Here is a 288,358-nt window from a genome sequence, read left to right as displayed (position 1 = left end):
TTAAAACGCGAGCATTCAAAGTTATTTGATTTTCATTGTAACAATCTTAAAAAATTTATTTTTACCAAGTCGGCCCACGCTGTCAATGTGGTCGCCATTTTGAAAAATAATACCAGATTTTCTGAAAATAGCTAATTTTCAAATCAATTTGGAAGGGACATAATAAAAAATTAAACTATAGCACCTACGATATTTCAAATATTTATGAATGTAGTAATAAGAACATATTCCCACAATTATTCCATCAGTTTTGTATAAATCGCAATTTTATGTTTAACAAGACAGAAAATACAATATTTATCGGAGTTGTATGATATAACATGGGAACTTATCGAGGCAACAAGACAAATTTTCAAAAGCATTTGGAAGGGAGAAGACCAAAAATAAAACTGTTCCAAAATGCATAAATATCTTTCTAAATATATGAGGAATTAATGTATATTCCCATACTTTTTGTATCATGAACTCAAAGTAATTTATTTTATCGATTCCTGAAAGCCCCTGTGCATTTCTATATATTTTACTTGGGCTTTATACGGGTGATGTGTGACGTCACGAAAGTCGCGTGATGACTGCTATAGTTGGATATGGTATGAAATAAGAACTACTTTGAGACTCTTAAATTTGAATCTTAGTTATTTCATAATGGCAATCCCAATAGCCTGAACACTATGCTGAAATTTTATAAACATACTTGTCATAACAGAAAAATGTACAATATCCTACTATGACTTTGTAATTAAACAGATTTAATAAATTGGTTGCAATGAATTACTTTGATTTATTACATTGGTTGCAATGAATTACATTGATTTCCCAGTTAGATAAAATCCAATAATTTCACATGTGCAATAAACGTGGTTATTTCACTCTCTGACGTCACACAACAATAGGCGTTGTCAAGACGTCGATAACGGTGGATCAAAACAAATTGTGAATACGTAGAAAAAAGATATAGTTCCTTACATGTTGTACATTGATTTCTTTAAAAAAAAAACATTTGCCAATGTAATTAATAGAATAACTAATTAAAGAATTCAAATATCGAAAAATATTCAACTCATGACCGAACAACACTGATAATTAACTCATGCACTAAGCGCATTCGTGAATTAATGTGTTGTTGGGTCACTAGTTGAATATTTTTCTCTATTTGAATTCTTCGATTAGTTATTCTATAATTCATGTATGTTGTGTTTCCTTCACAATGGCAGGTTATCCTACTATGACCTTGTACATAAACAGATTTCAAATACCTTGTGTTTCTTTTACTATGTCTTACAATGACTTTGTGCATAAAATAATTTTCATATGTAATTTTATTTTTGATTTTGTAGAAATGAAAATTTTAACCAAACAGTTACCCTTAATATTGAGTTCACAACTTACAATAAAATGTGCATACCTTTTACTACATTGTTAAGTCCATCTTTTAACCTTTCCAGTACTTTAGGTATAACTGTAGATTCTAAGACATCTGTATGCTTTTCAGCAATGGTTTTTAAAGGCTCCAAACATGATTTCCTTAAATAAAATAATCAAACAATTAGTAAAGGACAGACTTTGATAGAAATCACTGTACTAGAACATAATGCATTCTGGGTAAAAAATCAAAAGCATTCGGTATAATATTATGATGATTTGTTCATTTGAGATAAAAACAATCACCCATAGCCTAATATAATCTGAAAGGAGAAATACCTCTGTTGTATTCCCTGACAGATTTTACATATAAAGAGTTTCAGATTTTTCTAGGATTTTTTTTTTACTTCAATCCATTAAAACTCACTCCATTTGATAAACTCACTTTAAAAGTGAGTTTATCAATTGGAGGAAAGTCATAAATGTTCAATTTGGTAGAAAAACTGTAACAAAAAACAACAAACCCTTTTACCAACAAAATCTATCTTTTATTGGTTCTCCTTTAGTAATAATAATTATTCCACAGTAACAGTACAAACTTTCTTACCTAACATCTTTGTCTTGATCATTAAAACTTTTATCTAATATTAACTCTGTATACACCTGTGTATCTTCTCCGCTAACTTTTAACATCTCGTTAACACCTGAGATCCCAGTCATTCTCAGATGGGACATTGAATCTATCAATGCTGACTTAATGATGGTTGATAACTCAGGTATGTAGGTCAGGAACACTTTGTGACCTATATTAGAAAAATATGTACAACACAAATCAGGTCAACAAAACTTTAATAATGTGAATTCTTGTTTTTAATTCTTTTTTTCTCTCACAAATTCATTCACAGTATTTTTTGGAAGGGAACAAAAATTTCCGTGATATTTGAATTAAGTAAAAAAAAATATAAATTCATTCAAAACTTGTAACAAGTGCTTAATAGATTCTATGCTAAAAACAACAAGTTTTTCTTTGATTTACAAGCATACTGGAAGAGGTGTTCAGGTCTAACTTATCATCAGTATTGTAATCTGCTGACAACATTTAATTTATTCTATGTTCCAATCTTTCACTTAAAAGTTGTCAAGTTTTATGTGGGTGACAAAAAAAAAAGAAGATGTGGTATGATTGCGAATGAGACAACTCTCCAAATGACACATAAATTAACAACTATAGGTCCCCTTAGGGCCTTCAACAATGAGCAAAGTCCATACCGCATAGTCAGCTACAAAAGGCCCCAAAATCATAAAATGACAATGTAAATAATTCAAATGAGTAAACTAATTTATGTACAAACAAGAGGCTCTCAATGATTATTTTGGCTTTTCAATTTATTTAAATGTTTTTTGGATCGTCCTATTTTCTTCAAAAGCCAAAAAAAATAATCATTTTCTCCTATGCTCTATTTTAGCCATAGGAGCTATGTTTCTTGACATACAAGGAAATAAAATATAAAATTTATACTAGATACTCTGAAACTCATTTAGCCTACGTTTGGCTGAAGTTATAAGCCAAAAACTGCATTTGACCCCTATGTTCTATTTTTAGCAATGGCGACCATGTTTGTTGATAGATCATAACTTCGGATACAATTTACAAACAAGATACCCTAAGGAACATTCAATTAAAGTTTGGAAGTATTTGGCCCAGTAGTTTCAGAGGAGAAGATTTTTGTAAAAGATTACTAATATTTACGAAAAATGGTTAAAAATTGACTATAAAGGGCAATAACTCCTAAAGGGGTCAACTGACCATTTCCGTCATGTTGACTTATTTGTAAATCTTACTTTGCTGAACATTATTCCTGTTTACAGTTTATCTATATCTATAATAATATTCAAGATAATAACCAACAAGAGGCTGTCACAACGACAGCAAACCGGATTTATTAATATTTATTTGTGTCCTGGCAATATCACAAGAACCATTACTGATGAATGGTGAAAGTGAAAATCGTCAATATCAAATTTGACCTCCATTTTGTCATCAGTATCAACATATATTAAAATTTGAAAAGCTTAGATTGAATGGTTCATGAGTAAATGCAACAACTTGAATGGAAACACCATTTTACAATCTTTCAAGAACCATAACTCCTGAACGGTAATAGTCAAAATCGTCATTATTGAACTTGACCTCTATTTTGCCATCAGTAACAACATATAAAAATTTCAAAAGCTTTGGTTGAATGGTTCATGAGAAAATGCACGGACACGACTGGAAACACCATTTTTCAATCTTTCAAGAACCATAACTCCTGAACGGTAAAAGTCAAAATCGTCTTTATTGAAGTTGACCTCTATTTTGTGTCGTTTGTTTTCTCTTATTTTTGAGTGTAAATTTACATTGCGATAAGACGTGTCACGGTACTTGTCTATCCCAAATTCATGTATTTGGTTTTGATGTTATATATATATGTTATATTTGTTATTCTCGTGGGATTTTGTCTATGTGTGTTACATTTTAGTGTTATGTCGTTGTTCTCCTCTTATATTTAATGCGTTTCCCTCGGTTTTAGTTTGTTATCCCGATTTTGTTTTTTGTCCATGGATTTATGAGTTTTGAACAGCGGTATACTACTGTTGCCTTTATTTGTCATCAGTAACAACATATTAAAATTTGGGAAGCTTTGGTAGAACAGTTCTTGCGTAAATGCACGGACACGACTGGAAACTTCATTTTTCAATCTTTCAAGAACCATAACTCCTGAACGGTAAAAGTCAAAATCGCCATTATTGAACTTGACCTTCATTTAGTTGTCAGTAACAACATATTAAAATTTTAAAAGCTTTGGTTTAACGGTTCATGAGTTAATGCACGGACAACATTTGATTGCCGCCCGCCCGCCCGCCCGCCCGCCCGCCGTACATCCCCAAATCAATAACCGACATTTTTGTCACAAAAATCCGGTTAAAAACAGCAAAATTTCCTTACAATTATCAATTCAGGGGCAGCAACCCAACAACGGGTTGTCTGATTCATCTGAAAATTTCAGGGCAGATAGATCTTGACCTGATAAACAATATTACACCATGTCAGATTTGCTCTAAATGCTTCGGTTTTTGAGTTATAAGCCAAAAACTGCATTTGACCCCTATGTTCTATTTTTAGCAATGGCGACCATGTTTGTTGATAGATCAAAACTTCGGATACAATTTATAAATTAGATACCCTAAGGAACATTCAGTTAAAGTTTGAAAGTATTTGGCCCAGTAGTTTCAGAGGAGAAGATTCTTGAAATAGTTTAGGACGACGACAGACGACGACAGACGACGACAGACGACGGACGACGGACGACGACGGACGCCAAGTGATGGCATAAGCTCACTTGTCCCTTCGGGACAGGTGAGCTAAAAAGTTTTATGTGGGTGACACATTTTAGTAAATCTAGTTGAAAAAGTTAGATCAGGTCAAGGATATGTCACATTCCAATGCTTTCAAGTGCAAATATATGTAAGCTGAATAGAGTGATATCGGTTTTCTGTATATTGACTTTGATAGAAATATTTTCTAACATGATAACCTATAACTTACACTTTCCCTGAATGTAGGTGCTGACAACACTAATTAATCGACTTATCTAATAACCTATATATAGCTATATCTTACACTGTCCCTGACTGTAGCTGCCGACAACTCTAACAAATCGGCTGATCATTTCTAGCACTAATTTTCTCTGTGAATTCTGTAAATATATTTCATCATTTTCAAAATACAGACTTGTGATAGTATTTACATATTAATATTATCAGCATTTAGATTTAATATCAAAGAAAGCAGTATTTAATTATGAGTCTTAACTAAATCAGAACTAAGCTAGTTCAATTACTTTTTTTTACCAACATTTATTTTGATCCGATATGATTTCAACAATTAACCAAACTAGCAGTTGTGGTCTTTACCTACTGGGTTCAAAATAAGGTCAAGTTCATAGTACTCCAGGGTAACAAATATGTATAAAGTATTACTTGGGTATGCAAATTCAGTTCCAAAGAAGAGATCAAGAGACAGTTACAACTATTTAGTGAATGTTACAGACTTTTTTTGTCGGGGAACATAATAGCGTATGAAATAAAATAGACATCCATGCCAACTACAAAGATATTTTCCTATTATCGGTACATTTTCACTGAGCATTTCAATAATAGTTTTTAATCTTAATTAATCTTCAAGATTGAATATAAAATTTAAATATATGAAGCAAACATCATTCCAACATACAAAAGGTCAGAGGAGAAAATGGTGAAAGATTTCTTTTTGTATGAAAATTTAGAATAAAGATTAGAAAATGGTACAGAAATTAAATGTCCACAAATAAAGAGCCTTTAATTGAATATTAATTTCGAGTACATTCCTCGTTTCATCTTTTACTAATAATAACTGAGACAGTGTGAAATGCAGCTGGACTAACTTTTGGGATATCCTGTATATTTACAACCAATGATTTATTATAGAGACCAATCAGATTAGGTGTAACATCTTGTAAGACTTGACAATTTGTAATGTTTGGGATACCCTGTATACTTACAACAGATGATTTATTATATAGACCAATCAGATTGGGTATTACATCTTGTAACACTTGACAACAGGCTGAATCTGATCCCTCAGCACAGGATACCAGCAGCCGACAAACTGGTACCAGTAATCTGTTGTCCTCCCCTGTCATATATCTTTTGCAATCTGAAAATATTAATTCAGGTTAAAATAAATATTAAAATCAAGGGTATCCCCCTTATTTATGAAACTTGGATAGGAGGAAACGTTGAAATTAGATAATCATTGTTCTCTAACACTTATGTAATTAAAAAAGGCTTTCAAAAAACAAAAGTTTTATTCCCACTAAAATTATTCTTCAAGTAGTTCATTCTTGACTCCAGGTTCATATAACAATTGAGTTTGTGAGTAAAACCCTTGACACCAATCATAATTGAATAGAATGTTTGTTTTCCAGCCGAAGGTTTGGTGGTTCAATCTGGTTACTCTGGATTTAAATCCATTAAAAACTTGCTACCATGAAATAGCCAATAGTGCTAAAAGTGGCATTTTTAACACCAAAATCAATCTGTTTTTCTACGGCATTTCGTTTGCAAGGATGATTTTCTTGGACGTTGACAAATATTTGAAGGGTTAGATTCCAAGTTCTACCAGTCCGCAACTAAGAAAAGCCACCATGTTGGTGCCTCAAAATCTTCATTTTGTCAATATTGAAATTATTAAGATGTGTTCGAAATGTCTAAATGCCTGTAGTGTGTATGTTTGACATTGGGAGAATACATATGACATCACATTGTTACGATACCAAAGACATTGCGACAGTTTCTCCGACTTTTTCATTTATGTTTTTTTAAGCCAAAATGTTTATTAAATGAAATTTATTTTCATATTAGGCATTAGAACGGAAATAAACAGCTGCGCCATGAGCGCATGATACGCCCGACGTCTTGTGTGGAAGTTTTATGCAATAATCATAAATAGTTTCAGAGAAAGTTTTAAGCAATAACCATATATTGTTTTTGAGACACGTCGGGACAAGTGAAACCCCCAACCCTGTTTTTTTAATTTTTTTTACAAAAAAACTAAATATCACTTAAATAAAATTTTGAATCAAAACCAAAAAGTATACAGATCTTTAGATTAATATAACAAAGAAGTGTGTAAAGTTTTAAGCAATAATCATAAATTATTTTTGAAATACGGCGTGACATGTAAAAAAAACCTCCCCTGTTTAACAAAATACTCAATAACTCCAAAACAAAGTTTTGAATCATCACCAAAAAGTATACAGATCTTTAGATTAATATAACAAAAAAGTGTGTAAAGTTTTAAGCAATAATTACAAATTGTTCTTGAGATATGGCACAACATGTAAAAAAAAACCTCCCCCTTTTTTTTACAAAATACTCAATAACTCAAAAATGAAATTTTGAATCATCACCAAAAAGTATACAGATCTTCAGATTAATATAACAAAGACATGTGTAAAGTTTAAAGCAATAATCATAAATCGTTTTTGAGATATGGTGCGACATGTAAAAAAAACCTCCCCCTTTTTTACAAAATACTCAATAACTCAAAAATAAAATTTTGAATCATCACCAAAAAGTATACAGATATTAAGATTAATATAACTAAGAAGTGTTCAAAGTTTTAAGCCATAATCAAGAATCATTTTTGAGATACGGTGCGACATGTGAAAAAAAACACACCCCTGTTTTAGTTACAAAGTGCCGTAACTCAAAAAGTTTTAATCCTATTTTCACCAAAAAGTATACAGATCATTTGACCATCATAAGAAACAACTATGAGAAGTTTCATGAAATTTGGATAAGTCGTTCTCAAGTTACGGTGCGACATGTTTACGCCGGACGGACAGACAGACGGACGGACGGACGGACACCGGACATTTGTATACCATAATACGTCCCGTCAAAATTTTGACGGGCGTATAAAAACTGTATTGTATTGTAAGCTTGGCCTTCATAAAACTTTATTTTACTGTTGCAAATGAACGTTATTTACATACCTTGTAAAATTTCGGAGATGTAATTATGAACAGGACCATCTGGGCCTTCCAAAAGACTCTGCAATATAAACAATAAATCTTTATATAATTATGTAAGCATTTAATAAACATCTAAATAATATATTGTAAAAATAATTACAAACAAATAACATTACAGTTAATTTCAATAATTGCAATTTTTTTATTTTAATTAACATGAATGTAGTTTAGTAAACCAAAAGTTGAAAAATACAGCACGTATCCTTTCAGACATTATTTCATGGAAATAATAAATCACAATTTTTCATTTATTTCAGCTGTATTTGCAGGTGTTAAACCACTAAATCATAGTACGTCACATCCGGTTGCATAAAAAATTGGTTGAAAAAAACAATGTTCCCTTGAATCTGACAGTTGTAAGTAATAAATCCTACATTTCATTGCGGTACAAAAAATCTGCGTCATAAACATATATCTTGGGAATTTTAAAGCACCATTATTTATTTTTTTTGGGTTTCTTTAATATACATTTTTGTACCTTGGAAACTTGAGGTTACATGGTGCACACATTTAAATAGAAGGTGAAAATTTGATTGGTTAACTTTCAGTGATGGTTATTTTTTATATGCAATGACATGTTATGTGAAATTTTGCTTATAGTATAGGACAGGATAAAACTGTACTCATGTCAAGTATTTCTTTATTTGAAACAAAGATAAATTCTGCACAAACTTTTGAAAAGTGCAAATTTAACAAAGAGTAATGGTGGAAAATCAATGGTGGTATTACACCTGCAGCTTTATAGTTTATATATATATATTTTGTAAACTCATCAAAGATACCATGCTTACACTTTGGTACTTCAGACATTATAAAGCGATTTGACATGGGAAAAATTAAAATGGAATATTCCACAAAAACGAGTGATAATCATTTACATAAAGGAAACAATTTTGATCTTTTATTTATGTTATACACAGAATCGTAAAAATGTTCCTCTTAAGACTAAGACTTTATATTTTGCTTCAGCTACTTTTGTTTCAGGAGTGACAAAAAATTATCATAATTAATTGTGATAGGTATGTAAAAAGTAAAATCACAAAAATACTGAACCCCAAGAAAAATTCTAAACAGAAAGTCCTTAATCAGTTGTCAAAATTAAAAGCTTAAACACATCAACCGAATGGAAAACAACTGTAATTTTCCTGACTTAGTACAGGAATTTTCTTATGTACTTCTAGACAAACCTTGGAAAGTGTTCTGACAATCCCTTGGAGGGCCTCTAATGCTTCATGTCTATCGCTGAGTTACCTGAGCTAAATATCTACAATACAAACCTTAGACAGTGTCCTGACAATTCCACTGAGGGCTTCTAATGCCGCCTGTTCTATTGGTGGGTTACCTGAACTAAACATCTACAATACAAACCTTGAGAAGTGCCCTGACAATTCCACTGAGGGCTTCTAATGCCGCCTGTTCTATTGGTGGGTTACCTGAACTAAATATCTACAATACAAACCTTAGAAAGTGTCCTGACAATTCCACTGAGGGCTTCTAATGCTGCCTGTTCTATTGGTGGGTTACCTGAACTAAATATCTACAATACAAACCTTAGAAAGTGTCCTGACAATTCCACTGAGGGCTTCCAATGCCGCCTGTTCTATTGGTGGGTTACCTGAGCTAAATATCTATAATACAAACCTTGGAAAGTGTCCTGACAATTCCACTGAGGGCCTCTAATGCCGCCTGTTCTATTGGTGGGTTACCTGAACTAAATATCTACAATACAAACCTTAGAAAGTGTCCTGACAATTCCACTGAGGGCTTCTAATGCCGCCTGTTCTATTGGTGGGTTACCTGAGCTAAATATCTATAATACAAACCTTAGAAAGTGTCCTGACAATTCCACTGAGGGCTTCTAATGCCGCCTGTTCTATTGGTGGGTTATCTGAGCTAAATATCTATAATAAAAACCTTAGAAAGTGTCCTGACAATTCCACTGAGGGCTTCCAATGCCGCCTGTTCTATTGGTGGGTTACATGAGCTAAATATCTATAATACAAACCTTGGAAAGTGTCCTGACAATTCCACTGAGGGCCTCTAATGCCGCTTGTTCTATTGGTGGGTTACCTGAGCTAAATATCTACAATACAAACCTTAAAAAAGTGTCCTGACAATTCCACTGAGGGCCTCTAATGCCGCTTGTTCTATTGGTGGGTTACCTGAACTAAATATCTACAATACAAACCTTGGAAAGTGTCCTGACAATTCCACTGAGGGCCTCTAATGCCGCTTGTTCTATTGGTGGGTTACCTGAAATAAATATCTACAATACAAACCTTAGAAAGTGTCCTGACAATTCCACTGAGGGCCTCTAATGCCGCTTGTTCTATTGGTGGGTTACCTGAACTAAATATCTACAATACAAACCTTAGAAAGTGTCCTGACAATTCCACTGAGGGCTTCTAATGCTGCCTGTTCTATTGGTGGGTTACCTGAGCTAAATATCTATAATACAAACCTTAGAAAGTGTCCTGACAATTCCACTGAGGGCTTCTAATGCCGCCTGTTCTATTGATGGGTTACCTGAGCTAAATATCTATAATACAAACCTCAGAAAGTGTCCTGACAATTCCACTGAGGGCTTCCAATGCCGCCTGTTCTATTGGTGGGTTACCTGAGCTTAATACTATAACAAAAACCTTGGAAAGTGTCCTGACAATTCCACTGAGGGCCTCTAATGCCGCTTGTTCTATTGGTGGGTTACCTGAGCTAAATATCTACAATACAAACCTTAGAAAGTGTCCTGACAATTCCACTGAGGGCCTCTAATGCCGCTTGTTCTATTGGTGGGTTACCTGAACTAAATATCTACAATACATACCTTGGAAAGTGTCCTGACAATTCCACTGAGGGCCTCTAATGCCGCTTGTTCTATTGGTGGGTTACCTGAACTAAATATCTACAATACAAACCTTAGAAAGTGTCCTGACAATTCCACTGAGGGCCTCTAATGCCGCTTGTTCTATTGGTGGGTTACTTGAACTAAATATCTACAATACAAACCTTGGAAAGTGTCCTGACAATTTCACTGAGGGCATATAATGCCGCTTGTTCTATTTGTGGGTTACCTGAACTAAATATCTACAATACAAACCTTAGAAAGTGTCCTGACAATTCCACTGAGGTCCTCTAATGCCGCTTGTTCTATTGGTGGTTTACCTGAACTAAATATCTACAATACAAACCTTAGAAAGTGTCCAGACAATTCCACTGAGGGCTTCTAATGCCGCCTGTTCTATTGGTGGGTTACCTGAGCTAAATATCTATAATACAAACCTTAGAAAGTGTCCTGACAATTCCACTGAGGGCTTCTAATGCCGCCTGTTCTATTGGTGGGTTACCTACACTAAATATCTATAATACAAACCTTAGAAAGTGTCCTGACAATTCCACTGAGGGCTTCCAATGCCGCCTGTTCTATTGGTGGGTTACCTGAGCTAAATATCTATAATAAAAACCTTGGAAAGTGTCCTGACAATTCCACTGAGGGCCTCTAATGCCGCTTGTTCTATTGGTGGGTTACCTGAGCAAAATATCTACAATACAAACCTTAGAGAGTGTCCTGACAATTCCACTGAGGGCCTCTAATGCCGCCTGTTCTATTGGTGGGTTACCTGAACTAAATATCTACAATACAAACCTTGGAAAGTGTCCTGACAATTCCACTGAGGGCCTCTAATGCCGCTTGTTCTATTTGTGGGTTACCTGAACTAAATATCTACAATACAAACCTTAGAAAGTGTCCCGACAATTCCACTGAGGGCTTCTAATGCCGCTTGTTCTATTGGTGGGTTACCTGAACTAAATATCTACAATACAAACCTTAGAAAGTGTCCTGACAATTCCACTGAGGGCCTCTAATGCTGCCTGTTCTATTGGTGGGTTACCTGAAATAAATATCTACAATACAATCCTTAGAAAGTGTCCTGACAATTCCACTGAGGGCCTCTAATGCCGCTTGTTCTATTGGTGGGTTACCTGAGCTAAATATTTACAATACAAACCTTGGAAAGTGTCCTGACAATTCCACTGAGGGCTTCTAATGCCGCTTGTTCTATTGGTGGGTTACCTGAACTAAATATCTACAATACAAACCTTAGAAAGTGTCCTGACAATTCCACTGAGGGTCTCTAATGCTGCCTGTTCTATTGGTGGGTTACCTGAAATAAATATCTACAATATAATCCTTAGAAAGTGTCCTGACAATTCCACTGAGGGCCTCTAATGCCGCTTGTTCTATTGGTGGGTTACCTGAGCTAAATATTTACAATACAAACCTTGGAAAGTGTCCTGACAATTCCACTGAGGGCTTCTAATGCCGCCTGTTCTATTGGTGGGTTACCTGAACTCAATATCTACAATACAATACTTGGAAAGTGTCCTGACAATTCCACTGAGGGCTTCTAATGCCGCCTGTTCTATTGCTGGATTACCTGAGCTAAATATCTACAATACAAACCTTAGAAAGTGTCCTGACAATTCCACTGAGGGCTTCTAATGCCGCCTGTTCTATTGGTGGGTTACCTGAGCTAAATATCTACAATACAAACCTTAGAAAGTGTCCTGACAATTCCACTGAGGGCCTCTAATGCCGCCTGTTCTATTGGTGGGGTACCAGAACTAAATATCTACAATACAAACCTTAGAAAGTGTCCTGACAATTCCACTGAGAGCCTCTAATGCTGCCTGTTCTATTGGTGGGTTACCTGAAATAAATATCTACAATACAAACCTTAGAAAGTGTCCTGACAATTCCACTGAGGGTCTCTAATGCTGCCTGTTCTATTGGTGGGTTACCTGAAATAAATATCTACAATACAATCCTTAGAAAGTGTCCTGACAATTCCACTGAGGGCCTCTAATGCCGCTTGTTCTATTGGTGGGTTACCTGAGCAAAATATCTACAATACAAACCTTAGAGAGTGTCCTGACAATTCCACTGAGGGCCTCTAATGCCGCCTGTTCTATTGGTGGGTTACCTGAACTAAATATCTACAATACAAACCTTGGAAAGTGTCCTGACAATTCCACTGAGGGCCTCTAATGCCGCTTGTTCTATTTGTGGGTTACCTGAACTAAATATCTACAATACAAACCTTAGAAAGTGTCCTGACAATTCCACTGAGGGCTTCTAATGCCGCTTGTTCTATTGGTGGGTTACCTGAACTAAATATCTACAATACAAACCTTAGAAAGTGTCCTGACAATTCCACTGAGGGCCTCTAATGCTGCCTGTTCTATTGGTGGGTTACCTGAAATAAATATCTACAATACAATCCTTAGAAAGTGTCCTGACAATTCCACTGAGGGCCTCTAATGCCGCTTGTTCTATTGGTGGGTTACCTGAGCTAAATATTTACAATACAAACCTTGGAAAGTGTCCTGACAATTCCACTGAGGGCTTCTAATGCCGCTTGTTCTATTGGTGGGTTACCTGAACTAAATATCTACAATACAAACCTTAGAAAGTGTCCTGACAATTCCACTGAGGGTCTCTAATGCTGCCTGTTCTATTGGTGGGTTACCTGAAATAAATATCTACAATATAATCCTTAGAAAGTGTCCTGACAATTCCACTGAGGGCCTCTAATGCCGCTTGTTCTATTGGTGGGTTACCTGAGCTAAATATTTACAATACAAACCTTGGAAAGTGTCCTGACAATTCCACTGAGGGCTTCTAATGCCGCCTGTTCTATTGGTGGGTTACCTGAACTCAATATCTACAATACAATACTTGGAAAGTGTCCTGACAATTCCACTGAGGGCTTCTAATGCCGCCTGTTCTATTGCTGGATTACCTGAGCTAAATATCTACAATACAAACCTTAGAAAGTGTCCTGACAATTCCACTGAGGGCTTCTAATGCCGCCTGTTCTATTGGTGGGTTACCTGAGCTAAATATCTACAATACAAACCTTAGAAAGTGTCCTGACAATTCCACTGAGGGCCTCTAATGCCGCCTGTTCTATTGGTGGGGTACCAGAACTAAATATCTACAATACAAACCTTAGAAAGTGTCCTGACAATTCCACTGAGAGCCTCTAATGCTGCCTGTTCTATTGGTGGGTTACCTGAAATAAATATCTACAATACAAACCTTAGAAAGTGTCCTGACAATTCCACTGAGGGTCTCTAATGCTGCCTGTTCTATTGGTGGGTTACCTGAAATAAATATCTACAATACAATCCTTAGAAAGTGTCCTGACAATTCCACTGAGGGCCTCTAATGCCGCTTGTTCTATTGGTGGGTTACCTGAGCTAAATATTTACAATACAAACCTTGGAAAGTGTCCTGACAATTCCACTGAGGGCTTCTAATGCCGCCTGTTCTATTGGTGGGTTACCTGAACTCAATATCTACAATACAATACTTGGAAAGTGTCCTGACAATTCCACTGAGGGCTTCTAATGCCGCCTGTTCTATTGCTGGATTACCTGAGCTAAATATCTACAATACAAACCTTAGAAAGTGTCCTGACAATTCCACTGAGGGCTTCTAATGCCGCCTGTTCTATTGGTGGGTTACCTGAGCTAAATATCTACAATACAAACCTTAGAAAGTGTCCTGACAATTCCACTGAGGGCCTCTAATGCCGCCTGTTCTATTGGTGGGGTACCAGAACTAAATATCTACAATACAAACCTTAGAAAGTGTCCTGACAATTCCACTGAGAGCCTCTACTGCTGCCTGTTCTATTGGTGGGTTACCTGAAATAAATATCTACAATACAAACCTTAGAAAGTGTCCTGACAATTCCACCGAGGGCCTCTAATGCTGCCTGTTCTATTGGTGGGTTAACTGAGCTAAATATCTACAATACAAACCTTAGAAAGTGTCCTGACAATTCCACCGAGGGCCTGTAATGCCGCCTGTTCTATTGGTGGGTTACCTGAGCTAAATATCTACAATACAAACCTTAGAAAGTGTCCTGACAATTCCACCGAGGGCCTCTAATGCCGCTTGTTCTATTGGTGGGTTACCTGAGCTAAATATCTACAATACAAACCTTAGAAAGTGTCCTGACAATTCCAATGAGGGCCTCTAATGCCGCCTGTTCTATTGCTGGATTACCTGAGCTAAATATCTACAATACAAACCTTAGAAAGTGTCCTGACAATTCCACTGAGGGCTTCTAATGCCGCCTGTTCTATTGGTTGGTTACCTGAGCTAAATATCTACAATACAAACCTTTGAAAGTGTCCTGACAATTCCACCTAGGGCCTCTAATGCCGCCTGTTCTATTGGTGGGTTACCTGAACTAAATATCTACAATACAAACCTTAGAAAGTGTCCTGACAATTCCACTGAGGGCTACTAATGCCACCTGTTCCATTGGTGGGTTACATGAACTAAATATCTACAATACAAACCTTAGAAAGTGTCCTGACAATTCCACTGAAGGCCTCTAATGCCTCCTGTTCTATTGGTGGAGTACCTGAGCTAAATATATACAATACAAACCTTAGAAAGTGTCCTGACAATTCCACTGAGGGCTTCCAATGCCGCCTGTTCTATTGGTGGGTTACCTGAGCTAAATATCTATAATACAAACCTTGGAAAGTGTCCTGACAATTCCACTGAGGGCCTCTAATGCTGCCTGTTCTATTGGTGGGTTACCTGAGCTAAATATCTACAATACAAACCTTAGAAAGTGTCCTGACAATTCCACTGAGGGCCTCTAATGCCGCCTGTTCTATTGGTGGGTTACCTGAACTAAATATCTACAATACAAACCTTAGAAAGTGTCCTGACAATTCCACTGAGGGCCTCTAATGCCGCCTGTTCTATTGGTGGGTTACCTGAGCTAAATATCTACAATACAAACCTTAGAAAGTGTCCTGACAATTCCACTGAGGGCCTCTAATGCCGCCTGTTCTATTGGTGGGTTACCTGAGCTAAATATCTACAATACAAACCTTAGAAAGTGTCCTGACAATTCCACTGAGGGCCTCTAATGCTGCCTGTTCTATTGGTGGGTTACCTGAACTAAATATCTACAATACAAACCTTAGAAAGTGTCCTGACAATTCCACTAAAGGCTTCTAATGCCGCCTGTTCTATTGGTGGGTTACCTGAACTAAATATCTACAATACAAACCTTAGAAAGTGTCCTGACAATTCCACTGAGGGCCTCTAATGCTGTCTGTTCTATTGGTGGGTTACCTGAACTCAATATCAACAATACAAACCTTAGAAAGTGTCCTGACAATTCCACTAAAGGCTTCTAATGCCGCCTGTTCTATTGGTGGGTTACCTGAACTAAATATCTACAATACAAACCTTAGAAAGTGTCCTGACAATTCCACTGAGGGCCTCTAATGCTGCCTGTTCTATTGGTGGGTTACCTGAACTAAATATCTACAATACAAACCTTAGAAAGTGTCCTGACAATTCCACTTAAGGCTTCTAATGCCGCCTGTTCTATTGGTGGGTTACCTGAACTAAATATATACAATACAAACCTTAGAAAGTGTCCTGACAATTCCACTGAGGGCCTCTAATGCTGCCTGTTCTATTGGTGGGTTACCTGAACTAAATATCTACAATACAAACCTTAGAAAGTGTCCTGGCAATTCCACTGAGGGCCTCTAATGCTGCCTGTTCTATTGTTGGGTTACCTGAACTAAATATCTACAATACAAACCTTAGAAAGTGTCCTGACAATTCCACTGAGGGCCTCTAATGCTGCCTGTTCTATTGATGGGTTACCTGAACTAAACATCTACAATACAAAAGAAAATGCAAGTCTTGAGAGAAACAATACAACTACAACAATACTTAACCCCGCCACATTCTGTATGTATGTGCCTGTCCCAAAACAGGAGCCTGTAATTCAGTGGTTGTCGTTTGTTTATGTGTAACATATTTGTTTTTCATTATTTTTTTAACATAAACTAGGCCTGTCAAGTTTTTCTGCCTTTTCATGGGCACCCTGCCCGTTTTTTAATCCTAACATTTATATTTATCCGAATGTTCGTCTTTATTTTTCTTCCTTTGAATTACCCACAAATTCCTTATTTTTCAATGAACAGGATGTTCAGCTAGCTGCGTAAAATGTCAAATTATGTGACCTATTAAGCGCATGGCTTCACTTGACAGCTAAATATAAATAATTAGAAAATGAGAACTGACAGCTAAGAATGCCTAAAATGGGGAAAATGATAGGGAAAGTACCAAGGAGTTTATAATTACAGGGGCTTTGTTTGGGATACTTTGTAACAGCATAAATGAACAAGAAGTCCCAGTGTTTTCCATTCGGCATTTAAGCCGGGTGTGCCGACCCCCGCCAGCTAGCAGTGTGTTTGAAATTATTCATAACTACGTACAGTAACACTATTTCTCCTAGAACTTACCTCACTTTTGATACAGTTATATAAAGATGTTTGAAACTCGTTTAGTGGTTTTATTCCATACAACTCAACACATTCACTCTAAAATAAATAAGAGAAATAAAAATATCAATTCACTATCCTAATAAAAATTGATCGGGAAAATTCTTATAAAAACCCATCACCATCATTTCATATTTAAATAAATAATGTAGAAACATTAAATTTGTGCAAACAGTAAAATACAAAACAGGTGTTATTTAAGAAATAATTCATGGGGGCTTAAATATATCGTGATTTTACCACGGGTTGGCCCTTTATGACAAATATTTTACCCCTGAGCGATAGCGAGGGGTAAAATATCGGCATAAAGGGATTACCCGTGGTAAAATCTAGATATATTCAAGCCCCCATGAATTATTTCGATTCTGATAGGACACATACGGCAATTCTTTTGGATCGAAGCGCTCTAGGTGTAGGCAAATATTTGCCGTTCCCATAAATAAACGCACTAATATACTAGCGTAAAAGAACGGAGCAAACTGCATTAGTGACATGCTTAAACTATTTAAAATAATGTATTTAGACAGTTTTGGATGAATTTGAATGATAATTTATTTATATGTCTTATATGATTTACAATAAAGGGCTTTTGCCACATTTGTGTATGTTTCCTTGTGATGATTTTCGGATTCACAAGCGTGTATTTTCCCGTAAAATGCTTACATTCTAACGTCATTGTTCTATGACGTCGGGTTTCTCATTCATAAAAAAGCATATGACGTGGGAGTACAATCGGAACAGCACTGGCAATATATTCATATTTTACCACGGGTGTGTACTCAAAGCGAATGAAGGACGTCATGTTAGAATTTTTTTTATTACTGGTGATCTTTTCAAAAGCCCTTGAATATATGCATTGACTAGATATGGTTTTGCTTTTTCAGATTTTAAGTACAGCTAATTGTTTTCTATTCATCTGGTTGGAGATGTTTTTTACTGATGTCATCTATATCAATATAAAAAATTTGACAAATTTGTAAGCAACAGCATCTTAATTAATATCCCTACCAAAGTATGTAAGCTATCTAACTTAGCACTCTATACATCAGATGTCAGTTTCTCTATCAGTAATGGGTAGGTATGTTCAGCAAACTTCTCTGTGGCACTCAGACATCCACGTAAACCTTTGATCAGGTCATCTCTAGTGATCTTATAGTTATCATTGGGAGGCTGTAATGGAAAACAATGAGTAAAGCATTGATTAAATGACATAGATATAAGAAGATGTGGTATGAGTGCCAATGAGACAACGCTCCACCAAAGTCCTCTTTCCTTTTAAATCTAACTTTTTTCGTCTTCATTAATATGACAATCAAGTGCATGTAAACATAAACTCACCCGAGCCTTTCTTTTAATTTTGCTTAAACCTCTCTGTACCAAATGTTTTGGTTTTTTTTTAAACATCATTCAAGAGAAAAATCGTCATAATTCCAAAAGGTGTGTACTTCTAAGAGTCAAGAGTCAAGTGCCTTATAGCTACCCCTTACAGGAAACCTTAATATTGTAATGGGTAGTAAGTGGTTCTCATGCTAAAAGTAAACAAAATCCTCTGGTTGTCATGTGACATGAGTAGAACAAGCATTCTAAGAGTATAGACCACTTTCGAGTTCATCCATCACCGGGAAAAACTCGTCACTTATACACGCCTTTGTGACGTCATTTACCAGATAGACATGATAGAGGGGCTCACTTTTATCCCTGAACTATAAACGTTCATCAAGCGTCTTAGTGATTGTCGTTGTGCAGGGTTAACTAAAAATAAAGTTTGTTCAGTAGGTACTTAATCACAATTCCCTAATGACAGCGGTGCAGATTGTCAATTATGAGAAATTAATTTGCTGAATAATTCGTGCAATATAGCTTTATAGTTTTTCAAGCACTCACTCAACATTGAAACGGAAGTCACGGCTCACCTAAACGAGTGATGTTCACTAAAGCCAAATTTTTTGACAGAAATGCATCGAACTCAAAAGTTGTCTATTGCATGGCTATATATAGTCCCCCTACGTTGTTGGTAAGGTACTTATAAATAATAATCTTAGTTGAGATAAAGAGAAAAGCATTCACATCATAGAATGTATTATTTGAAGTTAAAATGTTTTCTACTTGGGTCACCTGTTTTCAAGCTAAATATAATCATGTCATTTATGATGAAAACAACTGTATAAAAAAGATGTGGTATGATTCCAAAAGATCCAACTCTTCACCAGAGACCAAATAACATAGAGGTTAACAAATTTTTTTAAAATATCTATTTTTTAATTAAAAAGACAGATTAAGCCATAGATATCATACATATGTATCTGTGTTAGAAAAAATATGAAAACAGATCTCTGTTATAAAAAATTTAATGATAAGAATTATTATTTTGAAAAGCTGAACTATATGTGCTATATGTAATAGATTTAGAATAATACATTTTTTACTTATTTTCAGGTATAATATGATTGACCAATATCAAGTGTAAGTCAATCATCAAGATTTGTTGATGAATTATTGAAATGGGAAATCAGGTACGCATATTGTAATTCATGAAATAATACTCATAGTTTTATTCATGAAATAATACACATAGTTTTATTCATGAAATAATACCCATAGTGTTATTCATGAAATAATACACAGTTTTATTCATGAAATAATACACATAGTTTTATTCATGAAATAATACACATAGTTTAATTCATAAAATGGTACGAATAGTTTTGTCATGAAATGGTACAAATGATATCTTAGCCAATAAATACAAAATTCAGATATTATATTAATTATGCACTGTTTACAATATATACATGCTGGTGTAAAATCAATTGGAAAGTAACAGGAAGTAACTTCAAACATTTCCTCCACAAATACACCTGAAATAAGAATCCATGAATAGAGAAGTTTCATCATTACTCAGTCGGAAACCAGGTTGAAATAGAACAAAAGAATCGAATCTCTTTGTTAGACAAGGCGATAAATGCTTACTGTAATGTTTACTATAGTGACAAAAATTTAAAAAGTTAATAGAAACAAACAAAATTACAATTTTCTTCTCAATTATGAAGTGTTTTATTTTGAAAACACCATTTGCATAAGTTTTCAATTTATTTAGTACATAGTTAAGCAGAACAATTAGATATCAAGTCGACGACATGGGTATCTTTCAAGTTGGATGTAGAAAATGCATAACCTCCGATTTAAAAAAAAAATTTACCACGGACGGAAAACATATCAATCTATTAGTTCAGTAATTTTCGTGTCTGCCCTTCCATTATGTGACTCAAGAAAAAATTCCAAAAAATGGGTAACAATTGTATCGAAAAGAGAAAATTTGAGTGCACCTTTTTATGTTCGGGCGTGTTTGAGTTGAGTATTTTGTCTTGATATCGTACAAAGCAAGAATATTTCATACATCGTCTCGCTTCAGATTCTATCCTTTTTATATATCAAAGCTACAGGCTAGGTTGACTTTATAACATAAACAAATCACAGTACTAAAAGATGAAATATATGGGTCAAGTGAAATACCTATCTAATGAATCACAAAAACAGAGTAGGTGTGTTCGAATAGCTATTTTTTTACTGAAAGTACTTGACGACAGTCTTTCAAGTTGGATGATGAAAATGCATATCTTCGAAAAATTATATTTTTTTGTGTGTGAAAACTAGGGTTTATAGTCTTCAACCACTAAAAAAACTAGTCTGCCCTTCCAGGAAATATTTAATTAGAATTTTTTTAAAAGTTTAAGAATTTTCGAAAAATTTCGAAAATTCCACCTGACAACCAATCAGACAATAGTTTTAAGTTAAATCAATGCAGACAAAGATCATTAACTAATGCTCATTAGCTAGTTGATACATTTGTCTTTTAAAATACAACTGACATATAAGGATCGTAAGGGTGCAATGTGGATAAATTTATCGGTTGCCGAGAGCAAAATTGGCAGCGCGTCATCCCTACAATGGCTTCCATTTCTACGATTGTGAAAATGAACTGGCGTAATGGGGAGATAATTTTGACGAAGTAGAGTCCTGACTGTACTGTATGACAGAATATGTGAAAAATCAGAATCAATTAATAGCATGCAAAATGTTTTATTGAAATTTTGATCTTTCATAGGTTTGTGTTTATATTTCTTACTTTTCAATTAAAACTTACATGTGATTATTACTTTCCTACACTTGAAACATTTGTTGGTAACTTATGGTGGAAAATGTTTTTATTTTTTTTCTGAATCTTTTTTCTCTGTTCCTATGCAATAATAATATTTCACAAGTTTTCATGTATTTTTCCTACAAGCTGTGAGCTAATTATTTTTCTATAGATAGTGTTCTGTTTACAGTTCAGTTTTGCCCAGATATACTGACCAAATGTTTTTAATTACTGTTTGAACTGACAATAAAATCATCAAGCTAAAGTTAACTTGTGGTTTTTGAATTAAATAATTGTATTCTGTAATTTAATGATTTGTAAAAGAGTTATTCTTCTGCACACTTTCAGTATGGAGGGCTTTCACACTTCATAGTTCAATTCAAAAGTAATTTATAATTATTTTAGATTTTAGAAAGTAAGGCTTATAGTCTCTTTGAAAGTCAAAGGTAAAGATCCAATATTCTCTTCTCAGTCCTTAACAGATTGAGGCAAAATTTCCAAAGGTCTCAAAAGTAATTTCTGCATCCAGTTAAAAAGAACCATACATTGATAAATATAAATACAGAAAATATAAATAAACAATTAAGAAGTTTGGATCATGCCAAGGGTCTTTATCCCCAAACTATAGGATAATACTAAGTGACACGTTCAAAGTACTGAATGAACTTATTGAAGATTTTGAGTATGTGCCTTTGCCAACAAAGGAAGGTCACCTTAAATCTGCAATTTCGGATTAAAGAAAATGTATTAGATGCAGCCATATTTTACACCTCTGATCTAAAGAGTATATGAGTGCTTTCACTATTCAAGAATGATTTAGTAGAAGGGGTATTCTGTAGTATATGTATCTAGATAGTGCACAAATTTTGTTTTAATCTGCAAAGAGTGGAAAGGAAGGTATGGGATCCTAATCCTTTCCTTGCAAATATGGGTTTATTCAGGACTATTTTCATAATCAAGGTTTGATTGGAAAGATTTGTAAAATCACTGCTCATACCTAAATCTTTTAATTTGGCAGGTTTAAATTGGTAATCTAAGCATTTAGCACAAACTGTATTAAACACTAATTCTAGTCAGTAATCTTTTCCAAATGTTTTAATTGAGGCCTTAGGAATGTTTATTCACTGTAATTCTGAGTAATGATATAATAAACACAAAACAATATAAAACAAACCTAATGAGAAATTAAGAATAATAGTTCTTGCACACTGAAAACAGGTCATTAAATTTCTTGGATCTTTTTCTGTGTCCATTACTTGTATGAATCCTAACACAAAGTCAGCTTCCATCTTTTTAAGTTCTGAAATAAACATTAAAATAAAAAAATTATCACAAGATGATGAAATTCATTTTCAATTTTCAATTTCAGCAGATACAGTGGCAACAAAAAATATTTTGAAAAAAGCACAATATTCCACTTGAAATTACCCCAAGTAGCGATTTTGTCAATATATTATTTGTTCCACATAGCTATATATATAGCATGCCTAGCAGAAATTCAATTGGAAAATTTTTATAAATAATGTCATAATATCTGTTCCTGCTGTAACAAATATTCTATGCCCTTCATTCTGTAAGAAAAAATACTGTAATATTTGTTCCAGCGTGTATTACAGAATGTTTCTTCCACTTGGAACTTCTATCATGTCTAGACAATGTCACAAGGCCAGGTGTGATTTTAATGGTCCTATCTATATAATAGTCAATGTAGCAATAATCAACTTGCATTATTATCCAATAATTTAATTTTGGATGAAACACGTCTCCTGATTGGCTGACATTATTTTGTTATCAGCCCATAGACATAATTTAGTCATGTGACCCTGACGTCATCAACGTTTTTTCATTGTTTTTTTAGGTTTAAAATGGAATTTATAATTAAATTATAAGAAATGACTGTAATATTTTTTCTGTCTATGAAGAAATAACATAAACAAGAATGTGTCCAGGCTTAAATTAAAATATTGTTTGTTTGCAGTTTACCGACCAACCCTTGAAAATCATCCCGACTGTGAAAATTTTATTGCTTTAAATTTGAAGAAATTTTTTTTAATACTTCTATTGACGCGATCCGGAACTTTGGGTCCTTTCCGGAAATGATTTAAAATCTGGGTCAATTACGCATTTCACGTTCGTTTTTTTTTAGCTTCCCGTCAAGCGTTCATGTGACCATTTAATGATAAAGCACATGGAAATTGTTTACAGGTATCCATGAAGTCACGGAGGAGTACTTTACGCTGTCGTCTCGTGTCAATTTTAAGACAAATAACAAACAAAAAAGTTTATTAGTAAACTGTTTATACAGATTGAGGCACATGTAATGATGTGTGATGATATCATTGACGATGATGCAGCGGATATTCATAACTGACACGATAACCATTCTGTCTCAAACAAATCGGGTACAGAATCTGTGGAGCCTGACTTTATGGAACCAATTTCAGTCCTTAAATAACAGCAGCTTGAAGTATGGCATATTTTCTGCAAATCGTTGTGAAGACGACAAAGATGAAACCACTCCTCCATGACTTACATCTTCATGGATATCTGTAAACACGCCTGTACGGAGGAAAGGCTCATTTGAAATGTTAATGGATATAGATCATGCCAAATCAATAAGACGCAACCCTAACTACACAAAGATGTAGAGAAAATGAATGGTTAGCTTGAAAAATAAATATACTCTCTCTATATTAAATCTATCTTCGATTGCAATGCGTATGCTCCTTTAGGATAAGGGGGGCTGCCCCACTCATTGCAATTATTCTCTTTCTTACAATATTAAATATACCCAAACTGTGTGGCCTGTGTGAATTCAATTAAAACATGTCCTTAGGAGCTATGCTGCCAATTTTTTTTATGCATTAAAAACATTTCAGTACAGACCATTTACTTTTAATGGGGTGCTATGGATTTCACCCCAAACTTTAGATTTCTTTGGTTTTCATTAAAGCCTGGCAAAAATATAACCTTATCACATATAATTAAATATTGTTAGAAATATGAAAACAGTCGAATGTCTTAATACTTTTTTTTAACTACATTTTTCTGATGAATGCTCTACTCATGAAAACATTCTAGCTATATATAGTCACGAAGCATACATGTCTGAATATATTTCTTTAAAACAGTTCCAGTCATAATGACATTCCTTGTTTATAAGTGTTCCAGTATTTAATAATTATACCATATTTTATGTCATAAATTGGATAATGACACTATGTTAAAGTTTCAGTTTTGGTTAAAAAAAAATTATCTGAAAATGCCTGTTCATCGATGTTGGTTTTCAGCATGTCCATGCAGTGTTTATTGTTTTAAAATGTTTTTTTTTCTTCACAAGAAACTTGGTTTAGTGTAACTGCTTGTTTAAACTGTATTTTGGCTGATAAAATAAAACATTTTTCCTACCTACCGAACCTTCAGTCTGAAGGTACAGTCGAAAAACTGCAAACAAACATATTTTTAAGGTTGGCCCCATAGTACACGAATGCCCCACTCGCACTATCATTTTCTATGTTCAGTGGACCGTGAAATTGGGGTCAAAACTTTAATTTGGAATTAAAATTAGAAAGATCATATCATAGGGAACATGTGTACTAAGTTTCAAGTTGATGTAACTTTAACTTCATCAAAAACTACCTTGACCAAAAACTTTAACCTGAACTTTGCACTATCATTTTCTATATTCAGTGGACCATGAAATTGGGGTCAAAACTATAATTTGACAGTAAAATTAGGAAGATAATATCATGGGGAACATGTGTACTAAGTTTCAAGTTGATTGGACTTCAACTTCTTCAAAAACTACCTTGACCAAAAACTTTAACCTGAAGCGGACGGACGAACGGACGCACAGATGGACGGACGAACGGATGGATGGACGGACGAACGGAGGCACAGACCAGAAAACATAATGCCCCTCTACTATCGTAGGTGGGGCATAAAAATGTGGTGCACACTGTTAAATAACCCGCTATGCACGTTATTCAGTGTGCATCAAATTCTTTATGTTATTTCTTCATAGACAGAAAAAATATTACAGTCGTTCCTTAATTAAATTCACAAGTTAACAACCAGATAGTTTTTAGTCTTTCTAACCCAGCTTTGAAACATAGTTCAAATATACCAGTACTGTTACAATTCCAACTCTACAGTACATATCAAATATTTTCAATAAATATGATAAAGATTTTCATACCATGATGAAAATAGTGGAAATATTATAAGGATAAACACTGTTTATCTCTTAATGATTAAATGTAAAATATATAATATCCAGTAGCAAGTCAGGAGCCTCTGGCCTTTGTTAGTCTTGTATGATATATTAGCTTATTTATAGGTGTTGGAGTTAAGTATGGAGTTTATTTTTACTAAACAAGTACACATGGTTATTTAAGGGCCCGCTGAGGCATGCTTCTAGGTGCAGGATTCTCGCTGTGTTGAAGACCCTTTAGTGGCCTTTGGTTGTTTTCTGATCTTTGGTTGGGTGGTTGTTTTCTGATCTCTGGTCGGGTGCTTGTCTCATTGACACATTCACCATTCCCATTCTCAATTTTATAACAAACATTTTAGGGATAATTGCAAGTTACTGGGATACAACTTGTTCCTTCTTTGTACTGTATCAACATGCAAAGTTTGACTTTTAAAGTGCTATCTCATCAGCTCAGGTTCATTATTTTGATCCTAACTGACCAGTCTATGATCTTACTATCAAATGACATGTACTAATTAACTTGGTAAAAGCAGCAGCAACCACCAAATTTAAAGTCTATGGTTTTTGAATTGGCCCGGCACAGATTCAAATACATTCCTCACTAAAGGCAACCACACTTTCAATTGATAGGCAGTTAATATGTACAAACTAGATATGTATTTTTTATTTACTTGTATCAAGAAATCTTGCTATCAATGTATACACATTACATCTGTCTGATTGAGATTTTACTTGCCTTCCAATCTTGTTCAGAAATCTTGCTATCAATGTATACACATTACATCTGTCTGATTGAGATTTTACTTACCATCCAATCTTGTATCAAGAAATCTTTCTATCAATATATACACCCTGCATCTGTCTAATAGAGATTTTACTTACCATTCAATTTTGTGTCAAGAAATCTTGCTATCAATGTATACACAATACATCTGTCTGATTGAGATTTTACTTGCTTCCAATCTTGTGTCCAGAAATCTTGCTATCAGTATCAATGTATACACATTACATCTGTCTGATTGAGATTTTACTTACCATCCAATCTTGTGTCAAGAAATCTTGCTATCAATGTATACACCCTGCATCTGTCTGATTGAGATTTTACTTACCATTCAATCTTGTGTCAAGAAATCTTGCTATCAATGTATACACATTACATCTGTCTGATTGAGATTTTACTTACCATTCAATCTTGTATCCAGAAATCTTGCTATCAATGTATACACATTACATCTGTCTGATTGAGAATTTACTTACCATTCAATCTTGTGTCAAGAAATCTTGCTATCAATGTATACACATTACATCTGTCTGATTGAGATTTTACTTACCATCCAATCTTGTATCAAGAAATCTTTCTATCAATATATACACCCTGCATCTGTCTAATAGAGATTTTACTTACCATTCAATCTTGTGTCAAGAAATCTTGCTATCAATGTATACACATTACATCTGTCTGATTGAGATAGAGACTGATTCTGTACATTCTGGAAGATAATTTTACAAATCTTGCTGGCTTGACCATCAGGAAACTTCTTACACCCACTCTAAATGAAAAGAAAAAAACATTTAATCATGGTTATAGCTTTTTTTTAAATTCAACAAATTTAAAGCTTAAGTAGATTACACTGGTTGCAAAGAATTACAGAGATTTCACAGTGAAATGTAAATGTATAATTTTACATGTGAAATAAATCTGATAATTTAACTCTCCTGATGTCATACAACGATTATTACTAATAGGGTGATGACGCTGCATCAAAATAAATTGGAAATGCATATAAAAAGATATAGTTCTTTGTGTTACATACTTCATGTTCATAAAAAAGGCCATTGAAAATGCAATAAAAAAAATTGAAAAATATTCAATTTGTGAGCGGACAACACGGATAATTCGCTTATTTTGTCACTTGTTGTTTATTTTTCTTTATTTGATTTTTTTTTTATTTGTGTTTCTATAATTACAAAGTATTTCTAATAGCTGAAATGGATACCTAAGGAATCAAATCAATCAAATAATTTAAAGTAAGGAGAAGCGGCATGAAAACATTATTATCATACAGTCTATTTACCATTAGAACCTTTCATATATATCTATCAAAATGGGACTATATCGTTGAAGATCTGTGGTTGTTTATCTACAAGCATAGTGCAGCTAATGTACGGTCTAACAATTGCTATTGACATAGTGTACTGTATGTTCAGATGGAGTAATTTATAGTTTTTATAATTCAATTAAATGTTTTGTAGTACAAAGAGAACAGGCATTCTTATACATTTTAAATAGCTATAGGACCTCCATATTCATTAAATATAAAATACGTACACAGTAACTGTAAACATGTTTTTTCTATATATATTGTACAACACAATTTCTATGTCTATTCTAGATAGTGAAAGAAGGGTTTGCAGGATCATCACTTCTATTAATTCTGTCCCCAGTATTATGTGCCTACACATGCATATGATATTTTATATATAACAGTGTAAAATCACTGCATAATATACCTTATGAAACTTATAAAACATCTTACTACATTATACTAAGTTATATAATACATAGTTCCATCAATTCTTGTTTATTGAATATATTCTTAATTCCTTTTTGCTTCAATAAATTATGAATTTTAAAGGCCCAGAATACAAAATACTTTAAATCAACTAAAACTATTTTTAGCTTCATAGTCAGGTTACTATCTATCTGATGAATTTAATTTATGTGTTTTTACAAATCATACCTACAGAGGGGTATTTAAAAACCTTGACATTCCAAATCATTGATAATAGTCTCCCATGAGCAACCAAATCATATAAAATACCATAGTAGTATTATTTATAGTAAAAAACCAGGAAGAAAAAATATCATAAATATTGCTAATCTAAAATGGCGTTCTCTCAGTCTGTTATAAGAAGTCAAGCTCCAGTTAAATGTGAAATATGTGAAACTGACCGACCCATAAAGTGGAAGTGTATTGACTGTAGTAAATTACTGTGTGATCATTGCAAAGAAAAAGTACATCCACAATTCCAAAATGCCAAGGATCATCAGGTAGTAAACATCAAAGATTTGGGACAACAGACTGTTGTAGACCTAAAAATCAGAAAACAATATCAGACTGAACTAACTGCAGTACATTGTATGTCTTATTGCCATGATGATTCACTGTGGATATGTAGTGATACACTATTACAGAGAGTAAAACCTGAAAGAACCAAAATGAACATACTATCCAGCTTCAATATCCCGGTCTTTGATATGGCTGCTACTCAATCAAATAATCTACTTATATCTACAGATGGAATGAAACTAAAACAAATCAGTAGTAATACAGGTACACTAACAGACCCCTTATATAATATGTCACCATTCAATTCTGGAGCAGTCCATATCACCAGTGACAATAAAGTTCTAGTGGCAGGTGGTAATAAAGGCAGAAAAGTTGTAATACTTATGAATCAGAATGGAGACCATGAGAGTGTGTATGAACATGATCAACATAAAAAAAAGATATTCACTTGTCCCTTGAGAATAACTAGCACCAGCAATGGGATTATTCATGTGTTGGATAAAGCAAGTGGTGGCAGAATCAGAGTAGTAGTGTTAGGACAGAGTGGTGATATAATCAATATCTACACAGGAGATAAAGAGATCAACAAGTACATACCATTCATACCAGCTGACATAGTGACAACACCTAGGGACAATGTTATTGTAGCTGATGTGAAAACTAGTACACTTCATATCCTGAACAATGCTGGTCTGCTGATGACATGTTATAAAACAAGTGACATAAACATAATGATCCCAATGTCTCTTGCATTCTCTTCAACAGGACAACTATACATAGGATGTAGAAGATCAGAAGGTAGTAGAAAGAAAGCAAAGATATATGAAGTATTAATAAAAGGATGTTAATGAAATACAAAATCTTTTTTGAATAGTGCTATTATGACCGGACTGGATCGCATGTCAATAAGTGGGGGAACTAGCTGACATTCTGCGACCCAGTTCTGATCATATTATTTTGTAGGGGAACTAACTCTGTATAGTGATGGTAGAGCATAGGTAACACATTGTCTGGTTTTCTTTGTATAACGCACAAGAAGTCAATAAAACACTAAGTTCGATGATTGTATATTAATTATTCTCGAATAGATAAAGTAATACATGTATACGAATATGCAACTAAGTCATCATGATGTGACAAAGCCTATAATTATCCAATCCTCTAAATTACATAAAGTTAATATCTCTAAGTCCCTTTCTAAAACGCCTCTCCTAAATCTCAATAATCATTTAATGTATATCAAAGTTACTTGACCAAACAAAATACATAACTCCCCAAAAAAGGGGAGGGTAATTATATTAATCCTTACTGTTGAACATATGGTCTCTTAGATCCCTTTTTATCAATTACAATGTATAGTTAAAGTATAAATTATGTAACTAAAATATAACACTTATATGGTATTTTATCTTAAATAGGAAATAGCTAATTACAGTCTTATTGTAATATTTTGAAGGTGCTAATAGCTTTACCTCAAGTTTACCTTAATCCCTAATCCAGAATTAAGAAAGACAGTCTAATTATATTCTTTTTAAGATGTGAAATATTTGCAATAAGCCCTTACTCAGTTTTGACATGTTGATATTCTAACACTTTAATTCAACCTTAAAATAATAAAGAAAATATAGATTTAGTTATACAAAACTATTCAAAAATATTGCCAAGGAAAAATATTCATCAATTTAAAGTTATGGTTTATTACGGTTGATATAAATAACAAAATAGATTTACAGAGTATATAATAATTTTTTTCATTTATTGGAGAAATATAATTTTGTTCTGTAAAAGTCCTATACTTTCACCTTATTACTTATATTATATCCAGTAAATATCCCATCCTTTTAAATATAACAGTTGAATTAGGAACAAAGTACAATGAGGTATTTTTTAACCTCTAAAAATTGCCTCTTACTTATAAAGCTTGATGATGAAATATGTGATCAAATTTGAGATAAAAGGTGAGGTGATAATGAAACATCAACCCAACAACATCAACCCAACAACACCAACCCAACAACATCAACCCAACAACATCAACCCAACAGCTAGATGTTAGTCTGAAAAAAGCATGATTATTTTATCAGCTGTTGACTTTGAACTAGCTATCAGTAGCAGTGTGTACGTTTAGATCATAGTAGTTTTGTCTTTTTGTTTTGTTTATATCATACATTTTTGTCATAGTCATGATACATGTAGTTGTATTTGTGCTTTGTGCCAATTTAATGAGTCAGAACTCCTTTCCCATGTCAGGAGCCTGTATTTCAATGATTTTCATTGGTTGTTGAATGTTAGATTTGTTTTTCTTATGTTTTCTCTTTTGAATTATTTCACAATTCGCCATTGTTGAGCCTTTTATAGCTTTCTGTATGGTAAGGGTTTTATTCAATTGCTTTCTGTATGGTATGGGTTTTGTTCATTGACAGCTTTCTGAATGGTATGGGTTTTGTTCAATAGCTTTCTGTATGGTATGGGTTTTGTTCAATAGCTTTCTGTATTGTGTGGGTTTTGTTCATTGATAGCTTTCTGTATGGTATGGGTTTTGTTCATTGATAAATAGCATACAGTTACTGTAAATTCAGAAAATAGTATGGAAATTGGAACAGGGTTATAATCACAATAATTTAAATTTTCAATTTGATTTTTTTAATTTTAATTAAACAGGATCATTCTCAATATCGTAAAAATTTAAGTCCAAAAAGACAAAATCACATTAATAAATGCACGCAATAATTTCTGAGTTTGTAGTACCTAAAATTGCTTACATCCACATCCTTTGATATCTACTGAATATTTTCTCATTGGCAATCATTCAATATTTCCTTATTTCATATCAAAGTGAACTTTAAAGTACAAGATAGAATATAAACTGGTATCATATGCATTCAAAACATGAAGTTACTTAAATGGATTTCTATAATAAACCTCATTTGGAATTCATATATATCTAAATACATCTGAAGATCCAGGGGGACCCCTTTCATGGGGAAAATTTGGTTGATTATATAGGAAATCACCGAAGCATGACTGGAAGGCCCCCCTTTAGGTCAGTAAGCGCCCCCCCCCCCCCCCCCCCCCCCCATATGGAAAGTTCTGGATACGACACTGTAATATTAACTAAACAAAATTCAAGAAAGGAAGCTAAATGCATAAAAAAAAAAGATTTTTTATTAACTTCAACTATAATTTTAAAAGAGGATCTTAGGAGCCTATGTGACTCACCTGAATTTTTTTAGTATACATTTTAATGATGAAAACTAATTATTTCCCCCATATTTTTATTGTAACAGTAATGAGTATTATTATTTCTGTATTCTCTCAACAAGATAAATGAAGATCTCAATTTTGCCTTTGTCATGTTAACAAATATTTGTCAGCACTCAAAGCTACTATTGTACATTTGTATGTAAAGTTTTTTTCCTTTACTTATGTTTTGATTTTTGTTACAGTGAGTTGACTGTTAGTGTTGCTCTCCACCAATTGCAACTCATTCAAAATTTTGACCCAATTGCAATTTGTTTTATTAAACCAAATTGTTCAACTGGTCAGAATATTGAACAAATTGTTCAGTCAAAATGTGAAAGTGCAAGGTGATAAAATAAAACATACTTACAATCCTATAAGACTTTAACTCCACTTTAATGATGTTGTGACAAAATTAGTTTATCAGTTTGTATAGATATATTATAGTCATTTCCATGCTGAAGAGGAACTGTTTATTTTGAATTGCTATAAAATTGTCCAAACTAAGCTTTAATATAGTTTTTCTTTCTAAAAGTATTCTATATTTATAAGAATCAGATATCATTTTAAATAAAACATCATATATTCAGTAAATTATGTGTGAAATAACAATATGCTATTGATAAGTTTTCAGGGGAGATAACCTAAAATATTATTCTTTTGACTAAAGACTTTTTGAAAGAAAAGTTATTATCTCCCCCATGGAAACTTCCTACAAACATATATTGCAATTTTACACATATTTTACTGAATATGAAATGTTTTAATTCACATAATGTCTGATTCTTATAAATATAAAATTGAGAATGGAAATGGGGAATGTGTCAAAGAGACAACAACCCGACCATATAAAAAACAACAGCAGAAGGTCACTAACAGGTCTTCAATGTAGCGAGACATTCCCGCACCCGGAGGCGTCCTTCAGCTGGCCCCTAAACAAATATATACTAGTTCAGTGATAATGAACGCCATACTAATTTCCGAATTGTACACAAGAAACTAAAATTAAAAAAATACAAGACTAACAAAGGCCATGGGCTCCTGACTTGGGACAGGCGCAAAAATGCGGCGGGTTAAACATGTTTATGAGATCTCAACCCTACCCCTATACCTCTAGCCAATGTAGAAAAGTAAATGCATAACAATACGCACATTTAAAATTCAATTCAAGAGAAGTCCGAGATGTAACCAAAGAAAATAAACAAAATGACAATAATACATAAATAACAACAGACTACTAGCAGTTAACTGACATCCCAGCTCAAGACTTCAATTAAACTGATTGAAAGATTATGATTTCATCATATGAATATCAGGCACAATCCTTGCCTATTTTAGGTTATCTCCCCTGAAAACTTATCAATAGCATATTGTTATTTCACACATATTTTACTGAATATATGATGTTTTATTTAAAATGATATCTGATTCTTATAAATATAGAATACTTTTAGAAAGATAAACTATATGAAAGCTTAGTTTGGACAATTTAATAGCAATTCAAAATAAACAGTGTAACGTGTTTGGCTTATGAACTATATGTTCGTATCCGTTTTCACAGAATCTGAGACACTCCAATATCAATCTTTTAATTAACTCAAAAACCCAACTACAACTTGGAGGCTTTAATTAAAACTACAAGACCAACTTTGAAACTTAATAAAAAAAAATAACACTATTTACACAAATAACTTTGTATCAAAAAGTAGTCTGAAAACTAGAACCTCAATTTATCCTTGATCCTTTCACTGACTCCGAGGTCCCAACTGATTCGACAAACAATTATATTAAACTTAAGAATAAGCTTCAAAAATCCTAGGTTCCTGAAACACCTAGTTCTGAGACACCCAGTCTCTGAGACAACTAGTCTCTGAAGCACCTAGTTCCTGAGACAACTAGTTTTGAAGCACCTAGTCCCCGGAGCACCTAAGTCACCAGATTATTTCAAGCTATCTGTTCGAGGGACTGCAACCATTCCCGAGAGAAATTACAGTTTCGGAACAACGCGGTAGCTTGCAATAATAGTAATACTTAGTCTCCGAAACACCAAAGTCACCAGACTTTTACAAACCACCTGTTCGAGGGACTGCGACCATTCCCGAGGGAAATTACAGTATCGGAACAACCCGGTAGCTTGCAACAATCGTAAAGACTTCAAAAACCGCTTGCTTCAAAACCACAAGCTTTCAACTCAAACTAGGTTTACAAACTTTCCTTTTAAACTACTTTATTGGCTGGTATTCACTTTCCGATGTTCATCCGTCGACGGCCAATTAAAAAAAAATCGACTTGCAATGAATCGGTGTCTTTATATACCAAGAGCGCGGACCTCGAAGAGAGCACCCTAGCAACAATTAACGCGTCTCCTAACAACCAAGGATAAAAGACTGATTTTATATGTATTATTCGTTAACGCATTGTTCAAACGGGTAATTTATTATGGATAACAATTCAACGATAAATTACAAATATTGTCTTATGCCTAAAATGCATTTTTGTCACATTACCCACGCCTCCGATTTCATGCGTCCTCGCATGACTAACATACTTTTTTTTCTATTATAACGTCTGTAATGTTGAGCGTTACTGCCAAAGAATAAGTTTAAAATGTCCACAACAAATTTTGCCTCTGCAGCGGCCCCAAGGAGCCTACTCTTAACGAAATCTGCAGGAGGGGTCTTTTACATGCACAGGGCGTGACATGTTCCTGTACATGGGGCCTCGGATTTAACGTCCCCATCCGACGGACTCTACATATATATCTATATATTTTTTTTCTCTTTGCTGAGTTTATTTCAACAGACCTCAACAGTTATAATAACAATAACATTTTATAAAAAACAACAACCAAACATTGCTATCTCAATAACCAATTAAAACTCAACAAAATATAGAAAATTCTTTCTGAACTGTGTGTTTTAGTTCTTTATTATTTCCAATATATCTATTAACAGTTTCGAGAAATTTCAAAAGATCAAGTGATTTTTCATTTCTTGGAGCCACAAATTTCACTGGTCCTGACGGCCTTATTGTGCTCCTCGTTTTAAGACACATTTTATTAACAGTCTCCACATCTGTTTTGGGCTCTCTGTCAACTTTTGCTTGTATCAGACTGTTTTTGTCATTATTGGCCAAGTTCTTCAACTCTACAAGATCTGACATCTCTTTTCCACTGTCGTGTGTTAAACTTGATCTTTTGGTAGCTCAAAGTTTTCAGCAGCGTTACCCTGGTGACACCTTGTCATATGACGTCTATGATATGCTGTCTTTTTATACCGTCTGTTACACTGGTAGCATATCAACTTGCTCTTCTCTTGATCTTTATTTATAATTATAATACCAACTTCTGGTTTTGGTATAACAGGTTTTTTTTATGTTTCTAGACACCATTACTTCACTAGTAGGAGGCAGTTTTATAGTTGTTGCAACATCTACCCTGTAGCAGCCTATCTGACCTTCAAAATGTAAACGGTTCTCTCTTCCGTTTACCCAAATGCTACCTTTAGTAATATTTATTACACAATTATGGCTTCATTGAAAGTCTATTCCCAATATTCCATCTACGTTTAGGTCTGCTACTACAGCAATGTTTGAACAAACATGTCCATTTAAGTCAATGTCAATTATAGTTTTCCCAAACAGAATTAAGGGAGAACCATTTGCAGTCAGTATCTCTCTGTCCATTGGTGACAGAACCTGAGATTTCATACTGTCAAACATCTTTTTTGAAATAAGGGATACTGTCGCCCCTGTGTCCATAAGCATCTTTGATTTACAACCATTGACCTTAGCCTCTATAAACATACCAGCCTCATTTGCTAATGTGTTAACTCCTATTACACCGTTCTGTTTTTCATGTGAAACTTCGGGTAGATTTTGGGAGTTTGCATGTCCTCTTTTCACACTACTATCGGGACAATTTTTCTTGAAGTGTCCAAATTTTCCACAATTGAAACATCCTCGATTCTTGTGATTCTGGTATTGCGCCCGAGTCTGCTTCAAAGCTCTAACTTCTTGCTGCAGATCAGTCAAAGCTGTCTGCATGTTTTTAAGTAGCTCTACTGTTTTGTCGCTAGCGTCACTGTTGGTCCCGTCTCTAGTTATAGCTCTTGAATAGCCCTTCCAATTATCTTGCTTAATTTCGGCCTTATTAAAAGCTTCAAGTTCAACAGCGTGTCGAATCGCGTCGTTCAAGTCAGCAGGTCTAGCTTGTTTTATCCTTAGCCTCATGTCTACACTCATGAGTCCGTCTATAAACTGCTCTTTAGCAAGTGTTTCCCTAACTTCATTTGGGGCTGTTGGATATGAAAGGTTCGCTAAGCGTCTTATGTCCTGACCTAATTCAGGAAGGCTTTCTGAAGCTTTTTGACGACGCTCCCGTAGTTGTGTTCGATACAACTCCGTTTGATTGGCAGGCGAAAATCTCTCTTCAAGAGACCTAACAAGTTCTATAAAAGTTTGTCTTTTATCTGTGGGTAGATTTCCTAGTACCCCCTGAGCTTGCCCCCTCAATGAAACTGCCAAATACAAACCCTTTTCTGTATCTGTCCATCCATTTATACTTGAACAAGCTTCGAAATGAGATTTGTAATCTATCCATGAGCCCTGCCCATCAAACGTAGCGGGTTTTATAATATTTTTGTTTTTGTTGTCTCCCCTATATGCACCTAATTGTCTTGTGGTTTTTGTAGACTTTTCTTTCGTCTCTCAGTTACAAAATTTGTCTCAAGAACAGAATCTGAATAAGTTCTCATTTCTGGTGTTAATTTTACAGAATCGGGAATATCTTTATTATGTATTTCAGGCCGTGGCATAACTTTTGTCTTAGCCCCTACCCCAACGTGTGTACTTTGGAGTATGTTGCTGCCTGTACCAAAGTCGAGGTTTGGAATTCTAGCAGAAGCAATTCCAGAGTCAGATTGTCTTGGACGTGTTGCTTGACTAATAGGGGTTGACTGAGCAAAGTCTGGGTCATTTTCAAAACTCTTAGATCTTAAGCACTCTATTTCCTTGTTTAATTTATCTAACTCCCTGGTCAAATTTCTTGTTTCGACACTGTAAGGGTCATACAACATTTTATCTTCTCTGTATGTTCGGGACATATTTTGAAGAATAAATTAAACAATTTTTCCAAAAATATTTTATTAAACAATTTGACAATCAATATATATTTATAAAACAGTGTGTTGCTTCTTGAAATTAAGAACGAATAGGAAATAATGACAATAAAACAATGTGATTATTTACATATAATATTGAAGTTTCTCAGATCCCACCGCTGCCACCAATTTTGTAACGTGTTTGGCTTATGAACTATATGTTCGTATCCGTTTTCACAGAATCTGAGACACTCCAATATCAATCTTTTAATTAACTCAAAAACCCAACTACAATTTGGAGGCTTTACTTAAAACTACAAGACCAACTTTGAAACTTAATAAAAAAATAACACTATTTACACAAATAACTTTGTATCAAAAAGTAGTCTGAAAACTAGAACCTCAATTTATCCTTGATCCTTTCACTGACTCCGAGGTCCCAACTGATTTGACAAACAATTATATTAAACTTAAGAATAAGCTTCAAAAATCCTAGGTTCCTGAAACACCTAGTTCTGAGACACCCAGTCTCTGAGACAACTAGTCTCTGAAGCACCTAGTTCCTGAGACAACTAGTTTTGAAGCACCTAGTCCCCGGAGCACCTAAGACACCAGATTATTACAAGCTATCTGTTCGAGGGACTGCGACCATTCCCGAGAGAAATTACAGTTTCGGAACAACGCGATAGCTTGCAATAACAGTAATACTTAGTCTCCGAAACACCAAAGTCACCAGACTTTTACAAACCACCTGTTCGAGGGACTGCGACCATTCCCGAGGGAAATTACAGTATCGGAACAACCCGGTAGCTTGCAACAATCGTAAAGACTTCAAAAACCGCTTGCTTCAAAACCACAAGCTTTCAACTCAAACTAGGTTTACAAACTTTCCTTTTAAACTACTTTATTGGCTGGTATTCACTTTCCGATGTTCATCCGTCGACGGCCAATTAAAAAAAAAATCGACTTGCAATGAATCGGTGTCTTTATATACCAAGAGCGCGGACCTCGAAGAGAGCACCCTAGCAACAATTAACGCGACTCCTAACAACCAAGGATAAAAGACTGATTTTATATGTATTATTCGTTAACGCATTGTTCAAACGGGTAATTTATTATGGATAACAATTCAACGATAAATTACAAATATTGTCTTATGCCTAAAATGCATTTTTGTCACAACAGTTCCCCTTCAGCATGGAAATGAATATAATATAACTATACAAACTGATAAACTAATTTTGTCACAACATCATTAAAGTGGAGTAAAAGTCTTATAGGATTGTAAGTATGTTTTATTTTATCACCTTGCACTTTCATGACTTGTCTGTGGTTTTCTACAGCAGTTGGTTCAAATTTCTGACCAGTTGAACAATTTGATTTTATAAAACAAATTGCAATTGGGTCAAAATTTTGAATGAATTGCAATTGGTGGAGAGCAACACTAACAGTCAACTCACTGTAATGCTTTTTCTAATTATTTAAAGTTTTATAGCAATACTAACATATACTATTGAATAGGGGTGGTTTTTAATGACATTGACTTCACCCATGAGGGTCTTGCAAGCTAATTCAAACATAATATTCATATTTCAAATCAATTTTTGCATGGACAAAAAGTATAGATATTTACATTAGTTCAACCAAGGGAATTAAGTCACTGAACATTTTTTTATTAAGTGTTTCAAAGTTCAAAAAGATTTTATACATGACGGCAGTAAGTCCTATGTAAAAGACGTTTAAAAAAAGAAATTGACAAATATTTTGGGGTAGAAATTTTGTTAAGTAATCATTAGTTTCCTTCTATGACTTTTATTTCTTCATAGGATCTTATTTTTGCTAGATAGTTTCAGATAGTTGGATATGATGTGGAATAGTTACTGCACTTTTAAAACTCACCCTTTTAAAATCAACACATGCAAGGGTTATGGCACAACACTATTGTTTTGGCTGTAAATGGGCTGTAAATAGTAATCATTCACAACCATAAAAGACATGTCACTATTAGTGGATATCTTATTTATATTTATTATTAATCAAGTTGTGAAATCGCAGGAAAGTGATTGCATTGCAATATCTTTGTTTTAGCACCTTGATATTATTAAATTCATCAGAGTGACCAATCATGATGCATCATTAATGTCAACCAATTATAATGAGCCTGTTGGAGTGATTCAGATACATTATGTACAAGAACCATTGGAAAGTGATGTGTATAAAATGTATTTAGACCCATACTTTGTGCATCGACAGGCTGTTATGAATGTGATTGTGATTGTGAAAACACTTAATTAAGAAAATGGTATAAATATAATAAAACTGATTTCATTGTGTATATTTTTAAATAGTGATCCCTTTTTCCTGTTCAGTTTTAAGTGAATGGTCTTCATAGGTCATTGAAACCATTGTAAATTTTCACTCTGTTTAAATTTTTATATTATTCCTACCACTACCAACAGATTTGGGTTTTTACTTTTGGAGAACCACAATTTTATTATATATCTCATTTATTCATTTTGTATTCATGCAGGAGTAAATATATGCTTCAATTAATTTAGCACTATGTTCAATTATTGAATTATTTTAAATAATAAATATATGTATATTTAATAAAATGTGGCTAGTTTCCCAAACCTGCCTTTGTTTCAATTAGATCTAACACTACCTTATGTTAGATTCAGCCACTGTATCCTTTGTGTGTATCAAAACTTGATGTGAAACACAAGTCAAACAAATCAAATGTTGGCAGGGAGGCTGCAGAGAGGCAGTGTGAAATACAATGGATAAGAGGGGAAAGGTGTGTCCATAATTTCATAACATAAGATTAATATCCTAATCTTTTCCCCCACATTACACTAGAAGTAGCCATTTTTGCACTCTTTTAGGTTTAACTAACTAGATTCCACATTTATCCTGAATCAGAATGAAGTATTATACCCAATGAGACCACTATTTGGGGCATTGTGTAAACCTCTTACTTTTTGCAAGATGACACCAGAAAAGACCTATTTTTGTAAATTGGAAGTAGCAGATTATTGCCCTTAAGTTAGAGAAAAGAACTAAGAATTTTATCATTTTATTCAGAAATCCATATGAGATATATGCTATTTTCTAGAAAGAAAAAAAATCATATCCATGAAGTTAAAAATATCACCTGCTTCAGAACAAACAGTAGAATCTTAAGGTTAACATATCCACATGTCAGAGATCACAAAATCAGTGTAATCTTCTTATATGTTAAGAGGCCGTGCCAATAAGCAAATTTATTTCATGAACATTTATGCAATCTGCTTTTTAATTGGTCTATATCTAACCTTTGAAGATAATATTAAGTTACTAAAACTATGTGCCCTCTTGCCCAAGCTAACAAGGCATATGGAAAAAGTGGCTGTACAGAATGGTGATCCATTAATCATTCACACATAATGGTGATCCATTAATCATTCACACAGAATGATGATCCATTAATCATTCACATAGAATGATGATCCATTAACTGTTCTTCCAGAATATTGATCCATTAACTGTTCACACATAATGGTGATCCATTAACCATTCACACATAATGGTGATCCTTTAACCATTCACACAAAATGGTGTTCCTTTAACTGTTCACACAAAATGGTGATCCTTTAACTCTTCACACATAATGATAATCTATAAACCATTCACACATAATAGTGATCCATTAACTTTTTTTTTTTTTTTTTTTTTTTTCAACTTCAGATACTTTATTTTACTATAATAATAGTTGTTAACAAATCTCCTTAATGTTACAACAATGGCATTAAGGTTCTGCCCTGTATGGTTAATTACCAATAAAACCAGGGGATTTTATTGGTAAACTTTTATAATTTTACATACATGTAGTATTGCGTGTTAGTTACAATTAACAGAGTAATAGCTGTCTACAACATGTACTTTACTTCACAATGAAAAGAAAAACGGAACTTTGACCGTCTTTTGTTTAGCTTTTAGTTTTGGATTAATCGAAAGTGAAAGAGCATGGTTTCGATCGGATTAAGAGGTCAGTATAATTGAATTATGGTAGTTTTTAGATAGTGTCTTATCTTTCAAGTACGCTAAACATTGAATGATATACTATATATGATAATCAAACAAAAAAAGTAAAAGGCAATTTCGTTAGAAATTTGTCTTCTTTTTATTTCAATGACATTTTTGTGATTCTCAAAAATGTAGGTCAATCAACTATAAATATGACAGCCAAAGAATCAATTTTCTAAAATTTTTCTTTGACATTTTCTCAAAAAGGAATTTTCCGGATGATATAAAATTTGTGTATCAATTTCGTTTTTTAGGACTGACATCATATTCACATATTTGGTTCTCTTTTCGGATAAATAAAAACATTTATAAATCACAAAGCAAACAATTGTTATAATATGATTAAGTACATGATAATCCACATCTTCAATTTTGTACCCTACTACAAGATTTTGTAGACAAAAAACATGTTGCCCAATATTAAGATACATAAATATTTTGTGTAGAAATGTCCAATAATTTTTTACCCATGTGCATTCAAAGAAAAAATGATTATAGCTATCAGATTTAGAACATAGTTCACAGTTTTCACTATTAACTACCTTCCAGCGATACAAATTATGGTTAATAGCTAAAATATTATGCAGTAATTTCCATCTAAACATTTTTAATCTATTATCTTTTAAAAAAAGAAAGGTGAAAGATAAATTTTTCTTAATGAAATATATAACATTTTCACCTGATAGTTGGTTTTTCCATGAGCAAAAACCTACTGGAAGCTCTTTATTTGACCTGATAATAATATTATAAATTTCTTTAAACTTAATTTTGTCTAGATCGTAAAACAATCCATTACTTAACATTTTAATGTCTTGTGTAATGTTGATTTTAGTATGTTTTGATATATTGCTCTTTAATTTTTGGATCCAACTTTTGGGTAAAGCTTTCCGAAGGGAACATATTTCGGAAATCCAATTTTGTTTCTTTTTAAGTTTATCTAATATTTTATGAGAAATTTCTCCTTTATCATCAATTACATCATTTACAAAAATTATGTTTTCCTTTACCCAATTACTATAATATAAACTTTTACCACCTGTTTTTATATATTGGTTTCCCCAAATAACTTGCTTTCTTATATCTCTATAATTATCAGGTACTTTCGTCTTTCCACCTCCATTTTTAATCCAACATTTCAAAATTTCAAAGTAAAATGTAGGTAAGTTTCTAAGGTTTTCTAGTGAGTATTAAGATTCATTTTAAATATTAAATTATTTTCCCCAAACTCTCTAAAATAAAAAGTAGGTATGATTTTCCAGTTAGCACAAGTTTCATCAGTTAATCTTTTAACCCAATTTATTTTAATAGCCTCAATGTATGCGTCAATATCTGTCATTTTTAATCCCCCTTCAATATAATCTTTTCTTAACACTGAGCGTTTAACTTTCTCGCTACCACCCTCCCATAAAAAATTAAATAAGATTTTTTTAAATTGACTAATAATTTCACTGCTTAGATTTATCAATGAAGCAACGTATGTTATATTGGGAATAACTAGTGTTTTAATTATAGTTATTTTTCCTATCATACTCAATTTTCTTTTCTTCCAATCATTTAGTATCCTTTCTGATTTTTCAAACTGTCTTTCTATATTTATTGTTTCACATTCTTTTTTGTTCAGGCCAAAATAAATGCCAAGACTTTTCACCGTATCTTTCCAATTGATACTTTCAAATTTGTCTTTGCAGTGTTTTAGTTTACCTAACCATATACCTTCTGTTTTATTTCTATTAAGTTTAAGCCCTGAAAAAGATCCAAAAGTTTCTATTAAATTAAGTGCATTTTTTATTTCATTTTTAGATCTTAGAAAGAGAGTTGTATCATCTGCTAGCTGTGAGATTTTTAGGCTGTGAGTATTTTTATCAATTTTTATTTGTATCCCTTTCAGATCATTATTATCCCTTATCCTACAAGCCAGTATTTCAACTGATAAAACAAACAATAACCCGCTTAAAGGGCATCCTTGTCGAATTCCCCGTTGAATCCCGAAGGTTTCAGAAATCCACCCGTTATTTAAAATACATCCTTTTATATCATGGTAAAGTGTTTTGACCCACTTTTGAAAAGACTTATTAAATCCAAATTTTTTTAATGATTCCAGCATAAAGTCCCATTCGAGTGAATCGAACGCTTTAGAAAAGTCAATAAATAGTATAGCTCCATCAATATTAAAGTTTTCAGCATAATCTATAATATCTTGAATTTGGCGTACGTTAAATCCTATATATCGATTTTTAACATAACCATTTTGATCTCTATGTATAATTAGGGGTAAGATTTTTTTTAGTCTTTGTGCTAAAGTATATGTAATAAGTTTTACATCAGTATTCAATAAAGTAATTGGACGGTAATTATCTAAGGACAAAGGGTCATTTTTTTAAAAAATTAATGATATTATCCCAATCTTTTGGGTCTCAGATAAAGTTTCATTATCATAACATGTATTAGAAACATTCAATACAATATGTTTTAAATTTGGCCAAAATTGTCTATAAAACTCAACTGTTAAGCCATCTTTGCCTGGAGTCTTATTTAGTTTCATATTATAAATAGAAGATGTTAGCTCTTCTAAAGTTAATTTACCATCCACTTGTTTGCTTTCACAAGGAGTTAAAGAATGATCAATGGGGGTATTTTCTATGTATGTCTTTAAAATTTCAGTTTCGGGACATGTACTTTTGTACAGAGATTTATAATACTCTTTACTTACATCTAAAATTTCACTTTGATCAACAGTAACCTCACCGGTTTTGGTCATTAATTTATTAATAGATTTTTTAGCCTGTCTATTTTTTTCTAGAGATAAAAAGTGCTTAGTATTTTTTCCCCTTCCTCTACCCATTTTATTCTTGATCTAACTTGGGCTCCTTTGGCTTTTAAAGAGTATATCTCTTCTAAATCTTTTTCTAAATTTTTTATTTGATTAAAAAGTTCATTATTTTTCCTATCAGGTAATTTGTCTAATCTTTCATTTAAAAGATTTAGTTTGTTTTCCATTATTAAAATATTATTTTTCCTTTCTCTGGCTTTTGATTTACAGTATTGGATAGTGGACTCTCTTATGTCAGTTTTTAGCAGGTCCCACTGATTTAGGACATTTGTAAGATTAAAATTTTGCTCATACTTTTCAATTAACTTATTTATTAGTTTATTGTACTGAGTATCAGTCAATATACTGTTATTCATTTTAAAATATCCTTTACCCCGATTATTTGCATAAATGTCTAATTTAAGCGAAATAGCCTGGTGGTCTGTGAATGAAATTTGTGCAGGCCTGATATCAGCAGATACAGTACTTAGGCGTGCTTGTGTGCATATTATAAAGAAGTCTATTCTACTAGCTTCATTTGTAGAATTTTTTCTTTTCCATGTGAATTGTTTTTTATCTTTATTTAATTGTCTCCAAATGTCTATCAATTTATGTGTTTTAATTAATTGTTTTAAACCATTGACTGGCTTTTTTAACTTTTTATGTAATTTATTGTTCTTTGTATCTAAAGCTGAGAGTAAATCATTCATATCTCCCCCTACTATTAGGGCACCAAGAGTGTGTTCTTCAATTAATTTACTTACTTTTTTATAAAATTGGTTTCTTGCATGAACTTCATTAGGTGCATACAAGTTTACTAAGGTAAAAATCTTATCTTGAATTTCTATATTAATTATAATAATTCTCCCTTCTTTATCACAAAATTCATTAATTAATTTAAAGTCTAGTGATTTATTAATAAAGTAAGAAACTCCCCTTGAATTTGTTGTGCCTAGGCTGTGAAGATGTTTGCCATGGAATTCATTGTTAATTTGCTTTATCAAATCTTTTGACAAGTGAGTTTCTTGTGCCATTAAAATGTCGCATTTCTGCTGTTGAAACCAAGAGAATAATCTAAAGCGCTTTTCCTTTCTCGCTAAACCTTGACAATTAAGTGAGCAAATGTGGAAGTTTTTTGTTTTCATTATAGTATTAAAGAAGTTTAATTGTTGATCTCTTAAACGATTTATTTAAATCTAGCAAAATGTATAAACCTGTTCTATGTATCGTGACCCAGATAAACATGTAGTTATTTTTAGACCTATAAATAGCACGGGTAAAGTTAATTTCTATTTTTAGTTTCATTACTGACTTTCTGAAAACGTCTTGTATTTTGTAAACATTAGCATTGTCATTTACTGAAATTTTGATAGCGCGGGTGGTTCTTTTGTATTTACAACTTTTATATTTTTTTACAGATATGGAATTAATCGTGTCACAGAATGTTGTTAGCCAAATGACTTTACTAGAAGTGCTTAATTCTGGAAATATGTGCACAACAAAGAAGTGTGTGATATCTAAGTTCAAGAACAGTTGGATATTTTTGGCTGTTTCGTTAATGTTTATAAAAAATAACTGTGTAGAAATATGTTCGTATCCTGAAGAAAAGAACATCGGAAGATTGTCATTTACCGAAACTGTACTTTTATACTTCAAGACTGGCTGTTTTTTACTTGATTCCAAGAATATATTATGACAAAGGATTAAAGTGTGTCTATGAATACTGCATTTCGTTAATTTAGTGCTCCAACCAATTAAGCAATTTTCATTTGTTTTAGATGTGCATGGAACAATATTTTTTATCCAAGAAGATTTACCACCTTTATATTCATAGTCTATACATTTTTCATTTACAAATAATTTCATATATGCTGTATTTACTACATTTTTAAATAAACAACTATTCTGATATTTCTCTTTTGAATGTATGCTATCTACAATATAGACATCACATTCACAAATTACAATTTTGTTCACTTGATAAACACAGTCTATGTTTATAATACAAAGTAAACAAAGAAATATATACAATATATACAATTTAAAACACATGAAGATTTGTAATTGATAGTTTTAATTAAGATGAGCTTAGGATTTTGTTTTTTTCACTGGTTCTTCTCTCTTGTGAAGCTCATCAGTAGGAGTACTTGCTGTTTGTTTAGTACGTGTTTTTTTCTCTTCATTGGTTTTATTTGATGGAGTTCTAAAGGCTTCTGCTAGGAAGCGTTCCATGCTCGGCTGATCTTTATTTGAATTTTGTTTGTCCTTTTTATTTTTTGCTCGTTTAGCCTTTTTGACATGTCGTTGTTCCTTTTTTTCACTTAGGTTTGAATGATTTTCAAGATTGTTGCTTGCCTGTTTGTTAAAAGTAAAGCTAGGCGTTTTTTGTTCTGCTTCAGCTGCTTGGGTTGTTTGTGACGCATCCTTTTGACAGCTTTCTGGATGTGTGGGAATGTCTGAATCTGATTCTGATTCAGATTGGCTATCTTCACTAGAAGAATCGGAGTCTGCATTACAGTATTTTGCTGTATGACCGGACTTCCCGCATGTCTGACATACCCAGTCATCTGGGCAAGTAGTGCAATAGCTTGCTTTATGACCGCTGCCACCACATGTTCGACACACCCAATCGTTTGGGCATTCATAAGATTTATGTCCCTCTTGTAGACATTTATTGCATTTAATGTTTGTACGGGTGTCCACTTGACCTCGATGGAGTATCACTGCTTTGTATTTACCTATGAATAAAGTTTTTGGCAAAGGATTTGGTATTGGGTCACATATTGCAATGCGATCGCCAGTCTGACAATTTGTTACGCGTCCATCGACTCGTAGCCTTTCACGAAATAATGTATGTACTACACAGTGATTAAATTCAAGGGCTCTTTGAATTTGACCGTCATCTGCTGAGCAAGGTATATTTTTTATTCTTACTCGAACATTGTTAGGATCTTCATTTTCAGCAGTTTTGGGATTTCTAGCATATGTTTGTATTAGCTTTTTACGAATAACAAGACCATTAACTGGTCACACAGAATGGTTATCCATTAACTGTTCACACAGAATGGAGATCCTTAACCATTCACACAGAATGGTAATCCATTAATCTTTCACACAGAATGGTGATCAATTAAAGATTCACACAGAATACTGATCCAATAACCATTCACAATGATAGCGTTCACCTCAAAAGATAACTAAACCTTTAAACAGACTTATTAAGAAGGGATACAGCTACGATACTGTTGTCAAGTCTTTAATGATGTCATATTTTGGTAATAATATTGATTCACTCATAGGGTCTTTGCATCAGAAATAAAACAATTATTCTAAAACCAGTTTTTGGCATGATAGGGGTTATGTTCTTCTCATTTATTTCATGATGGTATGATACTAAAGCTCTAACCGGAGGGATTGTAATTGACTTTCATATGATGAAGACATTATCTTTTATAAGTTTAATTGAGGTCTGGAGCAGGCATGTCAGTAACTGCTAGAAGTCCTTTGTTTATGTATGTATTATTGTCATTTTGCTTAGTTTCTTTTGTTACCTATTCTGACATCGGACTCGGACTCCTTTTAAACTCAGTTTACTGTGTTTATTGCTGTGTGTCTATTTATTTTACATCAGCTAGAGGTAAAGATGAAGGCTTGAGATCTCACAAAATATGTTTAACCCTACCGCATGTTTGTGCCTGTCCGAAGTCAGGAGCCTCTAGCCTTTGTTAGTTCTTGTATATTGCTTATTTTAATTCTTTTAGTAATTTGTAATTAAGTATGGCGTTCATTTTCACTGAACCAGTTCACATTTTATTTTAGGGCCAGCTGAGGACCTCCTCTGGGTGTGGGATTTTCTAGCTGCGTTGAAGACCAATTGATGGACTTTGGCTGTTATCTGTTCTCTGGTAGGGTTGTTGTCTCTTTGACATATTCCCCATTTCCATTCTAATTTTACCAGTAACTTACCAAAGCTAACAAGGCATATAGAGCAGGTGGCTAAACAGAATGGTGATCCATCAACCTTTCACACATATATGTTACCAGTAATTCAACTACAAAGAAAAATATATAATAGTCTAGAACATAGATTAAAGATGTTTGAAAGAACATTACACCCAGAGAATGTTGCCAACAGTTCACAACTTATAGTGCTATAGAAAACAACAAAATCATTTAGATCCACAAATAAAACAGTCAAAACAGGTCAATTTCTCTATTCGTCTTGATATTTTTTTTAATTACATGACTAAATATCTACTATTACAACAGTTTGAAATATTTTGAAATATTTCACTAATATCATGAATATTAAGCATTCTGTATAGAATACATTATGCTTTTATCGATAAAAAGAAAACTACACCGTATAAGTTTGATAAACTATGAGAATATATCTCTATTAACATGCTTTCAGTTAAGAAAATGAACAAAATGGGGTCACCGGACTCGTTTTCTGGCTATATGATAAAATAGTTAAATTCACACATCACATTATGTAATGAAAGTTACTTTATCTGAGTTTTCTCCTAATACTGACAAAGTCGAAAAAAGGAATATTTTTTTATGTTTTCTTAATATGAATAAAAAGTATTTAATATCAATTCCTTTATAAGATTTGGACCGATTGGTATCTTTTATTTCAAAATTTAAGATGGACGAAGACATCTAAGCTACTTGAAAACGATTTGCAGTTTTGTATTTTGCTAAACTTATAAAAGTTAATGATTTGACATTTTTAAGGTTGATGGTGATTAATGTTTTTGTCAATTTAGAGAAACTATAAATATATTGTATTGTTAATGCTGTAAAATGATATTATGTTTTTGTATATAATCACGCCATCAGTATGATATATTTGTCCTTGGTAAATAGTTTGCAGATGTGTTGTATGAAATGACGCATTTGATAAATATTTCGACATATTTTCACATTTAACTTAAAATAAAAATCCAGTGTTCTGTTAAATTACATCTTTGTTAAATGAAACAGTTAGCCTAAATAACCTTCTCATATTCAGACTGGTAATGGGTAAAAATAAATCACACTTATTTGCAATTCATACTCTGTAAATGCATTGTCCCCAACACAAAAGAATAAACTATCTCAGTCTTTAAATTTAACGATTCCAGGATGTACACAAAGAGATGTGGTACGATTCACGGTGAGACAACTATCAAAGTGGGTTTAGTCTCGCACTTTTAACTCTCCTATGGCGGTCGTTAACATGCTTGGTGTACATTATCCAAGAAACATGTTTCTTTTATTAAAGCATAAGGTATTTGATTTATGATTTTTGAATTAATAATAAATATATTATGCTACGTTCCAAATAAAAACATTTAGGCAACTGTTTCAAATATGTTGGGTATTTTATTTCGAAAAGTTATCTAGGATGACATGGATAAGCAGCACATGGAGTGAATATAGCAAAAAGTAAAATCACAAAAATACTGAACTAAGAGGAAGATCAATTGGGAAAGTCCATAATCACATGGCAAAATCAAATAACAAAACGCATCAAAAACGAATGGACAAGAACTGTCATATTCCTGACTTGGTACAGGCATTTTCAAATGTAGAAAATGGTGGATTAAACCTGGTTCTATAGCGCTAACCCTCTCACTTTAATGATTGTCTCATCAATTTCCGATATTTTTACATTGATGCGTTAAATAAACAGACACAATAAATAAAATAGTCAAAGCACCTTTTACGTTTGATTAAAATTGTCTTTATAGTCAGAGAAGGGAAGCATTTTTACATAGTTGTATATTTTTACACAAGGTGTAAAGGAATATTTATTGTTAGATAAAGGCAACAGTAGTATTCTACTATTCAATCAAAGCGCGAAAGCGCTGTAAAGGCAGTTAATTACAGGTTGTGTGTATTTCTGGTCCAATTATATCCTTATCTTACATATAACAGAGGTGGTTTGTAGTTTTTAAGATTAAGAGTTCTCTTGTACCTAGTTCACCTATATTTATAGTCTACTGTTTACAGTATATTTTCTGTACCTCGCCATGAAATGCATTTTTAAGACATATAAGAACTTTTCCCTTTTAATATAAATAGTTTATTTTTAATTATTGATTATATATGCATATTCAATGACTCCCATCCTATGAAAAATAGTTCACAAAGATTGAATAGTCACCGTACTGTGTGTATTGCAAGAACATCAAGTAACATAATGGTAAATGTACATAGTAACATGTTAACTCTTTTGATGACCATACTTTTTCTAACTCTAAGCAAAATTATATATCAGTATAAACATGATAAAGTAATCTACCGGTATGAATGAAAAGAGAGTTTTTAATTTAGAAAACAATGACATCTGGTGGTCATAATAGCTGTCTCATTAGCATTTTAACTACTTCCCCTATTTGCTATTAAGAAAATACACGTAGAAGAAAATGATTCAACACAAAAACAAAACTTACTTGTAAATCTATGAAATTCTCTTTACGGTAGGAGATTTTCTCATTGTTGGAGATTGTACAGTAGTACCTGTAACTGCTTATACCCATGTCTTATGCACTTTAGTTTGATAAACTCACTAAATATCATGTATATACATTGTACCACATCTCCTTATTTTTATATGCATTACAATAACATGAACAATTGTAATTCAAATCTATACATATCAAAGCAAAATGAATTTCACCACTTTCATTTATGCACTTTTTGACAAAACACAAGCTCTAAAATGACACATTATAAATTTATTTATATATAAAATAAAATTTAGTACACGACTCTTAACAGGTATAAAAAATGCACGGCTGTGTCATGATTTGCGAAATCTGTGCTGAAAACATAGGCATTGATGGGTTTGAGTAATTCCATCTGTGAAGCTCAACATTAGCTCGTCAGTTGGTGGTGGACAGTTTTAATGAGCGTCACTGATGAGTCTTATGTAGACGAAACGCGCGTCTGGCGTACTAAATTATAATCATGGTACCTTTGATAACTTTTTAAATCCTTTCTGCAGGATGAATGACTTTTCATGAGAAAAAAAATTCACAAATCAAAACTTTCCTCTAGATTTCTCCTACAATATTCATCCAGTTTAGTTCTTTTGGTTTAACGGGACACCGTCCTGATTTTTATTTTTTGCAAACCGTTCAGCCTCTTGCTTGCAAATGGTGCATGAAAATAGGCTGGGAATGGCAGTAGACAAGTCTCTTTAAGTTGGGGTTGTGCCCTGAAAAAAGTTTGATAACATTATCTTTTTTGAAACTTGTGAAAGACTTATACAACACACATACCTAATTAACTATAACATAGAAGAGAGCATCATTCATGTCATTGTTTTGTTCCTGTTTACATATTGTCATTGATATTTTTCAAGAAAGCCTATGAAGCATAGCTTATGAGTTCCTGTCATTACATCATAAATTAACATACATGTAATTACTGCTAAAATAAATCTCAGCATGATATACCTCTTGTAGGAAAACCTTATTATTGTAGCATTCACCAAAAAATCTCAAACAGATTACATTGAATCGTAATTTACCAAAATTATGACGTCTTGAATTATCCCCCCTATATATGTATGAGCCATGACCTTAATCCAATTTTTCCTTCTTTTTAAGTCATTTGGAAATACATGTTCTCCTCTTAAATGACACTCAGGTACACAACAAGGACTGTACAGCCCTAGTCTTCAGTATATAATTGTTGCATTCGTTCAGTCGTTCAGAAATATTTAAACATCAACAAATGTTAAGGACAAGAAAACACTAGGTCTACCTCAAGAGCAAAGATACGTACATACAACCCGTGTTAATGTGTAAGAGAAATATATCTGGTTAAACTACAAATCAATGCATACAGGAGACAATGGTAGATATATTGCATTACGTTACATTCTACCTAAAGTCACGTGGATATGTTTACATATTTAGACTTGACCCAGTATGACTCGTACCAGTGTCGTTTAAACAATAGACTAGAGTCGTGTATAAGACAATACAATGCTTAAGCTTCTACTATTTGTGTGAAGTGAATCTTTTTGTTCTGTACATTTAAATTGTTTAACTGATACCTATCTGTTTCCTTCTCAATTCACTTTGTCAGTCCAATTCTTTGAGCTTCTTCAAAACATGCGTATTCCTGTGCCGCGTCCGGAAGTGAAAAATTATGAGAAATCCTCGTAAAATAATGCCATTTTCTATTTTGTGGAATCTATTTTGTTATAATTATTAGATAAAGATAAAAAAAAAAGTTACGATCAATTATGAATTTGCATATCATTATACAGAACGTTTATGAACTATTTTTCCATAGCTGTAAGTCGGTCATTTTGGCGGGAAATCATATACACATACACGCGTAGATTGACTGGTACCCGATCGTAATGTTACACATATATCAAATAGCTAATGCCCCGAACGTAGTAGCTGGAACCAGGATAATACGTAGACAACATACATAACTAATACCGAAATTGAAAACGCTAACGGTTTCTCGTTCATAAACCGAATTCCGCTTTGAATTATAGAAAATGCAATAAGTCGACCTTTCATTGTTATATCAACGTCTGAACTGATTTAAAAATCTTTAGATGTCAGATAACACTCGAAATTGCCCAAACCTATTTCCACATGGAATACAAATAAATAAATGATAGTTTGTAATCAGGTTGACTGCTTATAATGCAAACTACACATTAATAACAAGTTTGTTTAAATGAACAATACACACTGATCGTTTCTTTATTTCCCAATGTAAATGAAAGAAACAAAAACCATATCATACCATAAAAAGAAAAGGAGAAAATTGATCATTTCCGGATCTATTTCTGGCCAAATGACCCCCTACATAGATTTGTTGGACGTTGCGTATGAAAAGATGTACCTCATGACTTGAAAGTCCGGCTTAAAAGCACTGCCTTAAAAATCATAAAACGATTTAAGAGAAAACAAATTCGGATGACTATCTAAAACCGAGGGAAACACATCAACTACAAGAGAAAAAATAAAGGAACAACAGAAACACTGAAGTGCAACAAACAAAAAGTGCAAACGACAGGATATTTAAAGAAAAACATGGTGGGTTGAATCAGGATTAATGGTTAGCTAAATAAACTGCGTTTATAGCAATATTAATAAAACATCGCTAAGATGACAACATTACATGACAGAAATACAGCACAAACAGACATGACAAAGAACATCTGTATCGTTTTAAAAGACCAAATAAATTCAAAAGTATCATTTATCAACACCTTAAGAAGCACAACCATCCTTTTAAATATTTAGCAGTTCAACCTTTAGAAGTAGTAAATAAGCAGCCTGGTGAATCGCATTCAAAGTTTGTACGATCACGGAAAATAATTGAATTAAATTGAATTAAAAAATTACAGACAGTTTACCCTCTCGGTCTAAATGATAATATCATGGGAATTGGTAATATATCTAGAACCAATTCCGTTAACATTTTGGATATAGTTTCTAAAACTGTTCGTAAAAACCGTTCTCACGGTCGTAGAACAAATCGCAATCAAAGAAAATTTCGGGCCAATCATACCAATATTTCGGACCTAATTTCTATTTCAAAAAACAACGGCAGACATTATCTGTTAACAAAACTCTGTTCGTTACCGGTTAATAAGTTAAATAAAATTTTGGAGGATTGCAACAAAATTTCATATAGCAGTCCTAAGTATGAAATTGTTCAAATTATTATGGCATATTGTTATTCTAAATTATTTCCCAAAATTGATCGCCCTGAAGATCATAAAAAACATTTTATTAAAATTAAGTATGTCAATAAAGGCTTTGATTTTGTAAATATTGCCGGTATATTTAACGACCATTCTGTTAAAGAACAAATTCCTGGATATTTTGACAATACTGAGCTACCTCTTATTTGTTATATTTACAAGAAATCTACCCGAAATTTGTGTTCAATTATAGTCAATTGTGTAAAGATGTTAATATCAGTGAACATACACCTACTTCATGTAATTGCAGTAATTCCGAATATATTTATGGACCCATTTCCCATGTTATAACAGGAGATCTTAACATCGTTCAAGACCGCGAGTTAAAATCATTCCTCAGTAAAGGACCTATATATCGTCCCCCGTCAATTATTAATTGGAATGAGTGTCGTAATATCATCCACGACTCACTCCATACTTACTGTATAAAATGGATAAAACGGGAAAAAGCTGACAAAAAATCTTTGGACTCTTTTTTTAATTCAGTAATGAAGATAGTTGATATACGTATTCAACATTTTAAAGAACATTTTACTATTAACATTAACCAAAATAAACCTATTTCTCGTATCAAACATAAACTAAAAGAATTAGCCAAGGAATTTGTTTTTGTCCCGGCCGATAAAGCTGCTAATAATATTATTATTGTTTGACGTAAATTTTACATTGAGGTTCTGAAAAAGGAAATCACCAATTCACCAACATTCCAACTGACTCCATTTTCAGAAAACGAAATCTGTAACAAACATAAACTTTTAGCCACCGCTTTACAAGCAGAGCCAAATACAATGAAAGTTCCAACAATGTATTGGCTTCCGAAGCTACACAAAACCCCTTACAAATATAGATTTATTTCGTCTTCAAGCCATTGTTCAACTACTAAATTGTCTATTCTTCTTACCAGCACACTTGGTACAATTAAAAACCTTATAATAAATTGTTCAAATAAGGCCTTCGAAAATAGTGGAATAAATTACTTTTGGAGTGTCAAGAACTCTTTGGAAGTACTTGATAAATTGCATGCTTATATTGGTGATTTTGAATCTATTCAAAGTTTTGATTTTTCTACCCTGTATACCACATTGCCTCACATTCTCATTAAGACAAAATTCACACACCTAATTAAATGGGCATTCAAAAAATCAGAATGTGAATATATATATTCAAACTCTTTTAGGTCATTTTTTAGTAGCAATAAACAAAAAAACTATGTTAATTGGACATGCTTTGATACTATATATGCCCTTGAATTTTTACTAGATAACATTTTTGTTCGCTTTGGGGATTCCGTATATCGTCAGATTATCGGAATTCCAATGGGGACTAACTGTGCACCACTTATTGCGGACCTCTTTTTGTATTGTTATGAGTTACAATTTATTACAAAATTAAGCAAAGACCCATCAAAACAACATCTGATAAACAAATTTAATAATACTTTTAGATATTTGGATGATATTTTGGCTCTCAATAATGACGACTTCAGTATGTATATTAATTAAATTTATCCTGCTGAACTTACTTTAAATAAAGCTTATACTAACAATGACCACTGCCCTTTCCTCGATCTTGATATCTATATCACTAACGGAAAGCTGAATACTAAAATTTATGATAAAAGGGATGATTTTTCATTTCCTATCGTTAATTATCCGTTTTTAGATGGTGACGTTCCCTTGTCACCATCTTACGGTGTTTATATATCTCAACTTGTACGATTCGCTCGTGTATGTAACAATGTTTAAGATTTTAACGGGAGACATTTATGTATTACTGAAAAATTATTACACCAGGGTTTTCGATATCACAAACTAGTCAAAACATTTACTAAATTTTATCATCGGTATAAAGACATCATTCGTAAATATAGCTCAACATGCAGACTTCTTATACGTTCAGGTATTTCACATCCAATTTTTTATGGAAATATTCTTTATAAAGCACAAAGGTGTCAGTATTCACCTCAGAAACTTAAAAACCTTTGAATACACTTATTAAGAAGGGATATAATTACGATACTGTTGTCAAGTCATTAAAGATTGCATATTTTGGCGTTAATATTGAGTCACTGATAAGGTCTTTGCGTCGGAACTAAACACATTTATTCAAAAACAGTTGTTGGCATGACACGGGTTATGTTCTTCTCATATATGTTATGATGGTATGATACTAAACCCCTAACGGGAAGGATTGTGCCTGATGTACATATGATGAAATCATAATCTTTCAGTCAGTTTAATTGAAGTCTGGAGCTGGCATGTCAGTTAACTGCTAGTAGTCTGTTGTTATTTATGTATTATTGTCATTTTGTTTATTTTCTTTGGTTACATCTTCTGACATCAGACTCGGACTTCTCTTGAACTGAATTTTAATGTGCGTATTGTTATTTTTTGCGCCTGTCCCAAGTCAGGAGCCTCTGGCCTTTGTTAGTCTTGTATTATTTTAATTTTAGTTTCTTGTGTACAATTTGGAAATTAGTATGGCGTTCATTATCACTGAACTAGTATATATTTGTTTAGGGGCCAGCTGAAGGACGCCTCCGGGTGCGGGAATTTCTCGCTACATTGAAGACCTGTTGGTGACCTTCTGCTGTTGTTTTTTATTTGGTCGGGTTGTTGTCTCTTTGACACATTCCCCATTTCCATTCTCAATTTTATGACAAACACAAGAACACATTTTTCTGTGAAACGAACAAATGAGTAACATAAAAGTCGCTACTACATGTAACCACAGAAATATAGCAGTAATGTCCCTTTTCGATATATACATTGTATCGTTGTTGTTTTCTTTTTGATGATTTGAGCATTCTTTTTAAAGATTAAGACGATTTTTGGTTTATTTTTGGTTTATTTTTGTTTTGTTTGGGTTTTTTTATTTTGATTTGGAAGGGTAATACAATGCTGATACAGAGCATGAATAGAAAATACGTGTGATTTTGTTATACCATGACAATTCTTAATCTGAGAATCTTAACAAAGATGCAACTTATATTAATAGAACACCGAATTTCTATTTCAAATTAAATGTGAAAATATGTCACCCGTGCTAACGTTCTAAATTGTGATCAAAACAATTATTAAGTGCGTCATTAAACATTAAACACCTGTAATTTACATTTATCAAGGTCGAATATATGATACTGATGTCGTGATTTTATACAAAAACATAATATCACTTTACAGCATTAACAATACATTTATAGTTCTCTTTAAATGAACAAAAAAAACATGATTCACCTCTAAACTTAATCAAAGCGCGAAAGCGCTGTAAAGGCAGTTAATTACAGGTTGTGTGTATTTCTGGTCCAGTTATATCCTTATCTTACACATACATTGTATAACAGAGGTGGTTTGTAGTATTTAAGATTTAGAGTTCTCTTGTACCTAGTTCACCTATATTTATAGTCTACTGTATATTTTCTGTACCTCGCCATGAAATGCATTTTTAAGACATATAAGAACTTTTCCCTTTTAATATAAATAGTTTATTTTTAATTATTGATTATATATGCATTTTCAATGACTCCCATCCTATGAAAAATAGTTCGCAAAGATTGACTAGTCTCCGTACTGTGTGTATTGCAAGAACATCAAGTAACATAATGGTAAATCTACATAGTAACATGTCAACTCTTTTGATGACCATACTTTTTCTACATACCCGCCAACTGTCACTTTTTGCGGGATATTCCCCCCGTGGAGGCTCCCAAGTGGAAATTTTGTAAGAGCAATTTTGTCCACTACTTTAAAGATAACAATTAATTCAACACGGGTTATGAGCTTGTCAAAGCACGAAGAAACCAAAAAACCACATTAGAATATGTTTGAAGGCCCCCTTGAAGATTTTGCAGGACTATAAGAACCATCTTTCACGTAAAACCCCCATGGGCATTTTGAAAAGTGGGCAGGTATGTTTCTAACTCCAAGCAAAACTATTCTTCAGTATTAACATGATAAAGTAAACTACCGGTATGAATGAAAAAGGAGTTTTTAATTAAGGAAATTCCATCAGTGAAGCTCAACATTAGCTCGACAGTTGGTGGTGGACAGTTATAAATCCTTTCTGCAGGATGAATTACTTTTCAGGAAAACCAATTTCACAAATCAAAACTTTCCTCTAGATTTCTCCTACAATATTCATCCAGTTTAGTTCTGTATTGGCCTGACCATTAAGTATAACCGACGATTGGGCTCAAGCAACAAGACTATCAGGTGCTGATAATATATTCTCAAACCAATCTAACAAATGGTAAAAAGCTGAAAAACAAATAAAATACAATTTTACAATGTGTTGAATTAATGTTTCTAGTGTATGAAATGTCCAAAATAATTGATTGCACAGTCCATTGAATCCGAGGAAATGTTGTACTTTCAAGAACAGTTACATTTAAAGTATTTCACGGAGAAGAGGTTCAATTATACGAAAGGCAATTTGAAGGCTTTAAATACAATGTTATATAATTAACTCACTCTGTGGTTAGCCACAAATTGTGTCCAAGATGACGTCTCGACGAAATGTTCCTCGTGATCATAATGACCTTGCAGTTTTCATGTAACGGATACGTGTGAGAGAGGGAAAGGTAGCGATGATACGATTTTTGAACGTTCTTATAAGGTTAAAGATGGAACACATAAATAGATTAAGAATATAATCAAACGAACTATATAAATTGAGGAACGGCGTAACAGAATACTCCCCGTCTGATGTCTATCTGATATCACTTTTCCATAACTAAATCGCATATAAATATATTAAATAAATAAAATCCAAACATAAATTGATTATGTACAAGAGTAACGTCTACTTCTGGTCGTATGAGAAATATCAGGTTTCAACTTACGACCTCTCAATATAAAGTTTTCAGAATAGATTAATTCCACGGGAAACTGGGTTCGGCACAGTTTCTTGTCCTAAGAAGAAGGATCTCTTCAATGAGGTTGCTGTGATTGGCAGAATGCTCCATAGTTGCTGTTGAGATAGTAGGAACTGTTTTTTCCAATGTTGTTATACGTCGACGACGGTTGAAGGTGGTCTTCCGGTGGGTATGACGAGAGCTAATACTTGATCCTCTTCCGGTTTAGCGGAATGTCACATCTTTTTTTAGTATCAGACGAAATTAAGCGTTTCGTCCTAACGTTCCATCCTGCTGATCCAGTTGTTCTATCTGTGAAGTAGGGTCCTCAATGTTTGATTTTGTTGTAGTATGTAGTAATGTCCAAGAAAATGTGTTACTTTGTGATGATGTCCAGATAAGACTACTGGTTCCTTTTCACTAAAATTCAAGTCAGATTTGGCAATACTGCTTCCTCCTCGCAGTAGATGTTGCTTGCTCAAAGGCAGATTGATATTGGCAATAGGTCCTTCTATCGTAATAGGTTTGCGAATGCTACTGATTTCCTCACCATGAACCTCAGGTCCTGTTGATTTCGGAATGAAATTTTCTTTATCTATAGATTTTTTAATAGAAGTCAAAGATTTTGCTTTTAGTGACGCGAGTGATGTCCCTTTAGAGGAATTCGTGCGTTTACCAGGCTTGGTACTCGGTCCTGTACATTCAAGGTATTGTATTGAATGCGATTTTGCGACTTTGGCATTCGAATGAAAGTTTTTGTCGTTAGACTGAACAACAATTGGATTCTTGTCCCAGACGGCTATTTCCGGTCTTGAGGCAAGACGTTGTTCTGATTCCGTGATTGAAACGTTAATGATCTTAGTGTTGATTTAAATAGGAACAGTTTGCTCGTCAATGTATGTATTTCCAATTATGACCCAACCAAGTCTCAACTTTTGGGTAAATGGAGTTCGGGATGGTCCTAGGCGTTGTTCAAGGACGTGGTGTGCCTCTATAAGGTCCCTTCCAATTAGGAGTAGAATTTGACAACGTTCCTCTATTGGTGAAATGTTTCCTCTGAGTTCTTTCAGATGAGGATGATGCATTGCAACTTCAGAAGTAGGAATTTCGTCTCGATTATTGGGAATATTAATTCATTCAATTAATGTAGGCAGATCAAATTGTACGTCACTATGTACAGATTTTATGACGAAATCTTTTCCTCTTTTCCCGGAAGTAGCTACTCTGCCGGAGCATGTTGTAAGAGAGTAGTTTTCAGGTTTCTCCGGCGTAAGAGAATAAGTTCTTTTGGTTTAACGGGACACCGTCCTGATTTTTAATTTTGCAAACCATTCAGTCTCTTGCTTGCAAATGGTATATGAAAATAGGATGGGAATGGCAGTAGACAAGTCTTTTTAAGGTGGGTTTGTGCCCTGAAAAAAAGTTTTATAACATGAGCTTTTTTGAAACTTGTGAAAGACTTGTGCAACACACATACCTATATATCATGCCTATATAAGAATCCGGGTCCGTTCGCCCTGGTTCACGTTCGCTTTAGTACCTGTTCGCCCTGATACCTGTTCCACCAAGGTCCATTTGCCCTACTTTTTTTTTTAATTGTTGTCCAGTTGCATAATGTTAATTATTTGAACTATTATGTTAAAGTTTGTTGAAAAATTTACCGAATACGCATGGTTTTGATTAAAAAAAATCTTTAAAAGGAAGTTGGAAAATTTTGTTTTGATTTCCAATTTTTAGCGTTTGCATAAAACATATTCTTTATATCTAATAACCAGGTGCTCCGCAGGGCGCAGCTTTATACGACCCCAGTGGTCGAACCCTGATCAGTTGGGGCAAATTTGGTTACAATATTCAAGCTTGATACTGTCTGAATTTTGATTGTGTTTTTGCCACAAAATTAATGTGGTTCAAGATCTAACACATCTATTGCACAATACTGTGCAATTGAATATTTCTTATTGAAACTTTTCAAAATTTGAAATTTGAAAAATGTTGAAAAAAAAAATCCCTAAAAAAATGGTAAACTGAGATCCCCCCCCCCCCCCAATTTATTGAAACCCCCCTTGGAGCAATAACCCTTAAACTCAAACCCATGCCTTCCTTTGTAATATTGAACCTTGTAGTACGATTTCAGAGAGATCCATACACTTAAACACAAGTTATTGTCATGATTGTTTGGAAACTAGAAACATGCTTCTTTTTGGCCCTTAATTTCTACATATTTTGGGCAATTAACCCAAAACTTAATCCCAGCCTCCCCTTTATTATATGGTACATTGTGTCACAATTTCAGAGAGATCCATGCAATTACACACAAGGTATTGTCCGGAAACTAGAAAAATGTTTGTTTAGGCCCCTTTTTGGCCCTTAATTCCTAAACTTTGGCCCCATAACCCCTTAAATGAATCCAAACCTTCCACTTGTGATTTTTAACATTGCAGTATACTTTCAGAGCAATTGAAATACTGGTAAACAAGTTATTATCCTGAAACTAGAAAAATGCTTGTGTTGGCCCCTTTTGGGCCCCTAATTCCTAAACAGTTCAGACCATCATCCCCAAAATAAATCCCAACCTTCCTGTTGTGGTATTGAACCATCTGAAAAAATTTCATTAAGATCTATTCACTTAAACTAAAGTTATTATCCGGAAACCAAAGTGTCTTCGGACGACGACGACGCAGACAACGCTGACAACGCAGACGACGCTGACAACGTAGACGACGCAGACGACGGCATCATACCATTATACGAACCCAAAAAAATTTTGGGGTCGTATAAAAACTAGACAATCCCTTTCTTGTTTATAAAATGTTTTTTTTATATCTATCAATGTAATATATAAAAAAAGGTTTAAAAACCGCCCCTTTAATAAAAATAATGCATTTTTTTAATATCTATTGGGAATAAGTTGTTGCAATGATATTTTTTTATATATGTATCGTCGCTAAATAGTTTTCTTGACGCTTCTTATCGCTAAATTAATTTTTTTGTCGCTTCTCATCACTTTTTGACGCTTTTTGTCTCTAATTATTGAGCCCAGATTCAGGAACGATAATTTCATACGTTATATAACTAAGACCGAAATAACTATAACGCCATACGGCTTCACGTATAGAAATGCTTTAAATTGGATAATATGCAATATAATTCATGTTCAGTCGACTTTTAATTGTAATATCAACGACTGAAGTGATTTTAAAATATCTTTAGATGGCATATAATACTCGAAATTGACCCGACCTCTTTCTACACGGAATTCAAATAATGATAGTTTGTAATCAGGTTGACTGCTTATAATGCAAAAAAAACATTAATAAAAAGTTTTTAAAACGAACAATACACACTGATCGTTTCTTTATTTCCCAATGTAAATGAAAGCAACAAAAACCATTTCATACCACAAAAAGCAGAGGAGAAAATTAAACATTTCCGGATCTATTTCTGGCTAAATGACCCCAAGCATAGATTTGTTGGATGTCGCGTAAGGAAAGATGAACCTCATGACTTATAAGTCAGGCCTTAAAGCACTGCCTTTAAAAATGTCAAATCATTAACTTTCATAAGTTCAACAAAGTACCCGTCTTGAAATCCTCTTAATGTTGTTTTTATAAGTATTCATAGAGACAGTCAGTTCTTATCATATTAAAACTGAAATTGCATTGATGGGTTAGTTGACATTATTATTCATTGGTTTTTTTTACATAATGATCCATATAATTATGATATCAGATAGAAAATACACTTTATTCGAAGTATATCTATGTTCAAATACAGAAAAAACAAACCTGAAGTATAACCTGACTTGAAATTTTGCCCTATGACGGACACTTTAGCCGAACACCTTTTTCCTCGTTTTTCTCCCAAAATAACTCAATCTGATTATTCATATGAATGAATGACAAATGCGACTATGCACTGTACCTATAAGACACAGAGGCATGATGATTAATTTGTTGTGGACAAAAGAGAAGCGACACACAAAATGAGGTCTTCTCGTTTTATAGAAATGATACATGTATGCATGTCAACATTTCTAGTATATCCATTGCAGGAAAAAGAAGTCATGTCACACCCATTTTGTATTTCTTGTCTCTTCTAAATACATTTAAATCAAACTACATGCACACTACATGTTGATTGTGTAATAGCAAAAATGTTGTTATATCTTGCAGATTGCAGAAAGTATGAACAAATCCAGCAGAAATGATCATAATATTTCCCAGTTAGTTAAAGATGTGGAGAAACCGGTCATATTTTGTGATTGGAAAATATACCTTCAGCAGTATTTTAAAACATTTAAGCATATTAGAACTTATCACCACTTCATAGTTGATTCAACCAAACCAGGATATGTTGTTTTTAAAGAGTCATGTGACTCTGTACCTATAACCATCAGTTTGTTAAAAACACTAGAATTTCAAATTTGCTATGCCAAACACTTAAACATCAAAAGAATTAGATGCAGCCAGACAGTGGTATTTGTATGAACAAATCAGGGAATATTGTTCATGTTGTTATAGCGAGGCTAATAAAGATGTCATTTTTCCAAAGCATACAATTGCCAAAAGTGAGGTTGACTTGACCAGTGAACTATGGTCATTTCACGTTTTCGCAATAAAAAAAATCTAGATTTTGCTTTAATTGATGAATTAAAGATGAGATCGTATTATATTTTAGATCTGAGATAATTCCTGTCAGTCAGGAATGGTCATTTTACGTTTTCGCAATAAAAAAAAATCTATATTTTTCTTTAATTGATGTATAAAAAGATGCATGAAATCTTATTATATTTTAAAACTGAGGTAATTCCTTTTCAAAATAAAAAAGTTATTAGTATATTTATTTGGTCATGTCATTGTCGAGGTTTCAGTGTCCTGTCATTTATGGTCAGGTCACATTATAAAAAACTTTTAATAAAACAAATCTGTATTATTCCTATCTTTACGTATAAAATGGTTAAATCTGATTATATCTCATATTTAAGATATTTTCTATTTTTTTAGAAAGGATAATTAGCAATTTTACTGGTCCTGTCATCGTCGAGGTTGGTCATGTCAGTCAGCGATGGTCATGTCACGTTTTCGAAAGTTTTAGAAAAAAAAATCATTTTTTTTTTTATAACATTGAGGTTTCAAAATATGACATATCATTTTATGTTTCAAATCTGAGATATTTCCCTTGAAAAATAAAAAAGTTATCAGCATTTTTGTTTGGTTCTGTCATTGCCGATGTTGGTCCTGTCATTATCAGAGTTGGTCATGACACGTTTTCTAAAGTGTCTTACAATTTTTTTTAAATTCTTTTCTTAAATCTATTTATCAAATGATGAAACCTTATTATATTTCAAATTTCAGAAAAATATTTTAAGAAATAAAAGAGTAATTAGCAATTTAATTTTGTCCTGTCATTGTCGAAGTTGGTCCTGTCAGTCAGCGATAGTTATGTCACGTTTTCAAATGTTTTTGATTAAAATTCTATATTTTTTATAACATTTCGGTTTGAAAATATGACATATCATTTTATAATTTAAATCTGAGATAATTCCGTTGAAAAATAAAAAAGTTATTAGCATTTTTATTTGGTCCTGTCATTGTCGATGTTGGTCCTGTCATTGTCAGAGTTGGTCATGTCACGTTTTCTAGAGTTTCTTTTAAAAAAATTAGATTTGTTTTTAAGATATATATGTTAAATGATAAAATCTTATTATATTTCAAATTTGAGATCAATCCTTTGAGAAATGAAAAAGTTATTAGCATTTTCAATTTGGTCCTGTCATTCGGTCCTGTCATTCGGTCCAGTCATTAGTGTAACCCGTAAGCAGTGTAGAAAAATGTATTACTGGGAACAATGAGAAATAAAGGGAAGTAACAATTTAAATCTAGCAAATTATTAAACGTTACTTAAAAAAAAGAAATAAATTACTTCCAGTCCGCATTTATGATATTTGCAATTTTGATTAATCTGAAAAACAAACTAAATTCGTATTTTTTTATGTTAAAAAAAAACCAACAGTAACGCATTTTTTAGAGCAACTTTTAATTGTTTCTGGTAATTAATCTGAATCTAATGTTCAAAAAACAAATTTCTCAAATTCATTATATGTCACACTCTTTCTGTGATGTAATTACTTAATTTAAACTACATAGTTCTTTATACACAAATTCCTCTGTTACATGTTTTAGGTTGAACATATTTCACTGCTGTAGTAGTCAGATTTTGCAGTTTTACATGAACTTTGAACACGACTTCTAACTTTACCAAACTTTTAGAGATCTTCAGGATTGAAGTTTTAGAAATCATAAAATCAGATAAAAAGTTTGTCTCTCTGCTGATTGTCTATCAAAATGTTTGCTTACATCCATGCTCTTTTCTTTGTTAATCACAAACTTCTTTAAGAGGGACAACACTGTCAAGAATATCCATAAAAATGTCTTGGTAGTTCTTGATGTCTAGGGATTATAGACGATGCCCTAACGAATAGGTATTGGCTAGTACTACAACGGGAGGGTAAAGATTTTCTGGGGTTAACATTTTTAAAGGACGAGGCAATGGGTTGAAAAGTGGGTAACCCCAATTCTTATTTTATCAAATTGGACGTTTTTTCAATGTTACTTTTCGAAGTACTATTCAATAGCTATTACCCTCAGGGAAGCATCTATAATTCCTAGCCATACAGAACTGCCTAGGCAATGGGTTAGAAAGTGAGTGACCACAATGCGTATTTTATCAAATATTACGTTTTCTCCGTGTTACGGACGAACTTTACTGCCTTTAAGAATGCTTACCCCAGAAATTATTTACCCTCGCGTTGTAGTACTATCGGATAGCTATTCTTCAGGAGAGCGTCTATAGTCCCTAGCCATAAAAACTACCAAGACAATGTGTCGGAAAGGGAGTGCCCGGCCCGCAATGCGTATTTTATCGAATTTGGGTTGACTTCTATGTTTCGGGCGACATATTCAGCCTTTAGGAATGCTATGCTCAGAAATTCTTTACCCTTCCGCTGAAGTACTATCCAATAGCTATTCGTTGTGGTAGCTTCTATAATCCATAGCCATACAAAACTGATGAGGCATTGGCTTGGTAAGTTGGTGGCCCCAAGTCCTAGCCATACAAACTGCCGAAGCAATCGGTTGGTAATTTGGTGACCCCAATGTGGATTTTATCAAATTTGCCTTGTTCTCCGTGTTACGGACGAAATTTTCGGCATTTAAGAATGCATACCCCAGAATTTACTTACCCTCACGTTGTAGAACTATCCGATATCTAGTATCAACGGACGAACTTAAGGAAATTAAAGAATGCTCACTTAATTTGGGTTAGTTTATAATAAAATTGGGAAAGGAAATGGGGAATGTGTCAAAGAGACAACAACCCGACCGAAGAGCAGACAACAATAGAATACCACAAATGGGTCTTCGATGCAGCAAGAAACACCTGCACACGGAGGCGTGCTTCAGCTGATCCCTTAACAAAAATGTAATCTATATATATGTTTCAGACGACATTTTCTGCCTTTAATAATGCTTACCTCAAAAAATCTTTACCCTCCCGCTGAAGGACTATCCAAAACCTTTTCGTTAGGGTAGCGACTATAATCCCTAGCCATACAAACCTGTCGAGGCATTCGTTTGGAAAGTTGGTGACCCTAATGTGTGTTTTATCAAATATGACTTTTTTCCCTGTGTTACGGATGATATTTTCGGCCATTAAGAATGCTTACCCTATAAATAATTACTCTCAAGTTGTAGTTTTATCCAATAGCTATTCGTTAGTGTAGCGTCTAATAATCCCTAGCCACACAGAACTACCAAGACAATGGGTCGGAAAGTGAGTGTCACCAATGCGCATTTGATCAAATTTGACTTTTTTCTCCGTGTTACCATCGGAACGATTTTTTTGGCCTTAAAGAAAAATTCTTTTAACCACGGTGTAGTTCTGTTCAAAAGCTATGCGTAAGGACAGCGTCTATAATACATAGCCATCAAGAAATACAAAAACAATTGGTCGGAAAGGGATTGTCACCAATGCGTATTTTATCGATTTTGAGGTTGACTTCCATGTTTCCAACGATATTTTCGGCATTCAATAATGCTTACCCTAACCGCTGTAGAACTATCCAATAGCCTTTTTTAAGGGCAGCGTATATATAATCCCTAACCACCAAGAACTACCACGACAATGGATGAAAATTCGTATTTCATCAAGTTTGACTTTTTTCCCGTGCTACGAATGATTTTTTCAGCCATGAATACTGCTAACCTAAGAAATTATTTGCCCTCAGGTTGTAGTACTATCTAATAGCCATTCGTTACGAAAGGTTCTACTAATCCCTAGCCTTAAAGAACTGCCGAGGCAAAGGGTTGGAAAGTGGATGACCCAAATGCGTATTTTATCGAAATGGGGTTGATTTCTCTGTTTCGGACGACATTTTGGCCTTTCCGGAATGAAATTCTTTAGTCTCCCGCTGTAGAACTATCCAATAGCTATTTATTACAGCAGATTCTATTATCCCTAGCAATACAGAACTGTCAAATCAAAGGGTTGGGAAATGGGTGTTCCCAAAGCGTATGTTTATCAAATTTGACTTTTTGTCCGTGTTAATAACGACATTTTCGGCCCTTAAGAATGCTTACCTTGAAAATTATATATCCTCATGTTGTGGCATACAAGTAATCCAATCGTTACTCGTTCAAGGGCAGCGTCCATAGTCCCTAGCCATCAAGAACCACCAAGACAATGGCTCGGAAAGCGTATTTATCGATTTGGGTTGATTTTTCCTGTTTCGGACGACATTTTTGACATTTACAAATGCTTATCTCAGAAATTCTTTACCCTCCCGCTGTAGTACTATCCAATAGCTATGTATTAGAGCAGATTCTATAATCCCTTGCCATACAGAACTGTCAAATCAAAGGGTTGGGAAGCGTGTTTTATCAAATTCGATTTTTTGTCCGTGTTAATGACGACATTTTCGGCCTTTAAAAATGCTTACCCCAGAAATTCTTTACCCTCAAGTTGTGTTACGTTCCAAAAGCTATTCGAAAGAGCAGCGTCTAAAGCCCCAGCCATCAAGAATTACCAAAACAATGGGTCGGAAAGTGAGTATCACCAATGTGTATTTTATCGAATTTGGGTTGATTTCCGTGTTTCGGACGACATTTTTGACATTTACGAATGCTTATCCCAGAAATTCTTTACTCTCCCGCTGTAGTACTACTCAATAGCTATTTATAAGAGCAAAGTCTATAATCCCTAGACATAGAGAACTGCCGGGGCAATGGGTTTGAAAGTGGATTACCCCAATGCGTATTTTATCGTATTTGGGTTGATTTCCATGTTTCGGACGATATTTTTGGCCATTAAGAATGTTTACCCTAGAAACTCTTCAACCACGGTGTAGTAATATCTAATAGAAATTCGTTAGGACAGCATCTATAATCCCCAGCCATCACGAACTACCAAGACAATATGGCGGAAAATGAGTGTCCCCAATACGTATTTTATCGAATTTGGGTTGATTTCAATGTTTCGGATGACATTTTCGGCCTTTAAGAATGCTTTCCCAAGACACTCTTCATCCTAACGTTGTGGTACTATCTAATAGATTTTCGTTAGGGCAGCGTCTATAATCCCTTGTCATCAAAAACTGCAATGGGTCGAAAAGGGACTGTATTTTATCGAATTTGGGTTGATTTCCATGTTTTCGGACGACGTTATCCAATATCTATTCGTAAGGGCAGCGTCTGTAATTCCTAGTCATACACAACTGCCGAGGGATTAATTGGAAAGTTGGTGATCCCAATGTGTATTTTTCAAACTTGAGGCTTTTTTCCTGTGTTACGGATGTGTTTTTTCTGCTTTAAAGAATGCCAACCACAGAATATCTTTAGGCTCCCGCTATAGTACTATTTAATAGCTATTTATTGCCTGAATTGACATTTTATGATTTAAAAAAAAAATGTGTTAAAAATCCTCCTCCCTTTGCAACTGTTTCTTGTTATAAGGCTGAAGTAATGCAGATTCAATGTATGTTGATAACGATCCTAAACAAAGCTTCATGGACTTTCATTAAAATTTAGAAAGGAAATGCGGAATGTGTCAAACCGACAACAACCCGACCATAGAGCAAACAACAGCCAAAGGCCGCCAATGTGTCGTCAATGTAGCGAAAAACTCCCACACCCGTAGGCGTCCTTCAGCTGGCCCCTTAAAAATATGTATACTAGTACAGTGATAATGGACGTCATACTAAACTCCGAATTATACACAAGAAACTAAAATTAAAAAATAATACAAAACTAACAAAGGCCAGAGGCTCCTGACTTGGGACAGGCGCAACATTGCGGCGGGGTTAAATATGTTTATGAAAGCTCAACCCTCCCCCTATACCTCTAGCCAATGTAGAAAAGTAAACGCATAACAATACGCACATTAAAATTCAGTTCAAGAGAAGTCCGAGTCCGATGTAAGAAGATGTAACAAAAGAAAATAAATAAAATGACAATAATACATAAATAACAACAGACTACCAGCAGTTAACTGACATGCCAGCTCCAGACCTCAATTAAACTGATTAAAAGATTATGTCTTCATCATATGAATATCAGGCACAATTCCCCCCGTTAGGGGTTTAGTATCATACTATCATAAAATATATGAGAAGAACATAACCCGTGTCATGCCAACAACTGTTTTTTTTTAAAATAAATGTGTTTAGTTCCGATGCAAAGACCCTATAAGTGAATCAATATTAAAGCCAAAATATGCAATCTTTAATGACCTGGCAACAGTATCGTAACTATAAAAATTATCCCTTCTTCACATGTACATTAAAATTACGGTTAGCTGCGATGTATTCAATCAATCAATTAAAATCACTTACTTGTCACAAACCCTAGAAGAAACAATATCAGAGGCGAATTTTGAAGGTTTCCAAGGGACCCCGCTTTGTATTTAGGGAATCACTGAAGCATGACTTGAGCGGACCCCCTCTTAGTCAGTTAGGATTAAGGCGGTCTGCTCTCTTGACATAATGTCTAAAAGTACGCTGTCTAGTTAAAATGTTGTTCAATTGTTTTTTGGTGCAATTTCATAAATTAAATGCGCAAGATGTCTTGGAGGCAGTCGTTGATGATGAGCAATTCAGGATAGGAGAGTACTTGATTTGTTGTAATGATGGTTATAATCAGATTGTAAATTCAAATGTTTATGAGACGCCTCAGTGTGCAATAGATCCAATAATTTCAAGAAACTTAAGTGGATGATATAATTCAATCTATTTAAACATCTGATAGATTTGTCACCCGTGGTAAGAGGTGAAGCGTTCAAAATAAGCCATATCGGAACAACACCCTGAGACAGATTAGTTTTCAAACTTGATACCTCCAAGATTTTTTTTAAAAGAAAACCCCATTATATGCGTTGTGTAATAGCTGTAAGAAAAATCGGATCGCGGGAGATTACTCGATATATTATGTTACAGGTTAGTTCCAAATTTAGGCAGTTTGTAAAAAATGTAAAAATGTAAAAATGTATGAAGTTGACAGGTGTTTTATAAAATGCCTAAAATGTCTAATGAAAAGTCTACAAATTGCCTGTTCAGTTTCAGTCAAATTGTATAAATATGAATTACGTGAAATAGATGATAAACATATCTTGTACACACAGAAATGTTTAGTAGAATAAAGATTATTCTAAAAAAAAGAGTTTTAATGTCTATAACTAGTAGAACTCCGTATTAAAAACTACTTTGCTCTATATTTCAGAGGTAATTGAATAATCTTCTTCTTACAATGCCAGAAGGTGACATTGTTCTTACAACAGAACTATGGGGTTGTCAACTCGATGTTCAGTCTGAATACTGTTATACTGACCAGTTTACCTGTTTTTCTATGTAACCTAGATTTTCTATATTTAGAATCTTAATTAAGGCTTTATTTATTTATTGATAGTGATATTGGTCACATTTTCATTTTGGAGGAAAATTTCTATTGTTTTGGGCATTCTCTTTTGAAGTTTCCTACTGAGCTGTCTTATTTCTAACTTCTTGAGATGTTGTTGCATTGCTTGACATATATTGCTGTATTTAAATCTTCGAGAATCTTTATTATTACTTTACATTTTAGTTTTATACACTTTTCTCACATTATTTCATAATTTTTAACAAAATATGTGTAGGCAAGATTTATTTGGATTTATTGATTGATTGATTGATAAATTGGCTGATTGAATGGAGAAATGAATCTGTAGTGTGAAACTGATATTTATGTATGATAAATACAATTAATAAATCATGAAAAGTAAAAGTCGGATAAATGATCAATATATCAAATAATTGATCATAATGCAGTAGAATGATATAAAATAGAAAGACAAAGTGTTCTTGTGTTTAAACAATAAGAAGTTAAATAGTTAAATAATACTGAACTCCGATGATAATTCAAAACGGAAAGTCCGTAATCAAATGGCAAAAAACAAAAGCTCAAACACACCAAACAAATGGATAACAACTGTCATATTCCTGACTTTTCTTTTAATGTAAAATGGTGGATTAAACCTAGTTTTATTTCCAGCTAAACTTCTCACTTGTATGACAGTCATATTCATTTTAAAACCTTAAAAAGTTTTAGCATCTAAGGGAAACAGATTTGTATATGTTTAGTATGTGTTCATTAATGAGATCATATTGTAAACATTGAATACATAACGTATAAAGTCATATTTGTCTTGTTGTTGATCATGTTGATATTTGATGATGTAACCATATGATGTATATATAAGTCTTGTGACCTTCAAATTATCACTTGAGGTTAGCAAAGAGTTGTATTATGTAGTTTTATAATTTAGTTATTCATTTTGCTTATTTCGCTTTTTTTTTGCTTTGCTTAGCTGCTGCATGTAGATATTTTGATGCTTTACAGTTTTGCTTCATTTACAAATGTTATGAATCCATAGAGAGGATATTTCTTTTTACATGGTAACATAATATTTATTGCAGTTAAGTTTAAGAGATATAAACTAAAAAGGCACACCTTTCATATGATTCTTTTAGACAAAAAAACTACATGTAAAAGACAATGACAATATTATTTTACTATAAATGTTATAAAGTGCAATGTACTTGTCGCAGTTATGTTTCTTTGCACTAGTATTTATAGTATTATATGATTGTTTTTGACAGGCTATGTTATTTTGTTGAAGTCACATAAGACCTTTAATAAAGAATTCACACACTATATGTACAACCTGGTGCTTGCTATACTCATGCTTATTTCCACTGGTTTCAAACTGACAACTTTCAAAACAAGTCGATCAAACTTGAAATAACAGACTTTTTTGTAATGTTTTTGTATTTTGTTTTTAAAAATACATATTTAGATTACTACTGATACTGATAAACTGGGAACTGTCTATAACGAGACTTTGCGAGATTTATGGACTTGAGAAGCGAACGCATATAATTTTAAAAGAAAAAGCTATCGTTACAACTCAATGAATTAACCACACTATTCCACAATATAAACATATCTTGTACACACAGAAATGTTAAGTAGAATAAAGATTATTCCTAAAAAAAAAAGAGTTTTAATGTCTATAACTAGTAGAACTCCGTATTAAAAAATACTTTGCTCTATATTTCAGACGTAATTGCATAATCTTCTTCTTACAATGCCAGAAGGTCACATTGTTCTTACAACAGAACTAGGGGGTTGTCAACTCGATGTTCAGTCTGAGTACTGTTATACTGACCAGTTTGCCTTTTTTCTATGTAACCTAGATTTTCTAAATTTAGAATCTTAATTTAGGATTTATTTCTTTATTGATAGTGATATTGGTCACATTTTCTTTTTGGAGGAAAATTTCTATTGTTTTGGGCATTTTCTTTTGAAGTTTCCTACTGAACAGTCTTATTTCTAACTTCTTGAGATGTTGTTGCATTGCTTGACATACATTGCTGTATCTAAATCTTCGAGAATCTTTATTATTACTTACATTTTAGTTATATACACTTTTCTCACATTATTTCAAAATTTTTAACAAAATATTTGTAGGCAAGATTTATTTGGATTTATTGATTGATTGATTGATTAATTGGCTGATTGAATGGAGAAATGAATCTGTAGTGTGAAACTGATCTTTATGTATGATAAATACAATTAATAAATCATGAAAAGTAAAAGTCGGATAAATGATCAATATATCAAATAATTGATCATAATGCAGTAGAATGATATAAAATAGAAAGACAAAGTGTTCTTGTGTTTAAACAATAAGAAGTTAAATAGTTAAATAATACTGAACTCCGATGATAATTCAAAACGGAAAGTCCGTAATCAAATGGCAAAAAACAAAAGCTCAAACACACCAAACAAATGGATAACAACTGTCATATTCCTGACTTTTCTTTTAATGTAAAATGGTGGATTAAACCCAGTTTTATTTCCAGCTAAACTTCTCACTTGTATGACAGTCATATTCATTTTAAAACCTTAAAAAGTTTTAGCATCTAAGGGGAACAGATTTGTATATGTTTAGTATGTGTTCATTAATGAGATCATATTGTAAACATTGAATACATAACGTATAAAGTCATATTTGTCTTGTTGTTGATCATGTTGATATTTGATGATGTAACCATATGATGTATATATAAGTCTTGTGACCTTCAAATTATCACTTGAGGTCAGCAAAGAGTTGTATTATGTAGTTTTGTAATTTAGTTAATCATTTTGCTTATTTCGCTTTTTTTGCTTTGCTTAGCTGCTGCATGTAGATATTTTGATGCTTTACAGTTTTGCTTCATTTACAAATGTTATGAATCCATAGAGAGTATATTTCTTTTTACATGGTAACATAATATTTATCGCAGTTAAGTTTGTGAGATATAAACTAATAAGGCACACGTTTCATATGATTCTTTAAGACAAAAAAATTACATGTAAAAGACAATGACAATATTATTTTACTATAAATGTTATAAAGTGCAATGTACTTGTCGCAGTTATGTTTCTTTGCACTAGTATTTATAGTATTATATGATTGTTTTTGACAGGCTATGTTATTTTGTTGAAGTCACATAAGACCTTTAATAAAAAATTCACACACTATATTTACAACCGAGTGCTTGCTATACTCATGCTTATTTCCACCGGTTTCAAACTGACAACTTTCAAAACAAGTGGATCAAACTTGAAATAACAGACTTGTTTTGTAATGTTTTTGTATTTTGTTCCTAAAAATACATATTTAGATTACTACTGATACTGATAAACTGGGAACTGTCTGTAACGAGACTTTGCGAGATTTATGGACTTGAGAAGCGAACGCATATAATTTTAAAAAAAGTTACCGTTACTCATCAATGAATTAACCACACGATTCCAAACGTTTAACTAATACACTGAATTGGTAAGTTTGATCGTAAAGTAGATTTATTTTTTGAAATGACATAAGTAAGTATTATTTATTTGATGTGAAGTGTTTAATAATGGTTTGTGAAATTTGTGGTTACTGGAAATGTCATCGGCGCCATACATTTATTATCCCGTTTGCATTCTGTACAATATAAAAATTTATATATATACATAACCACTTCATTCATCCAAAGATAATTCTTTCTTTAAGTGCATTCTAATTTGCAATTAACAAATTAAACCTTTTGTTGCAACAAGGTACCGGATGAGTGATCTTTAAACTTATTTTCAAAGCTATGAATATGAGATGCATTAAAAGGTATTGATATAATACGTTTAACCATATTGATCACGCATGTCAATCATTACATCTGGGACGTCCGGTTCCACCCATTTTACTACATTTTTTAATCCGTAGAGAACAATTAAAGTTATGAAATTTAAGAAAAAAGTACTGTGGAAAATTTCGTTTGTAATATTTATAATGATTTTAATTAACAGTTATTCAGGAATTCAAGGAGGACTGGAAAGGAATATTACATCAAATATTATACCAAATATCCAAACCCAATTTGGTAAAAGATTGATAATACAGAGGAAGTTATTAATCAGAAGCAAGGGGGTCATAACATACAACGGACGAAATATCTCAACGGATTTTGAATTATTCTATATGAACGTATCAACCAACAAACTGGTAGACCCTCTAATTCACAAACATCGATATACTTCGTTACGTAATACGGGAACGACTTGTACTGAAAAACATGTATTTTTGTTAGTTCTTGTTTATTCCGCAACATACAAATTCGACGAACGTCATATTATAAGAAAAACATTTGGATCTGTTTCCAAATTTGACAATAAACTTATTAAATATGTCTTCGTACTTGGACAAACCATGAATGATACTCAACAAAAAGAAATTGAACAGGAAAGTGTCAAATACAGAGACATTATACAAGGAAATTTTATGGACAGCTACAGAAATTTAACATATAAACGAGTATTTAGTTTGTTTTGGAAGAGTAGATTCTGTTACAATGTGACGTATGTCATCAAAATTGACGACGATATTACCATCAACATCCCTGTTCTTATTCCTTACCTTAGCAATAAACAAAACAAAACCAAGGTTTTAGAATGTTTTATTCTGACCAAAGCTAGACCTCGGCGTGGTAAACGTAATAAATGGTATACATCTCCGTCGGACTACCCATTTGCAACGTTTCCTCCTTATTGTGCCGGACCTTCTTCCATTATGTCCCTTGACTTTATACAAGAAATGTATGAAGCGACAACAATAATGCCTTTCTTTTGGCTGGAAGATGTTTATGGCGGTGGATTTTTACCGTGGATTTCTGGTGTAAGAATAGTCCATCCGAAATATTATATAAAAGCTTTGCGAGCAAGCTTGAAAGACAAGCCTTGCCATTTGTTTTACATAAATAATTCAAAAAATACGAATCATTCATACGTTATGTGGAAAAATGTACAAAAAACTTACAAAATGTCAGTAAGTGTTGATAATTGATCTACGGTTAAATAGAATTATATTTTTGGAAAAAGTTGAAAAGAAATTTAATCGATAAAACAATTTAAATATTTAGATATTTGTTTATATATCAATGTCAATTGTTTCTTTCTTCTCTTTTTAATAACTATATTCGATCCACATACTTCCACAAGAATAATTACGAAATATTTTTATGGTTTCAACCAAAAATGTTTTTAATCATTAATCTGTTTTTTGTTTATTTCAAACAAATAAATCATACACAGGACATGCATACAATATACTACATGTAAGATATGAACTATCTTAATTATGAATACATTTAAGTTGGAAATATTAGACTTTTTCTATTGAACGGATGATGAGAAAAAGATTTAAGATAATAATACATTAAAAAAATATTAAAGGAGTGAAAAAATTAAAAGAAGAAGAAAGGGAAAAAGGAGGAATTACTAATATTCAATTAAATACATATCTATGATTTAAGATTTATATATGTTTTATCCAAATATACCTGTTTTATGTGAGCCAGACAGTTTTCAAGTTTATTTGTCTTTAACTATCATTATGTTAGTTCTAATAAAATTTGGCTTTTTGACAATATGACAATTAAGAAAAAAGGTAAAATATAAGGACCCTAAAGTCGATGATAAAACAACCATACCAAAGAAAAAAACTCTTACAGACAACATCATGACCAAAAGAAAGGGGAATATTAAAACAAAATTTAAATGCATACATATTATTCTATTGGGCAGAACAATACTAAGAAAGGGACTAAATCATATCAATGCATTACTCTATCAATCATCTTCGCCTGGAAGGATTTACTGTTTTTCACTTATCATAGGCCAAATACAATTGCTCCTCGTTATACTTGTTTGACGGGACTGCTTCATGTAGTAAATGTGGTAGATACTTAGTCAGCTGTTGGCAGTTGAGCTTAAGAAGTACTTCTTTAGCTCTGCCTTGTAACACAGAGATCCCGGGTTTCGTGTCCCGGTACAGACAAGCAACTTTGTAATAAAATTCATGCTCTTCGGTTACACTTGAATAATATTCAGTCAAAACAGTCCTTACTGAAGACATTGCACCAATGCTATCGTCGTCACCGCTGAGATCATTATCTATGCATATCATACCACATCTTATATAATATATATATATATTTATATTTATCTCCCCTCGCTCATATGGAATATACTGTCCCCATATGTATCGTATTAGGTCCCTAACACACCATGTTACTGATAATATATCGGTATATAAATTGATAATGCTTTTCAACAATTGAACCACAACTCACTATGTATTATCATACAATTATCAAATCTTATGATCCTACAGCCTTCTGATACATATACATTGGCATTGTTCAAGGTCATGATATATGTGGTTTCGATATATACTGATTGATATATTAGTCTGGGAAATCATGATATAATTCATGTTAGTTAAACTGGCCTCTTGTTTTTAATTGAAATAGATAAACAAACATAATAAAAAAAACTCATCAAAGATACCAGGCTTATGAATGACTAAGGATTCATCCGATGAGACAGAATCAAAACGTTTGGAAGGCTAGATCAAATACACGTGAAAAGCAAACAATTAGAATTGCAGTCTTATCAAATGCGTTTTTCACATTAAATCGTGAAAAAAGCATTGATCTTATGGTATGCTATATAAAGGCAGCAGTATTATATATACTGTTCAATAATCATAATTCGATTAAGTAATAACAAATTTGAGCAACAAACTAAAACCAAGGGATACACATCAACAATCAGAGAAATACAACGACGCAACAGAAACACTGACCAACAACAAAAGGAAACGCCAATATATATTTATAGAATAAAACTGTAGAACACAACTGACATATTCCTGACTTGGTATAGATTATTTTAAGATAAAATGGTTGGATGAACACGGGTTTATGAGTAGCAGTCTAAGTGGGAGGTCTTGCTAGCAAGACAACCAGGTCAAACCCTAATATGTTCCGTCGACTTTTTTATTACACTATCTCTATATTTTGTACCTTGAACTGGATATATCAAAACCTAAGTTTCAATAGTATTAGCTGAAACGTCATATTGTTCTCAGCTGTCTGATGGCCAATACAGAAATAATCACTTTTTTTTTGTGTTTAAAATATCTGTACAATTTGTACCCTGAACTAGGACTATCTAAATCTACGTTTCCATAGTACTAGCTGCAATGACATATTATCCTGAGTTGTTTCGAGGTGTCTTCTTCTACATTTTCTGTTTCTTGAGACTGATGATTGGTTTGTCCTTTTCAGTCATTATATTTTGTTACTATTCATATTTAAACACAACACATTAATAATTTTTTTAAAGGTTCAGCAATTTTATTAAACATGTAGAAAAATAATAATCATAAGTTGCGTATGATTGCGAATGAGACAACTATTCTTAAACCAACTGACTAAAGTACTGAGACTTGACAATTACAGGCATTACAGGCATGTTGCTTTTAACAATTCTTATGATCAAACACATCAAACGAATGGAAATCAACTGTCATATTCCTGAAGGAGTATTTCCTTAGGTAGGAAATGGTGAATAAAATCTGGTTTTATAGTTAGTTGAACGTTTCACTTGTATGGCAGTCACATCAAAAAAGAGGCATAACAGGCAAAAATGTCCAAAATGTCACTAATAGGGTCAAAATAGTGTTATAGTACTATAAAAACGAACAAAAAAGTCAACAAATTAAAACAAAACGGCATAAAGACAAAGCACATAAGCAAAACAAAAGACAAGAATTCAAACAAAAAATTACTATAGTACAATAACATACTGATGGGATGTTTGAGTACCGAGCATCGCCACAAAAGATAAAGTAATATAAATCAGTGCCGAGAATATATACGTCAAAACCATTATGTATTAGTTGTGAAGTTAAGTAAGTTCCGACGAAAACATCAATTTGCTTAAATGTTCAACATCAGATGAGTTTTGTGATAATCTACAAATACATTGCACAAACCTGGAAAAAAATCATTTGCTGACAAAATGCGTTTTTAAATTGATATCTGACCGTCTTCAACATTATCAATGTGCCACCCATAATATTTCGGCATGTTTATAGTGAGTAGAAAAACCCATCATCTTTCAGACGACAGTTGACCTAAAGCTGGTGTTCATCAATACTTTTAAAACCCAGTCATTCCAAAATCTTTTACAGTGTTTGGTTCGTTTGGTTAACTTAAAACAATAATGTGTCCAAAGTACACTGATGCCCCACTCGCACTATCATTTTCCATGGTCAATGGACCGTGAAATTGGGTTAAAAATCTAATTGCCATTAAAATTAGAAAGATAATTACATAGGGAACATGTGTACAAAAATTCAAGTTGATTGGACATCAACCTCATAAAAGAAACCTATTTTTACCAAAAACTCTAACCTGAAACTCCTACTTTCATTTTCTATGTTCAGTGACCATGAAATTTGGGGTCAAAAGTCTAATTTGGTATCAACATTCGAAAGATCATATCATAAGCAACAGGTGTACTAAGTTTCAAGTTGATTGGACTTAAGCTTCACCAAAAACTACCTTGACCCAAATTTAAACTCAAGCGGGACAGACGGACGGACACACGGAAGAACGGACGAACGAACAGACGGACGTACAGACCAGAACAAATAATGCCCCTCTTTTATCGTAGGTGGGGCTAAACACAAAACAAAAACCACTATCGAATATATAAATTAGAACAGATCCGATCATTGAAATTGTGGATACAAATTACACATATTGCAGCATCTGTTTTCGAAGACCTTCATTTTTTTGTTTACCTGTCTCAGATCTATGGCAAAAAAAATATTTCACGGGAGTCCCTTAACAATAGTATCACATTAACGACTAGTAATTTATTGAAAAGGTATTGATATTTCAACAAATGAATTAGAATGCCAACATGTGCATTGGTGAATGCCGTACATCGACTTATAGTTATAATTTTTGTGTCTTTTGGTCGCTTGTGAAGAGTTGTCTCATTGACAATCATACCACATCGTCTTTTTCTTTATGACCCCAAAAATAGCCAATACAGTTAAACACATTGATACTCATCGGTCTATCTAACTATTTATTTCCATACTCTTTTATTGTATCAATTGAACCGAAAATGAAAAACTAAAAGTTCTTCTTCATACTGGATATTTAAATTATATACAAAAATGATTTACTTCTTCTTTTTTAAAAGAAGAAACAAAGGAGGAGTATCGTCTGACGTAAAGAAAACTAAATAAAAAAAATCTATACTAAAAATAAGTATCATGCATTAAATTTTGTCCTTTGTCCAATGGCCTTCAGAATCCAACAGGAAAAAACAATAGACAAATATTAAATTATAATTATAAGTCCAGACAAATAATTTGTCATTTGGTCCATTATACATTTAACAATGCAAAACAAAATATGATATTTGAATCTAGCCATAATGAGTATGTTGTAAAACTATCTATGTTTAAAAGGTTGAAAAAAACTAGCCTTTGTTTCCAATTAAAATAGATAAACAAACATAATAAAACAAAAACTCATCAAAGATACCAGGCTTATGAATGACTACCGATTCATTCGATTAGGCAGGGTCAAAATTTATTGGAAGGCTAGATCAAATACGCGTGAAAAGCAAAAAATTAGCAATGCATAGTCTAATCAAATGCGTGAACATGTTTTTTACATTAAATCGTGAAAAAAACATTAATTTATTTCTAAACATTCTGGTAAATAAAACCCTTTCTGAATTAGTGTATGATTTGATCTTATGGTATGCTATATAAAGGCAGCAGTATTATATATATAACTTGTCATTTGGTCAATTATACATTTAACAATGCAAAACAAAATATGATAGTTGAATCTAGCCATAATGAGTATGTTGTAAAACTATCTATGTTTAAAAGGTTGAATAAAAGAATATATTCGCTAGTGTTCTATAGTTTTCTCCGTAAACTAAACCTGTGTTTTTTTGTGTAATTTGTGTTGAAAAGTATAATGAGCAAATCTGATAGTAATACGAATCCGTAGCTTAATGACAACCATCTAATAGCACACTATGTCTCGCCTATTGACAAAACGATCCAGTTGATGTACAAAACAATGGAAGAAGATACACAACGACCCAAAACGCAAGTGATAAATTAGGCGATAGCAAATTATAAAAAACGTATCATTTTCAGCCACTACGACTAAACCGAATGCTGATTGTTAAATAAGAAAAGCAATTCATATTTGTCACGAACAATTTATTCTTTTGATATAGGGTGTTACTGTAAATGTAATACTATCAATTGTACCCATAGAGAATCTCTATATTTAGATATATACTGCGTAATAACTAAATTTTATAAGACAAATACAAAAAAGGTTTTTCATTTATTTTTTGATGATTTGAACATACACTCACGAAGGACGTGTTTTAAAAATATTGCCTTGCCAATTTGATTCTAACACCCACAAATTAACCTAAAAATGGTATGATAACATTCAGTTGACTTTTTATTCAATATTATATGAACTTATCAGTAATTTAACAGAGGAATCTTATTTAAAAAAACATCAGCATCGTATATAACGTAGTCCATGAATGAAATTTCAGGGATAGGGTTTATTCCTGTTAGATTTTGGTCACACAGGTACATATAAATTTGACAGAAGTAAGATTATATTAATATTCGGAAATATCCAAGTTCAGACAACACACTTATACTTGATGTACAGAATTAGACTAATCACTTGTTTCGGACTAACACGAGTGTCACGTGCGGAGCATGATCTGCTTACCCATTCTGGAGCACCTGAGATTATTCGAAGTATTTTGTGGTATTCGTGTTGCCCAGTTTTAAGTTTTCTATATTGTGTTTTGTGTAGTACTGTTGTTGATTTGTCTTTTTATTTTTCTAGCCATGGTGTTTGTCAGTTTATTTTCGACTCCCGAGTCTGAGTGATCCTTCGTCATCTTTCGCCTCCCTTTTCTTTTCGATGTTGTGTGCTTATTGGGATCGTCAAGGATGCAACAAAAGGACATGAACAGGATACAGAGACATCTTATATAAAAAATTTTATAAGGAAAATTAAGATTGTTTTGATAGAGTTATTTTGGAAAGATGGAAATTATAATAATCAAATCTGAAATGATTTCAAATTCCGTAAGCAATCCCTTTTAAAAACACGAATCGTAGGTTTAAGAAGGATTTTATCTTATAGAAGTTTTACCAAATTTCAAATCTCGTAAATAAAGGCAACAGTAGTATACCACTGTTCAAAAGTGATAAATCGATTGAGAGAAAACAAATCCGGGCTACAAACTAAAACCGAGGGGAAGACATCAATTATAAGAGGAAAACAACAGAACAACAGACACACTGAATAACAACAAAAAGAACCGCCAATGAAACATGCATAGAAACCAACTATTTGATAACAACTGCCTTATTTGACCAAACAAACGGTGGGATGAACCAGGTTTTATGGCTAGCTTAACAATGGGCTTAGTGGTAATATTAAAAATAAATTTACAATTACAACATTAAATGACAGGAATACATTACAAATAAATTTAAGAACACTTAGGACAGAGAATACTCAAATGAATAACGTAATAGTACAATTCGACATGTTAACCACAGAATAACAACAAATACCTAAACCTAATTTATTGGTTTACGTCTCCGGCGGAATATCATATTGCAATGCTTTCAACTAATTGTAAAAGTCATTCCTCCTTAATGTATATTGTCCGAACAAGTCAAACTAAATTTCATTAAAAATAATTCAAAAATACAAAATCAGCTTAGTTAACAAATTAACTAAATTTTCATTTAGATATAACAATTCACGAAGAAGTCAAATTTTTACAGAGAACAATATAACACAAACATAAACCGACCACCTTTATCTTTTTTTTTTACAGAAATCATTATCAGTGCCTTTGTATATTTTAAAATAAAGTTTTCTTTGATAAGGCATAACTTATATATTTGTTTTAATAATTAATGTAAAAAAAAATTCAAATGACTTTAAACTTATAATAGTTTTACATAACTATATTTATTGGTTATTAAATATAGTTATGTAAAACTATGGGAAGTTTAAACTCATTTGATTTTTTCCTGGTCAAGTGAGGCTGTAAAAATACAGGGGTACCTAAATATGCGGCATAGGCTGCTTAGGTGTTTATATATCAGGAAATAGTTGAATAAAATATTTGTTATCGTTATAAAAAAAATATAAACAATCAAATGATCGTCATTAAAGTGACATGCAAATGTACTAAAAAAAACCAACATTTGAGTAAACAATACATAACATTACTAAAGGATATGCGGTTGCGAAGAAAACAGAACTGTTTGTGTTAAATAATTAATTTTATTTTTATATTTTTGAATATTAATGACCTTCTGACGCGAAATAAAAAGAATGCTCATCAATATAAGAGATACCAGCCATACATATAGTTACATACTTTTACATTACCTTCTAGTCTTAAACTTTCTACTGTGATTGAATCTATAAGCCATTGGTTACATTGTGGCGGTCATTGTTTTAATGGTGGATGCGGCCAGAATGCCATAAGAGGTCTAAAAACCTATAGCAGGAAAACTGACAATCTTTGAAATGTCATGTGCAGGTTTTAAGCTCACAGTCTTAACGTTGACAGAGTAGTGGTACAGAAGTTTAATTACCACGTGGCAAAAGGTTTTATATATAGAGTTTTAGTAGCAAATATGCGATAGGAATACTTCGTCATGGTTTTTTATAAACTTTTTTTTAAGAAGTAGGGCGAACAAAATGCAATGAATTCATTAAAATACTTGTACAAGAAAAAGGGTGTTTAAGACACCACATACTATTTTGAACATTGATTTAAATAAATGTTGTTCCTTTTATGTTCTTGAAAACCAAGTTAGTAAGCTTTTCTTTTTTAGTAAGCTGAAAAAGATATGTTTGTCCCATGAGTAAAACTTTCTGCTCTTCAATAGGACAGGGAAAGGTGAATGATTAGGGCCTTTGATAATGGACAAATGGTTGACAAGACGACTCACTTTGGAATATCAGAACTATTTTTGCATTTCAGATATAACTAATACATATCATTCTTCAAGCGAAAAATCCAATTAATAAAGTTTTCAACTGCTCACGTAAGGCATTCGTTTTTAACAGTTATAAGAATGTTTAAATCAACATACACCAACCTTGAATGTAACATCAGTTCGAAATTAAGATTAAATCAATTAGTCTATGTAAATAATCAAGCATACGTTATATGTCATAATTTCGTGCAGACGTCAGTAATTGTAAGCATTAAACTTGAGAACTTTAATTAACTAAGCAACTCTTTAGTGAATGATATCTCAGTGTAAGGAACACTGACGTTAATGTGAATTATGCATATGTATTTTGTGAAATTTAAACAACTAAGTTCAAAGTAAAGTTAACAAACAAATAAGTTGGAATAAATAGTGTTCATCTCTGTATATAAAGAGTGTCGATAAAACTTGTTTCAAAAAGACAGACAATATTCCATCATGTAATTATATTATACAATTGTACTTTAACAAGTGGCGTGCAGGTATATATAAAAACTTTAATGCCAGATTAAACACAAAATTTGATATCTATTAGTATGTTTTAATTTCGTTGAATTGACATAAAATGCAGAATCGAATTATGCTGTGCAAAGAATGATCAATGATAAATTATTTTTCTTTTAAAAGATTAAATTTTTGTTTATATCATATGAACGCTATAACAAATTTACTGTAAGAAATATAATACTAAATAATAGTTTGCTTTATAATTATATCTATTTCATTGAGATTTTTTGTTTTTAAAATTTCAATATGAGTCCTATGAGGTCATTGTGGTCCGAATCATTTTGAGGTACATTAAAAGGTTTTAAGTATGTTTTATTTCATTCTCTCTAAAAAAGAGGCGAAAGGTACCAAAGGGAAAACCCAACTCATAAGACGAACAAAAACTGTTAACGCCATGGCCAAAAAAGGACAAAAAAGAAAAAGAAAAGTGTACAAAACACAAAATACAAAACTGATGCCTGAACAGCACAAACCAAACCGACAATAAGTGGTGATCTTATGTGTTCTGTAAGGGGAAGCAGGTCTTAACCAAACCGACAATAAGTGGTGATCTTATGTGTTCTGTAAGAGGAAGCAGGTCTTAACCAAACCGACAATAAGTGATGATCTTATGTGTTCTGTAAGGGGAAGCAGGTCTTAACCAAACCGACAATAAGTGGTGATCTTATGTGTTCTGTAAGGGGAAGCAGGTCTTAACCAAACCGACAATAAGTGGTGATCTTATGTGTTCTGTAAGGGGAAGCAGGTCTTAACCAAACCGACAATAAGTGGTGATCTTATGTGTTCTGTAAGGGGAAGCAGGTCTTAACCAAACCAACAATAAGTGGTGATCTTATGTGTTCTGTAAGGGGACGCAGGTCTTAACCAAACCGACAATAAGTGGTGATCTTATGTGTTCTGTAAGGGGAAGCAGGTCTTGATTCCTATATACAATCCACAGCACAAACCAAACCGACAATAAGTGGTGATCTTATGTGTTCTGTAAGGGGAAGCAGGTCTTAACCAAACCGACAATAAGTGGTGATCTTATGTGTTCTGTAAGGGGAAGCAGGTCTTAACCAAACCGACAATAAGTGGTGATCTTATGTGTTCTGTAAGGGGAAGACAATAAGTGGTGATCTTATGTGTTCTGTAAGGGGAAGACAATAAGTGGTGATCTTATGTGTTCTGAAAGGGGAAGACAATAAGTGGTGATCTTATGTGTTCGTTCTGTAAGGGGAAGCAGGTCTTGATTCGTATATACAATCCGTCCTGTAGCTCTTATGATTTAAAGTTCTAAAGTTTCAGCAAAACAAATTGATAATCAATCAACTTAATTGAAAGGAACATTAAATTATTGAACATGTTCTATGTTAATTTTCTAGCAGGATAGTCGATAAAGATACACTCATACCTGCAGGATCGCTGAAAGTATGTTATGTGCTGATTTCTGAATGAAAAACATCCTCATGTTATAAAAATATAAAAACTAAAAAGAAAAACATATACATGACAGCAACAATTGGATTCAGTCTTTTATTTTGCAGCAAAGAAATGAAAGGTAATATTTAAATTAATATGAGACAAAAAGGAGGACGTTAATATTGGTCATGGTTAGAATCAAATAACAGTTTCGTTAATACTTAATAGTCCATAGTATGTACATACTTTTGTTCATCCATTATTACAAACCATACAATACCGGTTTCTATTCTTTTAAAGCTCTTTTCCATTTTTCCATCCAAAACACCAATGATCATTGTTTTTATAAAATTCGAAAACCTGTCTTGATAAGACTTTCGGACTTTAAATCAACTTTGTATGATATCCAGGAAGACACCTCTGCTAAACATTGCACAGAAAATATACAAATCTTTAATTGACTACATTTCAACATTTACAAGACATAGATATGTTATGGGATTTTATTTTTTCCCAAATGATTATAGAATTATTCACACTCTTTAAATTGTTTAGATAGAATAGATTACATGGCTGAGCTTTAAGATTGCGTTTCACAGGACTTATGTAACAGTTTGGCATTGAAATTCTCAATTGTGAGAGCAAAGATAAAAATCCACTACCATAAACATCCTCCAACCATAGAAACGGGACTTTCGTTGAAGCGTTGTACATTTTCTGTACGATATCAATTGACATGATTGAACTGTGTCCGGCACAGTATGGAAGGAATGTCGAAAATGGATATTCTTCCAATGAAATATACCATTTGTGTCGACGACGACGTTGAGGCTTATTACGTGTAATCATTTTACATTCCAAAATATTTGATGTAGAATTGTTGTCCACTTTCTTTGAGAGATAAGGAATCAAACGGGGAACGTTTATTGTAATATCTTCGTCCATTTTTATTACAAATTTTGCATTGTTACAGAACTTATTGACCCAAAACAAACTAAAGACAAGTTTGTATGTTAGGTTTCTGTATGAATCTATAAAATTCCCTTGCACAATGTCTTTGTATATTTCACTTTCATTTTGAATATCCCGTTGAAGTGTTACATTTTTTGTCTGTCCAAGCACGAAAACATATTCAATCAGTTTATTCTCAAACTTAGATATAGATCCAAAGGTCGAACGAATCAAATGACGTCCTTCAAAGTTCGATGTTTTTATATGAACAAATACTAAAAGAAATACATCTTTCTCATAACATTTGAAAACATTGTTGAGCAAAGGAATATATCGATGTTGATGAATGAATGGGTCATTTAATTGATCCGCCGATGCATTGACATAGAAGCTTCTGAAATTATCGATGATCACTTTATCTCTTATTATTTTGTCTTTTGGTGTAATATTAGACAATGATATCTCAGCTTTAGTCCAATCCTTCTGTATATTAGCAGTAACCTGTTGAACAGTAACAGTTGATGGCAGCGTTATAATTTTGTTATCAATTTGAATATCTTTATGTCTTTCATCTATTTGTTTCTGGTCTGTTGGATGAGATGTTGAACAAACACACACAATGTTTCTGCTGTTGTAATTTGTAACTATTATCCATGAGACGATGGTAAACACATATATCACAAGTATTTTTTTTATCAACTTCATAGTTACTAAAATTCATTCATTGTCGGAAATAAATTATGAAGGATGATTTCGTTGAAGTCATGTATTCAGACTATTTAACAACAAAAAAACCCAAATATATTATTACCGTATAGATAAAACGATAAATACTTGTAATTGTTTATTTAATCCATTTAAATTTTGAATGGGTTTTTATGTTAAAACATTTCTTTTTTTATTTTATTTTTTATTGATCCTTTTGGTGTTTAAACTATAGTGCATACATACACTTTAACACGATATAAGTGAACGACATGACATGTATGGCATTGTTATACTATTGACATTATGCAAATAAGAACATTTACATTAAGTACATGATAAAGTATTATAGAAAAAAATAGAAAAATCCTATATTAGAAAAAAAATTGATTTATACCCGCGAGTCTCCTTGAACAAATTTTATCAAGATATTGAAAGCTTTTGTGTAAAACAATCAAAATTGTGTTAACTAATCATATGTTCAATTAGACCGAAAGATATTCTGCTTTTGTCACAGGTAACATGAATATTGTAAATGTAAAATAAACTCATCATAGATACCAGGATTGCATGAAATTTTAACTTTGCGCCAATATTTCAAAAATATTTAATTGTCAAAAAGTCAAAAGAGTTAATCAAAACATCTTAGGTTTTTTTTTCAATTTCATAATATTAACTTAATCCTCTTCAAGTCCTAATTCATCGAAAAAATAGTGAAAAATAAGGATGGGTCGGTTATTAAGATGTTTTAATATGAACTTCACTCCTACGTTCTACGGACAAAATATTATCTCTAAAGGCTTTCAGATATCGGAACAAACTTGGACTAGGTTATCAGTCAGTTGCACAATTTCAAATGTCAGACGATTTTGGCAGTAATATTTTGGCTTATTTGGTTTTATGCTTTCATATTTTTACGAATCATCTCATTATTAAGTCTTTCTACTTTTCAAGAGAAAGACGTATTATTTTGCGCCTGATTATTACTTCTACTACAATAATTTGTTTTGCGAGAAGATTTTATTTCGAAATATGTGGTTCGACTACTTTGTATACGATATTGAGCTGTTAATGCACTTTTAAAAATGACACTATTAATCGAACACTTTTCTTGTTAAGAGTTATCTCCCTAATCACTATTTTTGTGATCGGTACTCCTTCGCAACCGAAAAAGAAACTGACGAATCATGCCCCTCAAATTGCTCGTTTTATGTGGGGGGAAAAATGACCGAAGCAATGTCCGGAAAAATCCTTATGTAAACGTCACCTAGGGCCTCTTGATTTGAAGTCCAGGGTCCATCAGAATGAAAATGAGGCCAAAGTAAAGGTCAAATGTCATGTTCTAAATTCAGATTTTGGCTAATTATTGGTTCTCCTCAGAAACCGTATAAGATAGCGACAATTTTTTTTGAAAACTAAATCATTAGCTGCGGCATGTTGTAACACATACATTTGGTTAGAAAGGTGCGTCGACATTTAATATGGGTTTCGTCCTCATTTATGTATAACATAAAGAATGGAATTATGGTCATCATAAATTTATGATCTTGGAATAACGGTCAAATTAAATATAATTTTGACATTCTAGATCTTGAATAAAGGTAACAGTAGTATGCCGTTGTTTGAAATTCATAAATCGATTGAGAGAAAACAAAACATATACAGGTTACAAACTAATACTAAGGGAAACCAATCAAATATAAGAGGAGAACTACGACACAACAGAAACACAACACTTTAATGTTACACACACAGAAACTATAATATAACAATTTCCATTTTCCAGACTTGGTACAGGACATTTTTAGAAAAAAATGGTGGATTGAACCTGGTTTTGTGACCTTAACTATCAATTCATATTTATATGTGATAAAACTATTGGAACTTTTGTATTATGTTAATAGACATTAGACATTGAAAAATTTAGCGAATTGTGTAACAAATTACGCACGCGGGACTTTTCCTGCTGCTTATTGTAGAACAATAAACAATGAAATACAACAACATCAATGTAGGACGTCGACATTAAAAGTAGACGTGGCGTCTTGAACCCCCAATGTTATATACTAAAATCATTCTGATCCATATGTGGTCACGGCGTTAAGGACATACGATACAGTTTCGATCCCATATTGATTTTGGCGAAAATTTACATACAAGCTATTTTTCACCTAACCAATTCAAATATCTAATACAAAATATACCTGCATGTGCTAATTTTAAAGATAAGAAGGGTTAAAATAATAGACATCAAATTAATTTTTAACAAAGTTTCAGGATTTCAGGAAATAATCTTCATACGTAATCAAACCTAATGTAATTTTAATAAAGAGGAGCCAATGTACTCGTTTTCACAAATGAGTCGTATGCCCTCAAACCAATCACAACGTCATAATTTACGCGGGGTGCGATAATGGTTTCTATGCTCGATATCAATTCTATACACGATTTGCTTAATTTCCACATGTTTGGTCTCCAGTGTATTTGATGAGGATAGACTTAACATACTGTACGTAAACAGTTAGATTGGCTTTTTGTAATTATTAACCGTCATAGTTTCATACTGCAAATCTCATTTTCTTTAAATGTGAGTAAATTAATCTCTCATACAGAATTAATAACAGTTATCAATAGGAAAATTTTTAAAACAAACATATGACATTTGGTTATATCATGTCGGTTGACTAGATGTCTTATTGTAGCAGTTCAGTTTTAAGATGTGGTACAAAACTATTTATGACTATCATTAAAAATACATTACGCCTGTGCATGTTTACAATATTCGGACGTCATAAACGGGAGTTTGCTATTGTACAAAAACTGCTGCAACAGAGGAATAAACAAGAAAGACTAAAATCGAATCTTTATAAATGTTACTATCATCATCACGCTTTGGTGTGTCGAAAAGATGTGTCGGTGTGTCATCTCACTACTTTCATGCAGCTGATGTATCCAACGGTAACGGATCCTTGTCCTATCTTTTGTCCAATCTCGCTCCTTTTGTAATTCATGCGAACCCTTAGTGTTTGCTTTTGCCTTGAGTTATCGTTTTATCATCTTTTTACGCGATTTGAATAGCGCGGGAAACTGCATTCACCTTAATTTAGGTTAAGACAATTGACGTATTATTTTCAATAACATATTTTTAAAGCAACATTTCAGAAGGAAGACTAACGTAAAAAGAGATGTATACACCGTTAAGTTCATAAAATCTTCTTAATTTTTACTTCCTGTAATTAAGACATGTTCCGTATTTGAAATAATTCTTGTTCATGAAGATGAAAAAAAACCTGATGATTTCATAGGTTGATAATATTACAATCTTATTATATAGTGGAATGACCAGGGCAACACATTTTCAACTTTAATGGACCACCCTAATGCAAGATTAATTTTGATTTTTCGTTTAGAGAAACGTTTACACTTTAATTTTGGTCTGGTCGAAGAGTCGAAAAATAATAGTTGAGTTCAAAGTTCGGTAATTGAGATTTTCTTAAGTGCTTAAAAATATTTCAAGAGGGGTCATAAAAAGTAAGAAAATAAGGTCCGAATTGTGAAAGGCAAGATAGTACTCCTATAACGAAAGAATATCCAATGTATACGTCCAGGTCAATTTTTAAAAATGTAATCACCAAATGCCTAATGTTTAGGAAATTCAGGGGGACAACGAGAAAAGGCAAAAACAAAACAGATCATGGGTTTCCATTGATATTTTGTTCATAACATGTTAGTTAAAGATATTTTTCTAATTCTATGCAGGTTCTAACGAAAGAATCGAAATGTATGTTGTTTTTTGTTTGATTATATTCCGCTCGCAAGTGGCAAATATTTCACTACATAGTTGAATTAAATCGTTTAAATTAAGTACTAATATGTAAACATACATTTTTTTCTGTTGTGAACATTGAGATTGTTTGGGCAGGAATTTTACTCCGAAAGGCTTGCTACAAGGGTACTTTAAATGCAAAGTGCACAAACCAGGATTCTCATTATTCTTCACCGTGTTAAAACATAAAACATAGTCAAAGATGTAACCACCACCACTGCTATGTATATATACGCAATATTTTCCCAATATCCCTGACTTCACTAAGTTAGATCTTTCGTCGTTTAAATAGTCGTGTTTCCTCGGGAATTGGTTCATGAGTAAGATGGTTCCTTAAAAATTTCTTATCAGTTATTAAACAGCGGAAACAAACAGAAGATCGACATATCAATAAATTAAAACAGTAACTCTTAGGTAAATTCAAATCGGAAAGTCCCTCATAAGATGCAATCTCAAAAGCACAAACACACCAAAAGAATAGATAACAGCTGTCATATTCCTGATGACTTGGTACAGTCATTTCCTTGTGTGGAAAAATGGTGGATTAAACCTGGTTTGTTAGCTAGCTAAACTTGTAACTTGTATGACAGTCGCATCAAATTCCATTGTTTTGACAACGAAGTGCAAAAAAAAACCCACAGACATCAAGTCAAAAATGTCAAAACTAGGGATACAGCAGTCAACATTGTGTAATAATCTTAATCAGAATAAAAAAAAACCAAAGACGCACAAAAAGGCATATAGATAAAGCATGTTAGCAAGAATTAAAGACATTAATTAGCCATAGCACAATTACACAATGACGGGATGTATAAGTACAGAGTCCCGTCAAATGGATATCACAAAAACAGACTAAACAGTAAAAGATATTATTCATAAAGACAAATAGAATAATACTATGACACGTTATTAAGATGCTCAACCCATGTTACCATTAAATGTAGTTCAACACATCATCATTGGAACTAGCTTCAAAAATCTTTGGGCAGTTTTCTTCTTATTAGGTGGAAACATAGAACCATCGACCAAAAGAACACAAGGGTACTCACAATTTGTTCAAAGCCTAATTGCATAACTGGTTTGAGAAAAGATTTACCTTTAGCAACACCAAAATTTAAGTGAATTACCTTTATCATTACGTATTGGTGGAATTTCATGTGGCCATAACTTCATCACAAAAGATAAATGTATCATTACAATACCCTTGTATGTGATTTCATGGTAAATGTTGCTTTGGTTAGGATATATCTTTTATGTAAACAAAAACCAAAAAAAGGTAAAATATCAACATTGGGGCGATTTGAAAGGCTTTGTCTTAAATGCATAAAGCTTAAACCAGCAGCAAGGGCAACATTAATATATGACATGCTTTATATTCAACACACTATCAAAATTTCATGATGTGTATTGGATAAACTTTGTATTTAACATTTCGATTAAGGGGCCACGTCAACATTTGATGAATGCAACATGTTGAAATGTTGAAATGATGATAAAAAAAAATGTAACAGAAATGACATACAGAATGTTTAAACTACTTATAACTGTTTTTCATTGAGCATTTATTTTATGTATTTTTTTATTTTTTTTAAATAACTATTTTATTACATACTTGAAGTTTTACAATAAAACAACTTATCGTGAACTTTCTTGTAACTTAAATCCTTCAAAATCTTTAATAAAGTACTGATATTGAATTGTTGGTTTGACGTACAGTTATTCGCAGATATTTTCAGAATGCAGTACTTTTAACTACGACCTTTTGCTAAAACTCTGACCACCGTCCATTGCAAATGCGAAGGGAAAGTCGTATAAAAAAAAAAACATAAACAAACCTGCATCTAGGTGGAAATAGTTATAACGAGCAAATTAATTGCACCAAGTCATTAAAAAACTGATAAGAAATATTTAATAAACAATTGAGAATGCATGGTATTTATATAAAACATAATATGATAACTCTTTGAATTCTCTAATGTGTGCATGCTCTATATAATGATCCAATTAACCTTGACACTAACTCGAAAGTAAACTAGTTGCACCAACTCATTAAAAAACTGATAAGAAATACTTAATAAACAATTGAGAATGCATGGTATTTATATAAAACATAATATGATAATTCTTTGAATTCTCTAATGTGTGCATGCTCTATATCATGATCCAATTAACCTTGACACTAACTCGAAAGTAAACTAGTTGCACCAAGTCATTAAAAAAACTGATAAGAAATACTTAATAAACAATTGAGAATGCATGGTATTTATATAAATCATAATATGATAATTCTTTGAATTCTCTAATGTGTGCATGCTCTATATCATGATCCAATTAACCTTGACACTAACTCGAAAGTAAACTAGTTGCACCAAGTCATTAAAAAACTGATAAGAAATACTTAATAAACAATTGAGAATGCATGGTATTTATATAAAACATAATATGATAATTCTTTGAATTCTCTAATGTGTGCATGCTCTATATCATGATCCAATTAACCTTGACACTAACTCGAAAGTAAACTAGTTGCACCAAGTCATTAAAAAACTGATACGAAATACTTAATAAACAATTGAGAATGCATGGTATTTATATAAAACATAATATGATAATTCTTTGAATTCTCTAATGTGTGCATGCTCTATATCATGATCCAATTAACCTTGACACTAACTCGAAAGTAAACTAGTTGCACCAAGTCATTAAAAAACTGATAAGAAATACTTAATAAACAATTGAGAATGCATGGTATTTATATAAAACATAATATGATAATTCTTTGAATTCTCTAATGTGTGCATGCTCTATATCATGATCCAATTAACCTTGGCACTAACTCGAAAGTAAACTAGTTGCACCAAGTCATTAAAAAACTGATAAGAAATATTTAATAAACAATTGAGAATGCATGGTATTTATATAAAACATAATATGATAATTCTTTGAATTCTCTAATGTGTGCATGCTCTATATCATGATCCAATTAACCTTGACACTAACTCGAAAGTAAACTAGTTCGAGACCAACAAACACGGAAAGAAATTTCATTTGTGGATAAAACGTTATAGTTTCATAAAAACTGTAAAAAAAAAAATCGTTGACTGATTCGATCCACAAAAACATTCTTATACTGGTTAAAAGTCATATGAAACGAAGGACTGGTGAAAAATTATGTTTATCCAATTCTTGAACCCATGCATGCATATATCATTAACTTTGTGCACAATTTTGTCATTTGTTATGCATCCATATCTTTTAATCGTCAAAAGAAATGTCTCTCGTTGTTATGATGTGAAAATATGGCAGCTAATTTATTGTCGAGTTTTGAAGCCGTAGTTTACCTATTGTCACTTTAGTAAGCAATCAACAAAGAAGCATGGATATATATAGCACGTGTTTAAAATGTACAATATGATCATAATAGTTTATTTCAATGACAGATCTATGCATATTGCGATCACTGGATTTTTACGAGAAAGGTCACGATGAGTTTACTGCATATGGAAAACATATCGGCGAGTTGTACACTGAAAGCAAATAATTAAAAAAGTAAACTTCTTCTTAAATTGGAAATATAATAGAATTTTATTGAGAAAAAAGTATGTGTACATAAGTTTTATAATAAAAACTAATCATTTAGTTATAAAAAAACATATGTATATTTTTTTCAATTTGAAGTTTCATATGACTTTAAAACGATGATAGACATACTTTTTACCTACAATATGAAATCAAGCAGACCTACATCTGGTCAATATCTGTTTTCATTGGTATTTATATTATCAGGTTATATGCTCATCGACAGTCTCCAGATGTCATCTCAATGGTTAATCAGATGACGTCTAGACAAACTGCATACGAATAGATACATATTATCGAGTCCATGAATTTTTAATTGCTTATTTCTGTCTTTTTTGTAATTTGGGCATACAGCTAAGTATGATATAAAACAAATATGAGAATTTTAGTAAAATTGGTGAACAGTAATTTGACAGCTTATGACCCCCCTAAAAGAATATTGATAACATTATAATTACAACAACTCGTTTTATATTACTTTGATCACATGTGAAGGGATTAACATACTGCAATGTTATCGGTAGCAATCATTTAAAGAAATAGATATGCATCTTATAAAAGTGTTCAATATCCAAGAGAGTATCCCATAACAAGAGCAAATTGAATTTTTCAATATATTTCACATATAAGGATAAACAGTAGCAAATTGATATAATTATTGTACAAAAATATGTTTGCAAGCTGTTTGTTAACTCGTAAATTCAAATGTGTATTAAAAAAATATACCTTTATGCGGTAATAATAAGGCCATTATTTGTTTTATTTACAAAAAATGGTATCATTAACAATTCTATCCTTTGAATAGACATACTTTGACTTTTTTTGTTTCAAAATATTATATACTGAAGTCATATGAAACTTCATAATAAAAAAAAAAGGTTAATTATAATTTATGTACTTGAATGTCTAATAATTACTATTCTTAGTGTTAGTAAACTTTCATGTAAATAAAATTCTGTTTATTTCAAAATCTTTATAAATGTACTGTCATCGAAAGATTATTTTCTCGTACACTAATTCGCCGAATTTTCCTAAATACAGTCTTCTTAAATATAAAGTCTCATTAAATTTGGCAAACATTTTCTTCGTGATTTTCAAAAATAAACTGTCTGTTGGTGCTGTATATACTACTGATTTATGATAAAAACAAATACTGGTGTTTTTGTCATTAATATTGGTACCAATAATGTTCATACATAATCAAGTCAAAAGTCATTTCCACAAGCTCGAATAAACAGTCGAAAAAGCGCAACTTTTCCCAAAATGGCACAATTAGACGTCGCGAAAAAATACTTTTAACTTTGACGACTTGATGACATACCCTGCAACTGTACTATAAACCCTTAAAGAAAATATCTTAGTTTTCAATATTTCAAACAATCACATCTTGCCTATTCCCATATAATCAACACGAAGTTGACATCATACAACAGGACATGAGATTGCCCAATATTCAAAGTCTCTCAAATATTTGAATGTCAAAATAAAGTACATTTTGTGCTGGTGAAACAATGTACAAATTAACATTTTGATGATACATATATATATATATATCTACGGCGATGCTCAAGGCCTATTTGAAAATCTAACAAACATAAGAAGAGTTAATAAACCCAAAGAACAAGAGGTATAGTCAAAGCCAAAGTTTCTTAGATTTTCTGCATTTTTGATGCCATATTAACAAAAATCAATACTTCAAATTAGATAAAGTTGAACAATGTCTGGTTCCCTCACCGTAAATAGTTTTTGAATTGTTTCACTGGTATCTGTTACCTTCACTTTTTTCCAATAAAATGAATGTGTAATTTTGAACAAATATTACCAGCGATCACACGAAGTTTTGTGTATAGTTTTCTATCGTTTTCCACATTAAATAGGGATGACTTGCATTCTTAATATTATTGATGTAAAATAAATGGCGTGGCTTCTCTTTTAAACTTGCTCTTAAATCTTTTATATAAAACTTTGGTTGAACAATCTGTAAATCTGAAATCCAGGGTAAAAATCCACCACCATAGACATCCTCTAGCCAGAAAAAAGGCACAAAGTGTGTCGCTTCATACATCAGCCTTATAACATCAGCTGACATAATAGAGGAAGGTCCGGCACAATAAGGAGGAAACGTTGTAAATGGGTATTCCGACAGAGACATATACCATTTACTGCGAATCCCCCGCTTTGGTCTAGCTGCTATAACAGTACGACATTCTGAAACCTTGATTTTGTTTTGTTTATTGCTAAGATAAGGAATAAGAACAGGGATGTTAATGGTAATATCATCATCAATTTTGATGACATACTTCACATTGTCACAGAATCTATTCACCCAGAACAAGCCAAATACTCGTTTATATGTTAAATTTCTGTAGCTGTCTATAAAATTTCCTTGTATAATGTCTCTGTATTTGACACTTTCCTGTTCAATTTCTTTTTGTTGAGTATCATTCATGGTTTTTCCAAGTACGAAGACATATTTAATATGTTTATTATCATATTGTGACATAGATCCAAATGTTTTCCTTATAACATGACGTTCATCGAATTTGTATGTTGCTGAATAAACAACAACTAGCAAGAATACATATTTTTCTTTACAGTTTGTGCTGGTATCAAGTAACAAATTATAACGGTGTTTGTGAATACGAGTGTCCATAAGTTTATCGGTTGATACGTTCATATAAAAGAGTTCAAACTCCGTTGAAATATTTCGTCCATTGTATTTAACGAAAACATGGCTTCTGCTTTGTACTTTCCTCTGTATTTTCAATCTTTGTACAAACTGGTTTTGGAATTTTTGTATACTATTTGAAACGGACGTAACATTGTTGTGTATTCCTCGCTGATGTCTTAACAAATTATAAGTTATAATCCATAGAATTATTAAAGAAGACATTTTCCAAAGTATTGTTTTCCTCATTTTTATAACTTTGAGTGTTTATGTGTATAATCAATGATTAGTATTGTCTGCAGAGTTAGCTTCATTTCAATTGAAAAAAGTCCTTATATCTAAGATTTTAGAATATTTTTTAATTATGCCTTTTATTCAAAGATACTTTTGTTCATGCAAATAATCCATAACGATTATACTATATAATTTTATCATATAGATGAGGATGATTTATATGGATATCCTTCTGTTATTTTTCCGATAATCACACATTCGAAATAACTCGTTTGTTTTTACTTTCAACTTTTCCAGCTTTGACAATACGCTAGCTCACACGAGATTTCGTACTAAATATTTGCGTCTGGACCATTTAAACTAATTGAATAAATATGTCACAAATAAACAATTTATCAAACTCTCTACGAATTTAAACAAATTTCTGCTTTGAATGATTGCAACAGTGTACCTATTTTCTCGATTTAACAATTTACCACTATTATGACAACTATGGAAAGTGCACATATATTCATACGCAAGTGATATCAATTCATCAATTCTTTGTTTCATTTGTTGTTTTTATAGTGATTAAGATGATAACACAATGTTGACTGCTGTACCCTTATTTTTGACATTTTTTCCTATTGTGTCTGTTTGTTTTGTTCACGCATCGTTGACATTGTAATAGAATTTGAAACGACTGTCATACAAGTGAGAGGTTTAGCTAGCTATAAAACCAGGTTCAATCCACCATTTTCTACATAAGAAAATGCATGTAACAAGTCAGGAATATGACAGTTGTTATCCATTCGTTTGATGTGTTTGAACATTTGATTTTGCCATTTGATATAGGACTTTCCTTTTTGAATTTTTGAGTTTAGTATTTTTGTGTTTTTACTTTTTTCATATAGATATTCAAACTGAAATCAGACGTTATAAAGAAAAGATATTGATATTCTGGTGTTATTTGATAAGACAATAAACTGAACGCTGTATTTGAACATCACAAATAAGATTATTTGTTTACAGGTTGCACTTTGTAAATACAGCTGTTTCTCAAAACACACCTCTTTTGGGGAGATCTTGAATATTCATAGAAAAATAATTTTCTTTACATACTGGTTCCCAGTTATGCTCTCTATGTTCCATCTCACAGAGACATAACTTGGGAATGTTACCAGTAAATATACATGTGCAAATTGTTTACATTGAAATCTGTGGTAACCTTTCAATCGAGGTAGGGATCGTTAAGAAAATTAGTGTTAGTTTAAACTATGAGAAGTTCAGGGCATATAAACGTTGAAAATATGCCGCACAGCCCTATATTTTGACCATTGAAAAAAATTGTGGTGCATATGAACTTTCAATTCTAGGATAAGATTTTTTTCAAAACTTCATAGTAAAAGTGGTACAGTTTTAGCCGTAAAAGGAGTTTCTATGGGAAATTGCATTGTCAATATTTACAGAAATGCAACCTACAGTCCTCAATGATGTTGCAAATGTTGATATTTTCAAGATTGGCAAATACATGTATGCACCACACCGTTATATGACAGTTGTTATCCATTCGTCTGATGTATTTGATCCTTTGATTTTGCCATTTGAATAGGGACTTTCCGTTTAGAATTTTCCTGAGAATTTTTGTGATTTGGCATTTTACTTTTGCTTTCTTGAATTATGTTTTTCAGTCTTGAATGATCAACATTATTTTTTGTTTTAATGGTGTTTTGTTTTACGTATTAGATGTAATGTGTTTCCTTATTTGACGTCTAAGATCATTTTTATGTCGGTTGGAACAGTTTGTAAACTGTCTAGACAAATTTTAAGATGACAATTAGGTACTGTAAATTCAGAAAGTATTGCGTGCATTTATTATTCCGATTCTTTTTCATTTTAAACTTTTGCGATATCAAGAAAAATCCTGTTTAATCAATAGGAAAAATTTAAAACTCGTGTTTAAATTATTACCATTATAAACCTGTCGCAATATGAAAAAACAACGCAACCATTTTTGAATTTACAATATATTGTTTAGATATTGGTTCATATTACTATCTCAGATATTTTATTGTATTCTTTAAATGTTTTTTTTTTAATGTCAATTGGACACGAATACCATTTCACGTTTCACCTCAAGGCAGGACGTACACCACACGAGAAAAGAAATAATAGTATTCATACTTTTTAAATGTATATTGTTTGAAAACGAATACATATCAATATAAGGATGCCGTAATGATGGCTGCCTAAAACTGTCATATGTGCTTTATAAATCTATAAGTATCAATATTAATAATGACAAAACGAACGATTATGTTTCCATTTGCCCGACAAAAATATTCAGGGCTCAATCACAGACAGTAAAATGAGAACAAAACTGAATGAGTTGAGAAAAAGAGCAACATCTCATTGGAAGAACTGTTTGTAACCTCCATAGCTTCTATATTATTTTTTCTATGACGAATTAAGATATAGTTCCAGTTTTAAATATATCTTTATCAGTGTATATTTAACCTATATCCAAGTATCATAGCTCTCTCATTTATATCTTTGATCAGTAGAATAACAACAGGTAATTAGTCTAACGAACAATAAAAGTCAGTTCAGTAACGCAATCCTATCGAAAAAAAGAAACAACACAACGAAAGGTGCAATTGAACTGTAGCAAAAAGTACCATATAATAGCAAACTGAAAGAACACTTGTATTCTACCTTTGATATTCGACAAAAGTTGTGTTTAACACCATTTGTGAGAAGAAGAAAACCGTTGTTTTGGTACATCATAGATAGCAGACTTGCTCTTTTGTTCGCCAGACACTCATTTCGTGTAGGAAAGATTCATCAGAGTAGCTCCAATACAAAATAAGGGGAACAAAATCAGTCAAGAAGTAGGAAAACAATGTGCAAAATGTGGCATTGGTCATCTTTTATGGGGATAGAAAAAACTTAGTTTTTACAATAGTTCAAAACTTTTTAAACTGCTAATGTTCGGAAAATTACTATATTAACAGTATATTAAAAGAAATTAACATTTAACGTCAAGGAAAAAACGTGCAAACATGAGATGCTGTTTATTTCATAACATTTATTCAGCATAATCAGTGAATATTGTTATTTCTGATTGAATTATTCATATGTAGAAAAAAACAGATATGTATTATACATTTATTAAACATTAGAAAATTGAAACTTTAGATCCAGTATCAGGAAGTGAATACATGGTAAACTGATGTCGACATTCTATAATGAGTCATTTTCTAATTCCAGTTAAATATATAGAAAATAAGACTAACTGTACACATTTTTATAAATAAAATTAAAAATATAACATAAAAAAAGGATTTCAAATATATATTGTGACTTCAGTGCAGGAATGATTTTATATTAAAGACAGTTATGGGTTACTGAAAATTCAGACATGGAATAACCAGACATAATTTAAAGTAAAGGATCAGCTTTTCTTGACCAAATAGTGAAACCAGTTTTTATACTTCTATTTGGGTACCTTAGGGTATCGGAAGATAAGAAATCAAACAAAAGCGGATTGATAAATGTATTTTATCTGACGCTTAACACTGAATCGTCCGTTTATGAAAATTCCCGAAAGGGGTAACCCCTAAAAGACCCTCGTTCGGCCTTTTAATGAAGCATTTTTACAACGTTTGTAAAAATGTAAACTTTTAGAACGTTTGTAAAAATGAAAACTTATAGATATTTATTGTAGAGCTATTTCTTTTGTTCCATACAATTTGCTTTTTTAACAAAACAATAACATAAATAATCAATTCTTGAAAAAATACTCAAATCTGCACAATTATATTACAATTGTGATATTGTTCGACGATTTTTGTCTCATATGAAAAAAAAAAACTCATCATAGATACCAGAATTCAAATTTTATATTTACGCGCGTTTCGTCTACAAAAGACTCATCAGTGACGCTCGAATAAAACAACTGTTAAAAGGCCAAATAAAGTACGAAGTTGAAGAGCATTGAGGAAAAAAAATCCTAAACATTTTGCCAAATTCAGCTAATGTTACCTATTCATGCTATTGCTGAGGTAGAAAAGCCTTAGTATTTCAAAAATTCAAAATTTGTTAACAGTTAATTTATAATTATGAACAAATCAATGATAAATCATTCAAAACGCAGAAGTTCTGACTACTTGGCTGGTGATACCCTCGGGGAAATAAAATCTCCACCAGCAGTGGCATTGACCCAGTGGTTGTAAATAAACTCATCATATATACCAAGATTCAGATTTTATATTAACGCCAGACGACATTTCGTCCATAAAAGACTCATCAGTGACGCACGAATCAAAAATTGTTAAAAGGCCAAAAAAAGTACGAAGTTGAAGAGCATTAAGGACCAAAAATTCTTAAACGTTTTGCCAAATTCAGCTTATATAATCTATTCTGGAAGTGGCCGCGCATGTGTTCAGTCTTAATATTTAAATTTGTGTTGTACTTGATGATATGACATAACATACATACGGCCAAGACAGGACACGAATGTGGACACTGTCATTGTAGACATAAAACATATGAAAAGTAACGTTCTATTTTATATTTGATAGACTTTTTATATCTAAATTTGAATATGAGCGCCTTTAATGAGCATCTTTTACCAAAACTAATTGAATCGAATGAATAAATACTTTACATCATGTCACAACTCGTTCACTAGATTCAAATTGTATGCCCAAATTAACCCTATCGGACCTTCTGCTTTCATCGATTGTAAAAAATCAAAGCGAAGATTGCTCTGAGGGATACGATTGCCCTTGTTTTCATTGATACATATTTTAGTATTATTTTCAAAAATGGTTCAACCGCACGTGTAAAATGCTCGTAAAATGTAATTTACTTAATCTGAATAGTTATTCAACTTTAAAAATAGCCAATCCTTGATACAAGTGTATGAACAATGTACTTATTGTGTTTTATTTTTGTACTATCAATTCCAAGTTTACTTTCCACAGCAGTCACTGAGAGTGCGAGAAGGTATTTTACTTCGTACCTTATCACCTATTTTCCTATTTTCCTATGTGACTTCTAGGTGGAACCCCATTCCTAACTCTTCAAATAATTAATTCCTCTGGGTCAGTTGGCATGACTCCTTTCCGTACACATTCCTGTTTAAGTTGCGATCGGTTTATATATTACGACGTCTATCGACATAACGAATTAATTTTACTCGACGTATCGTTTGACGAAAGTTACTTACGGAAGGGAGACAACTCGAAGCGATAATATGGAAGACTCAACTTTGGCTGAAGGGGTGTTCTAATTACACCTCTACGTTGTGGACTACATTTATTTTAATTTAAATAATGCGCATCATTTAAAATTATGCAACAACTATAACCCTCAGCAGACAGACATAGAAAGGATCTCGTGAGTTTCAAATTAATCAATGGAGTGGGGAATCCGGAGCAACCATTCAATCTGATACCCCTTCAAGTAAAGAAAACTATACGCATGCGCATAATTACCTAAACAAACCTTAAGGAGGCTCGAGGGTATAAAAATTTCAGAAAAAAATCAAACATTTGTTTTTCATTACAAATTTTATTTATTTCCTTTTGTAGTTGTTACTTTATCATATGGTACAAAAATCATTCAAAACAATCAATTCGTGTTGGCCCTAGATGACTTTCAAAATGTATACATCATTGAAAAAGTTCCAAATTATCTCCCTTTGGTGGAAAAATGCCATTTTTTGGCTCTAAAATTGAAATATCTTTTTCAACTCGTCGGTGACCTATCTTTTTTAATATAATTTCCATATAAGCTGTACTTAAACTAATTTTTTGTAAAATTTTAGCGATTTCTGTAATAAATTTCTTTTTTTTATTTCGACATTACCTTTATTTCTCCTATTACTTCAACAGAAAAAAAACACCTTTACAAAAATGTATGCTTCTTTCGAAGGCTGATTGTGAGCGCAAATGAACGGTGACCCCATTTTTTTATTTTATTTTTCTATTAACTATAAGATAAAGTTTGTTTATAGAAAAATATAGAGAAATCCTATATAAATAATTAAGACCCGCGAACCCCCTTATTAAACTTGTGATTTGTAGCAGGACGTATATCAAATGTTAATTAAACGACCTGCATTTCTTTATGAAAACACTTAATATAAATACTGCTTAATTCTGATTTTCCGTGTTGTTAAAAACACGCATACAAGTCAAGGGAAATATCGAAACATGAAGATTATAAGAAGAACAATATGATATTGTTCTATTATATGTCATTATGATATATTTCTATTATGAATTACAATATACGTTGAACCACAAACGTCAAAATCATTCAACCGCGTAGTGGAATTAACTATTTTTGGATTCTTATAAATTCTATATATAACTTTTGGACTAGTTTAAATCTCGGTCTATTTCTTAAATTTATTCTTACATACTTTTGATTTTTTAACCCTGTATGCTAACATTCCCATGAAAATTTTAAATTTGATTGTACGCACATTGAACGACAAATTTATGTGACGTATAAAATTTTCTGACGTCAGACACTCAAATCAATAAATGTGTTCATAGATAGTAGATGTTTTTGTGTTCTGTTAAATTGTTCCTTTTAAAATTGTTAAACGATGATGACTGATGTACCCATATTTTGACTATTATATTTATTGTGTCTGTTTATTTAACGCATCAATGTAAAAATATCGGAAATTGATGAGACTGTCATTAAAGTGAGAGGGTTAGCGCTATAGAACCAGGTTTAATCCACCATTTTCTACATTTGAAAATGCCTGTACCAAGTCAGGAATATGACAGTTTTTGTCCATTCGTTTTTGATGCGTTTTGTTATTTGATTTTGCCATGTGATTATGGACTTTCCCAATTGATCTTCCTCTAAGTTCAGTATTTTTGTGATTTTACTTTTTATAGGACAGTTGTTTAAATTCAATCCTTTTGGTTTTTTTATACCATTTACAGCAAGACAATCAATCTGAGATGATTCATGATGTTTAGAATAAAACGGTTGACGTGAGGGCATGGCCCTGAGTCAATATATAGTAAAGGTCTACATATTGCTTAAAAGTAATCGTATCCTAAAAATCATGATAGCGGTTTTGTTAAGACAAATTATGGATAAACAACATTAACATTGACGGTGTTGAAAAAAGCATATATTGTGTAATAAAATAACTAAACGTAATAAATAATGCATATATAAAGCAAACGAAATATCAACCACCGAAGAACAAAGTTATTGGTGATTTCATGGGCACCCAAAAGATTAAAAAGGTCATGTTGTATCAAAAGAACTCGTCGTTTTTGTACCAACGTCATTAAAATCTGCTGATAAGTCTCGGTATACATTGTAACCTCAATGGTCAATATGTATATAAAAAAAAATATGTCAGGTTTCAAAAGTCCGAACGGTGTTCCCAAATACAGCTGATGCAATCTATTCCAATAAATAGAAAAACCTAAATATCTCAAAAATTCAAAGATTTATTTTCTCTATTTTTTTCCTATATCAATTATGTTGTCCTTACAGGTTTTCTTTAACTTGAAGTTTTAATAAAAAATAAATAAAAAACAACACCTTATACATTTCATCCGAAGCACTTTTCGGGTTTACCTTCACCAGAAACGCTCAAAGCTAAACATTTGAAAGCCAAGGATGTATAAGCATGGATATAAATTAAAAAGGACCTAAAAATAGCCAAATCCAACTCCCTAAGCTTCTTATAAGAGCCATTCAAACATATTTACTATACTTTAATTTACAACGTTAATAAAATCCTTTGTATTGAAATGAATTGAACTGCACTTTAAAGTGATCGATGACAAATATTTAAAAAATAAGATACTTAACAAAGTCATAATAAATATTTAAACAAATTTTAAAAACGGCATACAATAACAAGAGCAAATTTATTCATACAAAAGATTTCATTTAAAGGCATACAATGTAGTTTTGATCCCACGGTGATTATTTTACGAAAATAGGCGCGCAAGCTTTTTTTTACCGCGTAGTTTCTAATTTCTACTTAAAAAAAACCTTTATGTGGTACTAGTACTTTTAGAGATCCATAGGGCCATACGCTTAGAAATTTACTCAAAATTTCGGTTTCAGTTAACATTTCTATCTTTTTAATAGTATTAAAAAGAAGATGTGGTATGAGTGTCAACGAGAAAACTCTCCATCCAGTCAAGATGTATAAAAGGTAACCGATTACAGGCCACAGTACGACCTTCACCACGGACCCTGGGTTCAGACCAAACAGCAGGTTCTCGAGAGTCCCAAAATGACTAGTGTCAAACTATTCAAACAAGAAAATCAACAGCATACAAACAACGGGAAATGAGAAACACTAATGAATCACGCCAACAAACGACAACCACTGAACAACAAGCTCTTAACAATTATCTTAGAGTTTTGTAAAATCATTACGAATATCTTTTGCACATAAGTATGATTTTAATTTGACAATGATCTCCAAATTCGTTTTTTGATGTATATTTATTTATTTTATATAGGAAATCAAACAATCTTTGCTTATTTGTTCAAGTAAATTCGAACATTGGTATAGGAAGATGTGGTGTGAGTGCCAATGAGACAACTCTCCATCCAAATAACAATTTTTTAAAAAGTAAACCATTATAGGTCAATGTACGGCCATAATCTAATCAAGCGTCGTTTAAAACAGTTTGGTTCATGAACTTGTTTTTCAAGCTAAGGATTAAAATCAGTCGATTAAATTTCCCCCCAATAAGTCACAGTTCGACTTTACTGCACTTTTAGACGTGATTAATTCCAATCAGTCAAACCTTGTTTATTCCAATATAATTAACATGGCGTTTATACCATATAACAAGACATACGGGATTGCCCTTAAAATAATTGCTAGTAAATGAACCATTCAGTAATCGTCTAAAGAAATTATCATTAAATGATGAATGCAGTTCAAAATGTAAATTCACAAATGAAAACATTTTTGTCGGTAATTGTCATTTGTCAAATAGCATTAACGCTGTAAATGCGCTAGACACGCATTTCGATAATATATGTATCTTCAGTGGTGCCACCATATTTGAAAATTCAGAACTTGTTAAATATTAAGTGCCAATAAACTAAAAAGGAAATTATTTATTGCAAAAGCAGATAATTCTTGTATTTTCCCCTTTCTATCTAATTGTGTGATAACTTGACAATAAGCTAGTCTTCAAATTAGACTGACAAAATTTTATTTTTAAACGATTTAAACCCTGAACATTGTCTGGTTCACTCTACGAAATGTATGTTCATCTGTGAACTATATGGTCAGATTATAAACGATTTAAACTGTTTTATCTGCTAATTCTTAATACAAATTTCCAACAATAAATAACATTTTAGTTTAGATTAGTTTAACAGGTGATCACAAAAATATCTTACTTGCATTTACACAAATGATTTTGTGTATAATTTTCAATAGTTTTCCACATAATATAAGGATGACTTGCATTTTTAATATTATTGATGTAAAATAAATGGCATGGCTTGTCTTTCAAACTTGCTCCCAAATCTTTTCTATAACATTTCGGATGAACTATATGTATACGTGAAATCCAGGGTAGAAATCCACCACCATAGACATCTTCTAGCCAAATAAAAGGCACAAGGGTGGTCGCTTCATACATTTCTCTGATAACATCTGTAAATCTGAAATCCAGGGTAAAAATCCACCACCATAGACATCCTCTAGCCAGAAAAAAGGCACAAAGTGTGTCGCTTCATACATCAGCCTTATAACATCAGCTGACATAATAGAGGAAGGTCCTGCACAATAAGGAGGAAACGTTGCAAAGGGATATTCAGAAAGAGTCGTGTGCCATTTATTACGAGGTTTACGGTACGGTTTGATACCTATAAGATACAAACATTCTAAAACCTTAGTTTTGTTCAGTTTATTGCTCAGATAAGGAATAAGAAATGGTATGTTAATAGTAATATCATCGTCACTTTTTATGACAAAAGTCACATTGTTACAGAATCTATTCACCCAGAACAAGCTAAATACTCGTTTATATGTTAAATTTCTGTAGCTGTCTATAAAATTTCCTTGTATAATGTCTCTGTATTTGACACTTTCCTGTTCAATTTCTTTTTGTTGAGTATCATTCATGGTTTGTCCAAGTACGAAGACATATTTAATATGTTTATTGTCATATTTTGAAACAGATCCAAATGTTTTTCTTATAACATGACGTTCTTCAAATTTGTATGTTGCTGAATATACAAGAACTAACAAAAATACATGTTTTTCAGTACACGTCGTTGTTCCCGTATCAAGTAACGAAGTATATCGATGTTTGTGAATTAGAGGGTCCATCAGCATTTTTGTTGATACGTTGAGATAAAAGAGTTCAAACTCTGTTGTGATACGTCTTCGTTGTATCGTATGACTTCCCGACTTCTGTTAAGTATTTTAAATTTTGTTCCAAATTGTTTTTTTAATTCTGGTGAAATATTTAAAACGGACGCGACATTGGTGATCGTTTTTCGCTGAATTCTTGAATTGTAAATTAAAATCCATAGAATAATAAGTACAAAGGGAATATTCCAAAGTATTGATTTCCTCATCACATAACTTAAAATAGTGCTTTATGTTTTAACAAATAGAGGTCATTAACTTAGATTAGAGCTTATAGACTACACTGTGTTATCATTTTGCGTGGTGAATAATGGATGGTATCGTGTGTACCTTACGCCCAAGCTGGATTTAAAGAAGTTCCTGATACATAAAAAGTTAAAGATATTCTCATTTACACTTGTTTTTTATATCCTGTTTTTATTCATGTAATCGATAGGAAGATTCCGTTGAATAATAGAAGTTGAACATGAATCTTTAACATTTGTATTCTGCAAATATTAGCTATTGTATAAATGTCAAGTTTTCAACATTTAAAGATGACATATCTTTTCATTCCTCAATAAGAAATCGTATATGCAGGGGAGGGTTACACTTTTACGTCTTTAAAACATTAAATGTCTGTGTATATACAAGTCTAAATTGTAAACAACGTACAAAACTATGATTGCGTTGGATAAAAACCGCATGTAAAACATTTCGTTGTAATGGGGTCAAAATACAACACAAACAACATTTTTCAAAAGACCAAAAGAGTCAAAAAGTAGATTATAACAAAACGCATTTGACTAGCAGGTCGAACAACTGATGTTTTTAAACCCTGCTGACTGCCATTGACGATTGCCAAATAAATTGATCGCAAGATGTAACAAAATGGATCTTAATATCAATTTAATACTAAACAGAAAACAATAAACTTGCTGCAAAGATGTTAAACCACAAACAATAAGGTGCAAAATATAGTACACCATATCTGGATTTTTATAATTAATGTCTCTTCAAGGATGTGTTATCAAAACCGGGTATTTCGAAAGCCATATAATGTACCTCAATTTAGGGTACAAGCTAAACAAAAATCAAGAGTGATCTAAGATTTAAAAAAATAGATTTTAAGATTGTATCATTATTAAATGGATTTTTTCAGATATCTGTATTTAAATTGATCACCTACTGTACGTCACCACATACTAAACAGACGTTGTTCGAACATCACTAATGGCATTTGATCTCGTGCAATCGGAGGACAGATATTTTAAAGTTTATCTTTAAACGGCACTTTGTTTTATATCAAGCCTGCAAGACTTAATTATCCTTCATTGCTGCCACTAGAACATTTGTCGAACAACTGATGTTTTTAAACCCTGCTGACTGCCATTGACGATTGCCAAATAAATTGATCGCAAGATGTAACAAAATGGATCTTAATATCAATTTAATACTAAACAGAAAACAATAAACTGCCATTGACAAGCTAACCAAAAATCAAGAGTGATCTAAGATTTAAAAAATAACAAAAATAATAATGGGAACAAACTGTGCCCCTCTACTTGCCGACTTGTTTCTTTATTATTATAAGGCTGACTTCATGCAGGAACTTCTTAGAAAGAAAGATAAGTTAGCAATATCCTTTAACTCTACTTTCCGCTATATGGATGACGTTCTTTCACTAAACAATTCAAAATTTGGTGACTATGTGGAACGCATCTATCCCATCGAATTGGAGATAAAGGATACTACAGATACAGTTAAGTCGGATTCATATCTTGACTTACATCTAGAAATTGACAATGAGGGTCGGTTGAAAACAAAACTTTACGACAAAAGAGATGATTTCAGCTTTCCAATTGTGAACGTTCCATAGCAACATTCCAGCAGCACCTGCATACGGGGTATATATCTCCCAATTGATACGATATTCCCTTGCTTGTATTTCCTATCATGATTTTCTTGATAGAGGGTTACTGCTCAAAAGGAAGCTATTAAACCAAGAGTTCCAAATGGTGAAGTTGAAATCATCCCTTCGTAAATTTTACGGACGCCATCACGAGTTGGTTGACCGTTATGGAATAACCGTTTCACAAATGATATCGGATATGTTCCTTACGTCGTGACTACAACCCCCTTCCCTTTCATGAATGTGACCTACCGTATTAAGACTATTTACCGGATTTGTAATCACATTAGCAACACGACGGGTGCCACATTAGGAGCAGGATATGCTTACCCTTCCAGAGCACCTGAGATCACCCCTAGTTTTTTGTGGGGTTCGTGTTGTTTATTCTTTAGTTTTCTATGTTGTGTCATGTGTACTATTGTTTTTCTGTTTGTCTTTTTCATTTTTAGCCATGGCGTTGTCAGTTTGTTTTAGATTTATGAGTTTGACTGTCCCTTTGGTATCTTTCGTCCCTCTTTTGTCAAAATTATATACAATTGTATATGAAACTTAGACAGAGCTTTTTTTAATAAATGAAAATAATATGTATGTATTTATCCATATTTATATACAGAAATTTTATTTAGATACAGTCTGATGTTCTAGTGGCAGCAATGAAGGATAACTAATAATTTTAGTAGTTTTTATAATATTGTGCAAATTATAAATCCAAATGCTAATACATAATACATAATCATAAAAATTATGAAAAACTTTTAAAATCAGAGAACCTTGACTTAATGTGAAGGACCAAATAATGAAATGTTAGTGCCCATAAAACTGCAAACCAAATACCATTGACTTAATATAAGTGGTGCCCTTTATACTTAATAAAACACAAACTTTAACGTGTAAACAATGTAAAAGTTTTATCAAAGCTAATGAACCAGAATAAGGGAATGGGTCACATAATCTCCTTGAAAAAGGTACAGCAAATTCTAGTTAAACTGCATGTAAACAACTGCATGGCAACTATCATTGACATGAATAAAGGCAATAGTAGTATACCACTGTTCAATAGTAATAAATCGATTTGACTGAAACAAATCCGGGTCAGAAGCTAAAACTGAAGGAAACACAACAACTATAGAGGATATACAAGTGATTTCCTTTAAACTGATCTCATTACAAACTTTAACATGTAAGCTATGCAAAACATTCAAAAACTGAGGGGCCAAATAATCCAAATGGAAATAAGCTTTACCAATGAAAATGCATCTACATATATACTATTGACCTATCACTAGTGGTCCCCTCAAACTGACCTAATTACAAACTATTAGTTTATATGTTTATTATATGTTAAGTAAGCAAAAGTTTCAAAGTCAATAGACCATGACTGAGGAGGCAGGGGAAGATGAATCGATGGAGATAAAATGTGCTGCATACAAAATTTATCATTGACCTGTTACTTTGCTTCCCTATAAATTGGCCTAATCACAAACTAAAACAATGTTGACCATGCCAACGTCGCAAATGTCGTTTGAAACAGCACGTCTCAGGACAGAAAGTAGGTGAACAATGTTGAAATAGTCCAGCGTTATGTGCCTGTTATGCCACCAACCGATATACAAATAGGAATACCAGTAGTATGGGTAGTTCAAGGAACTCAACTGGGAATCATTAGAAGACGGGGGAAACAACTGAAATTTTTGTACAAAGAGGTAAATGATCTTGTGTATGCACCATGCAATAATTTCTCACACTAATGTCAGCAAGCAGATCAGTGACTTAAGATAAAGTTGTGTTTTTCATGAAGAATGACCATCTGGCACTCTTTACCAGCAACAGTGGCTGAGGAGCCCTTTGTATCTTTCAGGAAGAAGCTTTCAACAAACTCTTTATAGTCTTTTCAGTCTCCAAATTGCCAAGAAAGTCACATCATAGATTGGAGCTGTGCTGGCAAGAATTATTTCACTGATACAAACACAGAAACCAAATTGGTTCAGGCCAGATGAACGAAAAGACAAAACCCCAACCTCATTGGGGTTTTATCATGGCAACACAGGATATAAAATAAATGAAAACTTCAATACTTGACATTCTTTTGTTACACAAAGGTTGACCTATAAATAAACAGCTGAGTGTTGATGGTACCAAGTATGGCCAGGGTTCAGTGATAGGAATACAATGTATATGTAGAAAAAGAAACAAAATTTGAGATATACATCGGTGAGCCAGAATCACAAATTCAAAATCGATCAGAAAAGATGTTTAAACCCAAACCTTGATAAAAGGGCTGTCAGAAAAATTTCAGTTTTTCCTGCATAACAAAGATAAATCATAGGATATGGCATGATAGCATAAAGCTATTTTTTCTAAGCACTGTGAGCAGCAACATATTTTAACTAAGTGTGTCTGTTTAGATATGACTACTTCAAGTTTTGATGAATTCAGTAATAATATAAAACTCAATGAACAGGATTATATAATTTATTGTGATGATTAAATTTCCTCCTGCTAGTCTTCTTGTAGGTTTCATTTATTCTTTACTTAGTACCTAGGAGGAACCTAAAAATATATAAAATAACTTGTAAAGTCAAATTATCAATTTGGTCATATAATGCAGTTGTTATCCGGAGTTTAAATAAAACTGACTTTGTATTTTATTAAGAGTGGGCGTCATTACCATAAAACATATATAAAACACAAGTTGAAAAAGATATACGAGTAGGTAGATAATCTGGCTCCCTTTTTGACATTTTATGTTGCTAATTTAATTGATAAATGGATATGATGATTTAATCTGGACACTTAAGTGCAGAAATGTCACAAACATATAGAAATTGGCATATTTTACCTAAAGGAGCCAATTTAATCTTTAGTTTGGCAAATATAAGCCAAGAAATTGATTTAGACGACATTGTTTGGCAATAAAAAATATGAATAAGGTATTGGCTCATACCTTAATATCAAAGGTTATAAACCCTTAAATTGAGGTACATGTACTAATTAACCTAATCAAAATGTATCAACCAAATATTGAGGTCAAGCTTTTTTTCTGGGATACAGGATTGTTTCAAAATCACAACTTGAGCACTGGACTTTGGTTTTTTATAGAACCAGTAAATCCGATTCTGTATGAATCATCAGAACTTCACATTTAATTGGCATAAAGTATTTAAACATAGCCAATGGTGATGGTAATAAAGTACCAATTATAGTACAAACCAAGAACTAAGTATAGTTATAAATTTTGTAGCATGAATGAGTTCCTTACCATTCATTTCTTGATGTGACTGCTTCCTTTCTAACCAATCTTTTCTTGTCGTCTAACGCTTTCTCTAATCCCTTGATAACTTGTACTTTGTATGGTAACACTGTGTGTGTAGGTAATACTGTTAACACACCAATACACTGCAATGCACTTTGTCGTAACTTCTGAAAAAGATAATATAGTGACACTGAATATACGTTTTTGGTTAGTTTAGTATTCATATTTTCATATTTACTCATTTCACAAACAGACACTCATCTAATTAATTTTGAGAAATAGGAAACAGCTTATCAAACCATTTGGAATTTGTATTATGATGTTCAAATCTCCACTTAGAAAGGTAAAAGGTGTTTGTCCATTGTTGATTGATTGTAACTGATTGTTGTATGTTAAATCTCAACTTAGAAAGGTATGAAGGTGCTTGTCCATTGTTGATTGAGTGTAACTGATTGTTGTATGTTAAATGTCCAGTGTCCATTATCATCAACTTAGAAAGGTATGAAGGTGCTTGTCCATTGTTGATTGATTGTAACTGATTGTTGTATGTTAAATCTCAACTTAGAAAGGTATGAAGGTGCTTGTCCATTGTTGATTGAGTGTAACTGATTGTTGTATGTTAAATGTCCAGTGTCCATTATCATCAACTTAGAAAGGTATGAAGGTGCTTGTCCATTGTTGATTGAGTGTAACTGATTGTTGTATGTTAAATCTCAACTTAGAAAGGTATGAAGGTGCTTGTCCATTGTTGATTGAGTGTAACTGATTGTTGTATGTTAAATGTCCAGTGTCCATTATCATCAACTTAGAAAGGTATGAAGGTGCTTGTCCATTGTTGATTGATTGTAACTGATTGTTGTATGTTAAATCTCAACTTAGAAAGGTATGAAGGTGCTTGTCCATTGTTGATTGAGTGTAACTGATTGTTGTATGTTAAATGTCCAGTGTCCATTATCATCAACTTAGAAAGGTATGAAGGTGCTTGTCCATTGTTGATTGATTGTAACTGATTGTTGTATGTTAAATCTCAACTTAGAAAGGTATGAAGGTGCTTGTCCATTGTTGATTGAGTGTAACTGATTGTTGTATGTTAAATGTCCAGTGTCCATTATCATCAACTTAGAAAGGTATGAAGGTGCTTGTCCATTGTTGATTGAGTGTAACTGATTGTTGTATGTTAAATCTCAACTTAGAAAGGTATGAAGGTGCTTGTCCATTGTTGATTGAGTGTAACTGATTGTTGTATGTTAAATGTCCAGTGTCCATTATCATCAACTTAGAAAGGTATGAAGGTGCTTGTCCATTGTTGATTGATTGTAACTGATTGTTGTATGTTAAATCTCAACTTAGAAAGGTATGAAGGTGCTTGTCCATTGTTGATTGATTGTAACTGATTGTTGTATGTTAAATGTCCAGTGTCCATTATCATCAACTTAGAAAGGTATGAAGGTGCTTGTCCATTGTTGATTGAGTGTAACTGATTGTTGTATGTTAAATGTCCAGTGTCCATTATCATCAACTTAGAAAGGTATGAAGGTGCTTGTCCATTGTTGATTGAGTGTAACTGATTGTTGTATGTTAAATGTCCAGTGTCCATTATCATCAACTTAGAAAGGTATGAAGGTGCTTGTCCATTGTTGATTGAGTGTAACTGATTGTTGTATGTTAAATCTCAACTTAGAAAGGTATGAAGGTGCTTGTCCATTGTTGATTGATTGTAACTGATTGTTGTATGTTAAATCTCAACTTAGAAAGGTATGAAGGTGCTTGTCCATTGTTGATTGAGTGTAACTGATTGTTGTATGTTAAATGTCCAGTGTCCATTATCATCAACTTAGAAAGGTATGAAGGTGCTTGTCCATTGTTGATTGAGTGTAACTGATTGTTGTATGTTAAATGTCCAGTGTCCATTATCATCAACTTAGAAAGGTATGAAGGTGCTTGTCCATTGTTGATTGATTGTAACTGATTGTTGTATGTTAAATCTCAACTTAGAAAGGTATGAAGGTGCTTGTCCATTGTTGATTGAGTGTAACTGATTGTTGTATGTTAAATGTCCAGTGTCCATTATCATCAACTTAGAAAGGTATGAAGGTGCTTGTCCATTGTTGATTGAGTGTAACTGATTGTTGTATGTTAAATGTCCAGTGTCCATTATCATCAACTTAGAAAGGTATGAAGGTGCTTGTCCATTGTTGATTGAGTGTAACTGATTGTTGTATGTTAAATGTCCAGTGTCCATTATCATCAACTTAGAAAGGTATGAAGGTGCTTGTCCATTGTTGATTGAGTGTAACTGATTGTTGTATGTTAAATGTCCAGTGTCCATTATCATCAACTTAGAAAGGTATGAAGGTGCTTGTCCATTGTTGATTGAGTGTAACTGATTGTTGTATGTTAAATGTCCAGTGTCCATTATCATCAACTTAGAAAGGTATGAAGGTGCTTGTCCATTGTTGATTGATTGTAACTGATTGTTGTATGTTAAATGTCCAGTGTCCATTATCATCAACTTAGAAAGGTATGAAGGTGCTTGTCCATTGTTGATTGATTGTAACTGATTGTTGTATGTTAAATGTCCAGTGTCCATTATCATCAACTTAGAAAGGTATGAAGGTGCTTGTCCATTGTTGATTGATTGTAACTGATTGTTGTATGTTAAATGTCCAGTGTCCATTATCATCAACTTAGTAAAGGTATGAAGGTGCTTGTCCATTGTTGATTGATTGTAACTGATTGTTGTATGTTAAATCTCAACTTAGAAAGGTATGAAGGTGCTTGTCCATTGTTGATTGATTGTAACTGATTGTTGTATGTTAAATGTCATCTTAGAAAGGTATGAAGGTGCTTGTCCATTGTTGATTGATTGTAACTGATTGTTGTATGTTAAATCTCAACTTAGAAAGGTATGAAGGTGCTTGTCCATTGTTGATTGATTGTAACTGATTGTTGTATGTTAAATCTCAACTTAGAAAGGTATGAAGGTGCTTGTCCATTGTTGATTGATTGTAACTGATTGTTGTATGTTAAATCTCAACTTAGAAAGGTATGAAGGTGCTTGTCCATTGTTGATTGATTGTAACTGATTGTTGTATGTTAAATCTCAACTTAGAAAGGTATGAAGGTGCTTGTCCATTGTTGATTGATTGTAACTGATTGTTGTATGTTAAATGTCATCTTAGAAAGGTATGAAGGTGCTTGTCCATTGTTGATTGATTGTAACTGATTGTTGTATGTTAAATGTCATCTTAGAAAGGTATGAAGGTGTTTGTCCATTGTTGATTGATTGTAACTGATTGTTGTATGTTAAATCTCAACTTAGAAAGGTATGAAGGTGCTTGTCCATTGTTGATTGATTGTAACTGATTGTTGTATGTTAAATCTCAACTTAGAAAGGTATGAAGGTGCTTGTCCATTGTTGATTGATTGTAACTGATTGTTGTATGTTAAATCTCAACTTAGAAAGGTATGAAGGTGCTTGTCCATTGTTGATTGATTGTAACTGATTGTTGTATGTTAAATGTCATCTTAGAAAGGTATGAAGGTGCTTGTCCATTGTTGATTGATTGTAACTGATTGTTGTATGTTAAATCTCAACTTAGAAAGGTATGAAGGTGCTTGTCCATTGTTGATTGATTGTAACTGATTGTTGTATGTTAAATCTCAACTTAGAAAGGTATGAAGGTGCTTGTCCATTGTTGATTGAGTGTAACTGATTGTTGTATGTTAAATGTCCAGTGTCCATTATCATCAACTTAGAAAGGTATGAAGGTGCTTGTCCATTGTTGATTGATTGTAACTGATTGTTGTATGTTAAATGTCCAGTGTCCATTATCATCAACTTAGAAAGGTATGAAGGTGCTTGTCCATTGTTGATTGAGTGTAACTGATTGTTGTATGTTAAATGTCCAGTGTCCATTATCATCAACTTAGAAAGGTATGAAGGTGCTTGTCCATTGTTGATTGAGTGTAACTGATTGTTGTATGTTAAATGTCCAGTGTCCATTATCATCAACTTAGAAAGGTATGAAGGTGCTTGTCCATTGTTGATTGAGTGTAACTGATTGTTGTATGTTAAATGTCCAGTGTCCATTATCATCAACTTAGAAAGGTATGAAGGTGCTTGTCCATTGTTGATTGAGTGTAACTGATTGTTGTATGTTAAATGTCCAGTGTCCATTATCATCAACTTAGAAAGGTATGAAGGTGCTTGTCCATTGTTGATTGAGTGTAACTGATTGTTGTATGTTAAATGTCCAGTGTCCATTATCATCAACTTAGAAAGGTATGAAGGTGCTTGTCCATTGTTGATTGATTGTAACTGATTGTTGTATGTTAAATGTCCAGTGTCCATTATCATCAACTTAGAAAGGTATGAAGGTGCTTGTCCATTGTTGATTGATTGTAACTGATTGTTGTATGTTAAATCTCAACTTAGAAAGGTATGAAGGTGTTTGTCCATTGTTGATTGATTGTAACTGATTGTTGTATGTTAAATCTCAACTTAGAAAGGTATGAAGGTGCTTGTCCATTGTTGATTGATTGTAACTGATTGTTGTATGTTAAATCTCAACTTAGAAAGGTATGAAGGTGCTTGTCCATTGTTGATTGATTGTAACTGATTGTTGTATGTTAAATCTCAACTTAGAAAGGTATGAAGGTGCTTGTCCATTGTTGATTGATTGTAACTGATTGTTGTATGTTAAATGTCATCTTAGAAAGGTATGAAGGTGCTTGTCCATTGTTGATTGATTGTAACTGATTGTTGTATGTTAAATCTCAACTTAGAAAGGTATGAAGGTGCTTGTCCATTGTTGATTGATTGTAACTGATTGTTGTATGTTAAATCTCAACTTAGAAAGGTATGAAGGTGTTTGTCCATTGTTGATTGATTGTAACTGATTGTTGTATGTTAAATGTCAACTTAGAAAGGTATGAAGGTGCTTGTCCATTGTTGATTGATTGTAACTGATTGTTGTATGTTAAATCTCAACTTAGAAAGGTATGAAGGTGCTTGTCCATTGTTGATTGATTGTAACTGATTGTTGTATGTTAAATGTCATCTTAGAAAGGTATGAAGGTGTTTGTCCATTGTTGATTGATTGTAACTGATTGTTGTATGTTAAATCTCAACTTAGAAAGGTATGAAGGTGCTTGTCCATTGTTGATTGATTGTAACTGATTGTTGTATGTTAAATCTCAACTTAGAAAGGTATGAAGGTGCTTGTCCATTGTTGATTGATTGTAACTGATTGTTGTATGTTAAATCTCAACTTAGAAAGGTATGAAGGTGCTTGTCCATTGTTGATTGATTGTAACTGATTGTTGTATGTTAAATCTCAACTTAGAAAGGTATGAAGGTGCTTGTCCATTGTTGATTGATTGTAACTGATTGTTGTATGTTAAATGTCATCTTAGAAAGGTATGAAGGTGTTTGTCCATTGTTGATTGATTGTAACTGATTGTTGTATGTTAAATGTCCAGTGTCCATTATCAAAGACTGGATGATTTGTCATAATACCTTTTTTGTTGATTTTTTTCCCACCAATATTTAACATATATCAGCTTTACTGAAATACAATTGCTAATTATGTTTCTATTTAATGATTTTATATCTGTCTTTGAATATATATGAGAATATTTATGAAAAGAGGAGAATATAACTGTTAATTCAGGAATATTTATAATTATATTTTATGAAAAATGTGATAGAATATTTCAATTTATATGAGAACCTTATGACTTAAGTTTTTTTTCTGTATATTACATCCTATTATATCATGTACAGGACTCACACATATCTGGTATTACATTTTTGATAAGTTCATAATAAACTCCAATTATAATAAATATAATTTTAATTATAACATTTATTTTTTGTCAAAGATTTTCAATAATAAATGCACAAATAATGTTATGAATTAATATTAGTTCATATATTACATTGTAGTTATCTCAATACATGAATATGATACCCATACATCACAAAAAGAAACTGACAGCAAATAAACTTCCACAGCAGTAAGTTCTTATGTTCTTATAAAGACAGAAATCTGTATGTGCATTTTTAAATGAAACCTTCACTCCTTGGTAACAATCTTATATCAACTAATCAAGATTCATGTTTACTGTTTTTGATTTACTATTGAATAGATCATAATGTTATCACATTAGTATTCATTATTTCTTGAGAAAAAAAAACCTTGTCTGCTTTAGGTTTAAAGAGATCTTTAAATTTATTCATTTCACTAACAACCACAAATTCTTCATTAAATTCTGTGGAAGATTAATTTTCAAACTATTTTTTACCATAGAAGTCTGTTCTTTAGCTAGTTTGAGAAGTTGAGGAATCACGGAATCTATATGCTTGGCAACAACTTCTGGTGCATCATGGGTAAGGTCATACAGTGTATCCATAGTAGATGTCTGTAGTTCAAGGTCATCACTCAGTAAGGAATGAACCATCAATGGAAATAGCTGAAAATATTCAATAGATTTAAAAAAAAAAATATAAGATAAACAGGTAATACCTGTGACAATGTAAATAATTACAGTCAAACTGCCTAAACAATTACTTTAATTTGTTTCAGAGATCACCTGCCTATAAAAAAAAGTAAAATCACAAAAATACTGAACTCCAAGGAAAATTCAAAACGGAAAGTCCCTAATCAAACGGCAAAATCAAAGGATAAAACACATCAAAGGACTGTCATATTCCTGACTTGGTACAGGCATTTTCAAATGTAGAAAATGGTGGATTGAACCTGGTTTTATAGCGCTTAAACTATAACAGTCACTTTCAAAACCCTCCCAAAATTTCCTATATAGAATTCAACTAGTTTCAACATTCACCAGTCTAATGTGGTCAGCGGTCACATAGTTTTATGCAAAAATTTATCATTTCAACTTTCAGTCTTAATTACTGTTCCTACATCCTACATAGTGAGTTACTTTTAAATAGCAAAAGAATTGAGCATGTTTAACATATGGTGTTCAACTATAGTTGTAGCAGAAATACTGACCATTATAGTTAGGGCTATTCCAGAAAAAAATGTATGGGGGGGTTGGAAGGCACGTTGTATTAATAATACATGGGTGATGGGTATCCGAGCAACTTTTTACACTATAATGCACTATGATTCTCAATTACAATTGTCTGGGTGGTGGGTGCTGACAAAAACTGCCTTCCAACCCCCCCATACATTTTTTTCTGGAATAGCCCTTACATGAAATTAATGTTCTGAAAACCAAGCACCTTAAAATATGGTAGAACTCCAAGAAATCCAATGGAACCTTTTGAAAAGACTCATTTGCCATTTTTGGACCTTTTATAGCTGACAACACTGTATGGTCTTTGCTAATGGTTGATGGCCATACCTATAGCTGTTAATTTCTGTGTCATTAGGTCTTGCGGAGTGTTGTCTCAATCATACCACATCTTCTTCTCTTTATAAGAGGGTTCTATCTAGTAATTAGTCACAGTAAGGTTTTTAACATGAACTTACCGGTGGCAATTCATTTATCAACACTTGTTTAGGTAAGGTTTTTAACATGAACTTACCGGTGGCAATTCATTTATCAACACTTGTTTTGGTAAGGTTTTTAACATGAACTTACCGGTGGCAATTCATTTATCAACAGTTGTTTAGGTAAGGTTTTTAACATAAACTTACCAGTGGCAATTCATTTATCAACAGTTGTCTAGGTAAGGTTTTTAACATGAACTTACCGGTGGCAATTCATTTATCAACACTTGTTTAGGCAAGGTTTTTAACATTGCTGACAACACTCTGAGATAATTCTTTCTTGTATCTAAAATGTAAATTAAAAATAAATTACTTTTAATTTCTAATACATATGATTTAAACTAGATACTAAATAATACTCTTGACTTAGTAAAATACTACATTTGTGACATGAAAAAAAACAAAAGAATGAACTATGGATTATTTATATTTTTGTTTTCATCAACTTATGTGGATTGACTGTATTTTTATGGATTCTTGATTTCCTGGTCTTGCCAAAGTCTGCATCTTAACATATCCAGCCATTTTTTAAAGCTGGGGTTTCTAACCCAGGATAAAGGGGAGGTTCCAACTATATGTTTCCATTCAAATGGATTGATTGTCCAAATAAAAAGAGGGTTTCCAACCCCCGGAACCCCCTGGATCTGTCACTGCATATAGGAAATTTTTACTTTCTAAAACACTTAAATTCAAGGTTCATACACATGTATACTGTCGATATTATTGTCAAAGGTGCCTTTAGCAATAATACCCCCTTTATCCTGGATTAGGAACTCCCCTTTAAAAAATGGCTGGATCCGCCCCTGTATATGTCACCATGACCTATAGCTGTAAATTTTTGTGGACAGTTGTCTCATTAGTAATAATACCACATCTTCTTTATTATATTATAAAAATAAAAATAAATCCTAAGTATCAAACTTATGGAATTGATACTGAAATTGTAGCTAATATTACTTTCATCATTTAAATTCTTATATTTGTTGTATAAGGTTTAAATTTTTCACTGAATTGATACCAGTTCCCTTCCCATTAATATAGTTGACCTGGATGAACTATTTACACAGGGGTATATTTACAGGCATTATCAATTATCATATAATAAGAAGCCCCCTGTGAAAACTTTCACATTTAGTAAATTATAAAATAATATAGTGACACATGTGTTCTATAAAATTTATAATGGAAATGGGAAATATGTTAAAGGGACAACAACCAGATCAGAGAGTAGACAAACGCTGAAGGCCACCAATGGTTCTTCAACCCAGCGAGGAAAATCACGCTCCAGCAGGTGGTCCTCAACTGTATTTATTCATTTGTCTTTTTGAAGAAAGGAAAAATGTGTAAAGCCAATGCTAGCAAAATAACGCTAATGTTTATAAATATTTCTTTAGTTAAAATATTGCATTAGTACCGATGTTATTGTATCAAAACTAGACAGTAATTTCCCCCGAGAGAGTAAATTATCTACCTTGACCAGTGGTATCAAATGACTTGACTAGATGTGAAACGTTTTCTACAAACAGTCTCTGTTTATACATCATGCGTGTCACAGCTTTCATTTGTCTGTTTAATACATTATCACTATCGGTTAAAATTGTGTTGAAACCATCGGCAACCTCTCGTCCAATATCTGGATCACTTAACAAGGACATCAGCTAAAAAGACAAATTATTGCAGTTCTTTTATATAAAATGGTTATTATTCAATGCTAATTTTTTTAAAGGTAGAAAAGTATTGATAGATACATTACTTCATACAAATTCATTAAATGTTTGGTTATTTTTACTGGATTCCAATTTTTAATTCTTCAATATTGTATCAATCAATTCTACTAGTTACAAAAATTAAGAGAGTTACGAAATTTGCTTCCAACATACATGTATTCTTATTGTATATTTCCATTTTTATCAAATATCTTGTGATGAGTGGTATAATAACCAATAACATCTTTTGAAATTTTCAATCATGACAGACTTAATTTTCAGGCTTTTTTGCATCAAAACAAAACAAGGTTTAATAAAAGTTGCCTGGCTTGTACCTCAAGTGAAGAAATGTTTGGTGTCTATGGTACTAGTACTTACAAATAGAATCATTGTTTGTGACCTGATGACCTCTTATTATTACATTACTAGTACTTAAAAATAGAATCATTTCCTTTGACCGCTAGAATTGTCGGTGGTGTCTACAGTACAAGTACTTACAAATAGAATCATAGTTTGTGACCTGATGACCTCTTATTATTACATTACTAGTACTTAAAAATAGAATCATTTCCTTTGACCGCTAGAATTGTCGGTGGTGTCTACAGTACAAGTACTTACAAATAGAATCATAGTTTGTGACCTGATGACCTCTTATTATTACATTACTAGTACTTAAAAAAAGAATCATTTCCTTTGACCGCTAGAATTGTCGGTGGTGTCTACAGTACAAGTACTTACAAATAGAATCATAGTTTGTGACCTGATGACCTCTTATTATTACATTACTAGTACTTAAAAATAGAATCATTTCCTTTGACCGCTAGAATTGTCGGTGGTGTCTACAGTACAAGTACTTACAAATAGAATCATAGTTTGTGACCTGATGACCTCTTATTATTACATTACTAGTACTTAAAAATAGAATCATTTCCTTTGACCGCTAGAATTGTCGGTGGTGTCTACAGTACAAGTACTTACAAATAGAATCATTGTTTGTGACCTGATGACCTCTTATTATTAGGGCTGTTCCAGAAAATACTATGTCCCCCCCAGGGACGGCACTTTTTTTTAACCCCCACCACCCACAGAAATAAAATTTAATTAGAACAGCACTCCCTTTGCATTTTGGTATTTCAAATACAACCACCCACATAATATTTAAAAAAATTGCCTTCCCTGGGGGGGACATAGTATTTTCTGGAACAGCCCTTACATTACTAGTACTTAAAAATAGAATCATTTCCTTTGACCGCTAGAATTGTCGGTGGTGTCTACAGTACAAGTACTTACAAATAGAATCATTGTCTGTGACCTCTGATGACCTCTCATTACTAAAGCTTTAGTCAACCATATAATAATCTGTAAAGCTGCCCCTCTGCTTTCAGAGGTTTTATTTTGTACTGTTTTCTCTATGTCTGATAAATCTATGATTTGTAGAACTGTAATATAAGAAATTGCATTTAAGATTTTTTGTTTTTTTCACTCAGTGAGTGGCAGAACTGTGGGACAACAATGATGTTTTATCATAGGGAAATTAGATGTGTGTTTTTACAGTATATCATTTTGTTTAAATCTTTCTTTTATTTCAGAATTAATTGAAAGAAAACACTACTGCATAAACATAGGAGTTTGACGTCCAGTTTTATTATATAACACTCTTCATTTGATAAGAGACTTTCAGATTTGAATTTCCTTGGAGTATGCTATTTTTGTTATTTTACTTTTTATTCATTGGTCACATATTTCAGTTGCTTGTTTACCACCCTACTTAGATAATTCAGTTGTTTTGTAGGATATCACAACATCTAAAGTGCTCTGTTTTGATATGCAATGCATAAATACCAAAACTTAATTTTAAATTTGACTTTTTTATTTTCAGAACTAAACGATAAATAATCTTTTGAAACTGCTCATAATTCATCTCAGGATTAAAATGTGTAACAGAACAGATATTTTAAGATCTACATTTATATTTATATACTTCAACTAATTCTCAAGTGATCATTCTTCCATATATATTATAAGCTTTCTGATGAGAGGGGGTGAGACATTTTCCCACCACAAAAGAAATTCAATAGCAGCAATTATAGTTTAATCAGTATCACAGGAACATAGAAGAATGTTTTTGTTTATTCTAGATCTAGATCAGTGTTACAAATTGACTACCACACAAGTGCAAAATGTTTCAAGCCCATAACCCCTTTACTTGTAAAGAAAGAACCAAGAAATACTCTACACAGTACTGATAGATTCTGTTCTCCAAAATGTATTATTTTGATTGGTATATTTATTATCATTTTACTACTTGACTGCAAATTATCTATGTGTTAATATTTGTTTTTAATTGTATTGTAATGTGTATGTGAGGACCTCAGAGAAATAAATTTGCGGTATCTAAGGATGTTTTATACCCTCTTTCAATAAAGAATTTATTATCAATATTATAATATAATACTTGAACTAATTTCGACTGCATTTACTATGCATGTAAATGAATAATATTACAGTGATTCAAGAAAATGTTCTTGTTATGCTTCCAAGTGTATGGATTATACACACTTGATGGAAATACCTTTATAATAATGGTAAAAAACAGTCCTTCACATAGACAAAAACAAAATTGTACAATAAGACAAAGTAAAACTTACTATCAGGATGTTTGTTTACTATTCCAGCCAAACATTTACATGCCTCTGTTTGTGTAGTTCTGTGAGGTGATGTTCTAGACAGGTTTAACAACTTCTTGACATATTTATCTTCATCTATAAGCTGCAAGAAATATTAAAGTCGTTTTGAATGTTTAGATAGTGTTTACAACTATATTTTCAATTTCGATGAAGCTGTTGAACTTTGAGAAATTTTATTATTAGTTCATATAAATATTGATCGTTCTTTTTGTCTTATGAGATTACACTAATTTAAAAATAAACAGTTGATATTTACATTTTTCAGTATTTCAGGGCAACAAAAACACCCTCTGACCCAGAATTAAATGTGTATTAATTTAAAAAAAAAAAAGAAAAGATTAATGAACCTGATTCATCACAAGAATTCTAAAATATTTTCCAAGTCAATTGAATGTATATGTAAAAACTGTTAATTTACCTTTTCATTACATGTACAAAGTACTGGCGTTACCATGGATACCATCTGTGTCTGCTGCCATGGTGATGAAACCTATAACAGAAAATTTTTGTTAGTTTCTTTTATGGACTGTAATCTATTCAAAACTATCTTACATTTAATAGAACTTTGAAAACTGATAAGGAAAAATTGACATCTTCATTAATTATACAATATTGTATCATTATTTGAAATCTATCTAATAATAAAATATAACAGCAAAAAAGTGATTTTAGACTGAATTCATCTTTACTAAGTGAAACACCATTATAAGGTAGAGAACCATCAAACAGCCATATTAAAATTTATACATAGTACTTAAAGTATCGGTACTTTAAATTCTGTGGAAAGACAATTGGTGAAGAAACAGCAGGGCCAATGGGTCATAAAACTCAGTAGGTCCGAGTACACAGTTATCGTCCTTTGATTTTCGTTGTCCACGAATATAGTCCTTGTGGACAGTGTGTTACTTGCCAATTTTTGTTATACCCCTTCCAAATTTATTTCTCCATGTTTTATGCCTCATATAGCAAGTTGGGGGGGTGAAATGACACTGTAAAAAAATTTGGGTCATAAATATTAATGTAAAGTAGTGATTAGGTCCAGCTGAAAAAGGTAAAAAATTAGCACTTCGGAAGCTGTCAAAAGATTTCAAGACCCCCTTAACATAAAATTGTCCATATTTTGAGTTAGAGCTGATGAAGTTTTCTATAATTTTGATATAACTTGTCCCAAAAGTAGTACAACACACTGTAAAAATATTATTGAGAAAGCGCAGGTGGGATTTTTTTAATTTTCATTTATTGTCTAAAAGAAATGCACTACAAAATAACTATGTACTCGGACCAGTAATGGGAGTACAAAACTTGTACTTAAGATCCCAAATCCAATATTTTGATCATTTGATTACTTAATCTGAGCACAATGACCATACTCAATAAGTTTAACGACCAGCATGCCTGTATAACTTACATCAAGAGGATTAAATGTTCCATCTGTTATGTCTATAGCACTTGTACTTCCGTGTAAAAACATCTTTGTAACTAAGGAGTAAAGAGCTTGCAGTTGACTGAAAATAAAAACTTCATTAGTTAATATACATTTTACTGTAACTTGATCATAAGTGTTGCTACATGAGTTTTTAAGACGACAATAAGGGTTTCCCCTAGGTCAATTATTTTTTTCGCCACCTCTTTCGCCAAAACAATATATTTTTTCGCAAAGTAACATAAATATATTTTTTGTTTAAAATTTTCCTTTTTTCTAAAATAAAAATACGTGCCCTTTTGTACTAAGAAATGATTTTTACAAAAAAAAAAAATGTTTTATCACTTGAAATTGATCCCTCATTTAAGGTGTAGTAATTACATTGAAGGGTTACTCTCATTCAAACCTATGCTTGAAACATGTGTGTTACTCAAACGACTTTAAAGTACCTCTCAAATCAATTATCTATATCAAAGTCAAAGAAAGGATAAAGTTTTAAATTGGAGATTTTTCTTGCTTTTGAATTTTTTTTTGTCATAACCAGATAACCACAGTTTACTTTTCTGGAATAACATTACAAGAAGGAGAGGAGACGTCAAGAGTTTGCTTCAAACAAGTGCGTCGCAAAATGGTTAATAAATCCTTTATGTGACATGTGACAGACACCATTTAACCATATCATTTTGTCATACAATACAATCAACACCTTTATTAATTAGTCCTTTGTCCAGATAACAATAAAATGCAATCAGCTGATTATTGATTTTCTGTTAAAATCTTAACCAGTTTAAGGTGAATTCCGAGTATTGTCTGAAACGTCTTGAAAAATTGGTTTATTTATACAATTATATGATCAGGTAAAGTAAGAGAAGCCCGATAAAAGTAAATAAACAAGATGGATGAAAATAAATCGTTATATGTATTTCTTTCGCCAAATTCTTTCGCAACTGACGAATTTTAATCGCCACAATTTTTATTTTTTCGCAAATTGTAAAAATGGCGACCGCAAGCAGAAACTCTGATGACAATACAATTCAAATGATTAGTTGCTAGAATAAAGGCTACTGAAGTTGAACAAGGAATATCGTTTAATGTCCAGAGTGTAAATGTATATGATAATGTGATATGAATATCAACCCTGTTTTGTACAAGACTGGCATCCTGAGACAGATTAACAACATGGGGCTAGGGGCTGTCTTGTCTTGCTATATTTTATAGTGACAAAATGGTATTTCGAAATTCCCTGTTTATCAGGAAGGCTTTTAAAATTTGTGGGGCGAACACTGTTAAATCAAAGTGTTTCATCATTTTGACAGTGAAGTATACAGTTACCATAGTGTGAATGTATTTATCATGTCTTATCGTCCTATCCTTTCTCAAACCTATTGTCTAAACTTCTACCAGTTATACTGGTATTATACATACCTGTTATCACATCTTATTGCAATACACTGTATACAACGGGAGAAACTGTTAATAATTCTAGGTGAATGTAGCACTGACGTAGAAGATAAACTATTCTGTATCACAGTTTTATAAATGTTCAATACAACATTGCTATACAAATATTCAAATGACTTCTTGTCATCTAAGTTTTTCTGAATAACTGTTAGTAAACAGTTGACTAGATTATTAGTTCTTTGTTCTGTTTTTTCAATCTCCATTCCTGTAATAAAATATATACTGTTACAAATGTGTGAAAATAAATTACTTATGTCATTGAATATTTTGAAGAATATTTTGTACACGGATTGATTATTGCAAATATCCTGAACCATTGAAAAAGATTAGCCTATTTTTCTAATACTTATATAAGGAGATTGAGTGAAGTTATAAATAGATGATGAAATGAATAAATGCATCATGTCATTCAACATGGGGAGGAGATAAACCTTAACATTTATATATGATGTCATATTTAAAACTTTATAAAGCAGTTAGTTTTGAGATTCCTTTAATAAGAGACTTTTAAATGTTGTAATCTTTACAGAAGATTCTCAATAGTAATATTCATCCAAAATTTAATGCTAGAATATTGTGTTTTATTGTCAATCTGTACATTTTTCTTCAGATCCTACTACCTCATAATCTTGTTTAGATTGTAGACAAGAATGATGCTAGAAAAAACAGGCAAAGACCTCAATAATGATGTAGAAACATCAGATTTTTTTGGTGTCCATCCAATTAATCAATGAAAAGGCATGTAAATTCATAAAACAAATCAAAAGGTGTTGTATGTTCAGAAAAGTTTTTTTGAACTACTTCATGTTGTTTCATACTCTTAACCATAAGAACAATATTGTCAAAACAAATTCCCAATTAAAAGAATAATTGCATTTTATTTTTGGATACTGATTCAATCAGCTTAAAAATCAGTTTGCCATAGCAGGCTTGCTTGATATTCTCGCTGATAAAGTTGTATAAACAAATAAAAGCCACTAATCTATTTGAATAAGGTATAGCTCTTCAATCAATTTACTATAAATGTAACCAACAACTGACTACTATACCTGTTGCCGACTTTCCTGATGAAACTTGTAATAATTCCTTTGATACCATAACCAGGGAATTATAACTGATTGTTACTGTTGATAATACAGCATTAATCTCATTATCCACGTCTTCTGAACCTAAAATAGAGGTATAATAGCATAAACAGAAACAGTCTCAGACCTTGTATGAAAAAAGAACTACTTTGAGACTCTAAAATTTGCATCTTAGTTATTTCATAATGGCAATCCCCAATAGCCTGAACACTATGCTGAGATTTTATAAACATACTTGTCATAACAGAAAAATGTGCTGTTTTTTTCCACAATATCCTACTATGACTTTGTAATTAAACAGATTTATTACATTGTTTGCAATGAATTACATTGATTTCCCAGTTAAATAAAAACCGATAATTTCACATGTGAAATAAACGTGGCTATTTCAATCTCTGACGTCATACAACAATAGGCGTTGTCCAGACATGGATAACGGCGGATCAAAACAAATTGTGAATGCGTAGAAAAAAGATATAGTTCCTTACATGTTTTACATTAATTTCTTTAAAAAAAAAAAACATTTGCCAATGTAATAAAAAGAATAACTAATTAAAGAATTCAATTAGAGAAAAATATTCAACTCGTGACCCAACAACACTGATAATTAACTCATGCGCTACGCGCATTCGTGAATTAATGTGTTGTTCGGTCACTCGTTGAATATTTTTCTCTATTTGAATTCTTCGATTAGTTATTCTATAATTCATGTAGAGTGGGGGGCACATATTCGCCGTTTTATGATTTTGAGGTGTAAACACTTCAAAAGATGGCTGAAATGGAAGAACTATGCCGATAAATTATAATTTTATAACAAATATGATTATTTTTTAAACTTAAACAAAATTGCGGCACTTACTGCAAAGGACCGAAAAACAGACAACGATTTTCGGTCAATTTCCTGAATGAAAAACACGATTTTCAAAAAGTTTTTCGTAGTAATTTTTTTGACTGATTGGCCTACATTTCTGTTTTTTACATCTTTGAAATGTCTGCTGTTCATCTATAATGTAATTTATTTGATAAATATTATATAAAGCTGCAGTTATTTGGTTTTAAATAGATGTGTAAAAACGGCGAATATGTGTCCCCCATTGACAAAACATCAGGAAATTTCAAACACCCTTTAATCTAACTTTACAGGTGATTATTTTCAAACAAACTGGAATGTTTTGCATTTGAAGTTATCTTTATATAGAAATATCAGTTTACTTCAAAAACATATAGACCTGAACATAAACTGTAGAAAACATGGAAAGATATGGCGAAAATGAGCACCCCACTCTATGTTGTGTTTCCTTCACAATGGCAAGTTATCCTACTATCACTTGTACATAAACAGATTTCAAATACCTTGTGTTTCTTTGACTATGTCTTACAATGACTTTGTGCATAAAATAATTTTCAATTGTAATTTTATTTTAGATTCTGTAGAAATGAAAATTTTAACCAAACAGTTACCCTTAATATTGAGTTCACAACTTACAATAAAATGTGCATACCTTTTACTTCATTGTTAAGTCCATCTTTTAATCTTTCCAGTACTTTAGGTATAACTGTAGATTCTAAGACATCTGTATGCTTTTCAGCAATGGTTTTTAAAGGCTCCAAACATGATTTCCTTAAATAAAATAATCAAACAATTAGTAAAGGACAGACTTTGATAGAAATCACTGTACTAGAACATAATGCATTCTGGTTAAAAAATCAAAAGCATTCGGTATAATATTATGATGATTTGTTCATTTGAGATAAAAACAATCACCCATAGCCTAATATAATCTGAAAGGAGAAATACCTCTTTTATATTCCTTGACAGATTTTACATATAAAGAGTTTCAGATTTTTCTAGGATTTTTTTTTTTACTTCAATCCATTAAAACTCACTCCATTTGATAAACTCACTTTAAAAGTGAGTTTATCATATGGAGGAAAGTCATAAATGTTCAATTTGGTAGAAAAACTGTAACAAAAAACAACAAACCCTTTTACCAACAAAATCCATCTTTTATTGGTTCTCCTTTAGAAAAAATAATGTTTCCACAGTAACAGTACAAACTTTCTTACCTAACATCTTTGTCTTGATCATTAAAAGTTTTATCTAATATTAACTCTGTATACACCTGTGTATCTTCTCCGCTAACTTTTAACATCTCATTAACACCTGAGATCCCAGTCATTCTCAGATGGGAACTTGAATCTATCAATGCTGACTTAATGATGGTTGATAACTCAGGTATGTAGGTCAGGAACACTTTGTGACCTATATTAAAAAAATATGTACAACACAAATCAGGTCAACAAAAATTTAATAATGTGAATTCTTGTTTTTAATTCTTTTTTTCTCTCACAAATTCACTCACAGTATTTTTTTGAAGGGATCAAAAATTTCCGTGATATTTGCATTAAGTAAAAAAAAATATAAATTCGTTCAAAACTTGTAACAAGTGCTTAATAGATTCTATGCTAAAAACCACAAGTTTTTCTTTGATTTACAAGCATACTGGAAGAGGTGTTCAGGTCTAACTTATCATCAGTATTGTAGTCTGCTGACAACATTTAATTTATTCTATGTTCCAATCTTTCACTTAAAAGTTGTCAAGTTTTATGTGGGTGACAAAAAAAAAAAGAAAAAAAAAGAAGATGTGGTATGATTGCGAATGAGACAACTCTCCAAATGACACAGAAATTAACAACTATAGGTCCCCTTAGGGCCTTCGACAATGAGCAAAGTCCATACCGCATAGTCAGCTACAAAAGGCCCCAAAATCATAAAATGGCAATGTAAATAATTCAAATGAGAGAACTAATTTATGTACAAAAAATTTACAAAAAGTTGTCTTAATTTTATGTGGGTGACACATTTTAGTAAATCTAGTTGAAAAATTTAGATCAGGTCAAGGATATGTCACATTCCAATGCTTTCAAGTGCAAATATATGTAAGCTGAATAGAGTGATATAGGTTTTCTGTATATTGACTTTTGACACTTTCCCATAATGTAGGTGCTGACAACTCTAATTAATCGACTTATCTTATAACCTATATATAGCTACAACTTACACTGTCCCTGACTGTAGCTGCCGACAACTCTAACAAATCGGCTGATCATTTCTAGCACTAGTTTTCTCTGTGAATTCTGTAAATATATTTCATCATTTTCAAAATACAGACTTGTGATAGTATTTACATATTAATATTATCAGCATTTAGATTTAATATCAAAGAAAGCAGTATTTAATTATAAGTCTTAACTAAATCAGAACTAAGCTAGTTCAATTACTTTTTTTTACCAACATTTATTTTGATCCGATATGATTTCAACAATTAACCAAACTTTACCTACTGGGTTCAAAATAAGGTCAAGTTCATAGTACTCCAGGGTAACAAATAAGTATAAAGTATTACTTGGGTATGCAAATTCAGTTCTAAAGAAGAGATCAAGAGACAGTTACAACTATTTAGTGAATGTTACATAGACTTTTTTTTGTCGGGGAACATAATTGCGTATGAAATAAAATAGACATCCATGCCAACTACAAAGATATTGTCCTATTACCGGTACATTTTGACTGAGCATTTCAATAATAGTTTTTAATCTTAATTAATCTTCAAGATTGAATATAAAATTTAAATATATGAAGCAAACATCATTCCAACATACAAAAGGTCAGAGGAGAAAATGGTGAAAGATTTCTTTTTGTATGGAAATTTAGAATAAAGATTAGAAAATGGTACAGAAATTAAATGTCTACATATAAAGAGCCTTTAGTTGAATATTAATTTCGAGTACATTCCTCGTTTCATCTTTTACTAATAATAACTGAGACAGTGTGAAATGCAGCTGAACTAACTTTTGGGATATCCTGTATATTTACAACCGATGATTTATTATAGAGACCAATCAGATTAGGTGTAACATCTTGTAAGACTTGACAATTTGTAATGTTTGGGATACCCTGTATACTTACAACAGATGATTTATTATATAGACCAATCAGATTAGGTATAACATCTTGTAACACTTGACAACAGGCTGAATCTGATCCCTCAGCACAGGATACCAGCAGACGACAAACTGGTACCAGTAATCTGTTGTCCTCCCCTGTCATATATCTTTTGCAATCTAAAAATATTAATTCAGGTTAAAATAAATATTCAAATCAAGGGTATCCCCCTTATTTATGAAACTTGGATAGGAGGAAACGTTGAAATTAGATTATATTGTTCTCTTACATTTATGTAATTAAAAAAGGCTTTCAAAAAACAAAAGTTTTATTCCCACTAATATTATTCTACAAGTAGTTCATTCTTGACTCCAGGTTCATATAACAATTGAGTTTGTAAGTAAAACCCTTGACACCAATCATAATTGAATAGAATGTTTCTTTTCCTGCCGAAGGTTTGGTGGTTCAATCTGGTTACTCTGGATTTCCCAATCCATTAAAAACTTGCTACCATGTAATAGCCAATAGTGCTGAAAGTGGCATTTTAAACACCAAAATCAATCTATTTTTCTAAGGCATTTCGTTTGCAAGGATGATTTTCTTGGACGTGAACAAATATTTGAAGGGTTAGATTCCAACTTCTACCAGTCCGCAACTAAGAAAAGCCACCGTTTTGGTGCCTCAAAATCTTCATTTTGTCAATATTGAAATTATTAAGATGCGCTTCGAAATGTCTAAATGCCTGTAGCGTATAGGTTTGACATTGGGAGAATACATATGACATCACATTGTTACGATACCAAAGACATTGCTAAAGTTTCTCCAACTTTTCATTTATGTTTTTTTAAGCCAAAATGTTTATTAAATGAAATTTATTTTGATATTTGGCATTAGAATGGAGATAACTGTATTTTATTGTAAGCTTGGCCTTCATAAAACTTTATTTTACTGTTGCAATTGAACGTTATTTACATACCTTGTAAAATTTCGGAGATGTAATTATGAACAGGACCATCTGGGCCTTCCAAAAGACTCTGTATTAATATAAAAAGTAAATCTTTTTATTATTATGTAAGCACTAAACCAATTTAATAAATATATTGTTAAAATAATTACAAACAAATAACATTACAGTTAATTTCAATAATTACAATTTTTTTATTCTAATTAACATGAATGTAGTTTAATAAACCAAAAGTTGTAAAATACAGCATGTATCCTTTCAGACATTATTTCACGGAAATAATAAATCAAAATTATACATTTATTTCAGCTGTATTTGCAGGTGTTATGCCACTAAATCATAGTACGTCACATCCGGTTGCATAAAAAATTGGTCGAAAAAAACAATGTTCGCTTGAATCTGACAGTTGTAGGTAATTAATCCTACATTTCATTGCGGTACAAAAAATCTGCATCATAAACATATATCTTGGGTATTTTAAAGCACCATTATTTTTTTATTTTGGGTTTCTTTAATATACTTTGGAAACTTGAGGTAACATGACCACTAAAGCTTGCACACATTTAAATAAGAGGTGCACATTTGATTGGTTAACTTCCAGTGATGGTTAAATTCTTATATGCAATGAAATGTTATGTGAAATTTTGTCTATAGAATGGGACAGGATAAAACTGTACTCATGCCAAGTATTTCTTTATTTGAAACAAAGATAAATTCTGGACAAATTTTTGAAAAGTGCAAATTTATCAGAGACTAATAGGTTAAAATCAATAAATAAATAATAAATAAATAATTTGTTTATTAAAGTGTCACATATTGATTGCAATAAAAATAACTCGTACACAATATACATACATAATAAAACAACCAATATCACGCCAAAAACTGACTTACGAGACACTATGTTATACCAAATACATATTTACAGATTAAAATAGCGTAAAAATAAAATATTAAAATTAATATACGTCTTTTCCACAAATAAATAATCCTGAGCTTGAATCTCTAATAATTAGTTATATAAAACATATACTCATTTCACAAAAAAATGATAAAAATTCTCATTTCCATTTATAATTGAATATCAGTTTATAAATCAATGGTGGTATTATACCTGCAGCTTAGTTCATATATATATTTTTTATAAACTAATAATCAAAGATACCATGTTTACACTTTGGTATTTCAGACATTATAAATCTATAAAGCAATCTGACATGAAAAAAGTTGAAAGTTAATATGCAACAACTAGAGGCTCTAAAGAGCCTGTGTCGCTCACCTTGGTCTATGTGCATATTAAACAATGAACACAGATGGATTCATGACAAAATTGTGTTTTGGTGTTGGTGATATGTTTGTAGATCTGACTTTATTAAACAATCTTGCTGCTTACAATTATCTCTATCTATAATGAAATTAGCCCAGAAGTGACAGTGGAAAATATTTTGTAAAAATTGTTAAAAATTTACAAAATTTATGAACATTGCTAAAAATTGACTATAAAGGACAATAACTCCTTAAGGGGGTCAATTGACCACTTTGGTCAAGCAGACTTATTTGTAGCTTTTTCTTTGCTGTACGTTATTGCTATTTACAGTTTATTTCTATCTATAATAATATTCAAGATAATAACCAAAAGCTGCAAATTTTGTTTAAATGACCAATTCAGGGGCAGCAACCCAACAACAAGTTGCCCCATTGGTCTGAAAACTTAAAGGCAGATAGATCTTGACCTAATGAACAATTTTATCCACAGCAGATTTTCTCTCAATGCTTTGGTTTCAGAGATATGAGGCAAAAACTGCATTTTACCCTATGTACTATGTACTTTTTTAGCCATGGCGGCATCATGGTTCACGGGCCGGGTCATCGGACACATTTTTTAAACTAGAAACCCCAATGATGATTGTGGACATGTTTGGTTAAATTTGTTCTAGTAGCTTCAGAAGAGAAGATTTTTGTAAAAGATTACAAAATTTACAAAAAAATTGTTAAGAATTGACTACAAAGGGCAATTACTCTTTAAGGGGTCAATTGACCATTTTGGTCATGTTGACTTATTTGTAGAACTTATTTTGCTGAACATTAATGCTGCTTAAAGTTTATCTCTATCTATTATAATATACAAGATAATAACCAATAATGGCAAAATTTCCTTAAAATTACCAATTGGCAGCAAGCCAACAACAGGTTCTAGGATTCATCTAAAAATTTCAGGGCAGATAGATTTTGACCTGAAAAACAATTTATTCTATGTCAATTTTTCTCTAAAGACTTTGGTTTCAGAGATATAAGCCAAAATCTACATTTTCCCCCTATGTTCTATTTTTAGCCATGGTGGCAATCTTGGTTGGTTGGTCGGGTCACTGGACACATTTTTTAAACAAGATTCCCCAATGATGATTGTGGCCAAGTTTGGTTCAATTTGGCTCAGTAGTTTCAGAGGAGAAGATTTTTGTAAAAGTTAACGACGACGGATGAGGACGACGGACAAATGATGCAAAGTGATGAGAAAAGCTCACTTGGGCCAAGTGAGCTAAAAATGAGTGAATAATTATTTCAATAAAGGAAACAATTTTGATGTTTTATTTATGTGATACATTAGAAGCCCAAACACATCAAATGAATGGAAAACAACTGTCATATTCCTGAATTAGGAATTTTCTTATGTACTTTTAGACAAACCTTGGAAAGTGTTTTGACAACCCCTTGGAGGGCCTCTAATGCCTCATGTTCTATAACTGGGTTACCTGAGCTAAAAATCTACAATACAAACCTTGGAAAGTGTCCTGACAATTCCACCGAGGGCCTCTAATGCCGCCTGTTCTATTGCTGGATTACCTGAGCTAAATATCTACAATACATAAGAAATGCAAGTCTTGAGAGAAACATAATACAACTACAACAATGCTTAACCCCACCACATTCTGTATGCATGTGCCTGTCCCAAGTCAGGAGCCTGTAATTCAGTGGTTGTCCTTTGTTTATGTGTTACATATTTGTTTTTTCATTCATTTTCTTTTAGCATAAATTAGGCAGTTTGTTTTCTTGTTTGAATTGTTTTATATTGTCATTTCGAGGCCTTTTATAGCTGACTTTACAGTATGGGCTCTGTTCATTGTTGAAGGCCGTATGGTGATCTATAGTTGTTAATTTCTGTGTCATTTGGTCTCTTGTGGAGAGTTGTCTCATTGGCAATCATACCACATCTTCTTTTTATTTTAAATGTTACCTTCATATATTATTATCTGCAGGTAATTCTATACCTTGAAATGAAACCAAGTGTCTTTGTGAAGATAGAAAGAAATGCAAAATATAAGACAAGAATCTGCGTCAACAGTTTGAACAGGGCACAACACCTGCCTTCAATGACATCCATGCCCTATTTAGTGATGCCTGTCACTTCTTTTTGTCGTTTCATGCGGGTCCTGCCTTTTTTTCCTGGGAAATTTGCTTTTTCTTTGGGTGAGTTTTATCTGAATGTTGGTCGCTTTTTTTCCTTTAAATTACCAACAAATTTTTTATTCTTCAATGAACAGGAAGTTCAGCTAGCTGCGTAAACTGTTGAATTAAGTGACCCAATAAGCGCATGACTTCACTTGACAGCTTTGGTGTCAAACACACTGTTAAATACATATAAATTACCAAGTATTTGCAACTGAGAACTGACAGCTAAAAATGCCTCAAATAGGGAAAATTACAGGGATAGTACCAAGGAGTTCATAATTACAGGGGCTTTGTTAGGGATACTTTGAAACAGCATCCTGTTACAATTATGTATATTTAACAGTGTTTGAAATTATTCATAACTACGTACAGCAATACTATTTCTCCTAGAACTTACCTCACTTTTGATACAGTTATATAAAGATGTTTGAAACTCTTTTAGTGGTTTTATTCCATACAACTCAACACATTCACTCTAAAATAAATAAGAGAAATAAAAATATCAATTCACTTTCCTAATAGAAATTGTTTGGGAAATTCATATAAAAACCTGTCACCATCATCTCATATTTGAATAAATAATGTAGAAACATTCAATTTGTTGTAAACAGTATAATACAAAACAGATGTACTTTTTTTTTATAATGGTGATCTTTTCAACAGCCCTTGAATATATGTATTGACTAGATATGGTTTTGCTTTTTCAGATTTTAAGTACAGCTAATTGCTTTCTTCTCATCTGGTTGGAGATTTTTTTACTGGTGTCATCTTTATCAATATAAAAAATTTGAGAAATTTGTAAGCGACAGCATCTAAATTAATATCCCTACCAAAGTCTGTAAGCTATCTAACTTAGCACTCTGTACATCTGATGTCAGTTTCTCTAACAGTAATGGGTAGGTATACTCAGCAAACTTCTCTGTGGCACTCAGACATCCACGTAAACCTTTAATCAGGTCGTCTCTAGTTATCTTATAGTTATCATTGGGAGGCTGTTATGGAAAACAATTATAAAAGCATTGATTAAATGACATAGATATAAGAAGATGTGGTATGAGTGCCAATGAGACAACTCTCCATCCATGTCTTCTTTCCTTATAACTCTATCCTCTTTTTTTCTGCATCAATTTGACAATCAAGTGCATGTTAACAAAAACTCGCAGAAGCCAAATCTTAATTTCATAAATTTGAAATGTTTTTGATTGCATACCAATGTAAAGAACCGTTCATCATTTTTGAAAAAGACTATGAATGAAAATCGAAATATTTATCTTCCCTTGATGATAGATTGATTGGGAAATGAACCAGAGTTATCTAATGGTAATCACAGAGAGGGACTAGCAAGCAATTTTTTATTGTAGCTTATTCAATGTTAAAACAATTTTCCACTATAAACGAATGTTACTTTATACAAATATAAGGACTTTCTTAGCTAAATCTACAAATTTTATTTAGATATTATGATTTTTTATTGCAATAGATTAATATGCTATGCAATTTATCAAGTACTTCCAACGAGTTTTTGACACTCCAAAATTATGCATTCATAGAAAGTAATAGTTTTAGAATAAAACATTTTTTACTTATTTTCAGATATAATGATGGACCAAGTATAAGTCCATCATCAAGGTTTGTTGATGAATTTAGTGTAAAATCGGGTACAAATAGTGTTATACATGAAATGATCCACATTATATATCAGTCAATGAATACAAAGTTTAGATATATATTGGTTGTGGTTGTTTATAATATATACATACTGGTGTAAAATCTATTGGAAAGTAACAGGATGTAACTTCAAACATTTCCTCCACAAATACACCTGAAAACAATATCCATGAATAGAGAAGTTTCATTATTACCATAAAAGACTATGCACAAAATCAGAATCAATAAATAGCATGCAAAATAGTTTTTTTATTCTTATCTTTAATAGGTTTGTGTTAATATTTCTTACTTTTCAATTAAAATTTACAAGTGATTATTACTTTCCTGCACTTGAAACATTTATTGGTAGCTTCTGGCGGCAACAATTTTTTATTTATTTTGGAATCTTTTTTTCTCTGCTCTTATGTCATAACAAGATTTCACAAGTTTTTTTATGTATTTTTCCTACAAAATTATAATTTTTCTGTAGATAGGGCTTTGTTTACATTTCTATTTTGCCCAGCCAAATTGACCAACTCTTCAAATTTACTGTTTGAGCTGACAATAAAATCAAAAAGCTAGAATTAACTTGTAATTTTGGAATTGAATGATTGTATTCTGCAATTCAATGATTTGTAAAAGCATTATTCAGCACACTATCAGTATGGAGGACATTCACACTTCATACATTGTGTGCTTTGGTCAACATAGAAATGTTCAATTCAAAAGTAATTTATAGTTATTTTAGATTTTAAAAAGTAAGGCTTATAGACTCTTCGAAATTCAAAGGTATAGATCCAATATTCTCTTCTCAGTCCTAAGCAGATTGAGACAAAATTTCTAAAGGTCCAAAAATTAATTTCTGCATCCAATCAAAAAGCACCACACAAAGATTAGGTGTAAATATAGAAAATATAAATAAAGTTTGGATCATGTCAAGGGTCTTTATCCCCAAACTATCGGATAATACTAAGTGACACTTTCAAAATACTGAGTAAACTTATTGAAGTGTTTGAGTATGTGCCTTTGCCAACAAAGGAAGGTCACCTTAAATCTGCAATTTGGGATGTAAAAAATGCAGTAGATGCATCCATATTTTACATCTCTGAAACTAAGAGTGCTTTCATCATTCAAGAATGATGTAGTAGAAGGGGGTTTTCTGTAGTATATGTATCTAGATTGTGAAGCCCTATATTCACAAATTCTGTTTTAATTCTGCAAAGAGTGGAAAGGAGGGTACTGGATCGTTATCCTTTCCTAGGAAATATGGGTTTCTTCATGACTATTTTCATAATCATGGTTTAATTGTTAAGATTTGTAAAATCACTGCTCATACCTAAATCTTTTAATTTGGCAGGTTTAAATTGGTAATATAAGTGTTTAGTAAAATATGTATCAGTAATCTTTCCAAATGTTTCAATTGAGGCCTTAGGAATGTTTATTCACTGTAATTCTGAGTAATGATATAATAAATACAAAACAATATAAAACAAACCTAATGAGAAATTAAGAATAATAGTTCTTGCACACTGAAAACAGGTCATTAAATTTCTTGGATCTTTTTCTGTGTCCATTACTTGTATGAATCCTAACACAAAGTCAGCTTCCATCTTTTTAAGTTCTGAAATAAACATTAAAATAAAAAAAATATCACAAGATTATGAAATTCATTTTCAATTTTCAATTTCAGCAGATACAGTGGCAACAAAAAATATTTTGAAAAAAGCACAATATTCCACTTGAAATTATCTCAAGTAGCGATTTTGTCAACATATTATTTGTTCCACCTAGCATGCCTAGCAGAAATTTAATTGGAAACATTTTATAAACAATGTCATAATATCTGTTCCTGCTGTAACAAATATTCTATGCCCTTCATTCTGTAAGAAAAAAATACTGTAATATTTGTTTCAGTGGAAAATAATATTACAGAATGTTTCTTCCACTTGGAACTTATATCATGAAGGAACTTTTTTAATTAACATGTTAACAACCAGATAGTTTTTAGTCTTTCTAACCCAGTTTTGAACCATAGTTTAAATATATCAGTACTGTTGCAATTCCAACTCTGTACAGTACATATCAAGTATTTTCAATAAACATGATAATAGTTTCCATACCATAAAGAAAATAGTGGAAATTTTATAAGGATAAACACAGTTTTATCTCTTAATGATTAAACGTAAAATATGTAGTGTCCAGTAGCAAGTCAGGAGCCTCTGGGCTTTGTTAGTCTTGTATGATATATTAATGTGTTGGAGTTAAGTATGGCGTCCATTTTCACTGAACTAGTACACATGTTTGTTTAGGGGCCAGCTGAGGCACGCTTCCAGGTGCAGGATTATCTCGCTGTGTTGAAGACCCTTTAGTGGCCTTTGGTTGTTTTCTGATCTTTGGTCGTTGGTTGTCTCATTGACACATTCACCATTCCCATTCTGAATTTTATAACAAACATTTTGGTGATAATTGCAAGTTACTGGGATACAACTTGTTCCTTCTTTGTACTGTATCAACATGCAAAGTCTGACATTTAAAGTGCTAACTCATCAGCTCAGGTTCATTATTCTAATTCTTAACTGACCAGTCTATGATCTTACTATCAAATGCCATGCATCAACTAACTTGGTAAAATCAGCTGCAACCACCAAATTTAAGGTCTATGTTTTTTTTACTTGACCCTGCACAGAATCAAATACATTCCTCACTAAAGGCAACCACACTATCAATAGACAGGCAGTAAATATTTACAAACTAGATGTGTATTTTTTATTTACTTGCCTTTCAATCTTGTATCGAGAAATCTAGCTATCAATGTATACACATTACATCAGTCTGATTGAGATTTTACTTGCCTTCCAATCTTATGTCAAGAAATCTTGCTATCAATGTATACACCCTGCAGGATGTCTGATTGGGATTTTACTTACCATTCAATCATGTGTCAAGAAATCTTGCTATGTATACGTATACACCCTGCAGGATGTCTGACTGAGATTTTACTTACCATTCAATCTTGTGTCCAGAAATCTTGCTATCAATGTATACACATTACATCTGTCTGATTGAGATTTTACTTAACATTCAATCTTGTGTCCAGAAATCTTGCTATCAATGTATACACATTACATCTGTCTGATTGAGATTTTACTTACCTTCCAATCTTGTGTCCAGAAATCTTGCTATCAATGTATACACATTACATCTGTCTGATTGAGATTTTACTTACCTTCCAATCTTGTGTCCAGAAATCTTGCTATCAATGTATACACATTACATCTGTCTGACTGAGATTTTACTTGCCTTCCAATCTTGTGTCCAGAAATCTTGCTATCAATGTATACACCCTGCATCTGTCTGATTGAGATTTTACTTACCATTCAATCTTGTGTCAAGAAATCTTGCTATCAATGTATACACATTACATCTGTCTGACTGAGATTTTACTTGCCTTCCAATCTTGTGTCAAGAAATCTTGCTATCAATGTATACACACTGCATGATGTCTGATTGAGATTTTACTTACCATTCAATCTTGTGTCCAGAAATCTTGCTATCAATGTATACACACTGCATGATGTCTGATTGAGATTTTACTTACCATTCAATGTTGTGTCAAGAAATCTTGCTATCAATGTATACACCCTGCATCTGTCTTATTGAGATTTTACTTGCCTTCCAATCTTGTGTCCAGAAATCTTGCTATCAATGTATACACCCTGCATCTGTCTTATTGAGATTTTACTTGCCTTTCAATCTTGTGTCAAGAAATCTTGCTATCAATGTATACATGTTCCAGACCATATGAGTATTTGGACCGTACGCGTACGGTCCGGACCCTATACGTATACTCGTACGGTCCGACCATACGCGTACGGTCGGACCGTATGAGTATACGCGTACGGTCCAGCTGATGTTTTGGGATCACATTGGTTAAATTTAAACAAATATTTATCAAAATCATTATTTTTAGTTATACAAATTGATTTTATTACATGTATATGGATGAAATGATTAAGCGAACAATTGAAATTAAATATGTGTTTATTTTTATATCCGTGATTCCAATTTTGGTACTCAAGGTGACACTGACTTCCACAAAGAACGTCATATTTTTTTTTACAGTAACATAATTTGTTCATGCACGTTGCTTTGCATTTTTTTTTGTAAAGTTCCTTAATATTCTAAAACGATTGTCCTCCCACTCTAAGTCTAAGTTTACTTCCGATAACTTCAATTTTAATTAGCATACTTGGCTTCAATATATGAATTACTGACATGCTAAATACAGGAGATTAACAGATTAAATAAACGTGATTTTTAAAAATAATTATAACATTATTTTGTTTTATTTCAATTACTATTGAACTTTTTACATTAATTTGAGATGTAAGCTATGTTGATCTGTTATATACATTTGTATCTGATAAACGTGACCAACTTCTTAATATTAGTCAGACCGTACGCGTACGGTCCGACCGTATGCGTATTTTGAAAATATACGCATACGGTCCAGACCGTACGCGTACGGTCCAAATACTCATACGGTCTGGAACATACACACTGCATCTGTCTGATTGAGATTTTACTTACCTTTCAATCTTGTGTCCAGAAATCTTGATATCAATGTATACACCCTGCATCTGTCTGATTGAGATTTTACTTACCATTCAATCTTGTGTCAAGAAATCTTGCTATCAATGTATACACATTACATCTGTCTGATTGAGATTTTACGTACCTTCCAATCTTGTGTCCAGAAATCTTGCTATCAATGTATACACCCTGCAGGATGTCTGATTGAGATTTTACTTACCATTCAATCTTGTGTCCAGAAATCTTGATATCAATGTATACACACTGCATCTGTCTGACTGAGATTTTACTTGCCTTCCAATCTTGTGTCCAGAAATCTAGCTATCAATGTATACACCCTGCATCTGTCTGATTGAGATTTTACTTGCCTTCCAATCTTGTGTCCAGAAATCTAGCTATCAATGTATACACATTACATCTGTCTGATTGAGATTTTACTTAACATTCAATCTTGTGTCCAGAAATCTTGCTATCAATGTATACACCCTGCAGGATGTCTGACTGAGATTTTACTTGCCTTCCAATCTTGTGTCCAGAAATCTTGCTTCAATGTATACACCCTGCAGGATGTCTGACTGAGATTTTACTTACCTTCCAATCTTGTGTCCAGAAATCTAGCTATCAATGTATACACATTACATCTGTCTGATTGAGATTTTACTTACCATTCAATCTTGTGTCCAGAAATCTTGCTATCAATGTATACACCCTGCAGGATGTCTGACTGAGATTTTACTTGCCTTCCAATCTTGTGTCCAGAAATCTTGCTTCAATGTATACACCCTGCAGGATGTCTGACTGAGATTTTACTTACCATTCAATCTTGTGTCCAGAAATCTTGCTATCAATGTATACACATTACATCTGTCTGATTGAGATTTTACTTACCTTCCAATCTTGTGTCCAGAAATCTTGCTATCAATGTATACACCCTGCAGGATGTCTGATTGAGATTTTACTTACCATTCAATCTTGTGTCCAGAAATCTTGATATCAATGTATACACACTGCATCTGTCTGACTGAGATTTTACTTAACTTCCAATCTTGTGTCCAGAAATCTTGCTATCAATGTATACACCCTGCATCTGTCTGATTGAGATTTTACTTGCCTTCCAATCTTGTGTCCAGAAATCTAGCTATCAATGTATACACATTACATCTGTCTGATTGAGATTTTACTTACCATTCAATCTTGTGTCCAGAAATCTTGCTATCAATGTATACACCCTGCAGGATGTCTGACTGAGATTTTACTTGCCTTCCAATCTTGTGTCAAGAAATCTTGCTATCAATGTATACACCCTGCAGGATGTCTGACTGAGATTTTACTTACCATTCAATCTTGTGTCCAGAAATCTTGCTATCAATGTATACACATTACATCTGTCTGACTGAGATTTTACTTGCCTTCCAATCTTGTGTCCAGAAATCTTGCTATCAATGTATACACCCTGCAGGATGTCTGATTGAGATTTTACTTACCATTCAATCTTGTGTCCAGAAATCTATCTATCAATGTATACACATTACATCTGTCTGATTGAGATTTTACTTACCATTCAATCTTGTGTCCAGAAATCTAGCTATCAATGTATACACATTACATCTGTCTGATTGAGATTTTACTTACCATTCAATCTTGTGTCCAGAAATCTTGCTATCAATGTATACACCCTGCATCTGTCTGATTGAGATTTTACTTGCCTTCCAATCTTGTGTCCAGAAATCTTGCTATCAATGTATACACCCTGCATCTGTCTGATTGAGATTTTACTTACCATTCAATCTTGTGTCCAGAAATCTTGATATCAATGTATACACCCTGCATCTGTCTGATTGAGATTTTACTTACCATTCAATCTTGTGTCCAGAAATCTAGCTATCAATGTATACACATTACATCTGTCTGATTGAGATTTTACTTACCATTCAATCTTGTGTCCAGAAATCGTGCTATCAATGTATACACATTACATCTGTCTGATTGAGATAGAGACTGATTCTGTACATTCTGGAAGATAATTTTACAAATCTTGCTGGCTTGACCATCAGGAAACTTCTTAAACCCACTCTAAATGAAAAGAAAAAAAATTTAATCATGGTTATAGCTTTTTTTTAAATTCAATAAATTTAAAGCTTAAGGGCATCCGATACAGTTTCAAGGGAGTTAACTCTTGGCGCGACGTTAAGCGTTTGAATTCCCGCAAAACGTCACTTTTTACGGGACGTAATGTGTGTCATTTTCCGTAATAAGAAACGTAATGTGGAATTTCCATGCTCCAATTTCTGTTTCTCCCGCATGCTAATTTCTACGCCATTAATATTAGTCAGTGCATTTGATTCTACCAGGATAACAGTCTAATAACATAATAAGAAATAAAACACATTATTGTTTCTTTGAGATCTTCAACAAATATCGTAAAGTGAGCAATCTCAAGACGACTGACCCTTTTGGTGTTACTAATATCATGCATGTCAATTAAAATTTTATTATCATTCATCTTCCACGATTTGGTCCGAATCCGATTTTTTATTACAGCACAGAAAACCAATGATATTTTAAAACAAATACCGAAAATGTATGTACACGAAGAAGTCTATTTCCTTTCTAAACAATTTATTCAATTTATTTATGTAAAAAAAATAATGGTATGCCGCTAATACAAACAATGATACAACTTTTATAAAAGAACAAAGTTTTTATTTCCTCCACGTTGCACGTAGTTTATCTAACAAAAGGCAATAGCAAACAATATGTTTATACACCCATAAAAATTTTGACGGGACATAATGGTATAAAAATGCCCGCGTCCGTCTGTCCGTCGTAAATATGGTACAGCATATTATCATTAAACTGAACATGGTTGTTTTTTTCAGTCATGATGGTGAAACGATCTGTATCATTTTTGGTGAACTTTATGAGTTACAGGACTTCGTAACTAGAACAGTTTTTTTTTTTACAGTTCACGCTGTATCTAGAAAAAGTTTTATGACTATTGCTCAAAACTTTACACACTTCTTGGTTATATAATTCTGAAGAATTTGTATATACTTTTGAGAATGATTCAGAATTTGATTTTAGAGTTATTGAGTTTATGACAAAAAGGGGTTGGGGGTTCACATGTCGCGCCGTATCTCAGAAACTATCTATAATTATTGCATAAAACTTCACATACTTTTTAGTTAAATTATTCTTAAGATCTGTATACTTTGGTGATGATTCTTTAATTCATTTTTGAGTTCTTAAATTTTTATTGAGCTTCAATTTGGGGATCATATAAAACATATTGTGATATATAAACTTCCTATTGAGCAAGAATAATGAATGAGTCAGGATATACCTAGCATGACTTCCCGTACAACCCCCGTGTTATTTTAAAAACATATATTATGTTGGTTTTTTTTCATAAGAGGAAGGGCGTATCATGCGCGCGAAGCGCAGCTGTTTATTTTTTTCTTTATTTTTTTATAGATATATTAGAGAAATGACGGAATGACAGAAAATACAATGCAATTTTCAATACAATTAATATTTCCAAATGGCATAACTCTTTTTAAGAATAGTTGATATGCACTGATTTTCGAACGTGTCCATACGATATCAGTTTTATAGAAAGTAGGCAAGAATGGTACACTTGAAAAATCTAATTAACCAGAAGTCCGGAAGGACAGACAGGGGAATGGACATGCGGTATTTTATGTACGCGCTGTGGTGAAAAAAATATATAGTTATTTAGCATTAAAATTACGCTATGAGAGAATGATTTTAATCGCAACTAATCGTAATATATCCAGTCCTCTTGCTATTTATTCAATCGTTTATTAGCCAAATCAAAAATTTCAAAATTATAGTTTCTCTGTCTGGACAAAAGCATCCATTAGCAAATTGAAGATTCTCCTTTGTAAGATTTTGCTTCTGTTTTCTGACCACATAAAACAGAAGATGTGGTATAATTGCCAATTAGACAACTCTCAACAAGAGACAAACATGACACAGAAATTAACAACTATAGGTCACCGTACGGTCTTCAACAGTGAGCAAAACCCATACCGCATAGTCAGCTATAAAAGGTCCCGAAATGACAAGGTAAAACAACTCAAACGAGAAAAGTAACGGCATAATTTATGTGCTGCAATTTATGTATACAAAAAAAGAAGTTCCGTTTGCAGGAGAATGCTGAGTTCACACGTAATTCGAATTAGTTTAATTTGCAATCGAAATGTTTTACGTCCTAGCGTAAATTCTAATTCAAATTGCAATGCGCGTCAAATTTGATTACTGTCCAGTCGACACTAACTTTTTTAAATTTGTATCAACAAAAACGGATTTTCTCAGTGATAAAAACGTAAATTAAAGGATATGTTCTAAATTGCCGAGTCTTTAACTTTTGAAAGCTGTAAAAATTATCAACAGTCCGTAATAACTTTTCTTGAGATGTTTCTCACTTAGACCACAAACACAGAGAGGTATTTGTTATTCACATGATTTTACTTTCGAAAACAATGTTACCAATTTATAGATAGTACTTTACAAGCAATATTTATACTTCTGAAAAATGTCGCCGGTAATTTGAAGCGATAACGTCGAAATTGTCTGCCAGCGACGTCGTGCACTTTAGCGCTAACGTTGAGGTTACAAAGGGGTGACGCAATTTTTTAGGATAAATCGCGATTATCATGGAATCCAGCACGGTGAACTATATTTTTTATTTGAGATTTGGAGAAAGCATGACAAAATGCAGTTTATGCAGAAAAATGATAAAAATGACATTTTCAGAAACAGTTTTTTTCCATTTTTTTAGGTTTAGAAAAATACAACTTTGAGCATCTGGTCCGCAATGTCAAGCAAGACTTGAATAATTTTATAGTTATTCGTGTAGTGATTTATTTTTTTCTTTATTGCCATTTATCACAGCTTCAGATTGAACCCGATCTTAATAATTTACGACGAAAAATATCTGCTCCAAAATTTTTTATAACATTGCCTAATTTTTTTACAAAATTGCACAAATCCCCAATTTTCAGCCTCAATTTTCTCGAAAACAAGCACGGTGACCTATGTTTTATTTTGTGTTTTATTTTATAACTCGCCAAGGCCTACAATATATTTCAAAATTATAAAAATGACATTATATCGAGAAACTGTATCGGATGCCCTTAAGTATTACACTGGTTGCAAGGAATAACCGAGATTTCACAGTGAAATGAAAATGGATAATTTTACATGTGAAATAAATCTGATAATTTAACTCTCCTGATGTCATACAACAATTATTACTAATAGGGCGATGATGCTGCATCAAAATAAATTGGAAATGCATATAAAAAGATATAGTTCTTTGTGTTACATACTTCATGTTCATAAAAAAAAAGGCCATTGAAAATGTAATAATAAAATAACTAATTAAAGAATTCAAATATTGAAAAATATTCAATTTGTGAGCGGACAACACGGATAATTCGCTTGTTCTGTCACTTGTTGTTTATTTTTCTTTATTAGATTTTTTTTTATTTGTGTTTCTATAATTACAAAGTATTTCTAATAGCTGAAATGAATACCTAAGGAATCAAATCAACCAAATAATTTAAAGTAAGGAGAAGCGGCATGAAAACATTATTATCATACAGTCTATTTACCATTAGAACATTTCATATACGGTACACCTATCAAATTGGGACAATATCAAGTTTAAAGATCTGTGGTTTTTATCTACAAACCTTTACAGACAATATATGACTTAACAATTGCTATTGGCATAGTGTAAATTTATATTGAGAAATTTTAGGTATTGATTATTAAATTAAATGTTTTGTAGTACAAAGAGAACAGGCATTCTTATATAGCTAAGACCTCTATATTCATTCAATATAAAATATGTACACAGTAACTGTGAACATGTTTTTTCTATATATATTGTACAACACAATTTCTATGTCTATTCTAGATAGTGAAAGAAGGGTTTGCAGGATCATCACTTCTATTAATTCTGTCCCCAGTATTATGTGCCTACACATGCATATGATATTTTATACATAACAGTGTAAAATCACTGCATAATATACCTTATGAAACTTATAAAACATCTTACTACATTATACTAAGTTATATACATGATATATATATATATATAGTTCCATCAATTCTTGTTTATTGAATATATTCTTAATTTATTTTTTCTTCAATAAATTATGAATTTTAAAGTACCCCAGAATACAAAATACTTTAAATCAACTAAAACTATTTTTAGCTTCGTAGTCAGGTTATTATCTATCTGATGAATTCAATTTATGTGTTTTTACAAATCACACCTACAGAAGGGTATTTAAAAACCTTGACATTCCAAAATCATTGATAATAGTCTCCCATGAGCAACCAAATCATATAAAATACCATAGTAGTATTATTTATAGTAACAAACCAGGAAGAAAAAATATCATAAATATTGCTAATCTAAAATGGCGTTCTCTCAGTCTGTTATAAGAAGTCAAGCCCCAGTTAAATGTGGAATATGTGAAACTGACCGACCAATAAAGTGGAAGTGTATTGACTGTAGTAAATTACTGTGTAATCATTGTAAAGAAAAAGTACATCCACAATTCCAAAATGCCAAGGATCATCAGGTAGTTAACATCAAAGATGTGGGACAACCAACTGTTGTAGAACTGAGCATCAATAAACAATATCAGACTGAACTAGCTGCAGTATATTGTATGTATTATTGTGATGATGATTCACTGTGGATAAGTAACAACATTGATAAATTAGTACAGAGAGTAAAACCTGAAGGAACCAAACTGAACATTCTATCTAACTTTAATATCCCGGTCTATGATATGGCTGTTACTCAATCAAATAATCTACTTCTAGTTACAGGGGAATCAAAACTAAAACAAATCAGTAATACAGGTACACTAACAGACTCAGTCTATAATGTGTCACCATTCAATCCTACATCAGTCCATATCACCAGTGACAATAAAGTTCTAGTGGCAGGTGTTGGTAAAGGAAGAAAAGTTGTTGTTGTTATACTGATGAATCAGAATGGAGACCATGAGAGAGTGTATGAACATGATCAACATAAACAACCTATATTTACCTGTCCCTACAGAATAACCAGAACCAGTAATGGTAATATTCATGTGTTGGATCACATAAGTGATGACATATATAGAGTAGTAGTGTTAGGACAGGGTGGCGATGTAATAAATATCTATACAGGAGACAAAGAGATCAACAAGGACATACCATTCCAACCAACAGGCATAGTGACAACACCTAGAGACAATGTTATTGTACCTGATATGGATACTCATACACTTCATATCCTGAACAATGCTGGCTTGCTGATGACATGTTATAAAATAAGTGACATAAACATAATCTATCCAATGTCTCTTGCATTCTCTCCAACAGGACAACTATACATAGGATGTAGTAGATCAGCAGGTAGTACAACAAAGAATGCAAAGATATATGAAGTAACAATATCAGGATGTTAATGAAATACAAAATCTTTAATGAATAATGCTATCATTCATCAATTTAAAGTTATGGTTTATTACGGTTGATATAAATAGCAAAACAGATTTACAGAGTATATAATAATTTTTTTCATTTATTGGAGAAATATAATTTTGTTCTGTAAAAGTCCTACTTTCACCTTATTACTTATATTATATCCAGTATATATCCTATTCTTTTAAATATAACAGTTGAATTAGGAATAAAGTACCATGAGGTATTTTTTAACCTCTAAAAATTGCCTCTTACTAAAGCTTGATGATGAAATATGTGATCAAAATTGAGATAAAATGTGAGATAATGATAATGAAACATCAACCCAACAACTGGATGTTAGTCTGAAAAAAGCATGATTATTTTATCAGTTGTTGACTTTGAACTAGCTATCAGTAGCAGTGTGTAAGTTTAGGTCATAGTAGTTTGTCATGTTTTTTGTTTATATCATAGTCATAATACATGTAGTTGTATTTGTGCTTTGTGCCAATTTAATGAGTCAGGACTCCTTTACCATGTCAGGAGCCTGTATTTCAATGATTTTCATTGGTTGTTGAATTTTATTATTTGTTTTTCCTATGTTTTCTCTTTTGAATTATTTCACAATTTGCCATTCTTGAGCATTTTATAGCTTTCTGTATGGTATGGGTTTTGTTCATTGATAAATAGCATATAGTTACTGTAAATTCAAAAAATAATATGGAAAATGCAACAGGGTTATAATCGCAATAATTTAAACTCTCAATTTGATTTTTTTAATTTTAATTAAACAGGATCATTCTCAATATTGCAAAAATTTAACTGGCATTTAAGTCCAAAAAGACAAAATCGCAATAATAAATGAACGCAATAATTTCTGAATTTATAGTACCTAAAATTGCTTACATCCCCATCCTTTGATATCTACTGAATACTTTTCTCATTGGCAATCATTCAACATCTCCTTATTTCATATCAAAGTGAACTTTAAAGTACAAGATAGAATATAAACTGGTATCATATGCATTCAAAACATGAAGTTACTTAAATGGATTTCTATAATAAACCTCGTTTGAAATTCCTATGTATCTAAATACATCTGCGGATCCAGGGGGGGGGGACCCCTTCCATGGAGAAAATTTGGTTGATTATATAGGAAATCACTGAAGCATGACTGGAGGACCCCCTTTAGGTCAGTTAGCGCCCCCACCCCCTTATGGAAAGTTCTGGATCCGCCACTGTAATATGAACTGAAAAAACATTCAAGAAACGAAGCTATATGCATAAAAAAAAATGATTTTTTTTATTAACTTCAACTATAATTTTAAAAGAGAATCTTAGGAGCCTATGTGACTCACCTGCATTTTTTAAGTATACATTTTAATGATGAAAGCTATTTATTTCCCCCATATTTTTATTGTAACAGTAATGAGTATTACTATTTATGTATTACAAGATCTCTACAAGATAAAAGAAGATCTCAATTTTGCCTTTGTCATGTTTACAAATATTTGTCAACACTCAAAGCTACTCTTATACATTTGTATGTAAAGTTTTTTTCCTTTACTTATGTTTTTATTTTTGTTCATGGTTTTTCTAATTATTTAAAGTTTTATAGCAATACTAACATAACTATTGAATAGGGGTGGTTTTAACGACATTGGCTTCACCCATGAGGGTCTTGCAAGCTAATTCAAACATAATATTCATATTTCAAATCAATTTTTCTATAAAAAAAAGTATAGATATTTACATAAGTTCAACCAAGGGAATTAAGTCACTGAACATTTTTTTATTAAGTGTTTCCAAGTTCAAAAAGATTTTATAAATGTCGGCAGTAAGTCTTAGGTAAAAGACGTTTAAAAAAAAGAAATTGACAAATATTTTTGGGTAGAAATTTTATTCAAGTAATCATTAGTTTCCTTCTATGACTTTTATTTCTTCATGGGATCTTATTTTTGCAAGATAGTTTCAGATAGTTGGATATGATGTGGAATAGTTACTGCACTTTTAAAACTCACCCTTTTAAAATCAACACATGCAAGGGTTATGGCCCAACACTTTTGTTTTGGCTGTAAATAGTAATCATTTGCAACCATAAAAGACATATCACTATTAGTGGATATCTTATTTATATTTATTATTAATCAAGTTGTGAAATCGCAGGAAAGTGATTGCATTGCACCTTGATATTACTAAATTGATCCGAGTGACTTATGAGGATGCATCTATAGGAGAGTAAATTTACTTGACAATTTAGTGGAGATATACATAGGTAAACATGTATAAGCTAAATATGTGAGTCATATCGAGAGTATCACAGTGCATTCTGAGCCTTTGAAATGAAATATTCTGATATGCAGAATACCTTAAATTAGCTACAGTGCAATTCTGGTATTCATGGATTGCAATTACTTAGTGACAAGTGAAATGTGATCAACTCTGTGCAAGTGTCTTCATAAGTGCATATGAAAAGTGAAAGTCAAATATAGCCAATTTAAGGGCATCATAAAATCCATGGAATGTATATAAGTTGCATATAGTTAGTTTTATAGTTAGTTTTTGCATGTTTATTAGAAGTTGAACATTTTTTTAACATTTGGACTATACTATTGAACCGTACTACAAGTGAAACAAACATTTGATACCTGAAGATGATGATATTATACAGACACAAACTTTTCTTAAATACATACATACCAAGATGATGAACTGAAAAACATTTGTAACTTATTTCAACATTTAAGATGATCAACTATGACAATTTCACTTAACTGATTGGATATGCCTTAGATATAAACTGAACTTATGATATTTGCAGTTTAATAACTGAAACTGTGCAGAACTATAACATTTTGTTCCAAAATACCTGATGATTTGTGAAGTACTTTTTACCAGAACTTTCTATGAACAATCTATGCTGATGTTGCTTACAGATTTGGACATATTTGAATATTGAACTTAAATCCAGATGACAAGATGCTGTGTGAAACTGAATAAACATCAACTTTGATAATTGTGTTTTGTTTAATATTGTATTTGTTTTTTCTTTTATAATTATTGATGATTTTATTTTTCATACTTTTTTTGTTAATAACTTTGAATTTTTATTTGAATTTTTGGAGACCAAAATTTTTTTTAAAGCAAGAGGGAAATATAGGAGAGTAAATTTACTTGACAAATTTAATATTATCATTTTATATAACTTTCAGTATTTTAATTATTTTATGTTAAAGATATAAGATTTTGCATGTGTAGATTTTAGTTTTAAACAACAGGTGTTGGTTTTAGTATCAGTAGTTCTAGAGAGTAATAAATTGTAATTAATTGTTTATTGACCACTACTTATATATTAAGACATTAAGAATTCTAATATAAATTTGTTCTGTCTAATTCAGCATTTCTATTTGGTAATTAAAAGGTCAGAGGTTTGATGCATAAGTTAAATTTGGAATATTAAGTAATAGGCTAAAGGGTCAGTTAAATTGATTATAGAGTTTAGTTTGATAGTTTGAGATGACTTTAAGAATAGCATTTGTCATATAAACATCTATTGCTGGAATTTAATATTATTGTGAATCTGTCTTATATGAAATATGTCGTATGTTTAATAAACAGTTATAATTATATAATGGAGTACCTTTATAAATATGTGAGTTAGTTATAGGGAACCAAGGCAGTACCGCGTCTCCTAGCTTCTTAGTTATGGTAGAAAAAACGTTGCTATACATCATTGATGTCAACCAATAATGAGCCTGTTGGGGTGATTCAGATCCATTATGTACAAGAATCATTGGAAAGTGATGTCTATAAAATGTATTTAGACCCATACTTTGTACATTGACAGGATGTTATGAATGTGATTGTGAAAACACTTAATTAAGAAAATGGTATAAATATAATAAAACTGATTTCATTGTGTATATTTTTAAATAGTGTTCCCTTTTTCCTGTTCACAGTTCTAAGTGAATGGTCTTCATTGGTCATTGAAACCATTGTAAATTTTCACTCTGTTTAAATTTTTATATTATTCCTACCACTACCAACAGATTTAGGTTTTTATTTTTGGAGAAACACAATTTTATTATATATCTCATTTATTCATTTTGTATTTACTCAGGAGTTATATGCTTCCATTAATTTAGCACTCATAATGTTCAATTATTAAATTATTAAATCATAAATACATGTATATTTAAAAGAATGTGGCTAGTTTCCCAAACCTGCCTTTGTTTCAATTAGATCCAACACTACCTTATGTTAGATTCAGCCACTGTATTCTTTGGGTGTATCCAAACTTGATGTGAAACACAAGTCAAACAAATCAAATGTTGGCAGGGAGGCTGAAGAGAGACAGTGTGAAATACAATGGACAAGAGGGGAAAGGTGTGTCCATAATTTCATAACATAAGATTAATATCCTAATCTTTTTCCCCACACCATTCCTCAGGATTTAACAAAACATTTTAACCAAAGCAATCTAGATACTGAACATGAGAGTGATTTCCCTTTTATATATTGGACAACAGTTATATGCTTAAATGTAACTTATAAATGGTGAATGATAGATATAAGGTAACAGGTCAAGGTCATGTTTCAAATTCATGCTTTTGCTTGTTATCACGTCACCTCTGACAAATTAGCAGTAACTGAATACAGATTATTACCGAAATATTAGATGCAACATGCTTTGTATTAAAAAAAATTGGTAGAACTTGTATGGTGACATTTTAAAGAGTTTTCTGCCCTTGAATGTTTTAATTTATGAATTATTGGTAATAGCTTCATACTCTTATTGACAAAGCCATGGAGTCTTCTCCAATAGGTATGAACATATGTTACCCTAAAAAAAAATCAACCAGCAGTACCCCAGTGTACACTAGAAGTAGCCATTTTTTGCACTCTTTTAGATTTAACTAACTAGATTCCACATTTATCCTGAATCAGAATGAAGTATTACATCAAATGAGACCACTATTTGGGGCATTGTGTAAACCTTTTATTTTTTTGCAAGTTGACACAAGAAAAGACCCATTTTTGTAAATTGGAAGTAGCAGATTATTGCCCTTAAATTAGAGAAAAGAACTAAGAATTTTATCATTTTATTTAGAAATCCATATGAGATATATATGCTATTTTCTAGAAAGAAAAAAAATTCATATCCATGAAGTTAGAAAGCATCTCACCAAAAAAAATCACCTGCTTCAGAACAAACAGTAGAATCTTAAGGTTAACATATCCACATGTCAGCTGAGATCACACAATCAGTGTAATCTTCTTATATGTTAAGAGGCCGTGCCAATAAGCAAATTTATTTCATGAACATTTATGAAATCTGCTTTTTAATTGGTCTATATCTAACCTTTAAAGATAATATTAAGTTACTAAAACTATATGCCCTCTTGCCCAAGCTAACAAGGCATATAGAAAAAGTGGCTGTACAGAATGGTGATCCATTAACTGTTCACACAGAATGGTGATTCATTAACCATTGACACAGAATGGTGATTCATTAACTGTTCACCCAGAATGGTGATCCATTAACTGTTCACACAGAATAGTGATCCATTAACCATTCACACAGAATGGTGATCCTTTAACCAATCACACAAAATGGTGATCCTTTAACTGTTCAAACATAATGGTAATCTATTTCACACATAATAGTGATCCATTAACTTTCCCACAGAATGGTTATCCATTAACTGTTCACGCAGAATGGTGATCCTTTAACCGTTCACACAGAATGGTAATCCATTAATCTTTCACACAGAATGGTGATCCATTAACGGTTCACACAGAATGGTGATCCAATAACCATTCACAATGTTAGCGTTCACCTCAAAAGATAACTAAACCTTTAAACAGACTTATTAAGAAGGGATACAGTTACGATACTGTTGTCAAGTCATTAATGATGTCATATTTTGGTAATAATATTGATTCATCCATAGGGTCTTTGCATCAGGAGCCTCTGGCCTTTGTTAGTCTTGTATGATTTTAAATTTTAGTTTCTTGTGTATAATTCGGAGTTTAGTATGACGTCCATTATCACTGTACTATTATGCATATTTTAGGGGCCAGCTGAAGGACACCTACGGGTGCGGGAATTCTCGCTACATTGAAGACCCATTGGTTGCCTTCGGCTGTTGTTTGCTCTATGGTCGGGTGGTTGTCGCTTTGACATATTCACCATTTCCTTTCTCAATTTTATCAGAAATAAAACAATTATTCTAAAACCAGTTTTCGGCATGATAGGGGTCATGTTCTCATTTATTTCATGATGGTATGATACTAACCGGAGGGATTGTAATTGACTTTCATAGGATGAAGACATTATCTTTTATAAGTTTATTGCTGTGTGTCTATTTATTTTACATTAGCTAGAGGTAAAGATGAAGGGTTGAGATCTCACAAAATATGTTTAACCCCACCGCATGTTTGTGTCTGTCCCAAGTCAGGAGCCTCTAGCCTTTGTTAGGTCTTGTATATTTCTTAATTTTAATTCTTTTAGTGTTTTGGAATTAAGTATGGCGTTCATTTTCACTGAACCAGTACACATTTTATTTTAGGGCCAGCTGGGGCCCTTCTCTGGGTGTGGGATTTTCTAGCTGTGTTGAAGACCAATAGACAACTTTCGAGTCCGATGCATTTCCATCAAAAACTCTGATTTTAGTGAACGTCATTTGTGCGTTTAGGGGCGTCGTCACTTCCATTCTAATGTTGAGCGAGTGGTTGGAAAACTATAATTCTATATTGTATGAATTATTCGTCAAATTGAATTCTCAAAATTGACAATCAGCACTGCTGTCATTAGGGAATTGTCATTAAGTACCTTCAGAACAACCATTATTTCTAGTTTATCCTGCACAACGACGATCACTAAGACGCTTGATGAACCTTAATAGTGCAGGGATACAGGCGAGCCCCTCTATCTGGTAAATGACGTCATAAAGGCGCGCATAATTGACGAGTTTTTTCAGGTGACGGATGAACTCGAAAGTGGTCTTTTGATGGCCTTTGGCTGTTATCTGTTCTCTGGTAGGGTTGTTGTCTCTTTGACATATTCCCCATTTCCATTCTTAATTTTACCAGTAACTTACCAAAGCTAACAAGGCATATAGAGCAGGTGGCTGAACAGAATGGTGATCCATCAACCTTTCACACATATATGTTACCAGTAATTCAACTACAAAGAAAAACATATAATAGTCAAGAACATAGATTAAAGAACATTAAACCCAGAGAATGTTGCCAACAGTTCACTACTTATAGTGCTATAGAAAAAAACAAAATCATTTAGATCGACAAATAAAACAGTAAAAACAGGTCAATTTCTCTACTCGTCTTGATATTTTTTTTTAATTAAATGACTAAATATCTACTATTACAACAGTTTGAAATATTTTGAAATATTTCACAAATATTAAGCATTCCAAAGTAATAACTCAATTAAATCAAAGAGCTGATAGCTCTGAAGTGGAAGAAGGTGAATAAAAGGTAACTTGAATTACAATAAAAGCAGCCCCACTTACCCAGGCTGCTTTGTTCCATTATCGTTAAAATGTATTTTTTTTTCTTCAGGGTCATAAGTCATAAGTACATGGATTTCCCATCCGTACAATCATTTTCTATGTTCAGTTGACTATGAAAATTAGGTAAAATCTTTAATTTGGCAGTAATTAAGAAGATCATATCAAGAGGAACACATGTGTACTAAGTTTCAAGTTGATTGGATTTCAACTTCATCAAAAACTACCTCGACCATAAACTTTATAACCAGAAGCAGGACGGACGGACAGACTAGAAAACATATTGCCCATAAATGGAGCATAAAAATAGTAAGACTTGTTACATACCTGCCAACTTTTGAAAGTTCCCATATGGGTTTTTACTGCACAACAATTTTAAAGGTTACAATTTTTAGCGACGTATTTTGCAAGATCTGGATTGTCTAGAAAAAGTGTCATATTTGTATGATGAACTTACATGCCTTTTCCTTAAGTCTGTTTGCATGATTCTAGTTATATTTTAAATCGGTAGAAAAAATATACATGAAGCTAGCAGACCAGGGTTTATTTTCCAGATTAAGAATATTAGATGCTTGTTGAAATTTCCAATTTTGAATTATGCACAAAGATGGACCTTTAACAGGTTGGGAACAACACTCCAAATGAGGGTAACCTAACTGGAAGATCATCACAACCCACTGTAAAAAATGAACACAAAATAGAATTTTTCAATAAAATGCTGAAAATAGGCTTTAAAGTATTAAAATGCATTGCAAAAAACAAATATTTCATTAAATAAATTTAAGTAGAATATTCCTATGATATTCCTTTTCATATTGGATACAAATTTTATTGAGTCTACTGCAGACACTTTGTAGTCAAAGTGTTTCAACTGAGGTACTACACAGGCGTCAAAAGGCGTCATTATGGAGTAAAGGGGGTGGCGTCAAAAAGCGTCATTATGGAGGAAAGGGTTAAGTACTGAATGGTCAAAACATCATGTTTTTTTATCGACATAAATTTTGTCATAAATGTAACCAAATGATGTAGAAATTGTGTTTTTTCTTCAAATTTCCTTCAAATTGTAATGTTTATAGTTCCATTATTGCCTCTCTATTTGAATAAAATAAAATAATAAGAAGAATCTGTTTCTTGTTTTGTTTTGTTTTGTTTTTGACAAATGATTGTTCACTGCTAGCAAATGAATCATTATATTTATATATCTTATCTGTATATATTTTTGTTCATGTCTTCATCTCCTTATCATTTGTAAATGTATAGACAAATAAGAAAGAAATAAGCTCCACATGTATATTTGCAACATCGTAAATTAATTAAGAGAACATTCTGTTGTAAACAAAATTATCATATAAACTTCAATTTAATCCTTGAAAGGAAGTCTAGATTGCTAAAATAATTTATAAATTTTAATTTTTTTATTTGTCCAAAATCATTTAAATTCATTTAATCAACATCCTTTTATGATTATTTGATTAAAATATTAATCATTTATAGTCTTTTTACAATTTACATTTTTAAAAGCAAAATAACTGAAAACAGGATAAAACAAAGGGAAGTAACAAAAAAGTATTTCAATATTCCCAATACACATCGTTTTGATAACACAACGGCAGTTAGCCGGAGGTAAACATCGTTGATTACCAGTATGTTTGACACCCAAGCTGTCAAGTGAAGCCATATAATTATACATCTTCTTTGATGTTCAGGTAAAATTTAACACAGGTGTCAATTACACCCGTACAGTAGTAAGAAATGATCAAATATGGCGTCTGAAAAATTTCATACACGGGAGTTTTTTCTCCTAAACGGGAGGTTCACATGTATGTTACGAAGGGCATCTAATTCACATGACAAAGGAAAACCATGAATAACGACAACACTTTATATATCCTTTTTATTTATATAAAAACAAAATCTTCTTGTCTGCAGGATTGCAAATTCGTAACTTCAAGGGCGAACTTGTAAACAGGGCGAGTTGTCCCGATACCAAATTCACGCATGCGTAATAAAAATATCTACAGTTAAAACATCCTGTTACAAGTAAACAAATAACGTTCATGTGGATGAGATGAAATCTAATAATTTACATAAATAAAAGGGTCATATTTACGATAGTGATTACAATCATAATTTACAAATTAAATGATTCAGATGCCTAATCATGTGTAAAAATCGGTGTCAGGAATCTAAGTTGTTTTGAAATTGTAATACACGAAATGAATGCCGCATACGGAGACTCAATGCCAATGGTCAGCCCCTTAAGTCTTCAGAAGACTTGACGTCTTCTTCCACTAAAAATTAATTAAGCATAACAATCTGTAACTTCTTACAACTAGCATGACTTGAAGAAAAATGCAAAATTCTTTAAAAAAAAAATGCAATCTATTTATACCCAATTTTGAGTTTACATAAATGTGTGTCAGTGTAAACATGGTAAAATAATCTATGGGCAAGAACTTGACATATTACTCTTTTATATTGAAAATTATATCATATATCGGAAATCCTTATTAGACATATTAGACTGTAAAAAATAATAGAGATGTTGATATCTAGCATTTGTCTAGGGTGATGAGCATTCCAACAATACAAGACTGACAAAAATATATATCAAAAGATTGCCATACAGCCGTCATCAGTTGTCATAGCCGTAATTATTGTGGATTCATTATCATTCTTTGGATACTAAATTTCATGGATTTTGAAGATATAGGTCGACCACAAATTTAAATGTTCAACACAGTTTACTTCTTTTAAAAGGCTTGTAAATATACAGACTTTAGCAAATACATGAAACAAATATTAATGTAAATATAATTCATCCACATAATCAATGAAAATTGGTATCCATGAAAATAAATACTCCACAGTATGTGCAAGTGTTTATGGAATAAATTTTGAACGAATTTCTAAAAGAAAAGCAAAAATTAGTAATATAGAATTCCTTTTTCAATATTTTAAGCTATAAAACTATAAATAAATATAAGATTTTACCTTCATCTTCATCTAGATGACTATTTGGTAACTGATGTAAAACTTCAGCTATTAGTCTAACACTTCTAGATCTAATACTAACATCTGTACTGGTTAAATACTTCCTACAAAATATGAGTATGTCAATTTATATTAATACATTGCAACTGAAACAGGATAGGTATCACAAAAAAGCCTCACACATTTCATGCATTTCAAATACTGTAGAAACACTCATTTTTCGTGGGATTAACATTTCGTGGTTTTGTCCCTATATTAGATTTCATGGGGACCTAGCTACTTTTCATGGTTTCAAATAAACGGAAGTGATATTATACATATCATATGAAGGTTTAATTTTTTGTGGAAGTTTTAATTTTGTGGATATATTCTTTCCACACCACGAAATAAACGAAATTAAATCCTCAACAAAAAGGAGGTATGTCCAAGACACGATGTTGTGTCGATATAGACAATATCAATGATATCGATTCAATATCGATACAAGACCTTTCGTATGTATGTTGTTATGTCCTCATGGCCTGAATCCTCCGTTTTAAATGTTGATATGGTATCGCTATCGACAAGCATTTCATATCCCTAAACCTCTGTCTTTGTTGTTGATATCGACAATATTGAATCGTTATTGACAATTACATCCCATTACTTCAATCAGCCTAAAACCTCTGTCTTTGTTGTCGATATCGATGATATCAAATCGATATTGACAACCATTCCATAACTTGAACAATGGCCTTAAACCCCTGTCTTGGTTGTCAATATCGACGATATCGAACCGATATCGACAAACATCCTGTAACTTGAACAACGGCCTGAAACCTCTGTCTTGGTTGTTGATATTGAATCAATATCGACAAACATCCCATAGCCTCATCAATATGCATTATTGTGTATGTTGTTTATTCAATTAAGTGGTAATTGACTAAGTATCAACCATTACCTTGATTTTGTTGTATTTTTTATATTTATATAACTGGTCAATCTTCTAGAACACCCGAATGTGTACCATTTTTCGGGGCCATGTTGTTTCTGTGTTTCTGTGTGTGTCATTTTCCCCCTTAATGTCCTCCTAATTGACTAATGCTTCGGATAGCAGAGTTCTAGATCGAAGGCGTTTGTCAGAAGCATGGTTTAAAAGACATTTCATCGAATGGAAACTAGACCTTGGAGAGCAAGAGGTCACTTATTTGAACAATCACCAGGTAAAAAGTGAAATAGAAAAATATTTACCCAAATTAAGAGAGCGTTTTACACAAAAGTGATCAGGAACACATCATACAGACAATTGTATTGCTAAAGGTAACTTGAATTGTAACTGTAATTTTTAGGAAAAGAAACTTCTAAAACAAGAATGTGTCCAAAGTACACGGATGCCCCACTCCCACTATCATTTTCCATGTTCAATGGGATAATCTATATACGGTCCGTGTTTAGGATGAATAAAATATTCTGATGAGTAATATAACATGATTCGAGTTTCAAGATAAATAGTTGGTCAACTAACATTTTATTTAAAGAACCGATATTTGAAATATATACCTTTGGTGATATATGTACTATGTTTTAATGAGGCCCAACATTAAAACGTTTCAAATACATGAAAATCCCAATTGTCAGATATATGTTAAAAGGGTACAGGAACCAACCCATTCTTTGATTAATAATGATACATGCATTTTGTAAAGTCTGTAATATTCAATTTTATTATATACTTAGTAGTAAATACAGATAAATTGTATGTGTAATACAATCAATGGCAAGCGTGCTGTATCAACCACCCGTGATGATATCGATATCAGCACGGTTGCAAAAGCTTTATCACACCTTTAATCTGTATGATGTGACGTCATCGATTGCAGTCACTGTTGCAAAGGCTTTGTCAAAACCATAATCTGTATGATGTCATGTCAAACCTATAATCTGTATGACGTCATTTCAAACCTCTTTATCTGTGTGACGTCATGTCACATAAAAAACATCTACTTGAGGTATATGTATATAATAAAGTGTATATGATATGGCTTTTTCAATATCACACACCGTATCAACCCTCAACCAATATAATCCCTCGAGCAGAGCTCTTGGGATTATATTGGTGTCTCGGGTTGATACGGATGCGATATTGAAATCGCCATATGATATTCTCTATTTATCCATATTTATTATTGAAAATGTAATATTTTTAACAAATACGGCCTTTTGCAGTGTTAACCTATATTTGTTCTGTATACATATATTGTTCTTCCTCTGCAAATTGCAGTGAAGCTTTGGTAATCAATATCGTGTTGTTATTGTTGATATCGACGATATCGCCAGTATGTATTTTCATGCTATCTAATCATTTGTCATCTACAGTGTGTTTTGTCACGGTGTTTTCGTTTGTCGATATCGATAAGATATCGTGTTGACATTGTAGATATCATCAATATCGACATCTTGTTTGGTCTTGGACATGTATGACAAAAATTTGAGTTTTTTACAGTAGTGATACTGTACATGTAAGCACCATTTATCTCACATTTGTGTACATTGTTAAATAATGGTAACAATGAATATGCATGATGCAAGAACAAATTTTTGAATTTACAGTACTTAATATATAGTATTCAAATTGTCTTATAACCAAAATTTTTTTTTTAATTTTAGCATTTATTTCCTACCATGTATCATACATGTCAAGTGACATGATATTCGCGTGTAATACACGCTTTTTCAATGGTTTACACGCGAGGATTTTGTCACATGGCGTGTACACGCTTTTCACCACTTTACATGCAATTACACGCTTTTTTGTTCTTTTCATTTTTTGGTCATTAGTGATATCGCTATTCTCGGGTTTTTTCCTTATTCGGCGATAAATACCGAAAAATTTGAAGTAATTATTTGGCTGTCATATTGTTATTACAAATTGGGTTAGTTAATTATCAGACATATATATTAAAAGGAAGCTTAAGAGTAAACTTAATTGGGCAATGTAACACAAAAAGGAATATTCAATATTTTAGTTTTTTTAAAAGGCCTAAATTGGTAATGTCTCAGATCAAATATTTTAGATTTTATAAAAGTTTTATGATTCCATATTATCAACCTCTATTTTAACTGTAGAACAACTGGTTAAATAGAAATAAACTGATATAAATTCTGCATGTTCTGTACAGTAACATAACAGTTAATTTTAATTTTAGTGGTGTACATAGTAATGATAAATCCCAGACCATTAAATAGCAATCTATATTTTTATAATCCTTTTATTTTTCTGTCAAGAAATAAATAAATAAACTATGTCCTTTTACCTTTTACCAGTAAATCTATTTCACTCCTTTTTAATCTGTACGTTTTAAGATATTTTGACTAACATTATTATATGCTTAATGTACATAAAATAGTAGATGTAAATATTTTTATGTTAGTTTTTACATTAATAAACGGTTTTAGGACAACGATAATCTTTTAAGGATTGTATATATTCTAATCTAGTTTGCTCCATGTTTTTAAACAGTAATAAATAAAAATAAAGGTGTTTTTTTTGTTACCGTGTGACACGGGTGCTCCGTTGCGGAGGAATTTACTTAGAGAAGAAGAAGTTTATTTTTCTATATGGACAAACAGTAAAAGGTAAGTAGTTTGACTGTCCCTTTGGTATCTTTCGTCCCTCTTTTGTGAATAGTTTTAACGATTTTGTGACTTTCTTTCAAATTCACTTTATAGGGGAAATGTGCACAGAAAGAGGTCACTTTCAGGGCCTGTACCGTCGTCTAAAGTGCCGATTGTTAAGCCAAAACGATGTGTACGGCAAGATTTAAGATTTATAAATTATATTTTGGAGTTCGAGTTTAAATGATCGAGTGACAATTAACGCATAATTTGTGCATTCTATGTTACAATGATAAAAAACAATACATGTGAGAGGAGATATACAATGTAGCTATTTGAATACGCATTTAACATGTTTATCTAATGGAAATCTAATTTATAAAACATTTTTCTTTTTCAATTTCAGTTTCAAATCTAGCCAACACGGCAACAATTCTACAGGCCATGGGGATACAAATATCACAGAACTGTTGGATCAGTTCTCATAGTACCAGCTTTCTTCTGATGAACTATCCAGTTTTAACCAGGCAATAGCAATGGGAGCAATGGCAGAGATAATAGATGACATTTTACATTGCCAAAAAAACCAAAACATTATGACATTCTTTCAAATCTTGATGAAGCTAATTCAGTCAAATATCAATTCTAACTGTGGGAGAGCCTTTTCAATTATAAAGAAATTGACACTGAATTCTGATCAGAATTTGACTATGTTACATTTATATTGTGTGCTGCCTATCAAATAAATGTAACTAAACTGGAAACTGGCAGTTGTTTTGAATATGTGCCTAGTGGTGGTGCTTTAAAAGCAACATAACAGACCACTGTTTAATACAATAAAAGTTCACAGTAGAATATATATTGGGTTTTTTTTATATTCACAAATTTGTATGAAATTATGAACATTACCACATTCATATTAACAAGTCCGCATCTACGTCACGCGTTTTCACACGCTTTTTTACAAGTCATGTCATGTCATGACATGATTTCCTATTGTCAGAGGTTGACATGTATGCCATGTATACATAAACTTTTTTTCCCCCCATGATTACTAATTTCTTAATATCCTGCCTGTCTACATGTACATTTTTTGTATGTATTCAAAGACCTTGTCACTTAAATCAAACACAAAACAGATGTCCATTTTTGTTATTTGTGTTGGGTTGCTGTTCATTGACATTTACCATGATTACAATGATTTACCTCACATCTCCTTTTATTCATGTGTCTGAATAAGTTCTGACAAGTTAGACTGAGACTCATTAGGTTATACTTACTGAAGGTTCTCTATGAAGGTAACTAACTTTACTTCATTGTTGACAATATCTACAAAAAAATATGTACAAATTAGATCTTATTCAAATGTGAATTTAATATCTTCAGTTTAGCATATTTTATATAATAAATTTTCATCATTTAAATGATAAATCATGGTATACTACATGTACTAAGCATCAATCTTTCAATACAAAACAAGATTGTGTTCATAGTACAAAGATGCCCCACTTGCACTATCATTTTTTATGTTCATAGGACCATTAAATTATGTTCAAAAATCTAATTTGGCATATCAATTAGAAAGATCTTATCATAGGGAACATGTGTACTAAATTTCAATTTGATTGGACTTTAGCTTCATCAAAAACTACCTTGACCAAAAACTTTAACCTGAAACTCGCACTATCATTTTCTGTGTTCAGTGGACAGTGAAATGGGTCAAAAATCTAATTTGGCATTTGAATAAGACAAACATATCATAAAGAACATGTGTACTAAGTTTAAAGTTGACTTCAACTTCATCAAAACTACCTTGAACAAAAACTTTAACCTATTGCGTGACAGATGGGCGGACAGACGGAAGAAAGAATGTACATGTAGGAACAAACAAACAGACGTACAGACCAGAAAACATAATGTCCCTCTACTATTGAAGGCGGGCCATAAAAACAAATACATTATACCAGCACATACAAAATTGGACAATTGTGACTTACTACATCTTGAGGTGTACATATACTGTAAATAAATAACTCATTTTATAATCAAGAAATATATTTCATTTTGTTTGAAAATGACTTTTTTAAATTGCTAAACTTTTCTGTTGAAAGACCTATTGTATTTGTTCTGATTATTTTTTTTTTCTTCTTGCGCCAAATTTCAAAATATTTTTTATGATTTCGCAAGATGTCGCTTAAATTTTTGCAGATGATATTGAACAGTTCTTGTCCAATTTTGAAAGAAGTAATATGAAGACTCCATATGAGAGTTATTTCCCCTAATGCATTTGAAATTTAAGTGAAGTGCATTTGTAACTGGTAAACCATAAGTGATACAGTCCTTGGTCCAAAGAATATAAAACTACGTCAAGGTCAAAGGTCAAGGCCAAATTCTAAATTTCAATTTTTCTTTGTTCCATTTATTTATTTCCTCTTGTCACTTTGAAAGATATATATATATGCATAAAATTGTTGGTTGACATGTGACCTTGAAAAAAATTGACCGGAAAGGACCGGGGGGAAATCTGGTTGTAGAATTAGGATTAGGATCTAATGGTAATAACTTTTGCCAAATTGGGATGAGCAATTTTCTGAGCTCTAGATTACCAAAATGGATAAGTTCTTATGCCATATGGATAAACTTATGAGGGTCATCATGGTCATAATTAAGGTTCCTTCATTATCATGATTATGTTCATAAAGAATAACAATAAAAATCTTTCCATATTGCTAATGTAAAGTTTTGGTACATGAAAACAAAATGAACATTTAATGATAAAAAAATCAACTGATTTGAAGAATCATGTTATTTATTTACAAATAATAAAGGTAATGGATAATTATTGGAGACCTCTGATAAATCATGATTGAAGGAACATGTTGAGGAATCCCGATTTGATGCTGACATTAGCCGAAAATGGCTAATGATGACAGTAAGGTGCATTCCTACCCTCAATTATAACAACCTATTAATAAATTATGGTTCACTATTTTCATATTTTGTTCTAGACTATAGCCTCACCAGACACAATTACAAAGGATTTTTGAACTGTGATTAATATTTTTTATGTAGACTTCTTTTCTTGAATTGTTTATACCATAGAACTTAAGATGTATAAGGCTATACATAATTTTCTGTTCACGTTTGGATACTTTAGTAAGATTTGCGTGACCTCATTTTACGGGGCAAGTGAGCCACATATTATTATACACACGATTCCAAACAGCACTATATTGATATACAATGTATCTTGAAGAAGAAATCAAGGACAACAGTCTAGATTGATAAAAGCATATACACTAATCTTAATCTCAAACACATTTCCATAGGACACATGTAGGAAAAAAAGATGCACAAGTTTGTATTTTACTTCAATTACTTCAGCAGTGGTTGCAGACATGGCAGTCAAAATGTCTGTCGAATGTGTAAAGGAAATATTTGTTTTTGTGTTAGTTCCTCCTTTTAAGGAGCACTAAATTCAAGTTTATCCATCTCGGTGGTAAACTTATCATTCATCATGATATTTTTTAAATAGGTCAACATTTCTTACGGCGTTCTTTGGACTTTTAGATTAAGGTGGTACCCAACACCTTGACTAAAATTAATTTGGCTCGTTTAATTTTCATAAAATTTTGACAAAGTACTTACTTTGACCCTTTGACAAAAAAAGACCTTCCAACTTTTGAAAACCTCCATGGGATTTTTTTTTATGTGTATCGCTTCATCTTATGAAAAACATAAAAATTTCAAAACATTTGAACCAACCATTTAATCAGAAAAATTACACTGGTTATATAGCAGTTTGACAGACAATACTTTTGATCATTGAGAAGCTTAATATTCCCTTATCAACACAATGTACATGATGTAATTAAAACGTTTAGCTGATTTTCAAAAAGTTATCTCCCTGTAGTGTTAGGTACCACCTTAAGTTAACCATGTTAACATATGTTATTTTGACCAAAAATAGGATCACAAGAGTCTAAAAAAAGTCAAATTGTCATATTGTGGGGTCATTTGGGCAAGATAAAAGGCATCACGCATATGAACAGAATCAGGAGATATTTTTCTTTCTATGTATTAACAAAAGAAGGCAATATGCACTTACCTATATATATATATGTTTTTGTTTTTTTTATTTTGCAGGCGAGATTGTCGTTCTTATAATATTTTCAGAATGATTTTGTCATGGTCATCAACATTCACAGAATTCACATGACTTGTATAAACAATTTAATAGGGTTTTTATTTATAGAAACATTTATTGATAAATATAAATAAAATAAAATATGATTTCAGTGGGCCAAAATAGGAAATAATTCGTAATTGTGTCCAGTTGTACATGTACATGTAATTGCGTCCAGTCGGCTAGGGAAACCGATTGATTGGTGCAGTGAGGGATTCAGGGGAGGGTTCCTGGGGTTGGAACACCCATTTTTTTGGACGATCAATGTTTTGGTATGGGGACAAATAGTTCGAACCCCCCTTCTAATTTATAAAAAGGCTGGATCCGCCACTGCTGTGTTTGCTTTAGGCCACAGCATAGAAAAAGGTAATATATATATATATATTAAATGCTACTAATATCCAAAGGCACTCGTCTCAGAATATTTGTTTCTATATACCTTTATATGCACTTCTCTCAGATTTCTTTTCCCTATCATATATTGGGGAAAAAATTCTAAGAAGAGTGCCTGTGTAATGTCGTAATAAACAGGTCAGGAATAACCACCAATTGGTGGATTATACGGTACCTCAATTGACATATAATACACCAGTTGACATATAATGGTATACATGGTATAGACCAATTGACGTATAATTTATTTTTTTTAAGCAAATTATTCAACAAAAATACATGAAATAGAGCATTGTTTTCTTAAAACCATATTATGGTATGAAAACATGTCAAACATTCCTAATTTAGTATAGTGACATAACATATTGCATTTAATCAATAATTGTCAGACTCACAGCCACTGGTTATTCAAAAACCCTCCACTTTTTAATATTTATCAGGTCAGGAATAACCAGTTGCTGAGAGTCGGTGACCGCAGGGGTTTGTTAAAATCGGGGATCGTATGGATACAAAAATACTGAACTCCGAGGAAAATTCAAAAAGGAAAATCAAAAATCAAAAGGCAAAATCAAAAGTCCAACACATCCATGACATCAAACGAATGGATAACAAAGTTCTGTCATATTCCTGACTTGGTACAGGCATTTTCTAATGTAGAAAATGGTGGATTGAACCTGGTTTTATAGCTAGCTGAACCTCTCACTTGTATGACAGTCGTAAACCCGGCAAATGGTAAAAAAACCCTGTGCTGTGACTTATTGTGTAAGACCACCTCCCCCCTTTTCTTCATTAGGCCGCTCAGCAGTAGATTTTTAATTAAGAAATACGTGAACACATAAGTGATCAGCAATCAAAATAAATACCTTTTGTGACCGAGCTTATCGTTGTCCTTTGGTCTGCAACTGTATTTTCAATATAATTTTGAACACAACTTTCCAATTTCATGGGCGCAGCCATCTTTTTCAAGCTAAAGTTGTCTCCCTTTAAATTCCCGCCAATTTTCTAGCTCTTCCAACATTTTTTTCTATCAATAAAATATCAAAAACTCAATGAGCCGTCGGATAAATACAGATTCTTTTTTTAATATTTTGAAGACAAAAGTGAAGTTTACGATTATTTATTGGAAAATGAAGATACGTCAGTTGGTAAACACAGGCGCTTGGGTCTATGATACAGATTTTTTTTTAATTTTTTTTTTTTATTAAAATATTCAATTTTCTATATTTATAATACATATCTATCACTTCTGTGCATGTCTCACCTAGTTTCGAGCGATTTAAACGACCCAGAGAAAATACCAAATTTTACTATCCATAATTCTTAGTATGGATAGTAAAATTTGGTATTTTCTCTGGGTCGTTTAAATCGCTCGAAACTAGGTGAGACATGCACAGAAGTGATAGATATGTATTATAAATATAGAAAATTGAATATTTTAATAAAAAAAAAAAATTAAAAAAAAATCTGTATCATAGACCCAAGCGCCTGTGTTGGTAAACTATATATTGTAATAGCATGTGCTCAATTTTGGCTTTTTTTCTCTATCCTTTCCTATAACTAAGTCATTTGATTTTTATTTTTTTTAATAATCTTAAATTGTACAAGAATTTGCCAATGTTTGTCTGGTATATGAGCAATAAGGACATCTTGAAGTAACTTGCTAAACTGATTTTTTTGTGTAAAGCAAAATTAGTATAAAGCAAAGATATTGCAGAGTTCTTTATAGATGGTTAACTTGAACCTTCTGACCACCAAACTGGTATAAGTACGACGTCATTGCGGTTCTCACACTGTTTTTGACTTAATCCGTTGGTTGTGTTCTGATTGATACATATATCTGGGAGAACGAGATTTATTTGAGTGTAACTTGTTGTTAGCTTTGAAAAAACTTTCAGTAACTACAAATACTTCTATTCTATTTCGGGTGCTCTGTGTTAAATTGCCTTAATGTTAGTTGCTTTTTTGTGTCTCGACTTAAGACTAATATACTGGTATAATTTTTTAATCATGAAAATAGTGATGAATAGAGATATAGTTCGACAGCAAATATGATATATAAGCTTTATAACTGAGCATCTAAATCATAGTCCGAGATTACTCTGACGTCCAACGGCTGTTATGCCAGACAAGCTGTACTCTGACGTCCAACGGCTGTTTTGCCAGACAAAAGCTGTCTGGCAAAACAGCCGTTGGACGTCAGAGTAATCTCGGACTACTAAATCAGGCCTAAAAAATAAGTAAAGGAGCAAAAATTGTGACTCATCTCGCAATTACATGAACATGATGAAGTCATTGTCATAAATGGCGATTTTAACAAATTGGTTTAGTGTTTTTACCTAACGTGTTGAAAACTATGCCCTTTTTGGCAATATTAAAAAGATAAGCAAATTTTTAAGTTCTACAAATAAATCTATAGGGTCGAAATTGTCAATCAACTCCTTAAAGGGTTTCTTTCCCGAAAATTACAATAAGTTACTGTGTGACATGTTTTTCTTTTTCATTACTGCTCATTATCTATAGAATTATATATTACGGAGCAACAGCAACTTGGTCCTGCCAATACGATCAGCATGACACGTTCTTTCAAGTGGATACTTAAAAATTCCAAAGATCTTTTAGAGTACATACAATCTAACTCTCTTTCATCGTGTAATAGTATTAATAAAACATTTTGCTTTTCTACACTTTACACAAGTATTCCACATTCCAAACTAAAAGACAAATTGAAAGAGTTGGTATTGCTTTGTTTCATAAAAAAAGAATGACCAACGTAGATACATGTACAAGCATCTTGTCTTAGGGAAGGATAAGTCTTACTTTGTAAAGAATCACTCTGATACAAACAAAAAATTCTCTGAAACTGACATTATCAAGATGCTTGATTTCTTGATTGGCAACATATTTGTTACGTTCGGAGGACCTTATTTTCAACAGACTGTCGGCATTTCAATGGGTACAAATTGTGCCCCTCTTCTTGTCGACTTGTTTCTTTATTATTATGAGGCTGACTTCAGACAGGAATTTCTTAGGAAGAAGGACAAGAAGTTAGCAATGTCATTTAACTCTACTTTCCTCTATATAGATGATGTTCTTTCAAAAGCTAAATAATTCAAAATTTGGTGACTATGTTGAACTCATCTATTCCATCGAACTAGAGATATAGGATACTACAAATACAGTTAAAGCGACCTCATATCTTGACTTACATCTAGAAATTGACAATGAGGGTAGGTTGAAAACAAAACATTACTACAAAAGAGATGATTTCAGCTTTCCAATTGTAAACTTTCCATTTCTAAGTAGCAACATTCCAGCAGCACCTGCATACGGGATATATGTCTCCCAATTGATACGATATTCCCGTGCTTGCATTTCCTATCATGATTTTCTTGATAGAGGGTTGCTGATCACAAGGAAGCTATTAAACCAAGAGTTCCAAATGGTGAAGTTGAAATCATTCCTTCGTAAATTTTACGAACGCCATCACGAGTAATTGGTTGACCGTTATGGAATACCCGTTTCACAAATGATATCGAATGTGTTCCTTACGTCGTAACTACAATCCCCTTCCCTTTCATGAATGTGCCACATGTGCAGCAGGATCTGCTTACCCTTCCGGAGCACCTGAGATCACCCCTAGTTTTTTGTGGGGTTCGTGTTGCTTATTCTTTAGTTTTCGATGTTGTGCCATGTGTACTATTGTTTGTCTGTTTGTCTTTTTTTCATTTTTAGCCATGGCGTTGTCAGTTTATTTTCGATTTATGAGTTTGACTGCCCCTCTGGTATCTTTCGTCCCTCTTTTGTTTCCTGCACATATGCAGTTTCCATGAACTCAGTAGGCAACATATTGATTTCATTTGATCATATATATTTAATTTATTTTTACAAAATTTCTAGACCTGAACAACAAACAGATCCGTCCAGTCTTTAGATATAAATCCACCTTGCCATCACTCCGTAGTGCGTCGTCCGTCCTCTAAAGTTACGGTACTTAAACTACAGCTCGAGATTAGCCAAATGCTTCGGGTTGTGTAATGTTCTTGTACAAGAGTTTTATCTATAACATAATACATCTGGGTTTTAATTAAGCGGCGCCCTGCAAGTGCTTGCCTTTCAAGTTTGTTTAAATAAAGGCAACAGTAGAATACTAAGTATCGCTGTTCAAAGTGAAAAGTCATAAATCGATTAAGAGAAAACATATCCGAGTCACAAACTAAAACTAAGGAAAACACATCACTATAAGAGGAAAACAGAAACACTGAAAAGTAACAAAATCACACCAAACATACATAAAACGGACTATCTGATAACAACTGCCATACTCCTGAATTTCTAAAGAAAATATTAAGAAAAAAAGGATGGATTGAACCTGGTCTTACGGCTTGACAAACATTCCGCTTATATGACTATACTTTTTCTCTCGTCAAAATGACGAAGGCTAGTGCAAAAATCGATTCAAATGAAATCTACTTGAATAATTGTGTTACTGATGTTGTTATAGCTTTTTTTGATGAATTATGACGCAATTGTTCATTTTTATACTGATTTAGATCATAACACAATGTTGAACCTCTTATTCATGTTATTGACAATTTTACCTATTACGTCTGTTGTTGTTTTTTTCACACATCGTTGTCAATATAATGGAATTTTTTGCGAATGTCATACATATTGCATTTTGCAAGTGATAGATCCGTGTTTTGCTTGCTCGGATTATTAATATTACAAACAATATAATTCTTGTATCTATTCTATATTCTCAAAGATACATATGTACAGTTATACTACAAATCTACAACTCTCAGTCTATGGCTACACGCGCTGTCCTTATCTATGGTCATACATATTCATCAGCTATGTAGGCGTGTCAAAATCGTATCATACGCGATAATGACCAGCCAGTACACACTGTAAAGATTTTATTAACCAGTATTAAAAAGATAAACATATCACAAGTGAGAGGTTTAGCTAGCTGTAAAACCAGGTTTAATCCACATTTTGTACATAAGAATGACTGAATCAAGACAGGAATATATAGCAGTTGTTATCCTTCGTTTGATGTGTTTGAGCTTTTGATTATGCCATTTGGTTAAATATGGACTTTAACAAAAGCTGTTGTTGCTTCTTAATATTCAGTGATGGTACTAGTCGGTCACAATGTGTTTTATTACTTTGCAACATATACTGATTAAAGAAACAAGTCTATTAATTCCATCATGGTAACGATCACCCTTTTCATATGCTGGTTATATATATCGGTCTACCAAATTGGGAGAAACAGGTCAGCACAGGTCAGCACCATAAGACTCGAAAAAACAGTATATATATATATATACTGTTTTTTCGAGTCTTATGGTGCTGACCTGTTTCTCCCAATTATATATATACTGTTTTTTCGAGTCTTATGGTGCTGACCTGTTTCTCCCAATTTGGTAGACCGATTCAGATAGGTGCTATCTGTGTTCTCCGGTCTTTTATATACTGCGGATGCTATCTGGTTCACTGGCTGTGTGCGGATTTATGTTCTATGTTAATTTGTCTTCTCATGCTGGTCTGATTTTGACTTCTGAATTTTATCTGATGGAGGTCGATAGTTACTATCAACACAGTGCCAGAGGTGTTTATTTTTGGCCATACTAATCTCAGGGTCTGTTTTTATTTCTATGAAGTCAGAGCTCATACAATCTTGATAGCTTTGTGTTTGTTGTTTGTAGGTCTATTATCACGTTATACGCTGTATAGTCCAGTCGAATTGTGAAACAATTGCTCAGATTGTGGTAAAAGTTTCAAACTTTGCAGAGTGTTAGTTGATGTGATAACTAACATTTTTAGCTATGAACCCAATTCAGAAAATCAAAATGGCGGCTCTGGGCGGCCATTTTGAAATCATGTCAAAAAAAATTATAAAAATAATTAGAAAAATATGAAAAATATATTTCTTTACCAATTTTGATAAACTTTCGTATTTCTTATGACAAAGAATATCAACTGAGGACTATTGAAGTATTTAGTGGCCATCTTGAATGGTGGCCATTTTGGAAATGTAAATTTCCAATATAACATTATTCGCTATCCTAAATTGTTTTTTGAATTAAAACTAAGTTTAATTTGCATTTACAACTAGAATTGCTAATCATTATTTATGACTGTTAATATAGGATATATTCTAAAATAGGCCATGCGTATGTAAACATGTTTAACACATAAATGTATGTAAAGAAATACGTAAATTCATTTAATTGCAGTTAAGCATAGGGCTTAGTTACTTTTTTACCACCAAAAATTGTGAATATACAATATGAGTTATGACCACTGTATGTTGAAAAGGAAAACTGCGTAGCTATTAAAATCACTGGAGCTGGAAAAAAATAATAAAAAATAGACTGGAAAGAATTCCGTAACGCGAAGAGAGGGCACGTGTGGATTAACAATGCAAGGCTAATACAAAAAGAGCAGACATAGACATTTGAGCTGGTAATCAGTCATTTGTTGAAAGCATAAAACTGTTCCAAGTTGATGAAGGCCATGTAATGGGAGAATCACAAGTCAAAAGGTATTAATCCTTTCAAGGCAAATCTTAAGATCAAAATATATTTTGTCAGGAAAAACGAAAAAAGTCTAAGATGAGTCACGGATTGAAAAAAAAACCTCAGTGCTGGAGATTACTATTTCAGGAGCAGATAACATGCTAAATGTTTGTTAAAACTGCACGATAAGACAATTAGACAGAATTCGAGACAGAAAGTCAAGAACCTGTTATCCATGGAATGGGCCTCGCCAAAATGATAGAAAACAGTGACGGCTCACAGTCTGGAATTGTTTTAATATTTGAAATTGATGATATCTGTAAATTGTACAGTAACTGTTCTTAGTAATATGAGTTGTTATGAAAGGAATGATTAATACAACACTTCTAAAAATTGAAAACTAGCTGCCATAGATGATATGCAAGCACACATGAATGGTTGAATCTTCTCCGGATTCTCAACGAATATGTTTGGGAAGTTCTGAAACAGGTCATGTCTTTTATTCGTGATGGTGAAGGCCTCTTCATAGTCAAAGTAATTAGAATAGTTTGAAGAGTTAGGCTTGCTACTATAAAAAGGTTTACAGGGACATTCAATTTAGGCTTTCAAAATGAATCAGTTCCACAATCTTTGAGACATCTTACTCTCTATCTGAGGACTGATAAGTTGCAGTTGTATCCTTTCGACCACGAGTTGCACAATTGAACTATTATAGCTGAGAAATGGTATGTTTGTCTGCCACTCAATGATATAACTGGACTGTGTCGCGATGTTTAGCCATCATGTATCATTCTTACTGAGGAAACTTATGTCTGTTGACGTGTCAACAGCGTTTACTGAGTGTCCCTGTAAAGTTATTTTTAGTATCAAGCATATATATTTTACCTGCTATGGCTATGGTGATGCCTTTATTTTTACCCTTTTATTATGAGGTCTGTTTTAGAGCGTCACGAATACCTTTGTTGAAAATCAAGAGAACTAATTTATATTGCTTGTATGGTTGCTAATATGGCAGCTACATTCCAATTTTGTTAACAGCGTTGTATCAGTTCTTCCTTCCATGATAACTCCAAGTTGTTCCAGGCGTTAACTGTACAATTTAGCGTGATCTGCAAGCTTGGAAATTAGTAATATACCGATTCCAGACCGTGTGCCATCAATGTATTTTATTATTTTGGAAAGAACAGCTCCAGGATAAAAGATTCCTGGCTTTCTTTCTGTGTCTTGTACTCTCTTACTTGCTATCAAGCAGGATATTAGTGAATTGACATCTTCAGCTCTCACTTTGGCTAGGGAAATATGTCTTGTAGTACAGGTGCACAGTCGTGCCCTATTATTGTCGATTTGAAAATGTCGATGTATCATGGAGATCTTCAGATACATCACCACAGAAAAAATACACTGTAGTCATTGATTTTGTTGATCCAGTATCACCGTACAGTGTCTGGTTACTTGTTTTCTTTCAATTGTCAACTTATCTAGTATGTTTTCCCTTTTACTGATGAAATGTTTTGAGATCTGAACATTTGTTTGACATGATTTGTGCCATTATGCCTTGTGATTCTGGAGTGCCTCTGCTGTTCCATAGCCCTCTTTCAACTGTTTCAAATTGAGCGAAAGGAAAATCATTTCAAAACCCAACATCTTCATATGTTTGCATCAAAAGAGTGATTGCCAGCTCAAATGTCTATGTCTTCCATTTGTATCTGCTTGGCATTGCAAACCCTCACATGTCCTCTCTTGCCGTTTCACACATTCCTTTCAGTCTAATCGCCCATAATGTTTTTCTGATATCTAGCCCCAGGGTTTTCGAACACTACAATTTTGATCTTTTCCAACAAAAACTTTCGGTCATAAATTATATCATATATACGTAATTTCTGTTTTAAAAAGTTACTTAGGCAAACATGTAAGTAACAAAAATTCTGATACTGATATCTTTATTTTGTAAACATGTGCATGCCTTATCTGACTTCTGTGTGAATATCAAATAAAGATTAGTAAAAATTGTATGAATGCAAACAGTGAATTAATAAGATTAGCGAATAATTATATATTGGAAAACCATGTTTTCAAAATGGCCATCATTCAAGATGGCTACCCAAAAAAATAATAACTTCCTGCAGTAAGCGCTCAACTTATACATGTTATAAGTCAAAGTGAACACGGTTACTAAGGAAATGCAAATGTGTAAAGGCAGTATTAAGTAGTACTACGATATGTAAATGTGGATGACAATGTGATCGAATTTGATAGACAAAGTGTGGTTTGGCAAAACATGTACATATCATTTATTGTTAGATATTTTTAACGTCAATTGAAAACATTTGAGTAATTGATGTTCTTTTCATATTACTTGCATGATATGAAATTCATTATGTCTGCAATTAAGGTTTTTGAAAGTTGTTTCAAATGAACAATATCAATAAAACGAATTATCCTGTAATCAGACAATTATTATAAACGACAGGTATACACATATTTTCTTGCTTTATTTGTACTTGTAAAATAAAATTCTCCTGTTATTCTATGATGAACAAGCGGTGGAACGAATATTGCTTTTAGAGTAATAGTTCATTTTATGATCTTCTTCGTGGTCCGCGTTTTAATGCTGTTATACCCGATACGAATCAGAAGAATAACTCGAAGAGGGGGGTATGCTTACTTTTTTCCTGTTTATATAGCTCAAATAAATACATTTGTATATCTTCGACAATGCATTTTTTTTTATTTTTATCGAAAAATGACTACATATTTTGGCTTAAAAAATCAAGCTTTTTCAAGATGGCCGCCATTCAATGGGCCATTCCAGTTAATTTCTGACAGGTGGGGATGGATGGGGAGATTTATTTTCATACCTATCAGAAAAAAACATCATGAAAAACTACCTATCAGATCTATAAATTAAGACCTATCAGATGTAGAGTTTCTGTTCATATTGGGTGGATGGGCTTTCATGGGAAAAATGACCTATCAGAATTTTTTACCTCAAGGATTGTACCCATCAGAATTTTAAATACATTACCAGATAATGCAGGATATGAAACGGTCTACATTCCAAAGCACCCCTAAGATCTGAAATAGGAATTTTTTGGAACCCCTAAGATGTAATTATTTACTGCTGCAAGACCCTCAGAAAGTTTTGCGTATAAGTGTACGTGTCAAATGAAAAAAACCCGTCCACAAATTTCGACTTGCAGAGTGGGTCCATAGCTTAAAATGTTGTCCATGACATATACTACTACTATGCCAAATTTCATGCTTTTACCACAATCTGAGCAATTTTGTTAAAAATCTGCACAAATCGACTGGACTAGTACCTGTACGTTGCTTGGAAAGTAGTCAGTTGATGAAAATTGACTGTTTTTTTAGCAAAGTTTATGTACATAAGATATTGTCAGGATTACATGGGATAATAGTTCATGATGGTTTTGTTTTTATGATAGAGAGATTTAAAAACAAATTGCACTTATTATGACTTATTTATCTTGTTTATGTATAGATTTATGTGTGGGTGATGATGTCGTCATAAGTACACCTGGACTATTTGAATTTGACATTGACTTTATTTTAAATACTGATTTTTTTTTTCTCAATTAAATATGATGATTTGAACAATGATTTGGAGAGAAATCAGTGTGGCATATCAAATTGTAAGCATTCCAAAGAAACATAAAACAAAGTAGTTTTACTTTAATTCGTCAACTTATATATATAAGAGTTGATACCTTGACAGTTAATGTGGATTTTGTCATACATGTTAGAACAAAAAGGTTTATGTTTCCAGGTAAATAAACTCATACCAGGACTAAATTTTATATAATGCTTTATAACTGCTGTGGAAACCAAAGTAAATAAAGAAAATCTGACAAGGACAGAAAATATTCAGAATGTCAAGATCTGCATTCAGTTTCTTGCATTTTTTGTTATTCACCAAAATAATCAGACGACTCCATAACCGAGTAAGTGCCCTTAAATGTTTTGCTTATGTGGTAATGTTTTTGTCTATTATCTAGAAAACTTAAAAAGTCATAAAGAAAATGTTAATAATAACGACGCAGCTGAATAAAACAAAATTAATCAATAATACCATATATTCAAAAAGGCATTATGATCAAAAGTAAAAGCAGAAAAATACTGAACTCCACCATTGATGACTCCTTAGGAGTAATTGTCCTTATAATATGAAGAGTTCTGATTTTTTGTTGTGTTTTAGCATTTATTATCTCAAACTAAAACAGAAACTTTAAACAAAAAACATAATCAGCAATACAAAATGTACAAAAATGTGAATGTGACCGAAAATGTTTGAAAATTATCTGGAAAATAAACTATAAATAAAGGCAGCAGTATTAAATAGCCATAATTCAATTAAGGAAAATAAATCCGCGGGTAAACTTGTAGACTTTGTCACCTCTGTCAGATGAACCACTGGCACTGTTTCTTTTGTCAGTGTGGATTAAAATTATTTTAAAATCCTATGAATTGTCACTATAAACATACACGGTCACAATAACAACGCGGTGCACTAATAAATTCGGTTAGATAAAAATATTGAACCAATACTTTGTACACTGTACATATCATACCAACAATATATCTACACATATATTACCTTAGTCGTAATTGCCACAACGTTTTGGAATTTTGGGTCCTCAATGCTCTTTAACTTTGTACTTGTTTGGCCGTATAACTATTTTCATCTAAGCGTCACTGATGAGTCTTATATAGACGAAATGCGCTTCTGGCGTATTAAACTATAAACCTGGTACCTTTGATAGTTTTTACACCTCTTGGTCGATACCACTACTGGTGGACGTTTCGTCCCCGAGGGTATCACAAGCCCAGTAGTTAGCACTTCGGTGTTGACATGAATATCAATTACATGGTCCATTTTATAAATTTCCTGATTACAAAACTATGAATTTTTCACAATACTAAGGATTTTCTGAACCCAGGCATAGATGACCTGAGCTGTATTTGGCACGACGTTATGGAGTCTTATGTAGACGAAACGCAAGTCTGGCGTATTAAATTATAAGCCTGGTACCTTTGATACTGTTTAAACTTAAGGAAACGCATCAAGTATATAAGAGGAAAACAACGGAACAAAAGAAACATTGAAATGTCTGATTGCTGGAAATTGATCATGGTTCGGTTCCTTCCGTGCAATACATTATTTGTTAATAACAATTCTCAAAAAAAGAAACTTTGATACTTGAATTGACCTTGACCGTAAATCTCTGCTTCAAATCCTACAACCTGTGTCAAACATAATGGACACTGTGCATGCTGCGTTCCACAGGTGTTACTGTTTAGGCCATTTTTTTGTAATATCTTTTTTTCAAGTGGCATGGCGTATTTATACACCCCAAAATTGTGTTATTGTGCTATAGTCATTATGTATTTTTGTCTTTCATTTGTGCTTATGCAATTAGTCTATAGAGTGTCTGCATGCCATTTTGTTTTTAGACATATTATTTGTTAAGATTATATATTGACTTCAGTACCCAAATTTGTGACATATTAACCTATTCTATCTTTTTTTTTGCTCAACAATTGTTGTCAATATAATGATATTTTATACGACTGTCATACAAGTGCGAGTTTTAGCTAGTAATAGAATCAAATTTAATCTACCATTTCCTACAAAAGTTACCAGGTCAGGAATATAACAGTTGTTTTCCATTTGTTGAGGGACTTTATATTTTGAATTTTCCATAGATTTTGGTATTTTTGTTATCTTACTTTTTACGTGAGCAGAAATCTTTGTGTCCTCAAGTATTACATTGATTACATACAGAAAAGGACCATGACAATTAAGTTCATCTTTAAAATAAGGCTCTACAATACAAAACTATAAAAATGATTGCATAAAACATTTTATTAGAAAGAAAATCACAATGCACAAAATAAACAATGATAGATAGGAAATAACAAAAGATTATATCACAGAACAAAATATTCTAAGAAAACAGAACTTTTGGTCTAGTTATTGCACAAAGCATCAAATGCTAAAAACCCCTTCCTTTATTTTGGTCGTTTCATGTATTGTATACTTCTTCATTTTCAGAAATCATATATGATAATGAAGTTTAAATATTCCAGATGAAGGGCTTTCTGTTTGTATTGATTCAAAAATTTCCTCAATGTCATGTTCAAAGGATTTACAATTTGTATGGCATTAAGTACTATCGTGTGATAGTTTCCATTACCGTAATTTTATTTGATCCAATGCAGTTTTGAATAGGTAATTAAATTTTATGCATAAGAATCCTCTGTAATCCTTGTTGAAGACAACAATTGCATTACATATGGAAGTATTCAAATATTAAATAATTTATAAGTTTCAAATTAATTGAAGCAATATTGAAATTATTGGCTTTTACTGAAAATATGTTAATTTTAATCAGAAACAATAATTGATATCTGTGCACAATTTAAAGTCTTTGACATTTAAAAATACTAAAGTATTCTAAATACCATAGAATTCTTGTAACTATTTTATGTGTTTAAAGAATAATTACATTGTGAAGTTTGACACAATAACATTAAATTTTGATTAAATCTTAATGTAAACAGAAATATTGGCACTATCAAAGTGTCCTGACTAGATCAATTAATTAGTAAAAACATAAACACACATATCTACAAATACAGATATATCTTATGCTCTATCAACCATAGCACACATAGGTATGATGAAATGAGAGTGACTAATCATCAAATACAGACTCTTAAGAGCCTATTGTCCAAAAACAAAATAGAGCTTACAGTAGCAAATATCAAACATTTTATCAAAAAATTTTTAGACTTTAATATGTGTTATATTATTGTCAATAAATTCTTTTTGCGGTTAATTAGTAAATCATTGTTGAAGACCTAGGCATTTTTTAAAATATTTTTAATGAGAGATTAGGTTGCTGTCACATTGACATATACTTTTATCTGTTTTAATTTAACTCATTAGTTTGACTCTATACACATGGATAGACAAATTGATGTACGTAAGTATGTTTTCTGCTGAAAGTCCCAGTAACAACATTGTCATTAATGTATTTTTTTAAAATAGATAATACTGTAATCGTTGTGTACTGTTATCATTTTGTACAGGAAAAATTTCCCAAGTTGGTGTATAAATAAATAAATTTGAATCAGTGATCAAATAAAATAATTATAGACCTAATCAAATCTTGGAAAAAATCAAGACAATCTAAATAGGTCTGTTTACTTGTTTTTCAGACATTATAACACTTGAAATGAATAGGAAAAATAAATGCTATTTTTTATCATGTTTATACAAAAAATATGATGAATTAATAACAATTTCAAAAGTGCATTATAGTATAAATTTTTCATTCACTATTGACTAGTGACTGCTGGACAAATTTGTAACAGTTGCCTTAAAAACGTTATGTTTTTTTGTGTCAAACTATTATTCAAATTTTTTTAATTCAATCAATGTAAACAAAGTTTTTGATCAATCATTAATTTTTGTGACATGCAAACAGAAGAATTGTGTCATAGAAAAGTTACAGAAACGGAATGAATTTAAAAGTAGTCTATTACAACTGAAGAATTCCATTCTATAGTCGCCGTCACGTAAAATTGGCACCATATTTTTTGTCAACAAAAATTTAAATATCAGCCGCATTTACTCAAGATGATGTTTTTCATTTAGCTGAAGTAAAATCCTGTCCAAATATCCACTACTGCCCTACCTTTTATTATGTTTTCACTGTATAATCCTGAATGACCTTCACAATATTAAATCATTTACATTGTAAAACCGCCATCTTCACTCACTCAGGTTTCTATGAAGATCTCTTATTCCATAACATTCGTTACTCTCCGTTAATATCATTGTCATTGATGATACAATTTACCGCGCTTTTTACGTAAAGATGATGAAAAGCTCAGAGAGACACAAGAAAATGGAGAGCACGTGGAACTCCACAGCAACACTTCCGATAATAACAATGTCAGATTCCACCATATAAAACAATCTTGGATTATGTGAAGGTCAGGATTATACAGTGCAAACACTATAAAAGGTAGGACAGTAGTGGATATTTGGACAGGATTTTTCTTCCCCCCAATTCAAAAACATGATCTTTAGTAAATGCGATCGATATTTAAGAAAATTTTGACAAAAAACATGGTGCCAATTTAAAGTGGCGACTATAGTAGATATTATCATACAGAAACTGTATTATTTATAATTCAGTAAGAATTAGTTATTAAATTGTTAAATAATATTTGAAAACACTATGAGGTGAAAAGCTATAGGCATCAAAACAAAATGATACATCAGAAACCCAAAACAGTTAGATAATTTAGTAGAATCACTTATATATGGAGCTGCCTCATATAAATGGAGATATTTTACATATTATATAATCAATAATACATTATCATAAAATAGAGTGGATTTTTTTGTAAGCACAACTAGGAATATGAAGGGTGTTTGTCATTTTAAAAATGGAGCCTTAGGCTCAAAAAAGATTTCACAAGAAGGGGAAAAAAGATAAATTTTTTCATCATAGGGCTTGCTGTTCTATATTTTTCTTTAATAATCATGAGTTAACTCCAAAATATTTTTGATTATCAATAACAAATTAAGGATATTCTTCAAACAGGGCAAGTAATAGATTTGTGTTCATGATATTGTAGAATTACATACTGCAGTTCCATGTAAATTCTATATTTGACTGTATAATATAAATAATATAAATTTAACCTAAAATGAAGATAATTAAAAGAAAACATGTCAAAGGAGTAGGTCCAGTAAGACCCCTTTTTGGCCTCAAAATATAGCAGATTTACAAAGTTGTTAAAATGTAAACTTTTAGTTATTTATTGGACAGTAGAATGCTTCTGCTCCATAAATATGGGCTGTTTTTGACATAACAATGCACATATATCGGGGACCAGCACCATAAAGTCATGCTAAATTACTGAAATCTTCACAATTCTAGCATTTTAGTTAAATTTTAGACGGTTTTCATGTAAAACGAAAGTGGCCGCATTCGTGTTCATCCTTAATATTGAAATGTAAGTTTATTTTATGATAATACATAAAATATATAATGGTTGAGGATGAACACGGATGCGGCCACTTTCAACTTTGACAAAAACCATCTGAAAAGTGACATTTTTCGGCATATTTGGTAGATTTTTCATTTTTGAGCTTGAATCGGATCGTTTTTAATGACTAAATCAGTTAAAATATTTCACATAAACTAATTGATTCAAATGAAATAGACACTTAAGTGTTTAAAAAGTGGTCAAAATATTTCGTCAGATGAACTTGAAATTTGAGGCCAAAATTGGTCCTTACCGGACCTACTCCTTTTATGATCATCTATTCACATAAGCTAGCCTTCAATAACTGGTCAGTAAAAGGACCAAGAATTGAAGATGTAAATGCACATTTGTAAACAACAGATTGTCTCTGAATACTTCAGAAATATCATATAATTAGTAAACCAAGATAGAATAACTATAATTAACATAATCTTAAATAATGAGATGTTTTGTAATAATTTTTTTTACAATCAATCACTAAAAATGATAAAATATCTGAATAATTTAGAAACAAATAAATAGGGGATATCACTTGATTATACATATTCAACATATACATAAATTGTTAAAACATATCACAGACTATTCATATGGACGGATCAACAATTCTTAGTACACTTCCACAGTATAGTCAGGTGTGGGTCAATACTTTAATTTATCCCAAATTCTCTATCCATCCTCTCCAATAATATATTTAAAAATGAAAAAAACAGCTTTCTTCAAGGGGTGATGCAGTTTAAAAAAATAGACCATGGCAATATTTAACAGTATTTAAATCAATGATTTACCCTGTTTAACAATGATTCAACAAAATATCAATCAAACATCTTATATTAAACTCCTTTTTTTATCAGAGTAATATCAAAGTTACCAGAACCTGAAAATGGTAATCATCTATGCAAATAAGAAAGCCAAAACAATTTCCAATAGTAATATACTATATTGCAGGTCTACAGTTTGATTATTTGAGTACTAAAAGGATACATAAAGCAATACAGGATCTGTCATTAATGCTATCACATACCAAAATAACTTGGAATGTCCATTTCAGCCATTCAAGCTTAGTTTGCAGGTTTCGGTTTGTGACCCAGATTCGTTTCAATTACTGTGCCTAACCGATCACCTTTGGGGTATTATAATACCTACAGTGTTACCTGGATAAAAAATTGTCAACACAACTTGTCCATTTAAATTGTATGATAGGTATTGTGAGAGCTCATCAACAGGTGGTCATTTAACATCCCAGTGAAAAAAAATCACTAAAAGGTAAAATTTAAATGACTGATAGCTAGCTTGCTTTCCTCATGTATCATGACCAATGTCCTGAATAGACTATTCTATTTAGAGATGGGACATTTTAAGCCATTTCTTTTTGTGTCTCTTTACAGTGAAGATGGAAATTCAAGCAGTGAATTTAGTTTATAAAAAATGGAGAAATATGTTTGCTTCATGGTGTTTTAATGTGGGATATATTTTAAGTTTCTGATTCCTGATATGGAATTAAAGTGTTCGTGAAATGGATTTTTTTGGATAGCCCATCTAATTGTGAATTATTCTACAAGATGAATTATGTGTGGCTTGGTGTTTTCTAATGGGATATATTTTCATGTTATATTTAATATGATTCCTGAAATGGAATAGTAGTGATGCTAAGTTTCATTTAATATTCAGGATCTTCTTCAATTGGAATTACTGTGAAAAAAATTATTTTCAATATATCAAAAAAAGTACAAATGGCTTAGTTAATAGAAGTTTCAGTGCTTTATTCTTCATTATGAAAGTGGGATTTACCAGCAACGATTTATTTGTGATTGTTAGCAAAACAAAAATTTTACAATAATTATCTTTATTAGTAAGAACAAATTGTGTATTAAATGTAAAATGTCCCAGACCTAAATAAAATAGTCCATTCAGGACATTGGACATGAGGAAAGCAAGCTAGCTATCAGTCATTTAAATTAACTCTGTCAATTTAAACAACCAGGTAAATCTACAGGTAGTTAAATGACCACCTGTTGATTATAGCTCTCACAATACCTATTGTATAATTTAAATGGACAAATTGTGTTGACAATTTTTTATCCAGGTAACACTGTAGGTATTATAATACCCCAAAGGTGATCGGTTAGGCACAGTAAATGGATTTATGACTATTGAACAGTGGTATACTACAATTGCTTTTATTTATATTTGTTGAGGGTTAATACGGTGTCTGGTGAATATCTCATATCACATTCATTTTCATTATATATTCCTCAAAAAAGTATACACCCAGTACTTGGGATGTGCTGTTATATAAACCATCACATGCATAGATAAAGGGTCATATATTTCATCAATTTTAGAGTCTGCATCAAATCACTGATTATCAGGTGATTTATTAATAGAAATTAACCTTTACTACCTTTCCTTCTGCATGTCTTATTATACATAAAGAATAAAATCTGTGTTTCTTATCACAAATTTAACATGTAAAATAAGCAATTATCTCAATAAACCATGACTATATGGCAGGACCAAACAAAAATATCTTTGGAAATAAGATGTTCCAATGATAATACAACTGCAAACCATAGATATATCATCAAACTACCTAGTCACACATTAATCATCTATAAGTATTGCTTTTAGACTTTTATCAAGGGGAGACAATAATCACCAATTAATAAGATAAGTGTTGATCATATAGAAAAACAGACAAAATATTATTTTAGATGGGGGTTCACATGCATTTCAATTTACACATACAAACACAATTTGAAAGTCAAAAACAAAATATATCTTTTCACATTATTCCATAGAAGTATGTAAGGTATTCTTATGTGGACTAAAACTTTCACTTATCTGATCCCAAATATACATATGGTGTAGAAACATTTTAATTTTCAATTTTAAGATTATATAGGTTTAAGTCCACAGTAAATCAATTATTCTTCATACCGTTTATCGGGTTATTTTCACGCAAGGTTTTGTTAGTGGTTTGATTCCTAGAAGAGACAGTTAAATCTTTTCCATGTTTAAGGCTCCTATTTCACAGCTTTCATTGCACATTTCAATAGACAGTGATATGTTCACATAGGATAAATGCCATGACAAAATACCTGCCAATAACATGGCAAAAAATATACAAAATTTCCTGATAAACAGCATTAAATTTTTTCAAAACAGCATAAGAACCTCCACATTTCCCCCAAATGTAAAATTAACTTTTTAATTGCTGTGACATCTTAGTTGCTGCAAAAAAAGGTTGAAATCTCTCCAAAAATGTTTTCACCTGGAATGAAATGTGACCTCATTTTGTAACTCACTACATATTCATCTTTAAATCAAAACCAGCTCAATATCTTTAGTAATAAAGAAAACAAATCTGTACTTAAGACAAATTTGTGAAGGAAGGAAGGAATGAGAGACAGGAGAAGGGTTTTATGCCAAAACAACTTTTCCATGACTATTTCTTGGTCTACGGTAATATTACAATTAATACTGTCATAGATTCTTCTCCATTCAGAACAAATTTCAAATATAAACATAACAATGACAACTTGACCAGCAAGATGACTTCAGATTATTTCAGACAAAACAATTCACTTTTCCCAAGCATGCTCTAGCAATTACTCCAGTCCAAATCCTTCAGCATTCTCAATAGCAGTCAACAATTTCTGTCTCAGAGACTTTTTAGATTTGTAGCCTGGTAGTACTAGTTGGTTAAAACAGGTATGTGCCATAGGTAATCTGAAATTAAAATTTGAATCTTATATAGTATTATACCACACATTGTCAAGTGATTTACTTTTGCAGAATGATTTTTGTCGAGCCTTTCGACTTAAGTCGAAAAAGCCAGACATAGTGATCCTATATTCTGTCAGCGTTGTTGTGGGCGTTGTTGGCGGCGGCATCCACAAATATTCACTCTGTGGTTAAAGTTTTTAAAATTTTAATAACTTTCTTAAACCATCCTGGATTTATACGAAACTAAGACAGAAACTTGCTTATGTTCATAAGATAGTATCCAGAAATAAATTTTGTAAAAATAGAATTCCATTTTTTCCATTTTTTACTTATAAATGGACTTAGTTTTTCTGCCAGGAAACATTACATTCACTCTGTGGTTAAAGTTTTTTTAAATTCTAATAACTTTCTTAAACTATCCTTGATTTGTACCAAACTTGGACAGAAGCTTGTGTATGGTCATAAGATAGTATCCAGAAGTAAATTTTGTAAAAAAAAAAATCCACATGTTACTTATAAATGGACTCTGTTTTTCTTCCAGTTAACATTACATACAGTCTGCAGTTAAAGTTTTTAAAACATTTATTAGATTCATAAACTATCCTGAATTTTTACCAAACTTGAACAGAAGCTTCTAACAATCAAAAGATAGTATTGAGAGGAATATTTTATTGATTTTTTTCCTCATTTTTGTTGAGTCTGCGATTAACAGCAAAAGTAGGCGAGACACTGGGTTCCTCGGAACCCTTACAATATTTTTTTGTAGTAAATGCATTCATAATTAAAATTTTACAATCTGTTCTTTTTTGGCGAAAATGTATTTGAATACACATGTATCATAATATATGGCTATTATCTCAAATTTTACTTTGACCTTATTTTTGTTTCGGTTTCAGTGGAAATTTGGTTGATTTGTTATTTTTTATTCAAGGGGCAAAACAAGATGGCCTAATAGTCCTTTCCCTTTGTGCCTTTATAAAGTGACTTCAAAATTATGCTTTTGTCACATTTGCTGATCAAGGTACATGTATTTAACAGAGAAAAATGTAGCTAATTATTAGAAAACTTACAGATCACTTCCACTAACTCTGGATATAATAGAAAACTTACAGATCACTGCCACTAACTCTGGATATTTTAAATTGCATTTCACTCATACCACCAATAGGTATCCTGTCACTGCCAGTGGTAAACAATAAAAACTTCTTCTGTAAGTCTAATGGAAAGCTGAATAATATGTCCCAGAAATTCCTGAAAAATTAAACAGATCACTTTTGTAAGTCAAATGAAAACTGAAAATAATATGTCCCAAAAATACTTGAAAATTTGCAAAGGTAGAAATATCTTAGGACCAAAAAAAATGTGTCGGTTATGGCAAGATGTTGGAATACTCAGGTGTTGGATGAGACAAGTCAAACTTCTAAACATTATTATTCTGTTTTTCTATTTTTGATGTTTATTAGCATTTTGTACAATTTGTATAAAAAAGTGAAGATTTTGTATTAATGTCCAACCCTCTCCCTTTTTATCACACAATTAATTATTCTATGATAGAATAATTTATTGTTTAAGCACTTTGAGCTATACATATTATGGTTGTCAGTTTTTGTTGGCAGAGGAAGTCACCAGAGAGAGCGATGTCCTCCAGCAGGAAAACTTATTTAATTATTTTACCTATTCCATACCTGTCAACTGACCCGGATTCTGCGGGTGTGACCCGAGATTTTCACAATTCTGAGGGATCACCCGGTTCACCCGCCGGGTCATTGAAATCACCCGGAAATTCCGAAATGACCCGATTTCACCCGTATTTCTTAGCCTTGAGATTGATTTTTTGATTAATATTCCTTTGAAATACCGGCAAAGTCGTAATTCTTCCATGAACATGCAGTTCATCTAGCTATGTAAACTGTCAAATTAAGTGACCCATTAAGTGCATGGCTTCACTTGACAGCTTTGGTGTCAAACACACTGTTGATTAACACCAATTACCTTAGCTTTAAGTCGTAAATAAATTGCCCTGCTGTTTTACAAAGATATTTCAACTAAGAGTTACTTCCCCTTATTTGTCACCATTCAAAATTATTCCTTATATTTACGTTTTATGGGTGAAAAAGATTAAATCATAATAATATAAAATTCAAATACATATTGAAAAATAACTTTTCATTATTTTTATACCTTTATACAATTTTTAAAAAAAAGTTGAAAATTATTTTTTACATTTATACTTCATTTAACTGTATTACTATATTTTACTATAGTCTAGTTTCCTTCTCAACTGATCGATGAAAGTTCATACATGTAATACCTCTACATGGTATGGTTAAAGGCTAGTAGTCTCATTTTAAAATTATATTTGAAAAATAAATTTTAGATGATGACAAGAAGTAAAGGACATAAGACCGTGATCATACTGATCCTTTGGCTGTTTTCAGTCTTTGGTTGGGTTGTTGTCTCTTTGACATATTCCCCATTTCCATTCTAAATCTTCTTTTAAACATTACATTATAATTTGTGTAGAACTTACTTGATAGCGGGATCATTACTACTGTACCCATCATATACAGTCACTTTCTTCAGTTCCTTCATATCTAGGTTAGGATTACCACAAACTAACATTTCTACTTCCTGTGGTCGCAACATCTAACAAAGAAAACACAGGTTAGGATTACCACAAACTAACATTTCTACTTCCTGTGGTCGCAACATCTTACAAAGAAAACACAGGTTAGGATTACCACAAACTAACATTTCTACTTCCTGTGGTCGCAACATCTTACAAAGAAAACACAGGTTAGGATTACCACAAACTAACATTTCTACTTCCTGTGGTCGCAACATCTAACAAAGAAAACACAGGTTAGGATTACCACAAACTAACATTTCTACTTCCTGTGGTCGCAACATCTAACAAAGAAAACACAGGTTAGGATTACCACAAACTAACATTTCTACTTCCTGTGGTCGCAACATCTAACAAAGAAAACACAGGTTAGGATTACCACAAACTAACATTTCTACTTCCTGTGGTCGCAACATCTTACAAAGAAAACACAGGTTAGGATCAGGGTTTCCGCTGGCGGTCGCCATTTTCGCAATTTGCGAAAAAATTATAATTGTGGCGATAAAAATTCGTCATTTGCGAAAGAATTTGGCGAAAGAAATATATATAACGATTTATTTTCCTCCATCTTTTTTATTTACTTTTTTTTCGACTTTCTCGGACTTTACCCGATCAGACAATACTCGGAATTCATCTTGACCTCATTAAGATTGACAGAAAATCAATAATCAGCTGATTGCATTTTATAGCTATCGACAACAAAGGACTAATTAATAAAGGTGTTGATTGAATTGTTTGACAAAATGATATGGTTAAATGGCTTCTGCTAAATGTCACATATATAATTTATTTCCCACTTTACGACGCACGTGTTTGAAGCAAACTTTTGACGTCTCCTCTCCTTTTAAAGATAGTTTAGAAAAGAAAGCTGTTGTTGTGCCGAAAATTGTTCAAAAGAAAGAAAAATATCCTTTGACTTTAATATAGGTAATTGATTAGGGAGACTACTTTAAAGTCGTTTGAGTGACACACGTTTCAAGCATAGTTTTACGTCTCAACTTTTTCATTTACGATGAGGAAAAGAAAACTATCTTTATGAAATCTATCCAAAAGGTTGTGAACAACCCCTCGAATGAGAATAACCCTTCAATGTAATGACTGCACATGCAATGAGGGATCAATTTCATGTGATAAAAGCTTTTGTTTTGTTGTAAAAACCACTTCTTAGTACAAAAGGGCACATCTGCATTTTTCTTTTAAAGAAACTTTCCCTTCAAACTTTACTGGTATTATATGATCAAAACATGTCCATTAATTTTGTTATATTCCAGGACTTGTATCTTCTTTATTGTTAAAAGTATAGTGGCCCCCTCATTTAGAACAGTTGTTTAAGATACATTGAATATTTTTCCCTTTCAAGTTTAAAAATATCTGTTGTTTTTAAGTAAATGTTAAGTGTTTATTCATTAACATGTAGACTCTAAAATAAGTTTGAGAGAATAATCATAGACACAATGGGGCAAAATCGTCTTATTTAAGGGAGGGGGATGGGTAGAAAAAAGGTAACTTTTAAACGATAAATATATTTATGTTACTTGGCGAAAAAAATAATAAAGTGGCGAAAAATATATTGTTTTGGCGAAAGAGGTGGCGAAAAAAATAATTGACCCAGGGGAAACCCTGGTTAGGATTACCACAAACTAACATTTCTACTTCCTGTGGTCGCAACATCTTACAAAGAAAACACAGGTTAGGATTACCACAAACTAACATTTCTACTTCCTGTGGTCGCAACATCTAACAAAGAAAACACAGGTTAGGATTACCACAAACTAACATTTCTACTTCCTGTGGTCGCAACATCTAACAAAGAAAACACAGGTTAGGATTACCACAAACTAACATTTCTACTTCCTGTGGTCGCAACATCTAACAAAGAAAACACAGGTTAGGATTACCACAAACTAACATTTCTACTTCCTGTGGTCGCAACATCTAACAAAGAAAACACAGGTTAGGATTACCACAAACTAACATTTCTACTTCCTGTGGTCGCAACATCTAACAAAGAAAACACAGGTTAGGATTACCACAAACTAACATTTCTACTTCCTGTGGTCGCAACATCTAACAAAGAAAACACAGATTAGGATTACCACAAACTAACATTTCTACTTCCTGTGGTCGCAACATCTAACAAAGAAAACACAGGTTAGGATTACCACAAACTAACATTTCTACTTCCTGTGGTCGCAACATCTAACAAAGAAAACACAGGTTAGGATTACCACAAACTAACATTTCTACTTCCTGTGGTCGCAACATCTTACAAAGAAAACACAGGTTAGGATTACCACAAACTAACATTTCTACTTCCTGTGGTCGCAACATCTAACAAAGAAAACACAGGTTAGGATTACCACAAACTAACATTTCTACTTCCTGTGGTCGCAACATCTAACAAAGAAAACACAGGTTAGGATTACCACAAACTAACATTTCTACTTCCTGTGGTCGCAACATCTAACAAAGAAAACACAGGTTAGGATTACCACAAACTAACATTTCTACTTCCTGTGGTCGCAACATCTAACAAAGAAAACACAGGTTAGGATTACCACAAACTAACATTTCTACTTCCTGTGGTCGCAACATCTAACAAAGAAAACACAGGTTAGGATTACCACAAACTAACATTTCTACTTCCTGTGGTCGCAACATCTTACAAAGAAAACACAGGTTAGGATTACCACAAACTAACATTTCTACTTCCTGTGGTCGCAACATCTAACAAAGAAAACACAGGTTAGGATTACCACAAACTAACATTTCTACTTCCTGTGGTCGCAACATCTAACAAAGAAAACACAGGTTAGGATTACCACAAACTAACATTTCTACTTCCTGTGGTCGCAACATCTAACAAAGAAAACACAGGTTAGGATTACCACAAACTAACATTTCTACTTCCTGTGGTCGCAACATCTAACAAAGAAAACACAGGTTAGGATTACCACAAACTAACATTTCTACTTCCTGTGGTCGCAACATCTAACAAAGAAAACACAGGTTAGGATTACCACAAACTAACATTTCTACTTCCTGTGGTCGCAACATCTAACAAAGAAAACACAGGTTAGGATTACCACAAACTAACATTTCTACTTCCTGTGGTCGCAACATCTAACAAAGAAAACACAGGTTAGGATTACCACAAACTAACATTTCTACTTCCTGTGGTCGCAACATCTAACAAAGAAAACACAGGTTAGGATTACCACAAACTAACATTTCTACTTCCTGTGGTCGCAACATCTAACAAAGAAAACACAGGTTAGGATTACCACAAACTAACATTTCTACTTCCTGTGGTCGCAACATCTAACAAAGAAAACACAGGTTAGGATTACCACAAACTAACATTTCTACTTCCTGTGGTCGCAACATCTAACAAAGAAAACACAGGTTAGGATTACCACAAACTAACATTTCTACTTCCTGTGGTCGCAACATCTAACAAAGAAAACACAGGTTAGGATTACCACAAACTAACATTTCTACTTCCTGTGGTCGCAACATCTTACAAAACAAACACATATTTATATAGAAAATTATACATTTCAAAATCAGGCAAAATCTAAACTTTCTATAAAAAAGAACAACAAAAAAACTTCAATATTTGTTTTTATATGTCTTAATTAGTAACAATTCTTCAACTTTGCATTAACTGTATTTTGAAAGACATTCACAATGATCCTGACAATATGCTTTAAATTTGCTATGACTCAATAAATATGGCTGATTTATTACTTTAGTATTTTTCATACACAGAAACCAAATTTCAGAAATCCTTATCAGAAATTGTTCCAGAGAAAAATGTGACAAAAATATTCATGGGACGAACAGACTGAAGGATGTACAGACAGAGGTTAAACAGTATACCCCTACTTTTTTAAAACAATAGGTGAAGTGTTTCAATTGATTGATTGCTAAGGCTGAGTACAGTAATCATGCTTGAAATTTTAAAAGCAAGGCCGGATGTTTCCATATATATATATAGTACTTACAATCAAAGCATTTGATGCACAAACACTGTGGAAACCATGATAAAACGCTTGGAATTGTGGGTAAATTGATCTATTCAAAACCCAATCAACATACAACTGTACATATTCTACAACAAAAAAAACAAAAAAAAACTGTATATACTCAAGATATTGATGCACAAACACTGTGGAAACCATGGTAACATGCTTGGAATTGTGGGTAAATTGATCTATTCAAAACCCAATCAACATACAACTAAATATTCTACAGAAAAATAAAAATAAAAACTGTATATACTCAAGATAAATGATATACTGTCTTTTTTTTAATTGTTAACTAATTTTACATTTTGTTGGAATAATTTTCACCTAACAATCTTGTAGGTATAAATTTTTTAATTGCAGTTTTTTATAACTGTTGTACACCAAGTGGTGACTACTTGCAATAAATTGGTTCACACATATTTGATATCCAGTATTAGTATAAGCTGTAAAATTCATGCTCACCAATTTGACTCAAATTCTCATATATTTGATTTATAACATACTAAAACTTTAATCCAAATTTTGATGTCAACTGAAGGGGGTCTCATTGGGGGGTTCTGATCCCAGATCCCGCTTACTGTATGTTAGATTCCCTTAGCCCGCTTACACTATGTACATAAGCAATTTTCATTTTTTTGTAATTGCTCGTGTCCCTCTAGACATCATTTTCCATTTTCACGGCACAATAATTTGACTTTCTCTTGTCACGCTTACAAAAAATCGGCAGTCCCGAGTCACGTTTTGACCCCAAATGAGACCCAAACTAAAGGATGGAGGTTCAAACTCTCTACTAATATAACACATTACATGAAATAGCATGAATGAATGGAATATATAAAACCATCTTACAAAGACACATATTTTTATTGACATTTTCTATCCTTCATGAATGAGTTGGTATTACAAGTAAATCACCCTACCTTCCCTATTGGCTTTAGTGACAGATATATCAGCACCACCTGGCTTTAATTCTACAGTTTTCACAGATCCAAATTCAGACTGAGATACCTGTGTAAAAATAGAAAGACATGATAAGAATAGGAGGATTATAATTCTTATACAATTAGCATGACTACAAATACTTCAATGTTATTGGTTCATTAGAAACTTTTTTACTAGCCTATATGAACAATATGTCCTTTGATCCTGATACACATGAACAAAATAATGAGGTTCTATGAAAGTTTAAATTGAATGAAAAAGAAAATATCTACAGGCTTTTAATGTGTAAATTGGGCTGCTGACTCGCAAACAATTCCAGTTTACACATACATGCTTTAGAAAAATGTGTTCTAATCTAAAAATAACTTGTGTAATGAGAGTTTCTTTTGTTTACATTTTTTTAAAGGCAATGAAAGACAGTATTTACAGGTTGACCTTGCCAGTTTTACCAATCATTTCAACATAAACTCCTGCATATAATAACCTTCAAAAACATGTGAATCAGTTGTCCTTGAATATTAAAATAAAATAAAAAGATAAAAGAAACAAAAAAAATAATATTGTTTTATTTCATATCTTCACTCTGGACATAAGTCAATTTTTTTTTAATGTAGGTTTAAATCAGTAATAGTTTTGACAAGATAAAAGATTTTGGACTGGTTAATTTCTTATTAAAAAGGCACACAGTTAAACAAAAGTTACCTGAAAGGTTAAACCAAAATCATCTTCTACATCACCATCATAAATCAACAAATCTTTCAAACCACTGGCTACTTCCTGTAAAGAATCAAAAGTGGAAAAATTCGATATTAGCAAAGATTTTTAAAGATGTTACAGTTTTATCTATAAATTTTTTTTTATGTGTTTTAAAAATAGACTTACTCTCACCAACATCAATTTATTAATAATACCCTACTTTGTCATTGATAAAATAATGATAACAATTCATATTTCTCTGTTTAAAATGTATTTGAGGATCAACATTTATTATACATACCGGTTGGACGGTTTTGAGATCATTTACAGTTAATGGTGTGACTCCAACAACAGCTCTGGGGTTATTATATGGTACTACAGCAGGGCTCAGCAACTTCTTGTAACAACAGGCAGGAAATCTTATATCCAGTATGATACTATTGTAAACTGCTAAACCCATTAACTTATAAGTGTTAAGGATAATCTTACAAGGTGATTGAAATGGTAATGATACAAATGACTGTAAATTATTATTATATTGATGTTTTGGGAGGCCACTTTCCTGGTATAGAACTTGCACCCTTTTTGACTGTAAATTATTATTATATTGATGTTTTGGGAGGCGACTTTCCTGGTATGGAACTTGCACCCTGTATGACTGTAAATTGAATAAACTGTAGTTTTATATCTCAATAATTGTGCTCTTTGCGAAAAGAATAAAAGTATCTGTATAAAAAGTTTCCAGTTTGATTTATGTATGAGCAACACATGTTTCTAGTATAACCTTACTGAAGTTCACTGAAGATTAAACTTTAGTAAATCAAAACAATTATATTATGTCTGACAGCATCACATCCTTTACCAAAATACAGTAGTGAATCAAAACAATTATATTATGTCTGACAGCATCACATCCTTTACCAAAATACAGATCCCCCTCGTTTGTTTTATGTCTGACAGCATCACATCATTTACCAAAATCCAGATCACCCTCGTTTGTTTTATTTATAAAGATAAGACTATACTTGGGACTATTTTCTGTTTGAAGAGACATGACATAAACCAATAAAACAATATTTTCAAAATTATTATATCACCTTATCTTTAAAGGTATGAATCTAAAAAACAAATCCTCAGGGTCCTGACCAGAACCCGGAATAGGAAATAAAATTAAACAACTATGATTTCCAAAACACAAGTCCAAGATTTGTGTACTTTTTATCAGATTCATTGAGAAAATTCAAGGGGCCTTATCAGAAAATTCAAAACTGTCTTCAAGTTGCAACTGAGTCTTAATATCAAATTTGTTAATCTTAAGATCAGAAATTGTTTAACAAACTATAAGTTTACACACTCATAGCCAGAGTGAAGTTATAAACAATGAAAATATACACAAAATTTAAATGAAACAAGTGACTTCTGTCACGTCTGAAGAAGGATACAACTCCTACCAGGTTAAATTCTTGGTAGGTTTCACACTGAGCAGAACTAAACCAATGTACACCAGCCTTCTTGTCATATGTAAACATACCTGAAAAATACATCATAAATTATAGCTTTAGGTAAAAATATATAAAATTTATGTTAGGGGCTTATATTTGATGACATTTGCTGCACATCATTCTGTAACGTATGGTAGAGCGAGGTTTGAAAACAAAAAAATGAAAACCATCCAGAAAAATTGACCTGATCTTATTGCTGCAAAGATGTTATTATCAAGTGGAAACACCTTGAAGGCAATATTTCCAAAACTTAAATGTATTATTATAATAAACATAACATAATATAGCTCTCTCTAGAAACATAAGTTTTTAAAAGGAATCTTCTAAACAGCTGTTCCTTTAAAACATACATGGTACCCAGGGAAGGCACTTATAACCTTGCATAGCCACCTATAGAGGCAAATCAAAACTTCACATTTCACCTATACAAAAACAAAGATGACACCTACCCATAGCTGAGACTCAGATGTGTCTTCCCTGGGTTCGATGTATGTTTTTTATGGAAGAGCCCTCAGATAGTTTGCTGTTTTTTATGTGTTATAACAGTTGCAAACATCAACTTGAATTTGCAGAGTTTTGATGTACAATGTAGCTTATAGCTTGATTACTAATCCATACAAATTTAAATCATTCACTTTACAAACTAGGGCTTGCAAACATAGATTTTGGCTGTTTTTCTTGCATATCTATATATAGATATTGATCATCTCACCATAATCTGAATGAAATATTTGGCGTAGTAGGAGAAGAAACCATTCTTTCGTCAGTCCTCCCATATCAAGACCTGGTTCACCAACAAATGTAACTTTCAGTTTCTTTTTTAAATCATGCTGTTTCTCTGCAATCTGTGAAATTTCAGATTGAACATACATATCATCTCATTATGACAACTTATTTAAAAAAAGTAAAACTTGAGTAACATGGAAAATTATTTAGCATAACAAATTTTTAAAAACAAATCATGAACTTCAACACAATAAATTAAGGACATTTGACGTGTTCACAGAATTGTTTTTACATTCCACATAACAATATATGCAATAAATATATATCAACATTACCTCATTTAAAGAGTCAGAGACCAGATACGCTCTCCTAATGTTTAGGTTCAGAAACAACATCCCTACATCTGGTAGTTGCCGTCTTTGCACCTTGGCCACTAAACTTCTCTGTAAAATATATGTTCTTTAGTGAACTACAACATGTCAATAAAATAAGACAACTCTCAACCAGGGACCAAATGATGTAGAAGTTCGCATGTATAGGTCACTGAATGGCCTTCAACATGCGTCAAACCAGTCTTTTCTCTTACTCAATGCATGCTTAGCAGATAAGCAATTAATATCAATTTTGAATTGTTGAATTAGCTGAGGATTAAACCCACAACTTTAAAAAAAGATTTGGAGAGCAATTTTCTAAACCTACACATTTTGTATTGAAGTAAGAAATAACATGCAATTTAAAAATAAAATGAATAAATGGCCAACAAGTATAACAGTATAATCATTTCTATAAAAATTCTTCAACATCAGAGTTAACATCACAGTCTTTAATTTGATCAGGGAACAATTGATATCTTAAAATCTCATTCAATTTATGTTGCCAGAATCATAAATATCTCTATGTCTGTATAAACAAAGCTTTCTTGTCTTTCATCATCATATCAAAGCATAAGAAAGTTTTGGCCTCCAAATGTAAAAAAGAAGATGTGCATGCTTGTCAATGAGACAACTCTTCACAAGAGACCAAATGACACATGATTGTCAATGAGACATCTCATCACAAAAGACCAATTGACACATGATTGTCAATGAGACAACTCTTCACAAGAGACCAAATGACACATGATTTTCAATGAGACAACTCTTCACAAGAGACCAAATGACACATGATTGTCAATGAGACAACACTTCACAAGAGACCAAATGACACATGATTGTCAATAAGACAACTCTTGACAAGAGACCAAATGACACAGAAAGTAACAACTACAGGTCACTGTACAGTCTTAAATTAATAAGCAAAGCCTCATACCTCATTGTCTAAAGTCCACACAAGTTTTTATTTTATACAGCAAAATAAAAAAATTGTAGAGATTTCTGCTTTTTCACAACTTAAACAATATATTTTTGAAAAGAGAATAATACAAACTGCATTTAAAAAAGTATGAAAGAATTTTGTCAGTTTTTGTTTTTACCCCTATACTTCTCCACCCCAGTTTTCAACAGACTGTACCATACAATAAATATCTTACTTCTAAATCAGTAACAACAGACTGTACCATACAATAAATACCTTCTAAATCAGTAACAACAGACTGTACCATACAATAAATACCTTCTAAATCAGTAACAACAGACTGTACCATACAATAAATACCTTACTTCTAAATCAGTAACAACAGATTGTACCATACAATAAATACCTTACTTCTAAATCAGTAACAACAGACTGTGCCATACAATAAATACCTTACTTCTAAATCAGTAACAACAGACTGTACCATACAATAAATACCTTCTAAATCAGTAACAACAGACTGTACCATACAATAAATACCTTACTTCTTAATCAGTAACAACAGACTGTACCATACAATAAATACCTTACTTCTAAATCAGTAACAACAGACTGTACCATACAATAAATACCTTACTTCTAAATCAGTAACAACAGATTGTACCATACAATAAATACCTTCTAAATCAGTAACAACAGACTGTACCATACAATAAATACCTTACTTCTAAATCAGTAACAACAGATTGTACCATACAATAAATACCTTCTAAATCAGTAACAACAGATTGTACCATACAATAAATACCTTACTTCTAAATCAGTAACAACAGACTATACCATACAATAAATACCTTACTTCTAAATCAGTAACAACAGACTGTACCATACAATAAATACCTTACTTCTAAATCAGTAACAACAGACTGTACCATACAATAAATACCTTACTTCTAAATCAGTAACAACAGACTGTACCATACAATAAATACCTTACTTCTAAATCAGTAACAACAGACTGTACCATACAATAAATACCTTACTTCTAAATCAGTAACAACAGACTGTACCATACAATAAATACCTTACTTCTAAATCAGTAACAAAACATTTAGGGAATGTAACTGAGATTGTTTTGATATTAAATGATTTAATACAAACCCTGGCCATTATAATCATTTGTTGTTCTGAATCTCGTTGTAAAATTGTTCTCTTTGCTGTAATACTTAAAATGAATGGATATTGACAGAAGGAAAATCTGAAAATAAAAAGTAGACAATGAATATGTGATGTTGTTTGTAAAAATGAATCATATGAACTTTTTTATACTGTATAGGTAAAACAGCTGAACTTTTATTCCCTACAAAATTACCGAGTGGGGAACCATGCTGACTCACAGGAAATAGTCTGGAGATCAAAATTTGTATGTCATAGCAGCAATCAATAAAATTTAAGGTATTGTAATCCTTTTTCCAAAAATTTCTTCTTCAAATTTTGCAACAGAGATATTCTGTTGTTTTTTTGTGGATGCTTTAATAGTATCCTGTGCATGCTTAGTTCCATGATTTTGACTCTCACTTCTTAAATTGAAATAAGTAAAATGAAACAACTATAATCACATTAAGGCACTTTATCTTTAAAGGGATTAAACCAGGGCAAGGGAGATAAATTGAATTTTTAAATTGTTCTAAATGGTTTCACCAAATACCTGATCATAAATAAGGAGAGAAAGGGAGATAACTCCTTAACTTAAGTTAATTAGCATACTATACTTACCCAGCACAGGAGCTAGGATTTTGCCATGTATAATACTCAGCCATCAGATCTAAGTGATCTAGGGTTGGGTTGTAAAACTCATAGAATGGCACCAAAGGAGGACTAGATAAATTATTGGCAGCATCTAAAATTCAAAGCAAATCTTTTAGTAAAGCAGTAACAATGATATTAAAACATCATTTTTTTAGAGCATGTCTTGTCAATGTAATTCAATAATTATTTTATATCAATATTTACTGATTATTCATGAAAAAAATGAAAAGAACAATTGCTTAAAGAGAAAGAATTTAAACCTAAGTTTATGGTGTTTGCTTATGCAGCAGTTTTACAAATTTAAGGAATTTAATTCATTAACTGTTGGTGTTCAACACCAATTACAGCACTTTTGGCTATTCCATGGGCGTTAAAGTTAGTTGAGGAAATCAATTCTCTTTGATAACCATGAACTTCTGCAGGAAAATTGTTAATCCTAGTTTTTACAGATGAGAGTTTAAACACAATTTGCCACAAGCATGGTTCGAACTCACAACCTTAGTGTTGACAGGCTACTGATAACTGTAAATAATTGACAATATTTCTTGTTCATATATTCAAAATAACATGCATTTGCATTATTGCATACATGAAACTGTTATTATAATATTTCATAACTTACTTATTAATGCCATGACTTTGGTGGCACTAGGAACCCACCATGAACACTTTTGCATAGGAGGTAAATCTTGTGGACGAGGAGGGAATAGACGGATTGATATGAAACTATGGAGACGTTTTATAAGCTTCCTGACAGGAACAGATTTCAGCCTGTAATCATAAAAGAAAAAGAAATTAAATATGAATATTTGACTGTTATTCATCACTTATTAAATGCATAAACAATGTGGTATGATTTCTCATTGAATTATTTTTCTTTCACTGCTTGTCCAAATGTGTAGTATAGTATAGTCAAAACCATCTCAATTGTAAACCCAAAGCTGTACAATTATATCATAGACTATGAGTTATATTTAACTTGCTTCATTCTATGTTAATTTTGTATATTAATGTACTTTCTTCTCTCAATCCCCTCCTGAAATAACATTTCAATTATTATGAAAGTACATAATTCAGTTTCCAATAGGTTTATAAATCTATAGACTTTATACTTCCTGATTTCAGATTTTTACAACTAACAAAATTCTTGTTAAAATACTGAAATGAATTACAATTCCTCCCCCCCAAATTTAATTAAAACATTTTTACTAAAGACATAATATATTCTTTCAAGAAATCCATAAGGAATTTGACATTGTAAATATTGCATTTATATCTAATACTTGATCCTTTTCATGTTTATTTTTTTCTGATAGTCATGTTGCTAAATGCTTTGATGCTGACATTAACGATGACATATAAATAAATAATCAAATTCTCCGTGGATTTCTACCTTCTGATCCAATGGACAAGGAAATGGTGATCATGATCATTCAAGGCTGCAATCTGTCGTAACATGTGAGCAAATATTACATATGTAGAGGCACTCTCAAACTGAGGATTCTGAAAAGAGAAAACACATCAAATATTACATATGTAGAGGCACTCTCAAACTGAGGATTCTGAAAAGAGTAAATACATCAAATATTACATATGTAGAGGCACTCTCAAACTGAGGATTCTGAAAAGAGTAAAAACATCAAATATTATATATTTAGAGGCACTCTCAAACTGAGAAAATGTGGTATGATTGCCAATAAATTCCTTAATAACAGTAAGGAAACTACTTCAAAGCACAGAAATATTGGCTGTAGAACCCTAATACTAGAAGCTGAGATGAAACAGTTTCTGACAAATTCCATGTACATTTTTACCTTTTGGTAGCCAATACATTTAGTAGGGACCTTCATCATGAGTGCACAAGGAGGCCTCAATTAAGCAGATAAATATAGTTTCTACCACTGCATTAAATGTGACACTATATATATTTACCCACTCTTGACATTAAAATTTGTAAACATAACTTTCAAGAGTGGATAAATTTCATATTGCACAAGATTTGGTGGCTGAATCTGTTTCTCTAGTAATTTTTTAAGACAATATACAGACAAATACAATCCTTCTTTTCTAACAACTTGAGATGTGTTCCTTCTATGTGATGTAATCAGGCATGGTAGGCTTTGTTTTATGAAGTTACAATAGAATTTCAAAGGAAAGCAAGAAAACTTAATGCCACAATTGAATTCTGACCATGAAGAACTGAAGATCAAAGGAACCACACATTGATTAATTAAAAATAATCAGCAGGTCAGGAAACGGAATTAAATTCAGTACGAATTAGAGAAACAGTATTTTACTTTCTCAATAAATGACACATGGCACAGAATCTGACACTTGTTATATAAATATATATTTATTTATCAGTTATTGCCTCATCCTTCCAAAAAAACTTCCCCTTTCTAAAAAGTTAAGAGTATCTTCATTATAAGGTAGGATCCTTGTCTCTAGTAAAATGAACCTATATTTTGGCATGGACATGAATCATAGTCCTAGATTACTTATAGATTTTCTCTAAGCAGTCATTAAAACATCAATAAAACAAGTAATCTAGTTAAAAAAAGCTTCAAATGCCATGTTAATTTCAATATAAGGTTACAATGAAAATTACAACAATTGTTTGTTGACATCCAAGATCCTAATATTTGTTTAACAAATTTAACGTGTCAATGATATAATAGACGTATTTCCCTTACTTAATGTTGTAATCATAGATCTGGAGCATTACTGGAAAGGAGTGATCAATTATTAAATACCCGTATTGAATGAGAAGTCTGTGTTTACTATAACAATCAATGTTACCTAGGATGGTACAGGAAATAGAGGTGAAATGGAAGAACTATTCAGGGCTTTTTACGTCATGCTTTTTATGCAGACAGATTTTTGTTCTTTTTTGTAAATTGAAGGAAAGTTACAATAAGTGAACTATATGTTTATTCATTTTAATTAGTACATATGTTTAAAATAATTGTAGATTTTTATTTAAACGTTTATAACATCAATTTTAGAAATATAAAAATTCAGGGTCAAAACCTCAAATAAAAAGCATAAGGTTGCAATATTTTTGACTATAATCAATGCAGAACATTAACAATATTTAATGTAGCTGCAATGTAACATGAAGGTCCAGAAACATGTGAAATAATCTTGAAATCATTCTAGAACAGCATGGGTGCACATTTAACTTCAATATGTGTACAACGTTAATGTGAAGTCAAACGAGAGACCTTGGTTGAAAACTGAAGAAGTTTAAAACTTGGAACCTCTTTTATAAATTTTGTTGAATAATTACTAAGTTATAAAGTAAAAAAAAGGAGAAATAATTCCTTCAGCAATTTCACAATAGCAGGTGCATAACTTCAACATATGTACATGTACATTCTCCCTGCAAAATTTTGAGGATCTGGGTTAAATACTGTAGGAGTTGATTACACAAAATAAAAATGTATGGACCAAAAAATATCAATAAAGCCAACAGGTATTGATTCCAGGTTAATAATAAAAGATCCCATATATAAAATTGATTCACCTTTCTTATTTCTCAAAGAACAAATTAATTCCACAAAAACACAAGGGACAAGAGGTGTAATTATTCTTTTTAATTTGCTATTATCAAATGAAGAAGACCTTTTTAATGTACTTCCTATTGAATAAAAAATAAAACTCAGCAGACAAATTGATAACCAAATTGACAAAAAGTTATAAAATTCTATAAAAATCTTACAGACTTCTTTCACCTGTATTTTCTTTTTAATCATAAATTCACTGGAAGATATTGAATTAATTTCCAATCTATAGGCTAATGTCGGTCATGGCTGCATGTCTGTCATATTAGTTTTTCATAAATTGTTTTGTTATAAATTAGGCCATTAGTTTTCTCAATTGAATTGTTTCATATTTTTTATGTTTCGGGACTTTTATAGCCTACCATATGAGGTTTTCTTATTGTTGAAGACCATATAGATGCATAATAACTGCTAACATTCACTTCATTATTTGAACATTGGTGGTCATCACATCTCCTTATTTGATATGAAACAAGTGAAACTGTGAGCTATTGCTCACTGATGATACCCCCGCCGCAAGTGGATAATATTAATAGTGTAAAAATATGCAAGTGTTCGGTAAACAGAAAGTTGTGGAGTGATGAATCTGAAAACGCATCAAACAGTATAGCTGACTTATATAAATCCTGAAACCAAATTTCAGAATCCTTGTATTGTAGTTCCTGAGAAAAATGTGACGAAAATTTTCAACTTGGCTATCATGTGTAAAATCATACAAGTGTTCGGTAAACAGGAAGTTGTCAAGTGATCAATCTGAAAACGCATCACACGGTATAGCTGACTTAGATAAACCCTGAAACCAAATTTCAGAAATCCTTGTATTGTAGTTCCTGAGAAAAATGCGACGAAAAATATTCATGGGACGGACGGACTAGCTGACGGAAGGACAGACAGAGGTAAAACAGTATACCCCCCCTTTTTTAAAGCGGGGGTATAATGATAACCAGGATCCCTTTCAACCTATATGTATGCCATGTACATGTATCACTTTTTGTCTTTCAAATTTGATTTCTACTTTCTGCATGATGAAGACCTCATGATTCATGTAATTCCCTCATTTTTGTATGTGACATGTATCTATATGGCTAAATTTGTAGTCTTATTCATTGACAATTGTTTTATTTACATTTTAACATTGGTAAATTGGTAAAAATTTATTTATAAATGTAATTGATATTTAAAAGAAATTTAGAAATTGGTTGTGAGGTAGGGATGTCAACTTGTTGAAGATAGAACACTTATCAAGTACTTGATTGATTCACCAAGCATTACTCATATACTCCCTCAGAAAAACATCTACAAAATGTAAACATTCTCAACATTATGACCTAGGACTAGATAATAATCCAAGGAATTTTATACCATAATAAATAGCTTATTTACTACATGTACCACTTCTGTAAACAGGCTATTATTATTAAAATTAGTAAACATCAATAGAAAAATTATTATAGTGTTTGGGAATCATAAAAAACCACATTTAATGATCAACAAAGGGGTGATAATTACAACTTTCTGATGCCTTTCACCATTTTTTTAAGGGTAAACAAAGGGTGCATCAATTATTTTCTTATTTAGAAATATAATCTTGTCACCTTTTTCTGTGATAAGTTGATTTCTCAACTATTTCAAGCAGTGTTGCTGATGAAAATATTTGCTCTGACTGTGGGATGACAAAGACTTCAATGATTAGTGAAAGTCTTGAAAAGGTAGTCTCGTTCATAGCCATGTATATTTTGGATATATTTCAAATGACAATTAAACCCAAGCATACAAAACATATTACGGTAATGATGATCATTTATATTTTATTTCCTGGAAGGCTCTCTTATAAAAATCCTTTTCTTTAAGAAGGCTGCAACATTCTAACAGAAAACTGATTATTTGAGTATCATACTACCGAGCGATACTCAAGTACTCGAGTACTCATTTACATGATGTCATCCCTAATAAGAAGTATTAATTCATCCATCTATCATGAATGTCAGTATAACCTAAAAAGGTTTTGTTTCCTCAACGATTTGTTTTATGTTTTTGTTCTATAATTAACTAGATAAACAATAAAGTGTGAAACAAATCAATAAGCCATTTAATAAGCCAACTTATATAAATTGTTACTTTTCATCTATATAAATGTTTTAAAACAAATACATATTTCATACATGTAAATTATTGATTTATATTGCCTCCTGTAAATACACTTTACAATAACCCTTTTAACAGACTATATTTACAGACAAACCCATGTACAAATTCATTTCATTATAGTTTAAAAAAATGATTAATTAATTATAAAACACAGTCTGGCATCTTGTGAAACAGAGACTTAGCTTTTCTAAACTAATTATGTAAATATATTGTATATACAAATACAAGCCTAATAGTAATATAAAAATTACCTGCATCAATACTAAGTAAGCTCGCAAATCATCTTTTGTGTGAGGCCTGGAAAAAAAAAAAGATTTTCAAATATTTGTAAAAATTTACATATAATTGTGGTTATTCTTCAGAACATAAGCGGAAATTTTGATTAAAGAGTCGGAACTTCAAAGTACAAAGGCTGAATTTAAAGTAGGACCTGCTGTACTGATCATAATTGCATTTATGTTGAAAGTCTTTATGATAAAAGTTTAACAACAAGTGTCACATGAACTTCACATTACCAATGCTCCATGTAAATGAGTTCAAGGTCAGATAAACCTTTCCAGAAAAATACCTATTCAATCATGCCATAAATCAGATTCAGTTGACCTATTTCTTTTGTTATCTGAGAAACATTCATAACCAAGAAAATGAGGTCAAGGTCAGATGAACCTTACCAGACAGACATGTTTACCATGCAATCATATTCCATTGTACAGAGTGTTAATTAAAAGTAAATCTGAAAGTTTGTTAAATTCTACATAACGGACAGACAATGCAAAGTTAACAACATCTAAATTTATTGATTTTGTTGTAGAGGATCGGAGGAATGGTATTTGAATACTGGAAATCTGGACATTTTTGCAATGTTTTCATTATTGTTGACATGGTCAGTGGATAAGTTTTTTTGAATTTTCAAAGCATTATTTCCTTGCAGCATTTCATGAACTTGCAAGTATTAGTTTCACATTTTTGCCCAGGCCATTATTTAATAGTCATCATGATAAATGCAAGCAAAATTTCGGAACTCACAGAATTGACAAGAAAAGGAAGCAACTTCCCCTACATAAGGAAACAAAGACAACATTCAAAGATTAATTTTTACCTGATCATTCCATTCCCAGATTCTTGATTCCTGGTAAGCATTTAGGAAATAAGGAAACACATAATTAAGATACCGGCAATAAACATAAGAAACTTTGGTGTTGTTTTACACTATCCAATATATCATTAGTGAATTCATTTAAACCAGTTATTGCTTTTGTTTTCACTCAGTTAATTAGATGGCTTTAGTTTGTATTTATACATAAATATTTCCCATAATAAAATAAAATGTTCATGAAGGAGTTTTGAGACATGTTTCTCCTTTTACTTTTAGTACTTACCATGGTGGTAATATCTATGATATTATTATCTTTGACTGGACAGTTTCTAGATCTTTACAAAATAACTATTTCAGAATTGACATACCTTTTATCTTTTAACAAACTGTTGATGGTAGCTTTCAGTGTTGCTTTCTGTATTTCCTGAGGCTAGAAATAAAATGTAAAAAGTATCAAATAATACAGAAGATGCTGAAATTTATCTCTAATTAGCAGCGAAACCAAGGTAATAATTTAAGATACATTAAATAAACAAAGCTTTTCTATAAATAAAACTCCAATAAAAGGAAACATATGTAATGTATATCAGAGGCAACTAGTATTGTTACATTTGGTTTTGTGAATCAATTAAGACAAGAACACTGTGTCTAAACCACACCGGCAAAATTTGCTCGGACTCGATGGTATCTAACATCCGGCACAATGACAGAACACCAATAGACAAAAGAAAGGTAGGTTCCTCCTTATTTTTTTTATTTTTATTATGATTTCGAAGAATATATATACATATACAACTATTTTCTATTGTGAGATGCAATATTTTCTACAACCGTTCTATATTAACGGAGAAATAAGTTAAAATACATGTCAAAATGACGAATTGAGTGAACCTTGCCTCGAAATGGTTTAATTTCTCGTTAAATTGTTCACATTGTATGGAAAGAAAGGTACGAGAAGATAGATATTGACACGGAGATTGCAAATTTAGTTATTATGAGCATCTCAATAATTGTATCTCTGTGTATGGAACAAAAGAAATGGGTCATGTCAAAATGGAACTGGACGGTTTCGTCAAAGTATACAACCCGGTTTCGTCATAGATTTCAAAATGCATAACCCGGTTTGGTCAAATAAAAAAAATAAAAATCGCATTACATTATAATTGATTATTTAACTTCAGCGTTCAAAAGGAGTTTTGTGGGTCGTTGGAAAACAAGTTCGTTCACCGGAAAACGGCTTATTATTTATATGAGTCTCAGATTCAAATAAATAATAGGCAAAAACTTGAATTCCTACTCTTATAGAACACAACTATTTTAATTTACTTCGCATTTCGAATTTTTTTAACAGCATATTGAGATTAAAGCTCTCTAAATATGCGTTTTCTATATGAGTTATGGGAAAATATGTTGAACATGTTTAAACTTGAAATTAAAGTTTACGGTCTTAAAAATCAAAACACACAATTGATATGTGATTTTCTCGCACAAAAGGATGGACACCTTTTTAAGTAATCTAATCATTCTATGTATGTTATCTTTTCTACAATCGTTAAAAATAAATCTTCTTCAGGATAAACGTTGATAATAAGACAACTGTATATGCATGCATAATCGACATAGAAAATGAATGTAGGATTACAACTACCATGCATTAAAATATTTTTTTTTATCCCTTATTGTAACTATACTGCTACATGTATGTACAAATTAGTATAATACTAGTCTCAGGTCATTAACAAAATTCAATAATAATTATTTTGTTAACATTAGGGAGCTACCATTTGATTTTTAGGGGGGGGGGGGGGGGGGGGGGGCTAGGATGAAATTTGAAAAAAATAGGCAGGACAGGAGTTTTGAGTAAAAAACAAGAGGCTCTCAAGAGCCTGAATCGCTCACCTTTATTCTTTTGGTTAAATCTCTCATCAATGATTATTTTGGCTTTTCAATTTATTTAAATGTTTTTTGGATTGTCCTATTTTCTTCAAAAGCCAAAAAAAAAAAGTCATTTTCTCCTATAGATGTTCTATTTTAGCCATAGGAGCTATGTTTCTTGACATATAAGGAAATAAAATATAAAATTTATACTAGATACTCTGAAACTCATTTAGCCTAAGTTTGGCTGAAATTGATACAGCAGTTTCTAAGGAGAAGATTTTTTTAAAGTAAGTCAACATGATGAACAAATTGTGAAAAAAGTCTTTAAAGGGCAATAACTCCTTAAGGAGTCAATTGACAATTTGGTCAAATTGACTTAATTGAAGATCTTACTTTGCTGAACATTATTGCTGTTTACAGTTTATTTCTATCTATAATTATATTCAAGATAATAAACAAAAACAGCAAAATTTCCTTAAAATTATCAATTCAGGGGCAGCAACCCAACAACAGGTTGTCTGATTCATCTGAAAATTTCAGGGCAGATAGATCTTAACCTGATAAACAATATTACCCAACGTCAGATTTGCTCTAAATGCTTTGGTTTTTGAGTTATAAGCCAAAAACTTTATTTGACCCCTATGTTCTATTTTTAGCAATGGCGACCATGTTTGTTGATAGATATTAACTTCGGATACAATTTACAAACAAGATACCCTAAGGAACATTCAGTTAAAGTTTGGAAGTATTTGGCCCAGTAGTTTCAGAGGAGAAGATTTTTGTAAAAGATTACTAAGATTTACGAAAAATGGTTAAAAATTGACTATAAAGGGCAATAACTCCTAAAGGGGTCAACTGACCATTTCCGTCATGTTGACTTATTTGTAAATCTTACTTTGCTGAACATTATTGCTGTTTACAGTTTATCTCTATCTATAATAATATTCAAGATAACCAAAAACAGCAAAATTTCCTTAAAATTACCAATTCAGGGGCAGCAACCCAACAACAGGTTGTCTGATTCATCTGAAAATTTCAGGGCAGATAGATCTTGACCTGATAAACAATATTACCCCACGTCAGATTTGCTCTAAATGCTTTGGTTTTTGAGTTATAAGCCAAAAACTGCATTTGACCCCTATGTTCTATTTTTAGCAATGGCGACCATGTTTGTTGATAGATCACAACTTCGGATACAATTTACAAACTAGATACCCTAAGGAACATTCAATTAAAGTTTGGAAGTATTTGGCCCAGTAGTTTCAGAGGAGAAGATTTTTGTAAAAGATTACTAAGATTTACGAAAAATGGTAAAAAATTGACTATAAAGGGCAATAACTCCTAAAGGGGTCAACTGACCATTTCCGTCATGTTGACTTATTTGTAAATCTTACTTTGCTGAACATTATTACTGTTTACAGTTTATCTCTATCTATAATAATATTCAAGATAATAACCAAAAACAGCAAAATTTCCTTAAAATTACCAATTCAGGGGCAGCAACCCAACAACGGGTTGTCTGATTCATCTGAAAATTTCAGGGCAGATAGATCTTGACCTGATAAACAATATTACCCCACGTCAGATTTGCTCTAAATGCTTTGGTTTTTGAGTTATAAGCCAAAAACTGCATTTGACCCCTATGTTCTATTTTTAGCAATGGCGACCATGTTTGTTGATAGATCAAAACTTCGGATACAATTTATAAATTAGATACCCTAAGGAACATTCAGTTAAAGTTTGAAAGTATTTGGCCCAGTAGTTTCAGAGGAGAAGATTCTTGAAATAGTTTACGACGACGACAGACGACGACAGACGATGGACGACGACGGACGCCAAGTGATGGCATAAGCTCACTTGTCCCTTCGGGACAGGTGAGCTAAAAAAGGCAGGATGAGACACTTTGCAAAAAAAAAAAAAGGCAGGATGACAATTTAGGTAAAAAAAGTCAGAATAAACTAATAAAAAAAGGCAGGACCGAATAGAGTGAAAAATAAAAAGGCAGGATGGAGATTACAACTAAAAAAAAATGCAGGACAAAATTTTTCATCCTAGCCCCCCCATAAAAATCAAATGGTAGCTCCTTACTAAAAAAAAGACGAGTCTGTACTGTCGCCGTTGTGTTATGATGATCGTACACTGAAGTTGGTCAATATATTTTGACAATATATACAGACAGACTGATTCAGTTTATTTCAAAGTGGACGTAATTCGAACAACTTTTACATACCGCGGAGCGTAGCGAGTCGAACAATATTTTGATTATTTTTTGCTTTACAAAATCGTTAAATACAGGAATCAATATAGTTTTGCCAACCAAAGGTGGGGTCGGGGCGTACAACCTATACGTCATCTAGATTCGCCACTTATCTTATAAAATGTATACCGAATTAAATATTGTAAGAAATGAGAAAACAGGGACACCCGGGAAATTGGATTATGTGAGTTGGATTATGTTTATTATAAATGCCGAATATCAAGTTCTTTTTATCGATTTCTATACATTTTTTTCAAATATATATAAAAGTTATATAGCAAAAATGATAAGGCAGACAAATATACAAATAAATCGACTTGGCCGATATCCTAATAAAACTTATTGACCTTTAATTACGAGTTTTTTTTTCATTTCTTTGCGTTTTTACACGCCCTTCCCAATTTTGACAGGACGTATTATTGTATACACCCGTCTGTCCGTCCGTCCTTCCATCCATCAGTTCCTCCATCTATCAGTCATTCGGTCCGTCCGTCTGTCCGTCTGTCCAGCATAAACATGTTGCACCGTAACTTCAGGACAGCTTATCTTATTTTCTTAAAATTTAACATAGTTATTTCTTATAATGGTCAAACGATCTGCAAACCTTTTAGTGAAAATCAAATTAAATCTTTTTGAGTTACAGAAAATGTAAGTGAAACAGGAATGTGGGGTTTTTTAACATGTCGCGCCATATCTCAAAAACTATTTATATTCCATTTAAAATTAGTTTGAAGTTAAGTGAAATAAGGGATACGCCTTTCATTAGGAAAATGTGTATTATCATAATTAACTATATCCAAAAGTGCCCGTTTAAAATAGATTTTAACACGCCAGGTTTACTTTACAATAAATATATATTTAAATTCTCCAAAGACAATGTTCAGATCTGTGCCAAAGTTTCTTTTCATAAATTGTTTGTTAAAAAACAAAAAAAAAACAACCGGGTGATATATATAGACGAAACCGGGTGATTGTGTAGTAACAACATTGACGAAACCGGTTTATTTTAATTTGACATGACCCTTTTTTTTCGTTCCATACACAGAAATACAATTATTGAGATGCTCATAATAACTAAATTTGCAATCTCCGTGTCAATATCTATCTTCCCGTACCTTTCTTTCCGTACAATGTGAACAATTTAACGAGAAATTAAACAATTTCGAGGCAAGGTTCACTCAATTCGTCATTTTGACATGCATTTTGACTTATTTCTCCGTTAATATAGAACGGTTGTAGAAAATATTGCATCTCACAATAGAAAATAGTTGTATATGTATATATATTCTTCGATATCATAAAAAAAAAAAAAAAAATAAGGAGAAACCTACCTTTCTTTTGTCTATTGGTGTTCCGTCATTGTGCCGGATGTTAGATACCATCGAGTCCGAGCAAATTTTGCCGGTGTGGTTAAGACACAGTGAAGAAAACGAACAGCCCAATTCATAACAAGTTTTAAGAAAAAATAAAAATGACACCATTGATGATGAACCAATGACAACCAATGAACTACAGGCTTCTGACTTTATTGTTTTTGAATTTTAAAAGTCTTATATTTCAATATTCTCTCTCTGGGTGATTCAAAACAAGTTTGGTTTCAGCATTTTTTCCAAATGTGAACTGAAGGATGCCTCCGGGTGCGGGAGTTTTTCATTGAATTGCATTGAAGACCCATTGGTGGCCTTCAGTTGTTGTCAGCTCTATGGTCAGGTTGTTGTCTCTTTGACACATTCCCCATTTCCATTTTCAATTTTATCAGTCTGAAACATGTCTCCTTCTATAATGCTGATGAGTAGCTGTCTATTGTAAGTTTGAAATAACTCGTATTAATTTGATTTTAAAGTTCTATGTTCTGCATTATTTTAAGTTGAAACAACAAAAGATATAATTCAAACTTTCCTTTAAAACAATTTAACAAATCTTTTTCTTTCATTAATTTCCAGGATGTAAGTTGATTTCAGACAAAATTAATAGAGAGTTATTTCCCTTCCATTTAAATGAAGCAATGTTTTACTAAATAATGCATGATTTTTTTTTAGATTATCCAGACATAGACTTCCTAAATGTTCAATGAATAAAGAACAGCTGCTAGAAAAACACTTTATTAACTGTTAATTTGAAATTTCTTGAGTGATAATTCCAAAGTTAGTGACATTTATTGATATCTTGTTCAATAAGATACCATATATATATATATACTAGAACACACCCGTGTATCGCGGGTCCGTGACTGAATTAAAGTATATAACTATGCGTATTACTAAGCCTTATTTTGGTATTGGTATTGTCATCTGATAAAGTCATGCCGATTATAAGATACACAGTTTTCTCTGCTTTCAAATCTTTCTGTTTGAACCCGTCGACCTGGAATTTATCGATTATTGGTAATATTAATTATTTGGAAAACAAAAGGTCCTGGAATGGAGTATTTAATCAAACAGCATTGTCCTATATAAGTTATAAATAAAGTTGAATTCTGTGATTCACTGTTTAACGTCATGCCCGCTAACAAATACAATGATTGAATTTAGTAGTGTCAGCCCTGTGATTATGACCCGTGTATATAGCAAAATCCTAAATACACTGTTTGGTGGTGCGCCTGTCATATGCGGAACGTTCAGATAAGGTAATAGGTAACAGGTGAATATACTATTGGTATCGGTATTGGATTCGACCCGGAACTTGTTAATTATTGGCAATATTAATTATGTGGAAAACAAAAGGGTCTTGAGTGGTGTAATTTTTAATCTACACCATTGTCCTATATTAGCTATATATAAAGTTGAATTCTTTGATTTGTCGTTTTTACCCGATGACGGCTGACAAATTGGACCTCGTTATTTTAGTATTATAGATATATATATATATTAATACTTAGCATTAAGGCTTTAAAAAGGGACCCATTTACGGAACCAAATTGTGATCTTTTTGGTGTTTTATGATAAAGTTAATAATTTAGGCCATTTGAGCCATGAGTGAACCTTGTCCTTTTGCCAGGAAAGGAAGCATCAGATTTAATGTCCTTCCTTCATAGAAATATGGTAGCTACAGATTTAGGAATAATACTATATCATATGATCTATTCGTCATAAAAGAATAAATGTCTTATTTTTGTTCCTTTGTAAGTGGGACTTCTGAAAAGTTATTTCTATCACAAAATCCTTTTTACCTCCAGTTTCCACTTAATATGTAATATCTCTTGGGGAAACGTATATTGATTTGAATTATTCATCAAAATAGAATGAAATATCTTTTTAAACTTAAATGTTATGAAATCAAACAATGGATTAGCTTAAAATCAATAATTCCATCTAACTTTCAAAACTGTGTTTCATGCAAATAGTCAGGTATTAAAGTTCCCTCAAATAAAAGCCTATTGCAACAAAAGAAAAATACATTCTTCCTCTTAGATTAGATTATCTTAACAAAATCAGAATTCGGTATTCCGTACTGTCACTTTATTCTGGCAAATCAAATTACAACAAATCAAAGAACAAAGTTTAGAACCTATCAACCAGTACATTGAAGAGCGTAGTGTCTACTTATGTCAAAACATCAACCCAGTGACATAAAAAAAAATAAAAAATAATGTTTTTTTGTCATATAGGAATGCCGATTGGATTTACAGAATAGAGTAATGGGTCAATTATGAAGATAAATGGGCTATCAAAAATAAAGAACCCCACATGCACTAATCAGACTAGATGTCTTAAGAATTGGATGCTAAAATCTATGGGACAGTGAAACACCAATGGAGACCCAAGTTTTGTTGAATAGCAATGTACTATAAAAAAATTAATGAAACTAATTATAACCCAGAGTTACTCTCTAAATACTGTTGGTCATACATGTATGAACTCAAATATTGGCTCAACAGTTTAATATTGGACAAGAAAAATGTAGTAGTGATCTATGAGCTAATACCTAATTAACTTCTAGGAAATGGACCTGAACAGAAATATTACTTCACTTTCATTTTGCCATTTAACACTAGTTAGCTTCTGATAAGGTCAGTTGAGTTTTGTTCAAAATCCTTCTCCCTTCCCTATAATATGTTGTGTTCTTTTAAATTACCCAATAAGGTTTTCTTTCAAAAATGAGATTAAAAGTCAAGAAGTCACACTTACTGTATCTAGCAGATTGTCAAATACAATTTGTACAAAATCCATTTTTAGTCCAGGGTCTTCAGTTGATTTGTACTCTTTTCCTGGATCTCTCTATAAAAATACATTTAATTATTGAATCTTTTTGTGGAATTCTGGACACAAAAGTGTAAACTGCTTTTTATTCATGCTTTAATTTTTGGATTTTTTAGGATTAAATTAAGTTTTTTATGAACAATTCCTTGTGATATGCTTCTCTTTCATTTGATGTACATTTTTGTAAATCATTTGTACATTTATCTGCTACTGTAAATATAGAAATAATTGCGATGTTTTTAACTATGCAAAATTGTGACAGTACTTACCAAGTTCACAATGAAAAAAAAAAACTTGCATTCACAATTTCAATAGTGATTTTCCTTCATAAAAGTTTTGCAATCCTGTTACTTAGAATTCACATTTTTGCCAGTGGTCAAAGATTTTCAATAATACATTAAAACGCAATTCTTCATTTTTGAAATTCACAGTATTTTTGTACTATTAAATCTATATATAATATAATGATATATTTTAATATAAAACTGTCTCTAAATCAGTTGACTCAAAATTCCCTATGATTTACCTTTTTAAAATTTAATACATGTATATATAATACAATGTACAAGTAGATTCCTACACTGCAACAAGTGTACTACGATATTTCTCCACTCCAGACAGTTAAAAAAAATTTTTAAAGCAAGAGGCTTGCAAAGCTTTTTAGATAATTAAAATTTAACTGTTGAGAGTGGAGAATATCGTAATACATGAGTTATAGTGTCGGAATCTGTTTCTCTGATGATTTTTATCCTTCTTTTTCAAAGATTTTCAGAAACATATGTTCTTTATATGCGACGTCATCAGGCATGGTCGCCTTTTTTCATGACGTCACAATAGGAAAATTCAGAAAAAAACAAAAACATTTTGACGTCAAAATCAAATTTCAACTAATCATTTGCCGAGAACAGATATTTTACTGAGGAGAAATATTTTTCTGACACGCCGATCAAGAAATGTGAAAATAGTTCTCATGTTGAGTTGAAATAAGACATCATGATCAATTCAGACTTTCAATGTTAACAAAACAGTATCAAATATGTCCTTGTTATCTTGAATCATTGTTATTTGTTATGACCTTGACTATGTTGAAAACTCCAGTCATTGACCTCTGCCATTGATTTAGGATATTCTTCCGAAACAGATCACTAGATATTTATCCTTAGATAGTCAATCAATTAGTGACACAATGTTTTAAAGTTATGAAATCAGTCTGCTAAATGAGCCCAGTTAACTATAATCCTGTGCTTTAATGAGCTTAAATGTGTAAATTAGGGTTGAAGGGAGCCACAATAATACTGTGCATTAATTATATATATACATTTGTATATAATGAGCTTAAATGTATAAACTGCTTATAACATGAGACTATCTACTACTAGAACAGTACCTATCATTTTTGCATGAGACCCTCAGTAAATTTAAACTAGGGTTTTGCTCATTGTTTAACTGTGCTCTTTTAATGATACCCCAACTATCATTCTTTGGTTTACTTGAAGTTGATGTGTGATTGAAGAGAAAACACAATACAATACCCCAAATATCAAATCAATATCTCCAAGCATGAAGAAAAAAAGTCTGGCAAACTGATTTGCTGGATCGATAGACAGACAGATGGACAGACAGACAGACAGACAGACAGTGCAAACCTAAATTCTCCTTCGACAAATTCGGTAGGGGACTAAAAATAGTCAATACTAGGGTACAGGTTTAGGTAAGCAAACCTTATATTATTGGGACCCTTATAGTTAAAAAAAAACAACAACATATGTTTATATATATATATATATATATATAGCTAGAACAATTATCAAGTAAGCACTATTTCAGATGATAATTTTTGATATTTACTAGTTTATTAAACCAAGCTCATTAGATCTGTGATAACCATAATATTGATCAGTATTTATCAAATTTTTCTCATACATATATTATACCCATATCTTCTGTTGTTCTTTTTTGTAGGTCGCCTATCTTATAGAAAATATATAATTTAACCATACCTTGAAAACAGCATTAATCTCCATGAATGAATCAAATGTCGTGGAATAAAAATCTTGAACAATCTTCCAGTTATCCTTTTCTTTGGCATTCTTTATATCATCCCTAAAATCAATGCATAATACTTTTGATAGAGAAGTGAATACATGAATTTGGTAGCAAATAACTTTGGATTGGATTGTATTAAATTTCAACAAGAGACACAACTTAATACTTCAGTCCAATTTCAAAAGATTTCTTCCATGAGATGAAAATGAGGCTGCATTGAGAAGAATTTGTACACATGGCTCTCTAACTTTGATAGTAGGGAGTCTTTCATTCTCCATGGTTACAAAGTTGTTGTTTTTTTTGTACAAAAATATAAAAAAAATATGGAAATACAGTATGATTCCTTATGACATGTAGGAAACAACTACATGTACATTGTAACTTTAATGCTAAATGACAAAGATGTGAAAAATTACTGGTCACAGAACCATGGTCCACCTTCAACAATGAGCACAACCCATATATTATATACATTATTGTGAGTCATTAATTCTTCACTGGTTTAATGTGTAATAGTTGCATTAAGTAATCTCACCAAGGATTTGTGATGGGGAAACCAGGGACTCACCATTTTGGCTATTGCTAATCCAACAGTTGTTATGATTATAACAGTGAGAAAAACATTTATAGTTTCCTAAATCTACTATTTAAGTCTTCATGACAAAAAAGGACCAAAAAATAAACATGATAAAACTTTATGGTAAGATGATAAGTATGGCATGTATATATGGGCACAGCTTATAAAGTGTACAACATTGTCCAATCTGGATAAATCTTCAGGCTCATTAGTTAAGAATACGATTGGTTTAGACAGATTTTCATGCTTCTAGGACTCATATTCATGAGAAGCCTTGCTAATTACATGATTGGAGCATCTGGCCTTTGTTAGTCTTGTATGATTTTTAATTTTAGTTTCTTGTGTATAATTCGGAGTTTAGTATGACGTCCATTATCACTGTACTAGTATACATATTTTTTAAGGGGCCAGCTGAAGGACGCCTCCGGGTGCAGGAGTTTCTCGCTACATTGAAGTCCCATTGGTGGCCTTTTTTGCTGTTGTCTGCTCTATGGTCGGGTTGTTGTCGCTTTGACACATTCCCCATTTCCTTTCTCAATTTTATGTAATAATCCACTCTTTTTAGGGTCTCTAAAAACACCGCAAAGGACCTCCTTTGTGCACAAAGGAGCACAAAGGAGCACTAAGGACCCTAAAAAAGTTTGATAAAAGCACAAAGGACCTGAAATTCCCTTTAAAGCATAAAAATATTCTGATTCCTGAAGAAAAATGTAAAAAAAATAAAATAATTTCAATAAAAATTGCGATTTTTATAATGTACGATTGGATGTTATCACCGATATCGGATTGGAACCGACTTTATATCCGGGAAAGTGATAGCTCATGTATGTAAAATTTTATATAGTTGTAATATGATATAAATGATAAAAACGTCAATTATTATTCTTAATATTTTGTTGTTGTAATATATTTTAAGATAACAGACTTTACCAAAACTACGAAAATTATGTAAGGATACCGATGTTTTGCTTTCATATTTCATCATCAGCTAGCTTTCTTATGTATGGTAATATGTCAGTATTGCTATGACGAAAACGTTTCTAAAGGCACAAAGGGAATACTATGGCAATAATTATAAAGGTAGTTAATTAGTTTAAATTTGTCAATCCGTATTTCATAAACTTCAAAATACACTATGTTTTTATAGTGTTTTTAACTGGCTGTTTATGTATTGGAACTGGTATAGATTCAAGGTTTGCTGTATTGGCCTCGAGACCCGTAGGTATATTATTATTGTGCATATGTCTATAGTTTTCTTTTGTTTTTTTTAAATATATTTATAATTTAAAAATACATATTTTATTATTTTCTGAATGTAATTGTTTTTAAAGACAGTCTTTTAACGCTAATAATTAACTGTAAAGAATTTATAACGTTTTTTCATCCCAAGTGCTATCAAGTCTTCATGAAACAATCCTTATTAATGCTCGAGTCGAAATCTTGACCAACAATGTTTGCTTTATTTTTGTTCGGTTTATTACCCAGTCTGTATTTATATCATATGTTTGTGTTTTCTCAATATTTTCTAATTCATGAATGTATTACTAAGTAAAATCTTATAGAAAAGGGTCGTAATATTATGCATATCCGTACCCATTACAGAACACATGACTGTGCAGTTCGTATATCTTCAACTTTAATACCAATTTAACTTAATACATATTTTTTTTTCTTAAAAAATATTACAACAAAATATTAAAAATAATAAATGACGTTTTTATCATTAATATCATATTAAAACTATTTAAAAATTCACATACATGAGCTATCATATAGCCCGGATATAAAGTCGGTTCCAAACCGATACCGGTGATTATACCAAATCGTACATCATAAAAATCGCAATTTTTATTGAAACTATTTTAATTTTTTTACATTTTTCTTCAGGAATTATAATATTTTAATGCTTTAAAGGGAAATTAAGGTCCTTTGTGCTCTTATTAAACTTCTTTGAGGTCCTTAGTGCTCCTTTGTGCTCCTTTGTGCACAAAGGAGGTCCTTTGCGGTGTTTTTAGAGACCGCTCTTTTTAAAAGCTAATAGTTAAAAGAAACACTTATATAAAAATACTTTAAAATAACTTACAAGAACTGATCAATATTTTATAAAAATAATTTAAAATAACTTACAAGAACTGATCAATATTTTTTGTTCTCACTGGATAAATATGTCTGTTCTGTGGACTTAATGTTGCCTTATCTGATCTTAATGATCTTGGACTTAACGATTCTCTGCTTTTCGATGTCAAAGAAAGTTGAAAGTTTGGGGATCTTTTCTGGTTAATCATCTGTCCATTTGTTATGGGAGGTAACTCTGAACTGCTATCTTCAGACATAGATGAACTAGGTTGAGATCGAGCAGAGTTGTATGGTTTTTCCGTTTTATTTTTTCCTTTCTTATTAGATCCTAAATTTTGAAAGAAATTTGAAATTGTCTGAAGTCTTCCTCCCTGTTTGTTTCTTTCCTAAAATATAAATAGATATATATACAACAACAAGAAAATTTGTCTGCATTAGACACAATTATTGCCTTGCTCTAGATCAAAACCTTAATTTGGCATAAATTGTATTCAAAACTAAAGACAGAGCAACACAAACCCACTAAAATATAGGGTGGTCTCAGATGCTATGAAGGGTAAGCAGATCCTGCTATATGTCATGTGGTGCACATCCTGTTGCCCATGAAATAATATTCATATTTGCAAAAGGACAAATTATTACTGTTCATGCAATAGGTTTATTAAAAGTCATTTCTCTGAGAGTGCATAATGTCTCGTAATACAAAATTAATTCATTCAAATATATATTCAATGAACATAAACATGATCAAGAAAATAAATTAAAGGAAGTCTACCATTTAAGCTTGTTTATCAAAAATTCAAATATAGCTCACATTAATGGATGAAAGAAAAATCTTGTATGTACATATCATGATTACAAGAAAAAGCAATAAAGGGATTGGAAAATTATAAATATGAGCAAGAAAAATAAATGAGATTGAAATGGTTTATTGTCTAAGTGAACCAATTTATAAATGAAAGATATTTCGTAAGTATTTTTTCTTACACTGTGGTACATACCAACAAAAATGAATGTCCTATAAAAGTTATGATATTATTTCACTATACTACTTCTTCAATTATCACTGTGAATATTGATTTTAAATTTCTAATAAAACCAGGGAGAGGTTGACTCTTATAAAGGTGTAAATATTTCTATGGTAACTTAATCAAAGTGGTAATTCACAGCTGTATATAAAGTAATCATAAGGTTTCATCTGCCTATAGCTAACATTTACATGAAAATATAGATACTGATGAAACAATCACAAGCTAATACTTTCAAAAATATATAATTGTCTAAATGTCAACATGTATGCATCTAGATATGCTTTCATACTTTCTCATCATATAAATGAGTTTTGATTGATTGTTGGTTTTCACAGCACTGTCTGTGAGCTCTGTGATATATTGTGACAGCCAGTTTTTTTAGGATTAGCACCAGTGTCTAAAAAGAACAACAGACTTTCAACAAAAAAAACCCTGCCAATCCTTAGATTAAAAGAAATTCAGGACTCCCAAACACCTGCCCCATGTTTGAATCAAAATCACAATCTCAGTGTGGACAGTACTATCCACCCTAGTGAAGTGGCCTAAATAGTGGATATAAGCAAAACTAGACTACCCTTTAGACCACTTTTCCACCAAGGGCTCCCATCATCATATTCATAAATCATTAATATTAGCTACTGAGGAAATGAATCAACTAAGTCAGATACATGTATCTATAGAAGTTCAGTACTGAGCAGGTTTATAAATACAAAAAATTAATACTAGACCTTCATTGACCTTAGTATGTTTATGTAAAACAGTAATGAATATTTGTATAGGTAAACAATAATTAGTGTAAAACATGGTAAAAAAAAACTTATGTATATCATGTATATACAAGAAGGGATTCATGTACAAGTAGCTATTCATAATAATGCTTCAAGATGGTTACTTTCTAATTGATAAACACCAATTTAACTCTGTTATTGAAGAATGATCATCATACAATGAAATATAGATTTCACAACTGCAACATACATGACATATATACATTTGTATATGTGTTAACAATAATATTTCTCCAACCGAGACAGTTACATGTAAATTTAATATTTAAAGTGTGAGGCTTGCTGATCAAAATCTAACTTTTGAGATTGGAGAAATATCGTAATACAAAAATCATAGTGGCAGAATCTGTTTCTCTAATGATTTTTATCCTTCCTTTTAAAGATTTGAAGAAAGTTGTGTACTTTTTCTGTGACGTCATCAGACATGGACGCCTTTTTTTATGACGTCACAATAGGAAAATTAAGACAAAACCAAGACAATTTAACTTCACAATTAAATTTCGCTTAATTGCAATCATTTGCTCATGAGAACAGATATTTCACTAGTGAGGAGATTTTTTTTCTCATACTGATCAAGAAATGTGAAAATAGCACAAAAAATAAGAAAATGTTTATTCATAGTTTAAACCAACCAATTTGGGCAAATTTAGCTGAAGTGTTAGATATAATATCCACACACTAGATATCATTGACCTATATATAACTAACATGACTAATAGAATTTTTCAATAACTATCAACATTGAATAATACCACCTGCAGTTTTATAGGTCAAATAAAGTTGTATCATAGAAAAATCAAAGAACAATTCATGTATGCACGATACAATGTACTATTATTTTTTTTTAATGATAATGGACTATTTTGTCAAAGAACAGATATGAGAATTCAAGCAACTTGGCTATTCATGTATGTGGATTACTCTAAAAAATGTTTCTTCAATCTCTATACATAATATATCATATCTCAAATAATACTTATTACATGTATTTAAATGGCATTACAAATAAATGGGGATTGTGTCAATGAGACACAGATGATGCCCCTGCTTGCATATCATATAAAGTTTTATTATAATAAAGGGACATAACTGAAGAACAGCAAAAGTGACATTACCCAAATTTGTATGTGATCTGAGTGGTAATATGCATTGTGTATAAGTTTCATAACATTTGGTTGAAACAAAATCAAACTACATGTATAGTTAGATAATGGAAACAAAAAGTCAGCATTTTTTCTATTTGTAAAGGGGCAGAACACTAGAACAGTAAAAGTAACACCCCAAAATTCAAACTTGATCAGTGATTTGTGGTAATAAGCATTGTGTATACATAAGTATCATAACATTTGGTTGAGGCAAACTAAAGTTAGAGAACAAAAACCAACTGTGGGACATATACAGGACAGAAGGACAAGGGTAAAAATCCACAATTCTAATACAACAACGTTTGTAACGTTCATTTTGATTGGATAACGTCACTTATTTACATGGCATCAATTGGCAATTGATGCTATGGGACTTACGTGCCAGCTCAGACGGCATTTGACAGATTTTTAATACATGTTTTAACGTTGTTTTCAGTCAGTTTCATTAGAATGGAGATAACAATATTGTATTTTAAGCTCCGACTGCATCAATTGGGGATTTGATGGTCGCAAATACCCGTTTACTGTCTCGGCTAACGCGTCGCCAGTAAACTTAATTTGTGACCATCAAATCCCCAATTGATGGCGTCGGAGCTTAAAATACAATACAGTTATCTCCTAAATGTATGTCATATCAATTCATTTTTTTCTAATTTAATTATATAAATGATAATAAATACTTTGACGTACAAGTTTTCTAAGGAAGACTGTGCCACTTGCCAACAGCAATGTATTTGTTTTCAAAAACTTTAGCTTAATTTATGTTTTTTTTGTCTACATCTTATTACCACTGATGATTATCCCCAAAAAGTTGAGATAGCCAAGGGATATTGTACATTCTTACATGACGTCCTTCAAACACTTTGAGTACACACCCGTGGTAAAATATGAATATATTGTTTGGGCTGTTCCGATCCTACTCCCACGTCATATAAAATTGAGAATGGAAATGGGGAATGTGTCAAAGAGACAACAACCCGCCCAAATAAAAAACAACAGCAGAGGGTCACCAACAGGTCTTCAATGTAGCGAGAAATTCCCGCACCCGGAGGCGTCCTTCAGCTGGCCCCTAAACAAATATATACTAGTCCAGTGATAATGAACGCCATACTAATTTCCAAATTGTACACAAGAAACTAAAATTAAAATAATACAAGACTAACAAAGGCCAGAGGCTCCTGACTTGGGACAGGCGCAAAAATGCTGCGGGGTTAAACATGTTTGTGAGATCTCAACCCTCCCCCTATACCTCTAACCAATGTAGTAAAGTAAACGCATAACAATACGCACATTAAAATTCAGTTCAAGAGAAATCCGAGTCTGATGTCAGAAGATGTAACCAAAGAAAATAAACAAAATGACAATAATACATAAATAACAACAGACTACTAGCAGTTAACTGACATGCCAGCTCCAGACTTCAACTAAACTGACTGAAAGATTATGATTTCATCATATGAACATCAGGCACAATCCTTCCCGTTAGGGGTTTAGTATCATACCATCATAACATATATGAGAAGAACATAACCCGTGTCATGCCAACAACTGTTTTTAGAATAAATGTGTTTAGTTCCGATGCAAAGACCTTATCAGTGACTCAATATTAACGCCAAAATATGCAATCTTTAATGACTTGACAACAGTATCGTAATTATATCCTTTCTTAATAAGTCTATTCAAAGGTTTTGTAAGTTTCTGAGGTGAATACTGACACCTTTGTGCTTTATAAAGAATACAATTGGATGTGAATATGCTTTTTTATGAATTTCAGCTACCCGACGTCATAGAACGTTGACGTCAGAATATAGGTGTTTTACGGGAAAATACACGCTTGTGAAACCGAAAATCATCACAACAAGAAAACGTCAGCAAACGATGAGAAAATGTGTTATATAAGCCATTTTTGTATACAAATTAGGCATTTAAGTACAATTATCATTTAGATTCATCAAAATCTATCTAAATATATTTTTGTAAATAGTTTAAGCATGACATTTATTCAGTTTGCTCCGTTCTTTTACGTCAATTTAATACATGTAAAATAATGCCTTCTCCTACAGCTATTCAATCCAAAAACAATTGCCGTATTTGTCCTATTAGAATCGAAATAATTCATGGGGGCTTGATATATCAAGATTTTACCACCGGTTGTCCCTTTATGCCGATATTTTACCCCTTGCTATCGCTCAGGGTAAAAAAAAATCATAAAGGGACAACCGGTGGTAAAATCACGATATATTCAAGCCCCCATGAATTATTTCTTCACTTTCTAACAGGACTGTTTATCTGTTGTCTGTATTTAACACAGCATTTGTGCTTGTGTTTACCGATCTTTACAACACTTAATTTATATAAACACAAGAGTGCACACACTGAAATGTCTCGCCTTCTTTACTAATCATTGATATTATGTTGATACATTTGTACTCCTAAATATAAAGCTTTATTACGACTGTCACATAAACTTAACATGAACCATGTAAATGAGGTCAAGGTCAGTTGAACCATATGCCAGGCAGACACGTACAGCTAACAATGCTTCCATACAACAAATATAGTTGACCTATTGCTTATAGTTTAAGAAAATAGACAAAAACACAAAAATTAACACTGAGCAATGAACTGTGAAAACCAGGTCAAGGTCAAATAAAACCTGCACGACTGACATATAGATCATAAAATATTTCCCTACACCAAATTTAGTTGACCTATGACATGTATGACATATATATACTGTAGTATTAGATAAAAAGACCAAAACTAAAAAACTTAACTTTGACCACTGAACCATGAAAATGAGGTCGAGGTCAGATGACATCTGCCCGCTAGACATGTACACCTTACAATCATTCCATACAACAAATATAGTAAACCTATTGCATAAAGTATGAGAAAAACAGACCAAAACACAAAAACTTATCTATAACCACTGAACCATGAAAATGAGGCCAAGGTCAGATGACATCTGCCCGCTAGACATGTACACCTTACAATCATTCCATACAACAAATATAGTAAACCTATTGCATAAAGTATGAGAAAAACAGACCAAAACACAAAGACTTAACTATAACCACTGAACCATGAAAATGAGGTCAAGGTCAGATGACACCTGCCAGTTGGACATGTACACCTTACAGTCCTTCCATACACTGAATATACTAGACCTATTAATTGCTTATAGTATCTGAGATATGGACTTGACCACCAAAACTTAACCTTGTTCACTGATCCATGAAATGAGGTCGAGGTCAAGTGAAAACTGTCTGACAGGCATGAGGACCTTGCAAGGTACGCACATACTAAATATAGTTACCCTATTACTTACAGTAAGAGAGAATTTAACATTACAAAAAATTTGAACTTTTTTTTCATGTGGTCACTGAACCATGAAAATGAGGTCAAGGGCAATGGACATGTGACTGACGGAAACTTCGTAACATGAGGCATCTATATACAAGATATGAAGCATCCAGGTCTTCCACCTTCTAAAATATATAGCTTTTAGGAAGTGAGCTAACACCGCCACCGTAGCCGCCGCCGCCAGATCACTATCCCTATGTCCAGCTTTCTGCAACAAAAGTTGCAGGCTCGACAAAAACTGAAAAGGCTAGAAACCTACAGATTTTTAGACCTACTGCTTATAGTATTTAAAAACAAGAATGTGTCCATTATCAACGACTATAGTACACTGATGTCCCATCTGTACTATCAGTTCTATGTTCAGTGGACCGTGAAATTTGGGTCAAAACTCTAAATTATGGCATTTAAATAAGAAAGATCATACATTTGTACATGTATCAGGGTTATTGCTAAGACGTGCACATGGATACCCATCCTGGACGCATGGAAATCAAGCTGGAAGGGACATTTTTGAAACCTGTGAGTCCCTGGGACGCGTCCTCGTTGTATCCCCTGAGACCCAAACACATCAGTTTGCATAGAAGATTCTGATTCCAACATTGTTTTGACAGGAAACTACATGTCAGAAGTTGACATTTTTATAAAATGCGCAGATCAATATTTTTGTTGCCTGATATAAACATGTATTTTTTTTTTTGAATAAAACGTATTTCATACTTAAATATATATATAGTAATTCTATTCAAAATGATCAATAAATATGTTAAAGTTACCGATTTTGTAATTTTACGAGTATTTGAAGCTTGAATATTTCCACTTGTTGAACATCACATACTTATCAATTGAAACATAGAAAGTAAAATATAACTGTGATACATGATGTACATACATGCATGTATCATAGGAAACATGTGTACTAATTTTCAAGTTGATTGGACTTCAACTTCATCAAAAACTACCTCAGGTACCTTGACCAAAAACTTTAACCTGGAGCATGACTAAAGCCATTAATAGAGCTATAGCTAGCATTAGCAATTATGGAAAGTGCAGGAATTTTAACAGTACTTAAGTCTTTTTTTTAATTATGTTTATAATTATACTACTGTTGAAATTCCTGTACTTTCCGTAAATGTTAATGTTTTTACATCACAGTAATTAAGAACTGATTGATGAGTAACTACTTTTACCGTTTACACTGATTGAACTCGGGTCAACCAGTGTAATCATTTACGGCAAGTCTTATATACATGTATTTCCAATTGGTTGTGATTGTGAAAAATTTTGGTTGCCTTACTTGGTAAGGTCTGCTACGAATGATTCTGTCAACAAAGGTAGGCAGGTTATACATTAATTTGGAGTTAAGGCATAACATTGACAACATCGCAAAGAGAGCTAACTCCACCCAAGCTTTTCTTCAACATGTTCAAAGGAACATCAAAAGCTGTCCTAGTAAAACAAAAGCATTACGTTATCAAACGCTTGTAAGACCACTAATGGAATATTACTCTAGCAAAATCTGGGACCCATCTACTAAGAACGACATAAACAAATTAGAAGCTATACAACGATGATGCGCATGATTTGTTCATAATGACTACAGAAGAACGATCGAGTAGCATAAAAACAATGCTACAGCTGCAGGCACTCAACTGGAAGACACTATTGGAAAGAAGAGCTCAATGTAAAGTCATCATGTTTTACAGAGTAGTACACAAAGGGATTGCCGTACCAACTACAAATTTACAGCCAGTAATATCAACAGTAAGAGGACACAATGAACAATTCCTCATTCCTTTTGCCAGGACTCAAGTATATCGTCACTCTGTTTTCCCAGATACCATCAGAATATCGAATGGACTGCCACAACACATATTTTAAAGCTGCACAACCCTTGAATTATTCAAAAGGGGTGTGCAAGTGGTCCAGCTTCAATAGATGTACAACCTTGTTTTTAGCGTCATTTTAAATGGGAACAAAGAAGCACTGTTTTCACTGCAGATAATCCGTACTGACCCGCACATTTGTTGTTCTCACATCAACATGTACATAAAACAGTATGATAATACTCCCATGGGAGGCCTGTACGTACTACTACAAAGGAAGAAGAAGTTCAAGAAGAACAACAAGTTGACAACCCATGAAATCAAAATAAAACTGAAGTTCAGGATGGATGACATTTTTCAAAAATACAAGTTAAGTTTCTTGTGAGATATTCAGGAATATAAGTAAAAAAAACTGTGGGGTAAACATACATGTAGCTCTACAAACAATGCCTTTTTCATAATATTATGATAAAAAATCTAGTGTAATTTTCCACATCGACAACAAACATGACAAATCCTCACCTCATTTTCAGGAATATTTTTTCTTTCTTGTCTTTCTCTTGCTAGCCTTCTGGGCGGAGGAGGTCCTTCCCCAGAGTCCACATAAAAGTTTCCACATTTTGGACAGATTGTTCTTGGAGGAGAGTTTACTTGCTGCTTCGCTTTATGATCACATATTGGACATTCTATTAATCTTATTTGTTCCTCATCATTGGTTTAATTTAAGATTTAAATTATTTAATTAGCAAAACAGTGAAATTTATATTTTACACCTCAGTAATCACACTGGTTCAAACTAGATTTTCATTAGTATAAACTCTTGCATTAAATTTACTCACTATATTATTTCGCTCTTTTTATTGGATATAAACTTTTCCTTTGTTGTTAATTGTTTATTTATACTATTGCAAAGTGTTTTCTTTACATTTTTGAATTTGATATTACGTTGATATTTAAAATTTTCATTAGATGATAAGATTTCAGTAGCAGAAAAGATGACAGCACATATTTCAGATGTTTTATTATAAATTTTTACAGGGAATTTCTTTGAAAAAAGGGCGACCATTGTGTCAGCGTCTATACCTAAATATGTTAGTGGAATAGATGGGTGTACAACTCAGGCCTTTCCTGGTGCCACTATTGGTCGTCTTACTGAGTTAATTTCATCTGGGAAAGTAGATTTAATTTCATTAGATTTCGTTATAGTTCATGTTGGTACTAATAATATTTCTTCGTCTCAATCCGTAGATACTATTATATCATATTTCGGAGATTTAATTCACAAGTTAAAAAAGATGACATTTGCTAAGTTGATCTTTACTTCTATTCTTCCTAGACCAGTTGATCACATGAAAACTGGAGCTAAAGTTAATAAAGTTAATACTGAGTTAAAAAGATTGTGTAAAAGAAATAATTTATTATATTGTAATTTGTATAGGAGTTTCTTACTCGACAATATTCCAGATGCTTCCTTATTTGCTCCGAGAGATGGGCTTCATTTAAATTTTGCTGGTACAGAACTTTTCAGAAAAAAGATAATCAATATTATTAAGCATCAGAGTATATAAATTGTAATGTGTTACAATTGTGTTTTTTATTTACTTCATACATGTATATTGTTTACTGTAATTATTCTTTTTTCTCTTTTCAGAGAACTTGCATCCTGAATATGATGCTGGTTTTCCTCTTACTACTCAAGATCTACATATATTTTGAGTTGGTTTGCTGTTTTGTCCTTTCATTATCTATACACATTTTGAAAGGATGGAGCTTATTTGAAGTGAGAAAAAAGAGTGATGATAGTATGTCTGGTTTTTATCATCATTATAACTGTTTTGATAGTTATTATTTTATCTTTATTTTTTTTTGGCGGCCTTGCAGGCTTGGCGGATGTTTGCCAAAAAATTTGGTTATATATCTATGTTTATGTATTTTCATTTGTGTATTTAATTATTTATGATATATTGTATTTTGTAATATATTGAAAAAATATTTATATCAGGCAATACAAATTATACCTATTGACTTCCTTTTATTTCACCCACTTGATAATTGGTTTAATTTAAGATTTAAATTATTTAATTAGCAAAACAGTGAAATTTATATTTTACACCTCAGTAATCACACTGGTTCAAACTAGATTTTCATTAGTATAAACTCTTGCATTAAATTTACTCACTATATTATTTCGCTCTTTTTATTGGATATAAACTTTTCCTTTGTTGTTAATTGTTTATTTATACTATTGCAAAGTGTTTTCTTTACATTTTTGAATTTGATATTACGTTGAAATTACCCACCCTCCCTCCCTTGTTAAATTTTTTTTTTCTCCTTTTATAAATTCATAGTGGCGGATGTTTGCCAAAAAATTTGGTTATATATCTATGTTTATGTATTTTCATTTGTGTATTTAATTATTTATGATATATTGTATTTTGTAATATATTGAAAAAATATTTATATCAGTACTACTACAAAGGAAGAAGAAGTTCAAGAAGAACAACAAGTTGACAACCCATGAAATCAAAATAAAACTGAAGTTCAGGATGGATGACATTTTTCAAAAATACAAGTTAAGTTTCTTGTGAGATATTCAGGAATATAAGTAAAAAAAACTGTGGGGTAAACATACATGTAGCTCTACAAACAATGCCTTTTTCATAATATTATGATAAAAAATCTAGTGTAATTTTCCACATCGACAACAAACATGACAAATCCTCACCTCATTTTCAGGAATATTTTTTCTTTCTTGTCTTTCTCTTGCTAGCCTTCTGGGCGGAGGAGGTCCTTCCCCAGAGTCCACATAAAAGTTTCCACATTTTGGACAGATTGTTCTTGGAGGAGAGTTTACTTGCTGCTTCGCTTTATGATCACATATTGGACATTCTATTAATCTTATTTGTTCCTCATCATTTTGAGTGGTTGCCATCAAAACAAATTGTCATATAAATCGCAATATAATCCGTTCTTCATTATATTTTAAAGTTGAATGAAGAATACGTGCACCTGCATCTCCATTTTGATTTACATTAACGACTGACAATGATATTACGAATTATTCTTTACGAAACGAATCAAATAAAAACAAAAATGGCTGCGCCCATGAAGACAATCAGTTGTCATTTGAAACTTCGCAGAACAGCTTTAAACTTGATATCACGACATAGATATTTTAGTACAACAAACAGAAAGGTTTAAGAATTCAGTTTATTATCTGTAATTTGCTGACACTGATTAAATTGGGGCGGGTGGTATTCGAAATTGGGAAAGGACATGAACCCCCCTTTTCTGTTCTTTGCTCACAAGACTAGTAATTTGAGATGTGGATTTTATTCTTTATTAATATTATTTTTTTTTAAAATTTATTTTATATAATATGTTTTCGTTTTTATTCCTATGATATCCGGTACGCACTGAAACCCGGACCGGACCGGACTCCGGACCCGGACTTGGGTATGAAACCCGGACCCGGACCCGGACTGGTCGCCGGACCCGGACTTAATGCCGGACCCGGACTGTGGTTTTTTTACCACTTTCAGAAATATTTTTTTAAGATTTATGCTGTCATATAATAAGTAATAGTATAGTTTAAAACAATCCACATTCCGAGCGCAAAATTGACCAAAAAGATTAAAAGTAAGGAAGAGATAAAATAATTCTCTTGTCGTTATTGTTTTATGGAAATTAATAAAATCTTTTTATTATCAATGAAAGCAAATTAAATTTTTTATTCAAAGGAAGAGTGAAGCGCAACAGTTTGAAACATTCGAGGATTATATTTCTTTGTTTGTTTTCTTCTTCTAGACATAAAGGGAAAAATAGAATTCCTTCTTTTCTAAATAATGCGCCCGTGTATTTATATTTCTCTAAGAAACTGTATAAATAAATTTTTTGAGTTATTACGACTTTTTTGTCTTATGACTCCATGTTTTACTTCTATAAATGATATATGACGGTTATTTTCTCCCTCTTCATAAACATTTATCGAAATTTACGAATTTAGCCTTAACTTGTGCTTTACATGCAATTGAACAAGAAATTAGATCTTTCTTGTTTTGGCAGTCTTAATTAATCACTTTTAATATTAGTTCACTTTCATGAGAACATTAATTAAGCGTTGTTATGTCACTGTGTAATGAAAGTCTCGTGTTTTATTGGGTGTTTGACATTTACGCCGATTTTTAAAAGTTTCGATCTTTCATTTCCGCCGATTGTGCACAGGTAAATTGCAGGTGAATATCACTTTCTATTCATCAATATAAACCTCTTTCGTTAGCGAGTTGTACATATCAGAATTGTCAACTAGTATCATAAGAATTCCTATGATCTATTATTGTTCCTCCGAATGTTTATGATATCTTATTGTTCTTCCAAATTCTTATAATATCTTATTGTTCCTCATAATTCTTATGACTTTTTATTGTTCCTCCGAATTCTTATGACTTGATTTTTCCTCCGAATTCTTATGACCTCTTGCTGTTCCTCAGAAGCCTTGTGACTTTTTATTGTTCATCCGAGTTATTATAATCTCTAAGACTTATCGTTCCTACGAATTTGTATGCCTTTTAATTGTTCCTCTTAATTCTTATGATCTTTTACTGTTCCTCATATTGTATTATTGGCAAAGTTTTACACAGACTCGCTTTAGGATATTGAAAGAAAACGAAAAAAGAAGACACAACCAGGAATTACTTACAAGATACGTTAAGGCTGTTGGTAATTCAGTGTTTAAATAACCAAAATATAAACCATGATGGATTGCTTTTTACCTTTAGTTGTTGGCCATGTACTAGCTGTGATCAGTAACTGCGAGCATTCTCATATTTGTAGTTGGTGTCGTTATGTTGTGTGGCTGTATAAGTATTAGTACCAACCCAAGTATACTCTGTTTTTGTAAATCTATTTGTATCCATCTGATGAGTTAATATTTTTTTCAACTGATTTTAATAGTTTGTTCTTATTTTACAGCACTGCCCCAAGTTAAGGGGGGGGGGGAGGTTGTCGCCTTCAAACTAGTTAAAACTGGCAACATTAAGTATGTGCCTGTCCCAAGTCAGGAGCCTGCAATTTAGTGGTTGTCGTTTGTTGATGTGTAATACATTTGTATATCCCTCATTATAGCGATTTCTTTTCCTTTTGTCATTATTAGGGCCTTCTATAGCTGACTTTCCGGTATGTAATTTGCTCAGTTTTGAAGGTCGTACTGTGACCTATAGTTGTATATGTCTGTGTCATTTGGTCTTATTTGTCAGCTCTCATTTGCAATCACATCACATCACATCATTCTTATTTTTATATCAACATCTCAAATAACGCTTCACTGGTCAATAACATAGTATTTTAATTACTCCATTTTTTTCTACAGTAAAATAAAAAAAAAAAAGATATACTTGCTTATTTCGGATTGTCATCACAAAGTCTATAAAAATAATTAAACAATCAGATGTGAAAAGGTGTCAAAGACTACACTATCAATCATAATCAAGCATGTATAGAAGTTAGATTTAAAGGGGCATTAGCTACGAGATATAATGAAATAATAAATAATGTTCAATATAGTGAAATAATTTTATTTGAGCATCCATTGTCAAAATGAACTAAGATACCTCGCTTAAGAATTATTCACTCGTAATCTCCGTATCAGTAGTATTCCTTTGGTAAGAAATACAGAAATGATCTTGTGTTATATACAATGAGTGGCATATTACAAAGGCCGTATCCATTAACCGGGACATTTTTTACCCCCAAGATGGTACTCTGAATAAAATATTATGCAGCTCCTGATTGGATGATACAAAGTTGAAATTGCTCCAATAAAATTTAAGCAACGATCGATCATCCATGTAATACACAATGTTGAACAGGTGAGTCCGGACTGTGACCTGACATAACCCCGGACTAGTTTGAAGTTTACTATACCTGCGTGTATTGCATTACGACGACTAACTGTATGTACACTGTTTATTGTCGTAAAGTATATTGACGGGACCTTTGATCAAACATGTAATACAGAAAACAATTATAAGATATTTATCCGACATTTTACGAAACAATTACATGTACTAGCCGAGTCCGGATGGTGACCTGAAGTAACCCCGGACTAGGTGTATTCGCAAACTATAGACATCGATAGAGATATAAAACTTCACAAATTATTTGATGAAACGAACTTTATCATTTTTATTCATTCATTTTTTTGCTTACTGGATTATCGTCTGAAACATTAATAAAAGACGTTCACCCGAGAATCAACAAAAAAATACAAGGCGAGTCCGGACCGTGACCTTAAATAACCCCGGACTGGGAGTATACGGATTGTATATAAATATACCAAATTATTTGCTAAATTGAAAGATTTTTTTTTCCCGTTTTGCTTTTGGCTTTTCCTTTATTCATTTTTCTATTTCTTAAATTATTCGATAGTCATCGGAAAAATCTATAAACGTCATTTAAGCAGCGATCACCCATGTAATACACAATGTTGAACAGGTGAGTCCGGACTGTGACCTGACATAACCCCGGACTAGTTTGAAGTTTACTATACCTGCGTGTATTGCATTACGACGACTAACTGTATGTACACTGTTTATTGTCGTAAAGTATATTGACGGGACCTTTGATCAAACATGTAATACAGAAAACAATTATAAGATATTTATCCGACATTTTACGAAACAATTACATGTACTAGCCGAGTCCGGATGGTGACCTGAAGTAACCCCGGACTAGGTGTATTCGCAAACTATAGACATCGATAGAGATATAAAACTTCACAAATTATTTGATGAAACGAACTTTATCATTTTTATTCATTCATTTTTTTGCTTACTGGATTATCGTCTGAAACATTAATAAAAGACGTTCACCCGAGAATCAACAAAAAAATACAAGGCGAGTCCGGACCGTGACCTTAAATAACCCCGGACTGGGAGTATACGGATTGTATATAAATATACCAAATTATTTGCTAAATTGAAAGATTTTTTTTTTCCCGTTTTGCTTTTGGCTTTTCCTTTATTCATTTTTCTATTTCTTAAATTATTCGATAGTCATCGGAAAAATCTATAAACGTCATTTAAGCAGCGATCACCCATGTAATACACAATGTTGAACAGGTGAGTCCGGACTGTGACCTGACATAACCCCGGACTAGTTTGAAGTTTACTATACCTGCGTGTATTGCATTACGACGACTAACTGTATGTACACTGTTTATTGTCGTAAAGTATATTGACGGGACCTTTGATCAAACATGTAATACAGAAAACAATTATAAGATATTTATCCGACATTTTACGAAACAATTACATGTACTAGCCGAGTCCGGATGGTGACCTGAAGTAACCCCGGACTAGGTGTATTCGCAAACTATAGACATCGATAGAGATATAAAACTTCACAAATTATTTGATGAAACGAACTTTATCATTTTTATTCATTCATTTTTTTGCTTACTGGATTATCGTCTGAAACATTAATAAAAGACGTTCACCCGAGAATCAACAAAAAAATACAAGGCGAGTCCGGACCGTGACCTTAAATAACCCCGGACTGGGAGTATACGGATTGTATATAAATATACCAAATTATTTGCTAAATTGAAAGATTTTTTTTTCCCGTTTTGCTTTTGGCTTTTCCTTTATTCATTTTTCTATTTCTTAAATTATTCGATAGTCATCGGAAAAATCTATAAACGTTATTTAAGCAGCGATCACCCATGTAATACACAATGTTGAACAGGTGAGTCCGGACTGTGACCTGACATAACCCCGGACTAGTTTGAAGTTTACTATACCTGCGTGTATTGCATTACGACGACTAACTGTATGTACACTGTTTATTGTCGTAAAGTATATTGACGGGACCTTTGATCAAACATGTAATACAGAAAACAATTATAAGATATTTATCCGACATTTAACGAAACAATTACATGTACTAGCCGAGTCCGGATGGTGACCCGAAGTAACCCCGGACTAGGTGTATTCGCAAACTATAGACATCGATAGAGATATAAAACTTCACAAATTATTTGATGAAACGAACTTTATCATTTTTATTCATTCATTTTTTTGCTTACTGGATTATCGTCTGAAACATTAATAAAAGACGTTCACCCGAGAATCAACAAAAAAATACAAGGCGAGTCCGGACCGTGACCTTAAATAACCCCGGACTGGGAGTATACGGATTGTATATAAATATACCAAATTATTTGCTAAATTGAAAGATTTTTTTTTCCCGTTTTGCTTTTGGCTTTTCCTTTATTCATTTTTCTATTTCTTAAATTATTCGATAGTCATCGGAAAAATCTATAAACGTCATTTAAGCAGCGATCACCCATGTAATACACAATGTTGAACAGGTGAGTCCGGACTGTGACCTGACATAACCCCGGACTAGTTTGAAGTTTACTATACCTGCGTGTATTGCATTACGACGACTAACTGTATGTACACTGTTTATTGTCGTAAAGTATATTGACGGGACCTTTGATCAAACATGTAATACAGAAAACAATTATAAGATATTTATCCGACATTTTACGAAACAATTACATGTACTAGCTGAGTCCGGATGGTGACCTGAAGTAACCCCGGACTAGGTGTATTCGCAAACTATAGACATCGATAGAGATATAAAACTTCACAAATTATTTGATGAAACGAACTTTATCATTTTTATTCATTCATTTTTTTGCTTACTGGATTATCGTCTGAAACATTAATAAAAGACGTTCACCCGAGAATCAACAAAAAAATACAAGGCGAGTCCGGACCGTGACCTTAAATAACCCCGGACTGGGAGTATACGGATTGTATATAAATATACCAAATTATTTGCTAAATTGAAAGATTTTTTTTTCCCGTTTTGCTTTTGGCTTTTCCTTTATTCATTTTTCTATTTCTTAAATTATTCGATAGTCATCGGAAAAATCTATAAACGTTATTTAAGCAGCGATCACCCATGTAATACACAATGTTGATCAGGTGAGTCCGGACTGTGACCTGACATAACCCCGGACTAGTTTGAAGTTTACTATACCTGCGTGTATTGCATTACGACGACTAACTGTATGTACACTGTTTATTGTCGTAAAGTATATTGACGGGACCTTTGATCAAACATGTAATACAGAAAACAATTATAAGATATTTATCCGACATTTAACGAAACAATTACATGTACTAGCCGAGTCCGGATGGTGACCCGAAGTAACCCCGGACTAGGTGTATTCGCAAACTATAGACATCGATAGAGATATAAAACTTCACAAATTATTTGATGAAACGAACTTTATCATTTTTATTCATTCATTTTTTTGCTTACTGGATTATCGTCTGAAACATTAATAAAAGACGTTCACCCGAGAATCAACAAAAAAATACAAGGCGAGTCCGGACCGTGACCTTAAATAACCCCGGACTGGGAGTATACGGATTGTATATAAATATACCAAATTATTTGCTAAATTGAAAGATTTTTTTTTCCCGTTTTGCTTTTGGCTTTTCCTTTATTCATTTTTCTATTTCTTAAATTATTCGATAGTCATCGGAAAAATCTATAAACGTCATTTAAGCAGCGATCACCCATGTAATACACAATGTTGAACAGGTGAGTCCGGACTGTGACCTGACATAACCCCGGACTAGTTTGAAGTTTACTATACCTGCGTGTATTGCATTACGACGACTAACTGTATGTACACTGTTTATTGTCGTTAAGTTTGTTGACTGAACATTTGATTACACATGTAATACATCGGAAATTCCATTAGAAGTTATTGCTTATAATACACAGATATACCATTTGAAATTATACCACATCTTTCTTTTTGGTTAGTGTTTATTGGCCTAGACGTTTTTTTGTTGTTTTGTGATTAGCTCCCACCATTCAACATTCAAATTCCTTAATCAAGTTAAAATATCCCGATCAAGCTGCATGTGATAACACATATTTTGTTGTATTGTTCAAATACGTAAATATATATTTTTTTTGAATTGATGGAAAATAATAAATTAAGTAAACTTCACTATGCTTATCCTTCAAGAGCATACAGCCACCTTTCGGTATATATAAATATTTTTTTATTTTGTACGAGGATTATTTACATTTTAGTAATTTCTTTACATTTGCACTGTACCTTTATTTTGTCTTGTATACTTATTGTACGAGTTTTGTCTCTGATATAGACACCCGAAACAGGTTCCTTGATATAATCGTAATTGGCAAAATTAGTGATTTTGAGTTCATTTTCATTTCAAATACCATAGATGAATATTTTAGGACAGACAAGGAACAACAAATGAAATGCATATGCGATGTTTTTGATAAAACTCGGTCGATCGTGTATGAATGCTCCAAGTGATTGTACAGTATATTTGCAAGCGATTGTACTGTCAATAAAAATATCTGACATAGAGAAAAGGAATATATTTGGAATTCTCCTTGAACAATGGCTTTGAAACTTTCAGACAGGTGAAACTATATATCAGAAAAGGTACACGTGAAAATTCTGGTAGAAACGATTGGTTTTTCGATGTTAATTTGACAGTTTTGATCGCTGATGTGAGACAGCTTTAATCGTTCTACTCGGATCTCCACCATTCTAAGAAACACGTTTTTTTATTATTTAATTGGTTCATAGTTACATAGAAAATTATTAAGCTATCAAAATTTGAAGCAGAAACGTCATAAAGTAATATTAGAGTTCATCAAAGTTTCCATCAAGCAACTTGTAATTTTCAAAATGTCGGATCCATGCTTGACAGTCTCCAGAATGACAAAAATATTAGAAAACCGTACAGTTCTGTTCCCACACTGTGTATACACAATTCTTAATAATATTACCACAAAACACAGATCAAGTTTAATTTTTTTAAGTGTCATTTAAACCACTCTAAAGTAAAATTCCTTTACAAATGGAAAAAAATGCTGAAATTTTCGTTTCCGTTCTCTAACATACACGAAGGTTTGACTTTACCAAATGTTATGAAACTTATATTCAACAAAGAGATCAAGTTCGAATGTTGGTAATGTCAATGAAACCTTTCTGGAGTTGTTATACTACGTTTAAATAAAAAAATAAAATGATATATGATATGCAAGCGGGTACATGGGACACATTCCCCATTTACTCTGAAACATGTTATCTTCATACTGCTGCTGAGTTTCACAATTTAATATATGTAGTAGTTTGTCGCTTGCCTATTTTGTAAACGGAACCTACAAATATTGAAGGATGGGATCCATAAACAGTTCAACGTTTTTATTGAAAAATGACTCTACTCCATTTATAGTTGTACATCTTGCGGTAAGGATACCCTTGAAAAACATTAACTGGCACAAAAGGACTCCTGCCAACTATAGTCGTTTTTAAAATATTTTTTCCTACGTTTATGAAACAAATAAATGTCTGAGAATATAAATAAGATTATTGCTTAAATCATTTCATAGTTTAAAGTCAAACTAGCGGTGTTCCGTGTAAAAACAGTTTTCAAAATATCATTTTGGTCATAACACTTTTTACATTTGTTTATAATTCGGTCCTTCCCTAATTTACCAGCATGACTAATGGTATTATTGCCAGAGTTATTGTGAGGTGACATGACTAGGTATTCTTGCCATTTCCTATCGGACTTTTCTACACTTATTACACAATTACGTAATGCAGGTTCATGCATCGCGTCACTTATGCCCATATAAACTACTGTCACGGTATGTATCAGGTCTGGTTATACAGGTCTGATTCATTTTCATAATTATTATAGATGATGTAATGCATCTTGTATATTTCTGCCAAAATAAACTTCCTTCTGGATAGTTTCAGAAACATAATAATTGTATTATATGTCTCTGATAGATGAACAAAAAAAAGGAAAAAATAATTTTAAGAAAATCCACTTTCTCCCTATAATTTATAAAAAAAAATATTTCTATGGCTTTTTTTAAAGTCATTTGTAAACATTGATACATATATATATATATTTTTAAAGTCATTTGTAAACATTTTTTTTTTTATTTGGTCGGGTTGTTGTCTCTTTGACACATTCCCCATTTCCATTCTCAATTTTATTTATACATATATATATTTTTTTTTTTTAAAGTAGTTGCACAACTGTAAATTGAATATTCAGAATCATTGCAAGTCTAACTTGCATGCTAGAATTTACAAGAGTAAGAGCAAAATTTGATGATCTCATAATTAATATAATGTGTTACAGTTCTCCAAAAATTATCTTCCTTCCACTTAATAAAAAAAGAAAAGGTATTTAAAAGAAAATTCACAATTTTTAACCCAGTCCGGGTCCGGCATTCAGTCCGGGTCCGGCATTCAGTCCGGGTCCGGCGTTCAGTCCGGGTCCGGGTCCGGGTTTCATACCCAAGTCCGGGTCCGGAGTCCGGTCCGGTCCGGGTTTCAGTGCGTACCATGATATCCCTCAAAAAATGATTCTCTGATATCTCGGCACATAACAAACTCGGACTATAACAAACTCGACCTATAACAAAATCGGCCTTACAAAATCGGACTAAAACTAATTATAAGCTAGGTTGAACTTTCAAGATCGAATTTAGGACAGAAAGTCACAAGACAAAAAGTCACAATTCAGTTTTGAAATTATTTTTAAAACAAGAAAGGGGGATAGGAGGGGTCCTGATCCTGAAATCCAGAGGTCCCTTATTTAAATAAATTAATATCCAGACATCCGAAAATTCAAAAACGAATTTGAGAATCCTGAAAGGGTCAATCCCGAGCTTAGAAACACCTGATCTCAGAGTCCCGATAAAGGTCCTATCCCTCTCTAGAAGAAAGTTTTACCTAATTTTATAAAAAAAATAATTTAGTAAATTTAACATGTAGTTTGTCAAAATCTATCGATTTTTGAACTGTCTAAAAGAAAGTGTACATATTATAGTCAATTAGTCATGCACCGAAAATTACTATATATTAATGTACGCGACATTTGGCAAGAATTTTTACCGTTATTACTCATGAACTTTATGAAGGTACCCACATTACGACCCTCTTGGAAGATCCCTAAATGAAATATTACTGATGAGAATGCAACAATAGTTGTATATGAATCAATCATTCTTAATAAAAAGAAGATCCTGTCTATTCTATAAGCTAGTTTAGTTTAATAAAAAATTGCATTGAAAATAAACTGACACATACATGACATATCTGATTTTTTTTTTTTTTGGTTTTTTTTTTAAAAGCATACAGTAAAAATTGATTTTTTAAACCCCCTCCCCAAGTGTAAGTTTTGTACTCTTTGGAAAAGGATTGAAAATTATGGATGACCCCTAAACATGCTAAATAGTATATCCAATTCATAAAAAATCTAAAATAAACAACAAACTATACATGGAATTGACTTCAATAGTTATTAAAAAAACGATTTTGAAAGACAATATCACTTTCTTATTTCATGTAATTAAAATAAATCATACGTTGAAAGGAAACAGGGAAAAAAATGCTATTTGTCTTCCTAAACTTTCCCTGTTATAGGTACATGTGAGCTTGCTCATTGCATATTTTTATTTAGACACAAATCTGTCATTAACAAGAACTTTTTAAAAAAATTAAAAATAGTATATATGCATTCTAAAGGCTGAACAAATCCCATGAGTTAAATTAAGATTTTTATTTTTTAATTGATGTTAATTTCAGGAGAAAGGTCTGGTTTTGGGAGTCTATGAAGGAGAGGATGAAACTTTGTTAACAAATGCAGCAGAAAAATTTGATAACAAAGTTGACAAAAAACTAACAAATGGCTTACAACTGTAAGTATATACGTTGTAAGTAAAAGGGAAGAGGTATGATTGTCAATGAGAAAACTATCCATAAACCAAAGTTGCGAACATTGATGTGATGAGTTAAAAAAAAAACCTAATATAAATGATCCAAAAAATATGATATTTTTATACAAAACACTCAATAAAGAATGATAAAGTTGTGGATTGGTTATCGTTTAGGTATACATGTATAAGTTATTTTACAATGGCTATATTTAAATGACTTAACAGCACCCTATACATGCCACATTGAAACTTTATTTTGAAATATAAATATGAGTAATATCTATACCAAAAGATCCCTTACTACAAGATATCTAACATAGTAGATCATAGTAGATGTGAAAATGTCTTCTTGTCTGACAGAATGTTAGATTTTAAAGATCTGTGACTCCAAAGTGACAATCTGAATGACCATAACGAAGTTCTGAAGAATTTTTCAATCAAATGGGCAATATTTGGAAAAGTTTGAACAAATTTACTATTTTTGAAATCTTTGGAACAAAAATGGTAACTTTTATGATGGTTTGCATGATATACTGGTATTGACCCAACAATCCTATATAAGGACTAATTAACAAGGTTAGAATTAAGTGCTTATACAAATAACTATAGTTAAAATTAAAAATGTTATGTTTTTTTTGTGTATTTATTTTACAAAATGAAGAGTGAAGAAAAAGTTGAAGAAAGGTAAAAGTCGTACGTTTTATGGACTTGATGGAGAATTTTCGACAGTAACAGCTGTATGTATAGGTAAAAAAGGAATTGGATACAATGAACTGGAAGGATTGGATGAAGGCAGAGATCAAATTAGAAGTGCTGTGGCTAGTATGTTATCTCACATAATTTCTTTTTTGTATATCATGTGTAAAATATGAAATTTTAGACTAACCAGCTGCATGGGTTTATGTAGCTGCGGAACCATAGCTCTGAGGTCCTTATGGTATTTTTTGACTTTTTGCAGACCACATGTAAAGAGTTAAAAAAATAGCATAAGAACCCAAGAGCTGCGGTTCCGCAGCTAGGGTTTATCTTTCTGTGGGAGACAACTTTAAAAAAAAATCTAAAAGTAAAACCATCTTTTCGTTTAAATCTTATTATTTACATAATATATATAACATGATGTTTCAGGATTTGCAAAGAATGCACAAATTAAATGCTTATAAGGTGGTACCAACACTTTGACTAAAATTAATTTGTTTAATTTTCAAAAATTTTACAAATTTTTATATATTGACCCTTTGATAAAAATATAAAAATTTCAAAAAAACCTGAATCACACACTTCATCAGAAAAGATTTATTGGATATCTGGCAGTTTGACAAACACTAATTTTGATTATTGAGTGGTCAATATTCGTTAACAATAGAACGTTAATAACATGTTCAGCTGATTTTTACAAAGTTATCTCCCTGTTGTCCCACCTTAACAGTGCTTATTAAGTTTAGGTTCATTGTTTAAATGATTAAGGAAACATATTTCTTTCATGTTTGTGACATTGTGAAATATGTTAATTGATTGATTGATTGTTGGTGTTTAGCAGCACAAAACAAAAAGAGTAGGATGGAAAACATTATGGTCGATAACCGAAAGGTGAAATCCTTGTACTCTGACAAGTTAATACATAAACAAAATTTATTTGTGAAAGCTATTACCCACAAAAATAATTTTAATCATACCACAAATAACACATAGAGAAAGAAACCCACAATTCGCTTATTTTGGACTGCTTTATAGGTAGAAATTAAGGTTGCTGCATGGATTTTTGAAGTGCCCTTATCAAAGGTTTATGAATATTAGATGATTTAATCAAAAAGAGTTATTGCCTTTTCAACTTAATCAAAAAGAACAGCTCCTTACCATGAACTACTATACTTGTGTTCATATTTAGTGTCATTTTTTTGCATTTTGCAGAATTTATATAAATCTAGAGAAAGGAAGAGACAATATAATTAATACTACAAAATGTAGTACCTTTCTTCTCATAAAAAAACAAAGTATTTGTATTTTCTGTTGCTTAATGAAAATCTGCTTGGTCTTTTCTGTTATCTTCATGTTATTAAAACTTATATACAAATATTATAAACAGGTGCAGTTAGACAGTTACGAGATATTGGAGAGACAGAAGTAGAGGTGGACCCTTGTGGAGATGCTGAAGGTAACAAATTAAACACAAGTACCAAGAACGTTATAATAGATATAAGAAGATGTGGTATGAGTGCCAATGAGACAACTCTCTCATCTAATTCATAATTTGTTAAAGTAAACCATTATAGATCAAAGTATGATCTTCAACATGGTATGAAATATAAAAATAAGGATGACAATAAAACAATGATGTTTAGAAGACTGATTTTGATGAAGTTATTATCACCCATTTCACAACTTCAATCTTTTAAAAGAAATTTCAAAAGTTTTATAATAAGACATTTTTTTTTTACATTTTAAGAATGAATTCAATGCTTGCACATATCCCCATGAATTCCATATCTCTGAACAACATTTTTTTTTTTATCAAATTAAATGGTTCAGCATTCATGTTAGAATATGGAGTTTAGAAATTGCAAATCTCCAATTATTAAAGAAAATGTTATAGAACACCCATTTGTTTAAGATAAGATATAATTATGTGATTATTTCTAGTTTTCCCTGTTATTGGTTCATGTCTTGTTGTACTGGCTTGAGGCAAAACTGTAGGCAAATGCAGCTGGCCGTAGAATGAAAATAACGCTTTGTGAATTTGTTGCATTAACCCAATCACATTTCTAGATAAGACTTCACCAGGAATGCTTAAATAAAAAATTGTGAAGCAAAAGATGTGTAAATGTTTGAATATAAGCTATATTACTATAAGGACATAAAAAGAACAACCCATTTATTCAAAGTGTATTTATTTTTTAAAGCTGTTTCCAGTAATTTTGACATGTTTATTTTCTCGACAGCTGCTGCAGAGGGAAGTGTTTTATCTTTACATTCTTATGATGAACTGAAATCAGAGGACAAAAGGAAGCCTCAAGTCAAGGTCAAATGTTACACACAATTTTCTCAGGACAGGTGAGTAAAGGGAACAGACTAGAATATTTCCCTAATATACAGATTTTAAATGTTTGTATACATACAGTTATATTTTACATGAAGCTTAATATGAAGATGGCAGTATCAATATTTTTCTTGTATTGACCGTATAAAAATGAAATATAAATTTATACTCTCAGCATTGTCAAAGATGCAACAAAAGTAAAGACTTTTCATCGACTACTTAATGGAACACAATTTTTATTGTTTAAAACATATACATTAACATTTATCAAGGACAGTTGTCCAACTTTGAAAGTTTATTGAAAATCTTAATTATGTGTTGAAGGCCATATATTTCCACAGGTTGTCTGTTAATCTTTGTAAAATTGTGTTCTTTGTTGGTTTTCAGATTGATAATTAACTTTAACGTTTGTATATATATATATTAATAGGTACAAGTCATTTAAAGATATTTGTATATTTAAACATTTATATTGATAGAGATAAGACAAGTGATCTGTGGACCAGAGGAGTATATTTGGCAGAGGGACAGTTGTTTGCCAGTAAATTAATGGAGATGCCAGCTAATAAATTAACACCTACAATATTTTCACAGATTGTTAGTGAACGATTGTCAAATACAAAGAAAGTATCTGTTACAGTGAGGTACATTGTATTACAAATGTATAACATAATTCTAGGCACATTACTTTTATCTAATATCTATTATATCTCAAATTTGCAGATCTAACATTGTTGGGCTGAGAAGAAGTATACATGTAAATTATGGTGCTAGCCCTGTATAATAACCACAGTTTCACTGATGAATGACGTCTGTCAAAAAGTTTTTACATATTTAGTCTTGTATAATAAAAATAAATTTGATATAAGAAAATGGTAAATAAAATTATCATCCTTTACCAAAGACAAAAACCAGCTGCTCTGCAAGGTCTGCATTCTACTCCCACTTAACATGATGTACTGTGTGTGTTTCAACCCTGAATTAGGCTGATGAGGAAACAACTGACTCCAGCATTGTTATAGAGAACACACAACTGAAAGATACTAATATTAATGATTTCAAATGCAAATACCTTTCACTTCTAATAATATCTAGATAATATTCATCATAAACAACAAATTATCATGATGATAGGACAGATGTTGAGCCATAATTTTGAAAAAGGGGAGGGTTAGACAATGTTGGGACTTATAACAAGTGTATGTATTAATTATATAAAAGGTATGGTCTTTTAATCTGTTTGATTATGAGAATGAGAAGATTTTCCCCTGAATATTACCTCCTTCATTGGACAAAACCACATCTCACAATTTTTATGAAGGGGTACATCTTCATATATCTTAAATTGCAGACATACTCCTGTCTTAAGTCTATTTTATCTTTCAATGTTTGTAGAGACACTGAGTGGATAAAGTCTCAGAAGATGGAATCTTTCCTGTGTGTAGCTAAAGGATCTGATGAACCACCAGTATTCTTAGAGATGGAATACAAGGGAACTAACTCTTCCAATAGTCCTGTAGCTTTAGTAGGAAAGGGAGTAACATTTGATAGGTATGTTAGCACAGATCTTATATAACTTGATCTCATGGACAAAATTGTTTGTCATGATAGATTTATATTACAGGTATGCAAAATACATTAACTAGAAAGTAACCAGTTGTTGTAATCACTTTTTATACGACCGCAAAAATTTTTATTTTTAAAAATATTTTTTGGTTGTATATTGGTATCACGTCGTCAGTGTCGTCTAAAGACAGATTGTTTCCGGATAAAAACTTTAGAATAAGTAAATAGAAATCAATAAAATTTTAACACAATGTTTATAACCACAAAAGGAAGGGTGGGATTGATTTTGGGGGTTATGGTCCCAAAGGTGTAGGAATTAGGGACAAAAAAAGCATTTTTGTAGTTTCCTTTCATTGACTTGTGTTTTAAAAGTGTACAAATCTCTCTAAACTGTACCACAAATTTCCATACTACAAAAGGATTAAAAGGGGGTTATGGCTCAAATCATTTAGCAATTAGGGGCAAAACAGGAAAAAAAAACAAGGGTTTTTCTGGTTAAATAAAAATTTAGACAATTTAACAGCAGTGTAAGGGAGGGAATACAATTCCATTTAAAGAATACTGTTATATATATGTTTGATTACCTCCCTTACACGGCTTGAAAATTACGTATTAAGAAATGATGATTGTCTTGAGATGATTTAGAAGTTACTATTAATTAATATTAATTTTAACCATGTATGACATTTTATATTTTAATATTTTATGATGTATTTAAATGAGAAGTTATTGTTGCACACTCCTTTTGAAATTTGAATTGAGATTATTTTTAGAATGAGGGAAAGGGGGAGGTGATAAAAAATTGGGGGATTGGGGTACAATTTTTCTAATTTCAGATTTCAGAAATTTAAAAGAAAAATTCTTCAAATAGTTGTTTTTGAGGGCATTAATATTTAACAGCATAGTGTATTGCTCAAAAGCAAAAAAAAATAAATTAGTTCATTAGACCACATTCATTCTGTGTTAGAAACCTATGCTGTGTCAACTATTTAAGCACAATCCAAATTCAGAGCTGTATCAAGCTTGATTGTGGTGTCCATACTTGCCTCAACTGTTCAGGATTTGACCTCTGCGGTCGAATAAAGCTGTGCCCTGCGGAGCATCTGGTTCTTAGGTTGATATTATGTTTGGAAATTTTAACTTTTTAGAACTCATTGCTATATTGAGAATAAGACTTTATAGTAAATTAAAGATATTTTAAAATGTAAAAAAGCATTTATAAAAACACTGAGCTGCAAAGAAAATTTAAAAAGTGGATAGTCTATAAACCTGATAGATTAAAACAAGTAAATCTCACATCTGTATTTTTTTGTTGCACAGTTTTAGAGTAATTCAAAACTTGTTGCAAATTCTGATCAAAATGGTGCTGAGGTAATCTTGAAATTGCAGTGAAGTGAGAGTTTTTGCTCTTTGTTGGAGGCTTTATTGTGACTGAGATAAAGAAGATCAATAAAAGCATTATATTCCTTTGCTTTTAATTTCTTTCAGGTAAATTTATTGATTTTGTGTCATGTTCAAAAGCTTTATTTATAGATATATTAAAGCTCTATTGAGCTTTTCAGCTTTAATATTATCTTATTACAAAAAAAAACATTTAAAACAAGCATACAATACACAGGAAATCTGAAAACCTTTTGAAAAATTTATTTTAAAGTTATTCTGTCATTTTAGTGGAGGAATATCAATCAAACCTTCAGCTAGCATGGATATGATGAGGGCTGATATGGGTGGGGCAGCTTGTGTAGCAGGATCTCTATTGGCTGTTGCTAGACTTAATTTACCTATTTATATCAAAGGTAAGTGTCTGTATTTATATGATATGATCAGGGCTGATATGGGTGGGGCAGCTTGTGTAGCAGGATCTCTGTTGGCTTTAGCTAGACTTAATTTACCTATATATATATCAAAGGTAAGTGTCTGTATTTATATGATATGATGAGGGCTGATATGGGTGGGGCAGCTTGTGTAGCAGGATCTCTATTGGCTTTAGCTAGACTTAATTTACCTATTTATATCAAAGGTAAGTGTCTGTATTTATATGATATGATCAGGGCTGATATGGGTGGGGCAGCTTGTGTAGCAGGATCTATGTTGGCTTTAGCTAGACTTAATTTACCTATTTATATCAAAGGTAAGTGTCTGTATTTATATGATATGATCAGGGCTGATATGGGTGGGGCAGCTTGTGTAGCAGGATCTCTGTTGGCTTTAGCTAGACTTAATTTACCTATATATATATCAAAGGTAAGTGTCTGTATTTATATGATATGATGAGGGCTGATATGGGTGGGGCAGCTTGTGTAGCAGGATCTCTATTGGCTGTAGCCAAACTTAATTTACCTATATATATCAAAGGTAAGTGTCTGTATTTATATGATGTAAACAATGGCAGATCGGAGGGGATTTACATAAAAAGATTCAAAATGGATATAAATGTCAATAAGGGGCTTAAAAGTACCAGTATTAAAGAGAAGTAAAAGTGAAAATGGAAATGAAGAATGTGTCAAAGAGACAACAACCCGACCATAGAACAGACAACAGTGTTTTTATTTTGTTTTTTTCATCTTGAAAGATAGTTTATAGAGATCTTCAAACATGAAATTTTTTTATTTTAATTTTATGGTTTTGTTTGATTGATTGATTAGAATATACCCAACATCTACTGTACATGTAGTTGTGTAAGACGTTTATGTAAGATTATGTCCCCTGGCTAAGACTAAAGAGGTTGTATTTGATATTCATTGATGAAAGGAGGGGGTCCTGATCCCGAAATCCAGAGGTCCCGAAATTAAAAAAAAAAAAATCTCTGACAACATCCTGAAATTTGAAAAAAAAGAAATCCTGGATCCCAAAAGGATCAACCCCGAAATCTCGAGCTTAAATACACCTGATCCCGAGGTACGAAAACAGTTCCTGCCGCCCCTCATAAATGCTGCCAATCTTTTTGAAATTACGCTAGAGTTATCAGTTAAATGCAATCAAAATATTATGTAGTCAAACTACAAATACTATTAAACACTGCTTGACAAACTTCAAAGATCTTTCTAAGCAAAGTTCATGTATGACATACTTTCAGGTTTTCTGCATTCACACATCTTAAAAATGTCTAATCCAGTCAAAAAGGGAAATGATTTAAAGCATAAATACATTAACTCTTAAAATATGAACGAAAGAAGAACCTTGTTGTGTTTAAAAAAGAAAATATTAATAAAAGACAAAATCAGATTTCAGTTAAAAGAGTTTTGGTGATCAATTTTAATCATTTTCATCATTTTGTTTTATTTTAGCATTTATTCCATTATGTGAAAACATGCCAAGTGGCAATGCAGTAAAACCCGGTGATGTTGTTACTGCAAGGAATGGTAAAACAATCCAGGTAAAAACATGTAGTAGTTATGCAACAAAATAAGATAGAAACATATGTGCAGGATTAAGGTAGTGAAATCAGCTTATAATTCTGTGTAGATTTAGAGAAATAACAAGAGATTCAGTCCAGAACAATACATGTCTCACTCACACTATCACATTTCAAGTTCAGTGGACTACAAAATCAAGGTCATGACCCTTATTTGCCATATATTTAGAAAATATAGCATTTTGAATTACCTCCCTTACACTGCTTTTAAATTATTTATTAAGAAATGTTGTATTGTCTTGAGGGGATCTTATATTTTTGTCAATTTATTTTTAGAACACGGCTTCCAAAACGGTCATATATTCCAGACATTTGTATAATGTCCAGTAAAAGTCCGCCTGGGCAAAGCATGAAACGGTCATCTACTTTTTAATATTAAAGGCTTTCTTCAGAGATCTTTTTGAACCAACCTCTTGCCTTTAACAGTCACACATATTCAGGCATAAAAGTGACATGATAATTAATTACTATCAAAACAACCCCTACTTTAATACTTTCTAATTTTAAGCAAGGCTAATTAGTTGTTGGACAGCTGAAATCTACCTTTACAGGTGACAGGTAAACTATTTTCAGTACCGGACATCGTATAAAATGGTCAGTCTATTCAAAGTTATTTTCTTACATTTCAGCAGTTTGTATCTAATTGATTTAGTGAAAGAGATCAAAATTATCAGAAATACTTTTATAACATGATTTGATGTAAAATTTATAAAGGTTTTATTTGAAAAATCGTCAGAACTACGTTGTATGAACTAGAACATGTAAAATTAAGAAGTTACTATTTAAAAAAAAAAAAATTGAGATAAGGACCATATCTTGAAGAATATTTTTTATTTGCAGAGAAGGGGGAGGGGGTCAAATCACAACAGCATAGTGTTTTGAACAAGAGCAAAAAAATGAATATAAATTCAAATCACATATTCAATTCAAGTTCTTTGACTACAGTTATTCTAAGTCAGAAGCATAATTATGTGTCAAATATTTAATTACAATCCAAATATGATCTGTATCAAGTCCAGAATATTTTGTCCATTTTTGCCCCATCTGTTCATGGTTGGACCTCTGCGGTCGTATACAGCTGCGCTTGGGGAAGCAATTATTTATAAAAGGGGGTGCTATATATGTTTTTTCTCTTGTTTCTTGACATTTTGACGACAGGAAAGCTGATTATTTTTTAGCAGTATTTATATGAATTATTCAAAATAATAGTTGTCTCGCTTTTGTCTGACAGCAGTTTTTCCTTTTAACATTAAGAATCCAATAGAAGTTATATTCCCCCTGCCAAAAGATGTTTGTTATATAATAATATATAATCTGACTTGAATATTTAGGTTGTAGAAACCTGTGCTCTATTTTCCCAGGTCTAAATTTGGTTAAAACAATCTCTCAAAAGCCAGACCATGTTGTCAAATTTTACTAAAATCTGTACTTTAAGGTTGTAAATGTTTACACTTTTATAAGAAAAGCTTGAAAAAAACATCTTTTTCACTTGCATTCTTTTTTTTAAGACAAAAATCTTGTTTGAATCATCTAATGTCATGTTTCACAGACTCTGCTGTTTATTCTTAGTATAATCAAAATGTTATCCTTCATCAACAGGTAGATAATACTGATGCTCATGTTTCACAGACTCTGCTGTTTATTCTTAGTATAATCAAAATGTTATCCTTCATCAACAGGTAGATAACACTGATGCTGAGGGAAGATTGATTCTAGCTGATGCTTTATGTTATGCTGATACATTTAATCCCACAGCTGTATTAGATATGGCTACACTAACAGGTATTATAAAAATGGAACATGATAATAATTGTTACTTAAACTGTTGAAAAGAGCATACTTAAAAAGCTCTCAGCATCCTTGACCTCCAAGCCTGCTTCAAATTTCCCAGTAAGAATGAATCTAGGATATCTAAGAAGGTTTTAATCATCAGTACTTGGGGAAAGAACATTTTTGTTTAGCCTTCCCCCTTTTTCCAAATTCCGTTATTGTTTTCTATATATTAGTTAGTTTTGCTTCTGATATTCTGTATAATATGAACATAAATGTACTATAAATAACTTGTATTTGCTATATACATGTACTAACAATTCCAAGTTAACTATCCATGGTGGCCACAAGCACATAACAAATATCTAGTCAGTAAAAAAATAATTAAAGAAAAAAAAACACCAAGATATTACTTTTAAGATAACTCCTGCTAGTACAGATAGAAGTGCATCAACTTATATATATAGCAGTTCGTCTTTTTTAAAATAATCAATCCTGCAATTATTTGGATCAATGATATAGAAATGAAGGCAACTAGAATAAAATACAAAATAAACATTTAAAATACTTTCGATAACTATTTCAAAAGATACCAGATGAAAAATATTTATTTATAAAGAGCATTTACAAAACCCAATTTCATAATTTACAATATGAACAACATTTTCTTAAATACAAATAAATGGTTCTGTAGGGTGCTTATTATTTTCAACTCTCAAACTGAAAATGAAATCTTTTTTTAAAAGGATGTATAGACGATGCTCTTGGAAGATTATGCATTTTGTTCCTGTTTGAATTCTTAGTGTCAAAGTATAAAGTAAATTCTTTATTTTCCAGGTGCTATTGATGTAGCTCTAGGATCAGCAGTTACAGGTGTATTTTCTAATTCTAACATTATGTGGGAACTTCTTCAGAAGGTTTGTCTGTGTTCAATATTATTTATTTTGGAAAGATTGGTAATTTTTTTCCAATTCCCATACAGGAAGTAGCCAGATAAGCTCCTTAATCTATAGACACTGAAATATAGTTCCCAGTAATTCTCATGTGTCTGTACACTGAGCCTTAATAAGAATGTTCCACACTCTTAAAAAGGCAATTATGTTGAGCAAATTACATATAGAATTCAGTCTTGCATAATAAGCAGACACTTTCTAACATGGCTCAATGTACAGTTCTTTACCTCACTTTAAACATGTTAAATTGACAAATGTTTAATGTCAGATATTTGATATGTATGTTTCAGTACAAATTTGAATGCAGTAAGATCCAGAATCCTCCTTGTACAAATTAGAACTAGTACTAAATTTCTAGCTTGAGGTAGGGTGATATAAAAAAAAAACAATTCAAGATGATTATTAATTTATTGTCACAAAATCGTTTTAGATTTTAACACTCTATGTTATGAAACTTTAACTTCAGGGCACATTCAATTAAAAATTTGGTCTTGCATTTACGTTATAGGTTGCACTTTGTAAATACAGCTGTTTCTCAAACCAAGCCTTTTTTGGGGAGATTTAAAATATTCATAGAAAATTAATTTTGTTTACATACTGGTTCCCAGTTATGATCTCTGTGTTCCATCTCATAGAGACATAACTTGGGAATGTTACCAGTAAATATACATATGCAATTTGTTTATATTGAAATCTGCGGTAACCTTTTATTCGAGGTAGGGGTAGTTAAGAAATTAGTGTTAGTTTAAACTGAGAAGTTCAGGGTATATAAACGTTGAAAATATGCTGCACAGCCCTATATTTTGACCTTTCAAAAAAATTGTAGTGCATATGAACTTTCAATTCTAGGATAAGATTTTATTCAAAACTTCATATTATAGTGGTACAGTTTTAGCCATAAAAGGAGTTCCTATGGGAAATTGCATTGTCAATATTTACAGAAATGCAACCTATAAGAGTTTTTCTGCATGCTAGGGTATCAGTGATCGTTATATTGTCTTATTCTTGTTTTTATATTTTACCAAATAAATTAAGTGTCATTCCAAGCTTTGCCCAAAAAGAAATCTTTAATGATAAGGTAAAAGGCAAAATGGCCTAAAAATAAAGTGTTTAAAATCCAATTTTGTGACTTTTTAAAAATAATTCAAAATGACATCTCATAAATATGATAAAATTGAAAAATTGATGCCTTATCTCATTGATTATCATACCACATCTCCTTATTTTTATATAATGAGCATACTGAGGATAAATAGGGATAAAGAAGCCGAAATGTTTGTTATGCCCAACCTACGTTAGTAGAGGGGCATAATGTTTTCTGGTCTGTGGGTCCATTCGTCTGTCCGTTTGTCCCGCTTTAGGTTAAAGTTTTTGGTCAAGGTAGTTTTTGATGAAGTTGAAGTCCAATCAACTTGAATCTTAGTACACATGTGCCCTATGATATGATCTTTCTACTTTTAATGCCAAATAAGAGTTTTTACTCCAATTTCACGGTTAACTCAACATAAAAAAATGATAATACAAATTTCAGGTTAAAGTTTTTGGTCAAGGTAGTTTTTGATGAAGTTGAAGTCCAAACAACTTGAAACTTAGTATACATGTTCCCTATGATATGATCTTTCTTATTTTAATGCCAAATTAGAGTTTTGACCACAATTTCACGGTCCACTAAACATAGAAAATGATAGTGCGAGTGGGCATCCGTGTACTATGGACACATTCTTGTTTTCTTTATGCCATTTTAAAAGTGTTTGAACTCGTGTCCTTGATTGTAAATGCCAAACCTTGTATCAGAATTGTACATGAAAAGTTGGGATTTTTTTTTTATTTCACCAGGCTGGTAGTAGAACAGGAGACCGTGTATGGAGAATGCCTTTATTACAGCATTATAGTAAACAAGTAACAGAATCACAACTAGCAGACATCAATAATATTGGTAAATATGCACGTTCTGGTGGAGCTTGTACTGCTGCAGCATTTCTCAAGGTCAGTTATCTATCATGAATGATGATGGATTTAATTAAAAGTAGAAATTTTAATGAATTAGAAATAGGAAATCGTCAGTATAAATATTTAAGGGAACAGGTATGGGAAATGATGAAATTTTCGTATGGAATATGTATACATAAAGTTATGTTTCTACCTCCCCCTTTTTTAGGCATCTGTCCAGCTTTCTCTTTTCCTCCTTTCATCCATACCACTCTTGTTCATTTTTGTGAAACTTTCACAGAATTTAACTCACACATGATATACTTTGGATCTAAATCAGTTATAATTAAACAGATTTACACATTATTAGAAGTTGGCTATGTAAGGGTCAGTATAATTTTTTTAATTCATCCTTTCAGAGTAATGAGGTCATATTTATTAGAATGGCTGAAAAAAATACAATAGAAAGTATATAGGTTACACATTTGCTAGTCAAATCATTTTATTTATTTCATTTCTTTTTAAAGGAATTTGTAACAGCAAAGCAGTGGATGCATTTAGATATAGCAGGTGTAATGATGAACCAAGATGAAGTTCCATACTTATCCAAGGGAATGTCAGGTCGTCCAACAAGAACAGTAGTTGAATTCTTAAAGTTACTTAGTGAACAGTCTTGATGATATTAGTTCTGTAGATATTAAAGTGTGTTAATATGATGGTGAAATTAATAATACAGTTTTTGAGAAATAATAGTTGTTTTCTTTTTATGGCCCATATAGAGGCATAACATTTTTTGGTCTATGCGTCCATTCGTCTCGCTTAAGGTTAAAGATTTTGGTCAAGGTAGTTTTTGATGAATTTGAAGTCCAATCAACTTAAAACTTAGGACTCATGTTCCATATGATATGATCTTTCTAATTTTAATGCAAAATAAGCATTTTGATCCAATTTCACAGTCCACTGATCATAGAAAATGATATTGCAAGTGGGACATCTGTGTACTATGGACACATTCTTGTTAGTTAAAATAATCAATTGACATTTGTTTTTATTTGAACATTTTACTCCACTGTTTTGATTGGACATAAACTTAAAACAACTTATTCCTTTGCAACGTAAGATAATCAATAGCAATTCTATTCTAGATATGACCCTTATACATTAACATTCCAAGACTTAATTATGACCAACTTCAATATTATAATCTTGCAAATCAATCACTTTTGATCTGTGATATTAAATGTTTTCTGTTTCTACAATATAACCTATTCTTTGTAACACTTAAGTGTTTGGTCTCTAGTAGATAGATGACATTGACAATCATACCATATCTTCTTATTTTTAGACAGTACATATTCCCATGAACAACATTTCTGCCATTGGACAAAACAGAAACCTGACCTAGAACTTTCAATTATACAACTACAAAATAACAATGAGTTCACTCAAAGCAAGTGCTGACAACAAGAATAAGGTACCCTTATGATGAGGTGTCATATTATACAGCAGCTCAACTTACACAACAACTACCAGCTCAAAATTTTAACAGTAGAACAATATTGGCAGTCATCAGAAAACCTTTGAAATCCAAGCGTCACAACTTTACAAAACCCATGTACCTTTTGCTAAACTGGGTGTTACACTCAAAACTTAATGACTAGGATAGTCAGTCGATGTATAACGTGCTAGTTCACAAGGCAATAGCTATCAGAAAGACATGTCACCCTACTCTAACACATAATTCTGACTCAAGCCAACCAAGTCGTTGATCTTACTCATTTATTCTGCATGCTTCAGAGAGGTAGCGAACACTAGTTTGAAATTATTTGCTATTTGAAAGTTCCATCAATTTACGCAATTAAAAAGAAAGTGAACATATACATTAATCAAACTTATAAGAATGTCAATAAGAGAACAGAATACCAATGTCCCCTGAACTGTACACATTTTATCTATTCAAGGTACAAGGGCAATCATAGATTAACAATAATGGTTAAGTATTAGCACAATTTTACATAACTTTCTGGCATCAGGAAAAAGAATTGATTAAAATCATAAAAAAAATGTTTATTACCCAAATATTTTATAACAATAATCATTATAACAACATGTATAATATAATATAAAATATAGAAACAATATCACAGATTCATAATCACATTAATGCAACACAACAATTCTTACACTTCCTGATACATGTAGTGGCAAATATAACTTTAAATTAAATTTTCAATACATGTTGAATTTTTTTTTGTAAATTTTCTTTGCAAAGTCATATTTTTGCAGAAAGCAATCATACATGTATGTTTCAATTAAGGTGGTACCCAACACCTTCACTAAAATAAATTTGGCTCGTTTAATTTTCATAAAATTTTGACAAAGTATTTACTTTGACCCTCTAACAAAAATATAAAAATTTTAAAAAATTTGAACCAACCATTTTATCAGAAAATTACACTGGTTATATAGCAGTTTGACAAACCCTTATTTTGATCATTGAGAAGCTTAATATTCCCTAAACAACACAACGTAATTAAAACGTTTAGCTGATTTTACAGAGTTATCTCCCTGTTGTGTTAGGTACCACCTTAATTTAGGTGTCAATTAGAATTTAATTTCAATATTCCTTGCAACAATTTAGTTTCTTTAAACAATATACACAACAAGTGATTAATCTGACTGTGCTTACAAATGTATGTCAGATTACATAATTATTTTTTATTTTATGATATAAAATAAAAGCTTTATTTGTAAACTGTAGTAACAGTACATCTTTTACATCATTATAAAATGAAAATATTCACTTGGTGGCCAAATTTAGCATACATGCAATCATTTAAAAAAACCAAATCAAAACTCCTTTACCATGTTAATCCAAAATTGGGTAACATAAGGCAGGGGTTTGCTGGTGCTACTTGTTGATCATTTAATCCTTTCAATACCACAGTCAATCCTCGAGGTTTAGCAATGTCAACCATGCATCTCCTTCCCTCTGGAGATATCTTATGATCATATATATCTAAATGTTTTAGTTGTGTACATTTAATCATTAAATCTATTATCGCCTTTTCAGACATGGTCCGTATCCAACTCAGATTTAACTGTCGCAGGTTTTTACTGTATCTACACAAAGCCTTTAATGTTCTGTCTGTTAAATGTTTACATGCACACAAATTAATCGATTCCAAGCTTGGCAAATTCTGAAATGATAAAGTTTAACTAAATGAAGGAACAAATACATTTACATTATTTTTCTACATATGCACAGGTGACTAAATTGAATGAGAGACGAACACCTCCACGCAGAATGCCAAACTTAGGGACTACAATCTTGAAGTGAAGTTGTACACTGTTTAGAGCTTTATATGCCAGAAGGTAGAAGACATGAATGTTTCATACCTTGTATGTAGATACCTTACATCCTTATGAAACATAGTTTCTGTTGGTCATTATTCATTGTCCTTGGTTTCATTTTCATGGTTCAGTGAATTCTTGAAATATTTTTTTTGTCATGTAAAATACTCACTTATTATGAGTAATAAAATATATATTTTTTTGTATATTGATTCCTTGCAAGGTTTAGATGTCTATTAGACAGGGTCAATCTGACTTTGACCTCATTTCATAGATCAGTGATCCAGGTTAAGTTTTCTTGGTCACATGCGTATCTCAGACTCTACAAGCAATGGGTCAACTATATTTGGTGTATGGAATGATTTTAGGGTATTCTTGGCTGACTGGCAGTTTTCATACCGTGACCTCATTTTCATTGCTCATTGGACAATGTTTAGGTTTGTTTAGTTTCTGTGGTTCTTTTATTTTTCAGATACTATAAGCAGTAGCTATACATGTAGGTCCATTATATGTTGTGTGTGGAATGACTGAAAGGTGTACATTTTGTACATGTCTGTCTGACAGGTTTCATATGTCCTTGACCTCATTTTCAAGGCCCATTGATCAAAGTTCAGTTTTCATGATTTTGTTAGTTTTAATACATTGTAATTTTAGTAATACCTTAATTGTATTTAGTGTATGAGTAATTGTAAGTTGTATAATGTCTGTCTGGCAGGACTCATCTGCCTTTACATCATTTTCATGGTTTATAGGTTGATGATATATTTTCAGAGTATTGTCAGTTAATCAGATACTATGATTAATAGGTCAACTTTATTTGTTATATGCATTGATTGTAAGATGTATATGTCTTTCTGACAGGGTTCATATATGACCCTGACCTCATTTTCATGGTTCATTGGTCGATGTTAAGATTTTGAAGTTTGATCTGTTTCGCAGGAACCATAAGCAATAGGACCACTATATATATTTGATGTATAGAATGATTGTAAGCTGTACAATGATTATGACTGTCTGGCATGGTTCATTTGACTGTGACCTAATTTTCATGGATCATTGAAAATGTTAAGTTTATGTGATACTTGTAGCAAAACCTTCATATTACAGACTTTCAAAATAAATTCAATCTTGTCCCATACACCATTTGATTCATAAAAAGTTTTTCTTTCAGATGATATGCATTGTATTTACCCTTAGAGTACCCCTTTACCCCCAATACACAAGATTTGGCAATAAATTTTCATGTGATCGTTTTTAGTCCTCCTACAAAATACAACAACTTCCGTATTAGATAATTTGCATAAAACAGTGAAAGATAAGTCTAAAGAGTCACAAATGATTAAAGTAAAATCTAGAGAGTGAATGACCTATGAACTATGAACCGACTAATCACAAGCGGTATTAAATTTAACTGCTTCAAACCGGTTGTTGTTGTATTTTGTAGGAGGACTAAAACGATAACATGAAAATTTATTGTCAAATCTTGTGTATTGGGGGTAAAGGGGTAATCTAAGGGTAAATACAATGCATATCATCTGAAAGAAAAACTTTTTATGAATCGAATGGTGTATGGGACAAGAAATTTGAGACTGAATTGACAGAGAAATAAGTGTTTTAAGCGGAGAGGTGAAAAAAGTAGTTGGGTACCTTCTCGTAAATGTACGTTGATAGTGGGTCTTCCAATGGATAGAAACAAGTGCCTGTGGTTCATATTCACCATATTGATTTTTTTTTTTAAACTTTCTCACAGCTAATATGAACTTAACTTTGGCGATTGCTGATGGTGCATTCATAAATTCATTTTTCGTTCCTTTCTGTATATTCTATGACATATCAGTTTCATCAATTCAAATTGTCAGCAAACATCTTATTTTACTTTGATTACTGAACAACAGCAATAGTGCTGTTTTGCTTGTTTGTTACAAGACCGTTTTAGTATTATTATTTTTTTAACAAAATCCTTTAGTGAGAATTTTACTAACCTTAAGTAATTGTTCCATTAAATTGTCTGTTGACACATATCCACAGTCTTTCAAACTAATGACCTTCAGATTAGGACATGACCTCCATATTAATTTGATAGTGCCCTCTGTTACATACACACCATCAAGGTCAAGGTGTTCCAAGATAGGAACAAGTAACTGTCGTAATGTTGAGTTGTTCAATTTCTTTTGTCTTTTGAGTCGATGAATCATCTTACTGTTAAAGTTTAAAGAAATCAAATAAAAGCCAAGAAACAATAAAGGGTATATATCCATTACACAAAATCAGTACATGCACAGCAAAACACACAAAAAGCAAAGGAACAGCATTTATTACTGTTTTTCGTCTCAAAGTGACAGTAAGTCTTTTTAATACAAATTTAGAGCGAAATGCATTTTTTAATGTTAAAAATTCTGACATACGTCTCCCTTCATTTGTAATTTAAATCAAACTGCTATGAAAAAGTCTATATCTAAAAGTCACAGTAAGGCCTTCAACATGGAGCAAAACAAATCCCTTCACCTGACTACAAGTTTAATACTGTCTCTATATCTAGCAGTAGATCATATACTCACTTTATCAAATACTCATCAGGAAAGTCTTCAAGATCATACATATTTATATTAGAAGTTATATGGTCTAAACAATTAGCCAGTAGTGTTGGTACATTAGAACCTTCATGGTATGTGCTCTACAAATATATAAAATAAATCAACCAATAACAAAGAAACTATTAACTTTATCAACAAATGTACATGTATATATGCTTTTCAAAATCTTTAACAATTTACTATTGTTTTGCCTGATATATGTACCTACAATGGAATGTATATTATTTTGTAGTTTTTAATAATCTTAAATAGTTCCATATAATATGTAGTATACAGTAAATCACTCTTGACAATATACTTACAATGTGATTCTGATGATTTTATTGTTTCCCTTTCAATTACATGTTCATCTCTGTATACATATTAAACATTGTTAAATATAGTGTCTTAGAGTTGGATTTATTGATTTCTATTGCATGATTAGAGGGAAGCAGGACAAATCACCCCACTGGCAAAACGCCCCACACCAAATCGCCCCACTTTTTCACCTACTCACCCCACTATTAAAAAAATCACCCCAAACGGGTTTACCAACTCGCCCCACTTTTTAAAAAATAGCCTCACTTGTGAAAAGGGTTAAATCCCGTGAATTTTTCCCCAGTCAACTCGCCCCACTTATTGAAAAAAGGTAAAATCTACTTCAATATATAATTTTCAGGACTCCCAACTAGCCCCACTCAGAGACATATATGTCTCTGCCCCACTTAAATGAAAACTGATTTTCACAGAATACCAATTTGATGTTATAGCACTTCACCAAGGTTTTCATAGGTATTGAAGTGGGGCAGGGACATAGATATACAACGGGATTGCATTTTTTTTCATAAGTGGGGCGAGTTGACACTAATAAATTCATTGTGGTTTATCTATTTGTCCCAAGTGGGGCTAGTTGGCAAACCTTATTTCAGCGGGATTTTACCCTTATTCATAAGTGGGGCGAGTTAGTAAACAAGAGTGGGGTGATTTTTTATAAAGTGGGGCGAGTTTGTGAAAAAGTGGGGCGATTAGGAGTGGGGCGATTTGCCAGTGAGGCGATTTGCCAGTGAGGCGATTTGTCTTGGATTCGATTAGAGCATAATTAGATTTATAACAAAAATAAATAAAAAACATTTTTTTTAAATGTACATCTTTACCATGTTTACTGGAAAAATGAAACATTCTTCATTCCATGTCCATCTCGATCTAGCTCCCTAACCCTTGAATCCATCACTGTGCATATATCAGCAGTTTCAAACACATTTTTTATTTTCAAAATCCAATACCAATATGTCTCCTTTTAAACTGATTATATGTATGACCAAATAATATATACAGACAGAATTTTATAACTTAATAATGTACATTTTACCTAAATACATACCAGTTCAAAATTACGACAGAAGCATGCTCTAATTAAAGTTTTGCTGTTTTCTGTTTTTGATTCAAATCTTTTGGCACCTCTATGAGATAGGGATGTTTCTACCTTTTGCAAAACATCTTCTAGAGAGTGATGTTTCATCATGTCTAATTCCATCATCTGAGACACATCAACAAAACCTGAAATTTAATACATAGATTTTGAATACATTATACAAATCCCTCTATAGCATGTTCAGATTTTACAGGCATGACAGGAATAAATGTAAAAACATGTACATTTTGTAATTAAATAAAGGGCTACATTTGTACATGTACATTGTACAACAATGTATACATACATGTTCATATTGCATTGAAGTTCAAGTATTATATTCATTTGTAATTTAGCATGTCATCAACGAAAGTTACATAGTCAGGGGTACTACTAGTACAAGTAATCTTTATTTACTTGAAGAAGTAATACAATATACTTATACATGTTATATAAGTTAATTATAATGTTTTAATAATCTCCCCTTAAATTTTGTTATATACATATGTACATGTATATGTACACACTATAGCTAAGTACACTTTTTTTTTTACAATCCCACAAAAAAAATTCTCAAGTTTTGAAATGTAAAATCATTTCTTCATTTTCTTCCTGTAGTCTACTCAAAATTTTGAATAATGGACAAACTAAGTTATAAAAGAATTAATTACAAACCTCCTTCAAAAATTTCCAATCCTTCTTTCATGGCTCCATATCTTAAGATATAACAAAGTCTTTTAGAAAGACGACATTCTTTTTCATCATTGGTTTTGGAATTAGTGGAGTGTTCTTGTATGTCATTTACATCAACTGAACTCAACATATTATATTATAGATCTCTGTGTACCGCTTAAAAAATCTTTTGATAAAAATATCAAGTCTGCTTCTATCAGTCGATTAATTTTACATATATTATATATATATATATATGATTTTAAATTATGGATAATGCTACATGCATTTGTTCACAGTGTAGCACTTGGATATTACGTTGTGGTGAAATAACCCTGAAACATATACATGTAATAATTCACAGAACGTGCATTAAACTTTGGAATATCACGTAGTTATGAAATATCCGGCGAGACTCTATATAGATGACGCAAGTTATTGAAAAACATATGTGAATGGAATAAAGTGAGACAGTCACAGCAGTTTGAATTGTATTTCGTTCCTTTGCAATTTTTAAATGCATGTTGTTATTCCCTAATTTACTACACGTACCTGCAGAAAGCTGCATAATTTGTTATTGTTTACAATAAAAAAAAAAACGGAAGTAAAAGACAAATTCTAATCCGACACCGTTATCGGTACGCTTCATGATATATATGTATGCCTGTATCTTCCTCCTTTATCCAGAGCACCAACAAAATGTCTCACAGGACATTTTTTCATTGTCATATAGTGGCGGATCCAGAAATTTTCATAAGTGGGGGCCCACTGACTGACCTAAGAGGGGGCCCGCTCCAGTCACGCTTCAGTGATTCCCTATATAAGCAACCAATTTTTTCCCCTCCCCCCCCTAAATCTGCCTCTGATATACATATTATCTTTTCAAAATTTGTCCACATTTATGAAAAAATGTCTAGAAAAAGGACAAAATTTCATGATTAAACGGAAGCTATCCAAAGTTACATTTGGTATCAATTAAAATACTATTTCACAGATTGTGTACATCATAAAATATTGTACTAAAAAAGGCCTGGGGGGGTTAAAAGTAAATCGTTTGGACAATGATACGATTAAAGTGTTTCATTTTTGTTCTATTCTATTGATAAGATAACAAACATGTATTGCCAGTACTTTACTCTAATAATTTTACAGATGATAGTTTTAACGAAATTAGATAAAAGCAGTTGTATATATAAATCAAAAGTTTTAAATTTAAAAGGAGCTTTATTAATATGTACGACCAAACCTTAGCTTTTTATTTCACGGAATAGAAGTTCCTTCATAATATAAGTTCCAAAAGAAATAAATATTCTGGAATAATATTTCCACAGGAATAAATATTACAGTATATGTTCCTAACGGAATAAATGGTCTAGAATATTTGTTCCAACAGGAATAGGTATGTATGACATTGTTTATAACAAAGTTTCCAGTGGAACTTCTGTCAGGTGGAACAAATATACGTTGACATTTAGACCAGACTGGGGGGTCTTTGATTTTCCATGCAATTTTCATTCTATTATATAACGTTTTTAAATAATAATCCTCTCAATACTTCAACCCCCTCCTTATTCACTATTCTCTATTTTCTATTTTAAATTCAATATCTATTTGATTTCCATTTCATGCAATGGCATGCGTGCACCAGTATGCACATATATTGATATATACCTTTGTTGAAAGTATGGATAATATGTTTATAGTCCAAGTGACAATGACCACAGGCAATGAAACAATAAGTTGTCATGTCCTCGTACACTATTTATTCTTTTTCAGATTTATTATAAATCTGTTAGACATGCCACGTGCAAGTAAGTAAAATATCAAATGACCTTTAGCTTCAATTAAAACTGAGCAAGTGATTTAGAGAATGTTTAAGCATGTTTAGTGTACTTTTGATTACACGCACCTTGTACCTACACAATGTATTCAGTGTCATCGTTACAAATTTTATAATATGATGACCGGTTCATGTTCAGGTAAGGTAAAGAAATATATATCTAGAGAGAGTCGATGATGATTGTACCATTTAGTGTTGTATTTTCGGTTTGTTTTCATATATATTTACAAAACATCGTTACTTTATGCAAATTCACTGCATGCTATAATTTCTATGATGCTATCCCATCTGGGTCGAAAATTAAATAACCTCGGTAGGAATGGGGACGTTTAATGCTAAGCCTATCTTATCCAACATTTTCGCTTTTCACGACTTAATCCTCGTCGACCTACTGTATTTCAGTTTTGCGTGTTCGATGTATTTTTTTTTCAATTCTTAGCGTTTCTTTGTGGTGAATTGGGATTTTTTGTATGTGGCAATGGTTGACTCACTGGAATGAGATAATTAAATAATACTTTTATCGGCAGTAAACTAGTAACATTTATCTTTTTTTTTTTAAGTATTTATTGCAGTACTGTTATGAAAACTTATGGTCCTACGCGTGGTCGATAATTATACTTGGTAATGCACAAGGACATGCATGTTTTCATGCAAGGACTTCCAAGACTGTTAAATACATTTACTTCATTTGATTTGTTCTGATTGGTATTTTAGTGTGTGTATAATAAGCTGTACATAATTATTGAATTTTGCATCACTGTCGCATGTTATGCGGCGGAGGATTAACCGATCGCAAAATTGTGTAGATCCGCCACATTCTATATGTGTGTTTACGGAATTTTAATTCGGTGATTGTCGTTCGTTTGTGTCTATCATATTTGTTTTTCGGTAATTGTTTAGTTATGTAGGATAATGTTGGTCTACTCGTTTGGATTGGTTCTCATATTTGCATGTCGGATCCTTTTATAGCTGAATATAGTTACGATATGGATTTTGTTGATCGTTCAATTCCCAGCCGTACGTTGACATATATAATGGTTTACATCCAAATTATTTGATATTTGTCTCAGTGGCAATCATACCACATCTTCTTAACTTCTTTTTATCTTAACTCTGAAACATATATAAATGAACCAAAATTAAAAGTAAATCCATGACTTACAAAGACCAGATGTTCCTGACTTTGGAGCGGGTATAAACATGTTTTGTGAGGTATCAACCATCTCCCTACATACCTCTAGCTACGGGGGCCGAATGGGACTCTTGTGGTTTTGTACTCGAAATTCAATTTTGTACGGACAAAAGAGAATTTTGTTCAACAAAAATGAGTTCAGTTTAACAAAATTTGTAGCATACTACAAATTGAAATTTTGTCATTCAAAATTATCTTTCAGTGGAAAAAAGTTTGTTTTGTCATGACAAAATTCATTTTTGTAACACAGACTTTACTTTTGTTACCTAATTTGAAAATTGGGCGACAAAAGTCAATTTTGTATGCAAATTAGTTTAGTTTGGATTCTGTTAACTAATTTGCATACGAAACTGAGATTTTGTCACAAAATTCAATTTTGTGTCTATTTTTGTGTAGACAAAATTGAGTTTTGTTAAACAGAAGTGAAAATTTAACACAAAAGTCAATTTTGTGTCACAAAAGTCAATTTTGTCTACACAAAAATAAACACAAAATTGTATTTTGTAATGACAAATTCATTTTTGTAGACAAAATTCATTTCTGTCATGACAAAATTCAATTTTGTGTTTATTTTTGTGTTGACAAAATTTACTTTTGTTAAACAGAAGTGAAAATTATCACAAAATTGAATTTTGTGTCACAAAATTAACTTTTGTTGCAAAAGTCAATTTTGTATGCAAATAACTTTATATTTGCATACCTATTTGACAAAATTAAAATGAATTTTGTCTACAAAAATGAATTTTGTAATCACAAAATTGAAGTTCTCATAAAACAAGTCTGTATCACATAGTTTTGTAAGACAAAAGTGATTTTGTTATGACAGAATTGAATTTTGTACAAAACCATAAGAGTTCCATTCGGCGCCCCGTACTAGCCAATATAGAAAAGAAAAAAAAACACATGGCAATGCGCACAGTTAAAATTACAAGTTCGAACGGTTAGAATGGGTAACAGAAGAAACGAAGCAAAAGACAATGATATTATTTTTAACAGTTTTGTTTTATCTCATTATCTAATGTTGATTTACCTACATGCTCTAATTACAACGCAAAGCAACCCTTTATCCGATAAGTTCACAGAAAAATTATCATATATCATCAGTCATACCTCCCTGATTTACTTATATAAATCTTTACATTCATGGATCAAAATTGTATAATGCGCAAGAAATACATTGTAAAAAAAAAAAAAAAAAAAGAGAGAGAGATGTTTCAAAATCTTGACAGAGTTGAGGCTTGTTTGACCATATAATTCTTGAAATGACAAATGCTGTTGAACGAAAATATATTTAAATCATTTGACCATGTGTTTTGGTTTTATTTCAGAATGGCAGCCATAAAACAGATATGTATAACAATAGGTGTATTATTTCTCTTTTGCATTATTTACATGATCATCACTAGTCCTGGATCAATACCTGATGACACAAAATTTGAAACGGTAACTTTATCTGATACAATAGGGATGATGATCAAAGATTCAAAATCTAACACTCAACACAACTTAAACGTGAGAAAGACTGAAAGGCGTAATATTTGTGTTTGGAGTCACGACCTGTTAGGAGTTTGGCATCCAAGAATGGATATTTGTAAAAGTGTTCATAAGGATACGGTAACTACATTGGTGACACCGTTTGGTAATCTTCCAATTCACGTACACGACCCACAGAAGGATATATGGGTTTCTAGAAGAATTATAAATACTGGAAGTTTTGATAAAGACAAAATTTTAACTATCTCAAAGTTTATGGAATCAGACCCAAATTTAAACTTCATAGATATTGGCGCAAATTTGGGAACATACTCGCTATCATTTGCTAAACTGGGAAGAAAGGTTATTGCTATTGACGCTTTAAATCTAAATGTACAAAAATTATGTGCCTCTGTGAACCAATCACACTTCGAAGATGTTTATCTTATTATGAATGCAGTTTCGTCAAGACACGAAACTGTTAGTCTAGGAGCAGACGATAAAAACTTTGGTGGAACTTTCATTGACCAAAACGCAGACTATATAAAATCAGTGAAAGGTAAAACTGTTTCTGGAAGACACTATAGTAATATTTCTACAATAGTATTAGACGATCTCTTGACTCTTCCGTTTATTAATTTATTTCCAAAAGTATTCATTAAAATGGACATTGAGGGATTTGAGCATAAGGCTTTAGAAAGAGCATATCAGTTTTTTGATAAAATATTTGTGCAAGGTATACAGATAGAATGGATATTTCATCGAAACAAATCTTCGGGACAAATCATTGTAAATTTTCTAGAACAACATGCATTTATTCCTTACAATCCAAAGGACTTGCGACAACTTCGGAAGTCAAGTATGGGCAACTGGCCTACACAAGATGTAATTTGGCTACGTAAATAATGTTGAAAATCGAAGAAAATTGTTTATATTGTCTCAAGCTTGTTAAATTATAATAAAGAATGTTTAAATTGTTTTTATGATAAAGTTGTTCGACTTCTCCACACTTCATACTAAATTCTTCATTCGATAATGCCATAAAACATGTTTAATCTGATGTTCAGTAGTTGTCGTTTGATGATGTGGTTCATAAGTGTTTTTTGTTTCTCGTTTTTTTTTTCATATATAAATTAGACCGGTTGTTTTCCCGTTTGAATGGTTTTGGGACCCTTTATAGCTTGTTGTTCGGTGTGAGACAAGCCTCCGTGTTGAAGACCGTATTGACCTATAATGGTTTACATTTACACATTGTGACTTAGATTGAGAGTTGTTTATTTTCAACAATGACTGTAGGGATCGAATGTATATCCAAATACATAACAAAGAAATAAAAAGCAGGTTTAAGTGTCGAATTAAGCATTAATAAAGAAATTATAATTTCGACAGAACGGAATGTCTTTTTTATGACACGGGAAATAAAACTGGTTAGAAATAAATATATACCACAATATTATACTGCAAATCCAACGGACTACAAATTAACAAAGGTTTTAATATTTTGTCATGTAGTTCTTTACAAAAAACTAAAAATATTTTAAAAAATACTTACACGATACTTATGATTTATGTTTGAATGTTATGGTCATTTATAAATCGACATTTTGCTGTATTTTGCCATGCATGCATTATTATGTTAAGTGTAAAGGTTTAAGTATAACAAATATGTTTAATGTGTAAATGATGCCCTCTTGTACACCTATGTATCTGAGGTTTAATAATAAAGTATTGTCTATTGTCTATTGCAAGTGAACAATTAATCATTGACGTTTCTTTGCTTATTTGACAAAATTGAACCATAATGGCTGCTATTGTGAATTATTATCTCACCATTTCACTTTCATTAATGATTGAAAAAAAAAATCATATTTTACTATTTTATATATCTCGTAGCTAGTGCTTTGTTCAAGACAAAACTTTTATCATGACATAAAAAATTGTTTTACTGGGGTTGATCTCAGGTGCTCTGTACGGGTAAGCAGCATATCCTGCTCCACATGAAAACGACCACCAGGGAAATAGCACAAAAGTGCCGAAAGTTGCGTTCAATCAATCAATCAATCAATCAATCAAACAATCGATCCGATTCAACATAAATATCAATCAATTTGAGACAAATTTTTGCAGTCTTCGCCTATCCCAGGATCCTCATATTCCGTTGTCTTATGTCTAATATAATTGATATTAAATATTTGCTGAATTTAGGTGTGCTACAGTCTAAGAGATAATCATCAATTTGGATATAAAATTTCAACATGAATTGAATGCTACGACAATATTTAATATAATAAATGTTACAAAAAGAACATCAGCAGTTGTCCGTTACGGGAAGGAATCTACTTCTAATATCCTACAATATAAAATAGTAAATTGAAAAAATAGTTTGTGCTGTAAATTGAAAAGTGGTGTTAAATTCGTTAAATTATGAATTCTAGCTATTCTTAAATCAGTATTTTTTCTTTGTTAACTTGTCGTCTTTATATCTTTTGCCATGGTGTTGTCAGTTTATTTTCTATCTATGAGTTTGACTGTTCCTCTGGTATCTTTCGTCCCTCTGTTATCGGTATTGTTTTCATTTCTATGTATGTTGCATTCGATTGGTCGTTTGTTTTTGTTGCACTTCTGTGTTCTGTTGTTTGGTTGTTTTCCTCTTTATAGTTTATGCGTTTCCCTCGGTTTTAGTTTGTAGCCCGGATTTGTTTTTTTCTTAATTGATTTATGATTTATAAACAGCGGTATATTACTGTTGCCTTTATTTGTATTGTAGGTTATTATCTCATTAGGGACCGTTCAATATTTATCAGATGGATGGGCCGGTGCAAAATAGGGCGGGGCAAGCACTTTTTTTGCGGAAATATTTGGATGGACAAGAACTTTTTTAAAAATATTTAGTGGATGGGCCAGAACATATTTTATAGGAAAAATTTTGCTATCAATTTTATTGGTGTGTAGGATATTTCTTTTGTGGGCACTCAAAACATGTCTCAACAAACTGGTAGCTTGGCTCATTTCTGTCAATTTTAAGGATTTAATTAAGGAATAAAAAGCTAGAATTTTCTGTTCAGACTATCTTTTAGATTATTTTGACCTTATAGAATACCAAATTGTTTAATAGTTTGGTGTATTGCTGTAAAATTTATGGATTTAATTAATAGGTAAGAAAAAAAAGCTAAAATTTTTAGATAAGGCTAAATTCAGATAGTAAACTTTAAATTTTTTTCTAACTTTTTCAAATCAACTTGGATTTTCCTAAAACTCTACAGCTATCTCATTTATATATTGATCTTATAGAAAGCCAGGTTGTTTGGTAGTTAGGTGTATTGCTGTTAAATTTATATAGATTTAATTAATAGGTAAGAAAAAAAAAAACCTGAAATTTTAAGTTTAGGCTGAATCTAGATAGTCATCTTTAATTTTTTTTTATAACTTTTTTAAATCAACATGGATTTTCATAAAACTCTACAGCTATTTCATTTATATATTGATCTTACAGAATGCCAGGTTGATTGGTAGATTAGTGTATTGCTGTCATTCATATGGATTTAACAAAAAGGTTAAAAAAAAAAGCTCAAATTTTCAGTTTAGGCTTAATCCAGATAGTCATCTTTAAATTCTTTTATAACTTTTTCAAATCAACATGGATTTTCATAAAACTTTACAGCTATTTCATTTATATATTGATTTTATAGAATGCACAGTTGTTTGGTAGTTTGGTGTGTTGCTGTCATTCTTATGGATTTAATAAAAAAAGGTTTAAGAAAAAGCTTAAATTTTCAGTTTTTGGTTATTTCAAGATAGTCATCTTTAATTTTTTTCATAACTTTTTCAAATCAACTTGCATTTTCATAAAACTCTACTGCTATATCATTTGTATATTGATCTTACTGAATGCCAGGCTGTTTGTTTAGTACTTTGTTTTTTTGCTGTCATTGAAAGGATTTAGTTAATAGGTTGAAAAAAAGCTACAATTTTAAGTTTCGACTAAGTTCAGATGGTCACCTTTCATTTTTTTTATAACTTTTTCAAATCAACTTAGATTTTCATATAACTGTACAGCTATCTCATTTATATATTGATCTAAAAGAATGCCAGAATGTTTTATAGTTTGGTGTTAAGCTGTCAAACTTAGGGAATTAATTAATAGGCTAAAAAGGCTGCATCAAAGTCAAAAACATGTCTGCGTATATTTGCTTAAAAAGACCATATTAAATTTCTTTTTTGAAAAGTAGAATAGATAAAGGGACATTGATATTTGAACTATAAACATGTTCTGTTATTAGGACAATAATTAGTAATTCAGTATATGATAATATGTTTACTAGTCCAAGAGTTATTGTCCCTTAATTTGAATTATTTCCTTTATTTTAAATCAATATTGTATTTGAGGCTGCACATATAAAATCAAATCTGTACATGTACATTCATACTGGTTTTGAAATCAATAAAATGTATGGTTCTGATACACACATAGATATATACATATAGAATTAACTAGCACATTTTAAATTTTGTATAAAGTCTATTCTTTGATTTTAAGACATAACAATTTAAAACTTTAAAATAGAAAAAGAACCTAAATCATTTTTGATTGTCTTAGAGTTTTAGAGGGGCAAGGACTTTTTTTACAGATTTTTTTAGATGGGCAAGGATTTTTTTTCAGAATTTAAAAGGATGGGCGATAACTTTTTTAATAAAACAATATTAAGAATGCACCGGCCCATCCATCTGATAAATATTGAACGGTCCCTTAACCTTTATGTATATGTCCTTTTATTCGTATAAGACATATAACATGTAACGATGTTTTACAGTTCATTATGAACTCTAGCACATTTCTGAGTGGGTGACAATTTTTTTTAAATGTTACCCTCTCGTCCAGACCAATCAAAAATCGATAATCTAAAGGGCAATGAATTGAATTTACATCAAGTTATTAAAACAAGGCGTAAGTTCTACGTTTTGGCTCATATTTTATTATTTGACCGTCAAAATAAAAAAAAAAATTATTACATTGGTTGCAATGAATTACATTGTTTCCCAGTTAAATAAAAACCGATAATTTTACATATGAAATAAACGTGGTTATTTAACTCTCTGACGTCATAAAACATTAGGCGTTGTCAAGACGTCGATAACGGCGGATCAAAACAAATTGCGAATGCGTAGAAAAAAGATATAGTTCCTTACATGTTTTACATTAATTTAAATTTCTTTAAAAAGTCGTTTGCCAATGTAATCAAAAGAATAACTAATTAAAGAATTCAAATATCGAAAAATATTCAACTCGTGACCGAACAACACTGATAATTAACTCATGCCACTCGTTGAATATTTTTCTCTATTTGAATTCTTTGATTAGTTATTCTAAAAATAACATCATGCTTAACTTTTGTTGTTTTTTTCTAATACCTGTAACGTTTACGTTGTTATATACGTGACGTCATAGAAAATAAAATTAATATGTAAAAGACCATTATGATTGGACATTAAGTATAATAAATTAAATAACACATAGCTGAGAGGGTGATAGAGCAGATTGGTACCCCTTTGGAAAAGTATTGTCAATCTTGACTTCGCCGCGGTTGACAATGTTTTCTCGGGGTACCAATCTACTCTATCACCCTCTGAGCTATATGTTCTTTATATAATATCTATTCAAAGACAACACATTGTTGATTACAATGATTTTTAGAAAGCGCGTTATCCTTGATGATTCACAGAAGCAATAAAAGAAAGGTAAGATAACACTATGTCCTTATCTTTGTTAATGTCAAAAAGACAAACCAAAGCGGTACAGGCGTATTGAAAATAAGTAAGTGTATGATTAGATAATAATATTCCAACACAATTATTGCCATATCTTTACAACTTTCCCCTCCATAACCACAATAACGGATATTTTCTTTTACAAATTGCTAATTTCTTTTAAACATTTTGCTTAATAAAACATTTGTTTTAAAGGAATTTATAGGAAACATGTAATATATGGTCCTTACATCTGTTCAAATCACACATAATCTTTTTGACTTATCCAGTATTTTTAACTGATATACAACCAGGAAATTATCATAACAAAATATTATATACTAGTAGAACATTATCTTACCTTTCTTAGAACCACCATAGCCACCGTATCCGTATCCACCTCTGTTTCCACCATATCCACCGTATCCGTATCCACCACCATTTCCACCATATCCATCGTACCCGTATCCACCGTATCCGTATCCACCACTATAACCGCCATACCATGGTCCTCCTCCTCTAACAACATATACGTGTCCGGCTCCTACGTATGATCCACCACCTCCTAGTCCCCATCCACCCCCATTTCCCCATCCACCGCCATTTCCCCATCCACCGCCATTTCCCCATCCAACTCCATAGTTTCCTCCTCCATACCAATGGGCACTGACTGCGCTACAGAGGGCAAGCACTAGACAAATTGTAATCTTCATTCTGAAAAGAAGAAAATTGTTTTTATCATCCATATTATTTCTGACAAGACCTTTTGCACATGTATTCCCCGGATAATAAGATGACGTTTTTATGGAATCTACTTGTATTTAGATAGCGATCGTTTCACGGTACATAATTTATTAGTAGTAGTTCAGCAATAACTATCATAGACATAGATATGCATTTGGCAAATTCTTTCGGAATCCTTTTTTTCATTTCCTGTTTTATTTAGCCTTTTAACTCATTTGATACAAGTATAGGTGATGAGTCCACGCATTCAAAAAGGAACAAACTATACTATTTTTTCATGTACAAACATGCAATCTTATATTTTTTGTAATAAAATTAGCTGTTTCAGCAATATCATAAATACACTACAGCATTTATTTTACATGGTACAAGGCTTTTTATAATGTTTTTATAATACATCCGATTTTTTTTTGTTTAAAAACGCCCATTTGCCATGCTTAAATGTTATCGGGCTTCTTGCTATTAATATTAGTTATATGTTTAACATTTCCACGATATGGAATAACTTAGTTATAATTTATAACTAAATATTTATAAACAGATTTCAAATGATGTTATTTTGTGTAAACTTTGCAAATTGCAGCCCTAAAGCAAACACATAAACAAATGACACAATTAAAAAAAACCAACACCGAGCCTTATGAATACGTTGTTTTCCTTTGATAGTTTAAAAAAAGTTTTTTGGGCTATGTGTTTTTCTCATTTTTAGTTTGTTACCCGGATTTGTGTAATAGACTTATGACTACTGAACATCGGTATACTATTGGTGACGTTATATACCGTTTTGAAACCTGTTTTATTAAAATAATTGGATGTATTCTGCCGACAAATAATCTGTTAACATCTTTTAAACTAAATTCGCTGTCTATATGGCTTGTTCTTTCTATAGATATCCAATTTTTAAATGAAATGTTCTAAGATACTTATACTCATTGACAATTTCGATATCATTTCTAGTTTAAACGTTAAATTAAGAGTGCGATATATCATATTACTTGAAAATAGAACGTATTTCATTTGACCTATTTTATAGAACTCATCAAGGCCGGTCATACAAATGCGCATCACTGAGGAACACTCAAGTTTCATCTACCTGAAGAAGTTTAAAAAATATCTTAAAACATTGTAAAAATACATTTATATCCAGCAGCATCTCAGCTTGTGGTCTAATTGATAAAACAGTAGTTTACCGATGTTCATATATAAATAAATAGATTATGAAGACAAATGAAGGTAAAAAGCTAAAAATGTTTGGAATCACATGGATCTAAAAGGATTAAACCCGGGTGGTCGTTATGTTGAAATTATCCTAATAGACATGCAACACCTGCTCTGTTAATCCGCACTTAGTCAAAATGTTTTGATCGGAAATATAAAAAAAATTTGGTGAAATTACAGACCAGAGGACAACATATATTTATATAATACCAAAATCTAAGCCTGTGGACACGTGTCCTAGTAGAAAGAAGCATAGAAATATCTAAACCGTATTTTTAAGTATTAACAAATACTGTAATGATGAATATAAACATTTCATAATATGGAGGATTTGAATAGTACTTGTAAGTTTATGAATGATTCATCTACACAAGGATATTCATTAATAATGTTTTCTGGTTATTTTATAAAAAATAAAATTTCTGATCTTAGTCTAGTGGAAACAACGAAAACATAAAACTAATTCCATGTAGTTAAAGAAACATCATTATATTTTGTCCTTTAAGGGATAAAGAAATACCCGAGTTTAAGTAATATAAAAATAACAAATTTTATGCAGTAATGCAGAAATTTGCTTATATTTCTTCTTACAAAAACTACATTGCCGACAGTTAAAAAAATGTATAAACTTACTTGATTCTGATTAGTTCTGCTTCGATACGATGACAGTGTGGTGCTGAATAGTTGATTCTGAACGCCTTATATACATTGTTCACTTGGTAAAAAAATCAAGATGTATGGGACATGTTGCAATAAACAAAGGAAAATAAATTATGGATGTTTTAAACCACAAACTTATAAATGAGACTTTTGTTTTTGTCAATTAACAATGGATCAAAATTGAAAAGGACATGGTTTTTTTAAAAAGAAAAACAGTAAACCTAAAGATAAATGTTTGGAAGTCAAAGACTGACGGAGAATGGAATTTTATGGTAAACAATTCGACTAAAAACAAACATTCTACTATAATAATGCATCATTATAAGCAATTAGTAGTCCTTTTTGTAACATCAAAGAATTAAAAACGGCATCAGAAAAATAAATCAAATGAATCAACTGAATATAAAACAGGAGTGACTTAACATGATTTATTCATTTTAACTAGCTCTTATTCAATTTTTAGTATTCTTGTACCCTGTATCTTTTTTCTTTACTTAGCAGTAAATAAATGCTTTGTATTAGTCAAACGAGTAAAGCCATTACAATTCAACTTTTAAAATTGTCTTGATTTGTTGTTAAACCATTGTCCGAGGTTAAGGGGATAGTTGAGCACTCACATACATGTTTAACCTCCACATTCTGTGTTTGCATGCATTGAATTAGGAGCCTTCAATTCAAGGGTTATCGATGGTACATGGTTGTCATATTGTTTTTCGAGGTGAGGTCTCTGTATTTTAGTGGTTTATATTAGTTATAGTCTGTAATATCTAAGTATAGTTTCCAAAATAGTATCGTTATAAATTAGTTTTTTTCTTCGTTTTTAATTTTCACGGTTTTCATGTCCGTACATTTTAAAGCTGACTGTACATTAAGAGTTTTAATATTTTTTTTCTTTGATTTTCTTACACCCCTCGTTAGTGTGACTTAATGGATATTGTGTCTGTTCGCCAATTACCTTTTTTTTAACATTGTGTTCATTCATTGGTTATGTCGTTTTTTGTTATATAGCTCTTTAATTGGTTTGGTTATTGTATATTCTTGGCATTAAAAATATTTGACTTTGAGAGTTCCTGGTAAAGGTGAATTCAGAGAAGCGCGTTGAGCGGATGATACTATGCATATGTTGTTTAACTTTTTAAATATTATATTGTTGAAAAGATATTTGTATTGATAAGAGTAGAATTTGTTTCAATAGACGCTTCAATGTCAACATACAATCGTCTAGATCAGCCATGCTTTGGGTAACCATTTATCACGCTCTCATAACCTCTATTTTGAATAAATTGTGATTACAGAGAAAAAAAATAATTGCACTGAACAATTTAAAAAAGACCTAACAACATAAAAAAATAACTGACGGAATTCCTGGCCGAGAACTAGCACATTTAGATATACATTCAGGGAGAATGAAAAGAAGATTGCATTGTCCTCTACCTTCACGTTCCGCTATATTGATGATGTCCTGACTAAATAATTCAAAGTTTAGGACTATGTTTTTAAGGCATCTATCCCAACGAACTTGAAAAAGTTTATGATAAAACATGTACAGTAAAGTGTGCCTCATAAAAACTGACAATGATATACGGTTTTGAACAAAACTTTGAAACAGAAGAGATGATTTCAGCTTCCTAATCATGTACTTTCCATGTTTATGTAGCCACATGCCTGCATCGCCTGCATATGGAGTATATAATGCCATCTAATACGGTATCTTATAACTTTCATTTCTTACTACGATTACCTTAATATCGGGCTGTTGCTTACATGCAGGTTGATATTTAATTGGAATTAAACAAAATAAGTAGAATTCTTAATTAGACGACATATGAATAGTCAAGTTGGTATATTTGCATTGTTTCAAAACTGTAGCTCTGGGCTTTGAATTTAAATGTAGGTACATGTCTTAGTACTTTTTAATCTTTTATAAATGTGTATAGTTGATTTATAGTGTGGAGCATGCAAACATATGTGAAAGATGAAATGTACGTAATTTCATTAATAAAATTTCGTCACTATCACCCCTTTAATTATTATGTTTTTAAATCGATTCCGAATAATTTTAAGAAGTGGATTCTAAAATTGCATAAATACGTTTAAATCGGGGAAACTCGTCTTCAATTTCTGAAATTATGTAGGTATCAGTCTTTGAAAATAGTAAATGCAGAAACCCGTTTCTTATATCTTCGGAAGATATTGTCTAATATGAAATTGTAGACACTGCATGATTTGAATCTTAGTAGTTAAAGCCTCAGCTTTGTTAAAAGACGACAATGACAATAGGGGGTCGACGGTTACTTAAAAATAGGAATCGGAAAATAGGTGTAGGTGATCATACTATTGATAGGTCACACGCTGACAAAATACCATGAAATTATATTTCTAGTGTGTATCAAATCAATATTTTCAAGGAAACTGCTGGTTTAAATCAGTTTTCTGCGAGATATTCTTGGTCTGTTACTTAAATAAAAGATATTTTCATCTAAAAAGAAAGTTTTCAAGGCGATAACAATAGGGAACGATGGAGTAAAAAATAAAGAAGTCGATGTTTTTGAACTGTCGTCACTCAGTATATATACTTTATACTATGACGTTCCAGATATATAATTCCTTTTATCTATATTTTTCAATTGTAAACATAAATGAGGAGGCCTTATTGCGTATCAGTTATTTCTTGATATTATTACCTGGAGCACTACTGAAAATGTATGTGTAAAGACAAGTGAACTTTTACCATCAATTGACGTCTTTCGTTCGTCATTGTCGTCTGTTATCAAGTTTACAGATTGTGTTCGATGATCCTGTATTGCCAACAAAAGTAGAACATAGGGATATGATGCAAGTTTTGACTCAGTTTAAAATATATTACTTGGGGAAAATTGACGACGACATAAATGTTTGGAATGTTGATCTCTACCAATATCCATGTACGCCAAGACGGCCAGAGTTATTGCTGTTAAACGAAAAAATAACTATTTTGTTCATGTTTGCCTTTTATCTTGAAAACTATTATAGATAGAGAGATCCTTTAAAGTGTCAAACTTAACATCAAGTCAATGTCTACAAACATTTCAAACATGATTGAAATCGTTCGTCGGATACTTATAAGAATAATTGACCTTAAGGCCGATTTTCACACCCTTTTTGCTTTTTTGCCTTTGATCGTCAAAAAATTTAGTAGATAGATAGAAACTTAAATAAACATAAACGATTAGAAAAACATCAACAATCATGGCAAATGGAAGAAATCGTACAGACGACTTCTTATTTGAGAAGTTGTCCTTTAATTACGGTTTACGGTTTTCACTTTTGTTGCGTTTTGCCTCACATGATAAAAGTCACCTCACATGATAAAAATCATATTAAATAAATAGACACATTAAATCATAAAAATTATCAAAAAGGCAAATTCTACTAACAAGTAAAGTTTGATTATAAAGTTACGGAGGTGATTGTTCTAAATAAGGATTTATTTACCCTGTTTTGTATTTTGAGCAAAAGATAAAAAAGATTGAGAAAAATTAAACAGACCAATGATCAGCAATACAAGATAAAAAAAACAGCATTGATTTTACCATTTCGAATTTTTCATTTTCTCTTTTAGTACGGAAAGGTCTATATTTTAACACATATATGTCTTGCTTCTATTAAGTGCAGTATTCAACAGTCAAGAAAAGTTTGAAGAAAAACTGGGCTTGAAGGACATGATGTATTGCGTCAAAAGCAATTAACCGCATGCGGGCTTTTTTAACTATTTTAAATGGTTTTTGCTTATAATGTGGTTAACCTTCAACAATGTTACAATAAAAATGGTAACCTTGAAACAATACAGAAATATACATTATAAATGAATAGGTGTAACTGTTATTGTAATATATGTTTTCTTGAATGAGTGTTTTAAATATGGGATATCCCAGTGATTTCAGTGTATTATCAACACATATTAATAAAAAAACATCAGTAACAACTTTTGTTTGTTTTGTACATACATTGCTGTCAATGTAATTGAATTTTATGCGACTGTCAACAATTGAGAGGGTTAGCTAGATCTGCAACCATATTTGAAAAAGAAAATGCCTGTATCAATTCAAGAATATGACAGTTGTAATCCCTTCTTTTGATGTGTTTGAGTTTTTAATTTTGCCATTTGATTGGGGACTTTCGTTAATTTTGTTATTCTTGTTTTTACAAATGATTTCACTAGAAAGATTGTATTAATTAATTCGAAGGAAATCAATCAATTAACTTGCATATATGATAAAACAAATATTTGCAAAAGATTAAGAAAGTCTATGATATATCAGTATACATTACAAAATTCAATAAACAGGAAAAATTTCCAAAACGTTTATGATGATATGTTCTATAATAGTTATCAAAGGTACAAGATAATAATTTAATAAGCCAGACGCGCGTTTCGTCTACACAAGACACATCAGTGTCGCTCATATACAATAAAAGTTGTAAATCCAAACAAGTACAAAGTTGAAGAGCATTGAGGACCCAAAATTCCAAAAAGTTTTGCCAAATTAGACTAAGGTAAGCTATTCCTGGGATAAGAAATTCCTTAGTTTTTTCGAAAACATTAAAGTTTTGACAACAGGAAATTTATTAAAATGGCTATATAATTGATATTCATGTCAACACCGAAGTGCTGACTACTGGACTGGTGATACCCTGAGGGACGAAACGTGCACCAGCAGTGGCATCGACCCAGTAGTGTAAATAGTGATAAACCCAAAGCAAATTATTTTTTGTTTCTTTCATCCCTACACTGGTTTTGTTAGTAGATCATAGCTAACGGAATACTCTTAATTTCATCATTTGGAGCAATGTTGTTTTCGGAAGTGTTTATTTAAATGTGCAACATGAACTGTTGCAATCAGTTAATATTGAACTACTACATACACTACACAAAAACCTGTTTAAATTTAATTTTGCTCAGCTTTAAGTAAATGTTCCACAACTTATCTGTTAAATAGTTCCCTTACTTGTATCACATGATAAGTTTGTCAAATAAGGCTTTCAGAACAATGGAATTAACTATGTTTTTGATAAATTACGAGCTCTTCATAGTCGGTGAATTTAAGTTGACAGATTTGATTTGTAGACTCTTTACACTACAGGTTAAATCCACCATTTTCTACATAAGAAAAATTAATCATTTTCGCATTTTACTGCAGAAATGTAATAAAAACATACTTTGAAAAAATCTAATATCAAAAGCAATAGTTTTCCTTTTCTTTAATTATTCATTTCAGTTTGACACATGCAATCCTATTCAAAATTTACAACAAAAGAGGTGTCCTTTTTTAACGAGGATATTTCTTTGGCTCCATTCTTATGATGTGTATATCGCACGCCTATATCACCATGACCTTCTCTGAAGTCGCATTATAGATTTAATGAATGTAATATATGTTTGTCTGATAAATCATTAGGGCAGCGATTTCGATACCACAAATTAATAAAACTTTTACCAATTCTTTCATAGAAAGAAGGTTTTTTTCAAAGTTTGACTGTTCCTGTAATGTTCATATACAAAACCGTGATGTCACATCGTAATATTAACGATTATGTTGTTTATAAAGCCTGTCAATGTAGATACGATCAGTATAAATCTACAATGGATAAAAATCATAGCAACTTTCAATAAAGCAAAAGAAAAAGTTCGAAAGATCTTCATGGAATACAGATATGAACGATCCGAACGAATGGAAGTCTGTTTGTTGTCACTTTCCATCCCGATCTTACATATATTTCATCTTTTATCCACAAGCTGTGGCGTCGTCTTGAAAATTATTCTTCCTTAAAAGAAATATGTCCATCACCCCCAGTTATTGCTTAACGCAGGCCCAAAAAATTTAATGACAAATTTGCTACATTCTAAGTAAAAACAAAGTCTTGTAAAGTTGGGTTGGCAAACAGTGCGGAAGAAGACATTGTAAAGTCGCCAATACTGACAACACTTTCAGCACCTCGGTAACAAATCAGCGATACAACATCTATGTTACATTTAATTGTGTAACGGAAAATAGTAAATGCTTATTATATTGTGGAAATTACAAGCTGCGATATGTTGGCGAAACAGAAACCAAAGTCAACATCAGTCTTAATAACTACCGGTCTTGTATACCAAAAGAAGAAACTGCCCAATGACGATACATCTCTTATGATCAGGACATACCTTTGAAAATACCTTCTGTGTTATACCACTGGGTCGATTCCACTGCTGAGGGAGTTTTTATTACCCATGGATACCACCAGCCCAGTAATCAGCAATTATATGTTGACATGAGTGATCATTGATATGGTCATAATTATAAGTTAACTGTTTACAAAACGTTGAATATTTGAAATACTAAGACTTTTCTACCTCAGGTATATATAAGCTGTCTTTGGCAAGCATTCATGAACTTTGGTTCTCAATGCTTTTTAACTTCGCAATTGTGTTGGCCTCTTTTACATTTTTGATTCGATCGCCACTGAATTGTGTCATTGGTAAACGAAACGCGTTTCTGGCGCATATATAAAATTCCATTGCTGCTGGAGTTTTAATTCCACCAGGGTATCACCAGCTTTGTAGTCAGTACTTCTGTGTTGACATGAATTATCGTTGATATGGTCATAATTATAAATTTAAAAATCTTGAATATCTGAATATTAGAAATACTAAGACTTGCAGCGTCAAAGACAATTAGAATTAAACCAATGATGTAACGTATTTTTACCACCGGTCTTGTATACCAAAAGACCGGTGGTAAGAACAATGAAATGAAATTCCGAAACGGCGAATTGTGCACTAAAAGATCGAAATGTGCATTGACGTTTTGAGAAAATTACTTTTCTGGACTAACAAGATGAACCGTATTCGATGGTATGAAATATGAAGTTGATAAATTCTACTCAATAAAGCCAACCTTTTTCAAACTGTCATTTCACTGCCTTTTGAATCTAGTCTGACAGATAACCATAAAATTTGGAATAAAAAATTTAAACATGATTTGAATGCTATGACAATATTTCATATAATAAATGTTAAAAAAAGAACATCATCCGTTGTCCGTTGTGTCAATAATCTGCATCTAATATCCTACAATATAAAAAAGTACATTAAAAATATATTTTGTGCTGTAAATGCTAGCGTTCAACAAATTTAATTTTACATTTTAGCCATTAATCAGTATTTTTGATAAAGACAAACTTCTTCCATTCTTTGTTAACCTGTTTTGTCTGAATGTTGTCTCATTTCACTTTATTTATATATCATTTAATTCATACAACACATAAACACAACTTACAATGTTATAAATAAAGGCAACAGTAGTATACCGCTGTTCGAAACTCATAAATCGACAGAAAAAAACCAAATCCGGGTTACAACTAAAACTGAGGGAAACGCATTAAATATAAGATATAAATATTATAACGGTTATACGTAGCGGAGTGAGTTAATCACTCAAATATGAGGTCAACTCCTTAACGGAAGAAGAAGAAGAAGATAAGTAAATAAGTCAGAAGGTTGCACTTTGTAAATACAGCTGCTTCTCAAACCACGCCTCTTTTGGGGACATAGACTTTTCATAGATAAAATAGTTTTGTGTACATACTGGTTCCAAGTAATGATCTCTATCTAGGTTTCATCTCAAAAGGACATAACTTGGGAATGTTACCAGTAAATATACATATCCATATTGTTTATATAGAAATCTGTTGTAATCCTACAGTCAAGGAAGGGGAAGTTAAGAAATTTAGTGTTTGTTTAAACTCTTATAAGTTCGGGGCATATAAACGTTGAAAATAAGCCAATCAGCCCTATATTTTGACCTTAGATAAAATTTGTGGTGCATATGAACTTTCCATTCTAGGATATGATTTTTTTTCAAAACTTCATAGTAAAAGTAGCACAGTTGTAGACGTAAAATGAGTTCCTATGGGAAATTGCATTGTTAATATTTACAGAAATGCAACCTGTTATGATGTTACTAACTATGATGCCGTTATACTAAGACATATTTGTGAAGGATTTCATAATAACAAAGAAAACTTTGCGCACTCCCCGAACTTCTGTTTGATACCAGAGTTATGTAAAAATAAGTTTTAAAGACAACAAATTGTTGATTCCTATTTTTAAAAAGTATGTTATTCATAATATACTATAAATAAATACTATATCCTTATATTTGTTGAAGTCAAAAAGACAAACCACAGCGGTGCAGTCTTATTGAAAAGAAGTAAGGGTAGAATTATATAATAATTATTTCAACACAACTATCATCGTACCTTTACGACTCTCCTTCCTTAACCACAATTTCGGCAACAAAGGCTAATTTAGTTTAAACGTTTTACTAAATAAAACATATGTTAAACAGAAATTCATAGGGAAAATGTAATACATTGTCTTTCCATCTGGTCAAATCACACAGACAAATTAAAACTTAACCAGTATTATTTAACTGGCACACAACCACGAAATAATCATCAAAACATATTGAATAGAACATTATCTTACCTTTCTTTGAACTAATATATCCAACGCCGTAACCGCCGCCACCATATCCACCATATCCACCATCGTTTCCACCGTATCCACCTCCTTATCATAATCCACCTCCGTATCCACCGTATCCGTATCCAACTCCGTATCCACCACTATAACCGCCATACCATGGTCCTCCTTCTCTAACAACATAAAGGTGTCCGGCTCCTACGTATGATCCACCACCACCTTCTAGTCCCCACAAACCTCAGTTTCCACCCCATCCACCGCCTATATTCCACCCAATCCACTTCCCCATACTCCTGATCCATAATTTCTACCTCCATAATATCCTCCTCCATAATATCCTCCTTCATACCAATGGGCACTGACTGCGATACAGAGGGCAAGCACTAAACAAATTGTAATCTTCATTCTGCTAAAAGAGGAAATTATTTTAGTTATGCATATTGGTTCTGAGAAAACTTTCTGCACATGAATCTAATAAAATACAAACTTTTTAGAAGGTATTAACATTTAAATAGAGAACGTGTTAAGGTACATAGTTTACCAACGTTTCCTGTTTGTTGGCAAAACTTCTACAAAGAGTGTGCAAATCAGTTGGTCGTATGAATGAATTAAATTAATGTAAGTCAACAATAACTTACATAGACCAAGATATGCACTTTGCAAATTCTTTCGGAATTTTTGGTCATTTCGTGCTTTATTTGGCCTTTAAACTTGTTTGATACAAGTATAAGTGATGATTCCATGCATTCAAAAAGGAACAAATTATACTATTATATCCATGTACAAACATGCAATCTAATATTTCTTGTAAAATAATTAACTGTTTGAACAATATAATAAATACACCCCATCATTTTTATTTTACATGGTACATAAACAATGCACAAGGCTTTTTATAATGTTTGTACAATACATTGTCTTTGCTTGAAATCTCTCATTTTCAGGCTCTAATATATTCGGGCTTCTTGATACTAATATGAGTTATATGTTTAACGATTTGAAATAACTTGGATCTACAACTAGATAATTATGAACATATCTCAAAATGATATTACTGTTTGTAAATTTTACAAATTGCAGTCCTATAGCAAACACATTTGACACATTGCAAAGACAAAATCTCACAGCAATGACATCCTACCTTATGAATAAATTGACTTTGAAAGATAAGAGATTTATAATATTTTCAATTCCAATTTGGGGAAAAAATATTTGCACTGAACAATCTAAAAAAAAATAACAACAATAATTATAAATTAATACATAATATAACTGATGGTATTCCTGACCTAGATTAGGCGCACATTTAGATATTCCCCTAGGAAAAATGAAGCTTGAACAGTCCTGTATCGTCACGTTGCGTTTTATTGATGATATCCTCTGACCGAAGAATTTAAAGTTTGATGCCTCTATTGAAAAAATCTATCATTTCGAACTTGAAATAAATGAGAAAGCAGAAACAGTAAGGTTGGCATGATATCTTGATTTACACATAGCAATTGACACTGAGGGTCGGATGTGAACAAAACCTTTAAAATTAAAGAGATGATTTCAGGCTCCCAATTGTGAACTGTTCATGTTTGTGTAGCAGCATACCAGCAGTGACTGCATATGGAGTATACAACATCCAGCTTATACTGTATCCTGTAGCTGGAGTTCTTTTCCCGATTTTCTTGATAAAGGGTTGTTGCTTACAAGCAGGTTAATATTCAATTATTGTAATTGAACAAAAGGAATCGAATTCTTTATTACAGAATATATTAATGGTAAAGTTGGCATATTTCAAAAATCTGTTT

At 32.0% G+C, this 288,358-nt stretch overlaps 10 protein-coding genes, 1 long non-coding RNA gene and 1 pseudogene across 15 annotated transcripts; 4 read left to right on the top strand and 8 right to left on the bottom strand.

Annotated features, from left to right (window-relative positions):
- Positions 1 to 50,543, bottom strand: part of LOC139521606 (MMS19 nucleotide excision repair protein homolog) — a 62,277-nt pseudogene extending 11,734 nt beyond the window's left edge.
- On the top strand, positions 41,034 to 45,924 carry LOC139521028 (uncharacterized). Its single transcript, XR_011663985.1, has 3 exons — positions 41,034 to 41,166; positions 43,005 to 43,053; positions 45,432 to 45,924. It is a non-coding gene; the product is annotated as an uncharacterized lncRNA (long non-coding RNA).
- A 23,873-nt stretch (positions 50,544 to 74,416) lies between the features above and the next one.
- On the top strand, positions 74,417 to 75,626 carry LOC139521027 (beta-1,3-galactosyltransferase 5-like). Its single transcript, XM_071314199.1, has one exon. The coding sequence runs from the start codon at positions 74,451 to 74,453 to the stop codon at positions 75,549 to 75,551; it is 1,101 nt and encodes a 366-aa protein (XP_071170300.1). The 5' UTR covers positions 74,417 to 74,450; the 3' UTR covers positions 75,552 to 75,626.
- Positions 75,627 to 85,668: 10,042 nt separating this feature from the next.
- On the bottom strand, positions 85,669 to 87,507 carry LOC139521026 (beta-1,3-galactosyltransferase 1-like). The gene has a single exon (XM_071314198.1). The coding sequence runs from the start codon at positions 87,222 to 87,224 to the stop codon at positions 86,037 to 86,039; it is 1,188 nt and encodes a 395-aa protein (XP_071170299.1). The 5' UTR covers positions 87,225 to 87,507; the 3' UTR covers positions 85,669 to 86,036.
- An 8,950-nt stretch (positions 87,508 to 96,457) lies between these two features.
- Positions 96,458 to 97,078, bottom strand: LOC139521605 (beta-1,3-galactosyltransferase 5-like). Its single transcript, XM_071315083.1, has one exon. It carries the CDS (start codon positions 97,076 to 97,078, stop codon positions 96,458 to 96,460), a length of 621 nt encoding a protein of 206 aa, XP_071171184.1.
- Positions 97,079 to 107,138: 10,060 nt separating this feature from the next.
- LOC139521603 (beta-1,3-galactosyltransferase 5-like) lies at positions 107,139 to 108,507 on the bottom strand. Its single transcript, XM_071315082.1, has one exon. The coding sequence runs from the start codon at positions 107,874 to 107,876 to the stop codon at positions 107,139 to 107,141; it is 738 nt and encodes a 245-aa protein (XP_071171183.1). The 5' UTR covers positions 107,877 to 108,507.
- Positions 108,508 to 112,257: 3,750 nt separating this feature from the next.
- Positions 112,258 to 170,733, bottom strand: LOC139521035 (MMS19 nucleotide excision repair protein homolog). Its single transcript, XM_071314205.1, has 26 exons — positions 170,601 to 170,733; positions 166,439 to 166,487; positions 161,565 to 161,668; positions 158,142 to 158,227; positions 145,470 to 145,614; positions 140,444 to 140,569; positions 139,062 to 139,123; positions 138,132 to 138,293; positions 137,699 to 137,776; positions 136,631 to 136,708; positions 133,867 to 133,924; positions 132,915 to 133,069; positions 132,007 to 132,082; positions 131,012 to 131,207; positions 130,447 to 130,565; positions 128,909 to 129,028; positions 127,824 to 128,064; positions 126,384 to 126,480; positions 125,394 to 125,465; positions 124,937 to 125,057; positions 123,579 to 123,727; positions 122,054 to 122,240; positions 120,786 to 120,868; positions 119,366 to 119,533; positions 113,063 to 113,223; positions 112,258 to 112,353 (listed from the first exon to the last, which is right to left on the bottom strand). Exons 1-26 carry the CDS (start codon positions 170,692 to 170,694, stop codon positions 112,332 to 112,334), a joined length of 3,009 nt encoding a protein of 1,002 aa, XP_071170306.1. The 5' UTR covers positions 170,695 to 170,733; the 3' UTR covers positions 112,258 to 112,331.
- An 11,400-nt stretch (positions 170,734 to 182,133) lies between these two features.
- On the bottom strand, positions 182,134 to 233,736 carry LOC139521023 (probable E3 ubiquitin-protein ligase HECTD2). Of its 2 annotated transcripts, XM_071314191.1 has the most exons (22): positions 233,424 to 233,736; positions 222,597 to 222,931; positions 219,847 to 219,949; positions 217,775 to 217,864; positions 209,881 to 209,942; positions 209,516 to 209,545; positions 208,668 to 208,713; positions 204,099 to 204,208; positions 203,328 to 203,476; positions 202,673 to 202,796; positions 202,058 to 202,154; positions 199,939 to 200,046; positions 199,590 to 199,722; positions 198,818 to 198,906; positions 197,677 to 197,838; positions 197,382 to 197,456; positions 196,658 to 196,745; positions 195,714 to 195,820; positions 191,611 to 191,726; positions 190,191 to 190,331; positions 187,485 to 189,083; positions 182,134 to 186,456 (listed from the first exon to the last, which is right to left on the bottom strand). In XM_071314191.1, the coding sequence occupies exons 1-21, from the start codon at positions 233,628 to 233,630 to the stop codon at positions 188,963 to 188,965; spliced, it is 2,493 nt and encodes an 830-aa protein (XP_071170292.1). In that variant the 5' UTR covers positions 233,631 to 233,736; the 3' UTR covers positions 182,134 to 186,456; positions 187,485 to 188,962. The 2 variants fall into 2 exon arrangements, with proteins under 2 accessions (XP_071170292.1, XP_071170294.1); XM_071314193.1 differs by lacking the exon at positions 209,516 to 209,545.
- A 22-nt stretch (positions 233,737 to 233,758) lies between these two features.
- On the top strand, positions 233,759 to 257,924 carry LOC139521024 (cytosol aminopeptidase-like). The gene is made up of 13 exons (XM_071314194.1): positions 233,759 to 233,893; positions 244,377 to 244,489; positions 245,169 to 245,329; positions 246,591 to 246,659; positions 247,444 to 247,555; positions 248,021 to 248,185; positions 248,937 to 249,092; positions 250,779 to 250,903; positions 252,395 to 252,483; positions 254,202 to 254,304; positions 255,130 to 255,209; positions 257,082 to 257,231; positions 257,702 to 257,924. Exons 1-13 carry the CDS (start codon positions 233,792 to 233,794, stop codon positions 257,849 to 257,851), a joined length of 1,575 nt encoding a protein of 524 aa, XP_071170295.1. The 5' UTR covers positions 233,759 to 233,791; the 3' UTR covers positions 257,852 to 257,924.
- A 1,296-nt stretch (positions 257,925 to 259,220) lies between these two features.
- LOC139521025 (protein AMN1 homolog) lies at positions 259,221 to 265,830 on the bottom strand. 3 transcript variants are annotated; one of them, XM_071314196.1, is made up of 6 exons: positions 265,737 to 265,803; positions 265,188 to 265,228; positions 264,483 to 264,658; positions 263,087 to 263,202; positions 262,511 to 262,727; positions 259,221 to 260,374 (listed from the first exon to the last, which is right to left on the bottom strand). In XM_071314196.1, the coding sequence occupies exons 2-6, from the start codon at positions 265,216 to 265,218 to the stop codon at positions 260,036 to 260,038; spliced, it is 879 nt and encodes a 292-aa protein (XP_071170297.1). In that variant the 5' UTR covers positions 265,219 to 265,228; positions 265,737 to 265,803; the 3' UTR covers positions 259,221 to 260,035. The 3 variants fall into 3 exon arrangements, with proteins under 3 accessions (XP_071170297.1, XP_071170298.1, XP_071170296.1); XM_071314197.1 differs by lacking the exon at positions 265,188 to 265,228 and having other exon boundaries at positions 265,737 to 265,830; XM_071314195.1 differs by lacking the exon at positions 265,737 to 265,803 and having other exon boundaries at positions 265,188 to 265,603.
- A 480-nt stretch (positions 265,831 to 266,310) lies between these two features.
- On the top strand, positions 266,311 to 270,668 carry LOC139521021 (uncharacterized). Of its 2 annotated transcripts, none has more exons than XM_071314189.1 (2): positions 266,311 to 266,995; positions 269,545 to 270,668. In XM_071314189.1, exon 2 carries the CDS (start codon positions 269,546 to 269,548, stop codon positions 270,593 to 270,595), a length of 1,050 nt encoding a protein of 349 aa, XP_071170290.1. In that variant the 5' UTR covers positions 266,311 to 266,995; position 269,545; the 3' UTR covers positions 270,596 to 270,668. The 2 variants fall into 2 exon arrangements, with proteins under 2 accessions (XP_071170290.1, XP_071170289.1); XM_071314188.1 differs by lacking the exon at positions 266,311 to 266,995 and adding an exon at positions 267,050 to 267,163.
- A 1,281-nt stretch (positions 270,669 to 271,949) lies between these two features.
- On the bottom strand, positions 271,950 to 278,136 carry LOC139521022 (heterogeneous nuclear ribonucleoprotein A3 homolog 2-like). Its single transcript, XM_071314190.1, has 3 exons — positions 278,030 to 278,136; positions 275,796 to 276,148; positions 271,950 to 272,039 (listed from the first exon to the last, which is right to left on the bottom strand). Exons 2-3 carry the CDS (start codon positions 276,145 to 276,147, stop codon positions 272,032 to 272,034), a joined length of 360 nt encoding a protein of 119 aa, XP_071170291.1. The 5' UTR covers position 276,148; positions 278,030 to 278,136; the 3' UTR covers positions 271,950 to 272,031.
- Between the last annotated feature and the right edge of the window lie 10,222 nt (positions 278,137 to 288,358).

The sequence above is a fragment of the Mytilus edulis genome, chromosome 4 (genome assembly GCF_963676685.1).
Source record: "Mytilus edulis chromosome 4, xbMytEdul2.2, whole genome shotgun sequence".
NCBI classification, from domain to species: Eukaryota; Metazoa; Mollusca; class Bivalvia; order Mytilida; family Mytilidae; genus Mytilus; species Mytilus edulis.
Note: the sequence above shows the minus strand (reverse complement) of the source record. Positions and strands in the feature narration are given on the sequence as shown.

Coding starts and splice junctions, on each gene's coding strand:
- LOC139521027 (XM_071314199.1), top strand. CDS start 74,451: ATGAAATTTAAGAAAAAAGTACTGTGGAAAATTTCGTTTGTAATATTT.
- LOC139521026 (XM_071314198.1), bottom strand. CDS start 87,224: ATGAAGTTGATAAAAAAAATACTTGTGATATATGTGTTTACCATCGTC.
- LOC139521605 (XM_071315083.1), bottom strand. CDS start 97,078: ATGAATGATACTCAACAAAAAGAAATTGAACAGGAAAGTGTCAAATAC.
- LOC139521603 (XM_071315082.1), bottom strand. CDS start 107,876: ATGCTGATGGACCCTCTAATTCACAAACATCGATATACTTCGTTACTT.
- LOC139521035 (XM_071314205.1), bottom strand. CDS start 170,694: ATGGCTGCGCCCATGAAATTGGAAAGTTGTGTTCAAAATTATATTGAA. Junction 136,709..137,698: donor ATAACTGTATCAAAAGTGAG/GTAAGTTCTAGG, acceptor TATGTATTGTAG/ATATTTAGCTCAGGTAATCC. Junction 128,065..128,908: donor ATCAGGAAAGTCGGCAACAG/GTATAGTAGTCA, acceptor ATTTTATTACAG/GAATGGAGATTGAAAAAACA.
- LOC139521023 (XM_071314191.1), bottom strand. CDS start 233,630: ATGGCAACCACTCAAAATGATGAGGAACAAATAAGATTAATAGAATGT. Junction 222,932..233,423: donor AAAATATTCCTGAAAATGAG/GTGAGGATTTGT, acceptor TTTATATTTTAG/GAAAGAAACAAACAGGGAGG. Junction 198,907..199,589: donor AATATTTCATTCAGATTATG/GTGAGATGATCA, acceptor TGTATTTTTCAG/GTATGTTTACATATGACAAG.
- LOC139521024 (XM_071314194.1), top strand. CDS start 233,792: ATGGCTGCGCCCATGAAGACAATCAGTTGTCATTTGAAACTTCGCAGA. Junction 245,330..246,590: donor AATTAGAAGTGCTGTGGCTA/GTATGTTATCTC, acceptor TATTATAAACAG/GTGCAGTTAGACAGTTACGA. Junction 248,186..248,936: donor AAAGTATCTGTTACAGTGAG/GTACATTGTATT, acceptor CAATGTTTGTAG/AGACACTGAGTGGATAAAGT.
- LOC139521025 (XM_071314195.1), bottom strand. CDS start 265,335: ATGTTGAGTTCAGTTGATGTAAATGACATACAAGAACACTCCACTAAT. Junction 263,203..264,482: donor TCTGTCGTAATTTTGAACTG/GTATGTATTTAG, acceptor ATATATTTGTAG/AGCACATACCATGAAGGTTC. Junction 262,728..263,086: donor CCTGATGAGTATTTGATAAA/GTGAGTATATGA, acceptor AAACTTTAACAG/TAAGATGATTCATCGACTCA.
- LOC139521022 (XM_071314190.1), bottom strand. CDS start 276,147: ATGAAGATTACAATTTGTCTAGTGCTTGCCCTCTGTAGCGCAGTCAGT.